The sequence below is a fragment of the Cupressus sempervirens genome, chromosome 7 (assembly GCF_028749045.1).
Source record: "Cupressus sempervirens isolate cs-2001-9-10 chromosome 7, ASM2874904v1, whole genome shotgun sequence".
NCBI classification, from domain to species: Eukaryota; Viridiplantae; Streptophyta; class Pinopsida; order Cupressales; family Cupressaceae; genus Cupressus; species Cupressus sempervirens.
The window spans coordinates 272,595,165-272,883,522 of record NC_143124.1 but is presented as its reverse complement, the minus strand read 5'-3'; positions in this window follow the sequence as shown (position 1 = coordinate 272,883,522).

Here is a 288,358-nt window from a genome sequence, read left to right as displayed (position 1 = left end):
TGAACTAAATCAAGATCTAAATTTGCAAAGTGAGTTGTAATAATACATATAATAACCTACTATTTTCTTTCTAATCATTGTAAACAATTTGTACTAAAATCCTTTTAACATAGGTTGACCTAATAGTCATTTAAAAATTTAACAATCTATGTAAATCCTTTAATAGGGTGACATTCTAAATGGAATGACCAAAGTCCTCTGATAAGGACACTCCTAATAGGGTGATTAAATCCTTACCAAAGTCACATGTAATAGTGTATTTTATAAACCTTTAATAGTGTTGGCTCCTAATAGGGCTCACTTTAAAAGAGTGAAAAAATGGTGACATGTTGCTGGTGATTTTTCCCAAATTGGGTTTCCACTTAAAATCTTAGTATCAAATTTGTGTTGCATGCTTTACATTTTTACATTTGATGATTTTTTCACTAAGGAAAGCATGTTATGTTTAAGACAATATTTTTGCAATAGAGACTGAACAACAATAGGATAAGCATAATAATGAGTGTTTGTGTTTAATTGTTCAAGTGGTACTTAAGGACCTTGAGTAACTGATTCACCCCCCCAACCCTACCCCCACCTCATCTATTCTAAAAATTTCTAATAGTTGGTATTAGAGTGTAGTGATTATGAAATTTTTTTTGAAAGTACTTAAAGCTAAAGATCATGACTCATAAGAGAGATGTATCCAAGCTGAAAAAGGAGAACTTTCCCACATGGAAATCCTTAATGAGGTTGCACATATCAAGTATTAGTGATTTTTCTATCAACTTTGTAGACAATAAGTATGTAAAGGTAACCACTACTCACTTGACAATTGATCAATTGAAGTAGAAGCACGAATAGAATCAAGCAATTTTGGAGATTGCCTTAGCCCTAAGCTCTGTTGACTTTGATGACTTAAAGGATTTTGATAATGCAGATAAAATGTGGAAGAAATTGAAAACCATATATGAAGATGATGACAATGTCTTAAGAGCCAAGTTTGAAATCTTGGGATGAAAATTTGATGATAGGAGAATGATGGAAGGTGAGAATCTAGTGAAATACTACACAAGAGTCAAACACATTGTTAATGCTATTTATTGTGCAAATGAAGAAATAAAAGATGAAACATTAATAAGAAAGGTATTGAGGACTATACTCCTTATTTATGTGATTAGAGTTTTTGGAATCTAAGAACTGAGATACACACTAGGTAACACTTCGTCCTTAGAAGGTGTAATTGGTAGACATACTACTTTTGAGATGTCTAACTTTGATAACTACACACCTACTACTATTGAATGTGCATTCAAGTCACAATTAGTCCTTAGCAAAAGAAAAGGTAAACATGTGAAAAGTGATAGTGACAATTCTAATGATGAGATTGATGAACTTGAAGCCATAATTGCAAAAATATGTGGAAGAGGAAAAGGTAATTTATAATTAAAATTTCCTTCTTTTTTCATGCAACAAGGTTGGCTAGATTGCTACTAGGTATTCTAACAGAGAGGATATAGATGAAAGGAGGGAAATAAAGTACAAAGGAAGAAGAGGTGAAAAAGACTACAAGAGAAGCAAGGATGACAAAGGTAAGAAATCTTGTTCTATTGTTGAAGAAGAAACTAATAATTAATCTATGTGTAATAAAAATGAAGTTGTCTATGTTTCTATAAAAGAATATTTTGATGAAGATGAGAAAACTACATTAATCTCATATATAAAAAAGAGTGATAGATGAATAATTGATAGTAGATGCTCCAATCATATGACTAGTGATAAAGATAAATTTGAGGTTATTGGTCCATATAAAGGTGGGTGTGTTAAATTTGGTAATGATATCCCATGTGTTGTAAAAGATAAAGGCATTATTCAACTGACTGACAAGATAAAATGTGACAATATTTATTGAGTTAAAGGACTTAACTATAATTTGTTGAGTGTTTTACAACTGAAAAAATTAGGTTACAAAGTTGAATTTCACAATAGGAAGGCCAAGATACATGATGTTGATGGTAATTTCATTGGAATTGGTGATCAGGCAAGAGATAACTCATTATATTTAGATTTATCAAATGAGACATTTTTGTTTGCACAAAAACATGTTTAGTTATTGCACAAGAGATTATGGCATGTGAACTTTGACAATCTAGTGAATATAAGTAAAATAAGAAAGTAAGAGGGTTGCCTAAACTAAAGAAGCTTGACAATGCCATGTGTAAACAATGTTAATTGGGAAAAACAATCAAGTCTATTTTAAGAGAAAAATATACTTTACTAGTGATATTTTGGAATTGGTTCATACTAACATATGTTTCTTAAAGCTTAATCTAATACTTTCAAGCTATTCAAGTGGTATTTAGCCACAGTTGAAAAAGAAATATGGAAGAATCTAAAATTCTTGAGATTTGATAGAGGTGGTGAATTCATTTCAAATGAGTTCAATACATTTTGCATTGATAGAGGACTTAAAAGATAGATGTCAACACTAACGACCCCTCCTCAAAATGGGATAGCTGAAAGGAGAAATAGATCAATAATAGACTGTGCAAGAACATTAATGATTTAGAAGAGTGTATTAAAGAAGTACTGGAGAGAAGCTATTAATACTGTTGTCTATACTCTAAGCATAGTACAAGTAAAGAAAGGTACAAATGCTACACCTTTTGAACCATGGTATGTATATTCTCCTAATGTGAAATATTTTAAAACATTTGGAAATAGATGTTCTATACTGAAAGATAAAAAGAATGGAAAGATTGATGCAAAGAGTGATGAAGGCATATTCCTAGGATATTCTACCAAAAGAAAAGATAAATAAATAGTTATATTTTAACACTAACAAAGCTATGGAAAGTGTGAATGTGAAAGTTGACAAGTTTATAGAAAGAAGTTAAATTTCATGTAATGAAGAACCTAAAGATTATAGTACCTTCATCTATGTGGATGATGCTTCTCCTAGCTATTGGAATTACAAGTAGGAAAGGTAAACTTCTAAGAGGGGGGGGGGAGGGTGTGAATCAAAAGTAAAAACATGAACCCATAAAACTTTTCACCACTCATCCATCTCATACATTCAATAGATAAATTGAAATAATATGTAAACCACATACATCTAAATCATATAAACATATAAGCAATCACACATTTGACACCTTATATGATTACCTAGAAACCCTCCAAAGAGAAGGTCAAACTAGGGTGGGGATGAGAGCCACAATTCTTCACTATTGCAATAATAAAGTGTAGCCAATTAAGGTTACAATAGATTGACCATGCATCATTATCTACCTTGTGAAAGGCATGCCCTATTAAAAGCTTACAAGGATTGTTAAATCCCACCTTGTTAGAGGATTTCAACACCCTATTAAAAGTGTGCCTTGCTAAAGGACTTCATAACATCCACTTAGAATGTCACCCTATTAAAGGATTTACAATAGTCTGTAAGGACTACTCCACCTAGGATATTTAACTAAAATCAATTATTAGGATGTTTCAACATAGATCTTGTGATTACCTCTAGTAGCCTAATTAAAGATCAAATATGTATAGTATCATTCTTGATCTTTCCTAATCTAATGTAACAATTGTTGTATTCCTCTATTTTTTGTTCTCCTCCAGCTGATTCTACAATTCACTCTCTATAACTTCTAAGTCTCCATGAAATGCTCTATTTTTTGCATGCAAACTTCTCTATATTTCTCCTTCAATTCCTTACAAGCTCATATAAATTTTAGGGTTTTTTTCCTTAAGAAGACTAGAAGATTTAGGGTTAAGTATGAATCTATGACTAAGATTCATCCTTTTTGCCACTTAATCCTTCCTATTTTCTAATTGGCTGCATGTAATTGCATAGGGAGTCCGCATATAGATTCATCCTTATCTTCAAAGGATTGTATTCTATCCTTTGGTCAGCTGAACAATGGTTTACATAGTTATTTGTGCAATCACAAACAAATATGTCCAATCTATGTTGCTCGACACTTGAAGTTACTGATGCTTAGCTGTAATGCCCCGCCCAAAGATCCTTCGAAGCAAGGATGAAATACAAGCCAAGATTTTTTTTTTTACAAGTATGAATGCACATGAAAACATCATACAGGGATCACAACGATTGCAACAAAAGACTTCACCACAATCCTGATAACCAACGAATCTCCAAATGCCACTACCAAATTGACACACACAAACAAAGCCAACAACAACAATGCACATGATGAGGGCACAAGAAAAAACCACTCATCAACAAAACACCAAATTGGGGTAAAATGCAGAAACCTAATATTTGGCTAAGCCTGAAATCCTGAAGCCCTAAAATTTCCTAGAATCCATAACTTGTCTCTGAGAGGTCTGAAACATGAAAACTAGATTTCAAGAGAAATCAATAGAAATCAAAATGCAACAACATAGGGTTGAAGAATGTCCAAAAGGGTGTCCAAAACAACTCTCAAAAAGTTTAGATCATGACAAAAAGTGCTCGCTGGCCACACACACAGGCTTTTACAAAAAAATGTGCGACACTTCTTACTAAGGGAGGGCGTGTAATGCCCCGCCCGGAGATCCTTGGAAACAAGGATTCAAATCAAGCCAAGATATTTTTTTTTACAAGTATGAATGCACATGACAACATCATATAGGGATCACAAAGATCACAACGGAAGACTTCAACACAATCTCGGCAACCAACGAATCTCCAAACGCCACTACCAAACTGACACACCTAAACAAAACCAACAACCACCACAACAAGATGAGGCCACAAGAAATGACCACTCATAAACAAAACACCAAGCTGGGGTAAAATACAGAATCCCAAAATTTGGCTAAGCCTGAAATCTTGAAGCCCTAAAAATTGGCTAAGTCTGAATTTCTGAAGCCCTGAAATTTCCTAGAATCCATAACTTATCTTCGAGAGGTCTGAAACCTATCTCAAACAATTTGTCACATATATTAAAATATATCTTAACTATAAGGAATATACATCAACTTATACTTAAACGATATATTTTAAACCTCGAAGGACTACAACTGAAACCCAAAAACCGAATTTCAAAACAAACCTCTCGAATTCAAAATGCAATAACATAGGCTCGAAGAATGCCCAAAAGGGTATTCGAAACCACTATAAAAAAGATTAGATCATGAAGAAAAGTGCCCGCTGATGGCACACGCAAGTTTTTCACAAAAATTGTGCGACACTTTTTTCTAAGGGAGGGCGACACTTCTCCCTTACTAAGTCTGACACTTCTCAAGAAAGCATGCGATACTGGAAAAGTATCGCGCAAAATTTCTCATAAATTCGTGCGACACTCTTTCAGTGTCATACGACACTTCTCCAGTAATGCGTGCAACACTTTATAGTATCGTACGACATTCTTTCTATGGGCATGTGATACTTTATCAGTGTCGCACAATGCTGAAAAAATATCGCCCATAGAAAGTAAAAACATTTCTAGAACTCAAAAATGGGGAAAAACCAACAAAAGAACCTCCACACCAGGGAGTACCGGATCCACAAAGGCTCAAGAAATGAAAACTTGTGTGCAAGAACAACAAAGAAATAAGAACACCAAACCATCTAAACTATAGTAGCAAAGAACACACTGAAAAAAACATCGCAGAGAACAAAAGCAACATTGCAATGTACATAAATACATCTCAGGAAAAAAAGAACCAAACTAAGTACGCAGTTCCTCCCAACCGTCAATAGCATCATAAGACCATCGTGGGTCCTAGCCATCCCCCGCGTGTAACATCCCAAGCCACCGACCAGATCGTCAGTACTGTCGTAATAGGAATGTCACTACTAAAACATGCAACAATATAAGCATAAGGAAATCTAACATGCTAGTAGTAAAGCATAAAGATAATCCTATAGTAGATAACATCACCTATCACATGCCAAACAGTAGTAAGCAATAGATATACTACTAAATCAAATAACGTCATATAATCATATGCTAAACATCATGATAAGGGAATGTGTCAAGTAAAATAACATCATTTAAACGTGATATACAAGTATCCCAATGAAAGCATAAATCACAAGAAAGCACACTCTAGAACCCGAAGTACCAAGTGAAAAAATCTAGCAATGGTCACACTAGGATAAGAGATCGTCTTTGTACACCAGTCCCTAGTAGTGGTGAAGGTAGCTATGCCTCCCAACCACGTGGCACCCATAGGTCCACACTCACCATGCTGATGGAGATAATGATCCAACCACAAACACACAAAAGCACAACATCCAAGGCTAACACTCATGCCAAACAGTATGATGGCTGAACCAAGAACCTAAGATAATGCAAGGAGTATAGGTCCTGGTTAGACACTCAAAAGGCTACTAAGTAGGGGCTGACATCATGGAGAGTTGCTTTGCATCAAAAAGCCCAAGCTTGGATCGTGCATTTCAACTCCTCAACTGAGGGCCCCGCACACACATTTTATTTAATTATCACTTATACAAGCTCCTCTCAGCCATACCCATGTTGTCATGATCACTGGGCTATGAGATAGAAGCCCCCTCCATATGCTACCCTACCCTACCCATGCTCATCCTACGACAAGTGCTCGTGGGCATGCATACTCCCATCCCAACCCCAATGATCATAACTTTCGACAAATCTACAAAAGATCGAGCCTCGCAAGTCACCCAACAAATGTACGGGTACGTACTCGTGTGTGGCACACCACCATCATGAAGATCATAACACAAGGACAGGAATGAGAACACAATGCAAAAAAAACACCCAACTGAAAGCAACACGGGAAGGATGGATTCTACACGAATCCCAAAGCCAATAAAACCATACATCATAAAATCACTCAATCGGCCTCAATCTGAGAGTATGGATTCTACATGAATCCCAATGATGTAACAAGACCACACATCATGAACTCACTCAACCGGCCTCAATCCGAGAGTATGGATTCTACATGAATCTTAGCGTTCATGAAACAAAAGCAAAGGTCCAACAAAAACTATAACAGGTATAAAATCACTCAACCGAACACAACATCAGGAGTACGGATGCAACATGCATCCCAATGCAACATAAAAGTGCAATAGTGGTCCGAATGATATCCAAACAGATCATCCAGATCCATGACCCACAATGTGCCAAGAAAACCCGAGAAAATAGGGTGGCACGCAAAATGAGGTAAAACCCCAAATTTTAAAAAAATTCCAAAATTAAAACCCATTTGGCCATTGGGTTCAAAACCCCCAAAAATCCAAAAATAAATGGAATCGGACACTATATGCAAAAATGGCCAGCATAATGGTGCAAAACTCCAAACCCTCATCTCGAAAAATAAGAAAATGTTCATACCCACCCAACCAGGTAGAACTAAGATACAAAAACGGAGGGGAACACTAGTTCTTAGCCTTCAAACAAATGGCTACCAAAAACAGAAGCAGAAACGGAGCAGAAACAATAAAATAGGAAAGCCCTACCTCACAGCCAAAAGGGCAAAATGGGAATCTGAACCATAAAATAAATATCTCGCAGAAGTAGCTAAAAATTACGGCAATCCAAGGTTTCCCCAAGCTGGATCCAACGAGCCCAACCTCGTGACGATCCAACGCCCATAGCTCCCACAACAAACAAAACAGTAAATCCTCATGAAGAGGATTTTGGGTTTTACTCTCCAACTTTCCAATTCGAAAGTGAGAAGTGAGGAATTAATTTCCTCTTTGGATATTTATTCACTTTTCAAGTGAATAATCAATTAGGGCATTTAACCAGCCAATCTAGTTAAACCTCGAATCGACCCAAACAAAAATAGGCTATTCCTATAAATAGGAATTCATCTATGGGAAAGCTGTCAGAAATTAAAATAAATCAATTAAAATGCCCGAAAACCAAAAAACACATAAATCTCCTAAACAACTTTTACAACAATGCAAACCTCTAAATGCACAGACATGCTTACTGGTCTAATCACATAATGTAAATGAGTTCGGATTTAATAATCACCGAAAGGTTTAAATTAAACATTTAATTAAGGATACATCGACCATACAAAGGCGACATTGGTAAAATATGAATGATTGAATCACTAACTCCATGTGCCACTGTCAGGGATATAATCCTTCACACTAAACAACACGATCAAGTGCAATTGCATATAATAACATAGCCAAAGCAATAAATGCATTAAATTGCCTAATTTAACCATTTATTTAATTATATTAAAATAATCTATTTAAATCACTCACATTTGGAAAAGGCATATCAATGTAGGAATGACGTAAATAACCATAGCATTAAATCCATCACATAACATAATCAGAGGTATGTCCAAATACCAAATAACCAAATATCATCATAAAACACACTGTCATCTCAAAATGGCATCATCATGCAATATGATTAACTGAACAACATAGTAGTCTAATATCTATGATACTTGAATCAAAGAGTAACCTTTGACCCTCAGGTCATCTCAAATGTAAAACATCACATGAGTAACAAATATCTCTCTAATAAAAAATATAACAAGGTAAATGTCCGCAGCACATAACCAAGTAATCCAACAAGAACAATCCATTCTAATTACTTAAGCATTTAATAATGATTGATTACTCTACATTAAAAAGGCATTTAAAACACATAAGTGAACACAGTCATAAACATGACTAACCACTGCTACAGGAACCTAGTCCAGTGTAGCATGGTAATAGCACACAGTGCAATCTCTGCACACATCTCAGGGTAATCATGAAAAAACCTCATGATACCACATCGATCCTGGTAACCACTGGCACAAACTTCAGTAAACAAAAAATCACATCATAATCTCAAAGATCAGTCAAAAGCATAATCAAAGAAACTGATACAGAAACATAAACCCAAATACCTCAACGGTGTAGACCACTTAGGGTCACAATCATGATCCATCACCACAAAAGATCAGCAAGGTTGCATCCATCAGGACGACTTACAAAAGTCAAATGGGAGAGGCACTACAGGGCAACACTTCTCCTTAAGGCATGCGACACTCTTCTAGTGTCGTACAACATTTCTTAAGAAGGCGTGCAACACTTTACAGTGTCGTATGACATAGTTTGCATGGGCGTGCGATACTTTTTAAAGTGTCGCACCATGCTGAACAAATGTTCGCCCATAGAAAACAAAGACACTTCCAGAACTCAGAAAGGTGAAGAATAGACCAAAGAACCTCCACACCAGGGAGTACCAGATCCACAAAGACTCAAGGAATGAACACTCGAGTACAAGAACAACACAAAAAGAAGAACATCTATCCATCTAAACTACAGCAGCAAGAACACACTAAAATAAACATCATAGTGAATTGAACAGCCAAACTAAGTGTGTGGTTCCTCCCTGTCGTCAATAGCATCATAAGACCATCATGGGTCCTAGTTGTCCCTCACGCGTAACATCCCAAGCCACTGACCAGATCGTCGATACTGTCGTAATAGGGACATCACTATTAAAAACATGCAACAATAAAAGCATAAGGAAATCTAACATGCTAGTAGAAAAGCATAAGATAATCATATAGTAGATAACATCACCTATCACATGCTAAACAACAATAAGCAATAGATACACTAATACAACAATTCAAAGCATCTAATCATATGCTAAACATCATAATAAAAGAATCTATCAAATAAAATAACATCATCTAAACATGATATACAAGCATCCCAATGAAAGCATAAATCACAAGGAAGCATACTCCAGAACTCAAAAACATCTAGTAATGGTCGCACTAGGACAAGGTCATCTTTGTACACCAGACCCTAGCAGTGGTGAAGGTAGCTACGCCTCCCAACCACATGGCACCCGAAAGTCCACACCCACCGTGCTGATGGAGATAATGATCCAACCAAAAACACACATAAAATACAACATCCAAGGCTAACACTCATGCCAGACAGTATGATGGTTGCAACAAAGAACCTAATACAATACAAGGACTAAAGGTCCTAGTCAGACACTCAAAAGGCTACTAAGTAGGGACTAACATCATGGAGAGTTGCTTGGCATCAAAAAGCCCAAGCTAGGACTTGTGCAGATTCAACATCCCTCAACGAAAAGGCTCTAGCACCCCAAACCTTTTTATTATCTTAAGTTTTATTACCAGTCACACATTTTCTTTAATTATCACTTATTCAAGCTCCTCTCAGCCATACCTGTGGTGTCATGATCGCCAGGTTGCAAGATAGAAGACCTCTCCATATGATACCCTACCCTACCCATGCTTATCCTACAACAAGTGCCTGTGGGCATGCATACTCCCATCCCAACCCCAATGATCATAACTTTTGGAAAAACCACGAAAGATCAAGCCTCACAAGTCACCCAAAAAATGTACACACACATACTCGTGTGTGGTGCACCACCATCACAAAGATCACAACAAAAGGACAGGAATGAGAACACAATGCAAAAATAACATCTAACTGAAAGAAACACAGGAAGGATGGATTCTACATGAATCCCAAAGCCAATAAAACCATACATCATAAAATCACTCAACCGACCTCAATCCAAGAGTATGGATTCTACATGAATCCCAATGATGTAACAAGACCAAACATCATGAACTTACTCAACCGGCCTCAATCTGAGAGTATGGATTCTACATGAATCCTATCATTCATGAAACAAAAGCAAAGGTCCAAAAGAAACCATAATAGGTAACAAATCACTCAACCAAACACAAAGTCTAGAGTACAGGTGTGACATGCATCCCAATGCAAAAAAAGGTGCAATAGTGGTCTGACTGATATCCAAACAGATCATCTAGGTCCACGACTCACATTGTGCCAAGAAAACTCGAGAAAATAGGGCGGCATGCAAAATGAGGTAAAAACTCCAAAAATTGGAAAAACTTCAAAATTAAAACCCATTTGGCCTTTGGGTTCAAAAACTCCAAAAATTCAAAAATAAATGAAAATGGACACCGTATGCAAAAATGGCCAGCATAACGGTGCAAAATTCCAAACCCTCATCCCAAAAAAATAGGGAAATGTTCATACCTGCCCAACCGGGTAAAACTAGCATACAGAAATGGAGGGGAACACTAGTTCTCAGTCTCCAAACAAACGACTACCAAAAATAGAAGCTGAAATGAAGCAAAAACAAAAAAATAGGAAAGCCCTATCTCACAGCCAAAAGGGCAAAATGGGAATCTGAACCAAAAATAAAATGCTCACAAAAGTGGCTGAAAATCGTGGCAATCCAAGGTTTCCCCGAGCTAGATCCAATGAGCTCAACCTCGCGATGATCCCACGTGCGTAGCTCACACAATGAACAAAATAGTAAATCCTCATGAAGAGGATTTTGGGTTTTACTCTCCAACTTTCCAATTTGAAAGTGAGAAATGAGGAATTAAATTCCTCTTTTGGATACTTATTCACTTTTTGAGTGAATAATCAATTAGGGCAAATAACCAATCAACCTAGTTAAACCTCGAATCGACCCAAACAAAAATAGGCTATTCCTATAAATAGGAATTCATCTATGGCAAAGCTACCAAAAATTAAAATAAATCAATTAAAAAGCCCGAAAACCCAAAAACACATAAATCTCCATAATAACTTTTGCGACAATGTGAACCTCTAAATGCACAGATACGCTTACTAGTCTAAAAACATAATGCAATGAGTTCAGATTTAATAATCACCAAAAGGTTTAAATTAAACATTTAATAAAGGATATGTCGACCATATAAGGACGAAATTGGTAAAATATGAATGGCTGAATCACTAACTCCACGTGCCACTACCAGGGATATAAATCTTGCACACTAAACAACATGATCAAGTGCAATTGCATATAATAACATAGCCCAAGCAATAAATGCATTAAATCACCTAATTTAACCATTTAATTAATTATATTAAAATAATCTATTTACATCACTCACGTTCACATAAAGCATAACAATGCAGGAATGAAGTAAATAACCAAAGCATTAAATCCATCACATAACATAATCAAAGGTATGTCCAAATACCAGATAACCAGATATCATCATAAAAACACACTGTCATCTCAAAATGGCATCATCATGCAATATGATTAACTAAATAGCATAGTAGTCTAATATCTATGATACTAAAATCAGAGTGTAACATCTGACCCTCAGGTCGTCTCAAATGTGAACATAAAACGAGTAATAAATATCTCTCTAATCAGAAATATAACAAGGTAAATGTCCGAAGCACATAACCAAATAATCCCACATGAACAATCCATTCTAATTACTTAAGAATTTAATAATGATTGTTTAAAAAACATTAACAAGGTTCTTAAAATGCATAAGAAAACACAGTCATAAACATGACTAACCACAGCTATAGGAACCTATTCCAGTGTAGCATGGTAATAGTACACAGTGCAATCTTTGCACACACCTCAAGGTAATCATAGAACAACCTCATGATACCACATCGATCTTGGTAACTACTAACAAAAAACTCAGTAAACCAAGAATCACATCATAATCTCAAAGATCAATCAAAAGCATAATCAAAGCAACTAATACAGAAACATAAATCTGAACACCTCGATGGTGTAGACCACTCAGGGTCAAAATCATGATCCAATCACAACAAAAGATCAACAAGGTTGCATCCATCAGGATGACTTACATAAGTCAAATGGGAGAGGCACTACATTGGCACATACTATAATTCTATTTTTCACTTGACACTTGAACTGCTCTGCATCTACTATTTACTCGGCACTTGAATCACTCAACATGGTCTATTTGCTCAACACTTGAGTGACTCGGCACATGAGTGAATCGAAACTCATTTCAACTTGACATGTATTATAGTGCCTCTCCCATTTTAATTTTGTAATTCATCTTGATGGATGCAACCTTGTTGATTTCTCATTTAGATGGGATCATGATTGGGACCATGAATGGTCTACACCATTGAGATGATTGGAGTTATGTTTCTGTATCAGTTGCTTTATTTATGCTTAGACTAATTTTTGATAATATGATGTGATTTATGGTTCACTGAGGTTTGTGCTAGTGGTTACCAAGATTGATGTGGTATCATGAGGTTGTTCCATGATTACACTGAGATGTGTCCAGAGATTGTACTATGTACTTTTACCATGCTACACTGGACTAGGTTCTTGTATCAGTGGTTAGTCATGTTTATGACTCTGGTTTCTTATGTATTTTATGTGTCTTTTTATGTTGTGTTAGCAACCATTATTAAATGCTTAAATAATTAGAAATGGATTTTCCATGTTGGATTCTTTGGTTTTGTGTTGAGGAAATTTACCTTGTTATGTTTTTTATCTAAGAGATATTTTTTACTTATGTTATATTTTACTTTTGAGATGACTTGAGGGTTAGATGTTATACCTTGATTTTAGTATCATAGATATTAGACTACTATGTCATTCAATTTATCATATTGAGATGATAGTGTGTTTTATGCTGATATATTGTTATCCAGTATTTGGACATATCCATGGTTAGGTTATGTGATGGATTTAATGCTATGGTTATTTACTTCATTCCTGCATCGTTATGCTTTATGTGAATTTGAGTGATATAAATAGATTACTTTGATATAATTAAATAAATAGTTAAATTACGTGATTTAATGCATTTATTTCTTTGGCTATGTTATTATATGCAATTGTACTTGATTATGTTGTTTAGTGTGCAGGATTTATATCCTTGGTAGTGGCACAAGGAGTTAGTGATTCAGCTATTCATATTTTACCAATGTCATCCCTGTATTGGTCAACTTATACTTATTTTAATTGTTAAATTAATCCTTTCAATGATTATTAAATCTGAACTCATTTGCATTACCTAATTAGACCAATGAGCATGTCTATGCATTTAGAGGTTCGCTCTGTTGCAAAAGTGTTAAGTGATTTTTTTGTGTTTTTTGGTTTGTGGGCTTTAAATCTTCTCGAATTTAATTTTTAGCAGCTTTGCCTTAGGTTAATTCTTGTTATGAGGAATAACCTATTTTTGTTCGGGTCAATTTAGGATTTACATAAATTGGTTGGTTAATTGCCCTAATCAATTATTCACTCAAAAAGTGAACAAGTATTGAAAAAGTAATTTAATTCCTCACTTCTCACTTTCAAATTAAAAAGTTGGAGAGTAAAACCCAAAATCCTCTTCATGAGAAATTTTTTTTTTTTTCATTGTGGGAGCTATGGGCGTGGGATTGTCACAAGGTTGAGCTTGTTCAATCTAGCTCGGGGAGACCTTGGATTGCCACAATTTTCAGCCACTTCTATGAGCTTTTTATTTTTTGGTTGAGATTCTTGTTTTGCCCCTTTTGGCTATGAGGTAGGGCTCTCCCATTTTATTATTTTTTCTCTGTTTAAGCTTTTGTTTTTGGTAGCCATTTGTTACGACACTGAGAACTAGGTTCCTCTCTATTTTTGTATGCTAGTTCTACCTAGTTGGGTGGGTAGAAACATTTCTCTATTTTTTGAGATGAGGGTTTGGGGTTTTGTGTTGTTATGCTGGCCATTTTTGCATACAGTGTCTTACTTATTTTTGGATTTTTGGGGTTTTTGTACTCAAAGGCCAAATGAGTTTTAATTTAAAAATTTTCCCAAAATTTGGGATTTTAACCTCATTTTGTGTGCCACCCTATTTTCTTGAGTTTTCTTGGCATGTTGGGTCATGGACCTAGATTATCCATTTGGATATTAGTCATACCATCGTTGCACTTTTTTGTTTGCATTGGGATATGTGTCACATCTATACTTTTGACTTTGTGTTTGGTTAAGTGATTTTGTACTTGGTGTTATGGTTTCTTTTGAACCCTTGTTATTGTTTCGTGGACACTAGGATTCGTGTAAAATCCATACTCTCAGATTGAGGATAGTTGAGTGAGTTCATGATTTTTGGTCTTGTTGCATCATTGAGATTCATGTAGAATCCATACTCCCAAATTGAGGCCGATCGAGTGATTTCATGATGCATGGTTTTATTGTCTTTGAGATTCATGTAGAATCCATCCTCTCGAGTTGTTTTTAGTTGAGTGATCTTTTGTATTGTGTTCTCATCCAATCCTTGTGTTATGATTTTTATGATGGTGGTGTGCCACACACGAGTAGTGCACATACATTTGTCGAGTGACTTGTGAGGCCTAATCTTCTATGGTACTTTTAGAAGTAATGATCATTAGGGTTGGGTTGGGAATATGCATGCCCACAAGCACTTTTCATAAGATGAGCATGGGTAGGGTAGGGTAGCATATGGAGGGGGCTATTGTTGTGCATTCTAGTGTCAATTTCCCATTTGACTGAATAAGTTTTAAATTAAGTGATAACTAAATAAAATATTGGGTGGTAATAAAACTAAAGATAATAAAATGCTTGTGTTGAGCCATTCCATTGAGGGATGCTGAATCTACACAATCTAAGCTTGAACTTATTGATGCCAAGTGACTCTCCATGATGTCAACCCCTACTTAGTAGCCTTTTGAGTGTCTAACTAGGACCTATACTCCTTGCATTATCTTAATTTCTTGTTTATAGCCATCATAATGTCTGGTGCAAGTGTTAGCCATGGATGTTGTTCTTGTGTGTTTGTGGTTGGATCATTATCTCCTTCAGCACAGTGGGAGTAGACCTATGGGTACCATGTGGTTGGGAGGCATAGCTACCCATACCACTACTAGGGACTGATGTACAGAGATGGTCTTTTGTACTAGTGTAACCATTGCTAGATGTTTTCACTTGGTACTTTGGGTTCCAGAGTATGCTTTCATTGGAATGCTTATATATCATGTTTAGATGATGTTAGTTTATTTGATGCATTGCCATATTATGATGTTTAGCATATGACTAGATGATGTGAATTACTTTATTTCATTATCTATTGCTTATTGGTTTAGCATGTTAGATTTCCTATTCATATGATGTTAGCATGTGATAGGTGATGTTATCTACTTTGTAGGATTATCTTATGCTTTATTACTAGCATGTTAGATTTCCCTATGCTTTTATTGTAGCATGTTTTAGTAGTGATGTCCCTATTATGATAGTGTCAATGATCTAGTTAGTGGCTTGAGATGTTATGCATGAGGGATGGCTAGGATCCATGATGATCTTATGATGCTATTGATGCTTAGGAGGAACTACATAGTTTTTTTTTATTGCTTATTGTGATGTTAATTCTATTTAATTGTGATATTGCTTTTAGTTCGCTATGATTTTCCTTCTATTCTTTTCCTTCATTGTATGATTAGATGGTTAGATTCTAGTTGTTCTTCTTTCAGTGCTTGTCGAGTGTTTTCTCCTTGAAATATGGATCCAGTACTCCCCAGTGTGGAGGAATGTTGTTACCCTGTTTCCTTAGCTTTTTGTTATGTTTCATGTTTGTGTTTTGATTTAAGATCTCAAGCAAGATTGCACTTTCTTGCGCGAGGATACGAGTCTTTGCGCAACTTAGAACTTTCTCATGTGAAACCCTACGCTAGTCCTGAGGTGTTTTGGTGTTACAACCAACACTTCCTCACATGAAAATGCACTTTATCACATGGAAATGGATTTCTTCACATGCCACAATGCACTTCTTCATGCAAAACCTTGGTAGAGGTAAGTTCTCGTACGAGAAACAGGAGGTGTCTCCTTCAATTTTTAGAGTTTCTAATACCCATGGGGTTGACCTAATTTACCTTGGTTGTGAAGTTTGGAGATTCCTTGTTCTATTGTCAGTTTCTAGTGTTTTGGTTCTTGTACTGTTGTGCTTGTTCGGTAGTGGCATCAGGAGGTCTATTGGTTGCTAGGATGGTGGTTAAGTCTTCCATTCTAATCTTAGTGATCTCTAGATGATGTTGACATGTACATTCATACTTGTTAAAAAAAAAATATTGGCTTGTATTTCATCCTTTTTCCAAGGATCTCTAGGCAGGGCATCACTTCTCATATCAGAGCCCATGTTCAAACATTGGGATCTTAGTATATATGTTTCCCATATAGTTGAGGTTGTGTTGTGTAAGTGCAAGTGTCTTGGTAAAGAGCTCATGATCTTTGTTGCTTTAGTATCTACTTGTGATGGACTTGCTTTTCCAAGAGATGTGACTAGATCAATGTGAAGAGAAGGAAGTGAGTCTTCCTTGTTTTGTAGATGGAATTGATGTGCCTTGTTTGGTTGGTTTCTTGTGTGATCATATTCGATGGAACCACTAATTGGTGTCCATGTGATGGCTTAGAGTGCCTCTTCTATTTCTCCTTCTGGAGTAAGGTGCATTGTTTCTCTATTTTCTCTTTCTTTTAAGTAAATAAAGGATTCTTATTTGTGACTCTGTATTATGTTGTTATACTAATGAAATGGTTCTTTTCTTTGAGAAATAAGTGTTTATTATGAATCATTGCAAAGAAGTAGGTTTTGTATTATATACTTGGGTTAATGACTTAAGTCCCCAATTTAATTACTTCTTGAGCATTGTGAAAATTTATATTAAAAGTGATGGATATCTAAATGTTGCATTTCATGGAAAGTATTGTTCTATGCATATGCATGAGGTTACTGATGGTATACTACTTGGTGTGTCTGAGTGTGTTCTCTAACATTGCTAGGATGATGTATTCCTTAGAATTGTGTGGTGATTTATCCCTCTTGTGTGACTATTCTTAGTTGTCACATGTGATGTGACTTGTTTGATGCCTTATTCTCTTTAGCTGGAGGTATTTTCCTCATGTTAATGGGCTAGCATTGGTTTTCAGTATTTTTCTCTCTTGGAGTAGTCATCAAATTTTCTCTATTGCTCTCTTTGTGATAGTTGTCACATTCAACTTATTGTTGAACTAATATCCTTTTTTGATTTACTATTGGAATTGACAATTTCCCATTTGGACTTTTTTTTTGGTTCGTGATGACTATTCTGAATGTGTTTTTAACTGATGCACAGTTGTGTATTGTGACTCTACCATGTTCATCTTGAACCTCTGGTAGTATGTACAAGGGATAATATCATAGATAATATACTAGTGTGGTTTTCATTGATGTAAAATTTCTTATTTAATTGGATGGTTTAAATTATGATTAAATGTAATGTTATTATTGAAAGAAATTTAAAAGATATGTACTTGTTTTAGGGTAAGTGACTCTTGAACCCTTTCTTTGAAAACCTTTAAGTTCTTTGTGTATTAGTGCTCATGTTATGTTTAACTAATGAAATTATGAGAGATAAGTAATGATGCTTTTATTGTGTGAACTACCTTTCATTATATGCCTTATGTTGTGTTGGGCATGTGTGTTCTTGAGTGGTTTTGGACGTTTTGTCTTTCATTTGTTTTGGTGACTGAGACTATTGATTTTGCCTATGATGTTTTGTTTGGAATGGTGATTAAACCTCCTAGCTCTTAGAACTCTCTAACCTTCATCATGTTGTAAGCCTTGTTGATATCTTTCTAACACTTTTCAAATGGAGCCAATCAGAGTCTGAATGTGAAAGTTATGGCCTCCAAAGTGTAGGTAGTTTTGTGTTTTTTTGAAATTTCATGCGAGAATCTAGTGGTCATGCACTTTCTCACCTGGTTCATTGCACTTTCTCACTTGGTTTGATGAGAAACTTCACATGATATTGTACTAATGCAAAATTTTGCATGGGGAACATCAAGCAATTCTTTTGCACTTTTGAAGGTGCAGATCACTGTTTCGAGTACTCTTTATTGAGTAGAAGCCAATTCTATCATGACATGTCACATTTATGGCTATTGGAGAAGTTTCACCCTTCATGATTATTCTTAGGGAGGTGTTAACAAATCTTGATAATTTACTAGGTACTTGTTTCAATTTGTGCTTGGGGTTGTGTGTTTCCTATAGCACCATCCCACCCTTGTGAGGTGAAGTGTGGTTTGTGAGCATTCCTTGCTCAAGGTTGATGTTGCCTTGTAATTTGGGAGTGACTTAGTTCTTTGATGAGTCTAGATTTTTCTTTTTGGACTTTGACTTTGGTACATCTCCACATCCTTTTCTCTCTTGAGAGAGTAGGCTAGTGTGGTTATGCCACTAGCTTAGTTAGTGTTTTCAAATGAGTATGTTGATGGTTGGTGGGATTGTGACTTCCCTAATGCACCTTGGGTTGATTTAGTGCAAAGGTTGAGAGAGACTCCCTCTCAGTCCTAATACTCTTCAGTTTCTTCCTCCCTAAGCTTGTTTCTTCAAGAGGATTGTACCAGTCAAGTTTTCTCTTAGACCATTGACATGATGCTAGAGATTGAGTTTAGCGGTAGGTTGGGTGTGGTATTCCCAACATGGTGCTAGAGGGACATGGTATCATTGGACACATGTTACTGTCTTATGAATTGGTATGCAAATATTACATGATTGTGTCCACTGACGAAAGTCTTTGCAACCTTGTGGAAAGGTGATATCTTGTCTGGTTGGGTTGTCTAACCCTAGTTCTCAGTGATAGTTGAGCTTTTGTACTTTGGAGAGGCATTGTGCTCCTACACTTGGTGGTTAGTGGTAGTGAGTAGTCTTTTGGGGTGTGCAATTTTGTTAGTAAATTGTCATCCACTTTGTTCAAAGGATGAGTTTACGTGGTTTCAAGAATGCTCATGTGTGACATGATTATGTTCTTGGGAATTTTGAGATGGTTATTTGCTCATGATTCCAAATCTTGTTGGAAGTGTGCAATGTTTTTGACCTTGTTTTGTGGTTATGTGGTAGGCACATGTTTAGTTGGGCACCTATGGATGAGGTAGTGTGACTTTTTCCTTCCCTTATATTGTTGACTTTATGGGTAGATGGATTTTTTCCTAGCATTTAGGAAGTTCCTTGTTGGAGGACCTTATGTCAGTGTGAAACCCATTCTCTTGTGGTTGACATGTTTGGGGTTGATGTGATGCTTTGAGAATGTTGGAATGATTTTGGTTTGATTTGTGGAGAGCTTCTTGAGTCATTCCTATTGCTCAGTTTTGATTTTTCTCTTGGTGTGTTTTGGTTTCTATTCTTTTATTGCAGGGTTCCTAGACTTTTGTAAGTCATCCTAATGGATGTAACCTTGTTGATCTCTCCTTGATATGGGATTGTGATTGGTACCATGAGTGGTCTACACCATTGAGGTGATTGGAGTCATGTTTCTATATCAATTGCTTTGTTTATGCTTTGACTAGTTTTTGAGATTATGATGATTTATGGTTCACTAAGGTTTGTGCTAGTGGTTACTAGGATCAATGTGGTATCATGAGGTTTTTCTATGATTACCTTGAGATGTGTGCAGAGATTGCACTGTGTACTTTTACCATGCTAAACTGGACTGGGTTCCTATACCAGTGGTTAGTCATGTTTATGAATATGGTTGCTAATGTATTTTATGTGCCTTTTTATGTTGTGTTAGAAACCATTATTTAATGGTTAAATAATCATAAATGGATTGTACATGTTGGATTATTTGGTTTTGTGTTGAGGATACTTACCTTGTTATGTTTTGGATCCAAGAGATATTTGCTACTTATGTTATGTTTTAGTTTTGAGATGACCTAAGGGTCAAATGTTATACCTTGATTTCAGTATCATAGATATTAGACTACTATGTTGTTCAGTTGATCATATTTCATGATGATGCCATTTTGAGATGACAGTGTGTTTTATCATGATATATGGTTATCCTATATTTGGACATATCCCTGATTATGCTATGTGATGGATTTAATGCTATGGTTATTTACTTAATTCCTACATTTTTATCCTTTATGCAAATGTGAGTGATGTAAATAGAGTATTTTGATATAATTAAATAAATAGTTAAATTAGGTGACTTAATGCATTTATTTCTTTGGCTATATTATTATATGCAATTGCACTTGATCGTGTTGTTTAGCATGCAGGATTTATATCCGTGGTAGTGGCACATGGAGTTAGTGATTCAGTTATTCATATTTTCCCAATGTCATCCATGTATGGCTGAGATATCCTTATTTTAATTGTTTAGTTAATCCTTTTGGTGATTATTAAATATAAGCTCATTTGAATTATGTGATTAGACCTATGAGCATGTATGTGTATTTAGAGGTCACTCTGTCATGAAAGTGTTAAGTGATTTTCTGTGTTTTTGGGTTTTCAAGCTTTAAATCTTCTCAAAATTAATTTTTAGTAGATTTTCCTTAAATGAATTCTCATTACAAGGAATAACCTTTTTTTTTTTGGGTGAATTTGGGGTTTAACTAAATTGGCTAGTTAATTGCCCTAATCGATTATTCACTCAAAAAGTGAATAAGTATTGAAAAAGAAATTTAATTCCTCACTTCTCACCTTCAAATTAAAAAGTTGGAGAGTAAAACCCAAAATCATCTTCATGAGGATTTACTATTTTGTTCATTGCGGAAGCTGCAAGCATGGGATCATCGCGAGGTTGAGCTTGTTGGATCTAGTTTGGGGAGGCCTTGGATTACCAAAATTTTTAGCCACTTCTACAAGATTTTAATTTTCTAGTTTAGATTACCATTTTGCCTCTTTTGGCTATGAGGTAGGGCTTCGCCATTTTTTTTTTTCTGCTCCCTTTCAGCATTTTTTTTTGGTAGTTGTTTGGTAAGAGGCTGAGAACTAGTGTTTTCCTCCATTTTTGTACACTAGTTCTACCTGGTTGGGCAGGTACAAACATTTCTTTACTTTTCAGAATGAGGGTTTGGGGTTTTCCACCATTATGCTGGCCATTTTTGCATACAATGTCTGAACTTAATTATTTTTGGATTTTTGGGTTTTTTTTTACCCAAAAGCCAAATGGGTTTTAATCTCAAAGTTTTTTCAAAATTTGGGGTTTTTACCTCATTTTGCATGCCACCCTATTTTGTTGTTGTTTTGTGGACACTAGGATTCATGTAGAATCCATACTCTTGGATTGAGGCTAGTTTATTGAGTTCATGATGTTTGGTCTTGTTGCATCATTGGAATTTGTGTAGAATTCATACTCTCAAATTGAGGCTAGTGGAGTGATTTCATGATGTATGGTTTTATGTCTTTGAGATTCATGTAGAATTCATCCTCCCAAGTTGTTTTTAGTTGAGTGATCTTTTGTATTGTGTTCTCATCTAGTCCTTGTGTTATGATCTTCATAATGGTGGTGCACCATACATGAGTACATGCATGTACATTTTTCAGGTGACTTGTGAGGCCTAATCTTCCATGGTACTTTCAAAAGTTATGATCATCAAGGTTGGGTTGGGAATATGCATGCCCATAAGAACTTTTCATAGGTTGAGCATGGGTAGGGTAGGGTAGCATATGGAGGGGGCTTCTGTCATGCATTTTGGTGTCCATTTCCCATTTGATTGAAGAAGTTTTAAAGTAAGTTATAACCAAAGAAAATATTGGGTGGTAATAAAACTAAAGATAATAAAATGCTTGTGCCAAGCCATTGTGTTGAGGGATATTGAATCTGCATGATTTGAGCTTGGGGTTTTTGATGCCAAGTGACTCTCCATGATGTCAGTCCCTACTTAGTAGCCTTTTGAGTGTCTGACTAGGACCTAAACTCCTTGCATTGTCTTAGGTTCTTGGTTACAACTATCATACTATTTGGTGTGAGTGTTAGCCATGGATGTTGTTCTTATGTGTTTATAGTTGGATCGTTATCTCCATTAGCATGGTGGGAGTGGACCTATGGGTTCCATGTGGTTGGAAGGTATAACTACCCATACCACTACTAGGGACTAGTGTATAGAGATAGTCTTTTTTCCAAGTAAGATATTGTTGTTAGTTCGTTGTGATGTTCCTTCTATTCTTTTCCTCCATTGTATGATTAGATGGTTAGGTTCTAATTGTTTGTCTTTTAGTGCTTGTCAAGTGTTTTCTCCTTGAAATATGGATCCAGTACTCCCTAGTGTGCAAGGATGGAAGTCTTCACATGGTGTGTTGGGTTTCTTGGCATAGCTTGGTACTTTCTTTCACCAAACCCTATGCGAATCCTAAGGTGTTTTTTTGGTACAGCCAACACTTCCTCATGCAAAAATACACTTTCTTGCATGAAAATGTGTTTCTTCATGTGCCACGATGCACTTCTTTGCATGAAACCTTGGTAGAGGGAAAGAAACAAGACATGTCTCCTTCAGTTTTTTGAGTTTCTAATACCCATTGGGTTGACCCAATTTACCTGTGTTGGGTAGTTTGGATATTTCTTTTTCTATTGTTAGTTTCTAGTGTTTTTGTTCTCGTAGTGTTGTGTCAGTTTGGTAGTGGTGTTAGTTGGTCCGCTAGTTGCTAGGATGGAGGTTAAGTCTTTTATTGCAGTCATAGTGATCCCTATATGACGTTGACATGTGCATTCATACTTGTAAAAAATTATAATCTTGGCTTGTATTTCATCCTTGTTCCAAGGCTATCCAGGCAAGGTATCACATGTATTATTAGTTTGGCATGAACTAAGTAAATGACTTAAGTGTTTTGACACTCAATTGTCAAAACCAATTTGAGATCAACAATATCCCCCTTTGAAACGAGTGTCAAAAACAAATGATAGTACATAACTATCTAATATTCTTGAGTATAATATATTCATGAGTATCAAAAACACTTGACTATACATAACTATCTAATATTCTTATATACAAAACTTGAAAATTTCAAAATTTTGTAATAGACTATATAACTCAAAATTTTGTAACTCCCTCTGAGTTAATGTACTTAATCTACATCAAAAATTTGTTCTCCATTATAAGTAGATCTGTCCCTTGCTGATACTCTTTCTCTTCAATGTATTTTCATTTGATGCTCTATCATCTGATATATGCTTTGCTCTGTATTTGTCTCTATATCTGTTTTCTTCAAAATATATATCATTGGGGTCAAAAACTAATTTAGCTTCCCCTTTCATTTCTCTCTTCTTGATTCTTCTTATTTTCTCCCCCTTTGGTTTAGTTTCCCCCCTTTTTCATCGCCCCCTTTTCATTCACTTGTATCTCCCCCCTTCTCTTTTCTTTTATCTCCCCCTTTGCTTTTTTATCTCACCCTTTTCGACACTTATGTCAAAGGGTCTATACACGTATGGTGTATTTGTCAAAAAAGGATTTGTGGACCTCCATGATTATTTTTAGAACAATATCCCAATTGTCACATGCAAAATGTATTGACTTTATTTTAATTGCTAGCTTTGTTGCAAGGTGAACTAGTCCATCTAACATAGAAAGATTAAGATGTTTCTTCAATAAAGTTTTTGCATATCCAAGTTCTTTATGGAGTATCTCCATATGGGGGGTAAGGAAGACTTCGATATTAGTCAACTTGTCTCTTATATTAGCCTCTTTTTCTATTAACATAGCTAATTGACTTTGTGATTGAAGCAATGAGTTAAAATACTTCTCAGTCTGAGTTGGGTTCTAAGGTAGTTGCATACCTAAGACTTTTAAAATTATCTCCAGACTCAAAATTTTATGGCTTGTTTCTTGAGTGAAGAGTGTGGGATCACACAATTTGGTGTACAATGAGAAAATGTTCTCTCAAGTACCTTATTTACTTTCTCAATTTTTGTAGCCAATTAGACTTGCATCAATGCTATGTAACCAGATATCTTTTCATTCACTTTTTCTTGAAATTTCCTTTTAGATCATTCCAAAAGTTTTGCATTAATGTCCTAATCTTCATTGTTCACCAGTTCCACAAAGCAAGTGTTTTCAAGATGAATGCATCTAAGAAGATGTCTTTGATTTCTTTTAATCCTTGCCTCTATCTATACTCCTTTCTCAGCATTTCTTGATTTTTCTTCTTTACTAAGGCTTGTTGCATTATGCCTATCTAGTCTAATGTTATGGTTGCATAATCATACTTAGGTATCACTATTTCTTCATCTAGAGTTACATATCCATAGTGAACTACCTTAGAAACTTTGAAGGAACTTGAGCCCAATACTGAGATCTACAATGGTACAACTTTAGTATTTGGCTCTTGAAGGACTTTTTTAGGAGTGCCAGATGTTGGTAATCTTACCAATGCTTGGGCGGCCTTTTATTCCTTCTCCTTTGGTATGTCCTTACTTTCTTCAAATAATCTATGATCAATTATTGTTGGTGTAAATAATTATTCACTATTTACAATTACTTAAGTTTACTTAGGTTAATGTATTACTTTAATATTTATTTATTAGTCAGCTAGGAGTATGTGTACTCTTGTGAGTTGTCATCTTGACAACACAAGAGTTCACACCTCTTTTATGCACATGGTGTCTACAACATCTCCACTTGAGATACACCTTGTCATTCTTATCCTCTCATCTAGAATGATGGATAATATGTGTTTTTAGTTGTTATATTTATCTTTTCTCCTAGCTCTTTCTAGAGACATTCTAGGTGCTTCTTGGGAGGCCTTTATATACAGGTACTCCTAGTGTGTTTGTACATACAATACAGAGCAATGAATGAGGACATACTCTGATATATTGACCATGCTCCTTTTTGGTTTATAGTTGTGCTTGTGTTCAAGTTTTTTGATCTTGGGTGAATTTTCCCTAAGACAAATTCTTACATAGTATTAGAGCTATGCCAAATTCTTACATGGTATCAGAGCTTGGAGAATCTCTCTTCACATAGTCATTTGAGACCATTGTTGCTTCAACACCTCAACCTGAATTTGGAATACTACAGAAATTGGGAGTATCTAGAGCCAGAACGGACATTTCCATTGCATCCAAAATGTTAATTTGGTAAAGATTGGCTTTAAATTCGGCTACCCTAGGCCAAAGTCAATTGTGAGAAAAAAATATTTTGCAAATTAGGACCTAGAGGCTCCGATTTACAATTTAGGTATGGTCATTTTGTAGATCTAATTAATTGTTTTTCAGATCTGCTATTTATTTTTCTCTGCATTTTTTTTAGGTTAGACGGCCTTGTAGACAAATTTTTTGTGCAAAACCAGCTAGTCATGTGCTAGCCCTACACTTGTGTGGAATATTCCTCCTATTTCACAAAATATTCCCTTCAAACAACAAACTAAACCAAATCTAGATTGGACTACAAATTTTGGCCATTCCACCTTCCATAATCAAATTGGCCAAATCCACACACAACTCTAGTGAGTTGACCAAGCTACAAAGTTTTGGAAGCTCTTTCCACATCTGGCAGCTTGGTATTTTACTACTATGGGAATGGGTTTTTAAACCCTTTGCATTCCTAAATCCCCATCAATGTGGGATAAAAATTTCACCCTATTAGTTTTTATTAAGTAGGGCCTACTTACTGCTTTTCCAACAACAAGTAACAACTCTTCGCAACATTTTTTCCATTCTAACAGCAACTATTTCAACTTTCAGCCCCCATGAATGGATTTCCCTCCTAGCAACATTTTGTTGTGTGGCACATCTATTGTAATCTAGTTTCATGAACACTGCATTTTTTAGTCATTTGTTTCATGTTTCTAGTATAGTTGTTAAAACTCTGGCCCCTACCAAGTTGAAGACTACCATCAAATTTTCCCAACCATTCTCCTTTCTCAACCCTCAAAAATGCACTTTCGGCATTGGTTTTCAAAAACCTAGCAACCACATGAGGATTTTGGGGACTATTGACTATTTTCCACATGGCATTTCCTAGCCTCACCATGCAGTAATCTAGATTGCCACCTGTGACCTACAAAATGTAGCTCACTTGCCATATAAATAGACCCACCCACATCAGGTTTGCCACTTATCTACCATGGTGGACTAACAACTCAGCCAACTGTACCATTGGCTAGATAGACTTGTAGACTACCACAAGGACTGCCAATAAGGAGCCATGTCACACTTTTCTATACTGTTCCATAAAGGTGATGTCATCTAGCCATATGATCGTACACCACATCATCCTAGGGGAATTTTTTTGCTGATGCCAGCCAGACATGAAGTTAAATTTGATGACCATTTGACCATCAAAACTAGGCATTTTATAACCACTATCAAGGCCATTTGACCATCAAATTTAAGCACACAATTTTCCTTCCAGATCCCTCTCCAAATTGTTTTTTGATTTGGCAATCTAACTTTGAGAGCCCATGACTCATACATCCAGATTCCAAATTAGGTGCAATTTTTTTTTTTGAACTTGGGTAGAATTTCCTAAGAATTTCAGTGGTGGTGTTCTTTTCTAGTTTTGGTGAAAGGATTTGTTAGAAATTACATTTTTTGGTGACTGTACCTATTCAATCCTACATATTTCAACTTCAAATGCTCCATACGGGCTCATCTGGACACAAAATTAGGTTCCATTTTTTTGAAAGTAAATTATTTTTCATCTACTTTCTAGATTTGTAGTTAGATTCTAGGGTTGTTTGGACAAAAATCTCACTTTTAGAACTAGGTCTTTTTCTGCATTGTATTACTTTGATTACTTTTCAAAATTGTTGTACATCTGAGCTATTATGCTTAGTGATAGATTTGGGGCTCAAAAGGTAGTTCTAGAAAAAGAAAAATTACAAATCCACTTTGTTCATTTTGACAACTGGCCTATTGTACACACACTACATATAACGTGCCAAAAGCATCTTCTTCTTTTTTGGCAGGGGGGTGTCTTTTGATTGAGTGAAAAGGGGGGTGTGTATTGTGTATTATATCTCTCTCTTGTGCTCTTTCACTTTTCTACATCATGGGTTCACCTAAATGTCCTCTTCTATATTTAGACAATTCTTCTACATGGAAAGATATTGTATGGAGTAGATTAATGGAAAAAGGTCTAAATCTTTATGTTGATGGTACAATTCTAAAACCAACTAATGCTAAAGAACTCATTGATTGGAAAATTATAGACAATCGACCATTAGGAATTATCAGGAGTTGTGTAGATAGAGATCTCTTCTTCCACATTGCTAGTTTCACAGAATCCAAACCTACATGGGACAAACTTGAATCATTGTATGGTAAGGTGGATGACAAAAAAGGGATTTTAGATTGAGGATGATCTACTTCTCTTGGATCCAAAGAACTTTGACACAATTCATGATTACAAAAACAAAGCCAATGAGTGTAGGACACTACTTAAAGATTGTGGAAATCCCATGAAGGATGACAAGTTGATTCATCACATCGTAAAGAGGCTACTTTTACAAGTATGCTTCCTTTGTTTTGAGTTATAATACTTACAGTTTGACCATGGGAAGTTCTTTCTAGAAGCCTACAGTTGATGCATTTTCAAAGATGTTTATTGTTGAACAATCTCACTTGATAGATTTGGGACTTCTCATGACATCAAAGACCAAAGCATTGGTCACTAGTGATGAGCACCAATCAAGTCAAGGAGGGAAAAATTATAACTATAGCAAGAAGAAGTAGTGGAAGTAGAAATCACAATATAATACATAGAAATCCTCCTCATAGCAAGACAATTATTCTTCCAATAAGAAGGGAAGTAATGAATAGAAGGACAAACCTTTTTGTACATATTACAAAAAGCCAAACCATGATGAGCATCATTACAAGACTAAAAGAATCAATGAGTTGGAAAACCTATTCAAGAATAACAAAATTCAAGAGCCAAGTACTTCCAAGGATTCAACTCCAACCACTTCAAAGGGAAAAGGGAAAGTACTTATGGCAAACACAAGTTCTTCTTTGGAATGGATACTTGACTTAGGTGCCTCCTATCATATGGGTTCTTCAGAGGAAGGCTTTTCTTCATTGAAGTAGTCATAAGTACCACACATCTTCATGGGAAATGATACGAAAATGGAAATTTAAGGGAAAGGACATGTGGAAATGGAAAATGGGGAATTTAGGGATGTTCTCTATGTTACAAACCTTAGCTCCAATCTCCTCTTAGTTTACCAAATCACTCACCTTGGAGATGGTCATAAAGTTGAGTTTCTTCCAGATTTAGTGATTGTACAAAGTCTTATAGATGATTCCTTCTCCCACTTTTTCCCTAAGTCTCCTTCACATGCCTTGTTAACTCAATCTAATTCACAAATCAAAATATGGCATGAGCAGTTTGGTCATCTTGCCTTCTGCTATATTTAGAAACTTTTTTCAAAACACATGGTCAAAGGTCTACCTAACATTAACTTTTCTAAGGGTGAGTGTTCTTCATGTTAGTGGATATGCATCTTGAGGAGAATTATCTTAAAAGGATGTCTTCTAGAGCACTAGTTGTTCTCCATTTGGTTCACATGGTATTAGTAGGACCTTTTGTAGAGACTTTAGTTAGCCAAGCCTACTACATCCTTACTTTTTTTGACGAGTTTTCATGGTTCACATGGGTCTATTTCCTTCATCAAAAGAATGAAGTGGTTGATAAGGTTCAAGCCTTTAAGATTCATGTTTAACACAAATCTAGGAAAGCCATCAAGGTTCTACAGATGGACAATGGAAGCATATATGTGGACAAAAGACTTAAGAACTTTTCCAAAATTGAGGGAATTTATCTTAAAAATCCACCAACATTCAGTCCACACAAGACAAATATTGCAGCCATGAGGATTAGAATTCTTAAGTCCATGGAAAGTTACATGATTAAAGCCAAGTCTCTTGATTCAACACTTGAAGTTGAAGCCATTAGACGTGCCACTCACATACTTAGTAGGTCTCCTCATAATGCCCTAGATGGGAAGATCCCTTTTGAGGCATGGTGCAGTAGAAAAGTAGTTGTGAGTCACTTCAAAGTCTTTAAAAGTCTAGCATGGGCAAACATATCTTTCAGGGGATGCAAGGCACTAGCACCTAGGCTAGATGGTGTTAAGGCTTACAGATTTATGGATCTTGAGACTCTGAGATTTTTGTGGAGAAGGATGTTCACTTTGAGGAAAGTTCACCCAACTTATCGTCTAATCCTCTCCACACTTCATACACTGTGGAAATTAATTGTGACACTAATGATAGTGCTTCAACACATTCAGATACATGGGGTTCTATCAATAGTTGTAGCAAAAGGTCATGGCATCAATATAGTCCACATGCTTATATTGCCATAGTGAAAGGTACAGTATAGTAGGGTACATGTTGTCTTCCAGATCCAACTTTAGTTGATGACTTCTTGGCAGACATTGTAGGTATCTTCGTGGAGTAATACACCATAGATTTGGGAGACAACCTTGATGATTTGCATCTTCTCTTTGATGATGATGATCATTCTAGAATTGTTGTGAGGGCTCTCTTTGAGCCTCATGTCCATTCTCTACATGATCCATATCTACAGGCTAATGTGATTGTAGATAATTATGTACAACAATTGTTGATGGTCTCTTTGTTAGTTGAGGAGATAGATGGTTACTTGAAATGGATTCTGCATCACTCCTTGCTAGATCTGCACTTCTTCTCAATAGGTTTGGAAGGAGCCATCATTAATATCAACATAGGGAAACTTGAATAGGTTTCAGAGACACCTTACATCATTGAGATTCTTTCTATACAAAGGGGAAGTGTCTAACTAGTACCTCTACTATTGTTTCTTCCAAAGGGGAGGAACATCATTCAATGGTCATGGATTAGCTTCTACATTGGATCATTTCTCACTGATCAACAAACTACCTTTAGGGGCAAGACTACCTTTTCTCCTTCTTCTTCTTCTTTACTGAGGGGGGGAGTTTTTCCTCTTAAGGGGTTTTGTCCTTCTCCCATTTCTCTCTTGTATATACTGGATGAATGTTGTAGGGGAGTGGGGGGGTTGGGGGGTGGGTGTGGGTCTTGATTACTCCATCCATCCATGCATCTTGTCTCTTCATCTCTCTTTTTGGTGGAGGGATTTTCCCATGAGATTTTCCCTCTTTCTTCACTTTATGAGGGACTTTATTTTTATTATGTACATGGGTACCTAACATGTCCTAGTAGCTAGGACCCAGTTTGCATTTCATCTTAGTTTTCATGAGCTTAAGTGCATTCCCCTAAGTTTCACTTAAAGGGGGGTGTTGGTGTAAATAATTATTCACTATTTACACTTAATTAAGTTTACTAAGATTAATGCATTACTTTAATATTTATTTATTAGTCACCTAGGAGTATGTGCACTCTTGTGAGTTTTCATCTTGACAACATAGGAGTTAGCACACTAATTAAGCACATGGCGTCTACAACGTATCCACTTGAGATACACCTTGTCATTCTTGTCCTCTCATCTAGAATGATGGATAAGATGTGTGCTTAGTTGTCATGTTTATCTTGTCTCCTAGCTCTTTCTAGAGACATTCTAGGTGCTTCTTGAGAGGCATTTATATACAAGCACTCCTAGTGTGTTTGTACATACAATACAAAGCAATGAATGAAGACATACTTTGATATATTGATCATACTCTTTTTTGGTCTATAGTTGTGCTTGTGTTCAAGTTCTTCGATCTTGGGTGAATTTTTCCTAAGACAAATTCTTACAATTATAATGATTTGAGTTTCACCTTGGGTTTCTGTAATGTCCCCTTTTGGGACATTAGGGTTTATAACCTTATTGTGTATATATTTTCTCCTTTTGCTCCTAGATTGTGAATGATTCCTTTTTATTTCCCTTTATATTTCTCCTTATCATATCCCCCTCAATATTATATTTCTCAATGTATATATAGTTTTCATTTCTAGGAGTCATGTCTTTTTATAATATTAATTATATTATATTAGTAATAATAATATAATTATATATTTATATTAATTATATACTTATATTAATAAGCTTGATTAATTAATATCATAAGATATATTATATTAATAATAATTATATTGTAACATATATTATTTTAATAATATATCAACTAAATAAATTATATTACTATATTATAATACTTTATATTAATAGTGTTTCTATATTAAATCATATCTTAATAATTAAAATATAATTATTTATTTATAATTATTTTAGCTTATTATTTAATTAATTTCATAAATCCATATTGTTATTATAATGTGGGGATATTATTATATAATATTACATATAAAATATTATTACTTTAATATTTTTATTAATATAACTTTATATATAATACTTATTTATTATTTAATTTATATATTAGAGTGGGGACATCACAGTTTTTGTTGCAGGTACAAATGTGTCTTTCTGTCCTATTTGCTCTATTGTGATTTCCTTTTCCTGTTCTCTTATAGCCTGTTGCTATTTAACCAAATCAAATTTCACATTTGTGTCAACCTTTGTCGATATGTCTACTAATGTTTTTATTAAAGGTTGAGCACTAGTAGCTAAAGGAATGGTAGAAGGTGGTTCTTTTATATTCACCTTATCCCTTGTAATGTCAACTACTACCTTTTGAAGTTCATCAACACTAACCAATACTATATTTTCACACAATTTGGCTTGTAGTGTGGATTGGTCAAGAATCTTCTTGAGATCTTCTGGAATTAAAGGAATGATGTTTTGAGCTGAATTATTAGGAAAATCCTTAACATTTATAGTTTCTACAGGTATGCTTGTGTCATGTGGAGGTCTCATGCTAGGCATTTGTGTGTCTTGCACACTCTGTTCTCCTTGTTGCTCTTATGCTATAGCCATGTTATCTTTTTCCTTTTATGTCTCCTCTATAGTAGTATCCTTTTCTATATCTTCTTCTTCCTTATCATTGTTTTCATCATCATTATTTCTTCCCTCAAAGAAATCTTCTTCTCCTTCTTTGACAGTTGTCAACCCATAGATCAATTTCCACATTTGAGTGGATTTCTTGACAACATCTTCAAAATTGTTCTAAAGGATACTAAATGCCCTGTAATTTGGTGCAAAACATCCACCATATTGCTTATTTTCTTTGAAAATTTGTCCTTTTGTCAAATCTGGCACCACTTGGGCTAGTGTGGATTCTCTGATTTGTTTCTCTAGGTTTAAACAATAATGCCACTTATTTTCAATAGTTGTATATAGATCCTTAGGCATTGTATTATCCAATTCAAGTGGAGTGTTCTTGAATTTTGACATCATTGCATATATTAATTCCTCAATCAAATTTTTTTCTTCTCTACCAACTTTCCCAAAATCAATATTTTGGAAATCTATCAAATTTGCATTATTTCTAACATTTTCATAGGGATTCTCAAGATTATATTTTTGTGGATGACTTACCACTCTAAACTGGCTTGTATCTTCAAATTTTGTTCTTTCATCATCAATCTCTTTCTATGCAATGCATTTTCTCCTTTGCATCTTTTGCTCTAGCCCTTTTTGTTTTGTAGCCCTGGCCTTTTCTTTGGCTTGCTCTTTGGCATTTTGTGTAGTGGCCCTTGTGTTTTTCCTAGTTTTTGGTGTTGTAAGATTTTCTTGGCTTGGCTTAACAATTCTTTTAGCCTTTGTCTTTATTACAGGTTGTGCTTTGGCCTTTCTCTTCTTTGGTTCTACCTGTTCTAGTGCTTCCTCTACTTCCTCAGCACCTTCTTCTTCAATATCCTCACCCATGCCTTGGGTCAAAGAAAGAGGTTCTTGGGCTTATTCTTTCTCTTCCTCTTCTTCTTCTTCATCATCTTCTTCTTCCTCTTCTACACTCTCAACAAATTTAGCCTTGAGCTTCTTTATCATCTTATCTTTCTTCTTTAGTGTAGAAGTAGTCTTCAATTCAATTTCAAATTTGGATTTCATAACATCATAATAACAAAATATCTTGGCACCTTTATCAATCTCCTTTGCTAGAAGTGTAGTGATGGTAGCTAAGGCTTCATCAACATTTATCTCATATCCTAGAGGTCTTAACCATCTTTCCCTAGGTACTACTACTTGTATGTATGTGTAATCAATATCTACAAGAAAACATATGTCATTGTAGTATTGTTCAACTAAGGAGATAGATATCCTCAACCTCTACTTCATAGACTTCTCAAAGTCTTCAAAACAGCTTTTCATAACTATTTCAAAGTTCTCACCCATCTACTCAATATATTCATTGATCTGTACAACTACTAATCTATTGGTCTTCTAGTCTATTTTGCCAAAGGATGGGAATTCATTTTGTACATAGAAAAATATGCATACAAGTATTGATCCAAATTTACACTGTGTAGTTTTTATCTTTCTAATGGCACCTAGGTTCTCATTTATCTATTGCAATTAAAGTTTTGCAAGATCATAAGTTCTCATGTGTTCTTCTCAATTACTTCTTTTGAGTCACTTCATAGGGTCTTTGGTCGATCTCGGGTTGGAAAACTAGTCACCCTGTGAACAATTCTTTTTGAAATATTGATTGGTATTCCTTCCAACCATATACATCCATGATGTATCCTACTTAACACTATCTTGATCCATTCCATCTTGAACACCGTGGAAAAATCTAGGGCATGGGTCAAACCCTTTCTCTCTACTATCTTAAATTCATCCTTTAAAATATAATTTTCACACAAATTATCATAATCTTGCCTTATTTCCATATCACCTATGCCTCATACTTTTTAGTTACAACATTTTCTTACATCTTGGACCATTATAACCTTAGGTGGAATCATGGATAATGTACCCGATGAGCCATTTTGTTAGGCTATGTCTAGGATGGCTTTCAAATTTAGTTGTTTCACCTCATTGTTGACTAATTAGACATCAAAAAATTCTTTCTCCTTCACATTCTTTGAACTAGAAGCCATTCTATCAAACTAGGGTTTTACAAATTTTAAACTACATAACTCAGCTTATGGAGAATACCTCAAAAATTTGATGAACTAGTGCTTGATTATTGCTAAGATCTTTGAAATACACTTCAAACTAGACTTTGAATCACCTCTTTTCTCTACTTGCTCTTGCTTGAATTTGTAATAACAAAAAATAGGTGAAAATTAATGTTATACCCTTCAAAACTTTGCATTTAATGCTTGGTGCTTGTACAACTATAAACTCGACATCAACACAATTTTTGTTCCACTCATTATCTATCGAGACTTTTCTCACTCGACAATTACTATAGGCTTAGCTCTAACTATCTTTGACTAGTAGCTTTGTACTCAATAGTATTTCACTCAGTATATACTGAAGACTTTTAATGCTTGACAAAAACATGAGAACTTGAAGATTTAACATAGAATTTTCCAAAACTTCTTGCATCTTAATTCATGCTAATGTAACCTTTTTAGTGATAATTTCTTTTGGAACTAATGTATAATGCAAGACTTTAAGTATCAGTCCCACATACCTCTTGTTTGCTTAGTTTGATGAAGTGTGACCACTTGACCCATTGGGTGAAATGGTCCCTTCATTTGATGTACTGCCACCATCTTTCTTCTTCCATGTCTTGTTCATCTCATTTTTTATATGTTCAACTTATGCCTTGCCTTTACTTTTATCAAATTCACAACTTGATGCCTTGGACCTAGCTAAACAATACTTACTTATGTGATCAGTCTTGTGATAGCTGAAACATATAGTTTCACTCAACCATATTTTTTAGTTACCATTGAAGTGAGTGTCCTAATGTAGTTTTTAGGTACATGTCCATATTTCTGGCAATAGTGATAGCTATATCTTGTATTGTAATCCCAATCATAAGAGTTTTCATGGCTTCTTACCTTTGTTGGCTTGCTTGATGATCAGGTGGACTTGGATGTGCATTCAAAGGCTCTACACCCATTCTTTTGACAATTGTAGTAGTGTCCTTCAAATTTTGGTGCATGCATGGTTCTAGTTCTACATTTATGTCCCTGATGACCTTTTTTGTTGCACTTATGACAATGAGTCATGTTCTTAGGCTTAGCATTCTAATTTTTATTCTTGCTCATGCACACATTAGAAGTATGTCCTTTCTTACCACAATGATGACAAGTAGCTTTGGAGTTCTTACCTTTGTTGTTCCTTTTCTCAATAGCTTTGAATGATTCTCCTTCTTTAGTGCTTGTGTAGCCCAATCTTGATGTATCTATACTAGATCTAGGGGATTTATTAGTTTCTCAAAGTACTTGATGGCTTCATTTGGCTTGTTGAACCTTTCAATAAATTCTTTTTCTCTTTTAAAGTCATTCTATAGTTGTTCATTCTACAACTTCAATGTAGTTATCTCAATGTCCTTGACATTCAACTCATGATGAGCATTCATCATTTAGATTAAGGTATCCAATTGCATGTTTGAGATCCTAGATAGTTATATGGACTTTTCTTCCAATCTATTTGCCAAGATTATTTTGTCTTCTTCAATCATGGCCTTATCTTCTATAGCTTTCTTCTTTTGTTCAACCACTTCACATAGCAGTATAGCATGTGATTCTTACTCCAACTTGAGATTTATGATTTTTGTATCTTGTGCTCTATTCTTTTCCATTAGATCTACAATTTCTACATCAAATTCACTAGAGTTACCATCTGAAAATAGCCTTGTGGTGTTGATCTCTTTGTATTGTGTGTTATTTTTTACTATAGCAATATCTTTCCTTCTCTTTAAGGAACTCTTCAAAGCATCTCTGGCTTTATTTAGTTGATGTAGTATGAGATCTATCTCAATATCTTGGTTCTCAATGGTCTTTCTAAACTTGTAGACTTCCATTTCAAGATCTTTTCTTTAAGTTGCAAAGCTTCTTCTTCTGAGAACTTAGCTCTAGTACCAATTGTTGGGATTAAAAGTAGGAAAGATAAATTTTTGAGAGGGGGGGTGTTGGGGGGGTTGTGGGGGGTGAATTAGAAGTCAAAACATGAACCCATAAAACTTTTCACTACTTATCCATCTCATGCATTCAATAGATAAATTGAAATAACATGTAAACCACATACATCTAAATCATGTAAACATATAATCAATCACACATTTGACAACTAATATGATTACCAAGACAACCTCCAAAAAAAGGTAAAATTGGGGTGGGGATGATACCCATAGTTCTTCACTATTGTAGCAATAAAGTGTAGACAATTAAGGTTACACTAGATTGACCATGAATCATGATCTACCTTGTGAAAGACATGCCCTATTAAAGGCTTACAAGGACTATTAAGTCCCACCTTGTTAGAGGATTTCAACACCTTGTTAGAAGTATTCTTGGCTAAAGGACTTCACAATATCCACTTGGAATGTCATCCTATTAAAGGATTTACAATAGTAAGTAATGACTACTCTATTTAGGAGATTTAACTAAAATCACCCATTAGGATGTTTCAACATGGATCTTGTGATTAGCTTTGGTAGCTTGATTAAAGATAAAATCCATATAGTGTCCTTCTTGATCCTTCCTAATATGATGTAACAATTATTTTATTCCTTTGTTCTTTGTTCTCCTTCAATTGATTTTGCAATTCACTCTCTATAACTTCTAAGTCTCCATGAAACACTCTATTTTTCACATACGAACTTCTTTATATTTCTCCTTCAATTCCTTACATGCTCATATAAAGTTTAGGGTTTCATCCTCCTTAAGAAGACTAGAAGACTTAGGGTTAAGTATGAATCTATGACTGAGATTCATCCTTTTTGCTACTTAATCCTTCCTATTTTTTGATTTTCTATATGTAATTTCATAGGGAATCTATATACAGATTCATCCTTATCTTCAAAGGATCATATTCTATCCTTTGGTCAGATGAAAAATGGTTTACATAGTTATTTGTGCAATCACAAACAAATATGTTCAATTTGTGTTTCTTGACACTTGAAGTTACTGATGCTTGGCACATACTATAATTCAATTTCTAACTTGACACTTAAACTACTTGGCATCTGCTATTTACTTAGCACTTGAATCACTCTGCATGGTCTATCTACTTGGCACTTGAGTGACTTGACACATGAGTGAGTTGACACTCATTTCAACTTGACACAATCTTGTATTTACATATTATACTTGGCATATATTACTAGTTTGGCATGAACTAAGTAAATTACATAAGTGTGTTGATACTCAATTGTCAAAACCACTCCAAAATCAACATTAGCACTCAAAATAAACAAAAAAATAAAGATACAATTTCCCAACAAACAAGAAATGATGAAGTGAAAATACTAATTGTTGAGCAATACAGAGTGGGTGTTGAGAAATAAACTAAAGATGTTGAGTCATAGATAGGGAATGCTAACCATCTAATAGAAAATGCTTAGGATGCAGAACACGAATTGGAACCTAAACAAGAAAGATCAAATGAGCTTGAGATTATTTTTCTAGATGAACTTGTAGAAGAACTGAGAAGGGAACTACTTGTGCTAGAAAAATATGTGAGAAGACATCACAAACCTAGACTAATCATTGGTGATGGTAAATCAAGTGTTATGACAAGGAAAAGACTCAAAGATGACAAATTCTTACTTTGTGAATTTGAGTGGGCAAGATAGTAAAAGATGCTTTAAACAATGAATAAGGAAATTGGCCAAATTGAGAAGAACAATACTTGGAATTTAGTGCCAAGATCAAGACCTAAAGACAAAAATGTTATTGGGAAACACTAGGGTTTTAGGGAAAAAAAAAAGAAAATGGAGAGGTAACAAGAAATAAGGCAAGACTAGTATGCAAGGGTTATGCTCAAGAAGAAAGAGTTGATTATGGAGAAACTTTTTGATGCAAGAGCATCCAAAGGTATGAGGGCAATCCTATGTCACCCAAAAAAATGTACTTAGACTTAGTTTTTGTTTCATGTGTTTTCATTTTTGGATACCCATTTAGGTCAAATAAAGGTTCCAACTCTCACAGTTCCACTATCAGTGTTCTAGGATAGAGTATTTGAACACCTTGGGATATGTGTAAATGCCAAAAAAAATAGGAGTATGTAATTGGCCATCATTTTGGTAAACTAGAAGGTGTAAATTGGCTAGATGAAAGTAACTGTAATTTAGAGCATTCCAGAAAAAGAATCAAGTCAAAAGGCCCTACGGTTTGAAAGTTATTGCAATTTTTTGAGTTTTGGAGACCTCATAAGAATGATTTGAAGTTAGGGTAGGGGCATTAAATGACCTCAAAAAGGGTCAAAAAGTGGGAGACAAGAAAATCTTTTCCATAGGAATATAGAGCCCTTCGAGAGCTTTCCAAAAATATAAATGGTTCATCAATCAGAGCTACAGTTCAAAAGTTATGCCTCCCGAAAGTTCGATTACCATTTTTGGATTCTTCTAGATTTGCGACGACTTCTAAAGTAGCTTCTAGAGCCTTCTATTTGGTTGGTGGATGCCTACTAGCACTTTCTAGAATGTATTCCTGGTCCTTAACCCTCCAAGGTCTATTTAAGGACATTTCTAGCATTGTAAAAGGAAGTTCAGAGTGGAGTTTGAGAGGAGGTACTGAAAGGAGAAATTATCTCTAGATTTATGCTATTGTAAGACGTTAGGACATGTTTTGAAGTCCATTTTTCTCTGTATTGAATGTACTAGTTTATTTTCACAGTTAATAAAATTTCCCTTTCTTGTTGTGTCCATTCTGTACTTGTGGGTTGTGTCCCCATCAAGTGGTATCAGAGCATACCTTTGTTAGTGGTAGTAGAGCGTACCTCCACCAAGTGGTATTAGAGCTGGTTTTCCTGACTGTGTAGATAGAGTGTTGATTGTGAGGTAGTTTGCACTAGGACTATGTGGTTGTGGGTTTGAGTTAGAAGATGCCTCTATGAAGAGAGCATTTCAAAAGGGCCAGAGCTATTAATCCTAAGGAAGTTAGAGCCCTCCAAAGGCAGGTACAAGCATTGCAAGAGGAGCTCCGTAGAGCAACAAATGTTGCCACAGGTGATGATAGTGAGCATGACAATGAAGAAGAAGAAATTGGACCAGAAGGTAAATTTTATGGGGAAGTTCTAAATTAGGTAGAGGAAAGGCTTTTTAGGGCCATTACTAAGTTTGGGAAAAGACCTACAATTGAAGTGGGTGTATTTTTAGGAAATCTGAAACTAGATGAGTTGATCGATTGGATCAATGAAATGGAAGAATACTTTGAGTATGAGGATATCAAGGACCCAGATAGGGCTAAGTTTGCAAAGGAAAAAGTGAAAGGCCATGCCAAAATCTAGTGGCAAGAGGTTCAATTGGAAAGAAATAGAAGAGGAAAGGAGAAGATCACAAGATGGGATCGCATGGTGAACAAATTGAAGAAGTAGTTCATTCCTGTGGACTACAAGCTTGATTTGTTTAAGAAGATGCATGAGTTAGAGAAAGTAGGAAGATCAGTCCAAGAATATACAGAGGAATTTTACCAAGTCTTGATTAGATTATGGCATGCAGAAGAAAATAAGGAGAAGGTTGCTTGTTATATCAGTGGATTGCGACCCAACATCTAGGAGGAATTAAGTCTGGTAAGAATGACCAGTGTTGAAGAGGCATACCAATTTTTCCTACGAGTTGAAGGTAAGTTGAATAAAAGGTTTGAAGGAAGGCAAAGAGGGCACGATCAAGGAGGAAGGGGTAGTGGTAGGTCATCTGGAGGCCAAAATGAAACCCAAAACAAAAATGAAGATGTGGGTACCAGTAGGAACCAGAGGAATGAGGGTTTCAACCACTCCCGTGATCAAGACTTTGGAAATCAGAGAGGAAGAGGTAGAGGACATGGACAAGGAAGAGGAGGTTTTCATGGTACCTATTTCCATTGTAATGAAGAAGGTCATTGTGCCTTTGAATGCCCTCAATGACAAGGAAGGACAGATAGGAGAGCTAAGGGACAAGCTAGGGTTGCTCATGTGGATGAGGATGCAGAATCATCACATTCAAAGGATGCAAAAAGAGGAGAGACCTTGGTAAATGAAAGGGTCCTACTAAGTGGTGAGATTGAACCAGGACAAAGGATGAGTCTATTCCATACCAGATGCAAGTGTGAGGATAAATTTTGTGACGTGATCATTGATGGTGGTAGCACTGATAATTGGGTATCAGAAGAGATGGTCTCTAAGCTAAAGCTCAAGAGTGAGAGACATCTCCAGCCCTATCGGATTGCTTGGGTGAAAGATGATCATAAGGTCCTGGTAAGTGAATAGTGTTTAGTGAAATTCAAAATAGAAAATTACCATGATGAAGTTCTCTGTGATGTTATTCCAATGGATGTTTGCCATCTATTGTTGGGTAGACCGTAGTAGTTTTATAGGCATGCAGTACATGATGGTCATGCAAACACATACTCTCTAACAAAGGATGGAGTTCATGAAAAATTGAAGCCCCTAAAAAAAGAAGGCAAAAAGGTATGTAGCAGTACTAGGATTTGTCTTGTTGATGGAGGGAAGTTTTTAGATGGCATGAAACATCAGCGTATGTGCTATGCTTTGATTCCTAGGAAAGATAAAGAAGGTAGTAGTGAAATGCCACTTGAAGTTTTAGATTTACTATGTGAGTTTGGAGATATTATCTCTGATAATGATCCAAAAGGACTTCCACCAGTAAGGAAAATTAGTCATCATATAGATTTAATCCCAGGAGCTAGTTTTCCTAACAAGGCTACTCACAGGATGACTCCTACTGAAACTATGGAGCTAAACATATAGGTTCAACAGCTATTGACGAAGGGCTTGATTTAGGAGAGCCTGAGTCCATGTGCAGTACCTATAGTACTAGCACCAAAGAAGGATGGAGAGTGGAGAATGTGTACAGACTCTCAAGCTATAAATAGGATAACCATCAAGTATTGGTTTCCTTTGCCAAGAATGGATGATCTTATGGACTGCTTGAGTGGAGCTCAGTACTTCACAAAGATAGATCTCAAGAGTAGCTATCATATGATATGGATATGAGAAGGAGATGAGTGGAAGATAGCCTTCAAGACCAAGGATGGTCTTTATGAGTGGTTAGTCAGGCCCTTTGGATTGACGAATGCCCCAAGCACCTTCATGCGGCTTATGAATGAGGTACTTAAGAAGTTCTTGGAAAAATTTGTCATTGTCTATTTGGATGATATTTTAATTTTTAGCAAGACTTTGGAAGAACATTTATTGCATATTCGTAGTGTTCTTGAGAAGTTGAGGGAAGAGAAACTATTAATTAATCTGAAGAAGTGTATCTTTGCAAAAAGGGAATTAGTCTACTTGGGGTTTGTTATATCACCTGAAGGTTTTAATTTGGATCTAGAAAAGGTAAAAGCCATCTTGGAATGGCCTACTCCAAGGTCTGCTACTGCATACATACATAGATATATCTATGCATGCATGCATTTATACATAGATATATATGTATGTATGCATGCATGCATATCTATGCATATGCAATGTATACATAGCTATTTGTATGCATGGATGGATGGATGGATGCATGCATCCATACATACATATATCCATGTATACATTGCATACATAAATAGATATATCCATGTATGCATGCATGTATACATAGATATATATATGCATGTATACATTGTAGTGCCTCTCCCATTTGACTTCTATAAGTATCTTGATGGATGCAACCTTGTTGATCTTTTGTTGTGATGGATCATGATTGTGACACTAAGTGGTCTACACTGTCGAGGTGTTTGGATTTATGTTTATGTTTTAGTTGCTTTATTTATGCTGATGTTATTCTATGATTATCTTGAGATGTGTGTAGAGATTGGACTATGTTCTTTTTACCACACTACACTGGACTAGGTTCCTATAGTAGTGGTTAGTCATGTTTATGACTATGTTTGCTTTTGCATTTTAAGTGTCTTTTTGTTGATTCTATAAACAATCATTATTAAATGCTTAAGTAATTAAAATGGGTTGTTCTTGTTGGATTATTTGGTTATGTGTTGTAGACATTTACCTTCTTATATTTCTTATTAGAGAGATATTTGTTACTCATGTGATGCTTTACATTTGAGATGACCCGAGGGTCAGATGTTAGACCTTGATTTTAGTATCATAGATATTAGGCTACTATGTTGTTCAGTTAATAATATTGCATGATGATGCCATTTTGAGATGACAGTGTGTTTTATGATGATATCTGGTTATCTGGTATTTGGACATACCTTTGATTATATTATGTGATGGATTTAATGCTCTGGTTATTTACTTCATTCCTGTGTTGTTATGCTTTATGCGAACGTAAGTGATGTAAATAGATTATTTTAATATAATTAAATAAATTGTTAAATTAGGTGATTTAATGCATTTATTGCTTCGACTATGTTATTATATGCAATTTCACTTGATCATGTTGTTTAGTGTGCAGGATTTATATCCCTGGCAGTGGCACATGGAGTTAGTGATTCAACCTTTCATATTTTACCAATTTCGCTCTTATATGGTCAACGTATCATTTATTAAATGTTTAAATTAAACCTTTTGTTGATTATTAAATCTGAACTCATTTGCATTATGTGATTAGACCAGTGAGAATGTTTGTGCATTTAGAGTTTCGCATTGTCATGAAAGTCATTAAGGTGATTTTTGTGTTTTTGGGTTTTTGAGCTTTTTAATTGATTTATTTTAATTTCTGGCAGCTTTTCCATAGATTAATTCCATAAATATTCAAAGAGGAATTTAATTCCTCACTTCTCACTTTTGAATTAGAGAGTTGGAGAGTAAAACCCAAAATCCTCTTCATGAGGATTTACTATTTTGTTCGTTGTTGGAGCTATGGGTGTGGGATTGTCGTGAGGTTGGGCTCATTGGATCTAGCTCAAAAAAACCTTGGATTTCCATGATTTTTATCTACTTCTACGGGCTATTTATTTTATGGTTCAGATTCCCATTTTGCCCTTTTGGCTATGAGGTAGGGCTTTCCCGTTTTATTGTTTCTGCTTCTGTTTTTGGTAGCTGTTTGTGTGGAGGCTGAATACTAGTGTTACCCTCCATTTCTTTATGTTAGTTATACCTGGTTGGGTAGGTATGAACGTTTTCCTATTTTTTAGGATGAAGGTTTGGGATTTTATGCCATTATGCTGGATATTTTTGCATACGGTATCTGATTCTATTTATTTTTGGACTTTTGAAATTTTTGTGCCCAAAGGCTAAATGGGTTTTAATTTTGCAATTTTTAAAAAATTTGAGATTTTTACCTCATTTTGCATGCCATCCTATTTTCTTGGGTTTTCTTGGTACAATGTGGGTCGTGGACATTGATGATCTGTTTGGATATCAGTGAGACCACTTTTTTAATTTTTTGTTGCCTCGAGATGCGTGTTGCATCCATACTCCTAACATTGCATTTGGTTGAGTGATTTTATACCTATTATGGTTTCTTTTGGACCTTTTTCTTGTTTTATGGACATTGGGATTCATGTAGAATCCATACTTTCAGATTGAGGCCGATGGAGTGAGTTCATGACCCTTGGTTGATGGGGACACCATCCAAGCACAGAATGGACACAACAGGAAAGGGAAATTTTATTAACTTTATAAATAAGCTAATACATCTGGTACAGAGAAAATAGACTTCAAAACATGCCTTATGGGCTTACAATAGCATAAATTTGGAGACAATTTCTCTTTTCAGTACCTCCTCTCAAACACCACTCGGAATTATCTTTTACAATGTCAAAAATGTCCTTAAATAGACCTCAAAGGGTTAAGGACTAGGAATACATTCTAGAAAGTACTAGCAGGCATCCACCGACCAAGTAGAAGGCTCCAGAAGCCACGTTAGAAGTTAGTCCAAATCTAGAAGAATCCAAAAATGGTAATCAAACTTTCGGGAGGCATAACTTTTGAACCGTAGCTCCGATTAACGAACCATTTACATTTTTGGAAAGCTCTCAAAGTGCTCTATAGCCTTATGGCCTAGCTTCTCTCATCCCCCTTTTTTTGTTCCTTTTTGAGGTCATTTAATTCCCCTAACCTAACTTTGAAGCATTCTTAAGAGGTCTCCAAAAATTGAAAAATAGCGATAACTTTCAAATCGTGGGGCCTTTTGTCCTGATTCTTTTTCTAGAATGCTCTAAATTGCAATTACATTCATTTGGCCAATTTACACCTCCAAGTTCACCAAAATTATGGCTCAATTATATACTCCTATTTTTTTAACATTCACATGTATCCCAAGGTGTTCAAATACTCTCTCCTACAACACTGATAGTGGAACTATGAGAGTTGGAACCTTTATTTGACCCAAATGGGTATCCAAAAATGAAAACACATGAAACAAAAACTAAGTCTAAGTACATTTTTTTTTGGGTGACATAGGATTGCCCTTATACCTTTGGATGCTCCTACATTAGACACCCAGGGTAGATTGAAAAGTGACCTTGTCACTTTATGAATGGTAGAGGAAATCCCAAATGGGAAACCTCAGCTGCTAAAATCCAAGTTGAGTCCTCTATCAACCGTCCTTTCCACTTGACCAAATACTCTTCATACTACCTATTTCTAGTACTCTTACCCATACGATGATCTAGAATGTCTCCTATCTCCTGCTTCTTAGAAGAAAGAATTGGACATGGCTCTAACATTAGTTCCTCATCTACACCATCATCATGATACTCTGTTAAGTCTGCAATGTTGAAAATAGGAGAAATGTGAATACCATCTAGCAACTCCACCTCATATGCATTTCCTAAGTCATGTTTCTTCAAAATTTTGCAGGGACCAAATTTCTTCATTTTAACCTTGTTGTAAGTGCCGGCTGGAAATCTTTCTTTTCCTAAGTGTACCATGACTAGATCCCCTACTTGGAATTCCTTATGTCTTCTCCTTTGATCAGCCCTAGCTTTATACTCTTAATTTATCTTGGTAATGTGTGCTTGAACCTCCTCATGTAGATGCTTGATATGTTCAACAAATTCTTCAACTTCAACACTTGTCCTCTCCCCTTGCTCTATCTTCCTCAATTCTGGTGTAGTCCTTGGGCTACTTCTATATACAATTTGGAATGGTGATCTACCAATACTCCTATTTATAGAGTTATTGTAAGCAAACTCAGCTTGTGGTAGAATCAAATTACACCCATTGGGCTTATCCCCAACTAAACATCTCAGCAAATTGTTCAGACTTCTATGTACCACTTCTGTTTGGCCATCAGTCTATGGGTGATGTATAGAACTGAATTTTAAGTCTGTTCTCAACTTTTTCCACAATTTTCTCTAGAAACACCCTACAAATTTAGTATCTTTGTTAGAAACTATACTCCTTGGAAGACCATGTAGTCTTACCACCTCTCTAAAAAATAAGTCTGCAATATGGACAACATCATGAGTTTTGTGGCATGGAATGAAATGTGCCATTTTGGAGAACCTATCAACCACCATAAATACTGAGTCATTACCCCTTTGTTTCCTCGGCAATCTAAGAACATAATCCATACTTATGTCCTCCCATGGTTTTGATGGAATAGGCAATGGCTAATATAGTCCAATATTGTGGCTAAATCCCTTAGCAACTTGACAAACCTAGCAACTCTGTACAAACTTCTTCACATCTTGTAAAATTTGAGGCCAAAATAAATGTTCTCTAAGAATGGCAATGGTCTTATCTCAACTAAAATGTCCTGCCATTCCTCCACTGTGTTTCTCTTTAATCAAATTTTCTCTTATGGAACTCCTTGGAATGCACAATTGGCTGCCCTTGAATAACATACCATCCTGAATTAGATAGTCTAACCACTTTGTTCTATCTATAGCAATAGGCTCTTTACAAGCTTTCCATGCTTCAGCAAAATTAGGATCATTAGGGTACAGATTCTTGAGTTCATCAAACCCAACTACTTCAACCTGCATTACTATAAGCAACAACTATCTCCTACTTAGTGCATTTGCAACCCTGTTAGATTTTCCACTTCTATGTTTCAACACAAATGTATAGCTCTGCAAGAACTCTACCCACTTCATATGCCTCTGATTCAATTTACCTTGGCTATTTAGGTACTATAATACTTGATGATTAGTATACAAAACAAATTTCTTTTGCAATAAATAATACCTCCATTTCTTTCAAGCCTAAACTATTGCATAGAACTCTTGATCATAAACATAATACTTCTTCTTTGCATCATTCAATGTTTCACTAAAAGATGCAATAGGCTTACCTTCTTGGCTTAATACAGCCCCAATAGTGCTGCCACTTGCATCAAAATCCATGTGAAACACCTTTCTAAAATTTGGAAGTGCCAACATAGGTTGTTTTGTCACCTTCTTCTTCAGCATTTCAAAACTTCTTGTAGCTATTGCAGTCCATTTAAACTCCTTTCTATCCCCTCTTATTGTGTCACTTATGGGTGCATATATGGCACTGAAATTCTTAATAAACTTTCTGTAAAAACTAACTAGACCATGAAATGATCTTACCTCAGTAGTAGACCTTGGAGTAGGCCATTCCAAGATGGCTTTTACCTTCTCTGCATTCATTTTGAGACCTTCAAGTGATATAACAAACCCCAAATAGACTAACTCCCTTTTTGCAAAGATACACTTCATCAAATTAATTAACAATTTCTCATCCCTTAACCTTTCAACACTATGAATATGTAATAAATGTTCTTCCAAAGGGTTTCTGAAAATTAAAATATCATCCAAATAGACAATAACAAATTTTTCCAAAAACTTCTTAAGTACCTCATTCATAAGCCGCATGAAGGTGCTTGGGGCATTCGTCAATCCAAAGGGCATGACTAACCACTCATAAAGACCCTCCTTGGTCTTGAAGGTTGTTTGCCACTCATCTCCTTCTTGTATCTATATCTGATGATAGCCACTCTTGAGATCTATTTTTGTGAAGTACTGAGCTCCACTCAAGTAGTCCATAAGATCATCCATTCTTGGCAAAGGAAATTGGTAATTGATGGTTATCCTATTTATAGCTTGAGAGTCTCTACACATCCTCCACTCTCCATCCTTCTTTGGTGCCAGTACTGCAGGTACTACACATGGACTAAGGATCTCCCAAATCAAGCCCTTCCTTAATAACTCCTGAACTATCTATTTAGCTACTCTGTTTCAATAGGAGTCATCCTGTAAGCAGCCTTGTTAGGCAAACTGCTCCTGAAATTAGATCTATCTGATGACTGATTTGCCTTACTAGTGGCAATCCTTCTAGAACATTATCAGATATAATATCTCCAAACTCTCCTAGTAAATCTGAAACTTCAAGTGGTATTTCACTACTACCTTCTTTATCTTTCCTAGGAATCAAAGCATAGCACATACACTGATGTTTCACTCCATCTAAAAACTTTCTTCCATCAACAAGACAAATCTGAGCACTGCTACATACCTTTTTGCCTTCCTTTTTCATGGGCTTCAGTTTATGGTGAACTCCATCATTTGTTAGAAAGTATGTGTTTGCATGACCATCATGTACTACATGCCTATCAAACTGCCATGGTCTACCCAACAATAGATGGTAAACAACCATTGGAAAAACATCATAGATATATTCATCATGGTAACTCCCAATTTTGAATTTCACTAGACATTGTTCACTTACTAGGACCTTATGATCATCTTTCACTTGAGCAATCCGATAGGGCTAGGGGTGTTTCTCCTTCTTGAGCTTCAGCTTAGAGACCATCTCCTTTGACACCAAGTTGTCAGTGCTACTACCATCAATGATCACATCAAAAAAATTTTCCTCACATTTGCACCTAGTACAAAATAAACTCCTCCTTTGTCCTAGTTCAATCTAACAACTTAGTAGGACCCTTTCATTCACTAAAGTCTCTCCTCTTTCTGCATCCTCTGAATGTGATGACTATTCATCCTCATCCACATGAGCAACACTAGCTTGACCCTCAGCTCTCTTATCTATCCTTGTCATTGAGGGCATTCAAAGTCATGATGACCTTCTTCATTGCAATGGAAACAAGTACCACAGAAGCCTCCTCTTCCTTGTCCATGTCCTCTACCTCTTCCTCTCTGATTTCCAAAGTCTTGGTCATGGGAGTGGTTGAAACCCTCATTCCTCTTTTTCCTACTAGTACTGACATCTTCATTTTTCTTTTGGGTTTCATTTCAGCCTCCAGATGACCTATCACTGCCCCTTCTTCCTTGACCACACCCTCTTTCTCTCCCTTCAAAACTTTTATTCAGCTTCTCTTCGACTCGTAGGGCAAACTAGTATGCCTCTTCAATGCTGGTCATTCTTACCAAACTTAATTCCTCTTGGATGCTAGGTCACAACCCACTGATATAACAAGCAACCTTTTCCTTATTTTCTTCTACATTCTCTGCTCTAATAAAAAGTCAATAAAAATCCTCTGTATATTCTTAGACTGATCTTCCTACTTGCTTTAGCCCATGCATCTTCTTAAACAAATCAAGGTCGTAGTCCATAGGAATGAACTGCTTCTTCAATTTTTCCACCATGCGATCCCACCTCGTGATCTTCTCCTTTCCTATTCTATTTCTTTCCAATTGAACCTCTTGCCACCAAATTTTGGCATGTCCTTTCAATTTGGCCTTTGTAAACTTAACCCTATCTAGGTCCCTAATATCCTCATACTCAAATTATTCTTCCAGTTCATTGATCTAATCGATCAACTCATCTAGTTTTAGATTTTCTAAAAATACACCCACATCAATTGTAGGTCCTTTCCCAAACTTAGTAATGGCCCTAAAAAGCCTTTCCTCTACCTGATTTAGAACTTCCTTGTCAAATTCCCCTTCTAGTCCAATTTCTTCTTCTTCATTGTCATCCTCACTATTGTCACTTGCGACAACATTTGTTCCTCTACGGAGCTCCTCCTGCAATGCTTGTACCTACCTTTGGAGGGCTCTAACCTCCTTAGGATTAATAGGTCCAGACCTTCCACAATGCTCTCTTTGTGGAGGAATCTTCTTAACTCAAACTCACAACCACATAGTCTTGTTGCAAACTACCTCACAGTCGGCACTCTGTCTACACACTCAGGAAAACTAGCTCTGATACCACTTGATGGGGACACCACCCAAGCACAGGATGGACACAACAGGAAAGAAAATTTTTATTAACTTTGTAAATAAGCTAATACATCTAGTACAGAGAAAATAGACTTCAAAACATTCCCTATGAGCTTACAATAGCATAAATCTAGAAATAATTTCTCCTTTCAGTACCTCCTCTCAAACTCCACTCTGAACTAACTTTTACAATGCTAGAAATGTCCTTAAATAGACCTTGAAGGGTTAAGGACTAGGAATACATTCTAGAAAGTGCTATCAAGCATCCACCGACCAAGTAGAAGGCTCCAAAAGCCATGTTAGAAGTTGGTGCAAATCTAGAAGAATCCAAAAATGGTAACCAAACTTTCAGGAGGCATAACTTTTGAACTGTAGCTCTGATTGACAAACCGTTTACATTTTTGAAAAGCTCTCGAAGTGATCTATAGCCCTATGGATAGCTACACTCATCCCCCATTTTTTGGCACTTTTTGAGGTCATTTAATTCCCCTAACCTAACTTTGAAGCATTCTTATGAGATCTCCAAAAATTGAAAAACTGCGATAACTTTCAAACCATGGGGCCTTTTGACCTAATTCTTTTTTTGGAATGCTCTAAATTGCAATTACATTCATTTGGAAAATTTACACCTCCTAGTTCACCAAAATTATGGGTCAATTACATACTCTTATTTTTTTTGGCATTTAGATGTATCCCAAGGTGTTAAAATACTCTATCCTAGAACACTAATAGTGGAACTGTGAGAGTTAGAACCTTTATTTGACCCAAAAGGGTATCCAAAAATGAAAACACATGAAATAGAAAATAAGTCTAAGTATTTTTTTTTTTTTGGATGACACAAGATTTCCCTTATACCTTTGCATGCTCTTGCATCATTGGTCTTGTTGCATCATTGGGATTCATGCAGAATCCATACTCTCACATTGAGGCTGGTTGAGTGATTTTATGATGTATGGTTTTATTGGCTTTGGGATTCATGAAAAATCCATCCTCTTGAGTTGCATTCGGTTAGGTGTTTGTTTTGCATTGTGTTCTCATCCTCTCCTTGTGTTATGATCTTCATGACGATGGTGCACCACACACAAGTATGTGTGCGTACCTTTGTTGTAAGACTTGCAGGTCTCGACCTTCCATGTCTTTTCTGGAAGTTTTGATCATTGGGGTTGGGATGGGAGTATGCATGCCCACGGGAACTTGTTAAAGTATGATCATGGGTAGGGTAGGGTAGCATATGGAGGGGACTTCTATCTCATAGCTTGGTGATCATTCTACCCTGAGGGTTAGCGGAGGATATGAAGTTTTAAATAAGTGATAATTAAAGAAAATGTGTGACTGGTAATAAAATTTAAGATAATGAAATGTTGTGCCAAGCCATTCCATTAAGGCATGCCAAATTTGCACGATCCAAGCTTGGGCTTTTTGATGCCAAGCCACTCTCCATGATGTCAGCCCCTACTTAGTAGCTTTTTGAGTGTCTGACCAAGACCTATACTCCTTGCATTGTCTTAGGTTCTTGGTTGTAACCATCATACTGTCTGGCATGAGTGTTAGCCATGGATGTTCTTTTGTGTGTTTTTGGTTGGATCATTATCTCCATCAGCACGATGGGTGTGGATCTATGGGTTCCATGTGGTTGGGAGGCATAGCTACCTTCACCACTGCTAGGGATCAGTGTATAGAGATGATCTTTTGTCCTAGTGCGACCATTGTTGGATGTCTTCACTTAGTACTTCGAGTTTTGGGGTATGCTTTCTTGTGATTTATGCTTTCATTAGAATGCTTGGATATCATTTTTAGATGATGTTAGTTTATTTGACGCATTCCCATGTTATGATGTTTAGCATATGATTAGATGATGTTATTTGATTTAGTAGTATATCTGTTACTTACTATTGTTTAGCATGTGATAGGAAATGTTATTTACCGTAGGATAATCTTATGCATTTTCACTAGCATGTTAAATTTTATTATGTTGATATTATGCATGTTCTAGTAGTGACATCCCTATTACGATAGTACTGACAATTTGGTCAGTAGCTTGGGATGTTACGCGTGGAGGATGGCTAGGACCCACAATGGTCTTATGATGCTATGATGGTTGGGAGGAACCACATACTTAGTTTGTTTGTTCAGTTCATTACGATGTTTATTTTAGTATGTTCTTTGTTGTTGTAGTTTAGATGGATAGATGTTCTTCGTTCTATGTTGTTCTTTCACTCGAGTGTTCATGCCTCAAGATGTGGATCCAGTTCTCCCTGGTGTGGAGGTTCTTTGGTCTACTTTTCCCCTTTTTAAGTTTTGGAAGTGTCTTTGTTTTCTATGGGTGACATTTGTTCAGCAATGCACGGCATTTAAAAAGTATCGCATGCCCATACAAACTGTATCATACAACACTGTAAAGTATCGCACACTTTCTTGAGAAATGTCATGCAACATATCGCATGCCTTTTAGAGAAGAGTCACATGACACCTTTTTAGTATCGCACACCACTTAGAGAAGTGTTGTATGACATTGTTGAAGTGTCGCACGCCTTAAAGAAAAGTATCAGCCAGTCCCTAAAAGTATAGCACTCCTTCTTGAGAAATGTTGTGCGACACTTTTCAATGCTGCATTATAGTATCACACAATTTTAGTAAAAATTTGCGTAGCCCAATAGCGAGCATTTTTATTTATGATCTAAACTTTCTGAGAGTTGTTTTGGGTACCCTTTTGGGCATTCCTCAACCCTATGTTGTCGCATTTTGAATTTTGTTGGCTTCTCTTGAATCCAATTTTCATGTTTGTGTTTTAGTATCTTGGGGTTTAAAATATATTGTTTAAGTATAAGTTGACATATATTTAATTCCTTATACTTAAGATATATTTTAACATATGCAACAAATCTTTTGAGATAGGTTTCATACCTCTCAAAGACAAGTTAAGGATTCTAAGAAATTTTAGGGCTTCAGAAATCCAGACTTAGCCAATTTTAAGTGCATTAGGATTTCAGGCTTAGTAGTGCATCAGGATTTCAGGTTAAGCAGAATTTCAAGATTCTGCATTTTACCCCAACTTAGTGTTTTGTTGATGAGTGGTCATTCCTTGAGCCCTCATCTGGTTTGGTAGAGGTGTTTGAAGATTTTTTGGTTGCTGGGATTGTGTTGAAGTCTTATGCTGTGATCTTTGTGATCTCTGTATGATGTTGTTATGTGCATTCATACTTGTTAAAAAAAAAATATCTTTACTTGATTTGAATCCTTGTTTCCAAGGATCTCAAAGTGGAACATTACATACATAGATATATGTATGTATGTATTCAATCTATGCATAGATATATGTATGTATGGATGCATGCATGCATACGTACATATATATGTTTACATCTATATACATACATACATGTATGGATGTATGCATCCATGCATGCATATGCACGCATGTATGTATGCATCCATACATATATATGTATTCATGCATATAATACATACATACATACATGTATACATGTATGTATGCATGTATACATAGATGCATGCATGGATGTATGCATCCATGTATGCATAGATGCATGCATGTATGTATGCAAGCATACATACATATATATATCTATGTATACATGCATGCATAGATATATCTATGTATGTATGCAATGTATACATAGATATATGTATACATGTATGTATGCAATATGTATGTATACATGTATGAATGCATCCATCCATATAGACATGTATCTATGTATACATACATATTGCATATGAATGCATCCATCTATGTATACATACATGTATCTATGTATGTATACATGTATGTATGTATGCATGCATACATCCATACATACATGTATCTATGTATGTATGCATGCATGAATACATACATCCATATGTATGTATACATAGATACATGTATGTATGGATGGATTCATGCATGCATGCATCCATACATACATATATCTATCCATGCATGTATACATAGATATATATGTGTATGTATGTATGCATGCATATCTATGTATGTATGCAATTTCCTGAGTCATGTTTCTTCAAAATTTTACAGGGGCCAAATTTTTGCATTTTTAGCTTGTTGTAAGTACCAACTCGAAATCTTTCTTTTCTAAAGTGTACCATGACTAGATCCCCTACTTGAAATTCCTTATGTCTTCTCTTTTGATCAGCCCTAGCTTTATATTCTTGATTCATCTTGAAAATGTGTGCTTGGACCTCCTCATGTAGATGCTTGATATGTTCAACAAATTCTTCAACTTCAGCACTTATCCTCTCCCCTTGTTCTATTTTCCTCAATTCTTGTGCAATCCTTGGGCTACTTCCATATACAATTTGGAATGGTGATTTTTCAATACTCTTATTTACAGAGTTATTGTAAGCAAAATCTCTTGTGGTAGAATCAAATCCCATCCCTTGGGCTTCTCCCCAACTAAACATCTCAGCAAATTGCCCAAACTTCTGTTTACCACTTCTATTTGGCCGTCAGTCTATAGGTGATGTGTCGAACTGAATTTCAAGTCTGTTCTCAAATTTTTTCACAATGTTCTCTAGAAATACCCTACAAATTTAGTATCTCTGCCAAAAACTATACTCCTTGGAAGACCATGTAGTCTTACCACCTCTCTAAAAACCAAGTCTGCAATATGGACAGCATCATGAGTTTTGTGGCATGGAATGAAATGTGCCATTTTGGAGAACCTATCAGCCACCACAAATACTGGGTCATTACCCCTTTGTGTTCTTTGCAATCCAAGAACAAAATCCATAATTATGTCCTTCCATGGCTTTGATGGAACAGGAAATGGATGATATATTCTAGTATTCTGACTAAATCCATTGGCAACTTCAGAAATTTGACAAGTCTATACAAACTTCTTCACATCCTGTGACATTTGAGGCCAAAAATAATGTTCTTTGAGAATGGCAATGCTCTTATCTCGACCAAAATGTCCTGCCATCCCTCCACTGTGTTTCTCCTTAATCAAATTTTCCCTCATGGAACTCCTTGGAATGCATAATTGACTGCCCTTGACTCACATACCATCCTGAATTAGATAGTCTAACCACTTAGTTATATCTAAAGCAACAGGCTCTTTACAAGCTTTCCACACTTCAACAAAATCAAGATCCTTAGGGTACAAATTCTTGAGTTCATCAAACCCAACTACTTCAACCTGCATTACTATAATAAACATCTATCTCCTACTTAGTGCATCTACAACCCTATTAGATTTTCCATTTCTATGCTTCAACACAAATGTATAGCTCTACAAGAACTCTACCCACTTCATATGCCTCTGATTCAATTTACCTTGGCTATTTAGGTACTGTAATGCATGATGATCAGTATACAAAAAAAATTCCTTTGGCAATAAATAATGCCTCCATTTCTTTAAGGCCAGAACTATTGCATAGAACTCTTGATCATAAACATAATACTTCTTTTTCTTATCATTCAATTTTTCACCAAAATATGCAATAGGATTACCTTCTTGGTTTAATACAACCCCAATAGTGCTTCCACTAGCATCAGAATCCACTTGGAACACCTTTCTCAAATTTGGAAGTGCCAACACAGGTTGTTCTATTACCTTCTTCTTCAACAATTCAAAACTTCTCGTAGCTGCCATAGTCCATTTGAACTCTTTTCTATCCCCTCTTATTGTGCCATTCAGGGGTGCACATATGCCACTGAAATTCTTAATGAACTTTCTATAAAAACTAACCAGACCATGGAACAATCTTACCTCAGTAGCAGACCTTGGAGTAGGCCATTCCAAGATGGCTTTACCTTCTCTAGATCCATTTTGAGACCTTCAGGTGATATAACAAACCCCAAGTAGACTAACTCCATTTTTGCAAAAATACACTTCTTCAGATTAATCAATAGTTTCTCTTTCCTTAACCTTTCAAGGACACTATGAATATGCAATAAATGTTCTTCCAAACTCTTGCTAAAAATTAAAATATCTGGTATTTGGACATACCTCTGATTATGTTATGTGATGAATTTAATGCTATGATTATTTACTTCATTCTTGCATTGTTATGCTTTATGAGAACGTGAGTTATGTAAATAGATTATTTTAATATAATTAAATAAATGGTTAAAATTAGGTGATTTAATGCATTTATTGCTTTGGCTATGTTATTATATGCAATTTCACTTGATCGTGTTGTTTAGTGTGCAAGATTTATATCCCTGGTAGTGGCACATGGAGTTAGTGATTCAGCCTTTCATATTTTACCAATGTCATCCTTATATAGTCAATGTATCCTTTATTAAAATGTTTAAATTAAAATTTTTGGTGATTATTAAATCCGAACTCATTTGCATTATGTGATTAGACCAGTAAGCGTGTCTGTACATTTAGAGGTTCGCATTGTCGTGAAAGTTATTAAGGAGATTTTTGTGTTTTTGGATTTTTGGGCTTTTTAATTGATTTGTTTTAATTTTTGGCAGCTTTTTCATAGATTAATTTCTATTTATAGGAATAGCCTATTTTTGTTTGGGTCGATTTGTCATGTCCCCTTTTCAAATTAATTAACAATAATAATCTTTGCTAAGGCAGGCAGGCCCAAAAAGGGAAAGTTTTTAGGAAAAGGGGATAATATTTGGAAGCGAATGGACTAATAAATGAAAATTATTATTAAAATATGTTTTATTAACCTCACTTGGACATGAGTTAGGGTTATACCCTCTTTTAAGAGGTTTGGAGGCATTTTGGGCTGATTCTAGAACTTGATTTTTGCGCATTGCTTTGTTGTTCTTCAGAGGCTGCCAAACCTGTGAAGAAGGAGACCTAAGAATGGGAGTTTTTAGGTTTATAGAAAGGCTAAGGATGGGATTTTGAAGCCATTCCATGTGCATGCTCATGCAAAGTTTGCCTTTGTGCTGAACAGTGCAGATTTGTGAATTTTCGGGTGTATTTTTTGTAAGAGTTTGGTGTTTCCAGTTGAGTATTTCATATCAGTTTGGGTTGCTACTGTATATCAGAATTTTAAAAGTTAAAATAGAGCTGAAAATATTTATTTGGATATGATTATACTTCTGTGATAGATTATTAAGTTTTTGTGGTGATTTCGGGCTATTTTGTGCTATTTTCGGGAGCCCGATGAGCATTATTTTTGTCCTCCGTTTGGGAGCTATTGTGTGCACGTTATATAGATCTAGAAATTTAATTTTATAGGATGTTATTCTGCTCAAATTTTTGTAAAAAATTTCCACTTTTAGATTTATTAATAATAGGTGAAGTTGTGAAGCTTTTGGCACTATTTCTGGCATACCCGATTTGGAGTTTATTGAGAAATTGGTGGATCTTTAAAATATTGGTTGTTTGATTTTAAAGATCTTATTTGAGGCTTAAAATATCATATAAAATTAGAGAAAGAGACATTTTAGTTGTATCAGAGCTATGATCTTGCCAGCCTGAGGGTTTGTAGAAGTTTGCATGTCAGTTTTGACAACTACCCAAATCTTGCATGTCATAATTTATGGTTGCATGTTGCTTCTAATAAGCTGCATGTCAAAATTTATTGTTGCTTGCTACTTCTAATCATTTGCATGTTAGTTCTTGGTGAATTTGGTTGTTGCATGTTGCTTCTAATCAATTGCATGTCAAAATTTATGGTTGCATGCAACTAAGTGAAAGAAAAAAGGGATATTTGCAGCGAGAAAAGAATAAAGAAATTTTGATCAAAACTCCAGTTGAAAGTAAAAGTACAAAATCCAAGGAAAGAAAAATTATGGCTTATCTAGATGAGATGGCAAAGAAATTCATCCAAGGTCATAATTACTAGTTGTTGTAGCTGCATATTGCAAGTAGTTTAAGTCTCATATTTGTATTGAATATTGCCAAATTAGTTGCACATTCATGTTAAGTTATTGTTTAGACAATCTGGAGTCTTTTTGTAAGCATTCTCTTTGATGCAAATTGAAACAAGAGTCCTTGCAGCAATCTAAAAAATTATATCAATCATACAACCCCTTGCTTGCAAAGTGTTTGATGAAATGTCAAACAACTGAAGTATAAAGATTCTTGGTGTTTGAAGAAGTTATAACATATTGGGGTTACACTCTACTTTATCTAGAATGGACAGGTATAGTATAGAGTCTCAAAGGACACGATCTTGGACAATTGATATCCAGAGTTAGAATAGTAGAAAGGATGGTTATTTAGACATTCAAGATAAACTTAGGAAAATAAGCCATGACATGTCTGAACAGTTGGTTAAGCACCACCGTATGATGAATGACATGCTATCTAACCTAGCTAAGGTGGATAAGTTTACTAGATTTTTATTTGGCAATTTTTCTCATAGGGTAGATGACACAATTACCAAGAACTTGCATGAGGAGTTTGAGAAACTAGCTTATAGCCAGGTAGAGGTCTCAGATTCTACTCTGCCACAGGAGGTAGTGAGAAAGGATATTACACAAATTGATAGTAATGGTCAACTTGATACTCAAATTGAGACAATTGTATATAGGTCATCAAAGGGTGATGTCACAGGTATTCAGGATGGTATAGTTACAATAGGCAGTGACTACAACGTAGTGGGTTCAGATGATGATTATGAGGATATTGTTGTACATGATGGTGAGATACCTAGTAGAGATGAGAAAACATTGAGCATTCATGACTTTGCTGAGAAAGATTGCCAGCCACAGTTAGATGCTTCATCACATGAGGTTGAGGCTAGTAGTACTTCACATAATTTGTCTAGCCAGCTGAAAGTGAACAAAGATAGTATTGTGACTTCTTTATCTCATCATGATAGGTATGTGGAGTTAGTTGGTATTGATCATATTACTCAGGTGAGGAGTTTGCTTGAGTTACCAGCTGATTCTATTTTATGGATATGGACTCAAGATTGTTATATTGGCATTTGGGATTCAATTGACTGGAGATCTTTAACACTTTTTGGTAGTAGTGTTTTTTTGGGTGCTATCATGGATTTGATTAGCAAATTGCACAATGTTGTCTTTTCTTGTGCCAGTAGCTTGTCTAATGTTGGTATTAGTTTTTATACACCAGTGTTGGGCTTTGTTCATATATCTAGCTGACCATACTTGCTGGAATGTGTTGATGATCTTTCATATTTGGTAGTATGTACAAATGAGTCCCAGGATCATATTGGCATTGATGACATCCAGGAGGATGCAGTGGGCAATTTTGAAGACCTAGTTTCCTTGGCAGTTTCTTTTGGTACAGAGGAGTTGGACAACAATGCTACAATTTTTGATACTCCATATGTTGATATGAGCTTTGGAGTTGATTCACAGGATATGGATGGTAATACTCTAGAGACTAGTAACTTTGAGGATACTCCTTTAGACAGTGCATCAGAGGAGGTTTGTTGGAGACAATCTAGCCAGTGCTATCATGTGTCTAATCAATTGAGAGTTAGTGAGCAAGACATTGCTATCACTTGCTAGCATTTCGATGCTGCTCATCAGTTGTTAGCAGTTTATGGATGGGGTTCTCCTACTAGTGATGAGCAGGAAGGTAGTTATCTTTCCTTGACTGAGATCCACTCTTTATGGGAGGCTATTCAGATTTTGAGACAAAATTATATACAGTTGGTAGCTGACAGAGATTATCTTATGGAGTGGGGGAGTACAGCATATGACACATTATTGGCCAAGGAAGATGAGGTGAGTGAGCTTACTCAGCAACTCGAGGTGACTTCTAAGATTCTTGAGAGTACATAGTTGGCTTTTGAGGACTTGTAGTTTCATTTGACTAAGGTGACCATGGAGTTGGGGCAACTGCAATCTTTACCAAATTTTGTATAGTCACAAGCTATGGTGTCTAGTGATTTGAGGATGTCCATGGTCGAGATTGTCAAAGACAGTGGAGATGGGAATGCATCCATCCTTGATACTAACATTGGCATATCGGGTTTGTTCCCACTAGAGTCAGGTTCAATTGAGTTGGGTGCTGCAACAAATTGTTGTGGTATGTCTGATATGGTGGTGGCCTCTAGTACTAATAGCACAGAGACTAGATATGTTGTATCAAAGATCATGTGTGACGTTGGTGAGCCGATAGTTGGCATGGTTCCTGCTAGTAATATTAATCCCTTGGCAATGTCTTTGGAGGTAGTAGTCAATTCCAACTTGGTTAGTGATCGATTGCAGTTAGTTTAATCTGGATTGCAATTTGAGCCACCGACTAAGATTGGCACATTCTATCAGCACTACACTGTGAGGTATGCTCATCAATTTACCTTTGATGACCATGTTGATGAGATGATGATACAAAGATGTACTTTGGTTCCTAGTTCTTGTCATCAGTTATGGGATGGTTTGATGCCTCAAGATGAGAGTTGTGATGGGCATGACATGGCAATAGGTTCTGTAGTTGACAGCTTGATAATACATGACTTAGAGAAGGAATTTGGGAGTGATGCTTCAGTAGCTGTTGTTACTGATTCTACTCCTTTGACTATGACATCTTTTGACTTAGCTAGTGGTCAGTCACAGTGGGCTATATCACTTGTTCATCACAAATTTGGTTTGGGTTCCATTTCTTGCTCTTTATCTTGTAATGTCTTTTCACCATCAACAGTGTATGGGAGTTATGGTTATGAGACAGTGGCCAGTCATTTGTAGAATTGTGTTGACTACAAGAGTTGTATAGTGTGTGGATTCTCCATACTTGGTACAGTTTCATTTGAGAGCATTCACCATTGTTGCAGAGTTGGATTGTACATTCCGTATAGGCTAGTGGGATACATTGATGGTATTTACTGTGTTGGCAGTTTGATTTGTCCACTTTACTTGGGTTCTGATGTTCTAAGAGTTTGTGTCTCATGGGTTTTTGACTGTGGTAGTGGTGATTTTGGAGTTTGCTTGAGCTGTAATTGTCAGTTTGATTATGGATTCCTCTAGGTCATATTGTAGAGGATATTGCAGGAGCCTATGTTATTTGGCAGTAGTATAGTTCATGACTACATTTGGGATCTAGGTGGATTGATTGGTTTATTTTTTAGCCATTTTTTGAGGACAAGAAATATTTGGGAGGGGAGGACATGTCATTTTCCCTTTTCAAATAATTAAAAATAATAATCTTTGCTAAGGCAGGTAGGCCCAAAAAGGAAAAGTTTCAGCAAAATGGGATATTCTTTGGAAGTGAATGGACTAATAAATGAAAATTATTATTAAAATATGTTTTATTAACCCCTCTTGGATGTGAGTTAGGGTTATGCCCTCTTTTAAGGGGTTTGGAGCCATTTTGGGCTGATTCCATAACTTGATTTTTGCGCATTGCTTTGTTGTTCTTCAGAGGCTGCCAAACCTATGAAGAAGGAGACCCAAGAATGGGAGCTTTCAGGTTTCTAGGAAGGCTAAGGATGGGAGTTTGAAGTCATTCCATGTGCATGCTCATGCAGAGTTTTCCTTTGTGCTGAACAGTGCAGATTTGTGGGTTTTCGGGTGTATTTTTTGTAAGAGTTTGGTGTTTTCAGTTGAGTATTTCATATCAGTTTGAGTTGCTGCTTTATATCAGACTTTTAAAATTTAAAATAGAGCTGAAAATATTTATTTGGATATGATTATACTTCTATGATAGATTATTAAGTTTTTGTGGTGATTTCAGGCTATTTTGTGCTATTTTCGAGAGCTCGATGAGCATTGTTTTTGTCCTCCGTTTGGGAGCTATTGTGTGCATGTTATAAAGATCTAGAAATGTCATTTTATAGGCTATTATGCTGCTCAAATTTCTATAAAAATTTCCACTTTTAGATTTATTAATAATAGGTGAAGTTGTGAAGCTTTTGGCACTATTTTTGGCATACCTGATTTGGGGTTTATTGAGAAATTGGCGGATCTTTAAAATATTGGTTGTTTGATTTTAAAGATTTGATTTGAGGCTTGAAATATCATATAAAATCAGAAAAAGGGACATTTCATGATTCAGGGTTTAACTAGGTTGGCTGATTATTTTCCCTAATCAATTATTCACTCAAAAAGTGAATAAGTATCCAAAGAGGAATTTAATTCCTCACTTCTCACTTTCAAATTGGAAATTTGGAGAGTAAGACCAAAATCCTCTTCATGAAGATTTATTGTTTTTTTTTTTTGTGGGAGCTATGGGCGTGGGATCTTCATGAGGTTGGCCTCATTGGATCCATCTCGAGAAAATTTTGGATTGTCGTGATTTTCAACTACTTCTACGAGATATTTATTTTATGGTTGAAATTTCCATTTTTCCCTTTTGGTTGTGAGGTAGGGCTTTCCTATTTTATTTTTCATGCTCCATTTCTACTTTTGTTTTTGGTAGCCATTTGTTTGGAGGCTGAGAACTAGTGTTCCCCTCCGTTTTTGTATGCTAGTTCTACCCGGTTTTGCAGGTATGAACATTTTCCTATTTTTTGGGATAAGGGTTTGAGATTTTACGCCATTATGCTGGCCATTTTTGCATACGATGTCTGATTCCATTTATTTTTGGATTTTTAGAGTTTTTGAACCAAAAGGTCAAATGTGTTTTAATTTTGAATTTTTTCTAAAATTTGGGGTTTTTACCTCATTTCATGTGGCGCCCTACTTTCTCGAGTTTTCTTGGCACAATGTGGGTCGTGGACTTGGATGATCCATTTAGATATCAGTCAAACCACTTTTTCACCTTTTTTTGCATTGGGATGCATGTCACACCTGTACTCCTGACTTTGTGTTCAGTTGAGTAATTTGTTACCTGTTATGTTTTCTTTTGGACCTTTGCTTTTGTTTCATGAATGCTAGGATTCGTGTAGAATCCATACTCTTGGATTGAGGTTGGTTGAGTGAGTTCATGATGTTTGGTCTTGTTGCATCATTGTGATTCATGTAGAATCCATACTCTCAAATTGAGGCTGATTGAGTGATATAATGATGTATGGTTTTATTGGCTTTGGGATTCATGTAGAATCCATCCTTCCTATGTTGCTTTTAGTTGGGTATTTTCTTGGCATTGTGTTCTCATTCCTGTTCTTAGGTTATGATCTTCATGATGGTGTTATGCCACACAATAGTATGTACACGTACATTTGTTGAGTGACTTGCGAGGCTCGATCTTCCATGGATTTGTCGAAAGTTATGATCATTGGGGTTGGAATGGGAGTATGCATGCCCACGGGCACTTGTCATAGGATGAGCATGGGTAGGGTAGGGTAGCATATGGAGGGGGCTTCTATTTCACAGCCTGGTGATCATGACACTACAGGTATGGCTAAGAGGAGCTTCAATAAGTGATAATTAAATAAAATGTGTGACTGGTAATAAAACTTAAGATAATAAAACTTCATGTGATGGTTCGAAGGGAGTACCTTGAGCGAAAAGTACCTTGAGAATGTTTCCACATGTGATCTAAGCTTGGGCTTGTTGATGCCAAGTGACTCTCAATGATGTCAGCCCCTACTTAGTAGCCTCTTGAGTGTTTGATCAGGACCTTTACTCCTTGCATTATCTTAGGTTCTTTGTTGCAGCCATGATAATGTCTGGTGTGAGTTTTAGCCTTGGATGTTGTGCTATATGTGTGTTTGTGGCTGGATCATTGTCTCCTTCAGCATGGTAGGTGTGGGCTTACAGGTGCCACATGGTTGAGAGGCATAGCTACCTTCACGACTGCTAGGGACCGAGGTACAGAGATAGTCTTTAGTCCTAGTGTGATCGTTGCTGGATGTTTTCACTTGGTACTTCAAGTTTCGAAGTATGCTTTCTTGTGATTTATGCTTTCATTGGGATGCTTGTATATCATGTTTAGATGATGTTATTTTGTTCGATGTATTCCCTTATTATGATGTTTAGCATATGATTAGATGCTGTGAATTGTTGTATTAGCATATCTGTTGCTTATTGTTGTTTAGCATGTGATAGGTGATGTTATCTACTATAGGATTATCTTATGCTTTACTACTAGAATGTTAGATTTCCTTATGCTTATATTGTTGCAAATTTTTAGTACTAATGTCCCTATTACAACAATACTGATGATCTGGTCGATGGCTTGGGATGTTATGCACGAGGGATGGCTAGGACCTACAATGGTCTTATGATGCTATTGACGATTGGGAGGAACCGCACTCTTAGTTTGGTTGTTCAGTTCACTTTGATGTTTATTTCAGTGTGTTCTTTGCTACTGTAGTTTAGATGGATATGTCTTCTTCTTTCTGTGTTTTTCTTGCACTCGAGTGTTCATTCCTTGAGCCTTTGTGGATTTGGTACTCCCTGGTGTGGAGGTTGTTTGCTCTTTTTTTGGTCATTTTTTCTTTTGGGAGTGTTTTCATGTTTCTATGGGTGAAATTTTGTCACCATTGTGTGAAATAAAAATGTATCACACAGCCATGCAAACTATGTCATACGACATTGTAAAGTATCACACGCCTTCTTGAGAAATGTCATACAACACTGGAAAAGTGCCGCATGCCTTCTTGAGAAATGTCATACGATGCTAAAAAGTGTTGCATGTCTTCTTGAGAAATATTATATGACATTGGAAGAGTGTCACATGCCTTAAGGAGAAGTGTCACCCTCCCTTAGTAATAAGTGTCACACGATTTTTGTAAAAAATGTGCATGTGCCATCAGCGGGCACTTTTCTTCATGATTCAAACTTTATGAGAGTTGTTTTGGATACCCTTTTGGGCGTTCTTCGACCCTATGTTGTTGCATTTTGAATTCTATTGGTTTCTCTTGAATCCATTTTTCATGTTTCTATTTTAGTCTCTTGGGGGTTTAAAATATATTGTTTAAGTATAAGAAAATTTCTTATACTTAAGATATATTTTAATATATGCAATGAATCTTTTGAGATAGGTTTTAGACCTCTCAAAGATAAGTTATGGATTCTAGGAAATTTCAGGGCTTCAAAAATCCAAACTTAGCCAATTTTTTAAGGATTCAAGATTTTAGGCTTAGTCAAATTTAAGGATTCTACATTTACCCTAACTTGGTGTTTTGTTGATGAGTTGTCATTTCTTGAGCCCTCATCATGTGCATTGTCATTGTTGGTTTTGTTTGTGTGTGTCAGTTTGGTAGTGGCGTTTGGAGATTTGTTGGTTGTCGAGATTGTGGTGAAGTCTTCTGTTGTGATCATTGTGATCCCTGTATGATGTTGTCATGTGCATTCATACTTGTAAAAAAAAATTCTTGGCTTGTATTTCATCCTTGTTTCCAAGGATCTCTAGGAAGGGCATTACATCTGGTATCACAGCCATGTTCAAACATTGGGATCTTTGTGTGTATGTTGCCCTTGTAGTTATTGCTGCGTTGGTTGAGTGCAAGTGTCTTGGTGAGAACTTGTGACCTTTGTTGCTTTCGTATCTACTTGTGGTGGATTTTCTTGTCTAGTAGATGTGACTAGAGTAGTATGTGGAGAAGAAAGTGAGTCTTCCTAATTTTGTGAGCGGAATTGTTGTGCCTTGTTTGGTTGGTTTCTTGTGTGACCCTTTTTGGATGGAACCATTGATTGGTGTCCATGTGTTGGCTTTGAGTGATACTTTTTGTTTCACCTTGTAGAGTAAGGTGCATTGTTTCCCTATTTTTCTCCTTATTTCAAGTATATAGATGAATCTTATTTGTGATTCTATGTTTTATCTTTAGGGTGATAAAATGTTTCCTTTCATTGAAAATGAGTGTTTACTATGAATCATTGTAAAGAGTAGGTTTGCATTATATCCTTGGGTTAATGACTTAAGTCCCCAATTTGATTGCTTCTTAAGCTTATGTAAAATTGTATTAATTTGATGGATATCTAAATGTTGCATTGCATGGAAATTATTGTTGTTTGCATACGCATGAGGTTACAGAGGGTATACTGCTTGATGTGTGTGAGTGTGTTCTCTAACATTGCTAGGATGATATATTTCTTAGCATTATATAGTGACTTATCCTCTTGTGTGACTGTACTCAGTCATCACCTGTAATGTGATTTTTTTGATGCCTTATTTTACTTGGCTAGAGGTATTTTCCTCATGTTGTTGGGCTAGTAGTGGTTTCCAGTATTTTCCTAACTTGGAGCAGTCATCAAATTTTATCTATCACTCTCTTTGTGATAGTTGTAACATTTGACTTATTGTTGAAATGAGCTCTTTCTGGTACTTACTATTGGAATTGATAATTTCCCCCATTTGGGCTTTTGATTTTGTTCATGATGACTATTCTAGATGTGTTTTACTACTTCCCAGTTGCATGTTGTGACTCTATCATGTTCATCTCGAACCTCTGGTAGTACATTCAAGGGATAATATCATGGAGAACATGCTAGTGTGTCTTTGTTAGATTTAAAGTTGTTATTGTTATTGAATGGTTTAAAAGATTAGTAAACGTAGCGTATTCTTAAAGAAATTGAAAGGTATGTGCTTATTTTATGGTGACTCTTGGACCCTTGCTTGAAAATATTTTAGTTTCATCGTGCATTAGTGCTTATATTATGTTTAATTAATGAAATTATGAAAGAAGAGTAATCATGGTTTCAATGTATGAACTACCTTTCATTCCATGTCTTATGTTGTTTTGGGCATGTGTGCTCTTGTGTGGATTTGGATGTTTTGTCCATCACTTGCCTTGGTGGCCAAGACTATTTTTTTGCCATTGTGGTTTTGTTTTAACTGGTGACTCAGATCTTGGGTCTTGGGACTCTCGAAGCTCCATCTTGTTGTAGTTTTGTTTGTTGTCTTTCTGGCACTTTTCTGATGGAGCCAATCTAAGTCCAAACATGAAGCTATGGCTTCTAGAGTTGCTGATCGTTGTTCTGAGTACCTTCTCAAGTAGAGGCAAATTCAATCATGATATATCATATTTATGGCCATTGGAGAAGTTTAACTCTTCATGTTATTCATAATGGAAGAGTTATCTTATCTTCATAATCTACTAGGTACTTGTTGGGGTTCGTGCTTGAGTTTTTGTGTTTCCTATTGCACTGAACTACCCTTGTGAGGTGTAGTGTGGTTTTTGAGCATTCCTTGCTCAGGGTTGATGTTGTCTTGTCTTTTGGGAGTGACCCAGTTCTTTGATGAGATTAGATTCTCCTTCTTGGATGTTATCTTGGGCACACCTCTATATCCTTTTTTCTCTTGTGAGAGTAGGCTAGTGTGGCTATGCCACTAGATCAATTAGTGTTTTCAGGTAAGTATGTTGATGGTTGGTGAAATTGTGAGTTTCCTAACACATCATGGACTGGTTACTATAGAGGTTGAGAGAGAGACTCCCTCTTAGTCCTAATACTCTGTAGTATCCTTCTACCTAAGCTTATATCTTTAGGTGGATTGTCTCAATCAAGTGTTCTCATTAATTGTTGACTTGAGGCTAGAGATTGAGTTTAGCGATAGATTGAATGTAGTTTTTCTAGCATGGTGCTAGAGGGATATGGTATCATTGGACACATGTTACCATCTTGTGAGTTGGTATGCAGACATTTGAGGATTGTGTCCACTAACGAAAGTCTATGCAACCTTATGTAAAGGTGATATCTTGTCTAGTTGGGTTACGTTACCCTAGTTTGTAGTGGTAGTTGAGCTTTTGTGCCTTGGTGAGGTGTTGTGCTCCTACGCTTGGTGGTGAGCAGTCTTTTGGAGTGTGTCCTTTTGTTGGTAAAATTCCATCCTCTTTGTTCTAAGGGTGAGTTTACGTGGATTCCAGAATGATCATGTGTTACATGATAGTATTCTTGGGAATTTTGGGATGGCTTTTTCTCAAGATTCCAACTCTTTTTGGAAGTGTGTCTTGTTTTGACTTTGTTTGTGGTCTGGTAGTTGGTGCATGTTGTAGTTGGGCACCTATTGACGAGGTAGAGAGGGTTTTTCCTTACCTTGTATTGTTGACTCTATGGCTAGATGGGTTCTCCGTAGTGCATAGAAGGCTCCTTGTTGGAGGACCTTGTGACTATGTGACACCCATTCTCTCATGGTTAACCTATTTGGGGGTTAATGTGATGGTTTGAGAATGTTGGAGTGATTTGGGTTTCACTTGTAGAGAGTTGTTGAGTCATTCCTATTGCTCACTTTGGATTTTTGTTCTTGTTGTGTTTGGTTTCTATTCATGGATTGAAGGCTTCCAGGAGTAAGCCTAGTCTTTGGGGGAGATGATGTAGTGCCTCTCCAATTTAACTTTTGTAAGTCATCCTAATGGATGCAACCTTGCTGATCCTTTGTTGTGATGGGATCATGATTGTGACCCTAAGTGGTCTACACTGTTGAGGTGTTTGGATTTACGTTTCTTTATCAGTTGCTTTGATTATGCTTTTGACTGATCTTTGAGATTATCATGTCATTTATGGTTCACTAAGGCTTGTGCCAGTGGTTACCAGGATCAATGTGGTATCATGAGGTTGTTCCTTGTTTACTCTGAGATGTGTGCAGAGATTGCACTATGTTCTATTACCATGCTACACTAGACTAGGTTCCTCTGCTTATGACTTTGTTTGCTTATGTGTTTTAAGTGCCTTTTCAATGCAGAGTAATCAATAATTTTTAGATGCGTAAGTAACTGAATGGATTGTTCATGTGGGATTATTTGGTTATGTGCTGCAGACATTTACCTTGTTATATTTTTGATTAGAGAGATATTTGTTACTCATGTATGTTACATTTGAGATGACTTGAGGGTTAGATAGCATACCTAGTTTTTCAGTAACATAGATGTTATACTACTATTCTATTTAGTTAATCATATTGCATGATGATGCCATTTTGAGATAACGGTGTGTTTTATGATGATATCTGGTATTTGGACATACCTCTAATTATGTTATGTGATGGATTTAATGCTGTGGTTATTTACTTCATTCCTGCATTGTTATGCTTTATGCGAACGTGAGTGATGTAAATAGATTATTTTAATATAATTAAATAAATGGTTAAAATTAGGTGATTTAATGAATTTATTGCTTCGGCTATGTTATTATATACAATTGCACTTGATCGTATTGTTTAGTGGGCAGGATTTATATCCCTGGTAGTGGCACATGGAGTTAGTGATTCAACCTTTCATATTTTACCAATTTCATCCTTATATGGTCGATGTATCCTTTATTAAAATGTTTAAATTAAACCTTTTAGTGATTGTTAAATCCGAACTCATTGGCATTATGTGATTAGACCAGTAAGCATGTCTATGCATTTAGAGGTTCGCATTGTCATGAAAGTTATTAAGGAGATTTTTGTGTTTTTGAATTTTTGAGCTTTTAAATTGATTTGTTTTAATTTTTGGTAGCCTTTCCATAGATGAATTCCTATTTATAGGAATAGCATGTTTTCATTTGGGTCAATTCAAGGTTTAACTAGGTTTTTTGGTTATTTTCCCTAATCGATTGTTCACTCAAAAAGTGAATAAGTATCCAAAGAGGAATTTAATTCCTCACTTCTCACTTTCAAATTGGAAAGTTGGAGAGTAAAACCCAAAATCCTCTTCATGAGGATTTACTATTTTATTCATTGTGGGAGCTACTGGTGTGGGATCATCACAAGTTTGGGCTCGTTGGATCCAGCTCGGGAAAACCTTAGATTGTCAAGATTTTCAGCTACTTCTACTACATATTTATTTTATGGTTCAGATTCCCATTTTTCCCTTTTGGCTGTGAGGTAGGACTTTACTATTTTATTGTTTCTGCTCCGTTTTTGCTTTTTTTTTTGGTAGCCATTTGTTTGGAGGCTGAGAACTAGTGTTCCCCTCAGTTTTTGTATGCTAATTCTACCTGGTTGGGCGAGTATGAACATTCCCCTATTTTTTGGGATAAGGGTTTGCGATTTTATGCTATTATGCTGGCCATTTTTGCATACGGTGTCTGATTCTATTTATTTTTTGATTTTTAAGGGTTTTGAACATAAAGGTCAAATGGGTTTTAATTTTGAAATTTTTCTAAAATTTGAAGTTTTTACCTTGTTTTATGTGCCACCTTGTTTTCTTAAGTTTTCTTGGCACAATAGGGTTGTGGACTTGGATGATCCATTTGGATATCAGTCAAACAACTTTTGCACCTTTTGTTGCATTGGGTTGCATGTCGCACCCTTACTCTCGACTTTATGTTCGGTTGAGTGATTTGTTACCTCTTATGTTTTCTTTTGGACCTTTGCTTTTGTTTAGTGAACACTAGGATTCATGTAGAATCCATACTCTCGGATTGAGGCCAGTTGAGTGAGTTCATGATGTTTGGTCTTGTTGCATCATTGGGATTCGTATAGAATCCATACTCTCAAATTGAGGCCGATTGAGTGATTTAATGATGTATGGTTTTATTAGCTTTCAAATTCGTGTAGAATCCATCCTTCATGTGTTGCTTTCAGTTGGGTGTTTTCTTGGCATTGTGTTCTCATTATTGTTCTTGGGTTATGATCTTCATGATGGTGGTATGCCATACACTAGTATGTGCATGTACATTTATTGGGTGACTTGCGTGGCTTGATCTTTTATGGATTTGTCAGAAGTTATGATCATTGGGGTTGGGATGGGAGTATGCATGCCCACGGGCACTTGTCGTAGGATGAGCATGAGTAGGGTAGGGTAGCATATGGAGGGGGCTTCTATCTCACAGCCTAGCAATCAGGATGCTATAGTTATGGCTAAGAGGAGCTTGAATAAGTGATAATTTAAAAAATGTGTGACTGGTAATAAAAATTAAGATAATAAAAATTCATGTGATGGTTCCAAGGGAGTACCTCGAGAGGGAAGTACCTTGCGAGTGTTTTCACACGTGATCCAAACTTGGGCTTGTTGATGCCAAGTGACTCTCCATGATGTCAGCCCCTACTTAGTAGCCTTTTGAGTGTTTGACCAAGACCTTTACTCCTTGCATTGTCTTAGGTTGTTGGTTGCAGCCATCATACTGTCTGGCATGAATGTTAGCCTTGGATATTGTGCTTTATGTGTGTTTATTGTTGGATCATTGTGTCCATCAACATGGCGGGTGTGGACCCATGAGTGCCACATGGTTGGGAGGCATAGCTACCTTCACAACTGCTAGGGACCAATGTACAGAGATGATCTTTTTTCCTAGTGCAATCGTTGCTAGATGTTTTCACTTGGTACTTCAGGTTTCAGAGTATACTTTCTTTTGATTTATGCTTTCGTTGGGATGCTTGTATATCATATTTAGATGATGTTATTTTTTTTGACACATTCCCTTATTATGATGTTTAGCATATGATTAGATGCTGTGAATTGTTGTATTAGCATATCTGTTGCTTATTGTTGTTTAGCATGTGATAGGTGATGTTATCTACTATAGGATTATCTTATGCTTTACTACTAGCATGTTAGATTTCCTTATGCTTATATTTTTGCATGTTTTTAGTAGCAACGTCCCTATTATGACAGTACTGACGATCTGGTCGGTGGCTTGGGATGTTAAGTGTGGGGGATGGCTAGGACCCATGATGGTCTTATGATGCTATCGATGGTTGGGAGGAAATGTGCACTTAGTTTGGTTGTTTAGTTCACTATGATGTTTATTTCAGTGTATTCTTTGCTACTATAGTTTAGATGGATAGGTGTTCTTCTTTCTGTGTTGTTCTTGCACTCAAGTGTTCATTCCTTGAGCCTTTGTGGATTCGGTACTCCCTGGTGTGGAGGTTCTTTTCTATTTTTTTGGTCATTTTTGCTTCTAGGAGTGTTTTTGTGTTTCTATGGGTGACATTTTGTCAGCATTGTGTGACATAAAAATGTATCGCATGCCCATGCAAACTATGTTTTATGACACTGTAAAGTATCACACGCCTTCTTGAGAAATGTAGTACAACACTAGAAGAGTGTCGTACGCCTTCTTGAGAAATGTCGTATGATGCTGAAAAGTGTCACATGCCTTCTTGAGAAATGTCATACAACACTAGAAGAGTGTTGTACACCTTAAGGAGAAGGTATTGGGACTAAAATTTGCATGGTCAAATTTTGAGTCATGTATTGTGAATTTTGAAAAATCATGCCCTAAAGTGCCTATTATGCATATGTAGTTGGTTGTCGGTTTGAGGCCTAGATGGTGTTTGAGTGGCTTAACACCTTTCATTTGACATATGCATGTGTTCCATGATGTTATTTTGTCATCCCGAATCATTCTGTGAAGTCCCATTTTGAGCTAGTGTCAAAATTTGCAATTCTGCCCAAGTGTCAAATAGCGATCAGAGGCCCAGTTTGCATCTGAATATCTTTTACCTAGGACTGTGTCATGACTAGTCACTTTGGGGATGCTTAGTGTCCATAATAGAGAACCTATGTTTCAATTTTCAAGTCATTTCGAATCTGTTTGACTAGGTTTTGCACCCCACAAAGTTGGTCATTCATTGCTTTGTGCATTTAACTAGTTGTTCACAATTCTGGGAAGCCCTGTTCGACCAATCATATCTTTGACCCAGTTGACCCAAATGAAAAAATTCTTTTTGCATTGTGTTCTAGGGGTAAGACACTTCATATTTTCCAATTTTGAGACCATGTCGAATCCATTTGATCGGTTTGCTAACATGATCAAAAACCCAGTTTGCATTGTTTTGTTACGGCTAAGGTATCCAGATTGATCCGTACCCCTGTTCGGCATGTTATAACTTTGATCTTGTGATTGGATAGCCTAAATGGATTGTACCATTGTGTTGTGTCTTAGAAATTCTTGAAGCATGCCAATTTTCAAGTCTTGATGTTTTTTTTTTTCACACTTTTCCAGGTCAGTTCTGTTTGCCAAAATCACTTTTCAGTCAGTGTTCTTAGTTGCAAAATTCTGAGTAGCCTTCTTTGACTGATCGCCATTTGCGCCCTGTGATTCATCATGAGTCCAAAATTGCTTAGTCATATTCACCTCATGACAGAGTTTTAACACCCCAATTTTCTTTTTCCCCATGTGCTCATTTGCCCAGTTTTCCAAGCCAAATTCGAACCAAATTTGTTGTTTCCTGGCGTGTTTACTTGCAGGTGATTCAAAGAAGGCAACTTTGACAGCAAGTATCTTTTGACCCTGATGTTTTCATGAAATGAGATCTGGCAAGCCTGTTGAACATGTCAGAAAGAACAGAGATCCTGAGTTTCAAAGCTTAGTCAGAGGTTTGCGTCAGTTTTCAAAGGCAGTTAACGGACCTCCTGATATCAATTTGACAATTTGCAAATCAGTGACACAAGCTTTAAAGACACAAACCATTGTATTTACGGGTCATTCCATGGGAGGTGTTGTTGCAACCCTGGCCACTCTCTGGTTTCTGCAAAAGAAGGTATGATATTGTCCCTAGAATGCTCCTCACACCATTTGAATCAATTGTCAAGCCTTTGAATACACTTGTGCCTCACTGGGGGAGCACGATGAGGATTGACAATGTTGTTGTAACACATCTCTCTACATTGGGGGGGGGTTTGCAAAACTCTTGTTCAGAATGTCCTACAGTACACATCTACAATAGGAAATAATTACCTAGGAGGTTCTGATCAAAGAAGCCCTTATAGACCCTTTGGTACTTACATATTTTGCTCAACGCAAGGCGGAGCTTGTATTGATGACTCTGAAGCTGTCCTACTCAATAAAAATTTGTGCGAAGGTCAAAGTAAAATGGCAGAGGTGGAATGGTACAAAGCACGTTGTAAGGAGGGCTATAGCTATGAAACAGGGAACCAAGATCATGCAAAGAAAAAGCCGCAAAGTCCACTTAAAAAAAAATAAGAGAGGAGCAAACATGATACAAACAACAAGAGGAATCCATCTGTAGAGAAGTCAATGCTCGAACAGGGGAGGAGTTTAGGAACAGACCAATAGACCCTACAGAACCATAGCGATCATAAAGAAGAACAGTCCCACGTAGAAACAAGGAGGCATCGATTTGAAAAGGCAACCTATGTCTTAAGGCGCCCTATTTTGAATGCACCCTGTGGCTTTAATAAAAGCTCATGGCGTAACAGAAAGGAGAACTTTGGCAATAACAAGGAAGCTGCAGTAGCCATTAAAACAAAGTCCTCGCATTCAGAAGTTTGGTCCGCTTGTCAAAGTTTAAAAAGGCCCACGCTGAGCTAAGAACAATTAGCACCATGAAACTAACATGATCCATACACAAACCGCAGGAGATTTATGGAAGACCAAAATAAAAATGGAGGCGCCTTTCGCAAGGGAATGCGTTCATGGGTTTATCCCACATTGCCAGTATCTGGGTAACCTCTGTTATTTAAATATAGCAACAGTTATAACTTATAATGAGTCAAAGTAAGAGGCCTTTTGTGAAGGCCAACGCATGTGGCAGGTAGGCCCACCAATTTGGCCAAGTTGGCTAGACAGTGCTAAGTTTTGGAGAAGTGCATGCAAGAGGTTGATGACGTCAGCACCGTTTGAGGCGTCGAAAAACCAAAATTCGGCCAGTCGCTATGTCGCTAGCCGAAAAATCTCAAAAAATCTGGCTAGCGAGGTAGCGACCTGCCGGAAAATTTGCAAAATCCGGTGAGAGTCAAAATGCTACGTTGATCCCATTTACAATGCCATCAGTGAATCAACATGTGACATGTGGCAGCGAGTTCCAAGGTAGATGATGATGTGGCATAAAAACTCAAGAGTGCACCAGATTGCGCCACGTGGCAGATCCGACGGTTCTCGTTAACTCGCCAAGTAGAAGATGCACGAGGTTTAATATAGCGAGGTAGCGACGATGATGTGGCGTGAGTGACTGGGCAATGACTATACATTGAAGGAGCAAATCAGAAAGTGCCACATGTCATCAGCTTGGTCAACAGGTTTGACCCCAGATTCAAAGGATAGGAGAAAATTTGAAGAATGTGAAAAATAGTTTTTAATTATTTTCTAAAAAGGTTTGCACGTAAATGAGTTTTAAAATCAAAGGGATTTTTAATAGATGTCTGAAACTTTAGAATATTGTTAAATTTTTCAAAATTTAAAATCAAAGTTGCAGACCTGATGTCTCTACCGGAGGACTTTTTTTTTTTTCAAACGAAGATTTCAGGTGTTTTCGAGAGGCTAGATATGCCTTATCATATACCGTTGGAATCGGGAGAAGATGAACTTTCCAAATCTGGAGTCAGTTTTTGCACAGGTATCAGTCAGTTTGAGTTACATGAGGTTTTCTATCAGGTACTTGAATTGCAACTATATTCAAACCAGGAAGTTCAGATTTGTTTTTTGTCAAGATAATGACCTGGATATCAGTAGAAGGCAATGGAAATGCAGTTAGGGTCGAATTTGTTCTAATTTACTCAGTAAAAACTCATTTTCAGTGGCTTTTTATGGGGCAATCAGATTTTTTGGCAAGTAAAAGGTTTTCATCATTAGGCAAGGATATTTTGCAAGTTTGTTACAGATTAATGATGAAACAAAATCAAATCAGAATGGGAGATGGAAGGAAGAAGTTATTCAGTTACAGAAGATTGAATTTCAAATGGACACTTGTCATCTTCAGAACAGATCCGAGAATTCTTTCTCTTCTATATCTTTCTTTCTTTCTTCATTTGTAAGGGTTCCAGTTTTTGTACTGAGAAACCATTCTTCAGCATTTCTTCTTGTATTGAACAACATTTTAAGTTTTATGTAGATAGTTCTTTTCTGTTAGGTGATCTATGAGTTATTTTCTATACATTTCATGTATTTGATTTCAAGGAAAACAAATAAAGTACAGCAAAAGTTTGAAGTTCAGTTTGAATCTTGTCTCCTGATTATGGCTCTGTTATTTCTTCTAATTTGTGATCAAAGAGCATGAATTAGGTTGCATTACATTTTGAAATGTATGTGGTTAAAATGTCTTGCTTATGGAACAAAGAACCATTTAATTGCTTGATATTTGTCACAGGGTTTGCAGATTTCATGATAGGATTTTCTGAGTATGAGATTCATTCTGTAGCAGATGTCTATTCACAAGGTGAAAGATAGATCAGGGATCTTAATGTAGAGATATGTTTGAGGTTTCCAGGAGATGTATGGTTATGATTCATTTAATTGCCCAATAGATAAGGCACTGGTCAGAGATAGGATCATTAAGTTCTGTTGTTCATACTTGGGTCTTGCTGATATCAACATATTAAATCAATTTTCCCTTTTATGTTGAAAGCTATTCAATGTTAACCCGCACTTAGCTTGCCAGTTTCATGAGTTATGTTCTTAGCTATTTCATGCTTGTGATTCCTGGTTGAGTATAGAAGAAATGAGGGTTTTATCTGCTTCATATTAGATTCAGTGTATGCTTTGACAACTAGTACCATATAAAGAATCTACAGGTCTACCCACCTAGGTTTTGCAGAGCCTGAAGAAGAAGAAGGGTCATGCCTTATAGTTGGCCTGGTGTCTGAATGGATGTGTTGATAATGGGAGTTAGCTGCCCCTAGATGCATCTTGTTCTCATCAGGGTAATTGGAAATGGGTAACGTTTTCAAACACCAACAGAAGGTTCACACAGTTTTTGTAAAAAACATACGTGTGCCATTAGGAGGAACTTTTTATCGTGATCCAAACTTTCTAAGAGTTGTTTTAGATACCCTTTTGGGCATTCTTCAACCCTATGTTGTTTCATTTTTAATTCTGTTGGTTTCTCTTGAATCAATTTTTTTGTGTTTCTATTTTAGTCTCTTGGAGGTTTAAAATATATTGTTTAAGTATAAGAAAATTTCTTATACTTAAGATATATTTTAATAAATGTGACGAATCTTTTGAGATAGGTTTCAGATCTCTCAGAGATAAGTTATGGATTCTAGGAAATATCAAGGCTTCAAAAATCTAGACTTAGCAAATTTTTTAGGGCTTCAAGATTTCAGGATTAGACAAATTTCAAGATTCTGCATTTACCCTAACTTGGTGTTTTGTTTATGAGTGGTCATTTCTTGAGCCCTCATCATGTGCGTTGTCATTGTTGGCTTTGTTTGTGTGTATCAGTTTGGTAGTGGCATTTGGAGATTCTTTGGTTGCTGGGATTATGGTGAAGTCTTCTGTTGCAATCATTGTGATCCTTGTATGATGTCGTCGTGTTCATTCATACTTGTAAAAAAAAATAATCTTGGCTTGTATTTCATCCTTATTTCCAAGGATCTCAAGGTGGGGCATTACATCTGGTATTAGAGCCCATGTTCAAATATTAGGATCTCTGTGTGTATGTTGCCCTTGTAGTTATTGTTGCATTGGTTGAGTGCGAGTGTCTTGGTGAGAACTCGTGATCTTTGTTGCTTTGGTATCGATTTGTGATGGATTTTCTTTTCTACTAGATGTGACTAGAGCAGTATGTGGAGAAGGAAGTGAGTCTTCCTAATTTTGTGAGCAAAATTGTTGTGCCTTGTTTGGTTGGTTGCTTGTGTGACCCTTTTTGGTTGGAACCACTGATTGGTGTCCATGTGTTGGCTTTGAGTGTTGCTTTTTGTTTCTCCTTGTAGAGTAAGGTGCATTTTTTCCCTATTTTTCTCCTTATTGCAAGTATATAGATGAATTTTATTTGTGATTCTATGTTTTATCTTTAGGGTGATAAAATGGTTCCTTTCATTGGAAATGAGTATTTATTGTGAATCATTGCAAAGAGTAGGTTTGCATTACATCCTTGGGTAAATGACTTAAGTCCCCAATTTGATTGCTTCTTAAGCTTATGTGAAACTGTATTAATTTGATGGATATCTAAATGTTGCATTGCTTGGAAATTATTGTTGTCTGCATATGCATGAGGTTACTGATGGTATACTACTTGATGTGTGTGAGTGTGTTCTCTAACATTGCTAGGATGATGTATTCCTTAGCATTGTATGGTGAATTATCCCTCTTGTGTGACTCTACACAGTCATCACTTGTAATGTGATTTGTTTGATGCCTTATTTTATTTGGTTGGAGGTATTTTCTTCATGTTGTTGGGCTAGCAGTAGTTTTCAGTAATTTCCTCTCTTGGAGCAGTAATCAAATTTTATCTATGGCTCTCTTTGTGACAGTTGTCACATTTGACTTATTGATGAAATGAGCTCTTTCTGGTACATACTATTGGAATTGATAATTTCCCCCATTTAGGATTTTGATTTTGTTCATGATGACTATTCTGGATGTGTTTTACTGCTGCCCAGTTGTGTGTTGTGACTCTATCATGTTCATCTCAAACCTCTGGTAGTACATTCAAGGGATAATATCATGGAGAACATGCTAGTGTGTCTTTGTTAGATTTAAAGTTGTTATTATTATTGAATAGTTTAAAAGATGAGTAAATGTAGTGTATTCTTAAAGCAATTGAAAGGTATGTGCTTGTTTTATGGTGACTCTTGGACCCTTGCTTGAAAATATCTTAGTTTCATCGTGCATTAGTGCTTATATTATGTTTAATTAATAAAATTATGAAAGAAGAGTAATGATAGTTTCAATGTGTGAACTACCTTTCATTCCATGTCTTATGTTGTTTTGGGCATGTGTGCTCTTGTGTGGATTTGGACATTTTGTCCATCACTTTTCTTGGTGGCTAAGATTGTTGTTTTGCCTTGTGGTTTTGTTTTGAGTGGTGACTCAGATCTTGGGTCTTAGGACTCTTGAAGCTCCATCTTGTTGTAGTTTTTGTTGTTGTCTTTCTGGCACTTTTCTGATAGAGCCAATTTGAGTCCAGACATGAAGCTATGGGTTTTGGAGTTGTTGATTGTTGTTTCGAGTATCTTCTTGAGTAGAGGCCAATTCAATCATGATATATCATATTTATGGCCATTGGAGAAGTTTAACTCTCCATGTTATTAATAATGGAAGAGTTATCTTGTCTTCATACTCTACTAGGTACTTTTTGGGGTTTGTGCATGGTTTTTTGTGTTTCCTATTGCACTGAACTACCCTTGTGAGGTGTAGTGTCGTTTGTGAGTGTTCCTTGCTCAGGGTTGATGTTGCCTTGTCTTTTGGAATGACTCAGTTCTATGATGAGTTTAGATTCTCCTTCTTGGACATTTTCTTGGGCACACCTTTGTATCCTTTTCACTCTTGTGAGAGTAGGCTAGTGTGGCTATGCCACTAGCTCAGTTAGTGTTTTTAGGTGAGTATGTTGATGGTTGGTGAAATTGTGAGTTTCCTAATGCATCATGGACTAGTTAGTGTAGAGGTTGAGAGAGAGACTCCCTCTTAGTCCTAATACTCTGTAGTATCCTTCTCCCTAAGCTTATATCTTCAGGTGGATTGTCTCCACCAAGTTTTCTCATTAACTGTTGACTTGGGGCTAGAGATTGAGTTTAGTGGTAGATTGGGTGTAGTTTTCCTAGCATGGTGTTAGAGGGACATGGTATTGTTGGACACATGTTACCATCTCGTGAGTTGGTATGCAACATTTGATGATTGTGTCCACTGACGAAAGTTTGTACAACCTTGTGGAAAGGTGATATCTTGTCTAGTTGGGTTATGTTACCCTATTTTCTAGTGGTAGTTGAGCTTTTGTGCCTTGGTGAGGTGTTGTGCTCCTACGCTTGGTGGTGAGCAGTCTTTTGGAGTGTGTCCTTTTGCTGGTAAAATTTCTTACTCTTTTTTCTAAGGGTGAGTTTACATGGATTCCAGAATGATCATGTGTGACATGATAGTATTCTTGAAAATTTTGGCATGGCTTTTCCCCAAGATTTTAACTCTTGTTGGAAGTGTGTCTTGTTTTGACCTTATTTGTGTTCTGGTAGTTGGTGCATGTTGTAGTTGGGCACCTGTTGATTAGGTAAAGAGGGTTTTTCCTTACCTTGTATTGTTGACTCTATGGCTAGATGGGTTCTTTGTAGCATATAGAAGGCTCCTTGTTGGAAGACCTTGTGTTTGTGTGACACCCATTCTCTCGTGGTTAACCTATTTGGAGGTTAACGTGATAGTTTGAGAATGTTGGAGTGATTTGGGTTTGACTTGTAGAGAGTTGTTGAGTCATTCCTATTGCTCACTTTGGATTTTCGTTCTTGGTGTGTTTGGTTTCTATTCATGGATTGAAGGCTTCCAGGAGTAAGTCTAGTCTTTGGGGGAGATGATGTAGTGTCTCTCCCATTTGACTTATGTAAGTCATCCTGATGGATGCAACCTTGCTAATCTTTTGTTGTGATGGGATCATGATTGTGACCCTGAGTGGTCTACACTATTGAGGTGTTTGGATTTATGTTTCTTTATCAGTTGCTTTGGTTATGCTTTTTATTGATCTTTGAGATTATGATGTGATTTATGGTTCACTAAGGTTTGTCCCAGTGGTTACTAGGATCGATGTGGTATCATGAGGTTGTTCTATGATTACCCTGAGATGTGTGCAGAGATTGCACTATGTTCTATTACCATGGTACAATGGACTGGGTTCCTGTAGTAGTGGTTAGTCATGTTTATGACTGTGTTTTCTTATGTGTTTTAAATGCCTTTTTAATGAAGAGTAATCAATCATTATTAAATTTGTAAGTAATTGAATGGATTGTTCATGTGGGATTATTTGGTTATGTGCTACAGACATTTACCTTGTTATATTTCTAATTAGAGAGATATTTTTTACTCATGTATGTTGCATTTGAGATGACCTGAGGTTCAGATAGTATACCTAGTTTTTCAGTATCATAGATGTTATACTACTATGCTATTCAGTTAATCATATTGCATGATGATGCCATTTTGAGATGACAGTGTCTTTTATGATGACATCTGGTATTTGGACATACCTCTGATTATGTTATGTGATGGATTTAATGCTATGGTTATTTACTTCATTATTGCGTTTTTATGCTTTATGTGAATATGAGTGATGTAAATAGATTATTTTAATATAATTAAATAAATGGTTAAAATTAGGTGATTTAATGCATTTATTGCTTGGGCTATGTTATTGTATGCAATTGCAATTGATCCTGTTGTTTAGTGTGCAAGATTTATATCCCTAGCAGTGGCACATGGAGTTAGTGATTCAACCTTTCATATTTTACCAATCTCATCCTTATATGGTCGATGTATCCTTTATTATAATCGTTAAATTAAACTTTTTGATGATTATTAAATCAGAACTCATTTGCATTATGTGATTAGACCAATAAGCACATCTGTGCATTTAGAGATTGGCATTTTTGCGAAAGTTATTAAGGAGATCTATTTATGCATGCATGTATCTATATATGTATGCATGCATACATAGATATATGGATGGATAAATGTATGGATACATGCATGCATGCATAGATATATGGATGGATTTATCGATGGATGCATACATTCATACATACATGTATCACATGCATGCATACATATATAGATACATGCATGCATGCATAGATATATCTATGCATGCATGCATGTATACATAAATATATATATGTACATACATACATATGCATGCATGTATATATATACATGTATGCATGCATACGTGTATACATGTATGTATGTATGTATGCATCCATACGTGCATACATTCATGAAAGATGTATATATGTATGGATGGATGCATGCATACATCTATACATACATAGATACATGTATGTATGGATGGGTGCATGCATATATATCCTTACATATATCTATGCATGCATACAAACATGTATACATACATGCATGTATAGATATATCGATGCATGCATGCATGCATAGATATATCTATGCATGCTTGCAATATATATATATATATATATATATATATATATATATATATATATATATATATATATATATGTATGTATGTATGTATGCATGTATGCATGCAGATAGATACATACATACATACATGTGTACATGTATGTATTTATGCATCCATACATGCATAGATGCATGCATGCATGGATGGATACATACATGCATGCATCTATGCATGTATCTGTGGCTGCATGCATACATACATACATGTATACATGTATAGATCTTGTATGTATGCATGCATCTATCCTTGCATACATGGATGCATTCATCTATGCATATATGCATACATACATAGATGCATGCATTTATGTATGCATCCATGCATGCATCTATGCATACATGCATCCATACATATGCATGCATGCATGTATGTGCATACATCCATGCATGCATACATACATACATGTATATATCTTGTATGTATGCATATGCATGTATGCATGCATACATACATCCATTCATCTATCCATGCATGCATGTATGCATGCATCTACATCCATGCATACATGCATGCACTTACATCCATGCATGCATACATACATAGATGCATGCAGGTATTTATGCATCTGGGCACATGCATGCATCTATGAATGCATGGATGCATACATCCATGCATTCATGGATGCATACATCCATGCATGCATATATTTATGCATCCATGCACATGCATGCATCTATGCATGCTTGTACGCATACATCCATGTATGCATACATCCATGCATATATCTATATCATACATAGATGCATGTATGTATGTATGCATGGATGCATACATACATACATACATGTATATATCTTTTATGTATGCATATGTATGGATACATGCATACATACATGCATTCATCTATGCATGGATGCATCAATCCATGCATGCATCTATCATCTATGCATGCATTTATGTATGTATATAGATGCAGACATATATATGTATGTATGCATGCATGCATCCATACATAAATATATCTATGTATACATTGCATACATACAAAGATATGCATGCATGCTTGCACCTATGCATGGATACATACATACATACATACATGGATACATGTATATATCTTGTATGTATGCATGCATGCATCCATACATACAAGCATGCATGCATCTATATATACATGCATACATGTATGTATGTATATATATGCATGTATGTATATATGTATGCATGTATGTATGCATGTATATATAGATGCATGCATGCATGTATGTATGTATCTATGCATAGGTGCATGCATGCATGTATGCATGCATGCATATCTTTGTATGTATTCAATGTATACATAGATATATTTATGTATGGATGCATACATCAATGCATGCATCTATGTATACATGTATAAATACATGTATGTATGTATATGCATGCATGCATACATAGATATATCTATGTATGCATGCATGCATGCATATATATGTACGCATGCATGCATGCATGCATACATAGATATAAGTATGTATGGATACATAGATATATCTATGTATGCAGGCATGCATGCTAGCATACATAGATATAAGTATGTATGGATGCATGCATGCATACATAGATATATGTATGGATGCATGCATCCATACATACATCCATACATGTATCTATGTATGTATACATGTATGCATACATATATATATATGTATGCATGCATGCATCCATACATACATGTATCTATGTATGCATGCATTTATCTATGTATGTATACATGCATGTATCTATGTATTTATACATGCATGCATGCATGTATTTATACATGCATGTATTTATGTATGTATGTATATATATATATATATATATATATATATATATGAGACATATGAGATAGCATTTTTGACATAATTAATCATAAATTCATCAGTTTTCACTATTACATCCATCACCCACATAGCATCAACTAGTAGAAATAGAAGTAACAAAATTGAAATAATTGATGAAATGGAAAGAGTATCAAAATTTTGAACCTCTTGTACATAAACATTGTTAAAAAATGAGCCTTTCAAATCCTCTTTTACCATTACTAGCTGAAGACTTGATTCTGCTTGCACCTGATCCTCACTAGCTGCTACAAACATGAGAGTCAGTTTACTGCTTGCATTTACAATCATTTTCAAATGTCCTATATTTACAATTGATCCTCCATTCTTCATGTGATGAGCTCTTATAATCTATTCAATCCCATTTTAAAATAAATGATACTTGTTATGTTCCTTGTAGGAGATAGCTTTCCTATCATATAAGTATGGGCTACCCAACACAATCCCACAGATATCAACTAGAACCACATCAAATTCAACCTCATCTATGAACTTAGATGTTATTTCAAATCTTAACTTACATTTCTTAGTAACTCGCAATCTATTATCATTGCACACCCAACCTAATGGATAAGGTCTTCTATGTGACTTAGTTTCCAATCCCAGTTGTTTAACAATTTCTTCTAAAATTAGATTAACTTGGGACCCACTATCTATCAATGTGTCAATTTTAGTGTTCTTTCAAATCACCCTTATATGAAGAAGCTCACACCTTTTACTATCTTCAAGAACAACATGACTTTTTGAAGTGGAACTATATGAAACATCAGTGGTAGAATCAACACAAATTTTACCTCTCAAACCCATAGCTAATATTGTTGCTTCATCACTAGAATCTGATCCAAGATCCTAAACAACAACCGTAGACTTTTGCTTAGCCTTATAATCCTTAAACCACTTTGGTTTCAATTCTAGATACAATTTCCAACACTTCTCTTCTACATGTCCTTTCTTCTGACAATGCAAACATGTAGGTTTTTCACCTTCCTCTTTCTTCACTATGGCTACCTTCTTTCCTTTCTTGATGCTGTTAGGGGGAGAAAATTCCTTCTTTGAACTAAAACTTACATTTCCTCCACTTGCTTCAATATGAGTCGCTTGAACACATACTTCATCAAAATTAGAAGGACTAAACATCAATATTGTATGCTTCAAATATGAATGCATTCCACCTATATACTTTAATAAATTATCTTGGATATAAAGAGGAATTTTAAGAGTTAATGCCTTCTTCCTAAACACCTGTGTATACTCTTGCATAGACTACCCTTTACCTTGCTTAATATTTTTCCAATTCATAATGGCTTGTTGCATATAACCCAATGGATAAAACTATTTCTTCAAAGCAGAAGTAAATTCATACCAAGATGAAGTGATTTTACCATGTGTAGCAAGATCATCCTGGATTTTACTCTCCCACCAGACTAATGCAGTGCCTCCTATTCTAAGAGTAGCTAGCTGGATTTTGGAAGAATCATCCAAAATATTTTGAACCTTGCAATACACTTCGATCTACTTAAGCCAATTATCCAATTTTTTAGCATCCAATTCACCATTATATATAGGCAAATCAAACTTTACATCAAGCTTTAACAAGGATTTCTTCACAGAATGTTTCTTTTTAGAAGAATTAGATAGAGAAGAAGAAGATGATGAAGAAGATGAACAGGATGAGATGAAGGTTTAGGAGGGTCACTACCATTTCCTACTCCTTCGCCTTTTCCATCATTTGCTGAGGATTTAACTTCTTCTTTCTTCTTAGCCTTATTCGCCTTTCTTAATTTTTGTTCATGTCTCTGTTGGAGAAGAATATTGACCAAAGCCTTTAATTCTACAAAAGATCTTTGGAATGCTATTGCATCAAACTCAATAACATGTTGTTTAGATTCCATATTTGATTGAGGAAAAATCCTTCTTTTTCCAATTTTTGGATTGAACTCTTCAAGTTCACCTTCTCCTTGCTTCAACTTCAACCTGGTTAACATTCACCACCTGCAATTTCTTGGCAAGAATAGGCTCTAATACAAAACTTGATCTATAAACTAGGATTTACAATTTTTTAACTTAATCCAAATTACATATTGAATTCCTGATCTAGGCAGTAATTATGTGTTTCTGTATCTTAAACTGTTGAAATTACAAGAAGATTTATGCTTTAAACACTCAAAATTAACAATGTGTTTAATAACATAAAATCAAGAACATAACTTTAAAAAATGAGAGAAATAAGAAAGAGATAGAAGAGATGCAAACAATTTGATAATAGAGTTGATCAGGTTAGGACTACATCTCTGGATCCACTTCTCAATTTGGAGACCGCTTTATTAATGTTGCCAGGCAAAACATGCCTTCTTACAACATCCAAGCTTCAACCTTTACAGTTTCCCTCTCTTTTGCACTTGAAAATAATAACTTCGTGCTTACAATAATCTCTCACCTACAAACTCTCTCAAGAATTACAAAACTTTCACCCAAGAGCAAATTTTCCTTCCAAGCTAATTGTTCATCTCTTCTAAATCCCCTCCTTTTATACATGAAATTTAGCCAAAAAATGGGCTAAAACAATTAACCAACATAATCCCCTATTTTGGTTACATAAATTCAAATCTCCCCCTTTACCAATTTATGGTTGTGAGTTTACTCCACGAATAGGGGTTTGTTTTAAAAAATAACCTTATTTAAATAAGGTTGGGTGGATTTTTTTATGGATACATAACAACTCTTCCTCTAAAATTACATATGCCATAAATAACCTATTGGTTGACCTTAATTTTAGGAGGGTAATGGTTGGGAGTTCAAATCCCATTATCCCTTTTCTTAAATTCGAATTAAATAACTATTTAAATTTGAATTTGAACATTTTCCCTCTTTTTAAGATTTTATAATGTCATGCTAACATCATCAAAATTCACACTTTTATCTAAACTTCAAACTATTATAACTTTCACATTTGATCTTCATTTTTGATGAAATGAATGTTATTGGAAAGCTCTCATCAGGCTCTTCATTTTGAAATCCATTGTTGACCACTTTTGAGATAGCCTAATTTTACCCTTTATCTAGCCCTCTAGTCTGCTTGTTGACCTAAACTTTGACTGAGCATAACTTTTGCATATGAGCTCCTTTTTTGCCTGTTCAAGTTGTATCAGATTCTATTCTCTAAACTCTTTGTAGTAATACAAACTTTAAAAAATTATGAGACTATGCATCTATGTATACATACATGTATCTATGTATGTATACATGTATGCATAAATATATATGTATGTATGCATGCATACATCCTTACATACATGTACCTATGTATGTATGCATGCATGCATATGGATAGATGGATGCATGCATAGATATATCTATGCATCCATGCATGCATAGACATGCATTCATAGATATGTATGCATGTCTGCATACATCCATACATGTATGCATACATGCATCATACATAGATACATGCATGCATGCATAGACATATCTATGCATGATATGCATGCATCCTTCCATACATAAATGTATCTATGTATACATACATATTGCATACATAGATATATGTATGTATGGATGCATGCATGCATGTATGTATGCATACATACATGTATCTATGTATGTATACATGTATGCATACATATATATGTATGCATGCATGCATGTACGTATATATACATGTATCTATGTATGTATACATGTATGAATACATATATATGTATGTATGTATCTATGCATGCATACATTCATATATCTATGTATGCAATATGTATGTATACATAGATACATGTATGTATGGATGGATGGTATGTATGCATACATACATACATATATCTATGTATGCAATATGTATGTATACAAAGATACATGTATGTATGAAAGAATGCATGCATACATGTATGCAATATGTATGGATACATAGATACATGTATGTATGGATGGATGCATGCATGCATACATCCATACATATATCTATGCATACATGCATGCATGCATCCATAGATATATCTATGCATGTACGTATACACACATGTATGCATATATCCATACATATATCTATGCATGCATCCATAAATACATACATAGATATATGTATGCATGCATGCATATATATATCTACGCATGCATCTATGCTTAGATATGGATGCATAGATATATCTACGCATGCATGCATGTAGACATATATATACATGTACATATCTTGTATGTATGCATGCATATATATATGTATGCATGCATGCATAGATATATCTACATGTATATATCTACTATGTATGGATGCATACATACGTTCATGCATCTATGGATGCATACATACATGTATCTATGTATGCATGCATGTATATATGGATGCATGCATCCATCCATACATACATGTATCATGCATCAATATGCATGTATGCATACATATATATGTATATGCATGTATGCATTCTTGCATGTATGTATGCATGCATACATCCATACATACATGTATCTATATATCTATGTATGTACGCAATGCATGCATCCATCCATATGCATGTATGTATGCATGTATGGATAAATACATACATACACACATTTATACATATATATATATATATATATATATATATATATATATATATATATATATATATATATATATATATATATATATATATATATATATATATATATATATGCATGCATGTATCTATATATGGATGCATCGATATATCTATGTATGTATGCAATGCATGCATCCATCCATATGCATGTATGGATGCATGATTCATACATACATGTATACATGTATGTATATATATGCATGCATACATATATATCTATGTCTGCATGCATGCGTCCATACATATACATCCATATATCTATGTATACATTGCATCCATAATATATGTATGTATGCATGCATGCATACATACATGCATACATATATATGCAGGCATATATATACATACATACATACATACATACATGTAGACATGTACATATGCATAGATGAATGCATGGATCTATGCAACCATGCATGCATATGCATACATATAAGATATATACATGTATACATGTATAGATACATACATGCATGCATCTATGTATATATGTATGTATAGATTCTCTATGTATGTATGCAATGCATGCATCCATCCATATGCATGTATGTACGCATGTATGGATACATAGATATATCCATACATATATCTATGTATACATGCATATATATATACATACATACATACATACATGTATACATGTACGTATGCATGTATACATAGATGCATGCATGGATATATGCATCCATGCATGTATAGATGCATGCATGTATGTATGCATCCATACATGCATGTATCTATGTATACATGCATACATACATAGATACATATATGTATGGATGCATATGCATGCATATATAGATACATGTATCTATGGATGTATGCATGAATGCATGCATACATACATACATTGCATACATACATAGATATATCTATGCAAAATGCATCCATACATGCATGCATCTATGTATCCATATGTATCCATATATATATATATATATATACATTTACATGCATGCATACATACAAGATATATGCATATATCTATGTATACATAGCATACATACATAGATATATCTATGCATGCATATATACATAGATACGCATACATATAATGTATGTATTTTTGCATCCATACATGTATACATATATGCATAGATAAATCTATGCTAAATGCATACATACATAAATACATGTATGTATGAATGTATGCATGCATGCATACATACATAAATATATCTATGCATGCATGCATGTATACATATATACATACATACATATATATATGTATATATATACATGTATATAGATACATATACATACATACATATGCATTCATGCATACATGCATCCATACATATATATATATATATATGTATGTATGTATGTATGTATGTATGGATGGATGCATGCATGCATACATACATATATCTATGTATACATTGCATACATACATAGATCTATACATGCATATATACATCGATACATGGATGTATACATAGATACATGTATGGATCCATTCATACATATATCTATGTATGCAATATGTATGTATACACATTGTATACATAGATACATGTATGCATCCATTCATACATATATCAATGTATGCAATATGTATGTATACACATTGTATACATAAATATGTGTATGTATACATACATGTAGGCATCCATACATATATCTATGTATACATGCATGCATGGATGCATCAATACATACATATATCTATGTATGCAATATATATGGATACATAGATATATGTATGTATGGATGGATGCATGCATTCATGTATCTATACGCAGATACATGTATCTATACATAGATACATGTATGTATGAATGCATGTGTGCATGCATCCATACATATATCCATACATTTATCTATGCATGCATGCATCCATACATCTATGTATACATACATGTATCTATGTATGTATGTATGGATGCATGCATGGATACATGTATGTATGGATGGATGCATTCATGCATCCATACATATATCCATACATATATCTATGCATGCATGCATGTATCTACATATACATACATGTATCTATCTATGTATACATGTATCCATCCATATATATGTATGCATACATGTATACATTAATAGATACATGTATGTATACATCCATACATGCATGCATCCATGTATCTATGTATACACACATGTATCTATGCATGTATACATGTATGCATCCATATATATGTATGCATACATGCATACATACATGAATGCATGCATGCATCCATACATATATCCATACATATATCTATGCATGCATGCATTTATCTACGTATACATATATAGATGGATGCATGCATATGTATGTATGTATGGATGTATACATATATCTATGTACATGTATACATACATGCAAGATATATGTATGTATAGATGGATGCATGCATACATGTATACATACATAGATATATGTATGTATATATAGATACATGTATGTATGGATGGGTGCATGCAGATGTATGTATGCATGGATGGATACATATATCTAGCTATGCATGCATCTATACATATATTCATACATACATAGATCCATATGTTGCATACATACATAGATATATCTATGCATGCATGCATACATATATAGATATATGTATGCATGCATACATATATATATATGTATGTATATGTATGTATGGATGGATGCATGCATAAATGTATACATACATAGATATATATTTGTATACATAGATACATGTATGTATGGATGGATGCATGCATATGTATGTATGTATAAATGGATACTTATATTTATGTATGCATGCATGCATCTATACATATAACCACACATATATGCATGCATGCATACATATATCTATGTATACATTGCATACATACATAGATATATCTATGTATGCATGCATGCATCCACATATATATATGTATGCATGCATATATATACATACATGCATGCATATATATACATACATACATACATGTATACAGTTAATGTATGTATGTATGCATCCATCAATGCATACATATGTATGCATGCATATATATACATAAATGCATACATCCATATATACATATAGCCATATATAGATATATCCATACGTTGCATACATACATAGATATATCCATACGTTGCATATGTATGTATGTATGGATGGATACTTATATTTATGTATGCATGCATGCATGCATATATACATAGATACGTGTATGTATGGATGGATGGATGGATGCATGCATCCACAGATATATATGTATGCATGCATATATATACATACATACATACATGTATACATGTATGTATGTATGTATGCATCCATACATGTATACATATGTATGCATGCATATATATACATACATCCATACATCCATATATCGATACATAGATACATGTATGTATGGATGTATGAATGCATCCATACATGCATGCATACATACATATACATATACATATATATGAATATACATATACATATACATGCATACATTCATATACGTATCTATGCATACATACATGGCTACATGTATGCATTGATAAATACATATATCTATACATGCATATATACATGGATACATGGATGTATACATAGATACATGCATGCATCCATTCATACATATATCTATGTATGCAATATGTATGTATACACATTGTATACATAAATATGCGTATGTATACATACATGCATGCATCCATACATCTATCTATGTATACATGCATGCATGCATGCATCAATACATACATATACCTATGTATGCAATCTATATGGATACATAGATACATGTATGTATGGATGGATGTATGCATTCATGTATATATACATAGATACATGTATGTATGAATGCATGTGTGCATGCATCCATACATATATCCATACATATATCTATGCATGCATGCATCCATGGATACATACATTCATTCATCCATACATCTATGTATACATACATGTATCTATGTATGTATGTATGGATGCATGCATGCATCCATACATATATCCATACATATATCTATGCATGCATGCATGTATCTACGTATACATACATGTATCTATATATGTATACATGTATGCATCCATATATATGTATGCATACATGTATACATTAATAGATACATGTATGTATACATCCATACATGCATGCATCCATGTATCTATATATACATACATGTATCTATGTATGTATACATGTATGTATCCATATATATGTATGCATACATGTATACATATATAGATACATGTTTGTATACATACATACATACATGCATGCATGCATGCATACATATATCTATGCATACATACATTTATCTACGTATACATATATAGATGGATGCATGCATATGTATGTATGTATGGATGTATACATATATCTATGTACATGTATAGATACATGCAAGATATATGTATGTATAGATGGATGCATGCATACATGTATACATTCATAGATACATGTATGTATATATAGATACATGTATGTATGGATGGATGCATGCAGATGTATGTATGGATGGATGGATACAAATATCTATTTATTCATGCATCTATACATATATCCATGCATAGATATATCCATACGTTGCATACATACATAGATATATCTATGCATGCATGCATACATATATGTATGTATATGTATCTATGGATGGATGCATGCATACATGTATACATACATAGATATATATTTGTATACATAGATACATGTATGTATGGATTGATCGATGCATATGTATGTATCTATGGATGGATACTTATATTTATGCATGCATGCATATATACATAGATACATGTATATATGGATGGATGGATGCATGCATGCATCTATACATAAAACCACACATATATGCATGCATGCATACATATATCTATGTATACATTGCATACATACATAGATATATCTATGTATGCATCCATAGATATATATGTATGCATGCATATATACATGCATAAATATGTATGCATGCATATATATACATACATACATACATGTATGCAATTAATGTATGTATGTATGCATCCATCCATGCATACATATGTATGCATGCATATATATACTTACATGCATACATACATATATCGATACATAGATACATGTATGTATGGATGTATGAATGCATCCATACATGAATGCATACATACATATACATATACATATATATGAATATACATATACATATACATGCATACATTCATATATGTATCTATGCATACATACATGGATACATGTATGCATTCATGCATACATATATCTATACATACATATATACATGGATACATGGATGTATACATAGATACATGCATGCATGCATGCATCAATACAGACATATATCTATGTATGCAATATATATGGATACATAGATACATGTATCTATACGAAGATACATGTATTTATGAATGCATGCGTGCATGCATCCATACATATATCCATACATATATCTATGCATGCATACATCCATTGATGCATACTGAATTGTGGTGTGGCCCGTCATCAGTGGTATCAGAGCAAGAGTTCCTGAGAGTGCAGACAGATCGCCGAACGTGAGGCAGTTTGCACCAGGACCTTGAGTGGGTGAAGTTTGTCAAGAAGTTCTTGATTGTGTAGACAGATCGCCGACTGTGAGGCAGTTTGCACGAGGTTCTTGTGTTGCATGAGATTTGTCTTCTAAAGACTTGATTATGGAGAAGAGAAAGAAGAAGATGACTTTTGTGATTGGATGGATTTTGAGGATTCCTCGACTTGAGAAATTTAGGGCAAGAAATCAAGAGGCATTGCTAGTTGATTTGCAAAAGCAAGTGAAAGAATTAGAAGCTGAGTTGCGGAAACAAAGAGCATGTCACCAAAAAAGAGATGTTGATAACTCTTTGGATGTGGAAAAGAAAGATGATCCAGTGGAAGAGAAAGTGGATGCAGAGGAAATTATTTGCAAACCTAAAGTTGAAGAAGATGAACGAGAAGAGGAAGAGCATGAAGATGACAATATTTATGAACCTGAAATAGATCAAGAAGATTTGAAGATTGCAGCAATAGAGGAAAAGTATAGTGCCTTCGTTGGAGATCAAGCAGGCAGAGTAGTTACATGCATTGTTGACAACATGAAAGAGGCAAGTGAAGATGACTATGTCAAAGAGGTAAATTCTTATGAATTATATGATGCTGAATTTAAGATGAGTTCAAAAGATATTAATGATGGTTTGCATGAGGATCTTGTTCGTGATGTATGGTATGCAAAGGAAGATTGGTATGGTGTTGCTGGATTTATTATAGGTGTAATTAATTCAACAAGATTGGATGAGGATGAGAGTTATACTTGGATAGAGTTCATTGCGAGAGAGCATTTTCAGCAGCAAACAATTGTTCCAGCCAGGTGTTGGAAAAGAAGAAAGAAGGAAATATTTCAGCATCGGATACTTGTTCCAGCTATGTGTTGGAGGAAGAGAAAAAAAAAAATGTAAACAGTGGCTACTTCATTTTGTGAATCCGTACTCACAAAATTTTTCCTACCATGGGAGTCGGATGCAGGAGCATCATGCATCAGGAAAATAAAAAATAAAAAAATGTGGAAGCCTTTAGTGAAGATGAAGATGGATGTATATCTTTCTTTTGGCATCAAAGTGTGGGACACACTTTTCTATCTACCAAGGGAGTCTGATGCAGGAGCATCTTACATGGGAAAATTAAATTATTAGAAAAAAAAAAAAAAAAAAAAAAAAAAAAGAGGAAAAAAAAAGAAAAGGAAAAAAAAAAAAAAAAAAAATTTGTGGAGGAGAGAGAAAGTGACGAAAATGGAAGGAAAATAATTAAAAATAGAAAATAGGAAAAGTGGAGAAAAGAGGAATTTCTATTTTCAAGATGCATAGGTGGCGTAAATAGAAAAATAATAAAAATAGTTGTCATTCCATTAATCAAGGTGTATAGGTGGCAATTTAGAAGTTTGTGAAAAGATCCTTAAATCATGTATTTAATAATTGTTGGGTGCTTAGTTGTATTTGGGTAGGAATTTAATATTTATTTAAAGGTAGTTGTATTTACTTTTTATCCCACATTGGTTGTGTTTGTAATGTCTTGGGTTAGAAGTGCCTATTTAAGAAAGGCCTATTATCATTTGTAATCAAGTTCAAGAAGTTGAAGGAATGGAAGCTCTTCTAAAGGAAGTTGGAGAAATAGAAGCTCTTCAAGTGTAAGCTCTTGTAGTGAAGCTCTTCTAGTTGGAAGTTCTTAGTGAGGAATCTCTCTTATATTTTGGTACGGGTGGTGCGTACCGTCATCACATACATGCATGCATCCATACATCTATGTATACATACAGGTATCTATGTATGTATGGATGAGTGCATGCATGGATACATGTATGTATGGATGGATGCATGCATACATCCATAAATATATCCATACATATATCTATGCATGCATGCATGTATCTACGTATACATACATGTATCTATCTATGTATACATGTATGCATCCATATATATGTATGCATACATGTATACATTAATAGATACATGTATGTATACATCCATAAATGCATGCATCCATGTATCTATGTATGTATACATCTATGCATCCATATATATATGTATGTATACATGTATACATATATAGATACATGTATGTATACATACATACATGCATGCATGCATCCATACATATACATACATATATCTATGCATGCATGCATTTATCTACATATACATATATAGATGGATGCATGCATATGTATCTATGTATGGATGTATATATATATCTATGTATATGTATACATACATGCAAGATATATGTATGTATAGATGGATGTATGCATACATGTATACATACATAGATACATGCATGTATGGATGGATGCATGTAGATGTATGTATGGATGGATGGATAAATATATCTATGTATCCGTGCATCTATACATATATCCATATATAGATATATCCATACGTTGCATACATACATAGATATATCTATGCATGCATACATATATATATGTATGTATATGTATGTATGGATGGAAGCATGCATACATGTATACATACATTGATATATATTTTTATACATAGATACATGTATGTATGGATGGATGCATGCATATGTATGTATGTATGCATGCATACATTGGCATGCATGCATATATATACATACACACATACATGTATACATGTATGTATGTATGTATTCATCCATACATGCATACATATGTATGCATGCATATATATACATACATCCATACATACATATATCGATACATAGATACATTTATGTATGGATGTATGAATGCATCCATACATGCATGCATGCATACATATATATATACATATATATGAATATACATATACATATACATGCATACATTCAAATACGTATCTATGCATACATACATGGATACATGTATGCATTCATACATACATATATCTATACATGCATATATACATGGATACATGGATGTATACATAGATACATGCATGCATCCATTCATACATATATCTATGTATGCAATATGTATGTATACACATTGTATATATAAATATGTGTATGTATACATACATGCATGCATCCATACATATATCTATGTATACATGCATGCATGCATGCATCAATACATACATATATCTATGTATGCAATATATATGGATAGATAGATACATGTATGTATGGATGGATGCATGCATTCATGTATATATACATAAATACATGTATCTATATTTAGATACATGTATGTATGAATGCATGCGTGCATGCATCCATACATATATCCATACATATATCTATGCATGCATGCATTTATCTATGTATACATATATAGATGGATGCATGCATACATGTATACATACATAGCTGGATGCATGCATACATGTATGTATGGATGGATGGATACATATATCTATGTCTGCATGCATCTATACATATATCCATACATAGATATATCCATACATTGCATACATATATAGATATATCTATGCATGCATGCATACAGATATATATGTATGTATATGTATGTATGGATGGATGCATGCATAAATGTATACATACATAGATATATATTTGTATACATAGATACATGTATGTATGGATGGATGGATGCATATGTATGTATGTATGGATGGATACTTATATTTATGTATGCATGCATGGATCTATACATATAACCACGCATATATGCATGCATGCATGGATGCATATATTTATGTCTACATTGCATACATACATAGATATATCTATGTATGCATGCATATATATACGTACATACATACATGTATACATGCATACATATGTATGCATGCATATACATACATACACACATACATGTATACAATTTATGCATGTATGTATGCATCCACCCATGCATACATATGTATGCATGCATATATATACATATATTGATACATAGATACACATATGTATGGATGTATGAATGCATCCATACATGCATGCATACATACATGGATACATGTATGCATTCATACATACATATATCTATACATGCATATATACATGGATACATGGATGTATACATAGATACATGCATGCATCCATTCATACATATATCTATGCATGCATGCATCCATGGATACATAGATGAATGCATCCATACATCTATTTATACATACATTTATCTATGTATGTATGTATGGATGCATGCATGGATACATGTATGTATGGATGGATGCATGCATGCATCCATACATATATCCATACATATATCTGTGCATGCATGCATGTATGAATCCATATATATGGATGCATACATGTATACATATAGATAGATACATGTATGTATACATGAATACATGCATGCATGCATCCATACATATATCCATACATATATCTATACATGCATGTATCTACGTATACATACATGTATCTATGTATGTATATATGTATCTATGTATGTATACATGTATGCATCCATATATATGTATGTATACATTTATCCATACATAGATACATGAATGTATACATACATGCATGCATCAATACATACATATATCTATGTATGCAATATGTATGTATACAAAGATACATGTATGTATGGATGGATGCATGCATGCATGTATGCATCGATCCATAGATACATGTATCTATGTATAAAAATATGTATCTATGTATATATGTATGTATGCATATGGATGAATAGATGCATGCATGCATGCATATGTATGTATGCATATGCATTCATAGATACATGTATGTATCGATGCATGCATGCATATATATATATATATATATATATATATATATGCATGCATGGATGCATCCATACATACATGTATCTGTGAATATATGTATGTATACATAGATACATGTATGTATGGATGGATGCATGCATGCATGTATACATACATAGATACATGTATCTATGGATGGATGCATGCATGTATATATCCATCCATACATATATCTATGCATGCATGCATCCATCCATATATACATGTATCTATGTATACATACATGTATCTATGTATGCATGCATGCATGCATATGCATGTATGCATAGATATATATATGCATATGTATATACATAGGCATGCATGCATACATACATATATCTATGTATACATTGCATACATACATAGATATATCTATGCATGCATGCATGTATACATATATATCTATGTATGGATATATGCATATGGATAGATATGGATATGTATGTATATATGGACAGATATGAATATATGCATGGATGAATATATATATATATATATATGGATGGATACATATATCAATGTATGCATGCATACATAGGCATGCATACATCTATACATATAACCACACATATATGCATGCATGCATGCATGCATACATACAGATATCTATGAATACATTGCATACATACATATATATATCGATGTATGCATACATGGATATATATGTATGTATGCATGCATGCATATATATACATATATACATGTACATGTATGTACGTATGTATGTATATGCATGCATGTATACATATGTATGCATGCATATGTATACATAAATACATACATGTATACATGCAGTCATACATATATCAACACCTAGATACATGTATTTATGGATGTATGAATGCATACATACATGCATGTATACATACATATAAATATACATATATATGTATATACATATACATATACATGCATACATACATGGATACATATATGTATACGTGCATACATACATGGATACATGGATGTATACATAGATGCATGCATCCATTCATACATATATCCATATATATATCTATGTATGTATGTATACATACATGCATGCATCCATACATACATATATCTATGTATGCAATATATATGGATACATAGATACATGTATGTATGGATGGATGCGTGCATTCATGTATATATACATATATATATGTATGAATGCATGCATGCATGCATATATCTATACATATATCTATGCATGCATGCAACCATCAATACATACATGTATACATGCATGCATCCATACATACATACATAGATACATGTATGTATACGTAGATACATGCATGCATGCATAGATATATGTATGGATATATGTATGGATGCATGCATGCATCCATGTATACATACATGGATGCATGCATGCATCCATACATATATCCATACATATATCTATGCATGCATGCATGTATCTACGTATACATACATGTATCTATGTATGTATACATGTATGCATACGTGTATACATACATAGATACATGTATATATACATCCATACATGCATGCATCCATGTATCTTCCTATACATACATGTATCTATATATGTATACATGTACGCATCAATATATATGTATGCGTACATGTATACATACATAGATACATGTATGTATCCATCCATACATGCATGCATCCATGTATCTATGTATACATACATGTATTTATCTATGTATACGTGTATGCATACATGTATACATACATACATGCATGCATGGATGCATCCATACATATATCTATGCATACATGCATTTATCTTTGTATACATACATGTATCTATGTATGTATACATGTATGCATCCATATATATGTATGCATACATTTATACATACATAGGTACATGTATGTATGTATACATACATGCATGCATCCATGCATTCATACATATATCTATACTTATATCTATGCATGCATGCATGTATCTACGTATACATACATGTATCTATGTATGCATACATATATCTATACATATATCTATGCATGCATGCATACATGTATCTACACATACATACATGTATCTATGTATGTATACATGTATGCATCCATATAGATGTATGCATAAATGTGTCCATACATAGATACATTTATGTATACATGCATGCATGCATGCATCCATACATATATTCATACATACATCTATGTATGCATGCATGCATCAATACATACATATATCTATGTATGCAATATGTATGTATACATAGATACATGTATGTATGGATGGATGCATGCATGTATGTATACATACATAGATACATGTATATATGTATGGATAGATGGATGCATGCATGCATGCATCCATACATATATCCATACATATATCTATGGATGCATGCATCCATCCATACATACATGTATCTATGTATACATACATGTATCTATGTATATATGTATGTATGCATATGCATGCATAGATGCATGGATGCATGCATACATGTATCTATGTATGTGATGTATGAGCATTCAGAGGTATAAGGGCAATCCTGTGTCACCCAAAAAAATGTACTTAGACTTAATTTCTGTTTCATGTGTTTTCATTTTTGGCTACCCATTTGGGTTAAATAAAAGTTTTAACTCTCATAGTTTCACTATTAGTGTTCTAGGATAGAGTATTTGAACACTTTGGGATATGTGTAAATGCTGAAAAAAATAGGAGTATGTAATTGAGCCATCATTTTGGTGAACTAGAAGCTGTAAATTGGTTGGATGAATTTAATTATAATTTAGAGCATTTCAGAAAAAGAATCAGGTCAAAAGGCCCCACGGTTTGAAAGTTATTGCAATTTTTCATTTTTTGGAGACCTCCTAAGAATGCTTCAAAGTTAGGTTAGGGGCATTAAATGAATTTGAAAAGGGCCAAAAAATGGGGGACAAAAAAAGCCTGTCTGTAGGGCTATAGAGCACTTTGAGAGCTTTCTAGAAATGTAAACAATTCATCAACCGGAGCTATGGTTCAAAAGTTATGCCTCCCAGAAGTTCTGTTGTCATTTTTAGATTCTTCTAGATTTGATCCAACTTCTAATGCAACTTCTGGAGCCTTCTACTTGGTTGATGGATAGCTACTAGCACTTTCTAGAATGTATTCCTAGTCCTTAACCCTTTGGGGTCTATTTAAGGACATTTCTAGGATTGTAAAAGGCAGTTTGGAGTGGAGTTTGAGAGGAGGTACTGAAAGGAGAAATTATCTTCAGATTTATGCTATTGTAAGCCCATAGGGCATGTTTTGAAGTCTATTATCTCGGTAGTGGAAGTATTAGCCTATTTAAAAAGTTAATAAATTATTCCTTTCCTATTATGTCCATTCTGTGCTTGGGTGGTGTCTCCATCAAGTGGTATCAGAGCTAGTTTTCCTGAGTGTGTAGATAGAGCACCAACTGTGAGGCAGTTTGCACTAGCACTGTGTGATTGTGGTTTGACTTAAGAAGATGCCTCCATGAAAAGAGCGTGGTGGAAGGGCCAGAGCTATTAATCCTAAGGAGGTTAGAGCCCTGCAAAGGTAGGTACAAGCATTGCAGGAGGAGCTCCGTAGAGGAACAAATGTTGCCGCAGGTGATGATAGTGAGGATGACAATGAAAAAGAAGAAATTAGACCATAAGGGGAATTTCATAGGGAAGTTCTGAATCAGGTAGAGGAAAGGCTTTTTAGGTGATGCAAGAGCATCTAGAGGTATAAGGGCAATCTTGTGTCACCCAAAAACATGTACTTAGACTTATTTTTTGTTTCATATGTTTTCATTTCTGGATACCCATTTGGGTCAAATAAAGGTTCCAACTCTCATAGTTCCACTATCAATATTCTAGGATAGAGTATTTGAACACCTTGGGATACGTATAAATCCTAAAAAATAGGAGTATGTAATTGGACCATCATTTTGGTAAACTAGAAGATGTAAATTGGCCAGATGAATGTAATTGTAATTTAGAGCATTCCAGAAAAAGAATTAGGTCAAAAGGCCCCACAGTTTGGAAGTTATTGCAGTTTTTCGAGTTTTGGAAACCTCCTAAAAATGCTTCAAAGTCAGGTTAGGGGCATTAAATGACCTCGAAAAGGGCCAAAAAATGGGGCATTAAATGACCTCTAAAAGGGCCAAAAAATTTTGTCAATCGAAGCTATGGTTCAAAAGTTATGCCTCCTAGAAGTTTGGTTACCATTTCTGGATTCTTCTAGATTTGCATCAACTTCTAATGCAGCTTCTGGAGCCTTCTATTTGGTGAGTGGATGCCTACTAGAAATTCTAGAATGTAGTCCTAGTCCTTAACCCTCCAAGGTCTATTTAAGGAGATTTCTGGCATTGTAAAAGGCAATTCAAAGTGGAGTTTGAGAGGAGGTACTAAAGGAGAAATTATCTCCAGATTTATGCTATTGTAAGCCCACAGGGCACGTTTTGAAGTTTATTTTCTCTGTACTAAATGTACTGTCTTATTCTTTAGTTAATACAATTTTCTTTTTCTTGTTCTTTTTTTTAATGTTGTGTCCATTCTGTTCTTGGGTTGTGTCCCCATCATTAGGGCCATTACTAAGTTTGGGAAAAGAGCTACAATTGATGTGGGTGTATCTTGTGCACTTACACTTGTTAAAAAAAAAAAAAATCTGGCTTGTTTTTCACCCTTCTTTCCAAGAATCTCTGCGTAGGGCATTACACGTATGTATGGATGCATGCATGCAATATTTATGTATGCATGCATCATATATATGTATATGTATGTATGTATATATATGTATGTACATATACATATATCTATGTATACATGCATTTACATATGTATGATGCATGCATACATACATATAAGTATGCATGAAAGCAATATGTATGTATGCATGCATGCATATATAGATGTATGTATTCATGCATCGTACATACGTATATGTAGGTATGTATGTATATATATGTATGCATACATACACATACAGACATACACATATATACATACATGTATGTATATATGTATTCACACACACACATGCATGCATACATATATGTATGTATGCATGTATGGATGCATATATATATGTATGCATACATACATACAATGTATATATGTATTCACAAACACACATGCATGCATACATATATGTATGTATGCATGTATCGATGCATATATATGTATGCATATATACATACACATTCATACATACATATATATGTATGTATATAGATACATACATGTATACATGTATGTATGTATGGATGCATCCATACATGCATATATCTATTTATGTATGCATGCATGTATACATGTATGTATGTATGTATGTATGTATGTATGTAATGACAGACACACATGCATGAAGGCATGCATGCATGCATACATAGATAGATACATGTATGTATACATAGATACATGTATGTATACATAGATACATGTATGTATGGATGGATGCATGCATACATGTATAGAATGCATGCATACATACATACATATATCTATGTATGCAATATGTATGTATACATAGATACATGCATGCACCCATACATATATCTATGCATGCATGCATGGATGCATTCATACATACATACATATATCTATGTATGCAATAGGTATGTATACATAGATACATGTATGTATGGATGGATGCATGCATACATGTATACATACATAGATACATGCATGCATACATACATAGATACATGCATGCATGGATGCATGCATCCATACATATATCTATGCATGGAGTGATGCATACATATATCCATCTATGCATGCATGGATGCATACATAGATACATGTATGTATGTATGTATGTATGCATGATACATGTATGTATGGATGCATGCATACATGTATACATACATAGATACATACATAGATACATACATGCATGGATGCATCCATACATGCATGCATATATGTATCCATGCTTACATACATAGATACATGTATGTATCTATGTATGTATGCATGCTTGTATCTATGTATGCATGCATAAATACATACATATATCTATGTATGCAATATGTATGTATACATAGATACATGCATGAATGCATGCAAACATACATACATATATCTATGTATGCATTATGTATACATACATATACCTATGCATGCATGGATGCATACATAGATACATGTATGTATGTATGTATGCATGATACATGTATGTATGGATGGATGCATGGATACATGTATATGTATACATAGATACATGTATGCATGGATGGATGCATGCATACATGTATATGTATACATAGATACTTGCATGCATCCATACATAGATACATGTATGTATGGATTCATCCATCCATACATGCATACATACATGCATGCATTTATGCATGGATGGATGCATACATACATGCATACATCTATGTATCCATGCATACATACATAGATACATGTATGTATACATAGAAACATGCATGTATCTATGTATGCATGCATGTATCTATGTATGCATGCATGCATGCATGCATAGATACATACATATATCTATGTATGCAATATGTATGGATGGATGTATGCATACATACATAGATACATGCATGCATGCATCCATACATATATCTATGCATGCATGGATACATACGTGCATGCATCTATACATGCATGGATGCATACATAGATACATGTATGTATGTATGTATGCATAATACATGTATGTATGGATGCATGCATGCATACATGTATACATACGTAGAATCATGCTTGCATACTAATGGGGACACAACCTAACAACAGAATAGACACAATAGAAAGGGAAAATTTTAGTAACTGAGAAAATAAGCTAGTACAAACAGTGCAGAGAAAATAAACTTCAAAACATGTCCTACGGGCTGACAATAGCATAAATCTGGAGAATATTTCTCCTTTTAGCACCTCCTCTCAAGCTCCAATTCGAACTGCCTTTTACAATGCCAGAAATCTCCTTAAATAGACCCCGGAGGATTAAGGACTAGGAGTACATTCTAGAAAGTGCTAGTAGACATCCACCGACAAAATAGAAGGTTCCAGAAGCTCCGTTAGAAGTCGGTGCAAATCTAGAAGAATCCAAAAATGGTAGCCGAACTTCCGGGATGCATAACTTTTGAACCGTAGCTCTGATTGACGAACCGTTTACATTTTCGAAAATTTCTCGAAGCGCTCTATATCCCTATGGACGAGCTTCACTCGTCCCCCATTTTTTGGCCCTTTTTGAGGTCATTTAATGCCCCAAACCTAACTTTGAAGCATTCTTAGGAGGTCTCCAAAACCCGAAAAACTGTAATAACTTTCAAACCGTGGGGCCTTTTGACCTGATTCTTTTTCTCGAATGCTCTAAATCTCAATTACATTCATCTGGTCAAGTTGCACCTTCTAGGTCACCAAAATGATGGTCAAATTGCATGCTCCTATTTTTTTGAGATTTTCAAATGCACTGATAGTTGAACTATGAGAGTTAGAACCTTTATTTGAGCCAAATGGGTATCCAAAAATGTAAAGACATAAAATAGAAACTAAGTCTAAGTACATTTTTTTTGGGTGACATAGGATTGCCCTTATACCTCTGGATGCTCCTGCGTCAGACACCCAAGGTAGATTGAAAAGTGACCCTATCACTTTATGGATGGTAGAGGAAATCCCAAATGGGAAACCTCAGCTGCTGAAATCCAAGTTGAGTCTTCGATCGGTCGTCCTTTCCATTTGACCAAATACTCTTCATACTGCCTGTTTCTGGTACTCCTACCCACACGATGATCTAGAATGTCTTCTATTTCCTCCTTCTTAGAAGCAGGAATTGGGCATGGCTCTAAAATCAGCCCTCATCTGCACCATCATCATCATACTCTGTTAAATCTGCAATGTTGAAAATGGGAGAAATGTGAATACCATCTGGCAGCTCCACCTCATATGCATTTCCTGAGTTATGTTTCTTCAAAACTTTGCAGGGGCCAAATTTCTTCATTTTCAGCTTGTTGTAAGTACCAACTGGAAATCTTTCTTTTTGTAAGTGCACCATGACAAGATCCCCTACTTGGAATTCCTTATGTCTTCTCCTTTGATCAGCCCTAGCTTTATACTCTTGATTCATCTTGATAATGTGTGCTTGAACCTCCTCATGTAGATGCTTGATGTGTTCAACAAATTTCTTAGCTTTAGCACTTGTTCTCTCCCCTTGTTCTATCTTCCTCAATTCTGGTGCAGTCCTTGGGCTATTTCCATATACAATTTGAAATGGTGATTTTCTAGTACTCCTATTTACAGAGTTATTATAAGAAAACTTTGCCTGTGGTAGAATCAAATCCCATCCCTTGGGCTTATCTCCAACTAAACATCTCAGTAAATTGCCCAGACTTCTATTTACCACTTATGTTTGGCCATCGGTTTGTGGGTGATGCGTGGAACTGAATTTCAAGTCTGTTCTCAACTTCTTCCACAATGTCCTCCAAAAATACCCCACAAATTTAGTATCTCAGTCAGAAACTATACTCCTTGGAAGACCATGTAGTCTTACCACCTCTTTGAAAAACAAGTTTGCAATATGGACAACATCATGAGTTTTGTGGCATGGAATGAAATGTGCCATTTTGGAGAACCTATCAACCACCACGAATACTGAGTCATTACCCCTTTTTGTCCTTGGCAATCCAAGAACAAAATCCATACTTATGTCCTCCCATGGCCTTGATGGAACAGGCAATGGCTGATATAGGCCAGTATTTTGACTAAACCCCTTGGCAACTTGACAAACCTGGCAACTCTGTACAAACTTCTTCACATCCTATGTAATTTGAGGCCAAAAATAATGTTCTCTAAGAATGGCAATGGTCTTATCACGACCAAAATGTCCTGCCATCCCTCCACTGTGTTTCTCCTTAATCAGATTTTCCCTCATGGAACTCCTTGGAATGCACAATTGACTACCTTTGAACAACATGCCATCCTGAATCAAATAGTCTAACCACTTGGTTCTATCTACAGCAACAGGTTCTTTACAAGATTTCCATGCTTCAGCAAAATCAGGATCCTCAGGGTACAAATTCTTGAGTTCATCAAACCCAACTACTTCAACCAGCATTGTTGTAAGCAACAACTGTCTCCTATTTAATGCATCTGCAACCCTGTTAGATTTTCCACTTCTATGCTTCAACACAAATGTATAACTCTGCAAGAATTCTACCCACTTCATATGCCTCTGATTCAATTTAACTTGGCTATTTAGGTACTGTAATGCCTGATGATAAGTATACAAAACAAATTCCTTTGGCAATAAATAATGCCTCCATTTCTTTAAGGCTTGAACTATTGCATAGAACTCTTGATCATAAACAGAATACTTCTTCTTTGCATCATTCAATTTTTCACTAAAATATGCAATAGGCTTACCTTCTTGGCTTAATACAGCCCCAATAGTGCTACCACTAGCATCACAATCCACCTGAAATACATTTCTAAAATCTGGAAGTGCCAACACAGGCTGTTCAGTCACCTTCTTCTTCAGCAATTCAAAACTTCTCGCAGCTACTGCAGTCCATTTGAACTCTTTTCTATCCCCTCTTATTGTATCAGTTAGAGGTGCACATATGCCATTGAAATTCTTAATAAACTTCCTGTAAAAACTAACCAGAACATGAAATGATCTTACCTCAGTAGCAGACCTTGGAGTAGGCCATTCCAAGATGGCTTTTACCTTCTTTGGATCCATTTTGAGACCTTCAGGTGATATAACAAATCCCAAATAGACTAACTCCCTTTTTGCAAAGACACACTTCTTTAGATTAATTAACAGTTTCTCTTCCCTTAGCCTTTCAAGGACACTACGAATATGCAGTAAATGTTCTTCCAAAGTCTTGCTGAAAATTAAAATATCATCCAAATAGACAATAACAAATTTTCCCAAGAACTTCTTAAGTACCTCATTCATGAGCCGCATGAAGGTGCTTGGGGCGTTCGTCAATCCAAAGGGCATGACTAACCACTCATAAAGACCCTCCTTGGTCTTGAAGGCTATTTTCCACTCATCTCCTTCTCGAATCTGTATCTGATGATAGCCACTCTTCATATCTATCTTTGTGAAGTACTGAGCTCCACTCAAGCAGTCCATAAGATCATCCATCCTTGGTAAAGGAAATCGGTACTTGATGGTTATCCTATTTATAGCTCGAGAATCTGTACACATCCTCCACTCTCCATCCTTCTTTGGTGCAAGTACTGCAGGTACTGCACATGGACTCAGGCTCTCTCGAATCAAACCCTTCCTCAATAGCTCCTGAACCTATCTATTTAGCTCCTCTGTTTCAGTAGGAGTCATCCTGTGAGCAGCCTTGTTAGGCAAACTAGCTTCTGGAATTAGATCTATTTGATGACTGATTTGCCTTACTGGTGGCAATCCATCTGGAACATTATCAGAAATAATATCTCCAAATTCTCCTAGTAAATCTGAAACTTCAAATGATATTTCACTACTACCTTCTTTATCTTTCCTAGGAATCAAAGCATAGCACATGCGCTGATGTTTCATGCCATCTAAAAACTTCCGTCCATCAACAAGACAAATCCTAGCACTGCTACATACCTTTTCACCTTCCTTTTTCATGGGCTTCAATTTGTGGCGAACTCCATCCTTTGTCAAAGAGTATGTGTTTGCATGTCCATCATGTATTGCATGTCTATCAAGCTTCCATGGTCTACCCAACAATAGATGGCAAACATCCATTGAAATAACATCACAAAGAACTTCATCATGGTAACTCCCAATTTTGAATTTTACTAAACATTGTTCACTTACCAGGACCTTATGATCATCTTTTACCCAAGAAATCCGATAGGGCTGGGGATGTTTCTCCCTCTTGAGCTTCAGCTTAGAGACCAACTCTTCTGATACCAGGTTATTAGTGCTACCACCATCAATGATCACATCACAACATTTATCCTCACACTTGCATCTAGTACAAAACAAACTCCTCTGTTGCCCTGGTTCATTCTCACCACTTAGTAGGACTCTTTCATTTACCAAGGCCTCTTCTCTTTCTGCATCCTCTGAATGTGATGATTGTGCATCCTCATCCACATGAGCAACCCTAGCTTGGCCCTCAGCTCTCCTATCTATCCTTCCTTGTCGTTGAGGGCATTCAAAGGCACGATGACCTTCTTCATTACAATGGAAACAGGTACCACGGAAGCCTCCTCTTCCTTGCCCACGTCCTCTACCTCTTCCTCTTTGATTTCCAAAGTCTTGATCACGGGAGCAGTTGAAACCCTCATTCCTCTGGTTCCTGCTAGTACTCTCATCTTCATTTTTCTTTTGAGTTTCATTGTGGCCTACAGATGATATACCACTTCCCCTTCCTCCTTGACTGTGCCCTCTTTGTCTTCCTTCAAACCTTTTACTCAGCTTCTCTTCAACTCGTAGGGCAAACTGGTATGCTTCTTCAACGCTGGTCATTCTTACCAGACTTAATTCCTCCTGGATGCTAGGTCGCAACCCACTGATATAATGAGCAACCTTCTCCTTATTTGCTTCTGCATGCCTCGCTCTAATCAAGAGTCGGTAAAACTCCTCTGTATATTCTTGGACTGATCTTCCTGCTTGCTTTAACCCATGCATCTTCTTAAACAGATCAAGCTCGTAGTCCACAGGAATGAACTGCTTCTTCAATTTGTCCACCATGTGATCCCATCTTGTGATCTTCTCCTTTCCTCTTCTATGTCTTTCCAGTTGAACCTCTTGCCACCAGATTTTGGCATGGCCTTTCAGTTTGGCCTTTGCAAACTTAACCCTATCTAGATCCCTTATATCCTCATACTCAAAGTATTCTTCCAGTTCATTGATCCAATCGATCAACTCATCTGGTTTCAAATTTCCCAAAAATATACCCACTTCAATTTTAGGTCTTTTCCCAAACCTAGTAATGGCCCTAAAAAGCCTTTCCTCTACAGGATTCAGAACTTCTCCATCAACTTCCATTACTTCCTCTTCATTGTCATCCTCACTATTGTCATCTGCGGCAATATTTGCTCCTCTACAAAGCTCCTCTTGCAATGCTTGTACCTGTCTCTGGAGGGCTCTAACCTCCTCAGGATCAATAGCTTTGGCCCTTTCGCCATGCTCTATTCGTGGAGGCATCTTCTAACTCGAACCCACAACCACATAGTCCTGGTGCAAACTGCCTCACAGTCGGCGCTCTGTCTACACACTCAGGAAAACCCGCTCTGATACCACTTAATGAGGACACAACCCAACAACAGAATAGACACAATAGAAAGGGGAAATTTTATTAACTGAGAAAATAAGCTAGTACAAATAGTGCAGAGAAAATAAACTTCAAAACATGCCCTATGGGCTGACAATAGCATAAATCTGGAGAATATTTCTCCTTTTAGCACCTCCTCTCAAGCTCCAATCCGAACTGCCTTTTACAATGCCAAAATCTCCTTAAATAGACCCCGGAGGGTTAAGGACTAGGAGTACATTCTAGAAAGTGCTAGTATACATCCACCGACAAAATAGAAGGCTCCAGAAGCTGCGTTAGAAGTCGGTGCAAATCTAGAAGAATCCAGAAACGGTAGCCGAACTTTCGGGAGGCATAACTTTTGAACCGTAGCTCCGATTGACAAACCGTTTACATTTTCGGAAAGCTCTCAAAGTGCTCTATAGCCTTATGTACGAGCTTTTCTCCTCCCCCATTTTGTGGCCCTTTTCGAGGTCATTTAATGCCCCAAACCTGACTTTGAAGCATTCTTAGGAGGTCTCCAAAACCCGAAAAACTGTAATAACTTTCAAACCGTGGGGCCTTTTGACCTGATTCTTTTTTTGGAATGCTCTAACTCTCAATTACATTCATCTAGCCAAGTCGCACCTTCTAAGTCACCAAAATGATGGTCAAATTGCATGCTCCTATTTTTTCAGGATTTTCAAATGCACTGATAGTTGAACTATGAGAGTTGGAACCTTTATTTGAGCCAAATGGGTATCCAAAAATGTAAAGACATAAAACAAAAACTAAGTCTAAGTACACTTTTTTTTGGGTGACATAGGATTGCCCTTATACCTCTGGATGCTCCTGCATCACATACATACATAGATACATGCATGCATGCAATCAAACATGTATCTATGGATGCATGCATGCATGCATGCATACATACATGTATCTATGTATACATACATATTTCATACATATTTCATACATAGATATATGTATGTATGGATGGATGCATGAATACATGTACACATGCATGCATCTATTTATGACATAGATACATGTATGTATGTATGTATACATGGATGCATACATACATATATATGTATGCATACATGTATACATTTATAGATACATGTATGTATGCATAGAGTCATACATGTATGCATGTATGAAAGATATATACATGTATACAAGTATTTATGTATGTATGCATCCATGCACACATACATGCATGCATCTATGTATGACATAGATACATGTATGTATGTATGTATGTATGCATGCATGCATACATAGATACATGTATGTATACGTAGATGCATGTATGTATGTATGGATGGATGCATGCATGCATCCATACATATATCTATGTATGCAATATGTATGTATACATAGATACATGTATGTATGGATGGATGCATGTAGATGCATGCATGGATGCTTACATTTATGTATGCATGCATGCATGCATACATACATACATACATGTATGTATGGATGTATGCATGCATGCATGCATATATATGTATGCATATATGTATACATAGATAGATACATGTATGTATACATAGATGCATGTATGTATGGATGCATGCATGTATGCATGCATCCATACATAGATATATCTATGTATGCAATATGTATGTATACATAGATATATCTATTTCTACATACATATTGCATACATAGATATATGTATGTATGGATGCATGCATGCATGCATGCATGTATGTATACATACATGTATCTACGTATGCATACATGTATATCTATGTATACATACATATTGCATACATAGATATATGTATGTATGGATGCATGAATGCATGCATGTATGTATACATACATGTATCTATGTATGTATACATGTATGATTACCTACATGTACATCTCTTGGACTATGTGCTATCCCAAGTGCAGCACTTGGGAAGCACGGATTTGGATTGTGCATGGGTAATGGGGTGTCAATTTGACATTGGGAGTAGGGGAGTAAGTGTAGGGGCGGAAAGTATATGTTAGTATAGGAAAGTTAGTTTTTGGGTGTATGTTAGTAAGTAGGTTAGTATGATGTTAGGTTTAGTTAATATGTTAGTTTTGTTAATGTAATTTATTTTGTTAGTTAGTTTAATTTATTAAAAATTGTAAGTAGTTTATTTTAGCATGTTAGTTAATTTAAGTTAGTTTAATGTATTAAAGTTTTATGTTATTTTTTCTTTATGTTGTTTAATAGTAATTTGTTTAAAAATGTTAATGTTAATTTATTTTTGAATATTATTTAGTTTTGAATTTAAAGGTTAAACTATGTTGGATGTAGTTAATTTAGTTTTAAAATTAATTTAGTGGTTTAATTAATTTGGAAAGTTTTAATACATGTTTTTCTATTTGTTTTAAGTTATTCATTTTAAATTTTAATATATTTAGTAGAAATTTTATACTTTTAAAGTTTTAGTAAACTTATTGTGAACTAGTATCATGTTTTATCACGTGAGTATTTGTTAGACAAACATAAGATGTTAAATTGATTTCCTTATCACCTAGTCAAATTTAAGTGTAATTTATATTGTTAATATCTTCATAAATTTTTAACTCTTAATAACATTATGGGTTTTTAATTAAAATTGAAATTTAAGAAAAGCCAAATAAAGTATCTATATATATATATATATATATATATATATATATATATATATATATATATATATATATATATATATATATATATATATATATATATATATATATATATATATATATATATATATATATATATATATATATATGAGTAGATGTATTTATTCTTTTAACTAGTCCTTGATTAGATATTTCAATTAATTTTAAAACCAAACTCGTTTAAAATTGTTATTTAAATAATCTTCTTATCTCGTTGAGAAGTTAGTGCAATAACGTGTTTAATGATCCCTACAAATCTAATAACAAGAGCATCAAATTTTAATGATGTATTCCTTCACAAGTTATGTAACTTAAGATGTGATGTAGAGAACCTTACTTAAACTGTGATCACAAACTTATCAAACTTACATCATTCTGATTATTAATTTATTTTTTAAAAGAAAAAAGATTTGTGTGTTTTTGCCTCGTAGTTTGGGCATGACATTTTGGTATCAGAGCCCATGTTTCAATACTAGGAACCTTAAACCATTGTGCTTCCTAAACTTAACTCAAACTTTTATTTGTGAAGATGCCTCCTATTACTTGAAGCAACCAACGAGGCAGAGGTCATAGGGCTAGGGGTAGTAGAGTGGGATAGGAGGATGGACCACCTCCACCACCACCACCTCCACCTCCACCACCACCAAACCAAAACTAGGACATTATAGATACACTTCAAACTTTGTTCGATATAGTCCAGTAGAGAGTAGTTCCTATAGTTCAGCCAGTTCAGCAGATTCCAGAAGTGGAAGCAGAGGGACCCAGAGGAGGCAAACCTGGAATTAGAGAGAGGACTAGGAGTCCCCCATTAAGATAGATTGAGGGTTAGGGTGAGCACGAGGAAGAGTCAATACACTAGAGAGGACCCCCACTTAACAGACCTTTGAGACATATAAGAGATAATATTAGGGAATTGATCCGACTCGAGCCACCATTGTATACGGGTTCCACTGAGGGAACAATAGTAGAGGCATGGTTGTAGAGCCTACATCAACGCTTTGGATTATAAACCTATGCAAGTAATCTAAAGGCATGCCTAGTAGTTCATCAGTTGAGAGGGGATGCCTCCAATTGGTGGCATCAAGAGGAGATCATAGGTGTAGTGAGGATGGAAACCCTCACATGGGAGTCTTTCCTAGAAATATTTTGATAGAGGTACTTGTCAAAGAATTTTTGATAGAAATAGATAGAGAAGTTTCATTCTCTTTATCAGAGAGGTCTTATAGTGGCTCAGTATGTGAGCAAGTTTCTTGAGCTCCTTCCTTATGTGGAATACATGAAGGATGAGAAACTACGAGTGCATCGCTTTATTATGGGTTTGAATTTCTCACTTCAGGGCCCAATTTAGATGGCCTTTCCTACCACCTTTAGACAGGTAGTGGAGATAGCACTAGTGGCTAAGGATACTTGAGGTAGGTAGGAGTCATGGGATTAGTCTCAAAACTATACAACAAGGTCCTCTAAGGGCCAATAGTCTTAGCAACAGTAGCAAAAACCTTCTCAAGGTTATCAGGGCTCCAAGCCCAAGCAGTGGCAGTCACAGGGTCAAAAGCAAGATCTAAAAGTATAGGCCCCATAGTCACAATCAGTGAAGACTTAGTAGCATGATCTTATCCTTAGGGACCATGTTACACTCGTGGTAGCATGGGTCATATAGCTAGGGAGTGTCTACAGGGACAGGCATCTAGTGGTCAGAGTAGAGCTTTTTTAGAGCTAACAGTTGGTGACATGGGTAGATCCCACAGAGTTTTTGCAGTAGTTGATAACTGCCAGGCTGAGCATTAGGCCATAGTTATCAAGGGTACAAGTATTATACAAGGCCATATGGTTGCAGTTTTATTTGATTCCAGAGCTACTGACTCTTTTATATGTCCATATGTGGTGGAGCATTATGGGCTAGTGGCAGTTAGATAGGATGTTAGTTGGGAAGTAGAGTTAGCCTTAGGGGCCAGAGTGTCAGTTAGTTAAATGGTGTAGAGTTGTTAGATGTAGATTGGAGAAATGTCCACTAGGAATGATATATGCATTACCCCTCTAGATTCTTATGATGTTGTTCTTGGCATGGATTGGCTTTATGCCCACAACGCTTTGATGGATTGTCGATAGAAGAGGGTGGAATGTGTGGATGATGATGGTATCTCTAGGGAGATCTTTGGAGTGAAGAGACCTATATCCATTCATATGATTTTTGCTATGCAGCTTAGGTGGTGCATGCAAAAGGATTGTTAGTTGTTCCTTTAGAGCTTCCTGGTATGCCTCCACTTCGAGCAGTGGATTTTCACATAGACCTTGTGCCTAGAGCCGAGCCAATTTTAAGAGCACCATATAGGATGACTACTTATGAGCTCAGTGACCTAAAGGCTTAGTTGGAGGAACTCTTAAAGAAGGGGCATATTCAACCTAGTGTGTCACCTTGGGGTGCACCAGTGATCTTTGTCAAGAAAAAGGATGAATCACTTAGGTTTTGTATTGATTATCGACAATTGAACAAAGTGACCATCAAGAACTGATATCCTCTTCCCAGAATCAATGATCTCTTTGATCAGTTGTAGGGTGCCTGAGTATTTTCAAAGATTGATCTAAAGTCGGGTTATCATCAGTTGAGAATTGTGGATAGTGATATTCCCAAGACAACTTTTTGTACTAGGTATGGCCACTATGAGTTCACCATGGTACCCTTTGGCCTCACAAATGCTCTAGCTGTATTCATGAGCCTCATGAATGGAGTATTCCATACCTTTTTTGATAAGTTTGTGGTTGTTTTTCTTGATGACATTCTAATTTATTCTCATGAGAAGAAAGAGTATAAAGAGCACCTAAGGTAGGTATTGCAGAAGCTGAGAGATAATCAATTGTTTGGTAGCTTGACAAAGTGGGCATTCTTCAGACTTGAGATACATTATTTGGGTCATGTCATATTAGGTGATGGAGTCTCAGTAGACCCATCAAAGATTAGAGCCATCATGGATTGGCCAGCACCCACCAGTGTTATTGAAGTGAGGAGCTTTATGGGGCTAGCAGGATATTACCGACATTTCATTTCAGGATTCTCTAGACTGGCACACCCCATCACATCTCTTTAGTAAAAGGGGAAGAAGTATGAGTGGATAGAGAAGTGTGGTAGAGATTTTCAAGAGCTTGAGGGAACCCTCATGAGTGCACTGACTCTTGCAGTACTAGATCTTGTTGCAGATTTTGTGGTGTGCACCGATGCATCTTTAGATGGTATAGGTGCAGTCCTTATGTAGGATGGACAACCTATTTCCTTTGAGTCTAGGAATTTGAAGACTCATGAACTCAATTATCCTACACACAACCTAGAACTTACGGTAGTGGTTCATGCCTTGGTGAGATGGTGACACTTCCTTCTGGGTCATAGATTTGAGCTTCATTCTGATCACCAGAGTTTGCAGTACATATTTTCATAGCTGAATCTTAATGCTAGGCAAAGAAGGTGGATGGAGTTTCTGTGTGAGTACAATTTTGATGTTCATTACATCAAGGGAAAGGAGAATGTGGTTGCATATGCCTTAAGTAGAAGGTTGCATGAGCTTTCATCTATGACTACTAGCACTGACTTGAGAGAGCAGATCTTACAGCACTTACCAGTCGATGATCTTTATGTAGAAGTGAGTCAATTAGTACATTCTCAAAGACCCTTGGAAAGGTAGTTTTTAGAGTATTCCTTGGAGTCTGATGGAATTTTGTGTCATAGGGGATGTATGTATGTACCTTTCATTGGGGGTTTGTGCGAGCTCATTGTACTTGAGGCTCACAAAGCACCTTATGTAGCACACCCCAGTATTAAGGAGTTGCATATAGATTTGAGGCAGTTGTATCATTGGCCAAGCATGAGAGTGGAGATTGCTAGCATAGTTGTGAGATGCCTTGAGTGATAGAGGGTGAAGGTGGAGCACCATCATCCTAGTGGGCTTCTTCAACTACATGAGATTACAGAGTGGAAATGGGATACTATATCTATGGATTTCATTGTTTGTCTTCCTATGTCATCTCGCCACCATGATACAATTTTGGTGATAGTTGACACATTGACCAAAGTTTCACATTTCTCACCTGTACATACTACATTTATAGCATGAGACATAGCTCAGGTGTTCCTATAGGACATTGTTAGACTTCATGGTGTTCCCTGTAAGATCATCTCCAATAGAGGCTCTTTGTTCACTTCTTCATTATAGAGAGAGTTGTAGGTAGCTTTGGGAACTAGGCTCAATTTTAGTACAGCATACCATCCTCAGACCGATGGTTAGACTAAGTGAGTGAATCAAGTTTTGGAGGATATGCTACATATGTATGTGATAGACCATCAAGTCAAATGAAAGGAATACTTACATCTTGTCGAGTTTGCCTATAACAATGGGCACCATTCCTCCATAGGTATGCCACCTTATGAGGCCTTGTATGAAAGATCGTGTAGGATACCCTTGAGTTGGGATAGGATTAGGGATCAAGTATCTATTGGTCCCTAGTTAGTAAAGGAGATGGAGTAGTAGGTGACCCTAATTAGACAACACCTAAGAGAGTCATAGGATAGGTAGAAGAAGTATGCTGATGAGAAGAGGATAGATCGAGAGTATCAGGTTGGTGATAGAGTGTTCTTGAGGGTGCAACCGCACAAGAGTCTGATTTGATTTGGAAAGGGCTCTAAGTTGGCACCTCGATTTGTTGGGCCATTGAAGATCCTAGAGAGGATAGGACCTATTACATACCATTTAGCTTTTCCACCTAGCCTATTATGCATCCATGATGTGTTTCACATTTTAGTACTTAGAGGATACATTTATGATGAGTCTCATATTATAGATTGGGATTCTTTACAGGTGGAGTCAGACGGATAGCTAGCACTGGAGCCTATCTGTATTATTGCTCAATAGACCCTAGCACTTCGAGGCTGAAAACTGGACCAGGTTAGGGTCCAGTGGAATTGTTACGATTAGGTCATGACTTCATGGGAGGATGCAACACAGATGCAATCTCATTACCCTTATCTTTTTTATGAACTCTAGGAGGAAGTTCATGCCTAGTGGGAGAGGATTTGAGGCCTTGCCCCAACCCATTGTAGCATAGTGATACATTACTATTATTTTGATATCACGACTTGAGATGTCGAGACATTATCTAATGCTTAGAACATATTATATTATTTCATGCTGTGTGATGTTACTTTCAGATATTTGATGTTTTTCATTTAATGTTCTATGTATACGTATGTTGATAAAATTAGTAAATGTAGGATTGATACTTTGATTTAAGAGATTTTAATGGTTAAGAAATGAGAGAAAACCCTTACTAATTTATTGATGTATGTTTTAATATATGTGAATTTTTGATACATAGATACATATGTACATGTGATTTTATGAGACTACTAATGTGTGCAATTAGTGTGCAAGATATTTTAGATGAGAAACCTGACGGATGAACATAACTAATTCCTATATGCTAACTATCAAAACCTTGTTGTTTGTAATCAAATTTATTGTGAGATGTATGTATGTATCTTTCTATGATTAGTAAATGTTAATGTTCATATTTATGTTCTTTTAGTGTCGCTTGACACTCATGAATTTTTTGTGATCTTCAGCATGCCTATTAGGGTTAGATGTGTAACCCTTGGACCTAAGTCAGATTAAGTTAGTGTCTTTTTGCTAATTTGGTTCTTAATCAAGTTTAGTCATCCCTAATCTAGATTAGTGCTTAATCTACATTGTTAGAGTTGTTAGATGGTCCTAAATTATTTCCTAACTTTTTTTTGGTTCCAAACCTATTCCTAAGGCTTTAAAACATGAAATATTTATACCCAAGGGGTATAGGTATGGGTTGGGAGTTTTTTCCAACTCCTAAGACCCTTTTATTGACTTTTGAGATCAGTCAAAAAGTCTCCTTTTACCTTTGTGGGAAAATTGACTATGGCTACCATAAGTTAGATCACCTCACCTCCACCTAGTGATTAACCATAATGTGGATTGAGTTAGGAACTTCTAGATTTGTAGGTGGATGGGAGAAGTTATTGCTCCTTTTGGTGGGTGAGTTTGAGGCTTATTTAGAAGCCCTTCTTGGAGTAGTTTAGGTTGTTACCCAATCTCTAAATTTATAGAGGAGTCTTGGAAGATTGAAGCAAGGAAAGGAAAAGCTATACTCAAATTTGTTCAATTGCCATTACCTCTTTGTGAAGGTAGGAGTTCTTCATCTCCCTTGTTCAAATTTTCATGCTTGCTTCATGCTTATGCTACCTTGTTGTTGTTTGGATGCTTGTATGTATGTGGGTATGTTGGGAAGGATTGAAAACCATGTTCCTAAATTTTTTCCTTTCATGTGTATGTTTGAATTTTGAGATTTTCTTGCATGGGTGTTTTGGTATTACTCACCCTTGGATAGGGCAGAAGTGACCAATTTTGGGACAGGTCTTTTTAGCTGGACTCCAACCAGTGTAGAGTCTCTTCTTAGGATGAGAAGAGGGAGAGAGGGTAGGGTGTTATGGGCCCCTACCTGTCAGCACAAAACTTGTATGAGTTTGGTATGTTAAAATGGAAGAACAAAAGTTCTTGGTTTATAGCCTCGATTGGGCATCTATTTTGGTGTTGTGCCTAACTTCTCCTATTAGAAGAATCCACCTTTTCCTAGTTTTGATTCATTATGAATCCTATTGTGTAAACCTTTTATGAATATGCATTTTTTCTTGTCTCTTGGTCATGCTTGTTGTCACTTGATCAGATTCTGTTCTCTCCACAATTCTTAGAAATGTGTTGCAGAAATTGTTATGAAACACTTGATGAGGGTCATGAAGGAAATTCAATTAAATTGTTGTAATTCAAGATTGAAATCCTATGTAATTTATATTTCAAACTTTATTTTAATGGCAAAAATTTGGGGTTTTCTTCTTGGTTCTTTCCCGACTGAGCCTTTGAATCAGATTTGCCAATAAAAATGGTGATTGAGTATATTTGTTTATCATGTGATTTAATCATAATTTTTAGTTAGATGGATGCACATCAAAAATAAGATGATAGGATGATTGTTTAACTAAGAAAAATGTTCAAGTTCCTTATATGTTAAATATGAAAAAACTATGTTAAGGAAAGAAAAATGGTTATGGTTGCTAGTTCAATTCAAGTTGTTTAAGATATCAATTCATCTTGTATTATTGTGTCACAATGATTAAATCTTTGTTTTAAATCCATCCAAAAAAAAAATACACCTTGAAAAAAAATACATTACTTTGTAAATCCACACTTAGAAAAAAATTTGACAAAAAAAATTTATATCCTAGAGCCAAATAGGCTCTGGAATTTGTATGGGAGAAACTAATTAAATGGCCTTTGGTAACAGAGAATCAAAATGATTCCTTAATTATCCTTTTTGCTTTTAAATATATATATATATATATATATATATATATATATATATATATATATATATATATATATATATATATATATATATATATATATATATATATATATATATATATATATATATATATATATATATATATATATATATATAATGAAAAATAATAATTAAATAACCATTAGAAAAAAAAAAAAAAAAAAAACTAAATATCCTAAACTTACCTAATAAACTTTATGACTTAAATGTGTCACCATCTCCCCTTGGGCATTGCTCTTGGAATGAATTTTTTAAAAAAGTTTTATTGGAAAGTGTTTTGCAAAGTCTTTGGTCATCGCGTAGGATGATGTCACCCACTGTCCCCTCCATTGTTTTTTGCAGACCATGCTTAGGAGATTTAATTATTTTTAAAAGTCTTTTTTCCCCCCCCTTGAAACTTGGTCGCCACCTCACATAATGGTGGAGAGGGGGTGTCAGTGTACCTCTCTTGGACTGTACACTATCCTAGGTTACAACAACATCTAGAGTAGCAGTTAGGAAAATTCAAATATTTGAAATTGTAAGTTGATTCAAGTCTTCCAAAAAAATGCATTAGAAAGGTGAATCACTAGCAAAACCAAATGTGTCACCCTTTCAGATCAATCTATCCATACATGATATTTGAACATCAATTTTGTAGGGAAAACATTGTGTTTTATTGATTGAAAAGAAAAATCACATCTCAATGATCCTACCACCCACCTATGAAGGATATTTAGGAATTTACAATGGTCACAAAAAATTTTAAAACTAATTTGGCCATTTGGAAATGATTTTACAATATTTGCAAAATGTTGCTTAAAAGTTGCTTGACAACTTTTTAGCAACAATGCAACTAATTATGCAACTTTGTAACTAATAACCAAACTTGATTTTAAACCTATCAAAGTGATCCAAAAAGGACCAAAACATGTTAATAGATGAAAATAAAAATCTATCATAAGATTTTGGGCTATTAGACACCTTTCATAATAGTTGACCAAGGGTTTATATTTGCGCCAAACTTGGAACTAGGCCTTACAAGTGGGTCCAAATGTACAACCACTATTCCTATTCTATCCTAAAGGTTTTAGGACCTTGAATAATTCCTTGAAGTGTATTAAGAAACTTCATTTTTTGATGGTGCTCCTATACCATCCAAGTTACTTGATAGAGAAGTGCATAATGACTCTAAAGTTGACAGACCAATTGTAGAAAGAAGAGCATGACCAAGATTGTCAAAGTATGTCAGAGGACATCACTCTACTGGACAAATTATTAGAGACAAAGAAGCCAGATCAATGACAAGGAATAGGCTAAGAAGTGATACTTTTTTTTTAAGCATGCATAAGCCTAAGTGAGTGAAGGATGCATTAGAGAAAGAAGATCTGAGTAAAGCCATGAAAGAAGAGATTGATTAGATTGAGAAGAAAAAAAAATGGAATCTAGTATCCAAACTAGAGAATAAGAATGTTATTGGAATCAAATGGGTGTACGTAAAAAAATTGGATGAGAATGGTGAAGTCACAAGGAATAAGGCAAGATTAGTTTGCGAGGGGTATGCATAAGAAGATTAAATTGACTATGGAGAGACATTTACCTCAGTTGTAAGATTGGAAGGAGTAAGAAATCTTCTTCCTTACTTTGCATAAAAAGGATTTAAAGTTTATAAAATGGATGTGAAATCATAATTTCTAAATGATATACTAGAAGATGAGGTTTACATTGAACAAGCAAAAGGATTTTTTGATCCAAACAACAAGAACATGGTATGTAGATTGTACAAAGATTTGTATGGTTTGAAGCAACCTCTAAGAGCATGGTATGAGAGGCTTCACAACTATCTTGTAAAGATTGGTTTTGAGAAAACCTATGATAACAACAATCTATACTTAAAGATAGAAGGAGGTGAAGGGATTTTACTAGCTGAAATATTTGTTGATGATATCATATTTGGAGGACAAAATGCATTGTGTAAGACATTTGCAAATGAAATAAAGAAAGAGTTTGAAATGTCTATGTTTGGAGTGATAAAGTTCTTTGTTGGATTGCAAGCATATTAGATGAAACATGGAATTTACACCACTCAGTCCAAGTATGTGAAGGAAATATTTAAATTCTTTAGTATGGAGGACTCAAAACTAGTTAGTACTGCTATGGTGATAGGACACAAACTATCCAAAATAGATGATTCTACCAAAGTAAATCAAACATTGTATAGGTCTATGATTGGTAAATTACAATATGTAGCTCATAGAAAACCTGACATTGCATTAGCTATTGAGATTGTTTCAAGATTCTCTGCAAATCTTAAGGAGAACAATTTGATGGCTATTAAAAGGATAATGAGATACCTGAAAGGAAAAAAAGACTATGGTCTCTACTACAAGAAGAATGATAAGTTTGAATTAAGAGCCTATACAGATACTAATTGGCCTAGAAATATTGATGACAAAAGAAGTATAAGTGGTGAAGCATTTTTCTTAGGAAAAATATTAGTCTCATGTACCAGTAAGAAACAAAGTTGTATATCACAATATACTACTAAAGCTAACTATGTGGTTGTCGCAATGAATTGTACAAATGTGGTATGGATCAAACAATTACTCCAAGAAATGAAGGAGGAAATTATTGAACCTATGATACTCTATTGTAACAATACAAGTGCTATAAACATATCTAAGAAGCTTGTAATGCTTACAAAGTCAAAGAACATTGTAATGAAGTATCATTACTTGAGAGAGTTGGTTAAAGACAAAGAAATGAGAATGGAATATGTGAATATAAAGGAACAAATAGCAAATATATTCACAAAATCTTTACCTAAGGATGCACATGAATATCTTAGAGGTAAATTAGGGTGATACCCCTATCCAAATCACTGAAGAAGAAAAAATAGTACCCTACATCAACTAAGTTGAATGTAAGATTTAAAAATTTGATGTAGTAGATCTAACTTTAGGAGCTAACTAAAGTAATGGAGGAGTTGAAATAGAAGATTTACACTCACAAACAAGGTGATAGAGGGAGAACCTGAATTGATTATATTTTCACATTGAGATGACAAGTCTTTTTCATTGTTTTCAAAGAGGGAGAGATAACCTAAAGAGGGAGATATAACATAGAAGTCAAAGGAACAAGGTACAATGAAGGAGATTGACAAATATTACATTTCCCTATATAGAGGAAGGACAAATATTGATAGAGGGAGAGTTTCAAATCTATTAAGTCTCTTTTTGGTGTTATTTTTGGGATTGGCTTGCCATCAACACCAAATAGGGAGATTGTTGATAAGAGATTATTTGAAGGATGGAACCTATCATGAAACAATCATTATTTTGTCAATGATATCAAACTTGCTACTTCATGGTAAGATAATTACATTTATTTTTAATGCTATCATTTTTTTTATTGATGAAGAGGATTTGAAAAGATAAGATTAACAAGAGTACCTAAAGAAAGGTTGAGTTATTTGGTGTATAAAAGGAGCACTAAGACCAAATAATACATGGATGATATGATGTATTATTGATCTACTTAAGGCTAAAGTAAATGGTTACTTTGGCTAAGCCAAGAAGAAGAGTTTTCATAAAAAGCGTCTACCAATCCTGACTAAGAAAATAGTGTAAGCTAAGAAAACTTAGTTCAGGCCAAGCATAATTTAGTAAGTGTTGAGTGTCAAAAAATAAAATAGGTGTTGAGCATTAGTTAAATTTAGTATGTGTCGAGTGTTATGGAAATAAAATTGATGACCACATGAGGAAGACTTAGTATATGCTGAGAAACCTAGTGTTCGCTGAGCATCAAAAGACTGTTATTGCTGAGTGAACAATGTGGATGCCGAGTGATAATGAAACAAGTTAAATAAAAGATTTGAAAAATTTGAGTTGACTAATTTGATTTCTTGAATTGTGTAAAGTGTGTGGAAGATAAGTATGATGAGTTGTTGGCACAAAATTCAAGATAAATAATTTTGAGGTGAATTCAAAGAGGATTGTAGAAGAATTTTTTAGAAGGGACTAAAATGGAAAGGTGGGTAGATTCATTAAATCTTATCTAACCCTAAAATGGACAATTGTGGTTAAGCAATGAAAGACCTAAATTCTCTTTATAAGAGGATACGAGGCCAGAAGCAACTATTTTCATGTGTGAGAAACTACGCAAGAGAAGGAGTCTAGGGTTTTGCTTCATATGGTGGCCAAATAGAAGAGTCTACAATTGGCATACAATGAAAGAAGGCTTAAGAGGATGAATGTTCAAGGGTAAACAAGCTTTCAGAGATGAAGAGTATGAATCCTAAGTAGAATGGAGGATTGAACCAAAGATCTATAATTTGCAAGTGAGTTATGTTTTATTATAAGATCAAGTCATACTATTACTTTCTAACAACTATATTAGTTTGGATAAATCCTTTGGATTAATGTTGACCTAGTAGTAATTTGTAAATCCTTGAATTGGGTGACATTATAATAGAATGTTCTAAAGTACTCTAACAAGGATCACTCCTAATAGGATGATTGAAATCATTTAACTAGGTCACATTTAATAATGTGCATTGTAACCTTTAATATGGTTAGCCTTCAATAGGGCATCAGTTCAGAAGAGTAAAAATTGGTAGCATATTACTAGTGGTTTTTCCCAAATTAGGTTTCCATGTAAAATCCTTGTGTCAAATTGTGTGAATGAGTTTGTGGTATTTTGTGCTTACATTACTACAAAGTTATTTTGACCTAGGATAGTGACCTACTAAGTTAAGGTATTGTATGTTCTAATGGATTTATACATGATATGGTTTTATGGAAATGAATATTTGAAGTGCTGAAAAGTTTTTTTTGTATATTTGGACCTTGGATAACTGATTCATACCCACTAGTTATTCTAAAGAATTCCAAAAATTGTGTGTATATTCCTTCTCTAGATCTAGTGTTTTCCTTTATTGGATATAGTGGAGTCATCCATCAAGGAAAGAGGTTTTCATGTTAGATAACTAAAAGGGGGGTTTAATCACTTATGTTCAATTATCCTATAGTCCCTTAAAACATTTTCAATACTATAAAATATCATAAACATTATTAGTAATCACCTGCTGTTGTTAACATGAATATTGATGATATTCCTTTGGGGAAGTATCCTAAGCATTTATGGAACATTTGGAAGATTGACATGTTGCATTTATGGCTTTGTTTTTCATTGATGTCAACATCATATTATGTCTATTAAGACCCTGATAGTAACAGACAAAGAATGAGGTCATAGAAATAGAGTATTGGTGATGAGGTCAATCAGAGTTGATGATATGTTCTATAGTGTATATGGATGATGTGGATAAGTGCACATATAAGAATTAAAAAATATGTGAAAGTTATTTGTGATTTACATAAGGTAGTGTGTAGATAGAGTACCCGAGAAGTGTTTTCCAATGTTTGGATTATATCTCTTAATAGAGATAGAATCATGATGGGAAATGTTAGACAGTGACAATAGATAACCTAATGATGATGTCATCAAGTGTGTGAGGTCTAAGGTCACACATGTAAAATGTTGTGAAGATAGTGAGCCAACAATACTTTGTAATTGTGAAAAGATGCAATGAGTTATGTTATCTTAATAAGGTCCTATTATAATTAATTAGGAAAGCCTCAAGGCCAACTCAATTAATTAATTTGAGGATATGGTTTAAATTAAAGTTATTTTCCTTGTGATGAAGTATATATTGAAGTCAATTTATGAATATAATTCTAGCAAGTGATCAAAGGGATTATTGAGATGTAAAGTTAAAGATCTAGTATTGAGATTTGAAAGGTATTTGGTATGATATTAGCATAGTAAGAGGAAATAGAAAGAGTTTGAGTTACTAGGGATAAATTGCATTTATATTATTCTAAAATGAATAATAAAAAGACTAGTTGGATAGTGAGTTTGGTAGTCTTTCCCTTGAAGTTGTTTTGATAATGGGTTCATCTATCTTCTACAACTCCTAACAAGGTTGGCACAACTTCTAACAGGGTTGGAATCTCCTAACATTGATAAAATTTGTATTGATGAGATAACTAATTCACCCCTCTCCCCCTCCCCTGCCCCTCTTAGTTATCTTGATGGACTTTACTCTATAACAATTGGTATTAGATCTTCAAGTCCTTCAACAAAAGAAATTCCTAAGTTTGATGAAGTTAACTATGATAGATGAAAAGAGAATATGAAGACACATTTTCTGTGCATGGGTCCAAGATATTGGTTGATGACAAAGAATAGAAAGAAAATTGTGGAACAAAGAAAACTTGAAGAATATAGTGAAGCTAAAAGAGATCAATTCATATGTAACATTCTTGCTAGATAAACACTTTTTTCAGCTCTACCTAAAAGTGAATACAATCAGGTAAAATCCTTAGAAACATCTCATGGAATTTGGAAAGAATTGGAATCTACTTTTGAAGGTGGTAAGCCTGCAAAGAGAATCAGATCGCAAAAATTGGATTTTTTTCAATAGGCTAAAATGATGGAAGATGAATATGTAAGAAGTTATATTGCTAGAATATTATTAAATTTTGTAGGAATCAAGTCCTCTAATGGAACTAAAGATGAATATGAGATTATATGGAAGATCTTGAAAACTTTGACACCACCATTCAAGGAGACAATGTAGATGATTGAGCAAGTGATACCTTGTACTAATAAATTTAACAAAGAAACTCTTTTTGAAGTAGTAGAAATAAGGTTGAAATAGTTTGGAGATTTTCCTAGAGTAGAAACTACTTTTAGTGCATTAAGTGTATGCGCTTCCTTGTAATGATGTGCAAAACACCAGTGGAGATTATGCTAGTAGTAGTAGATCCAAATCTGAAGAAGATAGAAGGATTAAAGAATGAGTTACCTTGCTTCTGAGGAAAGAACTAGATAGAAGGAAAATATTTAAATGTTGGACTTGTGATGAATTTGGTCATTATTCTTCTAAATATCCTAAAAGACTGAAAGAGTAAAAAAATAATTTCAAGTATAGAATTCCTAGAGAATGTTTGTATTCAAATGAAGATGATGACTCTAATCAAAGAGTTTGGAGTGAAAGTGATGATGAGTTAGGATTTGTTTCTATAAAATAAGAAAATTTTAAAAAGAATTTAGAAAAGAGAATTCCCTAATGTTAGAAGTTGAGAAGAAAAATGATTGGATCATAAATTTGTTAGTTCAAGAGCCATGATGGAGGAATTGCTAGAGTTGGTAATAATGTGGCTTGTCATATCAAGGGAATGTGATCTATTACTCTTGATGGGAAAACTAACATTGATGATCTTTACTTTTTTTATGTATTAAAACTTAATCTATTGAGTGTTGGATAGTTTACTAATAAGGGATGTCAGTTATAGTTCATAAGAAAGACATTCATTATTAATGACAAAGATGAACAAGAGTTCCTTTCCGAGCAAGACATTCACTACAATAGCAATATTGGAGATTGTTCATACAAATTTAAATGGTCCCACTAAGAAAAGAGGATTCTATGGTGAAATATACTTCATGATTAATGTTGGTGAATTACTAGGATGGTGTGGGTAGCTTTCCTTAGAGAAAATTTTGAAGAATTTCAAAAGTTTAAGTTCTTTAAGAGTAGAGTTAAGAATAAGTTTGGATTGAAGATTAAATGTTTAAGATTTGATATAGGTGGAGAATTTAGCTCAAATGAGTTTCACACCTTTTGTGAAGTAAATGGTATCAAGAGTAAACTATTAGATCCTAAGACTCCTGAGTAAAATGGAATTACTAAGAGAAGAAATAGGTCTATGATAGAAAATAAAAGAGCTATGATGTTTGAGAAATATGTATCAAAGATATTTTGGAGAGAAGAAATTAATATAGTAGTATATACATGTTACAAGCTAGAGTTGATGTTGCACTAAAAGATCAATGTGTTAATGCTTGATACAACCACTAGACTTATAAAACACAGTAGGTGGTTAAGCTATGTCATGAATGTCAAAGGGGAACATTCGCGATTAGTCCAAAAATCTCCCTTTAGCATTACTTGAGGAGATTCAAACCTATGATCAAGCTCTAATAGCACTTGTTATAAGCTAGAATTTATGTTGCCCCAAAAGATTGACCTATTAATGCTCAAAACAACCACTAGACTTATAGAACATAAGAGGTAGTTAAGCCATGCCACAAATCTTGAAGGGGAACATTGGTAGTTAGTTTGACAATACAATGAACATAATGTCAATCATATAACATACAAATAAGACACCTTATAAAATTTAGTTTTTACAAACACTATTAGTGAAATATTTTCAAAATTTTTGGAAGAAAATGTTATATCAAGAGAGATGATGGCATTGGTAAGTTTGATATAAGAAGTGACTAACGTATGTTGTTAGGATCTACCATGGATAGAAAGAACAATTACATGCAAATATAACCAATCTCAAAAAATAATAAATCGTACAGAAGAGAACATAAGACACAAACATTTAATGTGGTTCACCCAATCCCTAGGCTACATCCACCAACAACAAGTCTAATATTATTATTATCCATTGATTACAATCCATAATCACTTACAACTCAATACCACTGCAAGAATCTACAATCTCATCATACATTATGGAATTCCTAACCCTTGTTGGAAACTGACAATTGGAGCAATTATTTTTTTGTCATGGATGTCAAACCTATTGATAAGCAATATTGCCACCTAATCTAAATATTGTATCTATTGATTGATGAAGAAGACTCAAGAAATTGCTGATAACAATAACATCTAAAGAAAAGGTTGAGTTATTAAAAGGAAGTTACAATGGACATTCGATTAGATGGACTTTGATAAAGAAAAGTAATTGTTTATTTCAAGAAAGTTAAGCCAAGCCGAGAAATAGAGTAAAAGAATAAGGAATGCCAAGTGATGCTAGTCTTAATTGAGCTACAATTAGTGTTGAGAAAATCTAGTGTTGACTAAGTATTAGTATCGAATGAGCAAGATGGTTGATATCAAGCAAGATAGTTGATACCAAGCCAAAAGCTTTACAATGACCAAGTAAATTAGTGATGACTAAGTGCAAAAATTTAGAGATTGCTGAGTAACAATATGAGAGTGAATTTGAGGAAATCATGAGATTTAGCTGAATTAGTTAATTTCTTGGTAGATGTAAATCATGTTGAAGATAAGATTGATGTGCCATATTATTAAATTCAAGAAGAGGAATAGATAAAGACCTGATATACTAATTTTAGAGAAGTTTCTAAGGATAATAAAGAAGATAGAAAGATACAACAAACCACATCAAACTTGATTGTAACCCCTAAGATCTATAGTGATGATTAAAAATAATAAAGAAATAATTGCCTATTTAAAGAGGGAGAAAGCTGAAAAAATGAAAGAGTTTGAGTAGAAGTAGATGTAAGGGAGGCATATAGACAACGGTGGATCAAAAACACACAAGTGAGTGAATGCAAAGCTAAAGGAGATTGCTTACTTAGATGATGTTGATGTTGATAAGTGAATCTAAGTAGAAGGTTTAAGTGTTGTTGAGAAGAGTGGATAGATTTCTTGAAGGGTTTCCAAGTGAATTCAGAACAAAGATGATGATGAAGTGTTTATCAGTGAGTCAACACTTGAACTAAATAGAGATCTAAATTTGAAAAGTGAGTTGTAATCATACATTTAATAACCTACTATTTTATTTCTAATCATTGTAAACAATTTGTACTAAAATCCTTTTAACATAGGTTGACCTAATAGTCGTTTAAAGATTTAACAATCTATGTAAATCCTTTAATAGGGTGACATTCTAAATGGAATGACCAAAGTCCTCTGATAAGGCCACTCCTAATAGGGTGATTAAATCCTTAACAAAGTCACATGTAATAGTGTGTTTTATAAACCTTTAATGGTTTTGGCTCCTAATAGGGCTCTCTTTGAAAGAGTGAAAAAAATGGTGACATGTTGCTAGTGGTTTTTCCCAAATTGGGTTTCCACGTAAAATCTTAGTATCAAATTTGTGTTGGATGCTTTACATTTTTACATTTGATGATTTTTTCACTAAGGAAAGCATGTTATGTTTAAGACAATATATTTGCAATAGAGACTGAGCAACAATAAGATAAGCATAATAATTAGTGTTTGTGTTTAATTGTTCAAGTGGTACTTAAGGACCTTGAGTAACTGATTCACACCCCCAACCTTGCCCCCACCTCATCTATTCTAAACATTTCTAATAGTTGGTATTAGAGTGTAGTGATTATGAAGAAAATTTTGAAAGTACTTAAAGCTAAAGATCATGACTCATAAGAGAGATGTATCCAAGCTAAAAAAGGAGAACTTTCCCACATGGCAATCCTTAATGAGGTTGCACATATCGAGTATTAGAGATTCTACTATCAACTTTGTAGACAATAAGTATGTAAAGGTAACCACTACTCATCTGACAATTGATCAATTGAAGTAGAAGCATGAATAGAATCAAGCAATTCTTGAGATTTCCTTAGCCCTAAGCTATGTTGACTTTGGTGAGTTAAAGGATTTTGATAGTGCAGATAAAATGTGTGACAAATTGAAAACCATATATGGAGATGATGACAATTTCTTAAGAGCCAAGTCTAAAATCCTAGGATGAAAATTTGATGATAGGAGAATGATGGAAGGAGAGAATGTAGTGCAATACTACACAAGAGTCAAACACATTGTTAATTCTATTTATTGTGCAAATGGAGAAATAAAAGATGAAGCATTAATAAGAAAGGTATTGAGGACTCTACTCCTTATTTATGTGATTAGAGTTTCTGCAATCTAAGAACTGAGATACACACTAGGTAACACTTCAACCTTAGAAGGTCTAATTTGTAGATATACTAATTTTGAGATGTCTAATTTTGATAACTACACACTTACTACTATTGAATCTGTATTCAAGTCACAATTAGTCCTTAGCAAAAGAAAAGGTAAACATGTGAAAAGTGATAGTGACAATTCTAATGATGAGATTGATGAACTTGAAGCCATAATTGCAAAAATATGTGGAAGAGGAAAAGGTAAATTATAAGTAAAATTTCCTTCTTATTTTTTCATGCAACAAGGTTGGCTAGATTTCTACTAGGTGTCCTAACAGAGAGGATACAGATTAAAGGAGGGAAATAAATTACAAAGGAAGAAGAGACGACAAAGACTAGAAGAGAAGCAAGGATGACAAAGGTAAGAAATCTTGTTCTATTGTTGAAGAAGAAACTAATAATTAATCTATGTGTAATAAAAATGAAGTTGTCTATGTTTCTATGAAAGAAAATTCTGATGAAGATGAGAAAACTACATTAATCTCATATATAAAAAAGAGTGATAGATGAATAAGTGATAGTAGATGCTCCAATCATATGACTAGTGATAAAGATAAATTTGAGCTTATTGGTCCATATAAAGGTGGGTGTATTAAATTTGGTAATGATATCCCATGTGTTGTAAAAGGTAAAGGCATTATTCAACTGACTGACAAGATAAAATGTGACAATATTTATTGAGTTAAAGGACTTAACTATAATTTGTTGAGTATTTCACAGCCGAAAAAATCAGGTTACAAAGTTGAATTTCACAATAGGAAGGCCAAGATACATGATGTTGATGGTAATTTCATTGGAACTGGTGATCATGCAAGAGATAACTCATTATATTTAGATTTATCAAATGAGACATTTTTGTTTGTACAAAAAGATGTTTAGTTATGGCACAAGAGATTATGGCATGTGAACTTTGACAATCTAGTGAATATAAGTAAAATAAGAAAGTAAGAGGGTTGCCTAAACTAAAGAAGCTTGACAATGCCATGTGTAAACAATGTCAATTGGGAGAACCAATAAAGTCTTTTTTAAGAGAAAAATATACTTTACTAGTGATATTTTGGAATTGGTTCATACTAATGTATGTTTCTTAAAGCTTAATCTAATGCTTTCAAGCTATTCAAGTGGTATTTAGCAAGAGTTGAAAAAGAAATATGGAAGAATCTAAAATTCTTGAGATCTGATAGAGGTGGTGAATTCATTTCAATTGAGTTCAATACATTTTGCATTGATAGAGGAATTAAAAGATAGATGTCAGCACTAATGACCCCTCCTCAAAATGGGATAGCTAAAAGGAGAAATAGATTAATAATAGACTATGAAAGAACATTAATGATTTAGAAGAGTGTATTAAAGAAGTACTCGAGAGAAGCTATTAATACTGTTGTCTATACTCTAAATAGAGTACAAGTAAAGAAAGGTACAAATGCTACACCTTTTGAACCATGGTAGGTATATTCTCCTAATGTGAAATATTTTAAAACATTTGGAAATAGATGTTCTATACTAAAAAATAACAAGAATGGAAAACTTGATGCAAAGAGTGATGAAGGCATATTCCCAGGATATTCTACCAAAAGAAAAGATAAATAAATAGTTAAATTTTAACACTAACAAAGTTGTGGAAAGTGAAAATGTGAAAGGTGACAAGTTTATAGAAAGAAGTGACATTTCATGTAATGAAGAACCTAAAGATTATAGTACATTCATCTATGTGGATGATGATTCTCCTAGCTATTGGGATTACAAGTAGGAAAGGTAAACTTCTGAGGGGGGGGGAGGGTGTGAATTAGAAGTAGAAACATGAACCCATAAAACTTTTCACCACTCATCCATCTCATACATTCAATAGATAAATTGAAATAACATGTAAACCACATACATCTAAATCATATAAACATACAAGCAATCACACATTTGACACCTTATATTATTACCTAGAAACCCTCCAAAGAGAAGGTCAAACTAGGGTGGGGATGAGAGCCACAATTCTTCACTACTGCAGTAATAAAGTGTAGCCAATTAAGGTTACAATGGATTGACCATGCATCATGATCTGCCTTGTGAAAGGCATGCCCTATTAAAGGCCTACAAGGACTCTTAAGTCCCACCTTGTTAGAGGATTTCAACACCCTATTAAATGTGTTCCTGGCTAAAGGACTTCATAACATCCACATAGAATGTCACCCTGTTAAAGGATTTACAATAGTCTATAAGGACTACTCCACCTATGGGATTTAACTAAAATCAATTATTAGGATGTTTCAACATAGATCTTGTGATTACCTCTGGTAGCCTAATTAAAGATCAAATATGTATAGTATCCTTCTTGATCCTTCCTGATTTAATGTAACAATTGTTGTATTCCTCTATTTTTTGTTCTCCTCCAACTGATTCTACAATTCACTCTCTATAACTTCTAAGTCTCCATGAAATGCTCTATTTTTTGCATGCAAAGTTCTCTATATTTCTTCTTCAATTCCTTACATGCTCATATAAAGTTTAGGGTTTTGTCCTCCTTAAGAAGACTAGAAGACTTAGGGTTAAGTATGAATCTATGACTAAGATTCATCCTTTTTGCCACTTTATCCTTCCTATTTCCTAATTGGCTGCATGTAATTGCATAGGGATTCTGCATATAGATTCATCCTTATCTTCAAAGGATTGTATTCTATCCTTTGGTTAGCTGAACAATGGTTTACATAGTTATTTGTGCAATCACAAACAAATATGTCCAATCTGTGTTGCTCGACACTTGAAGTTACTGATGCTTGGAACATACTATAATTCTATTTTTCACTCGACACTTGAACTGCTCTGCATCTACTATTTACTTGGCACTTGAATCCCTCAACATGGTCTATCTGCTCAACACTTGAGTGACTTGGCACATGAGTGAATTGACACTCATTTCAACTCGACATGTATTATAGTGCCTCTCCCATTTGGCTTTTGTAATTCATCTTGATGGATGCAACCTTGTTGATCTCTCCTTGAGATGGGATCATGATTGGGACAATGAATGGTCTACACCATTAAGATGATTGGAGTTATGTTTCTATATCAATTGCTTTGTTTATGCTTAGACTGATTTTTGATATTATGATGTGATTTATGGTTCATTGAGGTTTGTGCTAGTGGTTACCAAGATTGATGTGGTATCATAAGGTTGTTCCATGATTAAACTAAGATGTGTTCAGAGATTGTACTATGTACTTTTACCATGCTACACTGGACTAGGTTCTTTTATTAGTGGTTAGTCATGTTTATGACTCTAGTTTCTTATGTATTTTATGTGTCTTTTTATGTTGTGTTAGCAACCATTATTAAATTCTTAAATAATTAGAAATGGATTGTCCATGTTGGATTCTTTTGTTTTGTGATGATGATATTTACCTTGTTATGTTTTTTATCTGAGAGATATTTGTTAATTATGTTATGTTTTACTTTTGAGATGACTTGAGGGTTGGATGTTATACCTTGATTTTAGTATCATAGATATTAGACTACTATGTCATTCAATTGATAATATTGAGATGATAGTGTGTTTTATGCTGATATATGGTTATCCAATATTTGAACATATCCTTGGTTATGTTATTTGATGGATTTAATGCTATGGTTATTTACTTCATTCCTGCATCATTATGCTTTATGCGAATGTGAGTGATATAAATAGAGTACTTTGATATAGTTAAATAAATAGTTAAATTAGGTGATTTAATGCATTTATTTCTTTGGCTATGTTATTATATGCAATTTTACTTGATTATGTTTTTTAGTGTGTAGGATTTATATCCCTGGTAGTGGCACAAGGAGTTTGTGATTCAGCTATTCATCTTTTACCAATGTCATCCCTGTATGGTCAACATATACTTATTTTAATTGTTAAATTAATCCTTTTAGTGATTATTAAATACGAACTCATTTACATTATCTGATTAGACCAATGAGCATGTCTGTGCATTTAGAGGTTCAATTTGTTGCAAAAGCATTAAGTGATTTTTTGTGTTTTTTGGTTTTTGGGCTTTAAATCCTCTTGAATTTAATTTTTGGTAGCTTTTCCTTAGGTCAATTCTTGTTATGAGGAATAACCTATTTTTGTTTGGGTCAATTTGGGATTTAAATAAATTGGCTGGTTAATTGCCCTAATCAATTATTCACTCGAAAAGTGAACACATATTGAAAAAGGAATTTAATTCCTCACTTCTCACTTTCAAATTAAAAAGTTGGAGAGTAAAACCCAAAATTGTCTTCATGAGAATTTAATTTTTTTTCATTGTGGGAGCTATGGCCATGGGATTGTCACAAGGTTGAGCTCAGTCGATCTAGCTCAGGGAGACCTTGGATTGATACAATTTTCAGCCACTTCTGCGAGCTTTTTATTTTCTAGTTGAAATTCTTGTTTTGCCCCTTTTGGCTGTGAGGTAGGGCTCTCCCTTTTTATTATTTTTTCTCTATTTAAGCTTTTGTTTTTGGTAGCCATTCATTAGGACACTGAGAACTAGTGTTCCCCTCTATTTTTGTATGCTAGTTCTACCTGGTTGGGTGGGTATAAACATTTCTCTATTTTTTGAGATGAGGGTTTGGGGTTTTGCACTGTTATGCTGGCCATTTTTGCATACACTGTAATAATTATTTTTGGATTTTTGGGGTTTTTGTACCTGAAGGCCAAATGGGTTTCAATTTCAAAATTTTTCCAAAATTTGGGATTTTAACCTCATTTTGTGTGCCACCCTATTTTCTTGGGTTTTCTTGGCATGTGTTGGGTCGTGGACCTAGATTATCCATTTGGATATTAGTCATACCATCGTTGCACTTTTTTGTTTGCATTGGGATATGTGTCACATCTATACTTTTGACTTTGTGTTTGGTTAAGTGATTTTGTACTTGGTGTTATGGTTTCTTTTGGACCCTTGTTATTGTTTCGTGGACACTATGATTTGTGTATAATCGATACTCTCAGATTGAGGCCAGTTGAGTGAGTTCATGATTTTTGGTCTTGTTGAATCATTGGGATTCCTATAGAATCCATACTCCCAAATTGAGGCTGATTGAGTGATTTCATGATGCATGGTTTTATTGTCTTTGAGATTCATGTAGAATCCATCCTCTTGAGTTGTTTTTAGTTGAGTGATCTTTTGTATTGTGTTCTAATCCAATCCTTGTGTTATGATTTTCATGATGGTGGTGTGTCACACACGAGTAGTGCAAATACATTTGTCGAGTGACTTGTGAGGCCTAATCTTCTAGGGTACTTCTAGAAGTTATGATCATTAGGGTTGGGTTGGGAATATGCATGCCCACAAGCACTTGTCATAGGATGAGCATGGGTAGGGTAGGGTAGCATATGGATGTGGCTTTTGTTGTGAATTCTAGTGTCCATTTCCCATTTGACTGAATAAGTTTTTAATTAAGTGATAACTAAATAAAATATTGGGTGGTAATAAAACTAAAGACAATAAAATTCTTGTGTCAAGCCATTCCATTGAGGGATGTTGAATCTACACAATTTGAGCTTGAACTTTTTGATGCCAAGTGACTCTCCATGATGTCAACCCCTACTTAGTACCCTTTTGAGTGTCTAACTAGGACCTATACTCCTTGCATTGTCTTAATTTCTTGTTTATAGCCATCATACTATTTGGTGTGAGTCTTAGCCATGGATGTTGTTCTCGTGTGTTTGTGGTTGGATCATTATCTCCTTCAGCATAGTGGGAGTAGACCTATGGGTACCATGTGGTTGGGAGGCATAACTACCCATACCACTACTAGGGACTGATGTATAGAGACAGTGTTTTGTCCTAGTGTGACCATTGCTGGATGTTTTCACTTGGTAGTTTGGATTCCAAAGTATGCTTTCTTTTGATTTATGCTTTCATTGGAATGATTGTATATCATGTTTAAAAGATGTTATAGTTTATTTGATGCATTTCCATATTATGATTTTTAGCATATGTCTAGATGATGTGAATTACTTTATTTCATTATCTATTGCTTATTGGTTTAGCATGTTAGATTTCCTATTCATATGATGTTAGCATGTGATAGGTGATGTTATCTACTTTGTAGGATTATTTATGCTTTATTACTAGCATGTTAGATTTTCCCTATTATGATAGTACCAATGATCTAGTTAGTGGCTTGAGATGTTATGCGTGAGGGATGGCTAGGATCCATGATGATCTTATGATGCTATTGATGGTTAGGAGGAACTGCATACTTAGTTTTTTTGTATTTCTCATTGTGATGTTAATTCTATTTAATTGTGATATTGCTTTTAATTCGATGTGATGTTCCTTCTATTATTTTCCTTCATTGTATGATTAGATGGTTAGATTCTAGTTGTTTGTCTTTCAGTGCTTGTTGAGTGTTTTCTCCTTGAAATATGGATCCAGTATCCCCAGTGTGGAGGAATGTTGTTACCTTGTTTCCTTAGCTTTTTATTATGTTTCATGTTTGTGTGTTAATTTAAGATCTCAAGCAAGATTGCACTTTCTTATGCAAGGATACAAGTCTTTGCGCAACTTAGTACTTTCTCACGTGAAACCGTACGCTAGTCCTGAGGTGTTTTGGTGGTACAACCAACACTTCCTCACATGAAAATGCACTTTCTCACATGGAAATGGATTTCTTCACACGCCACAATGCACTTCTTCATCTGAAACCTTGGTAGAGGTAAGTTCTCGTACAAGAAATAGGAGGTGTCTCCTTCAATTTTTAGAGTTTCTAATACCCATGGGGTTGACCTAATTTACCTTGGTTGTGAAGTTTGGAGATTCCTTGTTCTATTGTCAATTTCTAGTGTTTTGGTTCTTGTAGTGTTGTGCTTGTTTGATAGTGGCATCAAGAGGTTTGTTGGTTGCTAGGATGGTGGTTAAGTCTTCCATTCTAATCTTAGTGATCCCTATATGATGTTGACATGTACATTCATACTTGTTAAAAAAAAAATATTGGCTTGTATTTCATCCTTGTTCCAAGGATCTCTGGGCGGGGCATCACTTCTCATATCAGAGCCCATGTTCAAACATTGGGATCTCAGCATATATGTTGCCCATAGAGATGATAATGCATTGTGTAAGTTTAAGTGTCTTGGTAAAGAGCTCATGATATTTTTTGCTTTAGTATCTACTTGTGATGGACTTGCTTGTCCAAGAGATGTGACTAGATCAATGTGAAGAGGAGGAAATGAGTCTTCTTGGTTCTGTAGATGGAATTGATGTGCCTTGTTTTTACCTCATTTTGCATGCCACCCTATTTTCTTGTTGTTTCGTGGACACTAGGATTCATGTAGAATCCATACTCTTAGATTGAGGCTAGTTTATTGAGTTCATGATGTTTGGTCTTGTTGCATCATTAGAATTCGTGTAGAATCCATACTCTCAAATTGAGGCTAGTCGAGTGATTTCATGATGTATGGTTTTATGTCTTTGAGATTCGTGTAGAATTCATCCTCCCAAGTTGTTTTTAGTTGAGTGATCTTTTGTATTGTGTTCTCATCTAGTCCTTGTGTTATGATCTTCATAATGGTGGTGGACCATACATGAGTACATGCATGTACATTTTTCAGGTGACTTGTGAGGCCTAATCTACCATGGTACTTTCAAAAGTTATGATCATTGGGGTTGGGTTGGGAATATGCATGCCCACAAGAACTTTTCATAGGTTGAGCATGGGTAGGGTAGGGTAGCATATGGAGGGGGCTTCTATCATGCATTTTGGTGTCCATTTTCCATTTGATTGAAGAAGTTTTAAATTAAGTTATAACTAAAGAAAATATTGGGTGGTAATAAAACTAAAGATAATAAAATGCTTGTGCCAAGCCATTCCATTGAGGGATGTTGAATCCGCATGATCTGAGCTTGGGGTTTTTGATGCCAAGTGACTCTCCATGATGTCAGTCCCTACTTAGTAGCCTTTTGAGTGTCTGACTAGGACCTATACTCCTTGCATTGTCTTAGGTTCTTGGTTACAACTGTCATACTATCTGGTGTGAGTGTTAGCCATGGATGTTGTTCTTCTGTGCTTGTAGTTGGATCATTATCTCCATCAGCATGGTGGGAGTGGACCTATGGGTTCCATGTGGTTGGAAGGCATAGCTACCCATACAACTTCTAGGGACTAGTGTATAGAGATAATTTTTTTCCAAGTGCGATATTACTTTTAGTTCGCTGTGATGTTCCTTCTATTATTTTCCTTCATTGTATGATTAGATGGTTAGATTCTAATTGTTTGTCTTTTAGTGCTTGTCAAGTTTTTTCTCCTTGAAATATGGATATAGTACTCCCTAGTGTGGAGGAATGACGTTACCTTATTTCCTTAGCTTTTTATTGTGTTTTGTGTTTGTGTGTTGATTTAAGATCTCATCTAAGATTGCACTTTCTCATGCGAGGATGGAAGTCTTCACGTAGTGTGTTGGGTTTCTTGGCACAGCTTGGTACTTTTTTCACCAAACCCTATGTGAATCCTAAGGTGTTTTTTTGGTACAGCCAAAACTTCCTGATGCAAAAATGCACTTTCTTGCATGAAAATGTGTTTCTTTATGTGCCACGATGCACTTCTTTGCATGAAACCCTGGTAGAGGGCAAGAAACAAGACATGTCTCCCTCAGTTTTCTGAGTTTCTAATACCCATGGGGTTGACCCAATTTACCTATGTTGGGTATTTTGGAGATTTCTTTTTCTATTGTTAGTTTCTAGTGTTTTTGTTCTTGTAGTGTTGTGTCAGTTTGGTAGTGGTGTCAGGAGGTCCGCTAGTTGCTAGGATGGAGGTTAAGTCTTTTATTGCAATCATAGTGATCCCTATATGATTTTGACATGTGCATTCATACTTTGTAAAAAATGATAATCTTGACTTTTATTTCATCCTTGTTTCGAGGATGTCCAGGAAAGGCATCACATGTATTACTAGTTTGGCATGAACTAAGTAAATGACTTAAGTGTGTTGACACTCAATTCTCAAAACCAATCTAAGATCAACAATCTCCCCCTTTGACATGAGTGTCAAAAACACCTGACTATACATAACTATCTAATATTCTTCAGTATAATATATTCACAACTCTTCTTATATACAAAACTTGAAATTTTCAAAATTTTGTAATAGACTATATACCTCAAAATTTTGTAACTCCCTCTGAGTGAATGTGCCTAATCTACATCAAAAATCTATTCTCCATTATGAGTAGATCTGTCCCTTGCTGATACTCTTTCTCTTCAATATATTTTCATCTGATGCTCTATCATTTGATATATGCTTTGCTCTGTATTTGTCTCTATATCTATTTTCTTGAAAATATATATCATTGGGGTCAAAAACTAATTTAGCTTCCCCTTTCATTTCTCTCTTCTTGCTTCTTCTTATTTTCTCCCCCTTTGGTTTAGTTTCCCCCCTTTTTCATTGCCCCCTTTTCATTCACTTGTATCTCCCCCCTTCTCTTTTCTTTTATCTCCCCCTTTTCTTTTTTATCTCACCCTTTTTGACACTTATGTCAAAGGGTCTATACACTTATGGTGTATTTGTCAAAAAAGGATTTGTGGACCTCCATGATTTTTTTTAGAGAAATATCCATATTGCCACATGAAAAATGTATTGACTTTATTTTGATTGCTAGCTCTGTTGCACGGTGAACTAGTCCATCTAACATAGAAAGATTAAGATGTTTCTTCAACAAAGTTTTTGCATATCCTACTTCTTTTTGGAGTATCTCCATATGGGGGGTAAGGAAGACTTCAATATTAATCAAATTGGCTCTTATATTAGCCTCTTTTGCTATTAACATAGCTAATTGACTTTGTGATTAAAGCAATGAGTTAAAATACTTCTCACTCTAAGTTGGGTTCTAAGGTAGTTGCATACCTAAGACTTTTAAAATTATCTCCAGACTCAAAATTGTATGGCTTCTTTCTTGAGTGAAGAGTGTGGGATCACACAGTTTGGTGTACAATGAAAATTTTTTCTCAAGTACCTTATTTACTTTCTCAATTTTTGTAGCCAATTACACTTGCATCAATGCTATGTAACCAGATATCTTTTCATTCACTTTTTCTTGAAATTTCCTTTCGAACCATTCCAAAATTTTTGCATTAGTGTCCTAATCTTCATTGTTCACCAGTTCCACAAAGAAAGTGTTTTCAAGATGAATGCATCTAAGAAGATGTCTTTGATTTCTTTTAATGCTTGCCTCTGTCTATAATCCTTTCTCAACATTTCTTGATTTTTCTTCTTTACTAAGGCTTGTTGCATTATGCCTATCTATTCTAATGTTATGGTTGTATAATCATACTTAGGTATCACTATTTCTTCATCTAGAGTTACATCTCCATAGTGAACTACCTTAGCAAATTTGAAGGAACTTGATCCCAGTGATAAGATCTACAATGGTACAACTTTATTATTTGGCTCTTGAAGGACTTTTTTAGGAGTGTTAGATGTTGGTAATCTTACCAATGCTTGGGCGGCCTTTTATTCCTTCTCCTTTGGTATGTCCTTACTTTCTTCAAATATTCTATGATCAATTATTGTTGGTGTAAATAATTATTCACTATTTACACTTACTTAATTTTACTTAGGTTAATGTATTACTTTAATATTTATTTATTAGTTAGCTAGGAGTATATGCACTCTTGTGAGTTGTTATGTTGACAACACAAGAGTTCACACCTCTTTTATGCACATGGTGTCTACAACATCTCTACTTGAGATACACCTTGTCATTCTTATCTTCTCATCTGGAATGATGGAAAAGATGTGTTCTTAGTTGTCATGTTTATCTTATCTCCTAGCTCTTTCTGGAGACATTCTAGGTGCTTCTTGAGAGGCCTTTATATTTAGGTACTCCTAGTGTGTTTGTACATACAATATAGAGAAATGAATGAGGACATACTATGATATATTGACCATACTCCTTTTTGGTTTACAGTTGTGCTTGTGTTAAAGTTCTTTGATCTTGGGTGAATTTTTCCTAAGACAAATTCTTACATAGTATTAGAGCTATACCAAATTCTTACATGGTATCAGAGCTTGGAGAATCTCTCTTCACATAGTCATTTGAGACCATTGTTGCTTCAACACCTCAACCTGAATTTAGAATACTACAGAAATTGGGAGTATCTAGAGCCAGAACGGACATTGCCATTGCATCCAAAATGTTAATTTGGTGAAGATTGGCTATAAATTCAGCTACCCTATGCCAAAGTCAATTGTGAGGAAAATTTATTTTGGAAATTAGGACCTAGAGGCTCTGATTTACAATTTAGGTATGGTCATTTTGCAGATCTAATTAATTGTTTTTCAGATCTGTAATTTATTTTTGAATTTTTTTTGAAATTTTTTAAGGTTAGGTGGCCTTGTAGATAATTTTTTTGTGCAAAACCAGCTAGTCATGTCTCAGCCCTACCCACGTGTGGAATATTCCTCCTATTTCACAAAATATTCCCTTCAAACAACAAACTAAACCAAATCTAGATTGGACTACAAATTTTGGCCGTTCCACCTTCCATAATCAAACTGGCCAAATCCACACACAGCTCTGGTGAGTTGACCAAGCTACAAAGTTTGGGAAGCTCTTTCCATATCTGGCAGCCTGTTATTTTACTACTATGGGAATGAGTTTTTAAACCCTTTGCATTCCTAAATTCCCATCGATGTGGGATAAAAATTTTACCCTGTTGGTTTTTATTAAGTAGGGCCTACTTACTCCTTTTCCAACAAGTAACAACTCTTCACAAATTTTTTTCCATTCTGACAACAACTGTTTCAACTTTCAGCCCCCATGAATGGATTTCCCTCCTAGCAACATTTTTTTTGTGTGGCACATCTATTGTAATCTAGTGTCATGAACACTGCATTTTTTAGTCATTTGTTTCATGTTTCTAATGTAGTTGTTAAGGCTCTGGCCCCTACCAAGTTGAAGACTATCGCCAAATTTTCCCAACCATTCTCCTTTCTCAACCCTCAAAAGTACACTTTCGGCATTGGTTTTCAGAAACCTAGCAACCACATGAGGATTTTGGGCACTATTGACTATTTGCCACATGGCATTTCCTAGCCTCACCATGCAGTAATCCAGATTACCACTTGTGGCCTACAAAATGTAGCTCACTTGTCATATAAGTAGACCCACCCACATCAGTTTTGACACTTGTCTGCCATGGTGGATTGATAACTTAGCCAACTATACCACTGGCTAGACAGACTTGTAGACTACCACAAGGACTGCCAATAAGGAGCCATGTCACACTTTTCTATACTATTCCATATAGTTGGTGTCATCCAACCATACGACTATACACCACATCATCCTAGGGGACTTTTTTTGCTGATGTCAGTGAGACATGAAGTTAAATTTGATGACCATTTGACCATCAAAACTAGGCATTTTATAACCACTATGAAGGCCATTTGACCATCAAAAAGCACACAATTTTCCTTCCAGATCCCTCTCCAAATTGTTTTTCGATTTGGCAGTCTGACTTTGAGAGCCCATTACTCATACATCTAGATTCCAAATTAGGTGCAATTTGTTTTTTTGAATTTGGGTAGAATTTCCTAAGAATTTCAGTGGTGGTGTTCTTTTTTAGTTTTGGTGAAAGGATTTGTTAGAAATTACATTTTTTGGTGACTCTACCTATTCAATCCTACATATTGCAACTTCAAATGCTCCATATGGGCTCATCTGGACACAAAAATAGGTTCCATTTTTTTGAAAGCGCATTATTTTTCATCTAGTTTTAAGATTTGTAGTTAGATTCTAGGGTTGTTTGGACAAAAATCTCACTTTTAGAACTAAGTCTTTTTCTGCATTGCATTAGTTTGATTACTTTTTAGAATTGTTGTACATCTGAGCTATAGTGCTTAGTGATAGATTTGGCGCTCAAAAGGTAGTTGTAGAAAAAGAAAAATTACAAATCCACTTTGTTCATTTTGATAATTGGCCTATTGTACATGCACTACATATAAAGTGCCAATAGCATCATTTTTTTTTTTGGCTAGGGGGGGCGGGGCACGGGGGGTTATTTCTTTTGATTGAGTGAAAAGGGGGGATGTGTATTGTGTATTGTATCTCTCTCTTGTGCTCTTTTACTTGTTTGCATCATAGGTTCACCTAAATGTCCTCTTCTAACTTTACACAATTCTTCTACATGGAAAGATATTATATGGAATAGATTAATGGAAAAAGGTCTAAATCTTTATGTTTATGGTACAATTCTAAAACCAATTGATGCTAAAGAACTCATTGATTGGAAAATTATAGACAATCGAGCATTAGGAATTATCAGGAGTTGTGTAGATAGAGATCTCTTCTTCCACATTACTACTTTCATGGAATCCAAACCTACATGGGACAAACCTAAATCATTGTATGGTAAGGTGGATGACAAAAAAGGGATTTTAGATTGAGGATGATCTATTTCTCTTGGATCCAAAGAACTTTGACACAATTCATGATTACAAAAACAAAGCCAATGAGTATAGGACACTACTTAAATATTGTGGAAATCCCATGAAGGATGACAAGTTGATTCATCACATCCTAAAGAGGCTACCTTTAAAGTATGCTTCCTTTGTTTTGAGTTATAATACTTACAGGTTGACCATGGGAAGTGCTTTCTCGAAGCCTACATTTGATGCATTTGCAAAGATGTTGACTGTGGAACAATCTCACTTGATAGATTTGGGACTTCTTATGACATCAAAGACCAAAGCATTGGTCACTAGTGATGAGAACCAATCAAGTCAAAGAGGGAAAAGTTCTAACTATAGCAAGAAGAAGTAGTGGAAGTAAAAATCACAATATGAGACATAGAAATCCTCCTCATAGCAAGACAATTATTCTTCCAATAAGAAGGGAAGTAATGAAAAGAAGGACAAACCTTTTTGTACATATTGCAAAAATCCAAACCTTGATGAGCATCATTACAAGACTAAAAGAATCAATGAGTTGGAAAACCTACTCAAGAAGATCAAAATTCAAGTGCCAAGTACCTCCAAGGATTCAACTCCAACCACTTCAAAGGGAAAAGGGAAAGTACTTATGGCAAACACAAGTTCTTCTTTAGAATGGATACTTGACTTAGGTGCCTCCTATCATATGGGTTCTTCAAAGGGAGGCTTTTCTTCATTGAAGCAGTCACAAGTACCACACATCTTCATGGGAAATGATATAAAAATGGAAGTCGAAGGGAAAGGATATGTGGAAATGGAAAATGAGGAATTTACAGATGTTCTCTATGTTCCAAACCTTAGCTCCAATCTCCTCTTAGTTTACCAAATCACTCACCTTGGAGACGGTCATAAAGTTGAGTTCCTTCTAGATTTAGTGATCGTGCAAAGTCTTACAGATGATTCATTGGTTGTAGTGGAGAAAGTCAATCATGGAAAAAGGCTTTATTCCTTCTCCCAATTTGTGCTTAAGTATCCTTCACATGTCTTGTTAACTCAATCTAATTCACAAATCAAAATATGGCATGAATAGTTTGGTCATCTTGCCTTCTGCTATCTTTAGTAACTTTTCTCAAAACACATGGTCAAAGGTCTACCTAACATCAACTTTTCTAAGGGTGAGTGTTCTTCATGTTTAGTGGATATTCATCTTGAGGAGAAGTATGATAAAAGGAAGTCTTCTAGAGCACCAATTGTTCTCTAGTTGGTTCACATGGTATTAGTAAGACCTTTTGTAGTGACTTCAGTTAGCGAAGGCTACTACATCCTTACTTTTTTTGATGAATTTTCATGGTTCACATGGATCTATTTCCTTCATCAAAAGAATGAAGTGTTTGATAAGGTTCAAGCCTTTAAGATTCATGTTTAAAAAAATCTAGGAAAGCCATCAAGGTTCTACAGATGGACAATGGAAGCAGATATGTGGACAGAAGACTTAAGGACTTTTCCAAACTTGAGCGAATTGATCTTCAAAATCCACTAGCATTCAGTCCACACAAGACAAATATTGCAGCAATGAGGATTCGAATTCTTAAGTCCATGGAAAGTTGCATGATTAAAGCCAAGTCTCTTGATTCAACACTTGAAGTTGAAGCCATTAGTAGTGCCACTCACATACTTAGTAGGTCTCCTCATAATGCCCTAGATGGGAAGATCCCTTTTGAGGCATGGTGTGGTAGAAAAGTAGTTGTGAGTCACTTTAGATTCTTTAGTTCTCCAGCATGGGAAAACCTATATTCCAAGGGATGCAAAGCACTAGCACCTAGGCTAGATGGTGTTAAGGCTTATAGATTTATGGATCTTGAGACTGAGATTTTTGTGGAGAAGGATGTTCACTTTGAGGAAAGTTCACCCAACTTATCATCTAATCCTCTCCACACTTTATACACTGTGGAAACTAATTGCAACACCAATGATAGTGCTTCAACACATTTAGATACATAGGGTTCTATCAATAGTTGTAGCAGAAGGTCATGGCATCAATATAGTCCACATGCTTATATTGCCACACTGAAAGGTCCAGTATAGTAGGGTACATGTTGTCTTCCAGCTCCAGCTTTAGTTGATGACTTCTTGGCAAACATTGTAGGTATCTTCATGGAGTCACACACCATAGATTTGGGAGACAACCTTGATTATTTTCATCTTCTCTTTGATGATGATGATCCTTCTACAATTGTTATGAGGGCTCACTTTGAGCCTCATGTCCATTCTCTACATGATCCATCTTTACAGACTAATGTGATTTTGGATAATTATGTATAACAATTGTCGATGGTATCTTTGTTATTTTGAGATAGATGGTTAATTGAAGCAAGTTCTGCATCACTCCTTGCTAGATCTGCACTTCTTCTCAATAGGTTTGGAAGGAGCCATCATTAATATCGACATAGGGAAACATGAATAGGTTTTAGAGACACCCTACATCATTGAGATTCTTTCTACGCAAAGGGGAAGTGTCTCACCAGTACCTCTACTATTGTTTCTTCCAAAGGGGAGGAACATCATTCAATGGTCATGTATTAGCTCCTACATTGGAGCATTTCTCACTGATCAACAAACTACCTTTAGGGGCAAGACTACCTTTTCTCCTTCTTCTTCTCCTTTACGGGGGGGGAGTTTTTCCTCTTAAGGGGTTTTTTCCTTCTCTCATTTCTCTCTTGTATATACAGGATGTATTTTGTAGGTGGGTGGGGTGTGGGTCTTGATTACTCCATCCATCCATGCATCTTGTCTCTTCATCTCTCTTTTTGGTGGAGGGTTTTTCCCATGAGATTTTCCCTCTTTCTTTACTTTATGAGGGACTTTATTTTTATTATGTACATGGGTACCTAACATGTCCTAGTAGCTAGGACCCATTTTGCATTTCATCCTAGTTTTCATGAGCTTAAGTGCATTCTCCTAAGTTTCACTTAAAGGGGGGTGTTGGTGTAAATAATTATTCACTATTTACACTTACTTAAGTTTACTTAGGTTAATGTATTACTTTAATATTTATTTATTAGTCACCTAGGAGTATGTGCACTCTTGTGAGTTGTCATCTTGACAACACAGGAGTTAACACACTAATTAAGCACATGGTGTCTACAACATTTCCACTTGAGATACACCTTGTCATTCTTATCCTCTCATCTAGAATGATGGATAAGATGTGTGCTTAGTTTTCATATTTATCTTGTCTCCTACCTCTTTCTGGAGACATTCTAGGTGCTTCTTGAGAGGCTTTTATATACAGGCACTCCTAGTGTGTTTGTATATACAATATAGAGCAATGAATGAAGATGTACTTTGATATATTGATCATACTCTTTTTTGGTCTATAGTTGTGCTTGTGTTCAAGTTCTTTGATCTTGGGTGAATTTTTCCTAAGAAAAATTCTTACAATTATAATGATTTGAGTTTCACCTTGGGTTTTTGTAATGTCCCCTTTTGGGACATTAGGGTTTACAAACTTATTGTGTATATATTTTCTCATTTTTCTCCCAGATTATGAATGATTCCTTTTTATTTCCCTTTATATTTCTCCTTATCATATCCCCCTCAATATTATATTTCTCAATGTATATATAGTTTTCATTTCTAGGAGTCACGTCTTTTTATAATATTAATTATATTATATTAGTAATAATAATATAAATATATATTTATATTAATTATATACTTATATTAATAAGCTTGATTAATTAATATCATAAGATATAATATAATATATATTATATTAATAATAATTATATTGTAACATATATTATTTTAATAATATATCAACTAAATAAATTATATTACTATATTATAAAACTTTTTATTAATAGTGTTTCTATATTAAATCATATCTTAATAATTAAAATATAATTATTTATTTATAATTATATTAGCTTATTATTTAATTAATTTCATAATTCCATATTGTTATTATAATGCGAGGATATTATTATATAATATTACATATAAAATATTATTACTTTAATATTTTTATTAATATAACTTTATATATAATACTTATTTATTATTTAATTTATATATTAGAGTGGGGACATCACAGTTTTTGCTATAGGTATAGATGTGTCTTTCTATCCTATTTTCTCTATTGTGGTTTCCTTTTCCTCTTCTCTTACAGCCTATTGCTATTTAACCAAATCAAATTTCACATTTGTGTCAACCTTTGTCGATATGTCTACTAATGTTTGTATTAAAGGTTGAGCACTAGTAGTTAAAGGGATGGCAGAAGGTGGTTCTTTTATATTCACGTTATCCCTTATAATTTCAGCTACTACCTTTTGAAGTTCATCAACACTAACCAATACTGTATTTTCACACAATCTGGCTTGTAGTGTGGATTGGTCAAGAATCTTCTTGAGATCTTCTCAAGTTAAAAGATTGATGTTTTGAGCTGAATTATTAGGAAAATCCTTAACATAATTTATAGTTTCTACAAGTATGCTTGTGTCATGTGAAGGTCTCATGCTAGGCATTTGTGTGTCTTGCACACTCTGTTCTTCTTGTAGCTCTTTGGCTATAGCCATGCTATCTTTTTCCTTTTCTATCTCCTCTATAGTAGTATCCTTTTCTATATCTTCTTCTTCCTTATCATTGTTTTCATCATCATTATTTCTTTCCTCAAAGGAATCTTCTTCTCCTTCTTTGACAGTTGTCAACCCATAGATCAATTTCTACATTTGAGCAGATTTCTTGACAACATCTTCAAAATTGTTCTGAAGGATGCTAAATGCCCTATATTTTGGTGCAAAACATCCACCATATTTCTTATTTTCTTTGACAATTTGTCCTTTTGTCAAATTTGGCATCACTTGGGCTAGTGTGGATTCTTTGTTTTGTTTCTCTAAGTTTAAACAATAATGCCACTTATTTTCAACAGTTGTATATAGATCCTTAGGCATTGTATTATCCAATTCAAGTGGAGCGTTCTTGAATTTTGACATCATTGCATATATTAATTCCACAATCAAATTTTTTTCTTCTCTACCAACTTTCCCAAAATCAATATTTTGCAAATTTGTCAAATTTGCATTGTTTCTAACATTTTCATAGAGATTCTCAAGATTATATTTTTTTGGATGACTTACCACTCTAAACTGGCTTGTATCTTCAAATTTTTTTCTTTCATCATCATTCTCTTGCTATGCAATGCATTTTCTCCTTTGCATCTTCTGCTCTAGCCCTTCTTGTTTTGTAGCCCTAGCCTTTTCTTTGGCTTGCTCGTTGGCATTCTATGTAGTGGCCCTTGTGTTTTTCCTAGTTGTTGGTGTTGTAAGATTTGCTTGGCTTGGCTTAACAATTCTTTTAGCCTTTGTCTTTACTACAAGTTGTGCTTTGGCCTTTCTTTTCTTTGGTTCTACCTATTCTGGTGCTTCCTCTGCTTCCTCAACACCTTCTTCTTCAATATCCTCACCCATGCCTTGGGTCAAAGAAAGAGGTTCTTGGGCTTCTTCTTTCTCTTTCTCTTCTTCTTCTTCATCATCTTCTTCTTCCTCTTCTACACTCTCAACAAATTTAGCCTTGAGCTTCTTTATCAACTTATCTTTCTTCTTTAGTGTAGAAGTAGTCTTCAATTCAATTTCAAATTTGGATTTCATAACATCATAATAACCAAATGTCTTGGCACCTTTATCAATCTCCTCTGCTAGGAGTGTAGTGATGGTAGCTAAGGCTTCATCAATATTTATCTCATATCCTAGAGGTCTTAACCATCTTAACCTAGGTACTACTACTTGTATGTATGTGTAATCAATATCTACAAGAAAACATATGTCATTGTAGTATTGTTCAACTAAGGAGATAGGTATCCTCAACCTCTACTTCATAGACTTCTCAAAGTCTTCAAAATAGCTTGTTATAACTGTTTCAAAGTTCTCACCCATCTACTTGATATATTCATTGATCTATACAACTACTAATCTATTGATCTTCTAGCCTATTTTGCCAAAGGATGGGAATTCATTCTGTACATAGAAAAATATGCATACAAGTATTGATCCAAATTTACACTGTGCACTTTTTATCTTTCTAATGGCACCTAGGTTCTCATTTATCTATTGCAACTAAAGTTTTGCAAGATCATAAGTATGATCTTTCTTGACAATTTTTTAGCCAACATCAACTGCAATGCATGGTACATTATTTAACTTTCTTGACTAATAAAATTTGTGAGAAATAACCCTAACAAAAAACTCAAGTAGATGATCAATGATGGTATCAATTGGCATTCATCTCTTGTTCCATTCAGCTCATGTGTTCTTCTCAATTACTTCTTTTGAGTCACTTCATAGGGTCTTTGGTCAATCTCGAGTTGGAAAACCAGTCACCCTGTGAACAATTCTTTTTCAAATATTGATTGGTACTCCTTCCAACCATAGACATCCATGATGTATCCTACTTAACCCTATCTTGATCCATTCCATCTTGAACACCATGGAAAAATCTAGGGCATGGGTCAAACCCTTTCTCTCTACTATCTTAAATTGATCCTTTAAAATGTCATTTTCACACAAATTATCATAATCTTTCCTTATTTCCATGTCACCAATGCCTCCTACTTTTTAATTGCAACATTTTCTTACATCTTGGACCATTATATCCTTAGGTGGAATCATGGATAATGTACCCGATGAGTCATTTTGTTAGGCTATGTCTAGGATGGCTTTCAAATTCAATTGTTTGAGCTCATTGCTGACTAATTGGACATCAAAAACTTCTTTCTCCTTCACATTCTTTGAACTAGTAGCCATTCTATCAAACTAGGGTTTTAGAAATTTTAAACTATGTAACTCGGCTTATGGAGAATACCTCAAAAATTTGATGAAGTAGTGCTTGATTATTGCTAGGATCTTTGAAATACAATTCAAACTAGATTTTGAATCACCTCTTTTCTCTACTTGCTCTTGCTTGAATTTGTAATAACAAAAAATAGGTGAAAATTAACCTTGTACCTTTCAAAACTTTGCATTTAATGATTGGTTCTTGTACAACTATAAACTTGACATCAACACAATTTTTATTCCACTCATTATCTATAGAGACTTTTCTCACTCGAGAATTACTATAGGCTTAGCTCTAACTATCTTTGACTAGTAGCTTGGTACTCAATAGTATTTCACTCAATATATACAGAAGACTTTTAATGCTTGACAAAAACATGAGAACTTGAATATTTAACATTGAATTTTCCACAACTTCTGGCATCTTAATTCATGCTAATGTAATCTTTTTAGTGATAATTTCTTTTGGATCTAATGTATAATGCAAGACTTTAAGTATCAGTCCCACATACCTCTTGTTTGCTTAGTTTTATGAAGTGTGACCACTTGACCCATTGGGTGAAGTGGTCCCTTCATTTGATGTAGTGCCACCATCTTTCTTCTTCCATGTCTTGTTCATCTCATTTTTGATATGTTCAACTTTTGCCTTGCCTTTACCTTTATCAAATTCACAACTTGGTGCCTTGGACCTAGCTAAACAATAATTACTTTTGTGATTAGTCTTGTGATAGCTGAAACATATAGTTTGACTCAACCATCTTTTGTAGTTACCATTGAAGTGAGTCCTAATGTAGATTTTAGGTACATGTCCATATTTCTAGCAATATTGATAGCTATATCTTGTATTGTAATCCCAATCATAAGATTTTTCATGGCTTCTTACCTTTGTTAGCTTGCTTGATGATCAAGTTGACTTGGATGTGCATTAAAAGGCTCTATGCCCATTCTTCTGACAATTGTAGTAGTGTCCTTCAAATTTTGGTACATGCATAGTTCTAGTTCTACATTCATGTCCCTGATGACCTTATTTGTTGCACTTATGACAATGAGTCATGTTCTTAGGCTTAGCATTCTAATTTTTATTCTTGCTCATGCACACATTAGCAGTATGTCCTTTCTTACCACAATGATGACAAGTAGGTTTGGAGTTCTTACCTTTGTTGTTCCTTTTCTCAATAGCTTTGAATGATTCTCCTTCTTTAGTGCTTGTGTAGCCCAATCTTGATGTATCTATACTAGATCTAGGGGATTTTATTAGTTTCTCAAAGTACTTGATGGTTTTATTTGGCTTGTTGAACCTTTCAATAAATTCTTTTTCTCTTTTTAGGTCATTCTGCAATTGTTCATTCTAAAACTTCAATGTAGTTATCTCAATGTCCTTGACATTCAACTTATGATGAGCATTCATCATTTGGATTAAGGTATCCAATTGCATGTTTGAGATCCTAGATAGTTCTGTTGACTTTTTTTCCAATCTATTTGCCAAAATTATTTTGTCTTCTTCAATCATGGTCTTATCTTCTATAGCTTTGTTCTTTTGTTCAATCACTTCACATAGTAGTATAGCTTGTGATTCTTGCTCCAACTTTATATTTATGATTTCTTTAGCTTGTGATCTATTCTTTTCCATTAAATCTACAATTGGTACATCAAATTCACTAGAGTTACCATCTGTAAATAGCTTTCTGGTGTTGATCTCTTTGTATTGTGTGTCATTTTCTACTATAGCAATCTCTTTCCTTCTATTTAAGGAACTCTTCAAAGCATCTCTGGCTTTATTTAGTTGATGTAGTATGAGATGTATCTCAATCTCTTGGTTCTCAATGGTCTTTGTGAACTTGTAGACTTCCATTTCAAGATCTTTTCTTTAAGCTGCAAAGCTTCTTCTTCTGAGAACTTAGCTCTAGTACCAATTGTTGGGATTACAGTAGGAAAGATAAATTTTTGAGAGAAATGATGTAAACCACATACATCTAAATCATGTAAACATATAATTAATCACACATTTGACAACTAATATGATTACCAAGACAACCTCCAAAAAAAGGTACAATTGGGGTGGGGTTGATACCCACAATTCTTCACTATTGTAGCAATAAAGTGTAGACAATTAAGGTTACACTAGATTGACCATGAATCATGATCTACCCTGTTAAAGACATGCCCTATTAAAGGCTTGATTGTTAAGTCCCACCTTGTTAGAAGTATTCCTGGCTAAAGGACTTCAGAATATCCACTTGGAATGTCATCCTATTAAAGGATTTACAATAGTCTATAATGACTACTCTATTTAGGAGATTTAACTAAAATCACCCATTAGGATGTTTCAACATGGATCTTGCGATTAGCTTTGGTAGCTTGATTAAAGATAAAATCCATATAGTGTCCTTCTTGATCCTTCCTAATCTAATGTAACAATTTTTGTATTCCTTTGTTTTTTGTTCTTGTCCAATTGATTTTGCAATTCACTCTCTATAAATTCTAAGTCTCCATGAAACACTCTATTTTTCGCATACAAACTTCTATATATTTCTCCTTCAATTCCTTATATGCTCATATAAAGTTTAGGCTTTCATCCTCCTTAAGAAGACTAGAAGACTTAGGGTTAAGTATGAATCTATGACTGAGATTCATCCTTTTTGCTACTTAATCCTTCCTATTTTTTGATTGGCTATATGTAATTGCATAGGGAATCTATATACAGATTCATCCTTATCTTCAAAGGATCATTTTCTAACCTTTGCTTAGATGAAAAATGGTTTAAATAGTTATTTGTACAATCACAAACAAATATGTTCAATTTGTGTTTATTGACACTTGAAGTTACTAATGCTTGGCACATACTATAATTCTATTTTTGACTTGACACTTAAACTACTTAGCATCTAATATTTACTTAGCACATGAATCACTCGGCATGGTCTATCTGCTTGGCACTTGAGTGACTTGACACATGAGTGATTTGACACTCATTTCAACTTGACACAATCTTGTATTTACATATTATACTCAGCATATATTACTAGTTTGGCATGAACTAAGTAAATGACATAAGTGTGTTAACACTCAATTGTCAAAACCAATCCGAGATCAGCACTAGCACTCAAAATAGACAAAAAAATCAAGATACAATTTCCCAAAAAAAAAGAAATGATGAAGTGCAAATACTAATTGTTGAGCAATATAGAGTGGGTGTTGAGCAATAAACTAAAGATGCTGAGTCATAGATAGGGAATGCTAACCATCTGATAGAGAATGCTCAGGATGCAAAACATGAATTGGAACCTAAACAAGAAAGATCAAATGAGCTTGATATTATTTTTGTAGATGAACTTGTAGAAGAACCGAGGAGGGAACTACTTGTGCTAGAAAAATATGTGAGAAGACATCACAAACCTAGACAAATCATTGGTGATGTTAAATCAAGTGTTATGACAAGGAAAAGACTCAAAGATGACACATTCTTACTTTGTGAATTTGAGTGGGCAAGATAGTAAAAGATTCTTTAAACAATGAATAAGGAAATTGACCAGATTAAGAAGAACAATACTTGGAATTTAGTGCCAAGATCAAGACCTAAAGACAAAAATGTTATTGGGAAAAACTAGGGTTTTAAAGAAGAAAGAGTTGATAATGGAGAAACTTTTTGAGGTAGGAGCATCCAAAGGTATAAGGGAAATACTATGTCACCCAAAAAAGGTAATTAGACTTAGTTTCTATTTCATGTGTTTTCATTTTTGGATACCCATTTGGGTCAAATAAAGGTTTCAACTCTCACAGTTCCACTATCAGTGTTCTAGGATAGAGTATTTGACCAGCTTGGGATAAATGTAAATGCAAAAAAATATAGGAGTATTTAATTGGACCATCATTTTGGTAAACTAGAAGGTGTAAATTGGCTAGATGAAATTAATTGTAATTTAGAGCATTCCAGAAAAAGAATCAAGTCAAAAGGCTCGACGGTTTGAATGTTATTGCAATTTTTTGAGTTTTGGAGACCTCCTAAGAATTCTTCAAAGTCAAGGTAGGGGAATTAAATGACCTCAAAAAGGGCCAAAAATGAGGTACAAGCAAAGCTTGTCAATAGGGCTATAGAGCACTTCGAGAGCTTTCCAAAAATGTAAATGGTTCATCAATCGGAGCTACGATTCAAAAGTTATGACTCTCGGAAGTTCAATTGCCATTTTTAGATTCTTCTAGATTTGCGGCGACTTCTAACACAGCTTCTGGAGCCTTCTATTTGGTCAGTGGATGCCTACTAGCACTTTCTAGAATGTATTCCTAGTCCTTAACCCTCTGGGGTCTATCTAAGTACATTTCTAGCATTGTAAAAGGCAATTCGGAGTGGAGTTTGAGAGGAGGTACTGAAAGGAGAAATTATCTCCAAATTTATTCTATTGTAAGCCCTTAGGGCATGTTTTCAAGTCTATTTTTCTCTGTACTAAATGTACTAGTTTATTTTTATAGTTAATAAAATTTCCCTTTCTTGTTGTGTCCATTTTGTACTTGTGGGTTGTGTCCCAATCAAGTGGTATTAGAGCATACCTTTGTTAGTGGTAGCAGAGCGTACCTCCATCAAGTCGTATTAGAGCTGGTTTTCCTGAGTGTGTAGATAGAGCATCGACTATGAGGCAATTTTCACTAGGATTGTGTGGTTGTGGGTTTGAGTTAGAAGATGTCTCCATGAAGAGAGTGTGGCAGAAGGGCTAGAGCTATTAATCCTAAGAAGGTTAGAGCCCTCCAAAGGTAGGTACAAGCATTGCAAGAGGAGCTCTGCAGAGGCATAAATGTTGCTGCAGGTGATGACAGTGAGGATGACAATGAAGAAGAAGAAATTGGACCTGAAGGGGAATTTGACAGGGAAGTTCTGAATCAGGCAGAAGAAAGGCTTTTTATGGCCATTACTAAGTTTGGGAAAAGACCTGAAATTGAAGTGGGTGTATTTTTAGGAAATCTAAAACCGGATGAGTTGATCGATTGGATCAATGAAATGGAGGAATAATTTGAGTATGAGGATATCAGGGACCCAGATAGGGTTAAGTTTGCAAAGGCCAAACTCAAAGGCCATGCCAAAATCTGGTGGCAAGAGGTTCAATTGGAAAGAAATAGAAGAGGAAAGGAGAAGATCACAAGATGGGTTCGCATGGAGGACAAATTGAAGAAGCAGTTCATTCCTATGGACTACGAGCTTGATTTGTTTAAGAAGATGCATGGGTTAAAGCAAGCAGGAAGATTAGTCCAAGAATATACAGAGGAGTTTTACTGACTTTTGATTAGAGTAGGGCATGTAGAAGAAAATAAGGAGAAGGTTGCTCGTTATATCAGTGGGTTGCGACCCAACATCTAGGAGGAATTAAGTCTGGTAAGAATGACTCGCATTGAAGAGGCATACCAATTTTCCCTACAAGTTTAAGAGAAGTTGAATAAAAGGTTTGAAGAAAGGAAAAGAGGGTGTGGTCAAGGAGGAAGGTGTAGTGGTAGGTCATCTAGAGGCTGAAATGAAACCCAAAAGAAAAATGAAGATGTCGGTACCAGAAGGAACAAGAGGAATGAGGGTTTCAACCACTCTTGTTATCAGGAATTTTGAAATTAGAGAGGAAGAGGTAGAGGATGTGGACTAGGAAGAGGAGGTTTCCATGGTACCTATTTCCATTGTAATGAAGAAGGTCATCATGCCTTTGAATGCCCTCAATGACAAGGAAGGACAGATAGGAGAGCTGAGGGACAAGCTAGGGTTGCTCATGTGGATGAGGATGCATAATCATCACATTTAGAGGATGCAAAAAGCAAAGAGACCTTGGTAAATGAAAGGGTCCTACTAAGTGCTAAGATTGAACTAGGTCAAAGGAGGAGTTTTTTTCGTACTAGATGCAAGTGTGAGGATAAATGTTGTGATGTGATCATTGATGGTGGCAGCACTTATAACTTGGTATCATAAGAGATGGTCTCTAAGCTAAAGCTCAAGAGGGAGAGACATTGCCAGCCCTATCAAATTGCTTGGGTGAAAGATGATCATAAGGTCCTGGTAAGTGAACAATGTTTAGTGAAATTCAAAATTGAGAATTACCATGATGAAGTTCTCTATGATGTTATTCCAATGGATGTTTTCCATCTATTTTTGGGTAGACCATGGCAGTTTGATAGGCATGCAGTACATGATGGTCATGAAAACATATACTCTCTAACAAAGGATGGAGTTTTCCACAAATTAAAGCCCATGAAAAAGGAAGGCGAAAAGGTATGTAGTAGTGCTAGGATACATCTTGTTGATGGAAGGAAGTTTTTAGATGGCATGAAACATCAGCGTATGTGCTATGCTTTGATTCCTAGGAAAGATAAAGAAGGTAGTAGTGAAATTCCACTTGAAGTTTTAGATTTACTAGGTGAGTTTGGAGATATTATCTTTGATAATGTTCTAGAAGGACTGCCACCAGTAAGGCAAATCAGTCATCAGATAGATTTAATCCCAGGAGCTAGTTTTCCTAACAAGGCTACTCACAGGATGACTCCTACTAAAACTAAGTAGATAAATAGAAAGGTTCAAGAGCTATTGAGGAAGGGCTTGATTCAAGAGAGCCTGAGTCCATGTGCAGTACCTGTAGTACTGGCACCAAAGAAGGATGGAGAGTTGAGAATGTGTACAGACTCTTGAGCTATAAATAGGATAACCATCAAGTATCGGTTTCCTTTTCCAAGAATGGATGATCTTATGGACTGCTTGAGTGGAGTTTAGTACTTCACAAAGATAGATCTCAAGAGTGGCTATCATCAGGTATACATACGAGAAGGAGACGAGTAGAAGATAGCCTTCAAGACCAAGGAGGCTCTTTTATGAGTGGTTAGTCATGCCCTTTGGATTGACAAATGCCCCAAGCACCTTCATGCGGCTTATGAATGAGGTACTTAAGAAGTTCTTGGAAAAATTTGTTATTGTCTATTTGGATGATATTTTAATTTTCAGCAAAACTTTGTAAGAACATTTATTGCATATTCGTAGTGCTCTTGAGAGGTTGAGGGAAGAGAAACTGTTAATTAATCTGAAGAAGTGTATCTTTGCAAAAAGGGAATTAGTCTACTTGGAGTTTGTAATATCACTTGAAGGTCTTAAAATGGATCCAGATAAGTTAAAAGCCATCTTGGAATGGCCTACTCCAAGGTCTACTACTACATACATACATAGATATATCTATGCATGCATGCATGTATATATAGATATATATATGTATGTATGCATGCATGCATATCTATGCATATGCAATGTATACATAGATATATGTATGCATGGATGGATGCATACATGCATGCATCCATACATACATATATCTATGTATACATTGCATACATACATAGATATATCTATGCATGAATGCATGTATACATAGATATATATATGTATGTATACATTGTAGTGCCTCTCCCATTTGACACAAAAGTCACATTGTCACAAAAGTCATTAAGGTGATTTCTGTGTTTTTTGGTTTTTGGGCTTTTTAATTGATTTATTTTAATTTCTAGCAGGTTTTCCATAGATGAATTCCTATTTATAGGAATAACTTGTTTTCATTTGGATCGATTGAGAGTGGGTTGTGGACCTTGATGATTTGTTTGGATATCAGTCAGACAACTTTTACACTTTTATTTTGCCTTGGGATGTGTGTTGCATCAATACTCCTAACATTGTGTTCAGTTGAGTGATTTTATACCTATTATGGTTTTTTTTGGACCTTTTCTTTGTTTCATGGACATTGGGATTCATGTAGAATCCATATTTTCGAATTCAGGCCAGTGGAGTGAGTTCATGACCCTTGGTTGATAGGGACACCACCCAAGCATAGAATGGACACAACAGGAAAGGGAAATTTTATTAACCATATAAATAAGCTAATACATCTAGTATAGATAAAATAGACTTCAAAACATGCCCTATGGGCTTACAATAGCATAAATCTGGAGATGATTTCTCTTTTCAGTACCTCCTCTCAAAACCAACTCCGAATTGTCTTTTACAATGTTAGAAATGTCCTTAAATAGACCTCAGAGGGTTAAGGACTAGGAAATCATTCTAGAAAGTGCTAGCAGGAATCCACCAACCAAGTAGAAGGCTCCAGAAGCTATGTTAGATGTTAGTCCAAATTTGAAAGAATCCAAAAATGGTAACTGAACTTTCGGGAGGCATAACTTTTGAACCGTAGCTTCGATTGATGAATTGTTTACATTTTTGGAAAGCTCTCAAAGTGCTCTATAGCCCTATGGACCAGATTCACTCATCTCCCATTTTTTGGCCCTTTTTGAGGTCATTTAATGACCCTAACCTGACTTTGAAGCATTCTTAGGAGGTCTCCAAAAACCAAAAAATCACAATAACTTTCAAACCGTGTGGCCTTTTGACCTGATTCTTTTTTTAGAATGCTTTAAATTGAAATTAAATTCATTTGGAAAATTTACACCTCCAAGTTCACCAAAATGATAGCTAAATTCCATGCTCCTATTTTTTCAGCATTTATATGTATCCCAAGGTGTTCAAATACTCTATCCTAAAACATTGATAGTGGAACTGTGAGAGTTGGAACATTTATTTGACCCAAATGGGTATCTAGAAATGAAAACACATGAAACAGAAACTAAGTCTAACTACATTTTATTTTGGGTGACACAGGATTGCCCTTATACCTTTGGATGCTCCTGCTTTAGACACCCAAGGTAGATTGAAAAGTTACCCTGTCACTTTATGAATGGTAGAGGAAATCCCAAATGGGAAACCTTAGCTGCTGAAATCCAAGATGAGTCCTCTATCAACTATCCTTTCCACTTGACCAAATGCTCTTCATACTGCCTATTTCTGGTACTCCTACCCACATGATGATCTAGAATGTCTTCTATCTCCTCCTTCTTAGAAGTAGGAATTAGACATGGCTCTAACATTAGTTCCTCATCTACTCCATCATCAAGATACTATGTTAAGTCTGTAATGATGAAAATAGGATAAATGTGAATACCATCTAGCAAATCCACCTCATATGCATTTCCTAAGTCATGTTTCTTCAAAATTTTGTAGGGACCAAATTTCTTCATTTTTAGCTTGTTGTAAGTGTTGGCTGGAAATCTTTCTTTTCATAAGTGTACCACAACTAGATCCCTTACTTGGAATTCCTTATGTCTTCTCCTTTGATCATCCCTAGCTTTATACTCTTGATTCATCTTGGTAATGTGTGCTTGAACCTCCTCATGTAGATGCTTAATATGTTCAGCAAATTATTCAGCTTCAGCACTTCTCCTCTCCCCTTGCTCTATCTTCCTTAATTCTAGCACAGTCCTTGAGCTACTTTCATATACAATTTGGAATGGTGATCTACCAGTACTCCTATTTATAGAGTTATTATAAGAAAACTTTGCTTTTGGTAGAGTCAAATCCCACCCCTTAGGCTTATCCCCAACTAAACATCTCAGCAAATTGCCTAGACTTCTGTTTACCACTTTTGTTTGGATGTCAGTCTATGGGTGATGTGTGGAATAGCAATGTTCCACAATGTTCTCTAGAAATACCCTACAAATTTAGTATCTCTGTCAGAAACTATACTTCTTGGAAGACCATGTAGTCTTACCACCTCTCTGAAAAACAAGTCTACAATATGGACAACATCATGACTTTTGTGGCATAGAATGAAATGTGCCATTTTGGAGAACCTATCAACCACCACAAATACTGAGTCATTGATCCTTTGTGTCCTTGGCAATCCAAGAACAAAATCCATACTTATGTCCTCCCATGGCTTTGATGGAACAGGCAATGGCTAATATAGTCTAGTACTGTGGCTAAATCCCTTAGCAACTTGACAAACCTGGAAACTCTGTACAAACTTCTTCACATCTTGTGAAATCTAAGGCCAAAATTAATGTTCTCTAAGAATGGCAATGGGCTTATCTCGACCAAAATGTCTTTCCATCCCTCCACTATGTTTCTCTTTAATCAGATTTTCCCTCATGGAACTCCTTGGAATGCACAATTAGCTGGCCTTGAATAACATACCATCCTGAATTAGATAGTCTAAACACTTAGTTCTATCTATAGCAATAGGCTCTTTAAAAGCTTTCCATGCTTCAGCAAAATAAGGATCATTAGGGTACAGATTCTTGAGTTCATCAAACCCAACTACTTCAACCTACATTACTGTAAGCAACAACTGTCTCCTGCTTAGTGCATCTACAACCCTATTAGATTTTCCACTTCTATGTTTCAACACAAATGTATAGTTCTACAAGAAATCTACCCACTTCATATGCATCTGATTCAATTTACTTTGGCTATTTACGTACTGTAATGCCTGATGATTAGTATACAAAACAAATTCCTTTGGCAATAAATAATGCCTCCATTTCTTTAAGGCCTGAACTATTGCATAGAACTCTTGATCATAAACAGAATACTTCTTCTTTGCAGCATTCAATGTTTCACTAAAATATGCAATAGGCTTACCTTGGCTTAATAGAACACCAATAGTGCTGCCACTTGCATCACAATCCACCTGGAACACCTTTCTAAAATCTGGAAGTGCCAACATAGGTTGTTTTGTCACCTTCTTCTTCAGCATTTCAAAACTTCTCGCAGCTGCTGTAGTGCATTTGAACTCTTTTCTATCTCATCTTATTGTGTCAGTTAGGGGTACACATATGCCACTAAAATTCTTAATAAACTTTTTGTAAAAACTAACTAGACCATGAAATGATCTTAGCTTAGTAGTAGACCTTGGAGTAGGCCATTCCAAGATGGCTTTTACCTTCTCTGGATCCATTTTGAGACCTTCAGGTGATATAACAAACCCCAAATAGACTAACTCCCTTTTTGCAAAGATACACTTCTTCAAATTAATTAATAGTTTCTCTTCCCTTAACCTTTCAAGGACACTATGAATATGCAATAAATGTTCTTGCAAAGTCTTGCTGAAAATTAAAATATCATCCAAATAGACAATAACAAATTTTTCCAAGAACTTCTTAAGTACCTCATTCATAAGCCGCATGAAGGTGCTTGGGGCATTCGTCAATCCAAAGGGCATGACTAACCACTCATAAAGACCCTCCTTGGTCTTGAAGGTTTTTTTCCACTCATCCCCTTCTCGTATCTATATCTGATGATAGCCACTCTTGAGATCTATTTTTTTGAAGTACTGATCTCCACTCAAGTAGTCCATAAGATCATCCATTCTTGGCAAAGAAAATTGGTACTTGATGGTTATCCTATTTATAGCTTGAGAGTCTGTACACATCTTGCACTCTCCATACTTCTTTGGTGCCAGTACTACAGGTACTACACATGGACTAAGGCTCTCTCAAATCAAGCCCTTCCTCAATAGCTCCTGGACCTATCTATTTAGCTCCTCTATTTCAATAGGAGTCATCCCGTGAGAAGCCTGGTTAGAAAAACTACTCCTGGAATTATATCTATCTGATGACTAATTTGCATTACTGGTGGCAATCCTTCTGGAACATTATCAGATATACTATCTCCAAATTCTCCTAGTAAATCTAAAACTTCAAGTGGTATTTCACTACTACCTTCTTTATCTTTCTTAGGAATCAAAGCATAGCACATACGCTGATGTTTCACTCCATCTAAAAACTTTCATCCATCAACAAGACAAATCCTAGCATTGCTACATACCTTTTCACCTTCCTTTTTCATCGGCTTCAGTTTGTGGTGAACTCCATCCTTTGTTAAAGAGTATGTGTTTGCATCACCATCATGTACTGCATGCCTATCAAACTGCCATGGTCTACACAACAATAGATGGTAAACATCCACTAGAATAACATCACAGAGAACTTCATCATGGTAACTCCAAATTTTGAATTTCAGTAGACATTGTTTACTTACCAGGACCTTATGATCATCTTTCACCCAAGCAATCTGATAGGGCTGGGGGTGTTTCTCCCTCTTGAGCTTCAGCTTAGAGACCATCTCCTCTAACACCAAGTTATCAGTACTACCACCATCAATGATCATATCACAACATTTTTCCTCACATTTGCACCTAGTATGGAATAAACTCCTCCTTTGTCCTAGTTCAATCTCACCACTTAGTAGGACCCTTTCATTCACTAAAGTCTCTCCTCTTTCTACATCCTTTGAATGTGATGATTGTGCATCCTCATCCACATGAGCAACCCTACCTTGACCCTCAGCTCTCTTATCTGTCCTTCCTTGTCATTGAGGGCATTCAAAGGCACAATGACCTTCTCCATTGTAATGGAAATAGGTACCATGAAAGCCTCCTCCTCCTTGTCCATGTCCTCTACCTCTTACTCTTTGATTTCCAAAGTCTTGATCATGAGAGAAGTTGAAACCCTCATTCCTCTAGTTCCTGCTAGTACCCACATCTTCATTTTTCTTTTGTGTTTCATTTTGGCCTCTAGATGACCTATCACTTCCCCTTCCTCCTTGACCACACCCTCTTTCTCTCCCTTCAAACCTTTTATTTAGCTTCTCTTTGAATTGTAGGGAAAACTAGTATGCCTCTTCAACACTAGTCATTCTTACCAGACTTAATTCCTCCTGGATGCTAGGTCGCAACCCACTGATATAATGAGCAACCTTCTCCTTATTTGCTTCTGCATGCTCTACTCTAATAAAAATTCGATAAAACTCCTCTGTATATTCTTGGACTAATCTTCATGCTTTCTTTAGCCCATGCATCTTCTTAAACAAATCAAGCTCGTAGTCCAAAGGAATGAACTGCTTCTTCAATTTGTCCACCATGTGATCCCACCTTGTGATCTTCTCCTTTCCTCTTCTATTTCTTTCCAATTGAACCTCTTGCCACAAAATTTTGGCATGTCCTTTCAGTTTGGCCTTTGCAAACTTAATCCTATCTGGGTCCCTGATATCCTCATACTCAAAGTATTCTTCTAGTTCATTGACCCAATCAATCAACTCATCTAGTTTCAGATTTCCTGAAAATACACCCACATCAATTGTAGGTCTTTTCCCAAACTTAGTAATGGCCCTAAAAAGCCTTTCCTCTGCCTAATTCTGAACTTCCCTATCAAATTCCCCTTCTGGTGCAATTTCTTCTTCTTCATTGTCATCGTCACTGTCGTCACCTGCTGCAACATTTGTTCCTCTACGAAGCTCCTCCTACAATGCTTGTACCTACTTTTGGAGGGCTCTAACCTCCTTAGGATTAATAGCTTCAGCCCTTCCACCATGCTCTCTTTGTGGAGGCATCTTCTTAACTCAAACCCACAACCACACAGTCTTGGTGCAAACTACCTCACAGTCGGTGCTCTGTTTACACACTCAAGAAAATCAGCTCTGATACCACTTGATGGGGACACCACCCAAGCACAGAATGGACACAACAAAAAAGGGAAATTTTATTAACTTTTAAAATAAGCTAATACATCTAGTATAGAGAAAATAAACTTCAAAACATGCCCTATGGGCTTACAATATCATAAATCTAGAGATAATTTCTCCTTTCAGTACCTCCTCTCAAACTCCACTCCAAACTAAGTTTTACAATGCCAAAAATGTCCTTAAATAGACCTTGGAGGGTTAAGGACTAGGAATACATTCTACAAAGTGCTAGCAAGAATCCACTGATGAAGTAGAAGGCTCCAGAAGCCATGTTAGAAGTTGGTGCAAATCTAGAAGAATCCAAAAATGGTAACCAAACTTTCGAGAGGCATAACTTTTGAACAGTAGCTTTGATTGACGAACCATTTACATTTTTAGAAAGCTCTCAAAGCGCACTATAGCCCTATGGACAACTTCACTCATCCCCCATTTTTTGGCCCTTTTTGAATTCATTTAATTCCCCTAACCTGACTTTGAAGCATTCTTAAGAGGTCTCCAAAAATTAAAAAAAACTGCGATAACTTTCAAACCGTGGGGCCTTTTGACTTGATTCTTTTTTTGGAATGCTCTAAATTGCAATTACATTCATTTGGCCAATTTACACCTAGTTCACCAAAATGATAGCTCAATTACATATTCTTATTTTTTTAGCATTTACATGTATCCCAAGGTGTTCAAATACTCTATCCTAGAACACTGATAGTGGAACTATGAGAGTTGGAACCTTTATTTGACCCAAATGGGTATCCAAAAATGAAAACACATGAAACAAAAACTAAGTCTAAGTACATTTTTTTTTTTGGGTGACACAGGATTGCCCTTATACCTTTGGATGCTCTTGCATCATTGGTCTTGTTGCATCATTGGGATTCATGTAGAATCAATACTCTCACATCGAGGTCAGTTGAGTGATTTTATGATGTATGGTTTTATTGGCTTTGGGATTCATGAAAAATCCATCCTCTTGAGTTACTTTTGGTTAGGTGTTTGCTTTGCATTATTTTCTCATCCTATCCTTGTGTTATGATCTTCGTGATGGTGGTGCGCCACACATGAGTATGTGTGCATACATTTTTTGGAGGACTTGTGGGTCTCGACCTTTCATGTCTTTTTTGGAAGTTTTGATCATTGGGGTTGGGATGGGAGTATGCATGCCCACGGGCACTTGTTATAGGATGAGCATGGGTAGGGTAGGGTAGCATATGGAGGGGGCTTCTATCTCACAGCCTAGTAATCATTCTACCCCGAGGGTTAACGGAGGATATGAAGTTTTAAATAAGTGATAATTAAAGAAAATGTGTGACTGGTAATAAAATTTAAGACAATAAAATGTTGTGTCGAGCCATTCCATTGAGGGATGCTGAATTTGCATGATCCAAGCTTGGGCTTTTTGATGCCAAGCGACTCTCCATAATGTCAGCCCCTACTTAGTAGCTTTTTGAGTGTCTGACCAAGACCTATACTCCTTGCATTACCTTAGGTTCTTGGTTGTAACCATCATACTATCTGGCATGAGTGTTAGCTATGGATGTTCTTTTGTGTGTTTGTGGTTGGATCATTATCTCCATCAGCATGACAGGTGTGGATCTACGGGTTCCACATGGTTGGGAGACATAGCTACCTTCACCACTGTGAGGGACTGGTGTATAGAGATGATCTTTTATCCTAGTGAGACCTTTGCTGGAAGTCTTCACTTAGTACTTCAAGTTTTGGAGTATGCTTTCTTGTAATTTATGACTTCATTGGAATGCTTGGATATCATGTTTAGATGATGTTAGCTTATTTGACACATTTCCATGTTATGATGTTTAGCATATGATTAGATGATGTTATTTGATTTAGTAGTATATCTATTGCTTACTGTTGTTTAGCATGTGATAGGCGATGTTATCTACTGTAGGAGTATCTTATGCATTTTCACTAGCATGTTAGATTTTCTTATGCTAATATTGTGCATGTTTTAGTAGTGACATCCCTATTACGACAGTATTGACAATTTGGTCAGTAGCTTGGGATGTTACATGTAGGGGATGGCTAGGACCCACGATGGTCTTATGATGCTATTGACGGTTGGGAGGAACCACATACTTAGTTTGTTTTTTCAGTTCATTGCGATGTTTATTTTAGTATATTCTTTGTTGTTGTAGTTTAGATGGATAGATGTTCTTCGTTTTGTGTTGTTCTTTCACTCGAGTGTTCATGCCTCGAGATGTGGATCTAGTTCTCCCTAATGTGGAGGTTCTTTGGTCTATTTTTTCCCTTTCTAAGTTCTAAAAGTGTCTTTGTTTTCTATGGGCAACATTTTTTCAGCAATGTGTGACATTTAAAGAGTATCACACGCCCATACAAACTGTATCGTACGACACTATAAAGTATTGCATGCCTTTTAGAGAAGAGTCGCATGACACTTTTTCAGTATCACATGCCTCTTAGAGAAGTTTCGTATGACACTATTGAAGTGTCGCATGCCTTAAAGAAAAGTATCACCTAGTCCCTGAAAGTGTCACACTCCTTCTTGAGAAATGTCGTGTGACACTTTTCTATGCTGCATTATAGTATCACATAGTTTTTGTAAAAACCTGCATGGCCCAATAGCAATCATTTTTCTTCATGATCTGAACTTTCTGAGAGTTGTTTTGGGTACCCTTTTGGGCGTTCCTTGACCCTAGGTTGTTGCATTTTGAATTTTGTTGGCTTCTCTTGAATCCAATTTTTGTGTTTGTGTTTTAGTCTCTTGGGGTTTAAAATATATCATTTAAGTATAAGTTGACATATATTTAATTCCTTATACTGAAGACATATTTTAATATATGCAGCAAATATTTTGAGATAGGTTTCAGACCTCTCAAAGACAAGGATTCTAAGACATTTTAGGGCTTCAGAAATTCAGACTTAGCCAATTTTAAGTGCATTAGGATTTTAGGATTAGCAAAATTTTAAGATTCTGCATTTTACCACAGCTTAGTGTTTTGTTCATGAGTGGTCATTCCTTGAGCCCTCATCTAGTTTGGTAGTGGAATTTGGAGATTCGTTGGTAGCCGAGATTGTGGTGAAGTCTTCTGTTGTGATCTTTGTGATCTTTGTTTGATGTTTTCATGTGCATTCATACTTGTTAAAAAAAAAAATCTTGACTTGACTTGAATCCTTGTTTCCAAGGATCTCCAAGCGGAACATTACATACATAGATATATGTATGTATTCATTCAATGTATACATAGATATATGTATTTATGGATGCATGCATGCATACATACACATATATGTCTGCATCTATATACATACATACATGTATGGATGTATGCATCCATGCATGCATATGCATGCACGTATGAATGTATCCATACATATATATGTATTCATGCATATATATACATACATACATACATGTATGCATGTATACATAGATGCATGCATGGATGTATGCATCCATGTATGTATAGATGCATGCATGGATGTATGCAAGCATACATGCATATGAATAGATACAAGATATATACATGTATGTATGTATGTATGCATCTATACATACATATATCTCTATATACATTGCATACATACATAGATATGCATGCACGCATGCATACATACATACATACATATATATCTATGTATACATGCATGCATAGATATATCTATGTATGTATGCAATGTATACATAGATATATGTATATATGTATGTATTCAATATGTATGTATACATGTATGAATGCATCCATCCATATAAACATGCATCTATTTATACATAAATATTGCATATGCATGAGTGCATGCATGCATCTATGAATACATTAATGTATCTCTGTATGCATACATGTATGTATCTATGCATGCATACATCCATACATACATGTATCTATGTATGTATGCATGCATGAATACATACATATGTATGTATACATAGATACATGTATGTATGGATGGATTCATGCATCCATACATATATCCATATATCTATCTAGGCATTCATGCATGCATGCATGCATGCATATCTATGTATGTATGCAATGTATACATAGATATATATGTGTATGTATGCATGTATGCATATCTATGTATGTATGGAATGTATACATAGATATATGTATGTATGGATGCATGCATGCATACATGCATATATGTATGCATGCATATATACATACATACATACATGCATGTATGTATGCATGTATACATAGATGCATGCATCCATACATATATATGGATGCATGCATATATATACATTCATACATACATACATGCATGTATATGTAGATGCATGCACGGATGTATGCACCCATGCATGCATGGATGTATGTATGCATACATGCATAATCATACATACAAGATATATATATGTATGTATGTATGTATGCATATGGATGCATGAAAGATATATACATGTATACATGTATGTATGTATGTATCAATCCATGCATACATAGACACATCTGTGTATGGATGGATGTATGCATGCATGTATGCATAGATGCATGCATGGATGGATGCATCCATGCATGCATGTATACATACAAGATCTATACATGTATGCATCTATGTATGCATATGGATGCATGCAAGATATATACATGTATACATGTATGTATGTATGTATCCATCCATGCATACATGCATGCATACATGGATAGAAACATGTATGTATGGATGGATGTATGCATGCATGTAAACATAGATGCATGGATGGATGTATGCATCCATGCATGTATAGATGCATGCATACATGCGTATGCATACATACAAGATATATACATGTATACATACATAGATACATGTATGTATACATAGATACATGTCTGTATGCATGTATGCATGCATGCACACATATATTCATACATATATCTATGTATGTATGTATGCATATATCCATACATATATCTATGTATCCATGCATACATTCATACATACATATATCTATGTATACATTGCATACACAAATAGATATATCTATGCATGCATGCATTCATAGATATAGATATATGTATGTATGCACGCATGCATATTTATGTATGTATGCAATGTATACATAGATATATGTATGTATGGATGCATGCATGCATCTATATACATACATGCATGTATAGATGTATGTATGCATATATATATATGTATCCATGGATGTATGCATCCATGCATGCATAGATTCATACATGTATGTATGCATCCATAGATGCATGCCTATATGTATGCATGCATACATGCATATGCATCCATACATACATATATCTATGTATACATTGCATACATACATAGATATGCATGCATGCATGCATACATACATATATCTATGTATGTATGCATGCATGCATGCATATCTATGTATGTATGCAATGTATACATAGATATATGTATGTATGGATGCATGCATGCATACATACATATATATGTATGCATGCATCTATATACATAAGTGCATGTATACATGATGTATGCATGGATGTATGCATCCATGCATGCATAGATTCATATATGTATGTGCATCTATAGATGCATGTATCAATGTATACATGCATGCATGTATGTATGCATCCATAGATGCATGCATGTATGAATGCATGCATACATGCATTCGCATACATACAAGATATATACATCTAGACATGTATGTATGTATGTATGCATCCATGCATACATACATGCATGCATCTATGCATGCATCATACATATATACATCTATGTCTGAAATAGATACATGTATGTATGTATGTATGCATGCATGCATCCATGCATGCATAGATTCATGCATGTATGTATGCATGCATACATGCATAGGCATACATACAAGATATATACATCTATACATGTATAGATGTATGCATTCATCTATGGCTACATGCATGCATGCACGCATAGATTCATGCATGTATGGATGCATGCATACATGCATGTATGGATGCATGCATACATGCATGTATGGATGCATGCATACATGTATGGATGCATGCATACATGCATGTATGGATGCATGCATACATGCATATGCAGACATACAAGATATATACATGTATACATGTATGTATGTATTTATGCATCCATGCATACACACATGCATCTATGCATGCATGGATGCATCTATACATGAATATATCTATGTATGACATAGATCTATGTATGTATGCATGCATGCATATGGATGTATGCATTCATAGACACATGTATGCATGCATGCATCCATACATTATCTATGTATGCAATATGTATGTATACATAGATACATGCATGTATGATGTATGCATGCATGCATAGATATATGTATGATGTATGCATGCATGCATGGATATATCTATGTATGATGTATGCATGCATGCATCTATGCATGCATATATGTATGGATGTATGCATGCATGCATATATATATCTATGCATGCATGTATGAATGGATGTATCAATGCATACATCCATACATACATGTATCTAAATATACATTGCATGCATTCATAGATATACATGTATCTATGTATGTATGCATGTATATGTAGATGCCTACATGGATTCATCAATGCATAGATCCATCATGCATACATGCATCTGTAGTGCCTCTCGTGTTTGCAGTCTATACTTTTTCTATTTTTGATTCGAGAGATACTTGATACTCTTTTGATATTTGTACCTTGAGATGACCTGAGGGTCGAATGTTATATTTTGATTTCCGTACCATAGATGCTTTGTTGCTATGCTGTTTAGTTTATCATATTTGCATGTTGATGTTATTTTGAGATTATAGTAGATCTATGATAACTGATTATCTGGTTATATGATGTATTGGACCTATTTGTTGACTATGTTATGAGATGGATTCTATGCTATGGTTATTTACTTCATTCTTGTATCTTTACGCTTTCTGCGAATGTGAGTGATGTAAATGGATTAAATAGGTATTTTAATACATGTTGCTTCGGCTATGATATTATTTGCCTTTGCACTTGATCGTGTGTTTTAGTGTGCAGGAATTATATTCCTGGCAGTGGCACATGGAGTTAGTGATTTAGCTATTCATATTTACCCATGTCGTTCCTATATGGTCGGCGTACCCTTATTGTTATTGTTTAGATGAAAACCTTTCGGTGATTAGTAAATCCAAACTCATTTGCATTATGTGATTAGACCAGTGAATATGTCTGTGCATCTAGAAGTTCGCATTTTTTGCGAAAGTGTTAAGTGTTTTTCTATGTTTTTGGGGTTTTTAGGTTTTAATCTTTTTAGATTTAATTTCTGGCAGCTTTGCCTTAGGTGAAATCCCATTGTGGATAATAACCTATTTTCGTTTGGGTCAATTTGGAGTTTAACTACTCCAGCTAGCTATTTTTCCAGAATCGACTACTCACCCAAAAAAGTGAATAAGTATTGGAAAAGTGATTTTTTAAAGCACTTCTCACAATTTGAAAATGGAAATTTGGAGAGCAATTTGGAAATCCTCTTCTATAGGATTCTTGTTTTGTTCATTCTGGGAGCTGTGAGCGTGGGATCTTTGTGAGGTTGGTTTCATTGGATTCAGCTCGAGGAGTTCTTGCCTTGCCGTTAGTTTCAACAGTTTTGGCAAACTGATTATTTTATTATGCGGGTTTTGATTTCTGCCCCTTTTTCCATCAGGTAGGGCCTTCCCGTTTTATTGGTTTTACTTCATTTTTGCTTCCATTTCTTGTAGCTATATGTTAGGAGGATGAGAACTAGTGTTCCCCTCCATTTCTATTTGTTGGTTTTTCTCGGTTGGTCAGGTATGAACGTTTTCCCTATTTTTGAAATGGGGGTTTGGGTTTTTGGGCTGTTATGCTGGCCATTTTTGCATACGGTGCCCGTTTTCAATTAAATTTGGATTTTTGGGGTTTTTGGATCCAAAGGCCAAATGGGTTTTAATTTTAGAATTTTTCCAAAATTTGGAGTTTTTACCTCATTTTGCGTGCCACCCTGTTTTCTCGGGTTTTCTTGGCATATTGTGATTCGTGGACCTGGATGATCTGTTTGGATACTAGTTGGAACACTTTTGCATCTTTCATTGCTTTGGGATGCATGTAGCATCCGTCATCCCGATTATGTTTTTTGGTCGATTGACTTCTATTTGCATTCTCATCTTGTCCTTGTGTATGATCTCTGTGATGGTGGTGTGCCACACACATGTACATTGTTGGGTAACCTACGGGGCTCGATCTTCCGTGGTACTTCCAGAAGTTGTGATCATTGGGGTTGGGTTGGGAGTTTGCATGCCTACGAGCACTCATCGTTGGATGAGCATGGGTAGGGTAGGGTAGCATATGGAGGGGGCTTCTACCTCGCAGCCTGGTGATCATTGTGCCCAGAGGGTTTGCGAAGGAAGCTTTAATTAAGTGAAAATTAAATAAATATTGGGTGGTAATAATCTTAAGCTAATAAAATATCTGGGGTGCAAGAGCCTTTCCGTTGAGGGATGTTGAATCTGTGCAAGTCCTAGCTTGGGCTTTTCGATGCCAAGCAACTCTCCATGATGTTAGTCCCTACATAGTAAGCCCATTGAGGTGTTTGACTAGGACCTGTAGTTTATGCATTGTTTATGTCTTGGTTTCAGTCATCATACGGCTTGGTGTGAGTGTTAGCCATGGTTGTGTTTTTGTGTGTTTGTGGTTGGATCATTATCTCCATGACCACGGTGGGTGTGGACCTATGGGTGCCATGTGGTTGGGAGGCATAGCTACCTTCACCACTGCTAGGGACTAGTGTACAAAGATGGTCTATTGTTCTAGCATGATCGTTGCTGATGTGTCACTTGGTACTTTGATTTGCAGAGTATGCTTTCTAGTGATTTATGCTTTCATTGGGATGTTGTGATTCATGTTTACATGATGTTGGTTTTATGTGTTCCTTGTTATGATGTTTAGCATATAGTAGATGATGTTATCTGATTACAGGGTTATCTTATGTTACTACTAGCATGTTAGATTTCATTCACTTATATTGTAGCATGTTTAGTAGTGATGTCCCTATCACAACAACTTCGATGATCTAATCGGTGACTTGGGATGTTATGCGTGGGGGATGGCTAGGGCCCACGATGGTCTTATGATGCCATTGATAGTTGGGAGGAACTATGTACTTAGTTGGTTATTTTTCTTATTGCGATGTTATTTCAGTTGTCGTGATGTTTCCTTTATGTACTTTCCCTTCTTTGTTTGATAGATGGTTAGATTTCATTTTTTGTATTTCTATTACTCAATTCTAGTTCGAGTGCTCTGGCCTTGAGATGTGCATCCGGTACTCCCCAGTGTGGAGGTTCTTTTGTCATTTTTTTTCCATTTTTGAGTTTCTGTAAGTGTTTTTATTTTCTATAGGCGACATTTTTTCATCATTGTGTGACACTGATAAAGTATCACACGCCCATAGAAATAATGTCGCATGAAACTAAAAAGTGTTGCACGCATTACTGAAGAAGTGTCGTATGACACTGGAAGAGTGTTAGACAGCTTCATGAGAAATGTCACATGATACTTTTCTAGTATTGCACGCCTTCTTGAGAAGTGTCACATGCAGTAAGGGAGAAGTGTCGCCCTCCCTTAGTAAAAAGTGTCACACGCCTTTTGGTTAAAACCTGCATGTTCCAACAGCAGGCACTTTTGGTAGTGATCCGATCATTTTGAGAGTTGATCTAGATACCCTTTTGGGTGTTTTTCAAGCCTATGTTGTTGCATTTTGAATTCAGGAGGTTTCTTTTGAAACTCAGTTTTTGGGTTTCTGTTGCTGTCCTTCGAAGTTGATCTAGATACCCTTTTGGGTGTTCTTCAAGCCTATGTTGTTGCATTTTGAATTTAGGAGGTTTCTTTTGAAATTTAGTTTTTGGATTTTTGTTGTTGTCCTTTGGGGTTTAAAATATTTTAAGTATAAGTTGATTTATATTTAATTCCTTATACTTAAGATATATTTTAATATATGCGACAATACATTTGAGATGGGTTTCAGACCTCTACGAGCTAAGTTGTAGATTTTAGGAAAAATCAGGCCTTCAGAAATTTAGACTTAGCCTAATTTCAGGGCTTCAGGATTTCAGACTTAGCCAGTTTCCAAGAGTCAGGTTTTGTCTTTCAACTTGGTAGGTCTTTGTGATTTTTGAGGTTGTGTTCTAGTTGGTAGTGGCGTTTGGAGATCTGTTGGTGCTTGGTTGTCTTTCAGTCTTCCATTGCGATCTTTTGGTTTGTGTAGGTTGTATCACGTGCACTTACACTTGTTAAAAAAAAATTGTTCTGGCTTGTTTTCATCCTTGTTTCCAAGGATCTCTAGACGGGGCATTATAGCATCCATGCATAGATATGCATGCATAGACACATGTATGTATGCAATATGTATGTATCCATAGATGCATGCATGCATAGATACATATATATATATCTATGTATGCAATATGTATGCATACATACATAGATACATGTATGCATGCATGCATAGATACATACATATATCTATGTATGCAATATATATATATATATATATTGATGCACGTATGTATACATAGATACATGCATGCATGGATGTATGTATGCATACATAGATACATACATATATCTATGTATGCAAGATATATATATGGATGCATACATACATAGAGACATGTATGTATGCATAGATACATGCATGCATGCGTGTATGTATGCATGCATAGATACATACATATATTGATGCAGGAGCATCCAGATGTATAAGGACAATCCTGTGTCACCCAAAAAAAATATGTACTTAGACTTAGTTTTTGTTTCATGTGTTTTCATTTATGGATACTCATTTGGGTCAAATAAATGTTCCAACTCTCACAGTTCCACTATCAATGTTCTAGGATAGAGTATTTGAACATATTGGGTAGGTGTAAATGCTTAAAAAATAGGAGTATGTAATTGAGCCATCATTTTGGTGAACTAGGAGGTGTAAATTTTCTAGAAGAATCTAATTGTAATTTAGAGTATTCCAAAAAAAGAATTAGGTCAAAAGGCCCAATGGTTTGAAAGTTATCATAGTTTTTCAGATTTTGGAGACCTCCTAAGAATGCTTCAAAGTTAGGATAGGGGCACTAAATGACCTTGAAAAGGGAAAAAAAATGATGAATGAGAAAAGCAAGTCCATAGGGCTATAGAGTGCTTTGAGAGCTTTCCAAAAATGTAAACAGTTCATCAATCTAAGCTACAGTTCAAAAGTTATGCCTCTCGAAAGATCAGTTACCATTTCTGGATTCTTCTAGATTTGTGTCGACTTCTAACATAGCTTCTAGAGCCTTCTATTTGGTTGGTGGATTCCAACTACCACTTTCTATAATGTATTCCTAGTCCTTAACCCTTCAAAGTCTATTTATGGACACTTTTGGCATTGTAAAAGATAGTTCAGAGTGGAGTTTGAGAGGAGGTACTAGATGAAAAAATTATCTGCAAATCTATGCTATTGTAAGCCCATAGGGCATGTTTTGAAGTCTATTTTCTCTATAATGATTGTACTAGATAATTTTTATAGTTAATAAAATTTCTCTTTTGCTATTGTGTCCATTATGTGCTTGGGTTGTGTCCCAATCAAGTGGTATCAGAGCTAGTTTTCCTTAGTGTGTAGAAAAAGTGCCGACTGTGAGGCAATTTTCACCAAGATTGTGTGGTTGTGGATTTGAGTTAAGAAGATGCCTCCATGAAGAGAGCATGGTGGAAGGACTAGAGCTATTAATCCTGAGGAGGTTAGAGCCCTCTAAAGGTAGGTACAAGCATTGCAAGAGGAGCTTCGTAGAGGAACAAATGTTGCCACAGGTGACAATAGTGAGGATGACAATAAAGAAGAAGAAATTGGACCAGAAGGGGAATTTGACAGGAAAGTTCTAAATCAAGTAGAGGAAAGGCTTTTGAGGGGCATTACTAAGATTGGGAAAAGACCTACAATTGAAGTGGGTGTATTTTTAAGAAATTTGAAACTAGATGAGTTGATCGATTAGATCAATGAACTGGAAGAATACTTTGAGCATGAGGATATTAGGGACCCAGATAGGGTTAAGTTTGCAAAGGCCAAATTGAAAGGCCATGCCAAAATCTAGTGGTAAGAGGTCCAATTGGAAAGAAATAGAAGAGGAAAGGAGAAGATCAAAAGGTGGGATTGCATGGTGGAAAAATTGAAGAAGCAGTTCATTCCTGTGGACTACAAGCTTGATTTTTTTAAGAAGATGCATGGGTTAAAGCAAGCAGGAAGATCAGTCCAAGAATATACAGAGGAGTTTTACCGACTCTTGATTAGAGTAGGGAATGCAAAAGAAAATAAGGAGAAGGTTGCTCATTATATCAATGGGTTGCAACCTAGCATCCAGGAGGAATTAAGTTTGGTAAGAATGACTAGCGTTGAAGAGGCATACGAGTTTTCCCTATGAGTTGAAGAGAAGCTGAATAAAAGGTTTGAAGGGAGATAAGGAGGGCATGGTCAAGGAGGAAGTAGAAGTGGTAGGTCATCTGGAGGCCAAAATGAAACCCAAAATTAAATGAAGATGTGGGTACTAGCAGGAACCAGAGGAATGAGGGTTTCAACCACTCCCATGATTAAGACTTTGGAAATCAGAGGGGAAGAGGTAGAGGATGTGGACAAGGAAGAGGAGGCTTCCATGGTACTGGTTTCCATTGTAATGAAGAAGGTCATCGTGCCTTTGAATGCCCTCAATTACAAGGAAGGATAGATAGGAGAGCTAAGGGCCAAGCTAGGGTTGCTCATGTGGATGAGGATGCATAATCATCACATTTAGAGGATGCAGAAAGAGGAGAGACCTTGGTGAATAAAAGGGTCCTACTAAGTGGTGAGATTGAACCAAGACAAAGGAGGATTTTGTTTCATACCAGATGCAAGTGTGAGGATAAATGTTTTGACGTGATCATTAATGGTGGTAGCACTGATAACTTGGTATCAGAAGAGATGGTCTCTAAGCTGAAGCTTAAGAGGGAGAGATATCGACAGCCCTATTGGATTTCTTGGGTGAAAGATGATCATTAGGTCCTGGGTAAGATGATCAAGTATCAGTTTCTTTTGCCAAGAATGGATGATCTTATGGACTACTTGAGTTGAGCTTAGTACTTCACAAAGATAGATCTCAAGAGTGGTTATCAGCAGATATGGATTTGAGAAGGAGATGAGTGGAAAACAACTTTCAAGACCAAGGAGGGTCTTTATGAGTGGTTAGTCATGCCCTTTGGATTAACGAACACCCCGAGAACCTTCTTGCGGATTATGAATAAGGTACTTAAGAAGTTCCTTGGAATATTTGTTATTATCTATTTGGATGATATTTTAATTTTCAGCAAGACTTTGGAAGAACATTTATTGCATATTGGTAGTGTCCTTGAAAGGTTAAGGGAAGAGAAACTATTAATTAATTTGAAGAAGTGTATCTTTGCAAAAAGGGAGTTAGTCTATTTGGGATTTGTTATATCATATGAAGGTCTTAAAATGGATCCAAAGAAGGTAAAACCCATCTTGGAATGGCCTACTCCAAGGTCTCCAATTGAGGTAAGATCATTTCATGGTTTGGTTAGTTTTACAGGAAGTTTATTAATAATTTTAGTGGCATATGTGTACCCCTAACTGACACAATAAGAGGGGATAGAAAAGAGTTCAAATGGACTGCAACAACTACGAGAAATTTTGAATTGCTGAAGAAGAAGGTGACAGAATAGCCTGTGTTGGCACTCCTAGATTTTAGAAAGGCATTCCAGGTGGATTGTGATGCTAGTGGCAGTGCTATTGGAGCTGTATTAAGCCAAGAAGGTAAGCCTATTGCATATTTTAGTGAAAAATTGAATGATGCAAAAAAGAAGTATTTTGTTTATGATCAAGAGTTCTATGCAATAGTTCAGGCCTTAATGAAATGGAGGCATTATTTATTGCCAGAGGAATTTGTTTTTTATACTGATCACCAGGCATTGTAGTACCTAAATAGCCAAGGAAAATTGAATCGAAGGCATATGAAGTGGGTAGAGTTCTTGCAGAGCTATACATTTGTGTTGAAGCATAGAAGTGGAAAATCTGGCAAGGTTGCAGATCCACTAAGCAGGAGATAGCTATTGCTTATAGTAATGTAGGTTGAAGTAGTTGGGTTTGATGAACTCAAGAATCTGTACCCTGATGATTCTGATTTTGCTGAAGCATGGAAAGCTTGTAACGAGCCTGTTCCAAGATGGTATGCTATTCAAGCGCAGTCAATTATGCATTCCAAGGAGTTCCATGAGGGAAAATCTAATTAAGGAGAAACAAAGTGGGGGGATGGAAGGACATTTTGGTCAAGATAAAACCATTGCCATTCTTAAAGAACATTATTTTTGGCCTCATATTTCACAGGATGTGAAAAAGTTTTTATAGAGTTACCAAGTTTGTCAAGTTGCCAAGGGATTTAGTCACAATATTGGACTATATCAGCCATTTCCTATTCCATCAAAGCCATAGGAGGACATAAGTATGGATTTTGTTCTTGGATTTCCAAGAATACAAAGGGGTAATGACTCAATATCTATGGTGGTTGATCGGTTCTCCAAAATGGCACATTTCATTACATGCCAAAAAACTCATGATGTTGTCCATATTGCAGACTTTTTTTTCAGAGAGGTGGTGAGACTACATGGTCTCCCAAGGAGTATAGTTTCTGACAGAGATACTAAATTTGTGAGGTATGTCTGGAGAACATTGTGGAAGAAGTTGAGAAAAGATTTGAAATTCAGTTCCACACATTACTCATAGACTGATGGCCAAGCAAAAGTGGCAAACAGAAGTCTAGGCAATTTGCTGAGATGTTTACTTGGGGATAAGCCCAAGGGATGGGATTTGATTCTACCACAAGTAGAGTTTGCTTACAATAACTTTGTAAATAGGAGTACTAGAAAATCACCATTCCAAATTGTATATGGAAGTAGCCCAAGGACTGAACTAGAATTGAGGAAGATAGAACAAGGGGCAAGGACAAGTGTTGAAGTTGAGGAATTTGCTGAACATATCAAGCATCTAGATGAGGAGGTTCAAGCACACATTACCAAGATGAATCAAGAGTATAAAACTAGGGCTGATCAAAGGAGAAGACATAAGGAATTTCAAGTAGGGGATCTAGTCATGGTACACTTACAAAAAGAAAGATGTCCATCTGGTACTTACAACAAGCTAAAAATGAAGAAATTTGGTCCCTACAAAATTCTAAAGAAACATGACTCAGGAAATGTATATGAGGTGGAGTTGCCAGATGGTATTCACATTTCTCCTATTTTAAACATTGTAGACTTAACAGAGTATCATGATGATGGTGCAGATGAGGAGCTAGTGTTAGAGCCATGTCTAATTCCTACTTCCAAGAAGGAGATAGAAGAAATTTTAGATCATTGAGTGGGTAGGAGTACCAGAAACAGGGAGTATGAAGAGGATTTGTTCAAGTGGAAAGGACGGCCAATAGATGACTCAACTTGGATTTCACTAGCTAAGGTTTCCCATTTGGGATTTACTCTACCATTCTTAAAGTGATAGGGTCACTTTTCAATCTACCCTGGGTGTCTGATGCAGGAGCATCCAGAGGTATAAGGGCAATCCTATGTCACCCAAAAAAGAAATGTAATTAGACTTAGTTTCTGTTTCATGTGTTTTCATTTTTGGATACCCATTTGAGTGAAATAAAGGTTCCAACTCTCACAGTGCAGGAGCATCCAGAGGTATAAGGGCAATCCTATGTCACCCAAAAAAGAAATGTACTTAGACTTAGTTTCTGTTTCATGTGTTTTCATTTTTGGATACCCATTTGAGTGAAATAAAGGTTCCAACTCTCACAGTTCCACTATCAATTTTCTAGGATAGAGTATTTGAACACCTTGAGATACATGTAAATGCTAAAGAAATAGGAGTATGTAATTGAGCCATCATTTTGGTGAACTAGGAGGTACAAATTTTCTAGATGAATGTAATTGAAATTTAGAGCATTCTAGAAAAAGAATCAGGTCAAAAGGCCCCATGGTTTGAAAGTTATCGCAATTTTTTGGGTTTTGGAGACCTCCTAAGAGTGCTTCAAAGTAGGATAGGGGCATTAAATGACCTTGAAAAGGGCCAAAAAATGGGGGATGATCAAAGCTAGTCCATAGGGCTATAAATCACTTTGAGAGCTTTCCAGAAATGTAAATGGTTTGTCAATCGGAGCTACAATTCAATAGTTATGCCTCTCAGAAGATCGGTTACTATTTCTGGATTCTTCTAGATTTGTGTCGACTTCTAACAGAGCTTCTAGAGCCATCTATTTGGTCGGTGGATGCCAACTAGCACTTTCTAGAATGTATTCCTAGTCCTTAACCCTTCGGAGTCTAGTTATGGACATTTTTGGCAATATAAAAGACAACTCGGAGTGGAGTTTGAGAGGTGATACTACAGGGACAAATTATCTCCAAATTTATGCTATTGTAAGCCCATAGGGCATGTTTTCAAATCTATTTTCTCTATACTGAATGTACTAGCTTATTTTAATAGTTAATTCAATTTTCCTTTTCCTGTTGTGTCCATTTTGTGCTTGGGTTGTGTCCCCATCATATATCTATGTATGCAATATATATATATATATATATATATATATATGGATGCATCCATACATAGATACATGTATGTATACATAGATACATGCACACATACATCTATGGATGCATGCATGCATAGATACATGCATGCATACATACATAGCTACATATATGTATGGATGGATTTATACATGTATGTATGTATGGATGCATGCATACATGTATACATACATAGATACATGCATGCATACATACACACATACATGTATCTATGGATGCATTCATGTATACATAGATATACATATGCATGCATGCATGCGTGCATATACATACATCCATAGATATATATATGCATGCATGCATAGATATATATATGTATGCATGCATGCATGGATACATACATAGATACATGTATGTATACATAGATATATGCATGCATGCATATATCCATACATATATCTATATATGCATGCATGCATATATACATACATATATCTATATATGCAATATGTATGTATACATAGATACATGTATGTATATATATATATATATATATATATATATATATATATATATATATATATATGCATGCATGCATCCATTCATACATACATACATGTATCTATCTATGTATGTATGCATGTACATGCATCCATTCATACATACATGTATCCATGTATATGCATGCATGCATACATTCATGTATCTATGTATGTATGTATGCATGTACATGCATCCATCCATACATACATATAGTATCTATGTATATGCATGCATCCATCCATACATACATGTATCTATGTATATGCATGCATCCATCCATACATACATCTATGCATGTATCTATGTATGTATGCATAAATACATGTATATGTATGTATGTATGATGTATACATGTATCTATGTATGACATATGCATCCATACATACATTGCATCCATGCATAGATATGTCTATGCATGCATGCATGCCTACATACATACATACATTGCATCCATGCATAGATATATGCATGTATGTATGCATGTATATGTATGTATGCATGCATCCATCCATACATAGATGTATCTATGTATATGCATGCATACATACATACATACATGTATCTATGTATGATGAATGCATACATGCATACATTGTATCCATGCATAGATATATCTATACATACATGCATGCATACATGCATTTATGTATGATGTATGCATACATACATACATTGCATCCATGCATAGATATATCTATGCATGCATGCTTTTATGTATGCATGCATGCATAAATATATACATTGCATACATATACATAGATACATGTATGTATGGATGTATCTATGTATGATGTATGCATCCATACATACATTGCATCCATGCATAAATATATCTATGCATGCATGCATACATGCATCTATGTATGATCTATGCATACATACATACATTGCATCCATGCATAGATATATGCATGTATGTATGCATGTATATGTATGTATGCATGCATCCATCCATACATGCATGCAATCCATATGCATGCATCCATCCATGCATACTGATGGGCACACAACTTAAGCATAGAATGGACACAACAAAAAAGAAAAAATTGTATTAATTGTGTAAATATGCTATTGCATTCAATATAGAGAAAATAGACTTCAAAACATGCTCTAAGGGCTTACAACAGTAATAATCTGGAGATAATTTCTCTTTTTAGTACCTCCTCTAAAACTTCTCTCCGAACTACCTTTGACAATGCCAAAAATGTTCTTAAATAGACCTTGGAGGGTTAAGGATTAGGAGTACATTCTAGAAATTTCTAGTTGGCATCCACCGACTAAATAGAAGGCTCTGAAAGCTGCATTAGAAGTGGACACAAATCTAGAAGAATCCAAAACTGGTAACCGAACTTTTGGGAGGCATAATTTTTGAACTGTAGCTCCGATTGATGAACCATTTACATTTTTGGAAATCTCTTGAAGCACTCTATAGCCCTATGGACCAGCTTCACTTGTCCTCCATTTTTTAGCCCTTTTTGAGTTCATGTAATGCCCCTAACTTGACTTTAAAGCATTCTTAAGATGTCTCCAAAAATTGAAAAACTATGATAACTTTCAAACCGTGGGGCCTTTTGACCTAATTCCTTTTCTAGAATGCTCTAAATTACAATGAAAATTATCTGGCCAATTTACACCTTCTAATTCACCAAAATGATGGCTCAATTATATACTCCTATTTTTTTAGCATTTACACGTATCCCAAAGTGTTTGAATACTCTATCTTAGAACACTAATAGTGGAACTGTGAGAGTTGGAACCTTTATTTGACCCAAATGGGTATCCAAAAATGAAAATACATGAAAGAGAAACTAAGTCTAAGTACTTTTTTTTTTGGTTGACACTGGATTGCCCTTATACCTCTGGATGCTGCTGCATCAGACACCCAGGGTGGATTGAAAAGTGACCCTATCACTTTATGAATGGTAGAGGAAATCTCAAATGGGAAACCTCAGCTCCTGAAATCCAAGTTGAGTCCTCTATCAGCCGTCCTTTCTGCTTGACCAAATACTCTTCATACTACCTATTTCTAGTAGTCCTACCCACATGATGATCTAGAATATCTTCTATCTCCTCCTTCTTAGAAGCAGGAATTGGACATGGCTCTAACATTAGCTCCTCATCAGCACCATCATCATGATACTCTGTTAAGTCTACAATGTTGAAAATAGGAGAAATGTGAGTACCATCTAGCAACTCCACCTGATATGCATTTCCTGAGTCATATTTTTTCAAAATTTTGTAGGGGCCAAATTCCTTCATTTTCAGCTTGTTGTAAGTACTAGCTGGAAATATTTCTTTTCTAAAGTGTACCATGACTAAATCCCCTACTTGGAATTCCTTATGTCATCTCTTTTGATCAGCCCTAGCTTTATATTCTTGATTCATCCTGACAATGTGTGCCTGGACCTCCTCATGTAGATGCTTGATATGTTAAATAAATTCTTTAGCTTCAACACTTTTCCTCTCCCCTTGTTCTATCTTCCTCAATTTTGCTGCAGTCCTTGGGCTACTTCCATATACAATTTGGAATGGTGATTTTTCAATACTCCTATTTATAGAGTTATTGTAAGAAAAATCAACTTGTGGTAGAATCAAATCTCATCCCTTGGGCTTCTCCCCAACTAAACATATCAGCAAACTTCCCAAACTTCTGTTTACCATTTCTATTTGGCCGTCAGTCTGTGGGTGACATGTGGAACTGAATTTCAAGTCTATTCTCAACTTTTTCCACAATGTTCTCCAGAAATACCCTACAAATTTAGTATCTCTATCAGAAACTATAATCCTTGGAAGACCATGTAGTCTTACCACCTCTCTAAAAAACAAGTCTGCAATATGGACAACATCATTAGTTTTGTGGCATGGAATGAAATGTCCCATTTTGAAAAACCTATCAACCACCACAAATACTAAGTCATTACCCCTTTGTGTCCATGGAAATCTAAGAACAAAATCCATAATTATGTCCTCCCATGGCTTTGATGGAACAGGCAATGGATCATAGTCCAGTATTGTGACTAAATCCCTTGGCAATTTGACAAATCTGACAAGTCTGTACAAACTTCTTCACATCCTGTGACATTTGAGGCCAAAAATAATGTTCTTTGAGAATGGCAATGGTCTTATCTCAACCAAAATGTCTTGCCATCCCTCCATTGTGTTTCTCCTTAATCAGATTTTCCCTCATGGAACTCCTTGGAATGCATAATTGACTGCCCTTGAATAACATACCATCTTGAATTAGATAGTCTAACCACTTAGTTTTGTTTACAGCAACAATAGGCTCTTTACAAGCTTTCCACACTTCAGCAAAATTAGATCCTCAGGGTATAGATTCTTGAGTTCATCAAACCCAACTACTTCAACCTACATTACTATAAGAAACAGCTATCTCCTACTTAGTGCATCTATAACCCTATTAGATTTTCCACTTCTATGCTTCAACGCAAATGTATAGCTCTACAAGAACTCTACCCACTTCATATGCCTCTGATTCAATTTACCTTGGCTATTTAGGTACTGTAATGCGTGATGATCAGTATACAAAACAAATTCCTTTGGAAATAAATAATGCCTCCATTTCTTTAACACTTGAACTATTGCATAGAACTCTTGATCATAAACAGAATACTTCTTTTTCGCATCATTCAATTTTTTACTAAAATATGCAATAGGCTTACCTTCTTTGTTTAATACAGCCCCAATAGCGCTACCACTAGCATCAAAATCCACTTGGAACACCTTTCTCAAATTTGGAATTGCTAACATAGGTTGTTCTATTACCTTCTTCTTCAGCAATTCAAAACTTCTCATAGCTGTCGCAGTCCATTTGAACTCTTTTCTATCCCCTCTTATTGTGTCAGTCAGGGGTGCACATATGCCATTGAAATTCTTAATGAAATTTCTGTAAAAACTAACCAGACCATGGAATGATCTTACCTTAGTAGAAAACCTTGGAGTAAGCCATTCCAAGATGGCTTTTACCTTCTTTGGATCCATTTTGAGACCTTCAGGTGATATAACAAACCCCAAGTAGACTAACTCCCTTTTTACAATGATACACTTCTTCAAATTAATCAACAGTTTCTCTTCCCTTAACCTTTCAAGGACACTACGAATATGCAATAAATGTTCTTACAAAGTCTTGCTAAAAATTAAAATATCATCCAAATAGACAATAACAAATTTTCTTAAAAACTTTTTAAGTACCTCATTCATAAGCCGCATGAAGGTACTCGAGGCATTCGTCAATCCAAAGCGTAATACTAACCACTCACAAAGACCCTCCTTGATCTTGAAGGCTATTTTCCACTCATCTCCTTCTCAAATCTATATCTGGTGATAGCAACTTTTGAGATCTATCTTTGTGAAGTACTGAGCTCCACTTAAACAATCCATAAGATCATCCATTCTTGGCAAAGGAAATCGATAATTGATGGTTATCTTGTTTATAGCTCGAGAATCTATACACATTCTCCACTCTCCATCCTTTTTTAGTGCTAGTACTACAGGTACTACACATGGTCTCAGGCTCTCTCAAATCAAACCCTTTCTCAATAGCCCCTGAACCTATATATTTAGCTCCTTAGTTTCAGTAGGAATCATCCTATGAGCAGCCTTGTTAGGCAAACTAGCTCCTAAGATTAAATCTATTTGATGACTGATTTGCCTTATCAGTGGCAATCCTTCTGGAACATTATTAGAGATGATATCTCCAAACTCACCTAATAAATCAGAAACTTCAAGTGGTATTTCACTACTACCTTCTTTATCTTTCCTAGGAATCAAAGCATAGCACATACGACATTACACATACGCTGATGTTTCATGCCATCTAAAAACTTCCTTCTATCAACAAGACAAATCCTAGCATTGCTACATACCTTTTCACCTTCCTTTTTCATGGGCTTTAGTTTATGGAAAACTCCATCGTTTATTAGAGAGTATGTGTTTGCATGACCATAATGTACTGCATGCCTATCAAACTGCCATGGTCTACCCAACAATAGATGGCAAACATCCATTGGAATAACATCACCGAGAACTTCATCATGGTAACTCCCAATTTTTAATTTCACTAAACATTGTTCACTTACCAAGACCTTATGATCATCTTTCATCCAAGCAATCTGATAGGGTTGGGGGTGTTTCTCCCTCTTGAGCTTTAGCTTAGAGACCATCTCTTCTGATACCAAATTATCAGTGCTACCACCATCAATGATCACATCACAACATTTATCCTCACACTTGCATCTAGTATGAAACAAAATCCTCCTTTGTCCTCATTCAATGTCATCACTTAGTAGGACCCTTTCATTCACTAGAGTCTCTCCTCTTTTTGCATCCTCTGAATGTGATGATTGTGCATCCTCATCCACATGAGCAACCCTAGGTTGACCCTCAGCTCTCCTATATATCCTTCCTTGTTGTTGAGGGCATTCAAAGGCACGATGACCTTCTTCATTGCAATGGAAAAAGGTACCATAGAAGCCTCCTCTTCCTTGTCCACGTCCTCTACCTCTTCCTCTCTGATATCCAAAGTCTTGATCATGGGAGCAGTTGAAACCCTCATTCCTCTGGTTCCTGCTAGTAACCACATCTTCATTTTTCTTTTGGGTTTCATTTTAGCCTCCAGACGACCTACCACTACCCCTTCCTCCTTGATCGTTCCCTCTTTGTCTCCCTTCAAACCTCTTATTTAGCTTCTCTTCAACTCATAGGGCAAACTGGTATGCCTTTTCAATGCTGGTCATTCTTACCAGACTTAATTCCTCCTGTATGCTAGGTCGCAACCCACTAATATAATGAGAAACCTTCTCCTTATTTGCTTTCACATGCCCTACTCTATTCAGAAGTGGGTAAAACTCCTCTCTATATTCTTGGACTAATTTTTTTGCTTGCTTTAACCCATGCATCTTTTTAAACAAATCAAGCTCATAATCAACAAGAATGAATTGCTTCTTCAATTTGTCCACCATAGGATCCCACCTTATGATCTTCTCCTTTCCTCTTCTATTTCTTTTCAATTGAACCTCTTTCCACCAGATTTTTGCATGGCCTTTCAGTTTGGCCTTTTCAAACTTAACCCTATTTGGTTCCCTGATATCCTCATACTCAAAGTACTCTTCCAGTTCATTGATCCAGTCAAACAACTCATCTCCCTTCACATTTCCTAAAAATACACCCACATCAATTGTAGGTCTTTTTCCAAACTTAGTAATGGCCCTGAAAAGCCTTTCCTCTACCTGATTCAAAACTTCCCCGTCAAATTCCCCCATTGGTCAAATTTCTTCTTCTTCATTGTCATATTCATTTTTGTCACCTACGACAACATTTGTTCCTCCTATAACACTTGTACCTACCTTTGGATGGCTCTAACCTCCTCAGGATTAATAGCTCCAACCCTTCCACCATGCTCTATTCGTGGAGGCATCTTCTTAACTCAAACCCACAACCACACAGTCCTGGTGCAAACTACCTCACAGTCAATGCTCTGTCTACACACTCAGGAAAACTAGCTCTGATACCACTTGATGGGGACACAACCCAAGCATAGAATAGACACAATAGGAAATGGAAAATTGTATTAACTATGTAAATATGCTATTACATTTAGTACAAAGAAAATAGACTTCAAAACATGCCCTAAGGGCTTACAATAGTAATAATCTGGAGAAAATTTGTCCTTTTAGTACCTCCTCTCAAACTCCACTCCAAACTGCCTTTTACAATGCCAAAAATGTTCTTAAATAGACCCCGGAGGGTTAAGGATTAGGAGTACATTCTAGAAACTGCTAGTTGGCATCTACCAACCAAATAGAAGGCTCTAGAAGCTGCGTTAGAAGTCAATGCAAATCTAGAAGATTTCAGAAATAGTAATCGAACTTTCAAGAGGCATAACTTTTGAACCATAGCTCCGATTGACGAACCGTTTACATTTTTAGAAAGCTCTCAAAGCACTCTATAGCCCTATGGACTAGCTTCGCTCCTCCCCCATTTTTTGGCCCTTTTTGAGGTCATGTAATTCCCCTATCCTAACTTCAAAGGATTCTTAGGATGTCTCCAGAAATCAAAAAATTGCGATAACTTTCAAACCGTGGGGCCTTTTGACCTGATTCTTGTTCTAGACTGCTCTAAATTACAAGGATAATCATCTGGCCAATTTAAACCTTCTAGTTCACCAAAATGATGACTCAATTACATACTCTTTTTTTTTGGCATTTATACATATCCCAAAGTGTTCAAATACTCTATCCTAGAACACTGATAGTGGAACTGTGAGAGTTGAAACCTTTATTTGACTCAAATGGGTATCTAGAAATGAAAACACATGAAATAGAAACTAAGTCTAAGTACATATTTTTTTTGGGTTACACAGGATTGCCCTTATACCTCTGGATGCTCCTGCATCACATACATGCATTTATTTATGCATACATGCATACATTGCATACATATCTATGCATTTATGCATTCATGCATGCATACATACATGCATTCATGCATGCATACATACATGCATTTATGTATGATGTATGAATACATACATACATCGCATCCATGCATAGATATATCTATGCATGCATGTATGCACAGATATATGTATGCATGGATGTATGCATACATACATACATCCATCCATGCATGTATCTATATATGTATGCACGTATACATAAATGCATGCATATAAATATCTCTTTATATATATGTATGCATGCATCCATACATAGATATATGTATCCATCCATCCATATATGTATCTATGTATATGCATGCATGCATGCATGCATCCATTCATACATACATGTATCCATGTATATGCATCCATCCATACATACATGTATCTATCTATGTATGTATCCATGTATATGCATGCATACATACATACATGGATCTATCTATGTATGTATGCATGTACATGCATCCATCCATACATACATGTATCCATGTATATGCATGCATGCATTAATACATGTATATGCATGCATGCATATATACATGTATCTATCTATGTATGTATCCATGTATATGCATGCATACATACATGTGTCCATATATGCATGTATCTATGTATGTACACATGTATACATAGATGCATGCATGTATGTATGCATGCATCCATCCATACATACATATATCTATGTATATGCATGCATGTATGCATGTATCCATGCATGCATACATACATGGATCTATCTATGTATGTATGCATGCATCCATCCATACATACATGTATCTATGTATATGCATGCATGTATGCATACATCCATTCAAACATACATATATCCATATGCATGCATCCATCCATACATACATGTATCTATGGATGTACACATACATGTATCTATGGATGTACACATACATGTATCTATCTATGTATGTATGCATGTACATGCATCCATGTATATGCATGCATGCAAACATACATGTATATATCTATGTATGTATGCATGCATACATACCTATATCCATGTATATGCATGTACATGTATGTATGCATGCATGCATACATGCATATACATTCATAAAAGAAACATGCATATACATAGATACATGTATGTATGTATGGATGGATGCATGTATATGCATCCATCCATACATACATGTGTCTATGGATATGCATGCATGCATACATACATGTATCTATCTATGTATGTATGCATGTACATGCATCCATCCATACATACATGTATCTATGTATATGCATGCATGCATGCATGCATACATGTATCTATCTATGTATGTATGCATGTACATGCATGCATCCATACATACATACATGTATCTATGTATATGCATGCATCCAGCCATCCATACATGTATCTTGTATGTATGCATGCATGCATATGTATGTATGTAGATATATATCTATGTATACATGCATACTTTCATAGATATATCTATGTATGTATGCAATGTATGTATGTATGCATGCATGCATACATCCATACATACATGTATCTATTTATGTATGCATATATACGTAGATGCATGCATGCATACATACATCCATGTATCTATGTATGTATGCATGTATACATAGATACATGCATGCATGCATGCACGCATGCATACATACATACATACATACATGTATGTATATATAATGCATGCATGCATACATAGATATATATGTATGCATGCATACATGTATCTATGTATGTATATGTATGCATGCATACATATATATGTATGTATGCATGCATGGATACATAAATATAAATATCTATATATGCATGCATGCATAGATATATCTATGTATGTATGCATGCATTCCTATGTATGGATGCATGCATGAAGACATAGATATATGTATGTATATATCTATGGATGCATGCAAGCATGCATCCATCCATACATACATATATCTTGCATGTATGTATACATGTATGGATGCATAGATACATACATACATGTATGTATGCATGCATGCATGCATTCATCGATACATACATGTATCTATGTATACATACATATATCTATGTATGTATACATGTAAGCATGCATCCATGCATACATACATCTATCTTACATGTATGTATGCGTGTATGTATGCATCCATCCATACATACATGTATGTATGTATACATACATATATCCATCTATGTATGTATGCAATGCATGTATGTATGCATGCATGCATACATCCATACATAGATGCATTTATGTATGTATCCATCCATGCATACATAGATGCATGCATGTATGTGTACACATATGGATGCATACATACATACATACATGTATACATGTATGTATGCATATTTATGCTTGCATAAATATATATGTATCTATCCATGCATGCATATGTATGTGTGTGTGTGTATATATATATATATATATATATATATATATATATATATATATATAATCAATATATATACATGATTGCATGCATAGATATATCTATGTACATGCATGCATATGTATGTATATGCATGCATCCATCCATCCATACATATATCTTGCATGTATGTATGCACGTATGGATGCATACATACATACATACATGTATGTATGTATGCATGCATAGATATATGTATGGATATATGTATGGATGCATGCATGCATCCATTCATTTATACATGAATGTATCTATGTATACATACATGTATCTATGTATGTATACATGTATGCATGCATCCATCCATACATACATATATCTGGCATGAATGTATGCACATATGGATGAATACATACATGAATACATATATGTATCCATGTACATGCATGCATATGTATGTATGTACATATATATATCTATGTATGCATGCATGCATGCATAGATATATCTATGTATGTATGCAATGTATGTATACATGCATGCATGCATGCATACATCCATCCATACATGTATATATGTATGTATGCATGCATGTATAGATGTATGTGTGCATGTATACATAGATGCATGTAATTACATAGATTCATACAATTACAATCATCTGACCAATTCACACCTCCTAGTTCCCCAAAATGATGGCTCAATTACATACTGCTATTTTTTAAATATTTTCATGTATCCTACAGTGCTCAAATACTCTAATCTAGAACACTAATAGTGGATCTGTGAGAGTTAGAACTTTTATTTGAACAAAACGGGTATCCAAAAATGAAAACAAATGAAACAAAAAATAATTCTAAGTACTTTTTTTTGGGTGACATACGATTTCCCTTATACCTTTTGATGCTCCTGCATACAAGCATGTACATGCATCCATCCATATGATGCAGATGCACACCTTGGAAAACTCAGGAGGAATTAGTCACTCAACTAAGTTGCTTCAAGGGGCATCTACAACCTCCAGGATCACACACTAAAATCATATTCAAAACAACAAAACTTTGAAAATAAAATCCCCCAAAATATCTTCTTATTTCTTTCGGATAGACCTGCAGTCAGACATGAATAACGTTTGAACCAGAAACGATTTACTCAATCCAACCATTGATATTTGGCGTAACTAGGTTTCAAAAAACATATCAAAATTTGAGAAAAATCCAACAATTCAAACTCGAGATATTGACCATGCATCAGAGTATATTTTTCTGCAAAACATTGCTTCTTGCTATCTCTAGATAGACCCGTGAATAGACATGTATAACTTTTGAACCTGACAATAATTTCTCAATCGAACCATTGATATTTTGTGTAACTAGGTTTCAAACAACATATCAAAATTTGAGAGAAATCCAACAGTTCATTTGGGAGATCTTACCCATGCACTGAGACTAATTTTTTGCAAACATACCGAATTCGACCCAAAACTAAAACTTTTTAATCTTCTGCAAACTATCAACTTGTTTCCAGTGAGAAGATAAGAAAAATGCGTTCAAAACTCAGACCATCAAAAACTTGCACAAAGACAAAATGAAAAAACATTCCATATCTCTCCAAATTCGATTTCCCTTTCTTTTTTCTTTTTTTACATAGCCGACTGGGTCTCTTTAAAACTAACTCTCTTTTCCTAATTAAAGGATGTGAAACATTTTCTTTTTATTTTAGAAAAGAAGAATGTCTTCTATCCAAAAAAAAGATAAGAATCTGAAACATTTTTTCTACCAATATTAGATAGTCATTTTCTAAGTCAGGAATATTCCAAAAACTGCCTACTACCTATTATTGGATTCTAAAAATCATTAAACACTCCACCTACGAACTAAAAAAAAAACTATTCTAATTTAAGATCCACACACCTTGTCCTAGGTGGCTATATCTGGAGAGCTTATCGAACTGCTACTCTAGGTATGCCACCACATGTAGGACGTTATTACAAACTTCAAAAACTAAAAGCATTTAAAACATAACATTAAATTTCTTATTACATTTTTAACAATGTTGCTTCCTATAGTGTTTCTCTTCTTTTCCATTGCAGCATACTCCCCTGTAGAATGAATCTCAAGTCCTCTTGAGATGATGTGTTGTAGAAGTGAATCTCATTCTTCTTTCAAACTTTCCAATTTCTTTGAACTAGGATGAGCATATCTACAAGAAAAAAAAAGATAATATCCAACTTCTCCACATTGTAGCTTTGATTCTTTAATGCTGTAAATGTCACAGTAAATTCTCCATCATGATTCACTATACATGAAATCTGCATCCCTACATAAAAATTATTAGAAGAAAACATATCATCAGCATTAAGATTATTTGAGTTCTATTTTTGAATATGAGCTTCCTTATACACCATGTAATATGCATCATATCTATCTTCATCAATAGTAACCATAAACTTATCTGCTTCTTGACTATCAACTAGTTTCACATCTTGAATCTTAAGAATCGTATTTATCTCTTCTTCCTTTATTAAACATTTATCATCATCTTGATCTTCTGTAGTAATCTCACTTTCAAATATCTCTTTCTTATTACAACTTTGCTCAAGAATAATAATAGTATTGCACTCTTTCCTTTCTTCTTCAAGCTGAGTTTCCGTACTACCGCCATGCCTTTTCCATTCTCCCACAATGGCTGCAAATTTTTCTCATAAATCAGATTCTTCTTCAGAACTTGTTGTTACACATTCCTTAGCTTCATCTTCATGCCATTCCTCTTGACATTTTTCTTCATTATGCATATTTAAGGCTTCATTAGTTGCGTCCAAAATCTTTTTCATAGGAGTACCTTCCAACATTGTACTCTTCTCTATTTTCAAAGGAAACATTATTGTTCCAACCATAGATTGTTTGCATTCAAATCCAATAGGGCTTGTCTTGTTACTGCTCTCGTCAAGAGATACTTGCTGCACTTCTTGTTGCTGCACTTTGTGTTCTTGCTGCACTTCTTTCAACTTAGCTTTATTCTCTTTCAACTTAGCGTCATTCTCCTCAAGTCTCCTTCTCAAATTGTTTATCTCCTCTTCTATCTTGCTTAGCTCTTCTCTTTGTTTTCTCCTTTCTTCTTTCTCTCTTTTCTTCTTTTCCTCTATCTCCTTCTGTTTAGAATCCTTTCTCTGCCGATACCTTCTAAAAAGATACAATAAAGCTGCTTCTTCTTGTCCCATCATTCCTCAGCTAGGTTATTTTCTTCTTATCTAGTCTCCTGAACTTCTTCTCAGACTATTTCTCTCAATTTTTCACAATCACACAAACATACACACAACTAATTTTTCCCAAACCTTTTGCTGAGCTCTGATACCAAAAATGATGCAGAGCCACACCTTGGAAAACTTAGGTGGAATTAGTCACTCAACTAAGTTGCTTCAAGGGGCATCTACAACCTCTAGGATCAAACACTAAAATTAGATTCAAAACAACAAAACTTTGAAAATAAAATCTCTCAAAATATCTTCTTGCTTCCTTTGGATAGACTTGCACTCATACATGAATAACTTTTGAACCAAAAAATATTTACTCAATCCAACTATTAATATTTGGCATAACTAGGTTTCAAACAACATATAAAAATTTGAGAAAAATCCAATGGTTCAAACTCAAGATATTGACCACGCATCAGAGTACATTTTTTTGCAAAACATTGCTTCTTGCTATCTCTAGATAGACTCGTGAATAGACATGTATAACTTTTGAACCAGACAATATTTTCTCAATCCAACCATTGATATTTTTCATAACTAGGTTTCAAACAATATATCAAAATTTGAGGGAAATCCAACAGATGATTTGGGAGATATTACCCATGCACTGAGACTAATTTTCTGCAAACATACCAAATTCGACCCAAAACTAAAACTTTTTAATCTTCTGCAAACTATCAACTTGTTTCCAGTGAGAAGATAAGAAAAATTCGTTCAAAAGTTAGACCATCGAAAACTTGCACATAGACAAAATGAAAAAACATTCCATATCTCTCCAAATTCAATTTCCCTTTCTTTCTTTTTTTTTTACATAGCCGACTGGCTCTCTTTAAAACTGACTCTCTTTTCCTAATTAAAGGATGTGAAACGTTTTCTTCTTATTTTAGAAAAGAAGAATGTCTTCTATCCAAAAAAAAGATAAGAATCTGAAACATTTTTTCTACCAATATTAGATAGTCATTTTCTAAGTCAAGAATATTCCAAAAACTGCCTACTACCTATTATTGGATTCTAAAAATCATTAAACACTCCACCTACGAACTAAAAAAAAAACTATTCTAAGTTAAGATCCACACACTTGGTCCTAGGTGGCTATATCTGGAGAGCTTATCGAACTGCTACTCTAGGTATGCCAACACATGTAGGACGTTATTACAAACTTCAAAAATTAAAAGCATTTAAAACATAACATTAAATTTCCTATTACATTTTCAACAATGTTGCTTCCTATAGCATTTCTCTTCTCTGCCACTGCAACACCATACACACATGTATCCATGTATATGCATGCATGCATCCATACATGTATACATTTATATACATGCATCCATTCATAGATACATGTATCCATGTATATCCATGCATGCATACATACATGTATCTATCTATGTATGTCTCTATGTATATGCATGCATCCATCCATACATACATGTATCTATGTATATGCATGCATGGATGCATACATACATGTATCTATGTATATACATGCATCCATACTTACATACATGTATCTTGTATGTTTGTATATACATGGATGCATGCATGCATACGTGCATATATATGTATGTATGCATGCATGCATATGTATGTATGTACATATATATATCTATATATACATGCATGCATGCATAGATATATCTATGTATGTATGTATGGATCGATGCAATCATACATCTATACATACAGGATACATGCATGCATGCATACATAGATACATGGATGTATGTATGTATGCACATATACATACATACATGTATACATCCATAGATACATGTATGTATACATAGATGCATGCATGCATGCATATATCTATGTATGCATGCATGCATGCTTGTATATGCAATATGTATGTATACATAGATACATGTATGTATGGATGCATACATAGATACATGTATGCATCGATGGATGGATGAATACATGTATACATTTATGTATGGATGCATCCATGCATGCATCTATGAATGGATGGATAGATACATGAATGTATGGATGGATGCATGCATACATACAAGATATATACATGTATACATGTATGTATGCATGCATCCATCCATGCATGTATTCATAGATGCATGTATGGATGCAATGCATACATACATGCATGCATCCATGCATGCATACATGCACAGATGCATGCATGGATGTATGCATCCATACATGCATGTATCCATGAATGCATCCATGTATGCATGCATGCATACATACATGCATGTGTATGCATGGATGCATACATACATCCATGCATCGATGCATGTATGCATAGATGCATGCATGCATACATGTATATGCAAATATAAAAGATATATACATGTATACATGTATGTATGTATGTATGCATCCATGCATACATGCATGCATCTATGCATGCATGGATAGATACATGTGTGCATGGATGGATGCATGCATATGTATCCATCCATACATACATGTATCTATGTATGCATGTATGGATGTATGCAATGTATGAATGTATGTATGCATGCATGCATACATCCATACATACATGTATCTATGTATGTATACATGGATAGATAAATGCATGCATGCATGTATGTATGCATACATGTATACATACATCTATACATATATATATTTTGCATGCATGCATATATGTATGCATACATAGATGCATTTATATATTTATGCACACATACATATATACATCTATACATATATATATTTTGTATGTATGCATATACATGTACGCATACATCCATACATGCATCCACGTATGGATGTATACATACATCCATGCATCTATGCATTTATGGATAAATAGATGCATGCATGTATGCATGCATGCATCCATCCATACATACATGTATGTATGTATGCATGCATGTATCCATCCATACATACATGTATGTATGTATGCATGCATGCATCTATCCATACATACATGTATCTATGTTTACATGTATGGATGTATGCAGTGTATGTATGTATGTATCCATCCATCCATAGATACATAGATGCATGCATGTATGTATGCATCTATATATGCATACATACATACATACATACATACATTTATACATGTATATATCTTGTATGTATGCATATGCATGTATGCATGCATACATATATGCATGCATCTATGGATGCATACATGGATGCATGCATCTATGCTTGTATGCATCAATGTATGCATCGATGCATACATGTATCTATTTATGTATACATAGATGCATGCATGTATGTATGCATGTATACATAGATCCATGTATGTATGCATCTATGCATGTATGTATGCATACATACATACATCTATACATGTATATATCTTGTATGTATGCATATGCATGCATTCATGCATACATACATGCATGCATGTATGGATTACATACATGCATCGATGCATCCATGCATGCATAGATGCATACAGATATCTATGTATGTATGCTTAAATGTTTCCATGTATGTATGCATGCATGTATCCATGCATGCATCTATGTATACATGCATAGATACATGTATGCATGCATGTAGTGCCTCTCCCGTTTGACTTCTATAAGTCATCCTGATGGATGCAACCTTGCTGATATTTTGTTGTGATGGGATCATGATTGTGACCCTAAGTGGTCTACACTGTTGAGGTGTTTGGATTTATGTTTCTTTATTAGTTGCTTTGATTATGCTTTTGACTGATCTTTGAGATTATGATGTGATTTATGGTTCACTGAGGTTTGTGCCAGTAGTTACCAGGATTGATGTGGTATCATGAGGTTGTTCCGTGATTACCCTGAGATGTGTGCAGAGATTGCACTATGTTCTATTACCATGCTATACTGGACTAGGTTCTTGTAGTAGTGGTTAGTCATGTTTATGACTGTGTTTGCTTATGTGTTTTAAGTGCCTTTTTAACACAGATTAATCAATCATTATTAAATGCATAAGTAACTAAATGGTTTATTCATGTGAGATTATTTGGTTATGTGCTGGAGACATTTACCTTGTTATATTTTTGATAAGAGAGATATTTGTTACTCATGTATGTTACATTTGAGATGACCTGAGGGTCAAATAGTATACCTAGTTTTTTAGTATCATAGATGTTATACTACTATGCTATTTAGTTAATCATATTACATGATGATGCCATTTTGAGATGACGGTGTATTTTATGATGATATCTAGTATTTGGACATACCTCTGATTATGTTATGTGATGGATTTAATGCTATGGTTATTTACTTCATTCCTATGTTGTTATGCTTTATGCGAACGTGAGTGATGTAAATAGATTATTTTAATATAATTAAATAAATAGTTAAAATTAGGTGATTTAATGCATTTATTGCTTCAGCTATGTTATTATATGCAATTGCACTTGATCGTGTTGTTTAGTGTGCAGTATTTATATCCCTGGTAGTGGCACATGAAGTTAGTGATTCAGCCTTTCATATTTTACCAATGTCGTCCTTATATGGTCGACGTATCCTTTATTAAAATGTTTAAATTATACCTTTTGGTGATTATTAAATCTGAACTCATTTGCATTATGTGATTAGACTAGTAAGCATGTCTGTGCATTTAGAGGTTCGCATTGTCGCGAAAGTTATTAAGGAGATTTTTGTGTTTTTGAATTTTTGGGCTCTTTAATTGATTTGTTTTAATTTTTGGCAGCTTTTCCATAGATGAATTCCTATTTATGGGAATATCCTATTTTCATTTGGGTCGATTCGGGATTTACTATTTTGTTCATTGTGGGATCTATGGGCGTGGGATCATCGCGAGGTTGGGCTTGTTGGATCCAGCTCGAGAAAACCTTGGATTGTCATGATTTTTAGCTACTTCTGCCAGATATTTATTTTATTGTTCAGATTTCCATTTTGTTGTTTTAGCTGTGTGCTAGGGCTTTCCTTTTTTATTGTTTTTGCTCCATTTCTGCTTTTTTTTTTGGTAGCCATTTGTTTGGAGGCTGAGAACTAGTGTTCCCCTCCATTTCTGTATGCTAGTTCTACTGGATTGGGTGGGTATGAACATTTCCCTATTTTTTCGGATGAGGGTTTGAGATTTTACACCGTTATGCTAGCTATTTTTGCATACGGTGTCAGATTCTAATTATTTTTAGATTTTTAGGATTTTTGAACCCAAAGGTCAAATGGGTTTTACTTTTGAAATTTTTCTAAAATTTGGAGTTTTTACCTCATTTCACGTGCCACCCTATTTTCTCAAGTTTTCTTGGCACAATGTGGGTCATGGACTTGGATGATCCATTTGGATATCAGTCAGACCACTTTTGCACCTTTTGTTGCAATAGGATGCGTGTCACATTCCTACTCTCGACTTTGAGTTTGATTGAGTGATTTGTTACCTGTTATGTTTTGTTTTGAACCTTTGCTTTTGTTTCATGAATGCTAGGATTCGTGTAGAATCCATGCTCTCAGATTGAGGCTGGTTGAGTGAGTTCATGATGTTTGGTCTTATTGCATCATTGGGATTCATGTAGAATCTATACTCTCGGATTGAGGCCGATTGAGTGATTTAATGATGTATGGTTTTATTGGCTTTGGGATTTGTGTAGAATCCATCCTTCCTGTGTTGCTTTCGATTGGGTGTTTTCTTAGTGTTGTGTTATCATTCCTGTCCTTGGGTTATGATCTTCGTGATGGTGGTATGCCACACACCAGTATGTGCACGTACATTTTTTGGGTGACTTGCACGGCCCGATCTTCCATGGATTTGCCAGAAGTTATGATCATTAGGCTTGAGATGGGAGTATGCATGCCCATGAGCACTTGTCATAGGATGAGCATGGGTAGGGTAGGGTAGCATATGGAGGGGGCTTCTATCTTACAGCCTGATGATCATGATGCCATGAGTATGGTTGAGAGGAGCTTGAATAAGTGATAATTAAAGAAAATGTGTAACTGGTAATAAAACATAAGATAATAAAAATTTGTGTGATGGTTCCAAGGGAGTACCTCGAGAGGGAAGTACCTTGTGAGTGTTTCCACATGTGATCCGAGCTTGGGCTTTTTGATGCCAAGCAACTCTCCATGATGTCAGTCCCTAATTAGTAGCCTTTTGAGTGTCTGACTAGGACCTTTACTCCTTGATTTGTCTTAGGTTCTTGATTGCAGCCATCATACTATTTGGCGTGAGTGTTAGCCTTGGATGTTGTGCTTTATGTGTGTTTGTGGTTGGATCATTATCTCCATCAGCACTGCGGGTGTGGACCTCCAGGTGCCATGTGGTTGGGAGGTGTAGCTACCTTCACCACTACTAGGGACCGGTGTACAGAGATGGTCTTTTGTCCTAGTGCGACTATTGCTGGATGTTTTCACTTGGTACTCTGAGTTCCAGAGTAAGCTTTCTTGTGATTTATGCTTTCATTGGGATGCTTGTATATCATGTTTAGATGATGTTATTTTATTTGATGCATTCCCTTATTATGATGTTTAGCATATGATTAGATGCTGTGAATTGTTGTATTAGCATATCTACTGCTTATTGCTATTTAGCATGTGATAGGTGATGTTATCTACTATAGGATTATCTTATGCTTTACTACTAGCATGTTAGATTTCCTTATGCTTATATTGTTGCATGTTTTTAGTAGTGACGTCCCTATTATGATAGTACCGATGATCTGGTCGGTGGCTTGGGATGTTATGTGCGGGGATGGCTAGGACTCACGATGGTCTTATGATGCTATTGATGGTTGGGAGGAACCGTGCACTTAGTTTGGTTGTTTAGTTCACTACGATGTTTATTTCAGTGTGTTATTTGCTATTGTAGTTTAGATGGATAGGTGTCCTTCTTTCTGTGTTGTTCTTGCACTCAAGTGTTCATTCCTCAAGCCTTTGTGGATCTGATACTCCCTGGTGTGGAGGTTCTTTGCTCTTTTTTTTGTCTATTTTTCTTTTGGGAGTGTTTTCGTGTTTCTATGGGTGACATTTTGTCAGCATTGTGTGACATAAAAATGTATCGCACACCCATGCAAACTACATTGTTCGACACTATAAAATATCGCACGCCTTCTTGAGAAATGTCATATTAAACTAGAAGAGTGTCACACGCCTTCTTGAGAAATGTCATACAATGCTAAAAAGTGTCGCATGCCTTCTTGAGAAATGTCGTACAACACTAAAAGAGTTTCGCACACCTTAAGGAGAAGTGTAGCCCTCCCTTAGTAAAAAGTGTTGCATGATTTTTGTAAAAAACCTGTGCATGCCGTCAGCGGGCACTTTTCTTTGTGATCCAAACTTTTTGAGAGTTGTTTTGGATACCCTTTCGGGTGTTCTTCGACCCTATGTTGTTGCATTTTGAATTCTGTTGGTTTCTCTTGAATCTATTTTTCGTGTTTCTATTTTAGTCTCTTGGAGGTTTAAAATATATCATTTAAGTATAGGAAAATTTCCTATACTTAAGATATATTTTAATATATGCGACAAATCTTTTGAGATAGGTTTTAGACCTCTCGGAGATAAGTTATGGATTCTAGGAAATTTCAGGGCTTTAGAAATTCAGAGTTAGCCAATTTTTTAGGGCTTCAAGATTTCAAGCTTAGTCAAATTTCAAGATTTTGCATTTACCCTAACTTGGTGTTTTGTTGATGAGTGATCATTTCTTGAGCCCTCATCATGTGCATTGTCATTGTTTTCTTTTTTTGTGTGTGTCAGTGATGTAGGAGCATCAAGAGGTATAAGGGAAATCCTATGTCACCCAAAAAAATGTACTTAGACTTAGTTTCTATTTCATGTATTTTCATTTTTGGATACCCATTTGGGTCAAACAAAGGTTCCAACTCTCACAGTTCCACTATCAGTATTCTAGGATAGAGTATTTGAACACCTTGGGATATGTATAAATGCCAAAAAAATAGGTGAATGTAATTGGGCCATCATTTTAGTAAACTAGAAGGTGTAAATTGGCCAGATGAATGTAATTGTAATTTAGAGCATTCCAAAAAAAGAATCAGGTCAAAAGGCCCCACGGTTTGAAAGTTATTGCATTTTTTCAAGTTTTGGAGACCTAAGAATGTTTCAAAGTCAGGTTAGGGGCATTAAATGAACTCAAAAAGGGCCAAAAAATGGGAGACAAGAAAATCTTGTCCATAGGGCTATAGAGCGCTTTGAGAGCTTTCGAGAAATGTAAATGGTTCGTCAATTGGAGCTACGGTTCAAAAGTTATGCCTCCTCGAAGTTCGGTTACCATTTCTAGATTCTTCTAGATTTGCGTTGACTTCTAACACAGCATCTAGAACCTTCTATTTGGTCGATGGATGCCTACTAGAACTTTCTAGAATTTATTCCTAGTCCTTAACCCTCCGAGGTCTATTTAAGGACATTTCTAGCACTGTAAAAGGCAGTTCGGAGTGGAGCTTGAGAGGAGGTACTGAAAGGAGAAATTATCTCTAGATTTATGTTATTGTAAGCCCATAGGGCATGTTATGCAGTATATTTTCTCTGTACTAGATGTATTAGCTTATTTACAAAGTTAATAAAATTTCCCTTTCTAGTTGTATCCATTCTGTGTGTGGGTCATGTCCCCATCAAGTGGTATCAGAGCGGGTTTTCTTGATTGTGTAGACAGAGTGCCAACTATGAGATAGTTTGCCCCAGGACTGTGTGGTTGTGGTTTCTAGTTAGAAGATGCCTCCATGAAGAGAGCATGGTGGAAGGGCCAAAGCTATTAATCCTAAGGAGGTTAGATCCCTCCAAAGGTAGGTAAAAGCATTGCAAGAAGAGATTCGTAGAGGAGCAAATGTTGCCGCAGGTGACGATAGTGAGGATGACAATGAAGAAGAAGAAATGGGACCAGAAAGGGAATTTGATAGGGAAGTTCTGAATCAAGTAGAGGAAAGGCTTTTTATGTCCATTCCTAAATTTGGGAAAATACCTACAATTGAAGTGGGTGTATTTTCAATAAATCTTAAATCAGATGAGTTAATCGATTGGATCAATGAACTGGAAGAATACTTTGAGTATGAGGATATCAGGGACCCAGATAGGGTTTAAGTTTGCAAAGGCCAAACTTAAAGGCCATGCCAAAATCTAGTGGCAAGAGGTCCAATTGGAAAGAAATAGAAGAGGAAAGGAGAAGATCACAAGGTGGGATCGCATGGTGGACAAATTGAAAAAGAAGTTCATTCCTGTGGACTACGAGCTTGATTTGTTTAAGAAGATGAATGGGTTAAAGCAAGTAGGAAGATCAGTCCAAGAATATACAGAGGATTTTTATCAACTCTTGATTAGAGCCAGGCATGCAGAAGCAAATAAGGAGAAGGTCGCTCATTACATCAGTGGGTTTTGACTTAGCATCTAGGAGGAATTATGTCTGGTAAGAATGACCAGCATTGAAGAGGCATACCAGTTTGGCCTACAAGTCAAAGAGAAGCTGACTAAAAGGTTTGAAGGGAGACAAAGAGGGTGTGGTCAAGGAGGAAGGGGAAGCGGTAGGTCATCTGGAGTTCGAAATGAAACCCAAAAGAAAAATGAAGATGTGGGTACTAGCAGGAACCAGAGGAATAAGGGTTTTAACCCCTCTCATGATCAAGACTTTGAAAATTAGAGAGGAAGAGGTAGAGGAAGTGGACAAGGAAGAGGAGGCTTTTTTGGTACCTATTTCCATTGTAATGAAGAAGGTCATCATGCCTTTGAATGCCCTCAATGATAAGGAAGGACAGATAGGAGAGCTGAGGGCCAAGCTAGGGTTGCTCATGTGGATGAGGATGCACGATCATCAAATTCAGAGGATGCAGAAAGAGGAGAGACATTGGTGAATGAAAGGGTCCTACTAAGTGGTGAGATTGAACTAGGACAAAGGAAGAGTTTGTTTCATACCAAATTCAAGTGTAAGGATAAATTTTGTGATGTGATCATTGATGTTGGTAGCACTAATAACTTGGTATCAGCAGAGATGGTCTCTAAGCTGAAGCTCAAGAGGGAGAGAGATCCCTAGCCCTATCGGATTGCTTGGGTAAAAGATAATCATAAGGTCCTTGTAAGTGAACAATGTTTAGTGAAATTCAAAATTTGGAGTTACCATAATGAAGTTCTCTATGATATTATTCCGATGGATGTTTGCCATCTATTGTTGGGTAGACCATGGCAGTTTGATAGAAATGCAGTACATGATGGTAAGGCAAACACATACTCTCTAACAAAGATAGATCTCTAAAGTGGCTATCATTAGATACAGATATGAGAAGGAGATGAGTGGAAAACAACCTTCAAGACCAAGGAGGGTCTTTATGAGTGGTTATTCATGCCCTTTGGATTAACGAATGCCCCAAGCACCTTCATGCAGCTCATGAATGAGGTAGTTAACAAGTTCTTGGGAAAATTTGTTATTGTTTATTTGGATGATATTTTAATTTTCAGCAAGACTTTGGAAGAAAATTTATTGCATATTTAGAGTGTACTTGAGAGGTTGAGAGAAGAGAAACTGTTAATTAATTTGAAGAAGTGTATCTTTGCTAAAAGGGAGTTAGTCTACTTGGGGTTTGTTATATCACTTGAAGGTCTTAAAATGGATCGAGAGAAGGTAAAAGCCATCTTGGTATGGCCTACTCCAAGGTCTGCTACTGAGGTAAGATCATTTCATGTTTTAGTTAGTTTTTATAGGAAGTTTATAAAGAATTTCAGTGGCATATGTGCACCCCTAACTAACACAATAAGAGACAATAGAAAAGAGTTCAAATGGATTGCAGCAACTGGGAGAAGTTTTGAATTGCTGAAGAAGAAGGTAACAAAACAACTTGTGTTGGCACTTCTAGATTTTAGAAAGGTGTTCTAGGTGGATTGTGATGCTAGTGGTAGTGCTATTGAGGTTGTACTAAGCCATGAAGGTAAGCCTATTGCATATTTTAGTGAAAAATTGAATGATGCAAAGAAGAAGTATTCTATTTATGATCAAGAGTTCTATGCAATAGTTCAGGCTTTAAAGAAATGGAGGCATTATTTGTTGTGAAAGGAATTTTTTTATATACTAATCATCATGCATTATAGTACCTAAATAGCCAAGGTAAATTGAATCAGAGGCATATGAAGTGGGTAGAGTTCTTGAAGAGCTATACATTTGTGTTGAAGCATAGAAGTGGAAGATCTAACAGGGTTGCAGATGCACTAAGTAGGAGATAGTTGTTTCTTATAGTAATGCAGGTTGAAGTAGTTGGGTTTGATGAACTCAAAAATTTGTACCCTAAGGATCCTAATTTTTCTGAAGCATGGAAAGCTTGTAAAGATCTTGTTGTTGTAGATAGAACCAAGTGGTTAGAATATTTGATTCAGGATGGCATGTTGTTCAAGGGTAGTCAATTGTGCATTCCAAGGAGTTCCATGAGTGAAAATTTGATTAAGGAGAAACATAGCGGAGGGATGGCAGGACATATTGGTTGAGATAAGTCCATTGCCATTCTTAGAGAACATTATTTTTGGCCTCAGATTTCACAAGATGTGAAGAAGTTTTTACAGAGTTACCAGGTTTGTCAAGTTGCCAAGGGATTTAACCACAATACTAGACTATATCAGCCATTGCCTATTCCATCAAAGCCATAGGAGGACATAAGTATGGATTTTGTTCTTGGATTTACAAGGACACAAATGGGTAATGACTTAGTATTTGTGGTGGTTGATAGGTTCTCCAAAATGGCACATTTCATTCCATGCCACAAAACTCATGATGCTATCCATATTGCAGACTTGTTTTTCAGAGAGGTGGTGAGACTACATGGTCTCCCAAGGAGTATAGTTTCTGATAGAGATACTAAATTTGTGGGGTATTTCTGGAGGACATTATGGAAGAAGTTGAGAACAGACTTGAAATTTAGTTCCACACATCACCTGTAGACTAACGGCCAAATAGAAGTGGTAAATAGAAGTCTGGGCAATTTGCTAAGATGTTTAGTTGGGGATAAGCCCAAGGGATGGGATTTGATTCTACCACAAGAAGAGTTTTCTTACAATAACTCTATAAATAGGAGTACTAGAAAATCACCATTCCAAATTGTATATTGAAGTAGCCCAACGAATGCACCAGAACTGAGGAAGATAGAACAAAGGGAGAGGACAAGTGTTGAAGCTAAAGAATTTGCTGAACATATCAAGCGTCTACCTGAGGAGGTTCAAGCACACATTACCAAGATAAATAAAGAGTATAAAGCTAGGGTTGATCAAAGGAGAAGGCATAAGAAATTGCAAGTAGGGGATCTAGTCATGGTGCACTTACGAAAAGAAAGATTTCCAGTTGGTACTTACAACAAGCTAAAAATGAAGAAATTTGGCCCCTGCAAAATTCTGAAGAAACATGACTTAGGAAATGCAGAAGAAGTGGAGGTGCTAGATGGTGTTCACATTTCTCCTATTTTCAACATTGCAGACTTAACAGAGTATCATGATGATGGTGCAAATGAGGAGCTGGTGTTAGAGCAATGTCCAATTCCTGCTTCTAAGAAGGAGGAGATATAAGACATTCTAGATCATCATGTGGGTAGAAGTACTAGAAATAGGTAGTATGAAGAATATTTGGTCAAGTGCAAAGGACTTTTGATTGAGGACTCAACTTGGATTTCAGCAGCTAATGTTTCCCATTTAGGATTTCCTCTACCATTCATAAAGTGATAGGGTCACTTTTCAATCTACCCTGGGTGTCTGATGCAGGAGCATTTAGGTGTATAAGGGAAATCCCGTGTCACCCAAAAAAATGTACTTAGAATTAGTTTTTGTTTCATGTGTTTTCATTTTTGGATACCCATTTGGGTCAAATAAAGGTTCCAACTCTCACAGTTCCACTACCAGTGTTCTAGGATAGAGTATTTGAACACCTTGGGATACATGTAAATGCCAAAAAAATAGGAGTATGTAATTGGTCCATCATTTTGGTAAAATAGAAGTTGTAAATAGGCCAAATGAATTTAATTATAATTTAGAGCATTCCAAAAAAAGAATCAGGTCAAAAGGTCCCATGAGTTGAAAGTTATTGTAGTTTTTCGAGTTTTTGAGACCTGTTAAGATTGCTTCAAAGTCAAGTTAGGGCCATTAAATGACCTCAAAAAGTGCAAAAAAATGGTTGATGAGTGAAGCTGGTCCATAGGGCTATAGAGTGCTTCGAGAGCTTTCCAAAAATGTAAATGGTTCGTCAATTGGAGCTACGGTTCAAAATTTATGCCTCTCGAAAGTTCGGTTACCATTTTTGAATTCTTCTATATTTGCATCAACTTCTAACACAATTTTTGGAGCCTTCTATTTAGTTGGTGGATGCCTAATAGCACTTTCTAGAATTTATTCCTAGTCCTTCACCCTCTGGGGTCTATTTAAGGACACTTTTGGCATTGTAAAAGGCAGTTTGGAGTGGAGCTTGAGAGGAGGTACTTAAAGGAGAAATTATCTCTAAATTTATGTTATTGTAAGCCCATAGGGCATGTTATGCAGTCTATTTTCTTTCTACTAGATGCATTAGCTTATTTACAAAGTTAATAAAATTTCCCTTTCCCGTTGTGTCCATTCTGTGCATGGGTTGTGTACCCATTAGCAAATTTGGTAGTCGCGTTTGGAGATACGTTGGTTGTCAGGATTATGGTGAAGTCTTCCATTGTGATCATTGTGATCCCTGTATGACATTGTCATGTGCATTCATACTTGTAAAAAATAAAAATCTTGTCTTGTATTTCATCCTTGTTTCCAAGGATCTCTAGGTAGGGCATTACATCTATTATCAGAGCCCATGTTCAAACATTGGGATCTTTGTGTGTATGTTTCCCTTGTAGTTATTGCTGCATTGGTTGAGTGTGAGTGTCTTGGTGAGAACTCATGATCTTTGTTGCTTTGGTATCTACTTGTGATGGATTTTCTTTTCTAGTAGATGTGACTAGAGTAGTATGTGGAGAAGGAAGTGAGTCTTCCTAATTTTGTGAGCAAAATTGTTGTGCCTTGTTTGGTTGGTTGCTTGTGTGATCCTTTTTAGATGAAACCACTGATTGGTGTCCATGTGTTGGCTTTGAGTGCTGCTTTTTGTTTCTCCTTGTAGAGTAAGGTGCATTGTTTCCCTATTTTTCTCCTTATTGCAAGTATATAGATGAATCTTATTTGTGATTCTATGTTTTATCTTTAGGGTGATAAAATGGTTCCTTTCATTGAAAATGAGCGTTTATTGTGAATCATTGCAAAGAGTAGGTTTGCATTATATCCTTGGGTTAATGACTTAAGTCTCCAATTTGATTGCTTCTTAAGCTTATGTAAAACTGTATTAATTTGATGGATATCTAAATGTTGCATTGCATGGAAATTATTGTTGTCTGCATATGCATGAGGTTACTGATGGTATACTGCTTGATGTGTGTGAGTGTGTTCTCTAACATTGCTAGGATGATGTATTCCTTAGCATTGTATGGTGACTTATCCCTCTTGTGTGACTATACTCAGTCATCACCTATAATGTGATTTGTTTGATGCCTTATTTTATTTGGCTAGAGATATTTTCCTCATGTTGTTGGGCTAGTAGTGGTTTTCAGTATTTTCCTCTCTTGGAGCAGTCATCAAATTTTCTCTATTGCTCTCTTTGTGACAGTTGTCGCATTTGACTTATTATTGAAATGAGCTATTTTTGGTACTTACTATTGAAATTGATAATTTTCCCCATTTGGGCTTTTGATTTTTTTCATGATGACTATTCTGGATGTGTTTTATTGCTGCCCAGTTGTGTGTTGTGACTCTATCATGTTCATCTCGAACCTCTAGTAGTACATTCAAGGGATAATATAATGGAGAACATGCTAGTGTGTCTTTGTTAGATTTAAAGTTGTTATTGTTATTGAATGGTTGAAAATATGAGTAAACATAGTGTATTCTTAAAGAAATTGAAAGGTATGTGCTTGTTTTATGGTGACTCTTGGACCCTTGCTTGAAAATCTTTCAGTTTCATCGTGCATTAGTGCTTATATTATGTTTAATTAATGAAATTATGAAAGAAGAGTAATGATGGTTTCAATGTGAGAACTACCTTTCATTCCATGTCTTATGTTGTTTTGGGCATTTGTTCTCTTGTGTGGATTTGGACATTTTGTCTATCACTTGTCTTGGTGGCCAAGACTATTGTTTTGCCTTTCTAGTTTTGTTTTGAGTGGTGACTCAAATCTTGGGTCTTAGGACTCTTGAAGCTCCATCTTGTTGTAGTTTTTGTTGTTGTCTTCCTGGCACTTTTTTGATGGAGCCAATCTGAGTCCAGATGTGAAGCTATGGCTTCTGGAGTTGTTGATCGTTGTTTCAAGTACCTTCTCGAGTAGAGGCCAATTCAATCATGATATATCATATTTATGGCCATTGGAGAAGTTTAACTCTTCATGTTATTCATAATGGAAGATTTTTCTTGTCTTCATAATATACTAGGTACTTGTTGGGGTTCGTTCTTTAGTTTTTGTGTTTCCTATTGCACTGAACTACCCTTGTGAGGTGTAGTGTGGTCTGTTAGCATTCCTTGCTTAGGGTTGATGTTGCCTTGTCTTTTGGGAGTGACTCAGCTCTTTGATGAGTTTAGATTCTCCTTCTTGGACGTTGTCTTAGACGCACCTCTGTATCCTTTTCTCTCTTGTGAGAGTAGGCTAGTGTGGCTATGCCAGTAGCTCAGTTAGTGTTTTCAGGTGAGTATGTTGATGGTTGGTGAAATTGTGAGTTTCCTAATGCATCATGGATTGGTTAGTGTAGAGGTTGAGAGAGAGAGACTCCCTCTTAGTCCTAATACTCTGTAGTATCCTTCTCCCTAAGCTTATATCTTCAGGTGGATTGTCTTAGTCAAATTTTCTCATTAACTATTGACTTGAGGCTAGAGATTGAGTTTAGCGATAGATTGGGTGTAGTTTTCCTAGCATGGTGCTAGAGGGACATGGTATCATTGGACACATGTTACCCTCTTGTGAGTTGGTATGCAGACATTTGATGATTGTGTCCACTGATGAAAGTCTGTGCAACCTTGTGGAAAGGTGATATCTTGTCTAGTTGGGTTATGTTACCCTAGTTTCTAGTGGTAGTTAAGCTTTTATGCCTTGGTGAAGTGTTGTGCTCCTACACTTGGTGGTGAGCAGTCTTTTGGAGTGTGTCCTTTTGTTGGTAAAATTTCATCCTCTTTGCTCTAAGGGTGAGTTTACATGGATTACAGAATGATCATGTGTTACATGATAGTATTCTTGGGAATTTTGGGATGGCTTTTCCCTAAGATTCCAACTCTTGTTGGAAGTGTGCCTTTTTTTGACTTTGTTTGTGGTCTGGTAGTTGGTGCATGTTGTAGTTGGGCACCTATTGATGAGGTAGAGAGGGTTTTTCCTTACCTTGTATTGTTGACTCTATGGCTAGATGGGTTCTTCATAGCACATAGAAGGCTCCTTGTTGGAGGACCTTGTGTCTGTGTGACACCCATTCTCTCGTGGTTAACCTATTTGGGGGTTAACGTGATGGTTTGAGAATGCTAGAGTGATTTTGGTTTGACTTGTAGAGAGTTATTGAATCATTCCTATTGCTCACTTTGGATTTTTGTTCTTGGTGTGTTTGGTTTCTATTCATGGATTGTAGCCTTTGAGGAGTAAGCCTAGTCTTTGGGGGAGATGATGTAGTGCCTCTCCCGTTTGACTTCTGTAAGTCATCCTGATGGATGCAACCTTGCTGATCTTTTTTTTTTATGGGATCATGATTGTGACCCTGAGTGGTCTACACCGTTGAGGTGTTTGGATTTATGTTTCTTTATTAGTTGCTTTGATTATGCTTTTGACTGATCTTTGAGAATATGATGTGATTTATGGTTCACTAAGGTTTGTGCCAGTGGTTACCAGGATCGATATGGTATCATGAGGTTGTTTCATGATTACCCTGAGATGTGTGCGGAGATTACACTATGTTCTGTTACCATGCTACACTGGACTAGGTTCCTGTAGTAGTGCTTAGTCATGTTTATGACTATGTTTTCTTATGTGTTTTAAGTGCCTTTTTAATGCGGAGTATTTAATCATTATTAAATGCCTAAGTAATTTAATGGATTGTTCATGTGGGATTATTTGGTTATGTGCTACAAACATTTACCTTGTTATTGTCATGCCCAAACTAAGAGGGCAAAAACACACACAACATTTTTTTATTTATTTTTTATTTAAACATGCTCTACGTTTGATATGACTAAGATAGAAGTTTTAGCACAGGTTCCCTACATTGCATCCTAAGATTTTAAACAAAAGGACGATATCATCGTTAAAATTTTGAAACTTTCGTTATTAGATTAATATCGATAACTTAAGATATTACAATAATTTACAATGATATACAATCAAAATTACTTGAATAAAAATGCACTTGAATTTCAAATTAAAATTACTTGCTTTATTGAATCAATCAATCCTACATTAAATCTTATTTAAATAGCCAATTAACCTTTCTATACTTTATTTAATTAGGATGAGCTAAAATAATTATAACAATTAAAACAAAACACTACTATCTATACTTAGATTAAATTAATCATTAACGATAAAACTAATTAAATTACATCTGCAAAATTAAACAAAACTATATTCAAATAACAACTAACTAGAATAATTAACAAATAACAAAACAATAACTAACCTAAAACTTAAATAAACTTTAAATAACTTACTAACATTGTTAACCAAACTTAATTACATCTGAAACTAATTTTAATGCAAGCTTTACAACATTTTAAAAATTAAAAAAAAATAACATACTAACATTCTTAAATTACATTTAAAATTGACTAATTAAAAGTAATTACAAATTAATCAATAACATAAGTAACTATAAAACATAATATATACTACTAATAAAAACTTAGTTGCATTTTAAACTAACTAACTTCACTTAATTTAAAATTAAATTAATTTATAAAAAATTAAACAAACCTATAACAACTAACTAAAACTAATAACAAAATAAAAACTAACCAACATTATTAATAATTAGCAAAGCAAAATAAACTACACATAAACTAAACTAAAAAAAAAAACAACCTAACACTAATACTAACTTACTTTCTAATCCATCCTACACTAACCCTATGCCCCACTTGGGCAAGCGATGTCCTTGGGACAGAGCTCTGCCCAAGGGAGGCGTGACAGACCCCCCCCCTTCCCTCAATAACCATGCGATCCAAGTGGATAGCAAGTGGAAGGAAGCAAGATAGAATCTCTTGCAATATTTGCTATTTTAAACTCCAAAAACTTTAATGCCTTCCCTCAAATCTGAGCACCCAATCTTGAGGAAGATAGTGATGGGACATGGTGACATCATCATGTGGAATGACAGTTTGACTTGCCCCAAATATTCATTGGTAAAGTTTTATAGGTGAGAGTTAAGATATTAAGGATATCTACTAAAACTATATTATTTTTGTCATAATGAATAGAATTTGGTTTTAGATTTTATTTTATTTTATTGTGATGTGAATATTTTAATAGTCTGTAATAGCATCAACCAATTTTGAGTTTTCCATACAATTTCCAGAATGAAGATGTGCTTCTACAGGCCTCTTTTATATGTATTTTTGAAACTTATTTGATGGTTATGGTTTTACTATATAGTCTTAAGGAATTGGTGTTTTAATTCTTAAATGATATTAATCTACCACCGTTTTATGCATTATGCTCAACAAATCAACTATAGCAAGATCATCAAAATCTATGCAAATTTTATGAACTCCTGCTTAATAATTTTCATGCACCTCAGAGGTTATGTATTTCAATGATACCTACATTTCATGAAATAACCATCTACATATTCATTTAACTATCTATTATAACTGATGGATCAACATAATGACTAAACTAGTCTTAAGGCAATTTGAGAAAATAAGAGATCAAAATGATATTTTTGTATTCATTTTGATGGGAGTATCAAGACACACCAAGTTCTGTCTGCTATCATGTTTTTTTTTTGAATTTAAGTTTGGATAACTTAACATGATTCTTTCCTACATGTTCTTGCAATTTCACTTTCAACACATCCATCCATAACTAAAATCATACCAAGCTCAAAGGAGATACCATAGATTTACAATTTGAATCTTGCATAATTGCACATCATTGTTTCATCTCATCTTTGATACACATTCATATAACAACATAGAATACAAAAATTTTGAGAGAAGCAAAATTTACTCAATCACTTATTTTATTATCAACCTGATTCAAGGCTCAGCCGGGAAAGAATTAGGAAGAAAACCCGGCTTCGTTGCCATATATAATAAGGTTTAAAAAAAAATACAATTTACAATAGGATCTCAATCCCAATTTTCAATAATTTTATCAAATTTTCTTCATGATGTGAGGCCTCACCGAATCCGTCATAGTACCAATGAGATAATTGTATTACGGTGATTTTAATCCTTTGTATTGATACACTTTTGAGACTGTAGGGTTATGTTATTTTGATAACTGCATTTTGATGATTCGCAATTACTTATGCATATTATGACCTAATTGATGCATTTAATGATTCTATTCATGTTTTAAGCTATTGACATTTCTTTAATAGATTGAATGGTAGAAATTCTTGTAATGTAAGAATGTAATGTTTAAGTGGAAATTAGAGTTAAAAAATAAATAAATTTTGTTATGCATTGAGACCTAACCTGCATACCTAGGAATTCAATAGTTGTGGATTAAACATCTTGTCACAATGATAAAAATAGACTATGAAGCTATTCATAATATTAAATTGACCATGTTATGATAAGTAAAGTTTGATGTTATAGTATTTTGAGCATTTCACATGGAAATTATTAGAAAAAGTAATTTAATTAAAAAGAATGAAGTATGGAACTCAAATGTCGAATGTGATATGTAAGTTTGATATTTTAATATTTTGAAGGTTATATTTGAAATGATTAATAAAGGGAAAGTTAATTTGAGATGATGAAATATATGCAAGTCTAATGTTGAATGAGATAAAGATTATTTCACTTATGTACTTATTGTTTACATGATTTTCTTGGACTACTGATGCTTGAATTTAGTGTGCAGGAATTTGACCATGGTTTTAAACGGGAATTAAGGCTCAAACTACTACAAACATGACATAGCCAAGGTTGAACCTCATTTTAATGTGTTTTATTTTGTATATGTCAATTTATATGTGTTTAATATCTTATTTCATGCATTATTGGAGTTAAGTCACTTTTAATGTAATGTGTTGTTTTGTGTGTGTCATTTGACACTTGTGGTTTCCATGTAGAGATGCCATGTCCTTCAAGATTTGACAAGAAGTAACCTAACCTAAACCTAACCCCAATGTTGTAACCAAGTTAACCTCACATAGAGAAAAAATGCCATGAGGAGTCTCAATCAAAAGAAATTCGAATTTGGACTTGGCTAGGGTTTTTAGGGGTCATTAGGTGGTCCCTAAGTGTCTTTTAGGTGAAAATAAGTTACCCATATGATAGTACATCATGTCAGGGACATATTTTTTATCATGTGAGTGCCTAGATAGCCTAGGGAGCCCCTTTACCCATGCATTCTTCCATCAATTCGAATTTGGAGTTGTCATATCCATGTTACCACTTAAGTTAAAATAGAAAAGTTGGAGGAGACAAGTTTTTAAGAAGTAGTGGCTTAGTGTTTTTGCTAAAATAAGTTAGTGAGAAGGCTTTATTAGAGGGTCTTGGCCAAACTAGTGGGGTGTCTACCCACTCTCTAATTTTAGAGACTATTAGGTTTTGGAGGGAGATTAAGGGAGCTCTACTACAACTATCCTTACCATAGCTTGGACCAAGGTTGGTGTCTCAAAACTTGTTTCTTTCTCATTTCTTGCTTTTAGCATGGTTAAACAAATTTGCAAGTGTGAGAGTTCATTAATAGAGTATGCATTTGCATTGTAAATCTTGTGATATGGATTTTAGGGTATTGGGTGAAAGTGGTGTTCTTGTTGCATTATGAATTTTGATTATGTATTGTGACAATGTGAGAATGTGTGATGTTCTTGTAAATTTCTTGGTTCACCTTCTTGGTTTTGTTTTTGTTGGAATGGAAAGAGAATGTGTTTTGTGCTTTGGAGATCCTTTCTTGGTTTTATTTTGTTGTTCTTCATTTGTTTTGTTGTTGTTCTTGTTGAATGTGAGTGTTGATTGTGATTATGGGTGTGAAGGCTTCACTCACCCTTGGGAGGGCAGAGAAGCCTTGGGTGAAGGGCATAAGTTGGGCTTGACATTGCAGGTGAGAAAGAAAATTTTGTTTCTACCTCATGATGAGGTTGTTATTATGGAGCATGGGCTCCTTCATGGCCATGAATCTTGTTGTTTGGGAGGTACAAGGAGGTTTGGTGGATGAGGAGAAGATGGTTGTTTTGAAGGTGTTGAGAGGAAATGGAGTGGTAATATGTTGTTTATATTGTGGTGGCCTTGAGAGGCAAAATGTATTGGCAATATGATATTTATGAATTTCTCCTCCTTGAAGAGCCCACCTTCACCCAACGTTTTATGATTCCAATGGTGAATCATTGTGCAAGCCATGGGAGGGTGTTTATTGTGTTTTGTGTTGTGTCTTCATGCAAAATTTTGTGAAGTATGTCTGAAACCCAATTTGAGCCTTGTTCCCCTAGTGCGGGGGTGGTCTCTTTGGAGGCCTATGGTTGGGTGGAAAGCACCCATGGTCCTTGTTGTTTTCCTTGTGATGAATTTGCAGATTTGTGCCCAAGGGAGCAATGGAAATGGCTTGACCATCTTGCAAATTGATGTTTGGATGATAAAACTTGACATTGTGCCCCCCAATCGTGAAGGAGGATTCACTAGCTTGTCCATGTTCTCAATGATCATGATGATTAGTGTTCATGTCTTTCAATGATCATGTTTCATTTGATTTCAAAAGGTCTCATGTTGTCTCTTTGTGATGAAAGGAGATTGTATCATTACTATCTAATGTATATGTAGAGAAAATAATTGAAAATGTTGTATATGTATCTTACTTGTTAAGAAATGATCAGTTGAAGCTTCATGAGTTATGGAAGAGCTAGTAAGAGATATTATTTTGGCATCAAATATTGTATTTGTAAAAGTATAGTTTTTTTTTTTTTTTTTTGTATTGCGCTATAAAAACAAATCTCCATTTTGTATATACTACTGTGGGCTATGAGTTCATGGGAGAAATGAAAGTAATTTGAAGGTTCTGCTAACTATTTGCATTATAAGACTCTATCTTTATGTTCTTAGTTTCAATGAGAATACTTGATTATCTTCTCAGTCATATATGAGAGAGTTTCATGTTTAGAAACAGTCATAATTATATTTTGAATAATAGTTGTAAGATGCATTCACTTATGTAGATCATACAAAAGATAGTAGATTTGACTCTCAAGTTATAAAACACAATGGATATTGATATAATTCAATGGAGAATTATATTCAATGCCTTAATCATCTATTGGTATTAGCACTAATACTCAATGCTATGCTTAGTTTCCATGTCACCAATCCTTGAGTAAAAGTCAAAACAAATAATAATAATAATAACTAAGATGCAAATATGGGTGAACAATAAGTTAAATCTGGAAGTGTGCATTTTACTTCTCTAGAAATTGTATGAGTATGAAAAAAAACAAAACCCCTACCTATTATAGACTATTATAATATTCAGTAGAATATTCCTTAGCATCTCTTCATTTAGATAAGACAATAAAATAATAATAGTAATAAGAGATAATAGGCTAGCATCAACTGCTTGAAAATACAGTTCATAAACATTCTGTGACTCAAACTTGTGAAGACAAGTCACAAATTTATAAGTACTTAAAAAGAAACTAACACACCAATCCATGCAAGGATCAGACCACATGAGTAGAAGGGAAGTAGAAAATTTTAAATGTTATATTTTCCTCCCTTGTCCAAATCGACCCCATACCATAAAGCACAAATCTTCAAAAGAATATATATTATAATATATTTTTTGTCCTTAGCCCAAAGCTGTCTGTACTTACTCCTGTATTGGAAAGAGAGACATTTTAATAAAATTAAATTTATAAACTAAGATTGCATAGGTTCATACATGCGATTTGGTCTTGAAATAAGGGAACTCACATGACTCCTACCCTACCTCTACCCCTCATTACCAACCACCAAAGAATATGATTACAACTATGTTGAATGTGATATGTAAGTTTGATATTTTAATATTTTGAAGGATATATTTGAAATGATTAAGAAAGGGAAAGTTAATTTTAGATGATGAAATATATGCAAGTCTAATGTTGAATGAGATAAAGATTATTTCACTTATGTACTTATTGTTTACATGATTTTCTTGGACTACTGATGCTTGAATTTAGTGTGCAAGAATTTGACCATGGGTTTAAAGGGGAATTAAGGCTCAAGCTACTACAAACATGACATAGCCAAGGTTGAATCAGTGGAAAAGATTCAAACCTCATTGTAATGTGTTTTATTTTGTATATGTGAATTTATATGTGTGTAATAGCTTAGTTCATGCATTATTTGAGTTAAGTCACTTTTAATGTAATGTGTTGTTTTGTGTGTGTCATTTGACACTTGTGTTGTCCATGTAGAGATGCCATGTCATTCAAAATTTGACAAGAAGTAACCTAACCTAAAGCTAACCCCAATGTTGTACCCAAGTTAACCTCACATAGAAAAAAAATGCCATGAGGAGTCTCAATCAAAAGAAATTCGAATTTGGACTTGGCTAGGGTTTTTAGGGGTCATTAGGTGGTCCCTAAGTGTCTTTTAGGTGAAACTAAGTTACCCATACGATAGTACATCATGTCAGGGACCTATTTTTGATCATGTGAGTGCCTAGATAGCCTAGGGAGCCCCTTTACCCATGCATTCTTCCATCAATTCGAATTTGGAGTTGTCATATCCATGTTCCCACTTAGTCAAAAATAGAAAAGTTGGAGGAGACAAGTTTGTAAGAAGTAGTTGCTTAGCGTTTTATCTAAAATAAGTTAGTGAGAAGCCTTTATTAGAGGGTCTTGGCCAAACTAGTGGGGTGTCTACCCACTCTCTAATTTTAGAGACTGTTAGGTTTTGGAGGGAGATTAAGGGAGCTCTACTACAACTATCCTTACCATAGCTTGGACCAAGGTTGGTGTCTCAAAACTTGTTTCTTTCTCATTTATTGCTTTTAGCATGGTTAAACAAATTTGCAAATGTGAGAGTTCATTAATAGAGTATGCATTTCCATTGTAAATCTTGTGATATGGATTTTTGGGTATTGGGTGAAAGTGTGGTGTTCTTGTTTCATTATGGGCATTGATTATGTATTTTGAAAATGTGAGAATGTGTGATGTTCTTGTAAATTTCTTGGTTCACCTTCTTGGTTTTGTTTTTGTTGGAATGGAAAGAGAATGTGTTTTGTGCTTTTGGAGATCCTTTCTTGGTTTTATTTTGTTGTTCTTCATTTGTTTTGTTGTTGTTCTTGTTGAATGTGAGTGTTGATTGTGATTATGGGTGTGAAGGCTTCACTCACCCTTGGGAGGGCAGAGAAGCCTTGGGTGAAGGGCATAAGTTGGGCTTGACATTGTAGGTGAGAAAGAAAATTTTGTTTCTACCTCATGATGAGGTTGTTATTATGGAGCATGGGCTCCTTCATGGCCATGAATCTTGTTGTTTGGGAGGTACAAGGAGGTTTGGTGGATGAGGAGAAGATGGTTGTTTTGAAGGCATTGATAGGAAATGGAGTGGTAATATGTTGTTTATGTTGTGGTGGCCTTGAGCGGCAAAATGTATTGGCAATATGATATTTATGAATTTCTCCTCCTTGAAGAGCCCACCTTCACCCAACGTTTTATGATTCCAATGATGAATCATTGTGCAAGCCATGGGAGGGTGTTGATTATGTTTTGTGTTGTGTCTTCATGCAAAATTTTGTGAAGTATGTCTGAAACCTGATTTGAGCCTTGTTCCCCTAGCGCGGGGGTGGTCTCTTTGGAGGCCTGTGGTTGGGTGGAAAGCACCCATGGTCCTTGTTGTTTTCCTTGTGATGCATTTGCAGATTTGTACCCAAGGGAGCAATGGAAATGGCTTGACCATCTTGCAGATTGATGTTTGGATGAGAAAACTTGACATTGTGCCCCCCAATCATGAAGGAGGATTCACTAGCTTGTCCATGTTCTCAATGATCATGATGATTAGTGTTCATGTCTTTCAATGATCATGTTTCATTTGATTTCAAAAGGTCTCATGTTGTCTCTTTGTGATGAAAGGAGATTGTATCATTACTATCTAATGTATATGTAGAGAAAATAATTGAAAATGTTGTATATGTATCTTACTTGTTAAGAAATGATCAGTTGAAGCTTCATGAGTTATGGAAGAGCTAGTAGGAAATATTATTTTTGCATCAAATATTGTATTTGTAAAAGTATAGTTTTTTTTTTTTTTTTTTTTTTTGTATTGGGCTATAAAAACAAATCTACATTTTGTATATACTACTGTGGGCTATGAGCTCATGGGAGAAACGAAAGTAATTTGAAGTTTTTGCTAACTATTTGCATTATAAGACTCTATCTTTATGTTCTTAGTTTCAATGAGAATACTTGATTATCTTCTCAGCCATATATGAGAGAGTTTCATGTTTAGAAACAGTCATAATTATATTTTGAATAATAGTTGTAAGATGCATTCACTTATGGTAGATCATGCAAAAGATAGTAGATTTGACTCTCAAGTTATAAAACACAATGGATATTGATATAATTCAATGGAGAATTATATTCAATGCCTTAATCATCTATTGGTATTAGCACTAATACTCAATGCTAAGCTTAGTTTCCATGTTAGCAAACCTTGAGTAAAAGTCAAAACAAATAATAATAATAATAACTAAGATGCAAATATGGGTGAACAATAAGTTAAATCTGGAAGTGTGCATTTTACTTCTCTAGAAATTGTATGAGTATGAAAAAATATAAAACCCCTGCCTATTACAGACTAATTTAATATTCAGTAGAATATTCCTTAGCATCTCTTCATTTAGATAAGACAATAAAATAATAATGGTAATAAGAGATAATAGGCTAGCATCAACTGCTTGAAAATACAGTTCATAAACATTCTGTGACTCAAACTTGTGAAGACAAGTCATGAATTTATAAGTACTTAAAAAGAAACTAACACACCGACCCATGCAAGGATCAGACCACATGAGTAGAAGGGAAGTAGAAAATTTTAAATGTTATATTTTACTCCCTTGTCCAAATCGTCCCCATACCATAAAGCACAAATCTTCAAAATAATATATATTATAATTTTTTTTTGTCCTTAGCCCAAAGCTGTCTGTACTTACTCCTGTATTGGAAAGAGACACATTTTAATAAAATTAAATTTATAAACTAAGATTGCATAGGTTCATACATGCGATTTGGTCTTGAAATAAGGAAACTCACATGACTCCTACCCTACCTCTACCCCTCATTACCAACCACCAAAGAATATGATTACAGCTATGTGTCCTAGGTAGTCACGTGGACTTAGGAAGGATAAGCAGTGAAGAAAAAGTCAAATCAAGCCTTAAACTAATTCCGATGCCAGCTATGGGAAAGTAAGATAGGCACCAGTTTTGAGGTAGGAATCATTAAAGGGGATAAGTATTAATGCTTGGATTGTAGTATTGTTTAGGGTCCAGTATTATTCGATGAATAAGCATGTTAGATAGGATTAGGGAGTAAAGAAGAAAGTGAGTTGTGTAGGATAGTAGTTAGGTAGGATAAATGTATAGGAGTATTAGGAAGAATGGTGGGAAGTTAGTAGGTAAAAGGGATTGTTTCATTTTTTTATAAGTTTGATATTAGGTTATGTGGGAAATATTTTTATTAATGTTAAGTTAATGATTGTAATGCTTTATTTTAGTTGGGTAATGTAGAAATTGGTAATGATAGGATTAATTGGACATATAGAAAAACATTAATATCTTTTTAATGAGATTTGAAATTATAAATAATTAAATATATTGAAAACGAAATCATAACTCCCTAAATGATTATGGGTACTCTTCAAGTATTAATTTCGTAGGAGGAAGTTGATATATTTGTTAGTATGAAAAGAACATTAGACGCATGCATGCCTAGCCAGTTTTAGAATTAGATAATTAAGTAAATAAAATTAAAATGCTAGAATGAATAAAAAGTAATACATTATAGTAATTGGGAGTATGAGTTATTGTTAAACACCTAGTCCAAGGACACTAATTTAGTTAACAAAGGATAAATATAAGAATTTCAGTAAATAGCTATACCTATATCCTATTAAAATGGATCAAAATCAGACATAGGATGTAACAAGTAAGGTCACATATATACATATAGTAAGACGACTTGAGATAAGGGCATCTAGAAAAATTAGAGACATATTTTCAATTCACAAACTATTATAGCAACTGCATGGATGCAAAATTGATAGGGATTAGATGTGAAATCAAAAAAATAATATTTTCTAGTTATAACTTGGACATCCAATGAAGGTTAGAAAACTAACCAAATTTCCCTAGAAACTTGAGGTACTAAATGAAAGCAAATTCTTTGTCATAACTAAATTAATTATCTCCCATTTAATGACTGAATAAAGTAACATTCTGATAATATCAAAGGATATAAGTCATTCCTGACATCCCATTGTTTGATAGAGTACTCATAATAGAGTATGGGTCTTCTTATTGTGCTATCCTTAGTTCATCAAAAAAAAAAAAAAAATTGGTTGTGTTTTATCTCATAAATTTTGGGCATGACATTTTGGTATCAGAGCCCAGGTTGTTGAAGCACTGGGCATTAATGGGTCCATAAACAACTGTAAAATTTAACTGTTACCTTTAAAAAAAATAAAAAATCAACAATAAACAAAGATTGGATTTCCATTTAAACAATCAAATTTCTTTAATAGATCTTACTCTAGTTTAAACAATAAATATAATCTTTTATTTTTATTAAATTGATTTCTGAATTAAGTTTCATGCTTAATTGAAGAATATACATTTTTTTTTAAACTAACAATAGCTAAACTTGTATTTCTTCATAAAAGAATACTAAATTAATAGTATGTGTCAAAAATCTCCCTATATGCATTCCACAATGTCACTGCATGTAAGAGAACTTAGTGACCATAGAATGAATTAGAATGAAGGATTTGTAAAGAAAAAGAAAAAACAATGTAAGATTTATCTAAGATTTTCCATGCAAGTAAATGAATATAAACTAGATGAAATACAAATTTAATCTAAGAATTTAGTAAGAAAAAATTTAAGCTAGAACATGTATACAATTTAACAACTAAAATGAAAGTATTGAATGAAAATGCAACAAAGCTTTGAAAGCACAAATGTGGAGTAATGAAATTGACAGAGTTTATTCACTCAAAAATTTCATCCTCTCAAAAGTGAGGCATAAGCTCCCAATTTATAGAGAAATCCAAAATAAATCAATGGTGTATATTAGTTAGATGAATGGTGGAGATTGAGTGAGTGTTCATGTTGGAATGGAAGTTTCCATTTGAGAGAGAGAGTTAAATGATTTATTTCCTTTTCTTTTCAAGATCACTCAATGTTTCCATATTTTTTTAAAAAACAAATCAAAAGAAGATTTTGGAGATTTTTTTTTAAATTATGTCTCATATTTTGACTATTTAAATTCAAATAATAAATATATGTAGATATTTAAGTCAAATAAGTAATAAATTCATTTTTTTATGCAATCTTCGAAAATGTCAAAATTAATATAATCAAAGTATTAGGAAATTTTAATTAAATTAATTGATTTAGTGGGTTTAATAGCCAAGATGTCGATATTCATGAGCTTATTATTTTATTTATATTTATTAATTAATTAATTTTTATAGTGATTTTTGTAGATTAATGATTTTCTACAATTGATATTTAAATAAAATAGAGCCAATTAGGACTAGAAATGCCTAATAAATTAGGATTTTGTTGATCATTCAAAAGATTAGGAGCAAGTTAGTTCTGAGACCAATTTTGGGTATTATAAATATAAGAGTACAAGGTATCCTATCCATTATATTTAATGGAATATATATAGTACCCCCTAATTTAACACTAATCCTATAACTAACAACATTAATTATTTATGATTAATTGTACATCTGTGACAGTTGATTATCATTAATAATAATGTTGAAGTGTCAAGGTGCCATAAAAGTATAACATTTAAATTTGTGTGGAAAATGATAATAGTTAGAGGGCATAACCATATCAAAACATGAAGAAGAAAAATATATAAAATGATATCCTAGATGTGAATAAAAGCATAATATTAAGATTTCTTACAATGTAGATAGAAGTGGAAATTGACCTCAAATGATTAATATTGAGGTGGTCATAGAGTACTTGATATATATAATAGTGTAGAGGAATTATTATCTCCATATAGGGGTCTATGATACTGAAGAATAATCCATTCGAGACACCATTGTGTGGAATAGTCAAATTTGTAAATGTCAAGGTATGATATTTCTATATTAGATATAGGACGTAATTGATAGTTGGATTCCTTAGTATGATTGTTATTTATCACACCATTGTATAGAACTCTTAATTTTAAATAGATATTATTCATCTAGGATTTGTGATTTCAATGTACATGTTGAAATAATATGGATAATTACGTATTCAGGCACATCCATTTGGACACAATTCAAATTGGAAATCTAGGTTTCAAAAGGAATTTATATGATACTTTATAGATACCATGCTTACCCTTGAGGATAAGATGTTAAATTGAATCATTGATACATGATATTTCTACGACAAGGTCACATAAGCATACATTTCCTTCTGAGATCAACTATTAGCAGAGTCTAGTTTCAACACTAGGAGCCTAAACCATTACATTTCAACATATGCAATAAATGACAACTTGGTGTAAGATGTATTAGTACACCCAAATTAAAATAGGATCTATGGATGAAGCACTTAGAGACATAGGAGATATGAGACTTCTTACTAAGCCATTAGTTCCATAAAACACACATTTATCCTCTTCAACATCAAGGAACCTTGGTATGGCCACATCATGCTTGTGAGATTATTATTCAATGTAAATTTTGTTAGTTCTTTGTTCAAATTTTGCAATTTTTGTTTTTCTTACTGACAATTTGACACTTATTATTATTTTTTTCTTGATGTTGGTCCCATTGTGCCCCAGGGACATGTCTTGTGTTATTTGGGATTTATCAATGTGGCCACATCTATGTTGTTTTTGGTAAAATTATTCCATTTCTTACTTTTGAGGCAATTTTGTGCCAATTGTGTGGGTAAGAATATTATTGAAATGGCCATACCAAGGAGGATCCTTGACAAACCATCTAGAAAATTAATGTACCTATAAACTTTGCGATTATCCATTGTAAAGCTGCTACACAAGATTTCTAAGACACCACCGTTTGTATGTCATAATTATGGGATATGGACCAACCTCTTTTACCATAGGTATATAATGTATGTTAAATTGGTAAAGACCATAAATGCTTGTTATGTTGAGGACCCTAAGCAAGGACATAAGAAATTTAGAAATTAGACCTTAGTAAAGTAAGGATTGGATTATTTGGCACCAACAATAGAATACTCAAGTAGGGTCAGCTCTGATAAGTACAACCTAGGCAATAACACAACACTGACACCTAGTTTATGAACTCCAGGAGGAGGTTCATGCCTAGGGGGGGAGGATGTGAGGCCTCACTGAATTCGTCATAGTACCAATGAGATAATTGTATTACGGTGATTTTAATCCTTTGTTTTGATACACTTTTGAGACTGTAGGGTTATGTTATTTTGATAACTGCATTTTGATGATTCGCAATTACTTATGCATATTATGACCTAATTGATGCATTTAATGATTCTATTCATGTTTTAAGCTATTGAAATTTCTTTAACAGATTGAATGGTAGAAATGCTTATAATGTAAGAATGTAATGTTTAAGTGGAAATTAGAGTTAAAAAATAAATAAATTTTGTTATGCATACCTAGGAATTCAATATTTGTGGATTCAACATCTTGTCACAATGATAAAAATAGACTATGAAGCTATTAATAATATTAAATTGACCATGTTATGATAAGTAAAGTTTGATGTTATAGTGTTTTGAGCATTTTACATGGAAATTATTAGAAAAAGTAATTTAATTAAAAAGAATGAAGTATGGAACTCAAATGTCGAATGTGATATGTAAGTTTGATATTTTAATATTTTGAAGGTTATATTTGAAATGATTAAGAAAGGGAAAGTTAATTTGAGATGATGAAATATATGCAAGTCTAATGTTGAATGAGATAAAGATTATTTCACTTATGTACTTATTGTTTACATGATTTTCTTGGACTACTGATGCTTGAATTTAGTGTGCAAGAATTTGACCATGGGTTTAAAGGGGAATTAAGGCTCAAACTACTACAAACATGACATAGCCAAGGTTGAATCAGTGGAAAAGATTCAAACCTCATTGTAATGTGTTTTATTTTGTATATGTGAATTTATATGTGTGTAATAGCTTAGTTCATGCATTATTGGAGTTAAGTCACTTTTAATGTAATGAGTTGTTTTGTGTGTGTCATTTGACACCTGTGTTGTCCACGTAGAGATGCCATGTCATTCAAGATTTGACAAGAAGTAACCTAACCTAAACCTAACCCCAATGTTGTACCCAAGTTAACCTCACATAGAGAAAAAATGCCATGAGGAGTCTCAATCAAAAGAAATTCGAATTTGGACTTGGCTAGGGTTTTTAGGGGTCATTAGGTGGTCCCTAAGTGTCTTTTAGGTGAAACTAAGTTACCCATATGATAGTACATCATGTCAGGGACCTATTTTTTATCATGTGAGTGCCTAGATATCCTAGGGAGCCCCTTTACCCATGCATTCTTCCATCAATTCGAATTTGGAGTTGTCATATCCATGTTCCCACTTAGTCAAAAATAGAATAGTTGGAGGAGACAAGTTTGTAAGAAGCAGTGGCTTAGTGTTTTTGCTAAAATAAGTTAGTGAGAAGGCTTTATTAGAGGGTCTTGGCCAAACTAGTGGGGTGTCTACCCACTCTCTAATTTTAGAGAATGTTAGTTTTTGGAGGGAGATTAAGGGAGCTCTACTACAACTATCCTTACCATAGCTTGGACCAAGGTTGGTGTCTCAAAACTTGTTTCTTTCTCATTTCTTGCTTTTAGCATGGTCAAACAAATTTGCAAGTGTGAGAGTTCATTAATAGAGTATGCATTTGCATTGTAAATCTTGTGATATGGATTTTTGGGTATTGGGTGAAAGTGTGGTGTTCTTGTTGCATTATGAGCATTGATTATGTATTGTGACAATGTGAGAATGTGTGATGTTCTTGTAAATTTCTTGGTTCACCTTCTTGGTTTTGTTTTTGTTGGAATGGAAAGAGAATGCGTTTTGTGCTTTTGGAGATCCGTTCTTGGTTTTATTTTGTTGTTCTTCATTTGTTTTTTTGTTGTTCTTGTTGAATGTGAGTGTTGATTGTGATTATGGGTGTGAAGGCTTCACTCACCCTTGGGAGGGTAGAGAAGCCTTGGGTGAAGGGCATAAGTTGGGCTTGACATTGTAGGTGAGAAAGAAAATTTTGTTTCTACCTCATGATGAGGTTGTTATTATGGAGCATGGGCTCCTTCACGGCCATGAATCTTGTTGTTTGGGAGGTACAAGGAGGTTTGGTGGATGAGGAGAAGATGGTTGTTTTGAAGGCGTTGAGAGGCAATGCAATAGTAATATGTTGTTTATGTTGTGGTGGCCTTGAGAGGCAAAATGTATTGGCAATATGATATTTATGAATTTCTCCTCCTTGAAGAGCCCACCTTCACCCAAATTTTTATGATTCCAATGGTGAATCATTGTGCAAGCCATGGGAGGGTGTTGATTGTGTTTTGTGTTGTGTCTTCATGCAAAATTTTGTGAAGTATGTCTGAAACCCAATTTGAGCCTTGTTCCCCTAGCGCGGGGGTGGTCTCTTTGGAGGCCTATGGTTGGGTGGAAAGCACCCATGGTCCTTGTTGTTTTCCTTGTGATGCATTTGCAGATTTGTGCCCAAGGGAGCAATGGAAATGGATTGACCATCTTGCAGATTGATGTTTGGATGAGAAAACTTGACATTGTGCCCCCCAATGGTGAAGGAGGATTCGCTAGCTTGTCCATGTTCTCAATGATCATGATGATTAGTGTTCATGTCTTTCAATGATCATGTTTCATTTGATTTCGAAAGGTCTCATGTTGTCTCTTTGTGATGAAAGGAGATTGTATCATTACTATCTAATGTATATGTAAAGAAAATAATTGAAAATGTTGTATATGTATCTTACTTGTTAAGAAATGATCAGTTGAAGCTTCATGAGTTATGGAAGAGCTAGTAGGAGATATTATTTTGGCGTCAAATATTGTATTTGTAAAAGTATAGTTTCTTTTCTTTTGTTTTGTATTGGGCTATAAAAACAAATCTCCATTTTGTATATACTACTGTGGGCTATGAGTTCATGGGAGAAACAAAAGTAATTTGAAGGTTCTGCTAACTATTTGCATTATAAGACTCTATCTTTATGTTCTTAGTTTCAATGAGAATACTTGATTATCTTCTCAGTCATATATGAGAGAGTTTCAGGTTTAGAAATAGTCATAATTATATTTTGAATAATAGTTGTAAGATGCATTCACTTATGGTAGATCATGCAAAAGATAGTAGATTTGACTCTCAAGTTATAAAACACAATGGATATTGATTTAATTCAATGGAGAATTATATTCAATTCCTTAATCATCTATTGGTATTAGCACTAATAATCAATGCTATGCTTAGTTTCCATGTCACCAAACCTTGAGTAAAAGTCAAAACAAATAATAATAATAATAACTAAGATGCAAATATGGGTGAACAATAAGTTAAATCTGGAAGTGTGGATTTTACTTCTCTGGAAATTGTATGAGTATGAAAAAAAATAAAACCCCTACCTATTACAGACTAATATAATATTTAGTAGAATATTCCTTAGCATCTCTTCATTTAGATAAGACAATAAAATAATAATGGTAATAAGAGATAATAGGCTAGCATCAACTGCTTGAAAATACAGTTCATAAACATTCTATGACTCAAACTTGTGAAGACAAGTCACGAATTTATAAGTACTTAAAAAGAAACTAACACACCAACCCATGCAAGGATCATACCACACGAGTAGAAGGGAAGTAGAAAATTTTAAATGTTATATTTTCCTCCCTTGTCCAAATCGACCCCATACCATAAAGCACAAATCTTCAAAAGAATATATATTATAATATTTTTTTTGTCCTTAGCCCAAAGCTGTCCGTACTTACTCCTGTATTGGAGAGAGAGACATTTTAATAAAAGTAAATTTATAAACTAAGATTGCATAGGTTCATACATGTGATTTGGTCTTGAAATAAGGGAACTCACATGACTCCTACCCTACCTCTACCCCTCATTGCCTAGCGATTATCTACAAATGAGAGAATGTTTAAAGGTAAAACTATGATAAGACTTGCAGGACGTGGGGTTCCCCACCACCACCCTGGCATTAACAACCCATCACGTATTCCCACCTCTGGCACGGAACTGGGCTCCAAGCATGGTTTAGTGGGAAAATCCAAAGAGGGTGTTGTTTTGACTAAGGGATCGAATGTACCCTGCATCATTCCAACCACCAAAGAATATAATTACAGCTATGTGTCCTAGGTAGTCACGTGGACCTAGGAAGGATAAGCAGTGAAGAAAAAGTCAAATCAAGCCTTAAACTAATTCAGACACCAGCTATGGAAAAGTAAGATACGCGCCAATTTTGAGGTAGGAATCATTAAAGGGGATAAGTATTAATGCTTGGATTGTAGTATTGTTTAGGGTCCAATATTATTGGATGAATAAGCATGTTAGATAGGATTAGGGAGTAAAGAAGAAAGTGAGTTGTGTAGGATAGTAGTTAGGTAGGATAAATGAATAGGAGTATTAGGAAGAATGGTGGGAAGTTAGTAGGTAAAAGGGATTGTTTCATTTTTTTATAAGTTTGATATTAGGTTATGTGGGAAATGTTTTTATTAATGTTAAGTTAATGATTGTAATGCTTTATTTTAGTTGGGTAATGTAGAAATTGGTAATGATAGGATTAATTGGACATATAGAAAAACATTAATATCTTTTTAATGAGATTTGAAATTATAAATAATTAAATATATTAAAAACAAAATAATAACTTCCTAAATGATTATGGGTACTCTTGAAGTATTAAGTTCGTAGGAGGAAGTTGATATACTTGTTAGTATGAAAAGAACATTAGATGCATGCATGCCTAGCCAGTTTTAGAATTAGATATTTAAGTAAATAAAATTAAAATGCTAGAATGAATAAAAAGTAATACATTATAGTAATTGGGAGTATGAGTTATTGTCAAACACCTAGTCCAACGACACTAATTTAGTTAACAAAGGATAAATATAATAATTTCAGTAAATAGCTATACCTATATCCTATTAAAATGAATCAAAATCAGACATAGGATGTAACAAGTAAGGTCACATTTATACATATAGTAAGACGGCCTGAGATAAGGGCATCTAGAACAGTTAGAGACATATTTTCAATCTGCAAACTATTATAGCAACTACATGGATGCAAAATTGATAGGGATTAGATGTGAAATCAAAAAAATAATATTTTCTAGTTATAACTTGGACTTCCAATGAAAGTTAGAAAACTAACCAAATTTCCCTAGAAACTTGAGGTACTAAATGAAAGTAAATTCTTCGTCATAACTAAATTAATTATCTCCCATTCAATGACTTAATAAAGTAACATTCTGATAATATCAAAGGATATAAGTCATTCCTGACATCCCATTGTTTGATAGAATACTCATAATAGAGTATGGGTCTTCTTATTGTGCTATCCTTAGTTCATAAAAAAAAAAAAAAAAAATTGGTTGTGTTTTATCTGATAAATTTTTGGCATGACACATGATCATAATCAAGGAGTTTGTAATGTTTTCTGAATCTCATTTCAAGAACCATGGAGGAAACCAATAACTGATCGGGTGACAACTAAGCAAAACCAAAAGAACATCAAGCATTCATAATCATACATGGTTTACACAATAAGATTCATAGTGAATCAAGACTAGGGAGAGGTGGATTCTTCCAATTGGAGAAGTCAAACAAAACACCAATTCAGATGCCCAATCGATGCCAATAACCAAGAACTTTTGTTCTTCCATTTAAACTTTCCATACTCATACTAGGTTTGTTTTGACGGGTAGGGGCCCATAACACCCTACCCTTTATCCCTCTTCTCATCCTGAGAAGAGACTCTACACAGGTTGGAGTCCAACTAAATAGACCTCTCCCAAAATTGGTCACTTCTGCCCTCTCCTAGGGTGAGTAATACCAAAAACACCCATGCAAGGAAAACTCAAAAAATTCAAACATAAACAAGAAAGGAAAACAACCAAAAAGACATTGTTTACAAACCTTCCCAACATACCCACAACCATACAACAGTGAAACAACAACAAAGTAACAAGAACATGAAACAAAACATAAGAACTGAATAAGGGAGATGGGAGTTTCCTACCTTCATAAGAGGTAATGGCAATGAACCAGTTTGAGTAGAGTATCCCTCCTTCCTTCAAGCTTCAAGAAATCTTCTCTAAATGTAGAGATTGGGTAACAAAACAACTAGTCCAAGGAAGGCCTCTAAATAAGCCTCCAACTCAACCACCCAAAAGGAGCAATAACTATTTCCACCCACTAGCCACTCTAGAAACTCCTAACTCAACCTACACTAGGGTTAAACCCTAAAAGGAGGTGGGGTAAGACAACTCATGACAACCACTTGCAATTTTCGCACAAAGGCAAAAAGGGGACTTTTGAGTGACCTCTAAAGTCAAAAAAAGGGGCTTAGGGGTTGGAAAAGACCCCTAACCCATATCCATACCCTTTGGTTAGAAAAAAAAACATGTTAAAAGCCTTAGGAAAGAGGTTTAGAGACAAATAAAATATAGGAATAAGATAGGTCCATCTAATAGCTCTAACTTGCAAATTAAGCACAAATCCGAATTAGGGATGACTAACCCTAAACAACACACTGAAGCACATAAACAATTTATGAGTGTCAAGCGACACTAACCAAAACATAGTTATGAACATCAACATTTACTGAACACAGAGAGATACATACATACATCTCACAACACAATACATGAATTAGGAACAACAAGGTTTCCAAAAATTAGCACATAGAGATCAGTTTTGTTCCTCCGTCGATTTCCTCGACTAAAATATTTGCACACTCATTGCACACATCAGTAGTCCCAAAAATCACATGTACATATATACGTATCAGAAATTTACATAAATTGAAACATACATAAATCAGGGTTTCTTGCATCCTACTTATATCCTTAATCATAAAGATTCAAACTCAATGTGTTAATCCTACATTTTACTGATTTCATCAACATACATATACATGAACATTAAATGACAATCACCAAATATATTTGGAAATAACATCACACAACATGAAATAATAAAATATGTTCTAAGCATCAGATAATGTCTCGACATCTTGAGTCGCAGATAACAAAATAAGAGTAATGTATCACTATGCTACGATGGGTCGGGGGCGAGGCCTCACATCCTCCCCCACTAGGCATGAACTTCCTCCTGGAGTTCATCAAAAAGGTACGGGTACTGAGATTGCATCTGCACTGCATCCTCCCATGAAGCTGTGACCTCATCGTAACAATCCCATTGGACCCTAACCTGGTCCAGCTCTTTGCCTCAAAGTGCTAGGGTCCATCGGGCAATAATGCGGATAGGCTCTAGTGCTAGCTGTCCGTCTGACTCCACTTGTAAAGCATCCCAATCAATAATATGAGACTCATCATAAATGTATCCTCTAAGTACTGAAATATGAAACACATCGTGGATGCGTGACAGGCTAGGTGGCAAAGCTAAATGGTATGCAACAGGTCCTATCCTCTCAAGGATCTTGAATGGCCCAACAAACCGGGGTGCTAGCTTAGAGCCCTTTCTGAAATGAATCGGACTCTTGTGTGGTCATACCCTCAGGAACACTCTATCTCCAACTTGATACTCTCGATCTGTCCTCTTCGCATCTGCATACTTCTTCTACCTATCCTGTGCCTCTTTCAGGCGTTGTCTAATCAGGGTCACCTGCTGCTCCATCTCCTTTACTAACTGGGGACCAATAGATACTCGATCCTTGATCCTATCCCAACTCAAGGGTGTCCTGCACGGTCTCCCATACAAAGCCTCATACGATGGCATACCTATGGAAGAATGATGCCCATTGTTATAGGCAAACTCGACAAGATGAAGGTATGCCTCCCATTTGACTTGATGGTCCATCACGTACATACATAGCATGTCCTCCAAAACCTGATTCACTCGCTCGGTCTGGCCATCAGTCTGAGGATGGTATGCTGTACTAAAATTGAGCCTAGTGCCCAAAGCCGACTGCAACTCTCTCCAAAATGAAGAAGTGAACAAAGAGTCTCTATCAGAGATGATCTTACGGGGAACACCATAAAGTCTAAAAATGTCCCGCAAGAACACCTGAGCTATGTCTCATGTTGTAAATGTAGTACACATGAGTGAGAAATGGGAAACTTTGGTCAATGTGTCAACTATCACTAAAATGGCATCATGGCGATGAGATGACATAAGAAGACCAACAATAAAATCCATAGATATAGTGTCCCATTTCCATACTGCAATCTCATGCAGCTGGAGAAGCCCGCCAGGATGATGATGCTCCACCTTCACCCTCTGGCACTCGAGGTGTCTCGCAACTATGCTAGCAATCTATACTCTCATGCCTAGCCAATGATACAACTGCCTCAAATCTGCATGTAACTTCTTAACACCGGGGTGCGCTGCATAAGGTTCCCTGTGAGCCTCAAGTACAATGAGCTCATGTAAACCCCTAATGGAAGGTACATACATACGTCCCCTATGATGCAAAAGTCCATCGGTCTCCAAAGAATATACTACAAACTTCCCTTCCAAGGGTCTCTGAGAATGTACTAACTGACTTACTTCTACATAAAGTTCATCAGCTGGTAAGTGCTGCAAAATCTTCTCTCTCAAGTCAGTGCAAGTGGTCACAGATGGAAGCTCATGGCACCTTCGGCTTAAGGCATCTGCAACCACATTCTCCTTTCCCTTGATGTAATGAACATCAAAATCATACTCACACAGGAACTCCATCCACCTTCTTTGCCTAGCATTAAGGTTCGGTTGGGAGAATATGTATTGCAAGCTCTGGTGATCGGAATGAAGCTTGAATCTATGACCCAGAAGGAAATGTTACCATCTAACCAAGGCATGAACCACTACCACTAATTCTAGGTCATGAGTAGGATAATTGAGTTCATGAGTCTTCAACTTCCTAGACTTAAAGGAAATAGGTCATCCTTCCTGCATAAGGATTGCTCCTAAACCATCTAAAGATGCATCGGTGCACACCACAAAATCTGTAACAGGATCTGGTACTGCAAGAATTTGTGCACTTGTGAGGGCTCTCTTGAGCTCTTCAAAAGCTCTACCACACTTCTCTATCCACTTGTACTTCTTCCCCTTCCTCTGAAGAGAAGTGATGGGGTGTGCCAACCTAGAGAATCCTGAAATGAAGCATCGGTAATAACCTGCTAGCCCCATAAAGCTCCTCACTTCAGTAACACTGGTGGGTGCTGGCCAATCCATGATAGCCATAATCTTTGATGGGTCTACTGAGACACCATCACCCAATATGACATGCCCCAAATATTGTATCTCAGGTTTGAAGAATGCACACTTCGACAAGCTGCCAAACAACTGATTCTCTCTCAGCCTCTGCAATACCTGTCTCAGGTGCTCTTCATGCTCTCTCTCATCATGAGAATAAATTAGAATGTCATCAAGAAACACAACCATGAACTTATCCAAAAAGGTACAAAATACTCCATTCATGAGGCTCATGAATATAGCTGGAGCATTCATAAGGCCAAAAGATACCACGGTGAACTCATAGTGGCCATACCTAGTACGAAAAGTTGTTTTGGGGATATCACTATCCACAATCCTCAACTGATGGTAACCTGACTTTAGGTCAATCTTTGAAAATACTTGGACACCCTGCAACTGATCAAAGAGGTCATCGATTCTAGGAAGAGGGTATCGGTTCTTGATGGTCACCTTGTTCAATAGCCGATAATCGATACACAACCTAAGTGATCCATCCTTCTTCTTCACAAAAATCACCGGTGCACCCCAAGGTGACACACTAGGTCAAATATGCCCCTTCTCCAAGAGTTCCTCCAATTGATTCTTTAGCTCACTAAGCTCATGAGTAGTCATTCTATATGGTGCTCTCAAAACTGGCTCAACTCCTGGCACTAGGTCTATGTGGAAATCAACTGCTCACGATGGAGGCATACCAAGAAGCTCTAAAGGAAACACATTTGCAAACTCTTGAAGGATTGGAAGATCATCAAGGGATGGCTCCCTTTTTGAATCTTCCTCTCGTTCACTGATAGTGATAGCAAACAACCGACAACCCTTTCGCATGCACCGTCTAAGATGCATAGTGGAAATCATACGAAGGGACACTAGCCTCTTCACTCTGAAGATCTCCCTAGAGATACCATCATTATCCACACATTCCACCCTCTTCTGTCGACAATCCATCTTGGAGTTGTGGGCATAAAGCCAATCCATGCCAAGAACAACATCATAAGAACCTAGAGGGGTAATGCATAGATCATTCCTAGTGGACATGAATCCAATCTGCATCTGACAACTCCGCACCATGGAACTAACTGACACTCTAGCTCCCAAGGCTAACTCTACCTCCCAACTAACATCCTATCTAACTGCCACTAGCCTACAATGCTCCACCACAAATGTAGATATAAAAGAGTCAGTAGCCCCAGAATCAAATAAAACTACAACCATATGGCCTTGTATAATACCTGTAGCCTCGATAACTATGGCTTGATGCTCAGCCTGGCGGTTGTCAACCACTGCAAAAACTCTATGGGATCTACCCATGTCACCAACTGTCGGCTCTGAAAAAGCCCTGCTCTGACCACTAGATGCCTATCCCTGCGGACACTCCCTAGCTATATGACCCATGCCACCACAAGTGTAGCATGGTCCGCGAGTATAAGATTGTGCACCCTATGACCCAGACTGCTATGGGCCTCTTGACCTGCTAGATCCGCTGAATCCTCCCCTAGAAGACTACTGAGTCTTCACTGACTGTGACTGTGGGGCCTGTACTTTCTGATCCTGCCTAGGACCCTGTGACTGCCACTGCTTGGGCTTAGAGCCCTGATAACCTTGAGAAGGTTTCTGCTGCTGCTACTGCTGGGGTTTTGGCTGCTGAGACTGTTGGCCCCTAGAGGACCCTGCTGTATAATTTTGATTCCCTTTCCAAGGGGGTTTCTACTGGAAGGAGTTTCAATTCTGAGGCCAATCTCGTGACTCCTACCTCCCTCGAGTATCCTCAGCAACTAGTGCTATCTCCACTGCCTGTCTGAAGGTGGTAGGGAAAGCCATCCTAACTGGGCCCTGAAGAGAGAAATTTAGACCCATGATAAAGCGATGCACTCGTAGTTTCTCTTCCTTCATGTATTCCACATAGGGAAGGAGCTCGAGAAACCTACTCTCATACTGAGCCACTGTAAGGCCTCTCTAATAAAGAGAATGGAACTCCTCTATCTACTTTTGCCAAAAATGCTCTAACAAGTACCTCTCGTGAAATCTTTCTAAGAAAGATTCCCATGTGAGGGTGTCCATCCTCACTCCACCAATGATCTCCTCCTGATGCCACTAGTTGGAGGCATCCCCTCTCAACTATGAACTGCTAGTCATTCTTTTAGATTACTCCCATAAGTGTGTAACCCAAAGTACTGATGTAAGCTCTGCAACCATGCCTCTGCTACTAAACCCTCAGTGGTACCGGTAAACAATGGTGGTCTGAGTCGTATCAATTCTTTGATGTCATCTCCTACATGTCTAGGAGGTCTATCAAAAGGGGGTCCTCTCTAGTGTATGGACTCTTCCTCATGTTCACCCTGACCCTCTATATGTTTCAGTGGGGGACTCCTAGTCCTCTCTTTGACTCTGGGCCCGCCTCCTCCAGGTCCCTCTGCTTCCACTACTGGAATCTGCTAGACTGGCTAAACTATAGGTACCACTCTCTGTTGAACTACATCGATCAAAGTCTGGAGTGCATCAATAATGTCCTGATTTGGGTTCGGTGGTGGTGGAGGTGGAGGTGGTGGTGGAGGTGGCGGTGGTCCACCCTCCTGTCCCGCTCTACCACCCCCAGTCTTATGACCTCTGCCTCGCCGATTGCGAGTAACAGGCGGCATCTACACAATTAAAAGTTTGAGTTAAGTTTAGGAAGCATAATGGTTTAAGGTTCCTAGTGTTGAAACAACCTGGCTCTGATACCAAAATGTCATGCCCAAACTAAGACGGAAAAAACACACTCAACTTTTTTTTTTTTTTAATATATTTAAACATGCTCTACGTTTGATATGACTAAGATAGAAGTTTTAGCACAGGTTCCCTACATTGCATCCTAAGATTTTAAACAAGAGGATGATATCATCGTTAAAATTTTGAAACTTTCGTTATTAGATTAATATCGATAACTTAAGATATTACATTAATTTACAATGATATACAATCAAAATTACTTGAATAAAAATGTACTTGAATTCCGAATTAAAATTACTTGCTTTATTGAATCAATCAATCCTACATTAAATCTTATTTAAATAGCCAATTAACCTTTCTATACTTTATTTAATTAGGATGAACTAAAATAATTATAACAATTAAAACAAAACACTACTATCTATACTTAGATTAAATTAATCATTAATGATAAAACTAATTAAATTACATCTGCAAAATTAAACAAAACTATATTCAAATAACAACTAACTAGAATAATTAACAAATAACAAAACAATAACTAACCTAAAACTTAAATAAACTTTAAATAACTTACTAACATTGTTAACCAAACTTAATTACATCTGAAACTAATTTTAATGCAAGCTTTACAACATTTTAAAAATTAAAAAAAAATAACATACTAACATTCTTAAATTACATTTAAAATTAACTAATTAAAAGTAATTACAAATTAATCAATAACATAAGTAACTATAAAACATAATATATACTACTAATAACAACTTAGTTGCATTTTAAACTAACTACACTTAATTTAAAATTAAATTAATTTTTAAAAAATTAAACAAACCTATAACAACTAACTAAAACTAGTAACAAAATAAAAACTAACCAACATTATTAATAATTAGCAAAGCAAAATAAACTACACATAAACTAAACTAAAAAAAAAACAAGCTAACACTAATACTAACTTACTTTCTAACCCATCCTACACTAACCCTATGCCCCACTTGGGCAAGCGCTTCCCAAGGAGTGCTTCCCAAGCGTTGTCCTTGGGATAGCGCTCTGCCCAAGGGAGGCATGACGGACCCCCCCCTTCCCTCAATAACCATGCGATCCAAGTGGATAGCAAGTGGAAGGAAGCAAGATAGAATCTCTTGCAAAATTTGCTATTTTAAACTCCAAAAACTTTAATGCCTTCCCTCAAATCTGAGCACCCAATCTGGAGGAAGATAGTGATGGGACATGGTGACATCATCATGTGGAACGACAGTTTGACTTGCCCCAAATATTCATTGGTAAAATTTTATAGGTGAGAGTTAAGATATTAAGGATATCTACTAAAACTATATTATTTTTGTCATAATGAATAGAATTTGGTTTTAGATTTTATTTTATCTTATTGTGATGTGAATATTTTAATAGTCTGTAATAGCATCAACCAATTTTGAGTTTTCCATACAATTTCCAGAATGAAGATGTGCTTCTACAGGCCTCTTTTATATTTATTTTTGAAACTTATTTGATGGTTATGGTTTTACTATATAGTCTTATAGAATTGGTGTTTTAATTCTTAAATGATATTAATCTACCACCTTTTTATGCATTATGCTCAACAAATCAACTATAGCAAGATCATCAAAATCTACGCAAATTTCTTATGAACTCCTGCTTAATAATTCTCATGCACCTCAGAGGCTATGTATTTCAATGATACCTACATTTCATGAAATAACCATCTACATATTCATTTAACTATCTATTATAACTGATGGATCAACATTGGAACGACATAATGACTAAACTAGTCTTAAGGAAATTTGAGAAAATAAGAGATCAAAATGATATTGCTCTATTCATTTTGATGGGAGTATCAAGACACACCAAGTTCTGTCCGCTATCATGTTTTTTTTTTAAATTTAAGTTTGGATAACTTAACATGATTCTTTCCTACATGTTCTTGCAATTTCACTTTCAACACAACCATCCATAACTAAAATCATACCAAGCTCAAAGGAGATACCATACATTTACAATTTGAATCTTTCATAATTGCACATCGTTGTTTCATCTCATCTTTGATACACATTCATATAACAACATAGAATACAAAAATTTTGAGAGAAGCAAAATTTACTCAATCACTTATTTTATTATCAACCTGATTCAAGGGCTCAGCCAAGAAAGAATCAGGAAGAAAACTCAGCTTCGTTGCCATATATAATAAGGTTTAAAAGAAAAGTCAATTTACAATAGGATCTCAATCCCAATTTTCAATAATTTTATCAAATTTTCTTCATGATCATAATCAAGGAGTTTGTAATGTTTTCTGAATCTCATTTCAAGAACCATGGAGGAAACCAATAACTGATCGGGTGACAACTAAGTAGAACCAAAAGAACATCAAGCATGCATAATCATACATGGTTTACACAATAAGATTCATAGTGAATCAAGACTAGGGAGAGGTGGATTCTTCCAACTGGAGAAGTCAAACACAACACCAATTCAGATGCCCAATCGGGGCCAATAACCAAGAACTTCCATTCTTCCATTTAAACTTGCCATACTCATACCAAGTTTTTGTTGACGGGTAGGGGCCCATAACACCCTACCCTTTATCCCTCTTCTCATCCTGAGAAGAGACTCTACACAGGTTGGAGTCCAACTAAACAGACCTCTCCCAAAATTGGTCACTTCTGCCCTCTCCGAGGGTGAGTAATACCAAAACACCCATGCAAGGAAAATTCAAAAATTTCAAACATAAACAAGAAAGGAAAACAACCAAAAAGACATGGTTTACAAACCTTCCCAACATACCCACAACCATACAACAGTGAAACAACAACAAAGTAACAAGAACATGAAACAAAACATAAGAACTGAATAAGGGAGATGGGAGTTTCCTACCTTCACAAGAGGTAAGGGCAATGAACCAGTTTGAGTAGAGTATCCCTCCTTCCTTCAAGCTTCAAGAAATCTTCTCTAAATGTAGAGATTGGGTAAAAAAACAACTAGTCCAAGGAAGGCCTCTAAATAAGCCTCCAACTCAACCACCCGAAATGAGCAATAACTATTTCCACCCACTAGCCATTCTAGAAACTCCTAACTCAACCTATACCAGGGTTAAACCCTAAAAGGAGGTGGGGTAAGAGAACTCATGAAAACCACTTGTAATTTTCGCACAAACGCAAAAAGGGGACTTTTGAGTGACCTCTAAAGTCAAGAAAAGGGGCTTAGGGGTTGGAAAAGACCCCTAACCCATACCCATACCCTTTGGTTAGAAAAAAAAACATATTAAAAGCCTTAGGAAAGAGGTTTAGAGACAAATAAAATCTAGGAATAAGATAGGTCCATCTAACAGCTCTAACTTGCAAATTAAGCACAAATCCAAATTAGGGATGACTAACCCTAAACAACACATTGAAGCACATAAATAATTTACGAGTGTCAAGTGACACTAACCAAAACATAGTTACAAACATCAACATTTACTGAACACAGAGAGATACATACATACATCTCACAGCACAATACATAAATTACGAACAACAAGGTTTCCAAAAATTAGCACATAGAGATCAGTTTTGTTCCTCCGTCGGTTTCCTCGACTAAAATATCTGCACACTCATTGCACACATCAGTAGTCCCAAAAATCACATGTACATATATACGTATCATAAATTTACATAAATTGAAACATACATAAATCAAGGTTTCTTGCATCCTACTTATATCCTTAATCATAAAGATTCCAACTCAATGTGTTAATCCTACATTTTACTGATTTCATCAACATACATATAGATGAACATTAAATAACAATCATCAAATATATCTGGAAATAACATCACACAACATGAAATAATAAAATATGTTCTAAGCATCAGATAATGTCTCGACATCTCGAGTCGCAGATAACAAAATAAGAGTAATGTATCACTATGCTACGATGGGTGGGGGGCAAGGCCTCACAGTTATATTTTTTATTACAGAGATATTTGTTACTCATGTATGTTATATTTGAGATGACCTAAGGGTCAGATAGTATACCTAGTTTTTCAGTATCATAGATGTTATACTACTATGCTATTCAGTTAATCATATTGCATGATGATGCCATTTTGAGATGACAGTGTGTTTTATGATGATATCTGGTATTTGGACATAACTTTGATTATGTTATGTGATGGATTTAATGCTATGGTTATTTAATTCATTCCTGTGTTGTTATGCTTTATGCAAATGTGAGTGATGTAAATAGATTATTTTAATATAATTAAATAAATAGTTAAAATTAGGTGATTTAATGCATTTATTGCTTTGGCTATGTTACTATATGCAATTGCACTTGATCATGTTGTTTAGTGTGCAGGATTTATATCCCTGGCAGTGGCACATGGAGTTAGTGATTCAACCTTTCATATTTTACCAATGTTGTCCTTATATGGTCGATGTATCCTTTATTAAAATGTTTAAATTAAACCTTTTGTTGATTATTAAATCCGAACTCATTTGCATTATGTGATTAGACCAGTAAGTGTGTCTGTGCGTATAGAGGTTCGCATTGTCACGAAAGTTATTAAGGAGATTTTTGTGTTTTTGGATTTTCGGGCTTTTTAATTGATTTGTTTTAATTTCTGGTAGCTTTTCCATAGATGAATTCCTATTTATAGGAATAGCCTATTTTTGTTTGGGTCGATTCGGGGTTTAACTAGGTTGGCTGGTTATTTGCCCTAATCGATTATTCACTCAAAAAGTGAATAAGTATCCAAAGAGGAATTTAATTCCTCACTTCTCACTTTCAAATTGGAAAGTTGGAGAATAAAATCCAAAATCCTCTTCATGAAGATTTACTATTTTGTTCATTGTGGGAGCTATGGGCATGGGATCGTCACGAGGTTGGGCTCATTGGATCCAGCTCAAGAAAACCTTGGATTGCTATAATTTTCAACTACTTCTGCGAGATATTTATTTTATGGTTCAGATTCTCGTTTTGCCCTTTTGGCTGTGAGGTAGGGCTTTCTTGTTTTATTTTTTCTACTCCATTTTTGCTTCTATTTTTGGTAGCTGTTTGTTTGGAGGCTAAGAACTAGTGTTCCCCTCCGTTTCTATATGCTAGTTCTACCCGGTTGGGTGGGTATGAATATTTCCCTATTTTTTGGGATGAGGGTTTGAGATTTTACACCGTTATGCTAGCCATTTTTGCATACGGTATTTGATTCCATTCAATTTTGGATTTTTAGGGTTTTGATCCCAAAGGTCAAATGGGTTTTAATTTTGAAATTTTTCTAAAATTTGGAGTTTTTACCTCATTTCATGTGCCACCCTATTTTCTCGGGTTTTCTTGGCACAATGTGGGTCTAGGACTTGGATGATCCATTTGGATATCAATCAGACCACTTTTGCACCTTTTGTTGCAATGGGATGCGTATCACACCCGTACTCCCGACTTTGTGTTTAGTTGAGTGATTTGTTACCTGTTATGTTTTATTTTGGAGCTTTGCTTTTGTTTCGTGAATGCTAGGATTCGTGTAGAATCCATACTCTCGAATTGAGGCCGATTGAGTGAGTTCATGATGTTTGGTCTTGTTGCATCATCTTCTCCTTTCTTTTTCTATTTCTTTCCAATTGAACTTCTTGCCACCAGATTTTAGCATGGCCTTTTAGTTTTTCCTTTGCAAACTTAACCCTATCTGGGTCCCTAATATCCTCATACTCAAAGTATTCTTCCAGGTTCATTGATCTAATCGATCAACTCATCTTATTTCAGATTTCCTAAAAATATACCCACTTCAGTTCTAGGTCTTTTCCCAAACTTAGTAATGGCCCTAAAAAGCCTTTCCTCTACCTGAATTAGAACTTCCCCATCAAATTCTCCTTCTAGTCCCATTTCTTCTTCTTCATTGTCATCCTCACTGTCATCACCTGCGGCAACATTGGCTCCTCTATGGAGCTGCTCTTGCAATGTCTGTACCTACCTTTGGAGGGCTCTAACCTCCTTAGGATTAATAGATCTAGCCCTTCCACCATGCTCTCTTTATGGAGACATCTTCTAACTTGAACCCACAACCACACACTCCTGGTGCAAATTGCCTCTTAGTCGGCGCTTTGTCTACACACCCAAGAAAACCAGCTCTGATACCACTTGATGGGGACATGACCCAAGCACAGAATGGACACAATGAAAAAGGGGAAATTGTATTAACTAGGAAAATAAGCTAGTACATAGAGTATAGAGAAAATAAACTTCAAAACATACCCTAAGGGCTTACAATAACATAAATCTGGAGATGATTTCTCCTTTTAGTACCTCCTCTCAAACTTCACTCCGAACTGCCTTTTACAATGCCAAAAATCTACTTAAATAGACCTCGGAGGGCTAAGGACTAGCAATACATTCTAGAAAGTGCTAGTAGGCATCCACCGACCAAATAGAATGCTCCAAAAGTTGTGTTAGAAGTCGACACAAATCTAGAAGAATCCAGAAATGGTAATCAAAATTTTAGGAGGCATAACTTTTGAACCGTAGCTCCGATTGACAAACCGTTTACATTTTTGAAAATCTCTTGAAGTTCTCTATAGCCCTATGGACAAGCTTCGCTTGTCCCCCATTTTTGGGCCCTTTTTGGGATCATTTAATACCCCTAACTTGACTTTGAAGCACTCTTAGGAGGTCTCGAAAGCCCAAAAAATTGCAATAACTTTCAAACCATGGGGCCTTTTGACTTAATTGTTTTTCTGGAATGCTCTAAATTACAATTACATTCATCTCAAAAATTTACACCTTCTAGTTTACCCAAAATGATGGCCCAATTACATACTCCTATTTTTTTGAGATTTACACATATCCCAAGGTGTCCAAATACTCTATCCTAGAACACTGATAGTGGAACTATGAGAATTGAAAATTTTATTTGAACCAAATGGGTATCCAGAAATAAAAACACATGAAAGAGAAACTAAGTCTAAGTAAAATTTTTTTTTGGGTGACACAGGATTGCCCTTATACCTCTGGATGTTCCTGCATCATGTATTTATGGATGTACTGTAGTGCCTCTCCCATTTGACTTTTGTAAGTCATCCTAATGGATGCGACCTTAATGATATTTTGTTGTGATGGATCATGATTGTGACCCTGAGTGGTCTACACCGTCGAGGTTTTTGGATTTATATTTTTGTATCAGTTGTTTTGTTTATGATTTTGAGTATTTTTGAGATTATGATGTGATTTTTGGTTCACTGAGGTTTGTGCCAGTGGTTACCAGGATCGATGTGGTATCATGAGGTTGTTTCGTGATTAGCTTGAGATGTATGTAGAGATTGCACTATGTTCCTTTACCATGCTACATTGGACTAGGTTCTTGTAGCAGTGGTTAGTCATGTTTATAACTGTGTTTGCTTATGTTTTTTGAATGCCTTTTTAATGCAAAGTAATCAATCTTTATTAAATGCATTAATGATTAGAAATGGATTGTCCATGTTGATTTATTTGGTTATGTGTTGTAGGCATTTACCTTGTTATATTTATGATTAGAGAGATATTTGTTACTCATGTTATGTTTACATTTGAGAGGACCCAAGGGTCAGATGCTACACTTTGATTCCAGTATCATGGATTTTAGACTACTATGCTATTCAGTTAATCATATTGTATGATGATGCCATTTTGAGATGACAGTGTGTTTTATGTTGATATCTGGTTATCTGGTATTTGGAGTAACCTCTGATTTTGTTATGTGATGGATTTAATGCTATGGTTATTTACTTCATTCCTGCATTGCTATGCCCTTTTGTGAACGTGAGTGATGTAAATAGATTATTTTAATATAATTAAATAAATGGTTAAATTAAGTGATTTAATACATTTATTGCTTCGGTTATGTTATTATATGCAATTGCACTTGATCGTGTTGTTTAGTGTGCAGGATTTATATCCCTGGCAGTGGCACTTGGAGTTAGTGATTCAGCCGTTCATATTTTACCAATGTTGTCCTTGTATGGTCGATGTATCCTTTATTAAAATGTTTAATTTAAACCTTTTGGTGATTATTAAATCCGAACTCATTTGCATTATGTGATTAGACCAGTAAGCATGTCTGTGCATTTAGAGTTTCGCTTTGTTGTGAAAGTTGTTTAGGAGATTTATGTGTTTTTGAGTTTTTAGGCTTTTTAATTGATTTATTTTAATTTTTAGCAGCTTTTCCATAGATGAATTCCTATTTATAGGAATAGCCTATTTTTGTTTGGGTCGATTTGAGATTTAACTAGGTTGGCTGGTTATTTTCCCTAATCAATTATTCACCCGAAAAGTGAATAAGTAGCCAAAGAGGAATTTAATTCCTCACTTCTCACTTTCAAATTGGAAAGTTGGAGAGTAAAACCCAAAATCCTCTTCATGAGGATTTACTGTTTTGTTCGTTGTGGGAGCTATGGGCGTGGGATCGTCATGAGGTTGGGCTTGTTGGATCCAGCTCGGGGAAACCTTGGATTGTCGTGAGTTTCAACTACTTCTACAGGATATTTATTTTATGGTTCAGATTCCCATTTTGCCCTTTTGGCTGTGAGGTAGGGCTTTCCCGTTTTATTGTTTTTGCTCCATTTCAGCTTCTATTTTTGGTAGCCATTTGTTTGGAGGCTGAGAAATAGTGTTCCCCTCCATTTCTGAATGTTAGTTCTACCTGGTTGGGCGGGTATGAACATTTCCCTATTTTTTGGGATGAGGGTTTGGAATTTTTGGAGTTTTTGAACCCAAAGGCCAAATGGGTTTTAATTTTGAAGTTTTTCAAAATTTTGGGGTTTTTACCTCGTTTTGCATGCTGGCCTATTTTCTCGAGTTTTCTTGGCACAATGTGGGTTGTGGACTTGGATGATCCATTTGGATATCAGTCAGACCACTTTTGCACTTTTATGTTACATTGGGATGCATGTTGCATCCGTACTCCTGACATTGTGTTCAGTTGAGTGATTTTATACTTGTTGTTATTGTTTCTTTTAGACCTTTGCTTTTGTTTTGTGAATGCTAGGATTTGTGTAGAATCGATACTCTCGGATTGAAGCCGATTGAGTGAGTTCATAATGTTTGGTCTTGTTACATCGTTGGGATTCATGTAGAATTTGTCCTTCCCGTGTTGCTTTCAGTTGGGTGTTTTCTTTGCATTATGTTCTCATTCCTGTCCTTGTGTTATGATCTTCATGATGGTGGTGTGCCACACACAAGTACGTGCGCGTACATTTGTTGGGTGACTTGTGAGGCCCTATTTGTCGAAAGTTATGATCATTGGGGTTGGGATGGGAGTATGCATGCCCATGGGAACTTGTCATAGGATGAGCATGGGTAGGGTAGGGTAGCATATGGAGGGGGCTTCTATCCTGTAACTTGGTGACTACTTCCCGATTGGCAGAGGAAGTTTTATATAAGTGATAACTAAATAAAATGTGTGACTAGTAATAAAACTTAAGATAATAAAATGGTACTTTTGTGTATTGGCCTTCCGTTGAGGGAGTTGAGCTACACAGATCTGAGCTTGGGTTTTTTGATGCCAAGCGAATCTCCATGATGTCAGCCCCTACTTAGTAGCCTTTTGAGTGTCTAACCAGGACCTGTACTCCTTGCATTGTCTTAGGTTCTTGGTTCAGCCATCATACTGTCTAGCGTGAGTGTTAGCCTTGGATGTTGTGCTTTTGTTTGTTTGTGGTTGGATCATTATCTCCATCAACATGGTAGGTGTGGAACTATGGGTGCCACGTGGTTGAGAGGTGTAGCTACCTTCACCACTGCTAGGGATCGTTGTACAGAGACTATCTTTTGTCCTAGTGCAATCATTGCTAGATGTTTTCACTTTGTACTTTGAGTTTTGGAGTATGCTTTCTTGTGATTTATGCTTTCATTGGAATGCTTGTATATCATGTTTATATGATGTTAGTTTACTTGACGCATTCCCTTATCATGATGTTTAGCATATGATTAGATGATGTTATCTGCTTTAGTAGTATATTTGTTTCTTACTGATGTTTAGCATGTGATAGGAGATGTTATCTACTGTAGGATTATCTTATGCATTATCACTAACATGTTAGATTTCCTTATGCTTATATTGCTGCATATTTTTAGTAGTATTGTCCCTATTACAACAGTACCGACGATCTGGTTGGTGGATTGGGATGTTACGCACGGGGGATGGCTAGGACCCACGATGGTCTTATGATGCTATTGATGGTTAGGAGGAACCGCGTACTTAGTTTGGTTTTTTTGTTCCTAAGATGTATTTATGTACATTGCGATGTTGCTTTTGTTCTTTGTGATGTTTATATTCAGTGTTTTCTTTACTGCTATAGTTTAGATGGTTTAATGTTCTTCTTTCTGTGTTGTTCTTGCACTCAAGTTTCAGACCTCTCAGAGATAAGTTATGGATTCTAGGAAATTTCAGGGCTTCAGAAATTCAGAATTAGCCAATTTTCAGGGCTTCAGGATTTCAGGCTTAGCCAAATTTCAGGATTCTGAATATTACCCCAGCTTGGTGTTTTGTTGATGAGTGGTTGTTTCTTGTACCCTCATCATGTGCATTGTCATTGTTGACTTTGGTTGTGTGTGTCAGTTTGGTAGTAAAGTTTGGAGATTCGTTGGTTGCTTGGATGGTGGTGAGGTCTTCTGTTGCGATCCTTGTGATCCCTGTATGATGTTGTCATGTGCATTCATATTTGTAAATATATATATATATATATATATATATATATATATATATATATATATATATATATATATATATATATATATATCTTGACTTGATTTGAATCTTTGTTTCCAAAAATCTCTGGGCGGGGCATTACATGTACACATGTATACATAGAAGCATACATATATCTATGCATCTATGCATGCATGCACAGATATATCTATGCATGCATGCATAGAAATATCTATGCATGTGTTCTATGTACGTATGTATGCATGGATGCATACATACATACATACATACATGTATGTATACATACATATATGTATGTATGATGCATGCATGCATGCATGCATGTGTGTGTGTGTCAATACATACATACATACATGCATGTATGTATACATATATACACATCTATACATACATGTATGCATACATACATATACGTATGTATGATGCATGCATTCATTCATGTGTGTGCATGCATGTGTGTGTATCAATACATACATACATACATGTATGTATGTATGTATGCTTACACATATATACATACATACATACATGTATATATGTATGTATATGTATGTATGCATGCATGTATGTATACATGCATGCATACATACATACATATACATATACATACATATACATATGCATGCATATATACATATACATATACATATTCATATACATATATGTATGCATATGAATGCATACATACATATATCTATGCATATGCATGTATCCATACATGGATACGTGGATGTACGGATGCATCCATCCATACATGCATGCATGGATGCATATATACATCCATGCATCTATGTATACATGCATACGTACATAGATACATGTATGTATGGATGAATGCATTCATACATGTATACATACATATTGCATACATAGATATATACATATATCTATGTATACATTGCATACACATGTAAATATATCTATGCATGCATGCATGTATACATAGATATATATATGTATGTATGCATGTGTACATATCTATGGATGTATGCAATATATACATAGATATATGTATGTATGGAGGAATACATACATAGATACATGTATACATGTATGGATGGATGTATATATATGCATGCATACATATATGTGTATGGATGCATACATACATGCATGCATCTATGCATACATGCATACATATATGTATACATGTATGTATGGATGTATATATATGCATACATACATATATGTGTATAGATGCATACATACATCAAGGCATCTATGCATGCATGGATGCATACATCCATACATGTATGTATGTATATAGATGTATACATAAATATGTATGCATTCATGCATCGATACATACATATATATATGTATACATTGCATGTATACATAGATATATCTATGTATGTATGCAATGTATACAAACATATATGTATGTATGGATGCATGCATCCATACATACATATATCTATGTATACATTGCATATGCATAGATATGCATACATACATACATACATACATACATACATCTATGCATACATGCATGCATGCATAGATATATCTATGTATGTATGCAATGTATACATAGATATATGTATGTATCGATCCATGACTGCATATATGTATTTATGTATACATGTATGTATGCATCCATCCATCCATTCATGCATACATACATACATATATACATGTATATATTTTTTATGTATGCATTCATGTACATATGACTCCATGCATATGCATGCATCCATACATACATGTATCTATCCAAGCATGGATACATACATGCATACATAGATATAGCCATGCATGCAGACATACATACATGTATACATTTATATATCTTATATGTATGCATATGCATGTATGCATGCATACATACATCCACGCATCTATCTATGCATGTATCTATGTCATATATAGAAGAATGCATGTATTTATGCATCCATGAATATGCATGCACCTATGCATGCTTGGATGCATCCATCCATCCATGCATGCATGCATCCATGCATGTATCTATGTCATAAATAGATACATGTATGTATGGATGCATCCATATGCATGGATGCATACATACATGCATGCATCTATGTATGTATGCATGTATGGATGCATGAATTTATGTATGTATGCATAATAGATGCATGCATACATGCATACAAGATATATATATGTATACATGTATGTATGTATGTATGCATCATGCATCCATGGATAGATACATGTATGTATGGATGGATGCATGCATACATGTATGTATACATAGATACATGTATGTATGGAAGCATGCATGCATGCATCCATACATACATATATCTATGTATACATTGCATACATACATAAATGTATCTATGCATGCATGCATGTATCCATATATATATGTATGTATGTATGTATGTATGTATGCATATCTATGCATATGCAATATATATATATATATATATATGCATGCATGCATATCTATGTATGTATACAATGTATACATAGATATATCTATTTATGTATGCAATGTAAACATAGATATATATGTATGCATCTATATACATATATACATGTATGGATGCATGTATGTATGCATCCATATATATATATGTATGCATGCATATATATACATACATACATACATGTATACATGTATGTATGCATGTATACATAGATGCATGCATGGATGTATGCATCCATGCATGCATATATGTATGCATGCATGCATGCATATACATACATACAAGATATATACATGTATACATGTATGTATGTATGTATGTATGCATGCATCCATACATACATATATCTATGTATCTATTGCATACATACATAGATATGCATGCATGCATGCATCCATATATATATCTATGTATACATGTATGCATGCATAGATATATCTATGTATGCAATATGTATGTATACATGCATGTGTGTGTATCAATACATATATACATACATGCATACATAGATGTATGTATCTATACATACATACACATGCATACATACATAAACGTATGTATGATGCATGCATACATAGATGTATGTATCTATACATACATACACATCCATAAATACATGTATGCATACATACATAAATGTATGTACGATGCATGCATGCATGCATGTGTGTTTATCAATACATACATACATGTATGTATGTATGTATGTGTATGTATGTATGCATTCATGTATGTATGAATGCTTGCATACATACATATACATATGTATGATGCATGCATACATACATATATGTATGCAATATACATACACACATGTATGTATGTATGTGTATGTATGTATGCATTCATATATGGATGCATGCATGCATACATACATGTATGCAATATACACACACACATGTATGTATATATGTGTATGTACATATGCATGCACGTATGGATACATGCATGCATACATACATATACATACATATACATGTACATATACATATATGTATACACATATATATGTATGCATGTATGTATACATACTTAGGTAGATCTATGAACGGATGCATCCATTCATACATGCATCTATGGATATATGCAAGCATGCATGCATGCATCTATGTATACATAAATTTATAAATGTATGTATACATAGATGCATGCATATGCAATATGTATGTATACATTAATACATGTATATATGGATGCATACATACATAAATACATGTATATATCTTGTATGGATGCATGCATGCATGCATGAATCTATGAATAAATGCATACATACATGTATACATGTATATATGTATGTATATATATGCATGCATACATATATATGTATGGATGCATAGATGCATGCGTGTATGCATGCATGGATGCATACATCCATACATGTATGTATGTATATAGATGCATACATATATATCTATGTATGCAAGTATGCATCCATACATACATATATCTATGTATACATTGCATACATACATAGATATATCTATGTATACATGCATGTATACATAGAGTATGTATGCAATGTATACAAAGATATATCTATGTATGGATGCATGCATGCATGCATCCATACATACATATATTTATGTATACATGCATGCATGCATAGATATATCTATGTTTGTATGGACGCATGCATGCATCCATACATAGATATATCTATGTATGTATGCAATGTATACATAGATATATTTATGTATGGATGCATGCATGCATGCATCCATCCATACATACATATATCTATGTATACATTGCATACATACATAGATATATCTATGGATACATGCATTCATGCATAGATATATCTATGTATGTATGCAATGTATAGATAGATATATGCATGTATGCATGCACGCATCCATACATACATATACCTATGTATACATTGCATATGCATAGATACGCATACATGGATACATACATATATATCTATGCATACATGCATGCATGCATAGATATATCTATGTATGGATGAAATGTATAAATAGATATATGCATGCATACATGCATGCATATATCTATGTATACATTGCATCCATACATAGATATATCTATGTATCTATGTATAAATACATGTATCTATGTATGTATACATGTATGCATGCATCCATCCATACATACATGTATGTATCCATGGATGCATACATGCATGCATGGATGCATACGTTCATACATAGATGTATATATCTTGTATACATGCATGCATGTATCCATGCATACATTCATACATGTATCTATGTATGTATGCATAGATGCATGCATCTATGCATACATACATGTATCTATCCATGCATGCATGTATGTACGCATGGATGCATACATACCTACATACATGGATATATCTTGTATGGATGTATATGCGTGTATGCATGCATCTGAACCCATGCATCCATCCATGCATGGATAGATGCATGCATACATACAAGATATATACATGTATATGTCTATATATGTATGTATGCATCTATGTATTTGCATGCATGCATACATACATCCATGCATCTATGTATGCAAGCATCTTTGCACGCATGCATGCATAGAGATATGCATGCATGCATGCACGCATCCATACATACATATACCTATGTATACATTGCATATACATAGATATGCATACATGCATACATACATATATATCTATGCATACATGCATGCATGCATAGATATATCTATGTATGGATGCAATGTATACATAGATATATGCATGCATGCATGCATGCATGCATATATCTATGTATACATTGCATCCATACATAGATATATCTATGTATCTATGTATAAATACATGTATCTATGTATGTATACATGTATGCATGCATCCATCCATACATACATGTATGTATGCATCCATCCATACATACATGTATGTATCCATGGATGCATACGTACATACATAGATGTATATATCTTGTATACATGCATGCATGTATGCATGCATGCATCCATGCATACATTCATACATGTATCTATGTATATATGCATAGATGCATGCATCTATGCATACATACATGTATCTATCCATGCATGCATGTATGTACGCATGGATGCATACATACCTACATACATGTATATATTTTGTATGGATGCATATGCATGTATGCATGCATCTGAACCCATGCATCCATCCATGCATGGATAGATGCATGCATACATACAAGATATATACATGTATACGTCTATATATGTATGTATGCATCTATGTATTTGCATGCATGCATCCATGCATACATGCATGCATACATACATCCATGCATCTATGTATGCATGCATCTTTGCACGCATGCATAGATGCATGCATCCATGCATGTATGCATCGATGCATGCATGCACATACATGGATGCATACATACATATATATATGTATACATGTATAGATCTTGTATGTATGCATGCATCTATCAATGCGTGCATCGATGCATGGATGCATGTATGTGCATACATCCATGCATGCATACATACATACATGTATACATGTATATATCTTGTATGTATGCATATGCATGTATGCATGCATACATACATCATACATACATCCATGCATCTATCCATATATACATAGATGCATGCATGTATGCATGCATGGTTGCATGCATGCATCCACGCATATATGCATATATACATAAATGCATGTAGGTATTTATGCATCCATGCATATGCATGCATGCATGGATGTATAAATCCATGCATATATCTATGTCGTACATAGATACATGTATGTATGGATGCATGCATATGCATGGATGAATACATACATGCATGCATCCATGCATGGATAGATGCATGCATACATGCATATGCATACATACAAGATATATAGATGTATACATGTATGTATGTATGTATGCATTCATGCATACATACATGCATGCATGTATGCATGCATGTATGGGTGCATGCATGCATGCATCCATACATATATCTATGTATACATTGCATACATACATAGATGTATCTATGTATGCATGCATGTATCCATATATATATGTGTATGTATGTATGTATGTATGTATACATAGATATATATGTATGCATCTATATACATATATACATGTATGGATGCATGTATGTATGCATCCATACATATATATGTATGCATGCATATATATATATATATATATATATATATATATATATATATATATATATATATATATATATACATGTATGTATGCATGTATACATAGATGCATGGATGGATGTATGCATCCATGCATGCATATATGTATGCATGCATCCATAAATACATATATCTATGTATCTATTGCATACATACATAGATATGCATGCATGCATGCATGCATATATATATCTATGTATACATGTATGCATGCATAGATATATCTATTTATGCAATATGTATGTATACATGCATGTGTGTATCAATACATATATACATACATCCATACATAGATGTATGTATCTATACATACATACACATGCATACATGCATGAATGCATACATACATAATCGTATGTATGATGCATGCATACATAGATGTATGTATCTATACATACATACACATCCATACATACATGTATGCATACATACATAAACGTATGTATGCATGCATGTATGCATACTTGCATACATACATATACATATGTATGATGCATGCATATATACATATATGTATGCAATATACATAGACACATGTATGTATGTATATGTATGTATGTATGCATTCATATATGGATGCATGCATGCATACATACATATATGTATGTAATATACACACACACATGTATGTATATATGTGTATGTACATATGCATGCACGTATGGATACATGCATGCATACATACATATACATACATATACATACATATACATGTACATATACATATATATATCCATGCATATATATATATATATGCATATGCATGCATACATATACATATACGTATACACATATATATGTATGCATGCATGTATACATACTTAGGTACATCTATGAATGGATGCATCCATTCATACATGCATGCATCTATGGATGTATGAAAGCATGCATGCATACATGTATACATACATTTATCCATATATGTATACATAGATGCATGCATGCATATGCAATATGTATGTATACATAGATACATGTATGTAGACATTGCATACATACATAGATATATCTATGTATGTATGCAATATATACATAGATATATGTATGTATGGATGCATACATACATAAATACATGTATACATGTATATATCTTGTATGTATGCATGCATGCATGCATGTATCTATGTATAAATGCATACATACATGTATACATGTATGTATGTATGTATATATATGCATGCATACATATATATGTATGGATGCATACATGCATGCATGGATGCATACATCCATACATGTATGTATGTATATAGATGCATACATATATATCTATGTATGCAAGCATGCATCCATACATACATATATGTATGTATAGATTGCATACATACATAGATATATCTATGTATACATGCATGTATACATAGAGTATGTATGCAATGTATACAAAGATATATGTATGTATGGATGCATGCATGCATGCATCCATACATACATATATTTATGTATACATGCATGCATGCATAGATATATCTATGTTTGTATGGACGCATGCATGCATCCATCCATCCATAGATATATCTATGTATGTATGGATGCATGCATGCATGCATCCATACATACATATATCTATGTATACATTGCATACATACATAGATATATCTATGGATACATGCATGCATGCATAGATATATCTATGTATGTATGCAATGTATAGATAGATATATGCATGCATGCATCGATACATATATATACCTATGTATACATTGCATGTGCATAGATATGCATGCATGCATACATACATATATATCTATTCATCCATGCATGCATGCATAGATATATCTATGTATGTATGCAATGTATACATAGATATATGTATGTATGGATGCATGCATGCATGCATGCATATATATATGTATACATTGCATCCATACATAGATATATTTATGTATCTATGTATAAATACATGTATCTATGTATGTATACATGTATCCATGCATTCATCCACACATACATGTATGTATGCATATGCATGAATCCATGCATACATACATGTATCTATCCATGCATGCATGTATGTACGCATGGATGCATACATACCTACATACATGTATATATATTGTATGGATGCATATGCATGTATGCATGCATATAAACCCATGCATTCATTCATGCATGGATAGATGCATGCATACATACAGGATATATACATGTATACATCTATATATGTATGTATGCATCCATGTATGTGCATGCATGCATCCATGCATACATGCATGCATATGCATGGATGCATACATACATGCACGCATCTATGTATGCATGCATCTATCCACACATGCATGGATGCATGCAACCATGCATCGATGCGTGCATGCACATACATGGATGCATACATACATATATACATGTATACATGTATATATCTTGGATGTATGTATGCATCTATCCATGCGTGCATCGATGCATGGATGCATGTATGTGCATACATCCATGCATGCATACATACATACATGTATACATGTATGCATATGCATGTATGCATGCATACATACATCATATATACATCCATGCATCTATCCATATATACATAGATGCATGCATGTATGCATGCATGGTTGCATGCATGCATCTACATCCATGCATGCATCCATGCATACATGCATATATACATAGATGCATGCAAGTATTTATGCATCCATGCTTATGCATGCATGTATCTATGTCATACATAGATACATGTATGTATGGATGCATGCATATGCATGCATGCATACATACATGCATGCATCCATGCATGGATAGATGCATGCATACATGCATATGCATACATACAAGATATATAGATGTATACATGTATGTATGTATGTATGCATTCATGCATACATACATTCATGCATACATACATTCATGCATGTATGCATGCATGGATAGATACATGTATGTGTGGATGGATGCATGCATACATGTATACATACATAGATACATGTATGTATACATAGATACATGTATGTATACATAGATACATGTATGTATGGATGCATGCATGCTTGCATCCATACATATATGCAGTCATGCATGCATGCATGTATACATAGATATATGTATGCATGGATGGATGCATCCATACATACATATATCTATGTATACATTGCATACGTACATAGATATATCTATGCATGCATGCATGTACACATAGATATATATTTGTATGTATACATTGTAGTGCATCGCGCATTTGAGTTCTATAAGTCATCTTGATGGATGCAACCTTGTTGATCTTTTGTTGTGATGGATCATGATTGTGACACTGAGTAGTCTACACCATCGACGTGTTTGCATTTATGTTTCTATTTCACTTGCTTTGTTTATGTTTTTGCTGATCTATGAGATTATGATCTGATTTAAGGTTCACTAAGGTTTGTGCCATTGGTTACTAGGATCATTGAGATATCATGAGGTTGTTCCTTGATTATCTTGAGATGTGTGCAGAGATTGGACTGTGTTCTTTTTACCACACTACATTGGAGTAGGTTCCTGTAGTAGTGGTTAGTCATGTTTATGACTATGTTTGCTTTTTCATTTTAAGTGTCATTTTGTTGATTCTATAAACAATCATTATTAAATGCTTATTTAATTAAAATGAGTTGTTCTTGTTGGATTATTTGGTTATGTGTTGCAGATATATTTACCTTCTTATATTTCTTATTAGAGAGATATTTTTTACTCGTGTGATGCTTTACATTTGAGATGACCTGAGGGTCAGATGTTATACCTTTATTTTAGTATCATAGATATTGGACTACTATGTTGTTCAGTTAATTATATTGCATGATGATGCCATTTTGAGATGACAGTGTGTTTTATGATGATATCTGGTTATCTAGTATTTGGACATACCTCTGATTATATTCTGTGATGGATTTAATGCTATAGTTATTTAATTCACTCCTGCATTGTTATGTTTCATGCGAACATGAGTGATGTAAATAGATTATTTTAATATAATTAAATAAATTGTTAAATTAGGTGATTTAATTCATTTATTGCTTCGACTATGTTATTATATGCAATTGCACTTGATTGTGTTGCTTAGTGTCTAGGATTTATATCTCTGGCAGTGACACATGGAGTTAGTGATTCAACCTTTCATATTTTACCAATATCACTCTTATATGGTCAACGTATCCTTTATTAAATGTTTAAATTAAACTTTTAAGTGATTATTAAATTCAAACTCATTTGCATTATGTGATTAGACCACTGAGCGTGTTTGTGCATTTAGAGTTTCGCATTGTCACGAAAATCATTAAGGTGATTTCTGTGTTTTTGGGTTTTCAAGCTTTTTAATTGATTTATTTTAATTTTTGACAGCTTTTCCATAGATGAATTCCTATTTATAGGAATAGCTTATTTTTGTCTAGGTCGATTCAGAGTTTAACAAGGTTGGCTAGTTATTTTCCCTAATCGATTATTCACTCGAAAAGTTAATAAATATCCAAAGAGGAATTTAATTCCTCACTTCTCACTTTTGAATTAGAGAGTTGGAGAGGAAAACCTAAAATCATCTTCATTAGGATTTACTATTTTGTTCATTGTGGGAGCTATGGGTGTGGGATCGTCATAAGGTTGGGTTCATTGGATCCAACTCGAAAAAATATTGGATTGCCGTGATTTTTAGCTACTTCTGCGAGCTATTTATTTTATGGTTCAGATTCCCATTTTTCCCTTTTGGCTGTGAGGTAGGGCTTTCTTGTTTTATTGTTTCTGCTAGTTTCTACTTCTATTTTTTGTAGCTATTTGTGTGGAGGTTGAGAACTAGTGTTCCCCTCCATTTCTTTATGTTAGTTCTACTTGGTTGGGCAGGTATGAACATTTTCCTATTTTTTCGAGATGAGGGTTTGGGATTTTATGCCGTTATGCTGGCTATTTTTGCATACGTTGTCTGATACCATTTATTTTTGGATTTTTAGGATTTTTATGCCCAAAGGCCAAATGGGTTTTAATTTTGCAATTTTTCCAAAATTTGAGGTTTTTACCTCGTTTTGCATGCTGCCCTATTTTCTCATGTTTTCTTGGCACAATGTGGGTCGTGGACCTTGATGATCCGTTTGGATATCAATCAGATCACTTTTGCACTTTTATGTTCCCTTGGGATGCATATTTCATCCATACTCCTGACATTGTGTTTGGTTGAGTGATTTTATACCTGTTATGGTTTCTTTTGGACCTTTTCTTTGTTTCATGGACATTAGGATTCGTGTAGAATCCATACTTTTTGATTGAGGCCGGTGGAGTCAATTCATGACCCTTGGTTGATGGGGACACCACCCAAGAACAAAATGGACACAACAGGAAAGGGAAATTTTATTAACTTTGTAAATAAGCTAATACATCTAGTACAGAGAAAAATAGACTTCAAAACATGCCATATGGGCTTACAATAGCATAAATCTAGAGATAATTTCTCTTTTTAGTACCTCCTCTCAAACTCCACTCCGAATTGTCTTTTACAATGCCAAAAATGTCCTTAAACAGACCTCAGAGGGTTAAGGACAAGGAATACATTCTAGAAAGTGCTAGCAGGCATCCACCGACCAAGTAGAAGGCTCCAGAACTCGCGTTAGAAGTTGGTCCAAATCTAGAAGAATCCAAAAATGGTAACCGAACTTTCGGGAGGCATAAATTTTGAAATGTAGCTCCAATTGACGAATCGTTTACATTTTCAAAAAGCTCTTTAAGTGCTCTATAGCCCTATGGACTAGCTTCATCCCCTAGTTTTTGGCCCTTTTTGGGGTCATTTAATGTCCCTAACCTGACTTTGAAGAATTCTTAGGAGGTCTCCAAAAATTGAAAAGTGACCCTATCACTTTATGAATGGTAGAGGAAATCTCAAATGGGAAACCTCAGCTGCAGAAATCTAAGTTAAGTCCTCTATCAGTCATCCTTTTCACTTGGTAAAATACTCTTCATACTGCCTATTTCTGGTGCTCCTACCGACAAGATGATCTAGAATCTCTTCTATCTCCTCCTTCTTAGAAGCAAGAACTGGACATGGCTCTAACATCAGTTCATCATTTGTACCTCATCATGATACTCTATTAATTCCGCAATGTTGAAAATAGGAGAAATGTGAATACCATCTGGCAACTGCACCTCATATGCATTTCCTGAGTCATGTTTCTTCAAAATTTTGCAGGGACCAAATTTCTTCATTTTTAGCTTGTTGTAAGTGCCGGTTGGAAATCTTTCTTTTCGTAAGTGTACCATGACTAGATCCCCTACTTGGAATTCCTTATTTCTTCTCCTTTGATCAGCCCTGGCTTTATACTCTTGATTCATCTTGGTAATGTGTGCTTGAACCTCCTCATGTAGATGGTTGATATGTTTAGCAAATTCTTTAGCTTCAACACTTGTCCTCTCCCCTTGCTCTCTCTTTCTCAATTCTGGTGTAGTCCTGGTGGAATGGTGATCTACCAGTACTTCTATTTATAGAGTTATTATAAGAAAACTTGGCTTGTGGTAGAATCAAATCCCACCCGTTGGGCTTATCCCCACCTAAACATCTCAGCAAATTGCCCAGACTTTTGTTTACCACTTCTGTTTGGTTGTTAGTCTATGGGTGATGTGTGGAACTAAATTTTAAGTCTGTTCTCAACATTTTCCACAATGTTCTCCAGAAATAACCTACAAATTTAGTATCTCTATCAAAAACTATACTCCTTGGAAGACCATGTATTCTTACCACCTCTCTGAAAAACAACTCTGAAATATGGACAACATCATGATTTTTGTGGCATGGAATGAAATGTGCCATTTTGGAGAACCTATCAACCACCAAAAATACTGAGTCATTACCCCTTTGTGTCCTCAGCAATCCAAGAACAAAATCCATACTTATGTCCTCCCATGGCTCTAATGGAACAGGCAATGGCTAAATATAGTCCAGTATTGTGGCTAAATCCCTTAGCAACATGACAAACCTGGCAACTCTGTATAAACTTCTTTACATCTTGTGAAATCTAAGGCCAAAAATAATGTTCTCTAAGAATGGTAATGGTCTTATCTCGACCAAAATGTCTTTCCATCCCTCCACTGTATTTCTCTTTAATCATATTTTCCCTCATGGAACTCTTTGGAATGCACAATTGGCTACCCTTGAATAACATACCATCCTGAAACAGATAGTCTAACCACTTAGTTCTATCTATAGCAGCAGGCTCTTTACAAGCTTTCCATGCTTCAGCAAAATAAGGATCATCAGAGTACAGATTCTTGAGTTCATCAAACCAAACTACTTCAACCTACATTACTGTAAGCAACAACTGTCTTCTACTTAGTGCATCTGCAACCCTGTTAGATTTTTTACTTCTATGTTTCAACACAAATGTATAGCTCTGCAAGAACTCTACCCACTTCATATGCCTCTAATTCAATTTACCTTGGCTATTTAGGTACTACAATGCCTGGTGATAATTATACAAAACAAATTCCTTTGACAATAAATAATGCCTCCATTTCTTTAAGGCTTGAACTATTGCATAGAGCTCTTGATCATAAACATAATACTTTTTTTTTGCATCATTCAATTTTTCACTAAAATATGCAATAGGCTTACATTCTTGTCTTAATACAGCTCCAATAGCACTACCACTAGCATCACAATCCACCTGCAACACTTTTCTAAAATTTGGAAGTGCCAACATAGGCTGTTCTGTCACCTTCTTCAGCAATTCAAAACTTCTCGTAACTGCTGTAGTCGATTTGAACTCTTTTCTATCCCCTCATATTGTAGGCTTTTACCTTCTCTGGATCCATTTTGAGACCTTCAGGTGATATAATAAACCCCAAATAGACAATAAAAATTTTTCCCAAGAACTTCTTGAGTACCTCATTCATGAGCCGCATGAAGGTGTTTGGGGCGTTCATCAATGCAAAAGGCATGACTAACCACTCATAAAGACCCTCCTTGGTCTTGAAAGCTATTTTCCACTCATATCCTTCTTGTATCCATATCTAATGATAGCCACTCTTAAGATCTATCTTTGTGAAGTACTAAGCTCCACTCAAGCAGTCCATAAGATCATCCATCCTTGGCAAAGGAAATCGGTGCTTGATGGTTATCCTATTAATAGCTCTAGAATCTGTACACATCCTCCACTCTCCATCCTTCTTTGGTGCAAGTATTGTAGGTACTACACATGGACTTAGGCTCTCTTGCATCAAGCCCTTCCTCAATAGCTCTTGAACATTGTTCACTTACTAGGACCTTATGATCATCTTTCACCCAAGCAATCCGATAGGGTTGGGGATGTCTCTCCCTCTTGAGTTTCAGCTTAGAGACCATCTCCTCTGATACCAACTTATCTGTGCTACCACCATCATTGATCACATCACAACATTTATCCTCACACTTGCATCTGGTACAGAACAAACTCCTCCATTGTTTTGGTTCAGTCTCACCACTTAGTAGGACCCTTTCATTCACCAAAGTCTCTCCTCTTCCTGCATACTCTGAATGTGATGATTGTGCATCCTCATCCACATGAACAACCCTAGCTTGCCCCTTAGCTCTCCTATCTATCCTTCCTTGTCATTGAGGGCATTCAGAGGCATGATGACCTTCTTCATTACAATAGAAATAGGTACCAAAAAAGCCTCCTCTTCCTTGTCCACATCCTCTACCTCTTCCTCTCTAATTTCTAAAGTCTTGATCATGAGAGCAGTTAAAATTCTCATTCCTCTGGTTTTTTCTGGTACCCACATCTTCATTTTTCTTTTGGGTTTCATTTCAGCCTCTAGATGACCTACCACTACCACTTCCTCCTTGACTGTACCCTCTTTGTCTTCCTTCAAACCTTTTACTCAGCTTCTCTTTAACTCGTAGGGAAAACTGGTATGCCTCTTCAACGCTAGTCATTCTTACCAGACTTAATTCCTCCTGGATGCTAGGTCGCAACCTACTGATATAATGGGCAAACTTCTCATTATTTGCTTCTGCATGCCCTGCTCTAATCAAAAGTTGATAAAACTCCTCTGTATATTCTTGGATTGATCTTCCTGCTTGCTTTAACCCATACATCTTCTTGAAAAAATCAAGCTCTTAGTCCACAAGAATGAACTATTTCTTCAATTTGTCCACCATTTAATCCCACCTTGTGATCTTCTCGTTTCCTCTTCTATTTCTTTCCAATTGAACCTTTTTTCACTAGATTTTGGCATGGCCTTTCAGTTTGGCCTTTGCAAACATAACCCTATCTGGGTCCTTGATATCCTCATACTCAAAGTATTCTTCTAGTTCATTGATCCAATCAATCAATGCATCTAGTTTTAGATTTCTTTAAAATATACCCACTTCAATTGTAGGTCTTTTCTCAAACTTAGTAATGGCCCTAAAAAGCCTTTCCTCTGCCTGATTCAGAACTTCCCCATCAAATTCCCCTTCTGGTACCATTTCTTCTTCTTCATTTTCATCCTCTCTGTCATCACCTGCAAAAACATTAGCTCCTCTATGGAGCTCCTCTTGCAATGCCTGTACCTTCCTTTGGAGGGCTCTAACCTCCTCAGGATTAATAGCTTTGGCCCTTCCGCCACACTCTCTTTGTAGACACAACACAAGCACAGAATAGACACAACAGAAAAGTTGAAATTGTATTAAATGGAAAAATAAGCTAGTACATATAGTAGAGAGAAAGTAAACTTCAAAACATGCCCTAAGGGCTTACAATAACATAAATCTGGAGATAATTTCTCCTTTTAGTACCTCCTCTCAAACTCCACTCCGAACTGCCTTTTAAAATGCTAAAAATCTCCATAAATAGACCCCGAAGGGTTAAGGACTAGGAATACATTCTAGAAAGTGCTAGTAGGCATCCACCAACCAAATAGAAGGCTCCAAAAGCTATGTTAAATGTTGACACAAATCTAGAAGAGTCCAAAAATGGTAATCAAACTTTCGAGAGGCATAAATTTTGAACCGTAGCTTCGATTGATGAACCGTTTACATTTTTGAAAAGCTCTCAAAATTCTCTATAGCCCTATAGACCATTTTCGCTCATCTCCAATTTTTGGCCCTTTTTGGGGTCATTTAATGCCCCTAACTTGACTTTGAAGCATTCTTAGGAGGTCTCCAAAACTCAAAAAACTTCAATAACTTTCAAACCGTGGGGCCTTTTGACTTAAATCTTTTTTTGGAATGCTCTAAATTACATTTACATTCATCTAGCCAATTTACACCTTCTATTTTAATCAAAATGATGGCCCAATTACATACTTCTATTTTTTTGGGATTTACACGTATCTCAAGGTGTCCAAATACTCTATCCTAGAACACTGATAGTAGAACTGTGAGAGTTGGAACCTTTATTTGACCCAAATGGATATCCAGAAATGAAAACACATGAAACAAAAACTAACTCTAAGTACCTTTTTTTTGGGTGACACAGGATTGCCCTTATACCTCTGGATGCTCCTGCATCATGTATCTATGGATGGATGTATGTGTACATAGATGCATACATGTATCTATGCATCTATGCATGCATGCATAGATATATCTATGCATGTATGCTATGTATGTATGTATACATGGATGCATACATACATACATACATACATACATGTATGCATACATACATATACATATGTATGATGCATGCATGCATGCATGTGTGTGTGTGTCAATACATACATACATACATGCATACATGGATGTATGTATGTATACATATATACACATCCATACATACATGTATGCATACATACATATACATATACATATACATATGCATGCATACATATATACATATACATATACATATACATACATATACATATGCATGTATTCATGGATGCATACATACATATATACATGTATACATGTTTATATCTTGTATGTATGCATGCATCTATCCATGCATGCATGGATGCATGAATGCATGGATGGATGGATGCATGTATGTATGGATACATGTATGTATGGATGGATGCATGCATACATGTATGTATACATAGATACATACGTGTCCATACATACATATATCTATGTATACATTGCATACATACATAGATATATCTAGGCATGCATGCATGTATCCATAGATATGTGTGTGTGTGTGTGTGTGTGTGTGTGTGTGTGTGTGTGCATGCATATCTATGCCTATGCAATGTATACATAGATTTATATATGTATGTTTGTATGCATGCATATCTATGCATATGCAATGTATACATAAATTTATATATGTATGTATGCATGCATAAATATCTATGTATGTATACAATGTATACATAGATATATCTATTTATGTATGCAATGTAAACATAGATATATGTATGTATGGATACAAGCATGCATACATACATATATATGTATACATTTATATACATATATACATCGATGGATATATGCATGCATGCATGCATAGATGCATCCATACATATATATGTATGCATGCATATATATACATACATACATACATGTATACATATATGTATGCATGTATACATAGATGCATGGATGGATGTATGCATCCATGCATGCATGTATGTATGTATGCATGTATGCATGTATGTATGTATATATGCATGCATACATATATGTATGCATGTATAAATGCATGCATGTATGTATATATGTATGTATGTATTAATGTATGCATTTATGTATGTATGTATGTATGCATGCATACATGCATGTATGTATATGCATGTATGTATATATGCATGCATGTATGCATGTATGTATGTATGCATGTATGTATATGCATGTATGTATGTATGTATGCATGTATGTATGTATGTATGCATGTATGTATGTATGTATGTATACATATATACACATTACTCATGTATGTATGTATACATATATATGTGTTGTTTAGTGTGCAAGATTTATATCCGTTGTAGTGGCCCATGGAGTTACTGATTCAACCTTTCATATTTTACCAATATCGCTCTTATATGGTCGACGTATCCTTTATTAAATGTTTAAATTAAACCTTTCATTGATTATTAAATCTGAACTCATTTGCATTATGTGATTAGACTAGTGAGCGTGTTTGTGCATTTAGAGTTTCGCATTGTCACGAAAGTCATTAAGGTGATTTCTATGTTTTTGGGTTTTTTAATTGATTTATTTTAATTTCTAGTAGCTTTGCCATAAATTAATTCCTATTTATAGGAATAGCTTTTTTTCGTTTGGGTCGATTCAGAGTTTAACAAGATTGGCTAGTTATTTTCCCTAATCGATTATTCACTCGAAAAGTGAATAAATATCCAAAGAGGAATTTAATTCCTCACTTCTCACTTTTGAATTAGAGAGTTGGAGAGTAAAATCCAAAATCTTCTTCATGATGATTTACTATTTTGTTCATTTTGGGAGGTATGGGCATGGGATCATCGCAAGGTTGGGTTCATTGGATCCAGCTCGGGAAAACCTTGGATTGCTACGATTTTCAGCTACTTCTGCGAGCTATTTATTTTATGGTTCAAATTCCCATTTTTCTCTTTTGGTTGTGAGGTAGGGCTTTCCCGTTTTATTGTTTCTGCTCCGTTTCTACTTCTGTTTTTGGTAGCTATTTGTCTGGAGGCTGAGACCTAGTGTTCCCCTCTATTTCTTTATGTTAGTTCTACCTGGTTGGGCAGGTATGAACATTTCTCTATTTTTTGGGATGAGGTTTAGAGATTTTACACCGTTATGCTGGCTACTTTTGCATACGGTGTCTGATTCCATTTATTTTTATGCTTTTGGGATTTTTGTGCCCAAAGGCCAAATGGGTTTTAATTTTGCAATTTTTTCAAAATTTGAGGTTTTTACCTCGTTTTGCATGTTGCCTTGTTTTCTCAAGTTTTCTTGGCACAATGTGGGTCATGGACCTTGATGATTCATTTGGATATCATTCAGACCACTTTTGCACTTTTATGGTTCCTTGGGATGTGTGTTGCATTTATACTCCTGACATTGTGTTTAGTTGAGTGATTTTATACCTGTTATGAATTTTTTTGGACCTTTTCTTTGTTTCATGGACATTGGAATTCGTGTAGAATCCATACTTTTGGATTGAGGCCGGTGGAGTCAGTTCACGACCCTTGGTTGATGGGGACACCACCCAAGCATAGAATAGACACAACAAGAAAGGGAAATTTTATTAACTTTGTAAATAAGCTAATACATCTAGTACAGAGAAAATAGACTTCAAAACATACCTTATGGGCTTACAATAGCATAAATCTAGAGATAATTTCTCTTTTCAATACCTCCTCTCAAACTCCACTCCGAATTGTCTTTCACAATGCCAGAAATGTCCTTAAATAGACCTCGAAGGGTTAAGGACTAGGAATACATTCTAGAAAGTGCTAGCAGGCATCCACCAACCAAGTAGAAGGCTCCAGAACCCATGTTAGAAGTTGGTCCAAATCTAGAAGAATCCAAAAAGGATAACCGAATTTTCAGGAGGCATAACTTTTGAACCGTAGCTCCAATTGAAAAATCGTTTACATTTTCAAAAACTTCTTGAAGTGCTCTATAACCCTATGGACCAGCTTCACTTGTCCCCCATTTTTTGACCCTTTTTGAGGTCATTTAATGCCCCTAACTTGACTTTAAAGCATTCTTAGGAGGTCTCGAAAAATTGGAAAACTGCAATAACTTTCGAACCGTGGGGCCTTTTGACCTAATTCTTTTTCTGGAATGCTCTAAATTGTAATTACATTCATTTGTCCAATTTACATGTCCAAGTTCACCAAAATTATGCCTCAATTACATACTTCTATTTTTTTTGCATTTACATGTATCCCAAGGTGTTCAAATACTCTATCCTAGAACACCGATAGTGGAACTGTGAGAGTTGGAACCTTTATTTTACCCAAATGGGTATCCAAAAATGAAAACACATGAAACAAAAATTAAGTCTAAGTACATGTTTTTTTGGGTGACACGGGATTGCCCTTATACCTTTGGATGCTCCTGCATTCGACACCCAGGGTAGTTTGAAAAGTGACCCTGTCACTTTATGAATGGTAGAGGAAATCTCAAATGGGAAACCTTAGCTGCTGAAATCCAAGTTGAGTCCTCTATCGACTATCCTTTCCACTTGGCCAAATACTCTTCATACTGCCTATTTCTGGTACTCCTACCCACATGATGATCTAGAATGTCTTCTATCTCCTCCTTATTATAAGAAGTAAATGGACATGGCTCTAACATCAGTTCCTCATCTGCACCATCATCATGATACTCTATTAAGTCTGCAATGTTGAAAATAGGAGAAATGTGAATACCATCTGGCAACTCCACCTTATATGCATTTCCTGAGTCATGTTTCTTTAGAATTTTGCAGGGACCTAATTTCTTCATTTTTAGCTTGTTGTAAGTGCTGGCTAGAAATATTTCTTTTCATAAGTGTACCATGACTAGATCCCCTACTTGGAATTCCTTATGTCTTCTCCTTTGATCATCCCTAGCTTTATACTCTTGATTCATCTTGGTAATGTGTTCTTGAACCTCCTCATGTAGATGCTTGATATGTTCAGCAAATTCTTTAGCTTCAGCACTTGTCCTCTCCCCTTGCTCTATCTTCCTCAATTCTAGCATAGTCCTTGGGCTACTTCCATATACAATTTGGAATGGTGATCTACCAGTAGTCCTATTTATAGAGTTATTGTAAGAAAACTTGGCTTGTAGTAGAATCAAATCCCACCCCTTCGACTTATCCCCAACTAAACATCTCAGCAAATTGCTCAGACTTTTGTTTACCACTTCTATTTCGCTGTCAGTCTATGGGTGATGTGTGGAACTGAATTTTAAGTCTGTTCTCAACTTTTTCCACAATTTTCTCTAGAAATACCCTACAAATTTTGTATCTTTGTTAGAAACTATACTCCTTGGAAGACCATGTAGTCTTACCACCTCTCTGAAAAACAAGTCTGCAATATGGACATCATCATGAGTTTTGTGGCATGGTATGAAATGTGCCATTTTGTAGAATCTATCAACCACCACAAATACTAAGTCATTACCCCTTTGTGTCCTCAACAATCCAAGAACAAAATCCATACTTATGTCCTCCCATGGCTCTGATGGAATAGGCAATGGCTAGTATAGTCCAGTATTGTGGCTAAATCCCTTGGCAACATGATAAACATGGCAACTCTGTACAAACTTCTTTACATCTTGTTAAATCTGAGGCCAAAAATAATGTTCTCTAAGAATGGCAATGGTATTATCTAACCCAAAATGTGCTACCATCCCTCCACTGTGTTTTTCTTTAAACAAATTTTCCCTCATGGAACTCCTTGGAATGCACAATTGGCTGCCCCTGAATAACATACCATCCTAAATTAGATAGTCTAACCACTTAGTTCTATCTATAGCAATAGGCTCTTTACAAGCTTTCCATGCTTCAACAAAATCAGGATCATTAGGGTACAGATTCTTGAGTTCATCAAACCCAACTACTTCAACCTGCATTACTATACGCAATAACAATCTCCTGTTTAGTGCATCTGCAACTCTGTTACATTTTTCACTTCGATATTTCAACACAAATGTATAGCTCTGCAAGAACTCTACCCACTTCATATGCCTCTGATTCAGTTTACCTTGGCTATTTAGGTACTGTAATGCCTAGTGATCAGTATACAAAAGAAATTCCTTTGGCAATAAATAATTCCTCCATTTCTTTAAGGCTTGAACTATTGCATAGAACTCTTGATCATAAACAAAATACTTTTTTTTTGCATCATTCAATTTTTCTCCAAAATATGCAATAGGCTTACCTTCTTCATTTACTACAGCCCCAATAGCATTGGGCCTAACATCACAATCCACTTGGAACACTTTTCTAAAATCTAGAAGTGCCAACACAAGTTGTTCTATTACCTTCTTCTTCAACAATTCATAACTTCTCACAACTACTGTAGTCCATTTGAACTCTTTTCTATCCCCTCTTATTGTATCAGTTAGGGGTGCACATATGCTACTAAAATTCTTAATAAACTTCTTGTAAAAACTAGCCAGACCATGAAATGATCTTACCTCAGTAGAAGACCTTGGAGTAGGCCATTCCAAGATGGCTTTTACCTTCTCTGGATCCATTTTGAGACCTTTAGGTGATATAAAAAAATCCAAATAGACTAGCTCCTTTTTTGCAAAGATACACTTCTTTAGATTAATTAACAATTTCTCTTCCCTTAGCCTTTCAAAGACACTATGAATATGCAATAAATATTCTTCCAAAGTCTTGCTGAAAATTAAAAAATCATCCAAATAAACAATAACAAATTTTCCCAAGAACTTCTTAAGTACCTCACTCATGCGCTGCATGAAGGTGCTTGGGGTATTCATCAATCCAAAGGGCATGACTAACCACTCATAAAGACCCTCCTTGGTCTTGAAGGTTGTTTTCCACTCATCTCCTTCTCATATCCATATCTGATGATAGCCACTCTTGAGATCTATCTTTGTGAAGTACTGGGCTCCACTCAAGTAGTTCATAAGATCATCCATCCTTGGCAAAGGAAACTAGTCAGAGAGTATGTGTTGCATGTCCATCATGTATTGCATGTCTATCAAACTACCATGGTCTACCAAATATTAGATGGAAAACATCCATCAGAATTGTGAGGCCTCACCCGATTCGTCATAGTACCAATGGGATAATTGCATTACAGTGATTTTAATCCTATGTATTTATACACTTTTGAGACCTTAGGGTTATGTCATTTATATATCTGCATTTTGATGATTCGCATTTACCTCTGCATACTATGACCTAATTGATGCATTTAATGATTCTATTCATGTTTTAAGCTATTAACATTTCTTTAACAGAAATTGAATGGTAGAAATGCTTGTAATGTAAGAATGTAATGTTTAAAGTGGAAATTAGAGTAAAAAGATAAATTTTGTTATGCATTGAGACCTAACCCGCATACCTAGGGATTCAATAGTTGTGGATTCAACATCTTGTCACAATGATAAAAATAGACTATGAAGCTATTCAAAATATTAAATTGACCATGTTATGATAAGTAAAGTGTGATGTTATAGTATTTTGAGCATTTTAAATGGAAATTATTAGAAAAAGTAATTTAATTAAAAAACAATGATGTATGGAACTCAAATGTCGAATGTGATATGTAAGTTTTGATATTTTAATATTTTGAAGGTTATATTTGAAATGATTAAGAAAGGGAAAGTTAATTTGAGATGATGAAATATATGCAAGTCTAACGTTGAATGAGATAGTGATTATTTCACTTATGTACTTATTAATTACATGATTTCCTTGGACTATTGATGCTTGAGTTTAGTGTGCAGGAATTTGACCATGGGTTTAAAGGGGAATTAAGGCTCAAACTAGTACAAATATGACATAGCCAAGGTTGAATCAGTGGAAAAGATTCAAACCTCATTGTAATGTGTTTTATTTTGTATATGTGAATTTATATGTGTGTAATAGCTTAGTTCATGCATTATTGGAGTTAAGTCACTTTTAATGTAATGTTTTGTTTTGTGTGTGTCATTTGACACTTGTGTTGTCCATGTAGAGATGCCATGTCATTCAAGGTTTGGAAATAAGTAACCTAACCTAAACCTAACCCCAATGTTGTACCCAAGTTAACCTCACATAGAAAAAATGCCATGAGGAGTCTCAATCAAAGGAAATTCGAATTTGGACTTGGCTAGGGTTTTTAGGGGGTCATTAGGTGGTCCCTAAGTGTCTTTTAGGTGAAAATAAGTTACCCATATGATAGTACATCATGTTAGGGACCTATTTTTGATCATGTGAGTGCCTAGATAGCCTAGGGAGCCCCTTTACCCATGCATTCTTCCATCAATTCGAATTTGGAGTTGTCATATCCATGTTCCCACTTAGTCAAAAATAGAAAAGTTGGAGGAGACAAGTTTGTAAGAAGTAGTGGCTTAGTGTTTTTGCTAAAATAAGTTAGTGAGAAGGCTTTATTAGAGGGTCTTGGCCAAACTAGTGGGGTGTCTACCCACTCTCTAATTTTAGAGACTGTTAGGTTTTGGAGGGAGATTAAGGGAGCTCTACTACAACTATCCTTACCATAGCTTGGACCAAGGTTGGTGTCTCAAAACTTGTTTCTTTCTCATTTCTTGATTTTAGCATGGTTAAACAAATTTGAAAGTGTGAGAGTTCATTAATAGAGTATGCATTTGCATTGTAAATCTTGTGATATGGATTTTTTGGTATTGTGTGAAAGTGTGGTATTCTTGTTGCATTATGAGAATTGATTATGTATTGTGACAATGTGAGAATGTGTGATGTTCTTGTAAATTTCTCAGTTCACCTTCTTGGTTTTGTTTTTGTTGGAATGGAAAGTGAATGTGTTTTGTGCTTTTGGAGATCCTTTCTTGGTTTTGTTTTGTTGTTGTTCTTGTTTGAATGTGAGTGTTGATTGTGATTATGGGTGTGAAGGCTTCACTCACCCTTGGGAGGGAAGAGAAGCCTTGGGTGAAGGGAATAAGTTGGGCTTGACATTGCAGGTGAGAAAGAAAATTTTGTTTTTACCTCATGACGAGGTTGTTATTATGGAGCATGGGCTCCTTCATGGCCATGAATCTTGTTGTTTGGGAGGAACAAGGAGGTTTGGTGGATGAGGAGAAGATGGTTGTTTTGAAGGCATTGAGAGGCAATGTAGTGGTAATATGTTGTTTATGTTGTGGTGGCCTTGAGTGGAAAAATGTATTGGCAATATGATATTTATGAATTTCTCCTCCTTGAAGAGCCCACCTTCACCCAACGTTTTATGATTCCAATGGTGAATCATTGTTCAAGCCATGGGAGGGTATTGATTATGTTTTGTGTTGTGTCTTCATGCAAAATTTTGTGATGTATGTCTGAAACCCGATTTGAGCCTTGTTGCCCTAGCACGAGGGTGGTCTCTTTGGAGGCATATGGTTGGGTGGAAAGCACCCATGGTCCTTGTTGTTTCTTTGTGATGCATTTGCAGATTTGTGCCCAAGGGAGCAATGGAGATGGCTTGGTATGATCACCTTGCAGATTGATGTTTGGATGAGAAAACTTGACATTTTGCTCCTCCCTTGTGAAGGAGGATTCACTAGCTTGTTCATGTTCTGAATGATCATGATGATCAGTGTTCATGTTACTCATTGTTCATGTCCTTCAATGATCATGTTTCATATGATTTTGAAAAGGTCTCGTGTTGTCTCATTGTGATGAAAGGAGATTGTATCATTGTTACCTAATGTATATGTTGAGGAAATAATGAAAAATGTTGTATATGTATGTTCCTTGTCAAGATATGATCATGAGTTATGGAAGAGTAGAATACCTTGGCATCATTGTTCCATTGGATAACTGTAGAAGGAATATGTCAGTTGGTAATGTTGTTAAAAGAAAAGAAAGCTACTTCCTATTGTATTTAGTTGTGATTGTGAAATCAATTAGAAAATTTTATATTGTTTTTCTTGTATGGAAATTTGTTGTTGGATGAAAACATTGATTGTGAAGGAAGACATGTTGAAATTTGATGCACAAGTTTTTGCACATAACTTTTCTTGTTAGTTAAAGTCAATCTTCTCCAAGACTTTATATAGGATAATCCTTGTAACATTATGCAAGGTAGATTTAGCAAAAGTCATTGTAAGTTTTGCAATTAGATATTTGATGTAATTCTAGAGAAGTTAAGTAATGAGACATTCTTTCTTATTAGAAACATTTCATAGATTATTGTGAGCAAGTTTTTTTTTCTTGATATAGTTCTCTCAATTTGAAGCATAACTGATGGGCTTGTAAAATCCTATGTTATCACAAGAAAGCATTATATTGTTAATGGAACATTGTATATGCATGGTAAATCGATTTATTTGTTTTCAAGTCCTACTAGGTCCTTAGATGAAGAAGAAATATCAAATTTGCAAATTAAGAAAAAATAGTAAGGAAGTCAAATCTGGTCATTTACAACTCACGGACATGGCCTCCTAAAATGAGAAAAGAGAAAAATGCATTAAACTTGGAGTAAAAGTCTTCCTATAACTACACCTTTTATTCTCTGGAATTTGTATAAAGATGAAAAGGAATGAGTTCTCCTAATACAGACCTATATTTTATTCAGGAAGAATATACTTAGAATCTTGCAAAAATCAATACATATGCTATAAGAGATAAGAGCCAAAAAAAATAATAAAAATAAACCCCCAACTCATAATAATTAGCAAGTAAAGTCTCATAAAAATCCCATGACCATTGTGTCACTATTCCACAAGAAACAAAATAAAATAAAATATATACACATATTTAATAAGATTATGTCAAGTCAATATGATGGAAGGTCTAGGTAACTACTCATAGACCTAATAAGGAAACCCAAGAACATTCATTCTATTAAAGCAATAAGGACGGTAAGGAAATGAAAGTAAAACATAATAATAATAAAATAATAAGAAGGACTACCTAGGTGCTATAAATTAAAGAAGTACAAGTACTTAGTGTGATAGGGGTAGGGGTCCACGCACAAATTCAACCTAGGCAATAACACCATAAAAAAAAGAGTTTGATGAATGACTAAATGTCACCCTGACACAGTCAGAATGCCCTTGATCCCTAGGCACCTTGGATAAAGGTGACCTAGGAATGGAAGCATAAGGCCAGCGCAAGATTAGAGGACATGGGTCCCAAAACTATCAAAGTTCCCAAGCATGTGTACTATCCCTTGTTTGGCATATGGTTATGTTGCTTAAAAATGCAATGCTCTCCCCTTAGGCGCCATCTTTTTGGAAAAAGGTAAAACTAGTATTGTGTGTTTAAATGTTTATGTAAATGCTCTTCCCCATCACAAATCACCATCATGCCTTGGGAGAATCCCCATGTCATAACCAATTGTATTAACGCCTCCCTAGAAGCAAGGATACCTCTTGATTGTCTTGTCTTACTTCAAACTTTTCAAATTGATGCTTTGAAAGAAGTCATGCAGATTTGACCACATTTAGGGATAAGAGATAAAAGTAATTTCAAAATATTTTGAAAGCCTTGGAAAAAGGACACGTGACTCTGTATAAAATTTTATTGGGAATTAAGAATAAAGTTTTGGACATAGTGGGTTAGAAGATTAAAGGTTGGGATGTTAATAAATAACCTTAATAATAAATGGAAAATCAAAATAGTAGGTGTATATAAATTGTATAGAAATAAAAATCATATGACTAAATTATCTAGTGTAATTCTTCTTCATAGGGAAGCTTAATGGAATAAAGTTAAACTTTAGATTTTTGGATGCTTGAAATAGCTAACGTTTGATTTCTTGATTTATAGATTAATTTTTGGGTAGTAAGGTTAAATGGATGGATAAGCATTGGTTAGTATCATATGTTGTTATTCTTAAAGGATTAGTGAAGGTAAGGGTTGGATGTTAGGAGGTGGTAGAGGTTAAAGTAAGATAGTTGTAATAAATGTGGAGATATTTGCTAGGGGTTAGTGAGTAAATGATCTAGTTACATTTATTTGGGGTAGTGGTAATTAAAGAAGTTAGACACTAGAAAGAAAACTTTAATAAAATGAGAGGATGATAGTCTTAAGGGAAACTATGCAAATCCTTAGTAATATTGTTGGGTTAAGTATAGGAGTGCTATTAAAACTAGCTTTAAAGACATGAGGAGCAAATGGCTTCTAATTTAAAATAGAATGAATAATAAAAAGGTTAGTTAGTATTAATTGGCCAATAGGATTTTTTATGTTAGAATATGTTAGAGTTTAAAGCTAGTTAGTTTGAATATCTGGTATTGTTATATTGAATGTTGAGGTATTCCTTAGGAAGCAAAAAAATTTAAAAAAAAAAAAAAATATATTTGTGTTATTCTTGACAGTAAATTTTGGGCATGACAGGAATAACATCACAGAGAACCTCATCATGGTAACATCAAGCTCGTAGTCCACAGGAATGAACTGCTTCTTCAATTTGTCCACCATGCGATGCCACCTTGTGATCTTCTCCTTTCCTCTTCTATTTCTTTCCAATTGAACCTTTTGCCACTAGATTTTGGCATGGCCTTTGCAAACATAACCTTATCTGGGTCCCTGATATCTTCATACTCAAAGTATTCTTTCAGTTCATTGATCCAATCGATCAACTCATCTGGTTTTAGATTTCCTAAAAATATACCCACTTCAATTGTAGGTATTTTTCCAAACTTAGTAATGGCCCTAAAAAGCCTTTCCTCTACCTGATTCAAAACTTCCCCATCAAATTCCCCTTCTAATCCCATTTCTTCTTCTTCATTGTCATCCTCAATGTCATCACCTGCGGCAACATTGGGTCCTCTACGAAGCTCCTCTTGCAATGCCTGTACCTACCTTTGAGGGCTCTAACCTCCTAAGGATGAATAGCTCTAGCCCTTCTTCCACACTCTCTTCATGGAGGCATCTTCTAACTAAAACCCAAGCACAGAATGGAGACAACAGAAAAGTGGAAATTGTATTAACTAGGAAAATAAGCTAGTACATACAGTACAGAGAAAATAAACTTCAAAAAATACCCTAAGGGCTTACAATAACATAAATCTAGAGATAATTTCTCCTTTCAGTACCTCCTCTCAAACTCCACTCTAGAAGAATCTAAAAATGGTAATCGAACTTTCGAGAGGCATAACTTTTGAACCATAGCTCCAATTGATGAACCGTTTACATTTTCAGAAAGCTCTCGAAGTGCTCTATAGAACTATGGAACAGCTTCTCTTGTCTCACATTTTTTGACCCTTCTTAGGGTCATTTAATGCCCCTAACTTGACTTTGAAGCATTCTTAGGAGGTCTCCAAAACTTGAAAAACTGCAATAACTTTCAAACCGTGGGGCCTTTTGATTTGATTCTTTTTCTGGAATGCTCTAAATTACAATTACATTCATCTATTCAATTTACACATTATAGTTTACCCAAAATAATGGCCCAATTACATACTCCTATTTTTTTCAAGATTTACATGTATCCCAAGGTGTCCAAATACTCTATCCTAGAACACTGATAGTGGAACTGTGAGAGATGGAACCTTTATTTGACCCAAATGAGTATCCAGAAATGAAAACACATGAAACAAAAATTAAGTCTAACTAAATTTTTTTTTTGGGTGACACAGGATTGCCATTATACCTCTCGATGCTCCTGCATCATGTATCTATGGATGTATGCATGTATACATAGATGCATACATGTATCTATGCATCTATCCATGCATGCATAGATATATCTATGCATGTATGCTATGTATGTATGTATTTATGGATGCATACATACATAGATACATACATGTATGCCTACATACATATACATATGTATGATGCATGCATGTGTGTGTGTCAATACATACATACATACATGCATACATGTATGTATGTATGCATACATATATACACATCCATACATACATGTATGCATACATACATATACGTATGTATGATGCATGCATGCATGCATGCATGTGCATGTATGTGTGTGTATCAATAGATACATACATGTATGTATGTATGTATGTATGTATGTTTACATATATATACATGCATACATACATACATGTATGTATGTATGTGTATGTATGTATGCATGCATGTATGTATACATGCATGCATGCATACATATATGTATGCAATATACATACATACACGTATGTATGTATGGATGTGTATGTATGTATTCATGCATGTATGGATGCATGCATACATACATACATATACATATACATATGCATGCACACATACATATGCATATAGATATTCATATACATATATGTATGCATATGCATGGATACATACATATATGTGAGGCCTCACCCAATCTGTCATAGTACCAATGAGATAATTGTATTACGGTGATTTTAATCCTACGTATTGATACACTTTTGAGACTGTAGGGTTATGTTATTTTGACATCTGCATTTTGATGATCCGCAATTACTTCTACATATTATGACCTAATTTATTCATTTAATGATTCTATTCATGTTTTAAGCTATTGACATTGCTTTAATAGAAATTGAATGGTAGAAATTCTTGTAATATAAGATGTAATGATTAAAGTTGAAATTAGAGTTAAAAGATAAATTTTGTTATGCATTGAGACCTAACCCGCATACCTAGGGATTCAATAGTTGTGGAATTCAACATCTTGTCACAATGATAAAAATAGACTATGAAGTTATTCAGAATATTAAATTGACCATGTTATGTTGATAAGTAAATTTTGATGTTATAGTATTTGGAGCATTTTACATGGAAATTATTAGAAAAAGTAATTTAATTAAAAAGAATGAAGTATGGAACTCAAATGTCGAATGTGATATGTAAGTTTTGATATTTTAATATTTTGAAGGTTATATTTGAAATGATTAAGAAAGGAAAAGTTAATTTGAGATGATGAAATATATGCAAGTCTAATGTTGAATGAGATAGTGATTATTTCACTTATGTACTGATTGTTTACATGATTTTCGTGGACTACTGATGCTTGAGTTTAGTGTGTAGGAATTTGACCATGGGTTTAAAGGGGAATTAAGGCTCAAACTACTAGAAACATGACATAGCCAAGGTTGAATCAGTGGAAAAGATTCAAACCTCATTATAATGTGTTTTATTTCATTTATGTGAATTGTATATGTGTGTAATAGCTTAGTTCATGTATTATTGGAGTCAAGTCACTTTTAATGTAATGTGTTGTTTTGTGTGTGTCATTTGACACTTGTGTTGTCCATGTGGAGATGCCATGTCATTTAGGGTTTGGCAAGAAGTAACCTAACCTAAACCTAACCCCAATGTAGTACCCAAGTTAACCTCACATAAAAAAAATACCATGAGGAGTCTCAATCAAAGGAAATTCGAATTTGGACTTGGCTAGGGTTTTTAGGGGTCATTAGGTGGTCCCAAAGTGTCTTTTATGTGAGAATAAGATAGCCATGTGATAGTATATCAAGTTAGGAACCTATTTTTGACCATGTGAGTGCCTAGACAGCCTAGGGGGCCCCTTTACCCATGCATTCTTCCATCAATTCGAATTTGGAGTTGTCATATCCATGTTCCCACTTAGTCCAAAAAAGAAAAGTTAGAGGAGACAAGTTTGTAAGAAGTAGTGGCTTAGTGTTTTTGCTAAAATAGGCTAGTGAGAAGGCTTTATTAGAGGGTCTTGGCCAAACTAGTGGGGTGTCTACCCACTCTCTAATTTTAGAGACTGTTAGGTTTTTGGAGGGAGATTAAGGAAACTCTACTACAACTATCCTTACCATAGCTTGGACCAAGGTTGGTGTCTCAAAACTTGTTTCTTCTCATTTCTTGCTTTTAGTATGGTTAAACAAATCTGCAAGTGTGAGAGTTCATTAATAGAGTATGCATTTGCATTATAAATCTTGTGATATGGATTTTTGAGTATTTTGTGAAAGTGTGGTGTTCTTGTTGCATTATGAGCATTGATTATGTATTGTGACAATGTGAGAATGTGTGATGTTCTTGTAAATTTCTTGGTTCACCTTCTTGGTATGTTTTTGTTGGAATGGAAAGTGAATGTGTTTTGTGCTTTTGGAGATCCTTTCTTCGTTTTGTTTTGTTGTTCATCATTTTTTTTTATGTTGTTCTTTTTTGAATGTGAGTGTTGATTTTTATTATGGGTGTGAAGGCTTCACTCACCCTTGGGAGGGCAGAGAAGCCTTGGGTGAAGGGCACAAGTTGGGCTTGACATTGCAGGGAGAAAAGAAATCTTTTTCTTTTACCTCATGATGAGGTATGTTATTATCATGGAGCATGGGCTCCATCATGGCCATAAATCTTGTTGTTTGGGAGGTATAAGGAGGTTTGGTGGATGAGGAGAAGATAGTTGTTTTGAAGGCCTTGAGAGGCAATGCAGTGGCAATATGTTGTTTATGTTGTGATGGCCTTGAGAGGCAAAATGCATTGGCAATATGATATATATGTTGTTAGAATTTCTCCTCCTTGAAGAGCCCACCTTCACCCAACGTTTTATGATTCCAATGGTGAATCATTGTGCAAGCCATGGAAGGGTGTTGATTGTGTTGTGTTGTGTCTTCATGCAAAATTTTGTGATGTATGTGTGAATCTCAGTTTGAGCCTTGTTCCCCTAGCACGGGGGTGGTGTCTTTGGAGGCCTATGGTTGGGTGGAAAGCACCCATGGTCATTGTTGTTCTTTTTTTGTGTTACATATGCAGATTTTGTGCTCAAGGGAGCAATGGAAACAAGCTTGTTATGATCATCTTATGGATGTTTCATGGAGATAAAACTTGTCATTTTGCTTGTAACTGTAATGGAGAACTCTCCATATTGTTCGTATGGTTGCAATGAATGATTGCATAGTAGAGAAGAAGGGATATGTCATTTGTTTGGAAGGAGATATTGTCTTTCATGGAAGCAAATATTGTATTTGTAAAAGTATAGTTTCTTTTCTTTTGTTTTGTATGGGGCTATAAAAGAAAATCTCCATTTTGTATATACTACTATGGAATATGAGTTCATGGGAGAAAATAATGTAATTTGAAGGTTCTCATAAATATTTGCATTATAAGACTCCATCTTTATGTTCTCAGTTTCAATTAAAATACTTGGTTATCTTCTCAATAATATATGAGAGAGTTTCATGTTCAAAATTAGTCATTATTATATCTTGAAATAATAGATTTAAAATTCTTTCACTCATGTTTCCCATGTAAAAGGATAGTAGGTTAACTCTCAAGTTTTAAAAAACAAATAGATTTTGGTATAATTCAATAGAGTATTTTATTCGATGCCTTAATCATCTATTGGTATTAGCACTAATACTCAATGCTATGCTTAGTTTCCATGTCACCATACCTTAAGTAAGAGTCAAAATAAATAATAATAATAATAACTAAGATGAAATTATGGGTGAACAATAAGTTAAATCTGGAAGTGTGTATTTCATTCTCTGGAAATTTTATGGGAAAGAAGAAAATAACCCACATCAAGTTGCTATTATAGAGCAATAAAATAACCAAGGAGAAATTCTCTAGAATCATATCTTAGACAATAGAAAATAAATAAATAAATAAATCTATTCCTAAAACTTGTAAGAAAAAAAGAAAAAAGAACCATGTAAATCCCATGACCCTAGGTTGTCCCATTTATAAAACAACAAAAAAAGCATAGGACAATGATTAAATAAAACCTAGGGCATCTATGTTTTGTTTTAAACTAGGATGTACCCACCCACTAATACATTAATCTCTATATAAAGGGTATGCACATTAATCTCCCTAGGCGCCCATCATTTTCCATCTCTTCCTAGTGCATTAAATAAGGGAGACAAGTACTAATTTGGGCTGACAAGAGTTAGCAAGGACACTCCCTTTTGGGTTGGCACCATCCTTTAGGGAGAGAGGTGAGTTGTATTATTTTTTTAAAAACAAAACTTGGGGCCACCACCTTGGTAATCAGAAAAACACATTCGCAAACTGAAATTCTACTTTCTCCAACTCATATTCGCCTAGGTAGCAAAACCCAAGTGCTTGGGAAGGGAAAAAGATACACATGTTGTCAGAATTACCTTGGAGTAAGAAAGAGATCTAGTCAACATCTTGGCACAGGAATAGTTAGAAAATGAGAATGTTTTATGTATTTTATTTGTTTTGTGTGTCATTTTAAGTATAGAGAATTAAATCTAATAAAAGGAAATGGAATTAAGAAGTTAATTTAACTAATAAAATGTGTTTTTAATGGGGTCATTTAAGATGCATTAGATTATATGGAGATAATTTTTTAAAATAAATAAATGTTAATGTTAGTAAGCCTATTGTTAATAACTAGTTGTTAGCAAATGAAATGGTATAGCAATGTAGTTAGATTAGCTAGTAGTTAATATGCTAGATAGTTAGTAATAGTCCTTTGTTAGAGTTAGTTTAATTGCTCAAATGAAATAGTGATTTTGTGTTTTAGAAATTAAAGTTAAGTATTGTCTTAGTTTGTAGTAAATAATATTAGTTGTTATTCAATATGCAAGTTATTAAATTTAGTTGGTAGTTAATGCAAAAGGTGCAAATGTTACTAGTATGTTATTAGTTGTTTAGTTAGTAATGTGTGGTGAATGGGAAGTGTATTGGAGTAAAGATTAATCGCTGATAAGTTAATAATCTAGCAATTCGTATATGTTGGATTATCTAGGGGCTAGTGGTTTTACTACAATAAAATTGTTTGGAATTTCATTAGCTCATATTAGTAGATTAGTCAATGAGTAAAATTAGCGAATCTTAGATGATATTTGCTTAGGAAATATTGATAGTGTGTAGGATTTAATTAAGTAATGACATGCGGGATAATACCAAGGAACAACTATATTTATACTCATATAATATTTTGTGTAAGTAGATTATGGTTATAATTTGAACCTATAGTACTAGATACAATGTATGTGTAGAAAACAATATAAATTGAGATCTCAGGAAACTATATATACATATATAACATTATAGTGAGTAACTTAGTTTTGATCGATACCCTAAGTGATATGTTGTTCAAGTAATGGTGCTAGAAGGAAGTTGTTAGTGGAGAAGTCAAAGGTTTTAGATTGAATTAAAGATGAAACTATAAAATTAAATAAAATTAAACAAATAAATAAATAAATAAAATAAAATTAAAATAAAAATAAAATAAAAATTCGTTGTGTTTTATCTTGTAAATTTTTGGGCATGACAATATATCTATGCATATGGATACATGTATGCATGCATGCATGCATACATACATACATATACATATACATACATATAAATATGCATGCATAAATACATATACATATACATATATGTATGCATATGCATGTATACATACATATATCTATGCATATGCATCCATACATATACATATACGTATATACATATATATGTATGCATGCATGTATACATACATGGATACATGGATGTATGGATACATCCATCCATACATGCATGAATGCATGCATACATGTACACATACATAGATACATGTATGTATACATAGATGAATGCATGCATATGCAATATGTATGTATACATAGATACACATATGTATGGATGGATGCATTCATAAATGTATACATACATATTGCATACATAGATATATACATATATCTATGTATACATTGCATACATACATAGATATATCTATGCATGCATGCATGTATACATAGATATATGTATGTATGTATCCAAGCATGCATATCTATGAATGTATGCAATATATACATAGATATATGTAAGTATGGATGCATACATACATACATACATGTATACATGTATATATCTTCTATGTATGCATATGCATGTATCCATGCATACATGCATCTATGCATCCATGGATGCATGCATCTATGTATACATGCATACATACATGTATACATGTATGTATAGATTTATATATATGCATGCATACATATATGTGTATGGATGCATACATACATGCATGCACGGATACATACATCCATACATGTATGTACGTATATAGATGCATACATATATATGTATGCATGCATGCATCCATTAATACATATATCTATGTATGTATGGATGCATGCATATGCATTGGAACACACACACACACACACACACACACACACACACACAGATATATATATATATATATATATATATATATATATATATATATATATATATATATATATATATATATATATATATATATATATATATATATATCCATTGCATATGCATAGATATGCATGCATGCATACATACATATATATATCTATGTATACATGCATGCATGCATAGATATATCTATGTATGTATGCAATGTATACATAGATATATGTATGTATGGATGCATGACTGCATATATGTATTTATGTATACATGTATGGATGCATAACTGCATATATGTATTTATGTATACATGTATGCATGCATCCATCCATGCATACATGTATCTATCCATGCATGCATGCATGCATCTATGCATACATGCATACATACATAGATGCATGCATGTACATATGACTCCATGCATATGCATGCATCCATACATACATGTATCTATCCAAGCATGCATACATGCATGCATGTATGCATGGATGCATGCATACATACATACATGTATACATGTATGTATGCATGGATTCATGCATACATACATACATGTATACATGTATATATCTTGTATGTATGCATATGTATGTATGACTCCATGCATATGCATGCATCCATACATACATGTATCTATGTATGTATACATATATGCATGCATCCATCCATACATACATGTATCTATCCAAGCATGCATAAATGCATGCATGTATGTATGCATGCATGCATGCATACATACATACATGTATACATGTGTATATCTTGCATGTATGCATATGCATGTATGCATGCATCTATCCATGCATGCATCCATGCATGCATGCATCAATACATAGATGCATGCATGTATGTATGCATCTATCCATATGCATGCATGTATTTTCATACATCTAGGCATGCTCCTATGCATGCATGGATGTATGTGCATGCATACATACATCCATGCATCTATCCATGCATGCATACATTCATGCATGCATGGATGCATGCATCTACATTCATGCATGCATGCATGCATGCATCTACTTTCATGCATACATGCATATATACATAGATGCATGCAGGTATTTAAGCATCCATGCATATGCATGCATGGATGCATAATGTATGCATCTATGAATGTATCTATGTCATACATAGATGCATGCATATATTTATGCATCCATGCATATGCATGCATCTATGCATGCTTGGATGCATTCATCCATGCATGTATCTATTGCATAAATAGATACATTTATGTATGGATGCATACATACATGCATGCATCTATGTATGTATGCATATATCGATGCATAGATGCATCCATGCATGCATCTATGTATTTATCCATATATGCATGTATGCATGCATACATGCATATGCATACATAAAAGATATATACATGTATACATGTATGTATGTATGTATGCATCCATGCATACATACATGCATGCTTGTATGTATACATGGATAGATACATGTATGTATGGATGGATGCATACACACATGTATGTATACATAGATACATGTATATATGGATGCATGCATGCATGCATCCATACATACATATATCTATGTATACATTGCATACATACATAGATATATCTATGCATGCATGCATATATATATATATATATATATATATATATATATATGTATGTATGCATGCATATCTATGCATATGCAATGTATACATAGATATATATATGTATGCATGCATGCATATCTATGTATGTATACAATGTATACACAGATATATCTATTTATGTACGCAATGTAAACACATATATATGTATGTATGGATGCAGGCATGCATACATACATATGTATGTATGCATCTATATACATATATACATGTATGGATATATGCATGTGTGCATGCATAAATGCATTCATGTATGTATGCATCGATACATATATATGTATGCATATATATATATATATATATATACATGCATGTATACATAGATGCATGGATGGATGTATGCATCCATGCATGCATGTATGTATGCATGCATACATGCATATGCATACATACAAGATATATACATTTATACATGTATGTATGTATATATGTATGTATGCATCCATACATACATATATCTATGTATATATTGCATACATACATAGATATGCATGCACGCATGCATACATATATATGTCTATGTCTACATGCATGCATGCATAGATATATCTATGTATGTATGCAATGTATACATAGATATATGTAGATATCTATGTATGCAATATGTATGTATACATGCATGTATTTTTTTCAATATATACATACATACAGGCATACATAGATGTATGTATCTATACATACATACAAATCCATACATACATAAATGTATGTATGATGCATGCATGCATGCATGCGTGTGTGTGTATCAATAAATATATGTGTATGTATGTATGCTTACATATATATACATAGATACATGTATGTATGTATGTGTATGTATGTATGCATGCTTGTATACATACATATACGTATGTGTGATGCATGCATACATACATATATGTATGCAATATACATAAACACATGTAAGTATGTATGTGTATGTATGTATGCATGCATGCATATATACATATATGTATGCAATATACATACACATATGTATGTATATATGTTTATGCATGCATACATACATATGCATCTACATATGTATGCATACATACATATACATATACATATACATACATATACATGTACATATACATATACATATCTATGCATACATACATATACATATATATATATATATATACATATACATATATGTATTCATATGCATGCATACATACATATGCATCTACATATGCATACATACCTACATATACATGTACATATACATACATATATCCATGCATACATACATATACATATATGTATGCATATGCATGCATGCATATACATATACGTATATACATATATATGTATGGATGCATTTATACATACATAGATAAATGTATGAATGGATGCATCCATCCATACATGCATGCATGCATGCATGCATATGCAATATGTATGTATACATATATACATGTATGTATGGATGGATGCATTCATATATGTATACATACATATATACATACATATTGCATACATAGATATATACATATATCTATGTATACATTGCATACATACATATATATATATATATATATATATATATATATATATATATATATATATATATATATGTATACATAGATATATATATGTATGTATGCATGCATGCATGCATTTCTATGTATTTATGCAATATATACATAGATATATGTATGTATGGATGCATACATACATAAATACATGTATACATGTATATATGTTGTCTTTATGCATATGCATGTATGCATGAATTGTAGTGCCTCTCCCATTTGACTTTTGTAAGTCGTCCTAATGGATGCAACCTTGTTGATCTGTTGTTGAGATGGGATTAGGATTGTGACCCTGAGTGGTCTACATTGTCGAGGTTTTTGAATTTATATTTCTATATCAATTGTTTTGATTATTCTTTTTACTGATCTTTGAGATTATGATGTGATTTTTGGTTCACTAAGGTTTGTGCCAGTGGTTACCAGGATTGATTTGGTATCATGAGGTTGTTCCGTGATTACCCTAAGATGCATGCAATGATTGCACTATGTTCTTTTACCATGCTTCATTGTACTAGGTTCCTATAGTAGTGGTTAGTCATGTTTATCACTATGCTTTCTTATGTGTTTTAAATTCCTTTTAAATGTAGAGTAATCAATCTTTATTAAATGCATTAATGATTAGAAATGGATTGTTCATGTTGGATTATTTGGTTATGTGCTGTGGACATTTACCTTGTTATATTTTTGATTGGAGAGATATTTGTTACTCATGTTATGTTTACATTTGAGAGGACCTGAGGGTCAGATGTTACACTTTGATTCCAGTATCATGGATTTTAGACTACTATGCTATTCAATTAATCATATTGCATGTTGATGCCATTTTGAGATGACAATAGATCTATGATGGTATCTGGTTATATGATGTATTGGACCTATTTGTTGATTATGTTATGAGATGGATTCTATGCTATGATTATTTACTTCATTCTTGCTTCTTTACGTTTTCTACGAATGTGAGTGATGTAAATGGATTAAATAGGTATTTAATGCATGTTTCTTTAGCTATGATATTATTTGCCATTACACTTGATCATGTGTTTTAGTGTGCAAGAATTATATCCCTGCCAATGGCACATGGAGTTAGTGATTTAGCTATTCATATTTACCCATGTCATTCCTATATGGTCGACGTACCCTTATTGTTATTTTTTAGATCAAAACTTTCGGTGATTAGTAAATCTGAACTCATTTGCATTATGTGATTAGACTAGTGAGTGTGTCTGTGCATTTAGCAGTTATTAATTGTCATGAAAGTGTTAAGTGTTTTTTTATGTTTTTGGGATTTTTGGGTTTTAATCTTTTCAAATTTAATTTCTGGCAGCTTTTCCTTAGGTGAAATCCCGTTGCGGATAATAACCTATTTTCATTTGGGTTGATTTAGAGTTTAACTACTCTAGCTAGCTATTTTCTAGAGGATCTTTGCAACGTTGGTCTCCTTGGATTCATCTCGAGGAGTTCTTGCTTTGCCCTCAGTTTCAGCAGTTTTGGCAGATTGATTATTTTATCATGCGGGTTTCAGTTTCAGCCCCTTTTTCCATCAGGTAGGGCCTTCCCATTTTATTGGTTTTACTCTGTTTCTGCTTCCGTTTCTTGTAGTTGTATGTTAGGAGGATGAGAACTAGTGTTCCCCTCTGTTTTTGTTTGTTGGTTCTGCCTGGTTGGTTGGGTATGAACATTTTTCCTATTTTTGAAATGGGGGTTTGGGTTTTTACGCCATTATGTTGGCCACTCTTGCATATGGTGTCCGTTTTTATTTATTTTTTGATTTTTGGGGTTTTTCAACTTAAAGGCCAAATGGGGTTTAATTTTGAAAGTTCAAAATTTTGGGTTTTTACCTCATTTTGCGTGCAACCCTATTTTCTCAAGTTTTCTTGGCACAGTGTGGGTCATGGACCTAGATGATCTATTTAGATATCAGTCAGACTACTATTGTACTTTTATGTTGCATTGGGATGCATGTTGCATCCGTTCTCTCAACGTTGTATTCAGTTGAGTGATTTTATACCTTGTGATATTATTTCTTTT